Here is a 227448-nt window from a genome sequence, read left to right as displayed (position 1 = left end):
TCCCACTCATACAAATTTGCATTACAGCTTATAAATGTGACTTAAATAGGTTATCTTGACCCTTGACTTTTCTACAGTTCACTTCCCCCTTCTTTTGAACGGTTTCCAAATCCCCTGACCGTGCTGTTTGAGGAGCCCGGCGCTCCTGATCTGCTGAACTCTGAGATAGAGCGCTTTGTAACACAACAGGAAAGGTAATGTAATTACCTTGCCTTACCTTCGTGCGGTTTCCTTCCTTCCAATTTGATACTGAAAAGATGAAAGACATCTCCCGCAACAATGTTATGCAAATGAGAGCAAGTGAAAGAGACAGAAAGAGGGAGAGAAAGAGGGGGGGGGGGGGCTCCCGGAGAGATAGGAAAGTAGCAGGGATAGGAAACGATGGAGATGTATGATGATGGAGTAATAACACTGAGCGGTATGGAGAGTAAATGAGTCCCATTGCACAGAAGAAAGGAAGCAGAGCGCAGGTTGTGGTTTGGTGGGGGTTAGTCGATCATGGCTGGTAGATTGCAGGAGATCTCACACACACGTCAACTCTAGTACACATCAGAGGATGGCAGATAGACAGGGAAAAAGGCAAGAAAGAGGGGGTGGAAACCTATTCTGATGCCAATTAATCACCCTTAAAAAACACACATAAATACACTGATCTTTCTGCAGCAGGCCGACATGCAGGAACTGTCAGTGACAGTGACAGAGGGAAGAGAGACAGACATAATGTAGCCAGAGACGGTCGGAGAAAAGACAAGGGAAACAGAGAAAAAAATACTTCCAGTTTACGTCCCAGTTTGTCCGGGATTGTCCGGCTTTCAAGCTGGGGGTCACGAGTCCCCACAGATATCTGTAAAACACTAAAATGTCCCGGTTTTCAACATTCATCACCAAATTGTCCCAGTATTCCCTACAATTCAAATAATAATTACAATACTATACTTGTTTTCAGCGCTTACGTAAACGACTGTTTATCATGTTCTGTCCCCACTCGTTATTACCGAACCCAATATCAAAACATTAGCAACGCGCCGCGCATCTGAATTCAACGCCGATTTGTCTGTATGTGTGTCAATCAATCAATGTGTCGTTGTCAAGGCTGTTGCAAGGCTATGAGTCACAGCGGATCTTTCTGACAGAACCTGTCATCATGCTTACTCCCTCCCTACATGGCAACGAAAACGCTGCATTCATGGTGTTGAAAGGCGCTCTGTAAATAATTGTCCCCCATCCTGGTAAAAAAAAAATGCATGCATGTGAGCATGCATGTGGGCGTGCACGAGCGAGCGGTACACTTAAGGGTCCTGGTTTGTGTGTGCGGTCTGGAACATGTAGGGAATGTAGAGAGCTTAACCGTATGTTTGACTTTTTGAGAAAAAAACAAAAAAAAGACCCTCCCCAGTGTTATTAAAGGAAAAATCTGCCACTTTTTTACATGATGTCCACTCAGGGTCCAAGTGTCCTTGAGCAAGACGCTGAACCCTAAGTTGCTCCCGATGGAGACCAGCAGCTCGCATGGCAGCTCGGTCGCCATCGGTGTGTGCGGATGTGTGTGTGAATGGGTGAATGTGACCTTAACGGTAAAGCTATTTGGGAACCGTGAAGGTTGAAAAGCGTTATATAAGTGAGAGCATTTATTTTACCATGTCTATCATGTAAATCTGCAAACAGTAGCAACACACACAAAAACATACCGCTGAGGAGCAGAATGGGCTTCCGTACAACAACAAAGCTAGCGAGCTAGCGCAGCAGTATAAGCACTTGTGCTCTGAGAGAAAAAAAATGCTGCATGTTGGTTTTGTTTCTATGACAACGATATCTTAACGCTATGTTAAGGAGTTTACTACACAGCTAACAACAATCTTACAGCGTGTAGGTTAGGGTTAGTATTATAATACTGCTGGTCTTGGTTGTCTTTTCCAGTTTATCTTCAGGATCCTGAAGGTCTCCAGCACACCTCTGTCCAAGTGAGTAAAACCATCATGCAGAATAAAAATAGGTTGGTCCCCATCGGCCATATCCTCCTTCACGGCTGATGCAGTCTCAGCTTCTCTCCACTGCATTGCTTCTACTTCTTCTTCTTCTTCAGCTAGTTTACACGCGAAGGGAAGTTTTGTTTTTGAGCGGCCGCACACCCCCCGGCTACCCACAGACCAAGACCAGAAATCCAAGTTGAATAGTTTGTAGTTCTTCCATTGCCTCAAACTACATCACTGTGCCAGAAGAACAACAGATTTTACAGTAAGAGAACTGGAACACCGAGCGGACATTCACATATTGACATTTTCTGTGAGAAAATTTGTTCTTGGGTTTGGACACCAGGGCTCGGTGGCGTGACGTTGCTCCACTAGTGTATACGTTGATATTTAATGCTATTGATTTTGATGCCTGCAGTAACGTTTGCTCAGTCAGTTCTAACTGACCTTTTTTTTTTTTTTTTTTTTTTTTTACTTTTATCTAAGTACACTTTTACACAACTACTTTTTCTTGAGTACAGCATTCTAGTACTCTCCATCCCTGAGTATGGCCCTTGGTTTGCGGCTATTTCATTTTTCTTTCACCTTCAAGTTCAATCACCTCTTCAGTGCAGTTATGTGTCGTCACTATAAACTAATGGCCTGTGTCCATCAAAGCGTTGCTTCCTGAGGCCAGCGTATTTTTTTTTTCCAATGGAAGCGCCGCGTATTTCCACTCTGCTACAGGCGCCAGGAGCGTGACGAGGCGTTGAGCGTCTTTTCTGCGCTGCACGCCCTTTTTTTTTTTGCGGTGGCCGGGACAAATACCACAAAGACCAACTGAGACGTTTCCTCGCACACAAAGTCACATGAAACCAGACGGGTTTTGCGCTTCAGCCTTCCCTTCATCCAGAGCAAGTACTCTACCTCATGCTGACGGTTGTACATTCAGTATTTGTTGATAACACAAACAAAGCTGAAAAAACGCTGAGCCTCCGACACGCTCTCAAACATTCCCAGCTGGGCGGTTTCAGAAGAGCGCTTGGCATTTTGGGGGGAAAAAAAACAAAACACTTTGGTGGACACAAGCCCTTAAATGGAATTTAAAAGTGACGTGCTTGTGTGCAGTAATTTCATTTAGAGAGAACTGCTCCTTTAGAGGCAGCACTCTTGGCCGCTGAGCGCTGACCTGAGGCAGGACCGAAGACTTTGAAGCCATCACAGTCTCCATAGGTCCCTGAGGCAGAGCGCAGACCGGGGCGCGGCAAAAGCCAGCTTCACACCGAACAGGGACGAGCGATAAGCACCCTCAGAGAGCAAAAACACTATTCTGTGTGTGTCGCTGGCCACAACCTTGATCCTCACTGGGTGGATGCAGCAGTTTTGGGTTGTGTTTTGTGCTTTTTTTTCAGCAGCAGGAAAAAATGGCTCATCGTGTGCTATCTGAGGAGAGAGGCCCTGCTTAAGAGGGCTGGAAAGGTTTAGACAGCGTTTAAACTTGTGATTCTCTGGGGGCGTGGGATGGGATTTGAAGCAGTAGATGTGTTAGATGTGGAAAATGCTCAAACTGCTCCAGGGCTTTACAGCAACAGAGTGGAAGGTGTGGGCCGGGGGGGATATAAGAGACTCATTCGGTCAGTGTGAATTGTATTTGTCCTCTGTGTCTGGTAGCCACATATCGTAGATGGAACAAGGTAAATTTTTTAAAAAAAAAGCAGAAAATGTATTCATTGAAAAAGTGCTACAGAGAGCCTTCCACTACACACAAAGACATAAACAGGCCATTTACAATTCACTCCAAACACTCCTGCAAGGCAATCAGCCCCATTGTAGGACTATGGAAATGAGAATCACCGGGCTTGGCCGGTTTCTATGCAAACGAACCACTGACGGCCAAGCATAGGACTGTCACTTCATTATAATAAAACATTAGATAGCACATTATTGATGGATACAGGAGAGTCGGGTCCATGCAGCAGCCATAGGATGTGCAGTATAAAAGACGAACAGCGGAAGTTAGTGGGAAAGAGTGGCGTTCATTTACCTTAGTCGCAGAGGGAACAAGATCTTAATTTGAAACGATAACCATCAGAGGCAGGGCTTTATTCCTAATACGCTTTATCAAGTACACCTTTCTAATAATATTCAAGTTATTCATGTCTCCCTGTTTTCTGATCAGCTCCTATTGAGGTGAGGCTGTTCGTAACCAAAACACGATTGCCATTTTGTTTCACTTCATTCATTTTGATCATCTTCATTTCATTCCCCCCCCCCCCAATTTTAAATTCACTGAACAAATCAAATGTTTGGGCAGACGGTTTGCTGTTCTGCACACGTCCTCTGTGTTTACCTGTTGTCTTGATATAAATAGCATTAATATACATTTCCACAGCACTAATTCCCTTAGTAGAGTGCTTAAAACAGTGCTACATCACACCCACCCATAGATTGTATATGAAGATGGACAACATGACAGCTCCCCAAAAGTGCCCCCTCCATGTTAGCGAAAAATCAAAGTACACGTCAAATACATTTTTCCCCAAACATGGTTTCTGTCATTTCAGGTACTTCTCATCATGCTGATGTTTGCTCAAGTGTTCATTTTTCTGATAAGTTTGGTTTTAATTAGGCATTTGATGCTATAAAAACGGGGTAAAACGTCATGATTGACAACTGAGATTGACTCAGATTGACACACCCCCAGTCTATGTACCCTCCACTCTGCTGCTCTTAAAGTTTCTCTTTAACAAAAATATGAAAATAAATTCTATTCTTCTCTTCTGATTATCTTTTCCAGTTGCTTCCCTTCCACTTCCTGCCCTCAAAGGGAACTCAAAGGACATAATTCCTCCTTTTAAGGGTAGGCTTTTAATATGAAACATCTACATGACTCTGTTGTTGTGCTGAATATTAATTAAATTATTCAAATATTAGCAAGCGACATATCCCAACGTCATTTTCAGTCGAGTAGCAGTTTTCAAATTTTAGATTTTTTTTTTGCAGATTTATCTGTTATTAGTTTTCAGTAATAATTTCAGCCTTCCTCACTGTTTTTTTTACCCGGCTTTTAGACCAGCCTTTATTTCTTCATGTCGGCTATTATCAACAGGGCCATACCAGTGGTTTTGCATGTTTAAGCCAACCAACTTCTATCTGCTTATACCTTCCATTACTGCCAGTTAATTCCCAAAGCATTGCAGCCGATATATTCGGCAAATTGTTTAAAAGTTCAAAATGAAACGTTCAGGTAAGTGCTTCACCCTCCTAAAAAAAACAACAAAAAAAAACACGCCTGCATTTACTCATGAAACCATCTTTTATGGGACTAATTCCCACGGTGGAGATATACAATCCAGCTAAAACACTCTAGCTAGGAGGGATGAAATGTCATGGTACTGTGTACCTGCAAGAGAAATCGGGACGACTTGTCACACATGTAGATTCATCCTCTGCCTCACTTTAAATCCTCCAACAGCTGTTCCATAATGTCCCATTCATGGCAGCAAAAACACTCTGTTGTAGACTCACAGTTTGTCATGTGTTCCAGCAACACTCCTCAGAGGCTGGCGTCCTAGTTGATCCGATGATAGATCGGCTGTGTCACCTTTTCTTGTCCTTTCCCCGTCTTGCTCTGCTCGCCTCGGCAACCATTTCCACCAAAGTGTACTCTGGCTCGGGCTGACACGCTACAACAAGTCACTCTGTGGAAAGTGTGACCGTCTTCTCGCCGCAGCTCCTTACATTTTGTCGTGAAAGCGTCACCACTTTGCAGAGTTATTTGCTGACTACTCCGAATGACAGCGCACATCCACTCTGAAGTCAGGCCCATTCAATACAGCATACATACATTCATGTCTGATAATCATTTGTATTCCCTGTTGAGTTTCCCAAAATGATAACTTAAATATGAGTGCAATGCTATGTGGCAGCTGAATCTAACTACAGCACACGAATGCACCACCAGGAAGGATCCACAGATCTCTCCGCCACTTTAACACTATTGTAATTTTAGAATTAAGTAACTTAAACCGGTGTGGAAGTTGTGCTTGTGATCCATTAGCTATGTTGACCAAGTTTCAAGTCTCCGTGAGTCTATTTTGATAGCGTACTGACCTGAACCCTAGAGGGTAAGAAAAAGACATTTAAAAACTTCCACTAACTGCGTGTTACTGTTTTCAAAGTCCGTGGTTTTTACGGGTCCAGTGAGCTCCCCCAGCACTGAAGTGTAGGTGGGCTTCACCTCGAGGACACCGAGAATCAAGTTAGGTTTGTCTTATTTAACAGCAAATGTTGTAAAATCACATATGCCGTTTACTATTTTTCGTGGCGTTTTCTTCTGCTGGGATTTAACCATTTTAATGCCAGGGCTCGCCTCCCCCGATGCAAAACAAGTCCCCCCCCGACACTATTTTGCAAAGGCACTGTCGCTGAATCCTAGGCTCTGCGCCACCCCAAGACGATTGTGATTGGTTTCAAGAAATACAAACAAGCCAAGCCCCCCCCATCCCAGAACGATGATGGCTTGAGCCAGACCTGTCTCCAAAGTGTGGAGACAGGTCTGGCTCTATGAGAGACTAGTATGGACCTGAGACAAAGAGATGGAAAATGATCAAATAAAACAATATCAGAAGCTCGGGTGTGCCACTGGAGTACACTTTTTCAGTGACTGATTATAATCTGCTACTGTTATTTAAGTGATGCATTTTAAAGCCAGTTAATGACTGATTCAAGTGATTCATTACATTTACATTTGAATTATGCAATTACAAAAACGCTTTGATGCTTTTCATCACTCCGACGCTCTGATCACTTCTCCTGGATACGAGTCAATGAGCTTATATCTCTCCGAGGCTTGAAGCAGGGGCCGATCCGGTGCAGTGAGAGTGAAAGGAGGATGAGCATGTGTTTGGACTGCTGGGAGAGCTCCAGTCCAGGCTGCATGTCAACAGCAGCATCCTGTGCATGGAGAACCATTGACAGGCGGCTTGGTCTCTCTGACCTGAGCTTAACATGCCCACCACCTTCATTAGAGCCTCGACAGCACACAAACAGTTAGACGTATACTTACTCACAGACATGCATTTGCAAACATTTTTTTTGTGAGAGAGTCTCGAAGGATTTTAGGGAAACTGAGAGGAGACACACACACATACATTTGGCAACTGAAAAGAAAGGGTGTCATTGGGCTAACTGGAAAGCAGCCTGGTTCTGGGTTATGGGTTACGGGTTCTGGCACTTATTTACTAAACCACAACAGCTATGTATCATTTTTTCTTCTCCCTAATTATGTCACTACATTTCACTGGCTTTCATTTCAGCCATCTGTCAACCTCTGCAGCAGACTTGAGCTTAACGTAGGCACAGATAAGGTGTTTGTACAAATTGGATTTTGTTGTGAATATTTTCTGATCTCCAATGTGATCACCAGCTGAAATGTCTACATCATATGCAGCCTTTTTTTTTTTTTTTTTTTTTTACAGACAATGGCACATCGCGTACAAGCGCATGATAATCTGCAGGACGTGTTGAGGCTCATTGACAGGAGCTTGACAGAAATCAAAAACAAATGGCAAAGCAGGAGCAATTGGACTACGCTAACATTACTCTCAGGACATGAGAGGTCCCACGTTGGCCTTTGACCATGTTTGAAAAAAAATGTCGCACATAGTGCAATGTCTGGCATTTTATTTCTTGAAAAGGAGTTTAAAAAAAAACCCCAGCTACATTGCAACTCCAGTCCGTCATTAACACGGAAAGACATGGAAAGTAATTGAAGTGATTTGTCTCAGTGGGGGGAAAAAAGTGTTTCCCATAATGCCAACTGGAATGCACATGAACCATCATAGCTTTTCTCCAAATGTTGGAATCCCTACTCTAAGTACAGACTGATTTGTCTTGTTCAAGCTCAGGGTCAAAACCTCCATGACATGCATTTTTGAGGGCCGGACAATAAACTAACAAACAGAGTCTACAATAAATCAGCACTCTTCTGCTACTGTGGGACTAGAAGTCAGAGAGAATGACCATTACCACTGCCAGGAGGGCAGCAGCCATTGTGAACACACATCTTCCCTGTGGCAACGCAGCAAATCTTAAAGCCGCCGTGAGCAGAAACAGACCAGTGTGATCCTGGTGCTTTACGCTCCAAAGCTGATGAAGGAGGGGAGCTTATTGCTGTTGCGCGAGAGGAACAGCGGTCAGAGAGCCAAGGCCAAAGTTTATCTCCCGAAATACCTGCAGTCATCTGAGGCTTACAGCCAAAAGAGAAAAGAGGAAACGTCTCTGCCGTTTCTCCTTCTGAGGAAGGCGGCTCCGAGATAGCGTGGATTCAGTTCGATCTGCCATGCCAGAAATAGTCCCATAACGTACAATTAAGCCCGTCAACAGAATCCAATCAATTCTCACACAAGTGTTGTTTTGGTCTTCGTCACTGCTGGTAGATTTCATGTGTTGTTTTTTTTGGGGGGGGGGTTTAAATCTCCTTAGACCTTCACTTTGGACTAGAAAGTTTCCAACTCTGGCAATGGTTTCTCCAAAAACAGCAAAAGGCAACTCAGAGAAGACTGAGCCGCCAGGCTAGCTGCTCATAGAGGTAGCTCTCTACGTACAGTAAAAATATAATTCATTGATAAAAAAAATGTAATTTTGTTTTTCTGGATGAGCAGTGACACCATTTCAGATGGAGAGCGTACAATTTGGGAATGAGAGGGGAAGACAGAAATATGCAAAAGGCGTGTGTGTGTGCGCGTGTGTGTGTATGAGAGAATCAATACAGAGGAGAGAAACGAGAAAAAAGGGAGAGAAGAAAAATAAAAAGAGAGGAAAGTTAAGTATGTGTATGACCAGTGTTCACAATTACCATCAGCAGCGGGAGCTTCACTACTGCTGAGTAAAAACTCATCATGTCGTGATGAAATGCTATAGGAGGGATTGTGATTAGAACCCAACCAATACATTGGCTTGGCCAATATTATTTTAGTTTAGCCAAATTTAAATCACAGACATATTAGCATTAGCGTGTTAATGCATACTAATATCATACAACCCAATGCCCCTATGTGTTACTATTGTTAAAATGTGGACAGATCGGCACTAGGGTTGAACACCAGAAATTAAAATCATCTGATTTTCTTCCACTCTCTCCAGTTTCCTAGGGAAAATACCTGTGGGATACCTGTAGACTGCGTATGAAAACAGTGGCGCCTTTTCACGTCCTCATTAACGCTTCCACGCAACTGTCGTGGCTATATTACATAACTGTGGCTGTTATGGAAATACAACTGGATCAACTTTTCAGCTGCAAGTTTCACCTGGCAGTTCACAGACTTAAAGCTACAGTAGGCAATATTATTGAATTATAATTTCGGTTGAAAAAACACATTTTGACCATTGCATGTCTCTACCAATATCTAATTGAAGGCTCCTTTAAAAAAACGTGTGTCATGCATTTACTGAACTGTCTTTTTAACAGCGGATTTCCTTAAACTGAGTGTTGCGGTGGAAGAAGTCGAGGGGGTTGTACTTTTCTCAATTTTTTGTTCCTTTATTGTTTGGTCATAGACTACTTTGTGATTGAATTTCAAAATGATAATGAATGTCGTATTGCCTTGTGATGTAGACACTACAGCGTAACAAATCTTGCATGGTATTTGTTGTTCCTCGTCAGATTCCTTGAAACTAAAGTATTTCGAAACAGCTGAATTGGTTTTACCATTCTTGTTGACTGTCGGGGATCTATTTCAAGTCCTCAAAAAAAACCTGGAAAAACACAGGCTTAGCCAGAAAATATTGCGATGGTGTGATTTATTACGCTGACCTCCCAAACGGTGAGAATATTTACAAAAACAGAAATCAAAAATATTCTCTGTACAGGATTACAAACATAATACAAAACAGGAGTTCTTCAACAACTCAGGTATCTCATAGAAAAAACATGAAGAGAAATACAATCCAATATGCACTCACAGTACAGTATATGTTACCCTCTCTGTAACTAAGGTAAGACTGACCGAACCAGGGATAAAGGCAGCCCCTTTCAAACCCGTAGCCCCTCCCATTAGGCTGAGTGTGCACCCTTGGTTGCACTATTGAAACGGTGGGGAACAGAGGGATAACAGCTTGTTTTACTGACTAGCAAGAACGGAAAGGAGTGGGGAAAGAGATGGGTGGGTGGGTGTGTGTGTGTGTGTGTGTGTGTGTGCTGCCCGTAGTCAGTGACGGAGACTCTCCGTCACATTGACCAAAAAGGCTCTCTTTCCGTCATCCTGGCTGGAGCTGAAGTAAACATGTCACAGTCTGGCTTGAGAGTGAGTTTGGGCTTTTAGAGAGGGGCTGAAGCGCACCGCTGTGTAGGAAAAGGGGGTGCTGGACTGGGAGTTCTGGCTCCCAGTGCACGAGCATCGCGCCTGATGCGTGTCTTCGCAGAAGTCTGTCAACTCATTCCTGCACGTTATATTATCACTGGTCAAGTTGACTGTTCATGGCTGGCCATAACAACCCTCAATTATAGTCGAGAAATCTTCACTTGAAAAAAGAAAACAATACTTGATTTGCCATGTGTCCTGATCACACCAACTTTTCACTCAACACTATGCAGACACTGATCATCACTGTGTTCAACTCAGTCAGTCCTGCCTTTAAATTGAATCTCCCTGCAGCCATCTATACGACCTGTTCTCCCAGTACTCAGTAACCATCACAGAGCAGCTCAAGAACCATTTGCTGTCATCACTGCCCTCTTTTATTGAAAAGGTACACCAAAGTACTGCACACAACAGTTACCTAAAAAACTGATTCTAATTATGCTGACAGCTTTAATTACATTTCAACCCTCTGAAGACAGACATTTTAGCACATTTTTAATAATTTACTACATCATGGTTCCTGTGTGGCCCAAAGTAAATACTTCACCAAATAACGCAGAAAACCAGTCAACAATGCAGTGAATCTATAGAATTAAAGTTGGAAATGCTTGACCAGTGGAAACCCCGTTTATTGTCTCCACTTCATTTTCCTGTAGAGAAACCTTGTCACATGGTAAGCCAAACATCATCAAGATTACACTTGAATCTAGGCTTGTGCCGTATGAAGGTATCACAGTATACCAGGGTATATTTTCAATACCGTCAAAAATACAGACGCTCCCCTTTCTATTAAACTGATAACGAAACTGAGGTTTAATACTACAGGTGATAATTAAAACTATTGTCTTTTTAATAAAGAAGTCAGGGAATAATTAGCCTTTTTCAATCATTCTGTGAGCAACTGCAATCTGATTTGATGCTGCAGAGCCTAGCGAAATGTCAGGAAGGTATGAAATGAATGTAGCAACGCAACACTGATGCATCTCTCATCGCCTTACATAAATCAAAACAAACACATTTAATCATGGTGGTTTAGAAGAGATGCGTTCATGTCATGTCGGAGTTATCGTAATTACAAGTTTCAGACTAAAATGGAAATTTCACGTTGCTGCTGGCTGAACGAGAGGGGAGGGGGAAATGCGCGCAGGCTGGGCAACAATCAATAGCGTGTTCTGATCGCGATGAAGTCTTTATGAACAGTAAAGTAAAATAATAAAACATGTAATCCTTGACGAATGTTCAACAAAAAAAACGGTTCAAAAGAATTGAAACTGAAGAAGTTGAGGTCAAGCTCAACACTTGACTGTAGCTTCGTCAGCGTGATTCCCTTTTCCTTTCAGTCGGTCAAATCTTGAGGGCAAAGCCGGATCAGGATTAAAGGGCAGAAGTACGTTGTATTAATGTTAGCAAATTAATGATCGTGTTGTAATGCATTCCGCATAAAATAACAGTCACTGCAAATAATAATAGTGCAATGATGGACAAGAGCTGCTGTGACAATGATCAATGAGGCAAAACTAGTATGGAAATTGTATATAAGCAATTCCATGCTACGCCCCTGCTACTTTTACGACTACACTACTGTAACGGCCGCTGGCAGTAAGGTTGGGGTGCCAGATAGAGTCTCAGTCCTGCAAAATATAATTTATAAATGAACAAGTATACTTTGTCGTTTCCTGCCAGCAAACCCTACAAATGATCGGGTTCAGCTACCAACCCTTCAAATGTTCAGCATACATCCAGCACAAAATACATTGCAAGCAAGAAACACACAACACAGCCAAATTCCATGTTCCCACAGTGTATTATACAAAACCGGAATGTGAAGAAACCCATATACAATGATCCACCCCCAAACCCAGAGTCCAAGGCCCAGTCCAAAGATCTCTGCATAGTCATATTGGTTTTAAGCGTCAAACCTCTCAACCATGTTGCAGCTTTCAAAGCTATACTGGAAAATCCGCCGTTACCTCCAGTTTCCCACCAGACAAAGCGGACGGCAATAGACTGGGGTCCAGACAGTAAGGACAAACGAGCTAACGGCGGACTTTATTGCACACTGCCAGGGGTTGGCAGACTAGCGGCGGACACTCATGGACGGACTGACCTCTTCCTGGTGTGTGTGACTTGTGCCCTGCCAAAAGATTGAACAGCAGCAAACAGAAAAGACACTGGACTCCATGACCGTGACATATTATGTGATTATAGACATTTCAATTATTGTACCAATAGTCTAGTTTCATCATCATTTACAAATCATTGCGTAACCCAAACAAAAAGATTTGTTTGAAATCAAAAAGGTTTCAATTTTTCTATGCTACTTTAAACCCCCACTTTTACTATGGTCATGTAAGTAAGTGATAGCAAAAAAGCACCATTCACGTTGAAACATAGACAATCACTGATGACAGCGGCCATGTAACAGCCTGGAGATAATAAGCCTTCTTGATACAAATGAGCTGTAATCAGCAACAGAAGAAGAAGACAGACAAGTGGCTAACACAGGGGGAAATCATTTGTTTAACATACTACGTTATGAGACACAGATGACACAGATAGACAAACACTCATACACACCCACCTAGATTTCTATTGATTTGCGTGTCTCTAGGTTACTGTTTTTGTTCACATACCTCTGTGCAGCTGCTTTCTTTCCTGTCACAGCCACAAAAAAAAAAGAGAGAAAAGACTGGATATAAACAACACCCTCCTTCATCAGAAGGTGTATCAACACACCAACTGTAGACAACCGTATAACAAAGACAAGAATGACAACTTGACAGACATAAACCAGGGCGTCTCTGTGGAGGGGATTGAGCCTTGAATAGTCCGGTATGAACAAACTGGTGTACCAGGACATTAGCAAAGAAAAACAACCGGAGATCCGTACGCTAACCGCCAGCCGCTAGGGTTGGGTATCAAGAACTGGTTCCCGAGTTGAAACCAATTCCAAACTTTTAAGAACCGTGGATTTGATAAGACGCCTGCATTTTGATGCTGCTTATCGGTTCCTAACTTTTGCATATTTCAGTCACGCTCCCAATGGCAGTGAGCTTTTCACAGTGCATAAAAGTTGCATTTAAATGCCAGGATGTACTACACGGACGGTGACTTGTTCTGCAGTAATTCAGTCAACTAAGCATGTGAGGAGAGACTCCTCTGTTTACATCCTGGAGCATGGCTGACGGCAGCAAACGCTCAAAAGTTTGGCTTAGCGTCACTAAAAAAAGATAACGACACAGCAAAATGCAACAACTGCAGTGAGAACATTTCGTGAAAGGGAGGAAGCGCCTCCAATATGATGAAGCATTTACTTTAACGCGGCGTGGAATGCACCGTATTCGATGTGCTGCGGTCGCCCCAGAATACGGCTAACATTAACATTAGCAACGTCTCACGCTCAGGTACAAAACACAGTCATTCGCCTTTTCTATAGAAGGTTAAATGAATGACGTCTGATGTCTATGAATTATTCTAATATGTTTTTCTTAGATACGAGTTCAAGATGCGATAAGATACCCAACCCTACCAAGCGCCAATAAGCATTCACGTCTGGGGAGTCATCGGGATGACAGGGCCACCAGGACACCATGTCACTTTCTGGCTGGTATCAGGGAAAGAATGTGCCAAGTAGCCAACAGGGGGGGCCTGTTTCACCACCCAACTCAGTGTGCTGAGGTTAAACTATCACCAGCTTGGGTAGCCAAGCTGTTAGCTACTAGCCACTGGCTAAGCTGTTAGCCACTAGCCAGTAGCATCACTACCGTCATGCCAAGGAACAACGGGAACAATGGCAATGAGGACACAATCTCCCTAGCTCAGGTACAGGAGTTGCTCGAACAAGAGCACATTTTAAAATAACTAATAATGGAAGAAGAACACAGTAAAAAAATTACACAAATGATCATGACCACCACTTATCAAAGAGAGGATGAGCTCATGAAGGAGGTACAGGACAAGTCTACAGTTCACTCAGAAGGTGGTGGATGAGTCGAAAGCTAACTAAAGCCAACTGGATGTAATTGAAATACAAATACAAATGTCCTCTGGTCCTGGATAACTGAAGCAAGTTACTTAGAAGGCCAGTGCAGGCACAACAACATCGTGGTGGATGGCATTCCTTAGTCTCCAAATGAGAAATGGAGTGACTCTGAGGAGAAACTAAAACAGTTGAGCCAAGAGAGATAAAAAAAACTTCCAATAAAAATGCGCCAAAAATATCTTTTTTGTGCATCAAAAAAGGCAAAAACTCAACAACAACAAAAAAGGCACTAACATGAAACCAAAGTAAGTAAAAATGGAATGTAGGGAGTAACGTTTCCTTCAGTGCCTTTGAGAAACCAAAGGGACAAGTCGGGGTTAGGGTTAGGGTTATGTTGATAAAACATGTCAGCATTAGCCAAATTACCCAGGAAAGGACTGAAACTAGCTCCCATTAATGTTTGCAGTCTGCGACAACAAACTGTTGTGAGACATTATTGACAGTATCTGCGACACTGAAAATGAAATGCATCTAAATCGGCGACCTGAACATAAAACTGGATGTCGTGGGACTGTCCACTAAAAAGAGTCAAGTTCTCAATGTAACTAATGCATGTTGTTTAACAAGTCTATGAATCATACCCCGTCACATGACCGCAGAATTAAACAAATTTTCTCAAACAATTCCTCTTTGAAATGCATTATTTTATATATTTAACCCTTGCATTTTCCTGCTTAACCCAAACATAGAGCTTTATCTCAAAAACATTAAGAAACTGACAATCACAAGTTGTTGTCATTTTAAAAAAACATAACTTCCTCTTAAATTTGATACCAAATATGTGAGTTTGATTCAACACATTTAAAAAACACCAGATAAAAAACAACAAATGGCACTGAAACTCTTGTAAATAGCTATTTCCTATAACTTGATAATTTATCATATCTTCCTCACACACAAACCACTTTTCCACAACATTTCTCTCCGTTTGCTTCCTGAGACAACAAAACACACCCTCCGCTGGATAACGCTGGGCTTTCAAAATAAAAAGACAAGTGTCCCACACGTCAACCCACACAGCGACATTATTAGAACAAACAAAAGTGATGTGGAAGCAGGTCTTTGGTGACTTATGAGAAGCCCTGGTGGGCAGGGTCTCTCTCACAACACAATCTTACGGCATATATTAGATCATAAAGACAAGGACACTTAGGGTTTTTAAGAGGAAACCGCGTGGAAATCCGCAAAAAAAAAAAGATCAGATCTCAACGTTGCTTTGTGTATTTCTGGCTCTGGTTATTGATGACAACTTGAAGTATGTACAATCCAAAGCTCAGGACTTTATTTTTCGTGTTTTTACACTCTGGGAATGGTTTTAAAATGACGGGTGTTCCCGGGCACTGTAGTGAAATTTAGAGCTGGCGCTATGGGGTCTAGAGGGTTAAATAAAGCAAATATAAAACAAGTGGAACAACAATAATCAGTTTTAAACATTGATGAACCAGTAGGAATAGATAATCAAGACGGAAAGCTCTTGAAATTGGTGGCCAGCTGCTGGTTGGTTTCTTCCCTTCAGCGTGGAAAGGGGCAACGTTTGTTCCGCTACAAAAAGATGCAGCAAAGGGATTTAGCGGTACAGTCAGTCAACCAATCTGCTAACAATTGTGTTCCAGCAAAAATGTTTTCCAGCTAATTGCTGGAAGTAACATTAAAAGTGTTGTTGTAAACTAGCATGTTATGACCAATAGGAATGGTGGCCAAATTATGAAAATGAAACCCAGGTTGAATGAAACAGGAATTTTACTTCTCATCATGGCTCGTGAAAATATGTTATTAACGCCAATTTACCACAAATATCCATTCACACTACATTGAGAGAAGGCTAGGGCTGCATGATTATCGCAATTATTTTTGATCAATACTGAGATCACAATTATTCATTGATTTATTTATTGCACTTTCGCGTATAAACAAAGTACCTCTTTCACCTCTGCATGCTACATTCCTGCTAACGCACAAATCTTTGCATCAAAATAAGAATGCTCCTTATTCACAGTGCATCCCCTGGAAGCAAAAAAAAATATCGTACCAAAACTTGGTGAGGTGTGATCCGTTTCGAGGGACTAGCTCTTCGCCTTCTGCTCCGGACATTTAACTTTTTTTTCCCCCCGTCCGCTCTCTGTCTTATATACTACTACTTTGGACTGCTGCTGCAACCTCCAGGAAATGTTTGCATTGCAGGGTGCACGCAAAAGCAAAGCCTGTACTTTTGTACAGCGCTAAAAACAAAGTGTGGAGATGGGTCTGGCTATGCGAGACTACCACAAGAGCCAAAAAATCTCGATCGCTGCCTGGTGGCTAGCTGTTAGTTTTGATATGCAGCGGAGTTTTCTGTGAGTGGAGTACGCATTTGTTTATTGGTAGGCAACAAGCTGTACTGGGCCGTTCTCGCTCCATAACAGCTGTCATTAGAGATGTGGTTCAGCACCATGGACAGCGACACACACACAGATCTGGAAGCTGCCACTGCAACATGAAAACAAGCAGCTCTTTGTCCCGTTAAAGAGTAACTTAACTCCCCATTTTAGCTTGAACAAAACCTTAACAAATTAAATGATTTTTTTCAAAACAAAGCGCCCCACCCCCACCCAGCAGTCACCTCAATGGATACCCCACATTGTCCGCTCCTGTCCTGTCTTTTTTCCTGACGGTCAACACCAGACATCTAGATCAGTGATTCCCAACTTTAGCCATATATCCCATTGAAAGAAAGAAAGCAATACCCCCCCCCAATCATCACTTCACCTTACTGCCGTCTGGACTGAGATACAGGACTTCACTGGAGGAGAGCTCACTTCAGATAAAGGAGTCTTTATCTATATGCTGCTGTGTTTATATCTGTATCTGTCCCTCTGGGACAATAAAGTCTAAACCTAATCTAAAATGAGCCATTGTTTAACAAGAACAAAAGAATGAAAAGTTCGCAAAAGTCACAAAAAAATTTGTGCAGAAGAGTTTCTGATTCTCTTTCATCCTTTCAAGTAATCTTGTGCCCCCTTCAGGGGTCAGCCCCCAGAGTAGTAATCACTAGCGGAAATAATACTGTACATCTGGAGGCCATCCAGGATCCACAGCACCGTAGTTTCATCAGTAATTCTTGTTTTAATGTTTACACCAATGTGTAACAGTTTGTATTTCACTCATGCGACCTAAAGCATCGTTATTTACCAGCCAACATTGAAAGCAGTGACGGTGACTCCAGTCACCCACACTCTCCACCTTCACTGCCCAAGACAGCGTTTTACAGCCAGACTGGTTCGAACCACTAGCTTACCTCCATCTATTAGAGTAGAGAAGGCAAGGGAACCCTTATGAAGACTTGAGACTTTTGTGCTATTTGGGGGAAGGCAAAAGAATGCAACAAGTGGGCACAGGCTGATCACTGAGCCCAACGCTATTGACAGAGAGCTGAAGATAGATTTCTTGAAAGCAAGCAGTCTTGGACAAAGCCAGAACATATGTAGCAGTGAGGCACACATGTAGGGGCCCGTATCTGATTTTGGTCTTTGAATTTCCTGACAAAATCTCAAATCTGAAAATATCTAAAAAGTTGGGTCTTAAGAGAGGTTAAACTTTAAATATAACTGGAGAATGTCCTTAAATGTTTGAATTCCCATTTAATGATGATTTTTGATTGAAGTCCAACATGGGACCTGAACTGCATCCAAACGTGCAGAGACTGATTGACTATCGGAGGATGATGGTTTGTGGCCAGTTAAGGATGACAGGCATTTGAATTCATCCAAAGCAAGTTTAAAGGGTACAGCTAAGGGTGGAAGATTACTTTTTGACGCAGGTGAAGACCCTAGCTAGCGAGACACCAGGTTTCAAGATAAAGTATGATGTCGTCAGCATGGAGAGAAATCTTTTGTTCAAGACCTCCCCTGGTAATACCAGAGATCGTATGGTCAGAGCGAAAAGCTATGGCCAGGGGTTCCACAGCAAGGTCAAAGAGGGGGGGGGGGGGGCAAGATTGAATGTTTTAATTAATTAATTAATTAGTTAATTAATTAATCGATTATTAATCGATTATATTAATCATCTTTTCAGAAATTCCAGTCCCACGTTTCATTTTTGTCCCCCAGAAACTGTCATAGGTTTAAAAGAATTCACCTGCGTAGCAAAGAGTGATAGCCTACAGCAACAGCATTAGCACTGAGGAAGGAAAATGGAGCGAGACCAACCTCCTGAAAAGTAAGAGAGAAAGAGAAAGATACCGTTTCTCCCTCTCCGCTTTGGAAACAAAACTAGGAGGCAAGAACAAGAATTCTCCATTCTATAATTGGCATAGATCATCAATACTCTGTCTCTCCCACTCCGGAACTTTACGTAAGTTGACTCTTGAAGCCAAATATGAACTATTGTCATCTGAAAAGACAGAACGTCTGTTACTGAATTCATGAGACTCTCTTTAAGAGCATGGGTAAAAGGCTGGTCAACTCTTAGCATATCAATTAAAATGTAAGTCCTGTCCCGCACAGTCCACAAATAAAAAATATAAAAGGGTGAGTTTACAATGGATGCATTGAAGGATTTTGATAGAGTGGAGTGGGCGTATCTATTTCAATGTTTCAAGTATTTAGCTTTTGACACTCTTTCATTGCATGGATCAAACTCATACACTTCACCCTTCACCAAACTTAAGTCTCACTATCGACCCTGGACACGTCAACAGTGAGTTTACTGCATTCTTTTGGATTTTAAACGCGTCAGAGACGCAGGTCGGGTACTTAGCAACATCACTGTATCTTTATTCGATTGCCTAACCACGTCTCTTAAATGCTCAGTTTGGAGAAATATATTTGTGTGATTGTGGTTCTTATTCAGATGTAAAATACTATATAGTGACATGTTCATACCACGTGTACCAGCTGAAATGAAGCAGATTTCCGATCCGAATCCGATACCTGAATTTGGATGTCTGCCGATACCAATACTGAACCAACCAATGATGCAGCAAAACTTCCACACGTCGGAATGTTGGCTGTACACACACTACAAGTTGCTGCTTTGCTTTTCTGTTTCAAGACTAAAATATCTCCAAACTAAGGAGATGCCGAGTTAGCCAACTGTTACTAGTAGCTTACTCAGTTGCAGACTGTCTCATGTTACGTTACAGCGGGTTCATGGTGCAGCGCAAGCTGGAGCATATTGTATAATCAGCTTTATTTCAGTTTGAATAAGCTACAAATGCAACATACACCAGTAAAACTATCCAAAATTAATGTTTGGCCGGAATGGTTACAGAAGAAATCATTCAGGAGGTTAAAAAGAGTGCACAGTTTTCAGTGATTGTAGATGAAACTAAAGAGGTTCCAAAAAAAGAGCAAATCTCATTTGTTCTAAGATACTACTACAACGGTGTAGCTCATGAGAGTTTGCAGAGGCTGGACGCCTGGATGCTGCTGCGTTAACTGACAAGATTATATGCTTTTTTGAGAAGCACAGGTTGGAGTATGAGGAAAAACCTTGTAGGCCAAGGCTACAATGGCACTGTTGTGATAAATGGGGCACATTCAGGTGTCCAAGCGAAAATAAAAATAGTAGCCACTGCACACTGTTTAAATCAGAATCAGATTCAGAAATACTTTATTGATCCCCGGGGGGAAATTATACAGTACCTGTGCTCCCATCCAAGAGTGGAAAGTAGCATAAATTTAGAAACAAGAGTATGTACAAAAATAAGATAGATAAAATACACATTTACAATATTTAAGTGAAAAATAAAAGTAAAAAATATATACAATAACAATGTCTAAATATATAGCACTGACATTTAAAGAATAAATAATGAGGAAGTCACTCAGAGGGAGGAGTTGAACAGTTTGATGGCCACAGGCAAGAATGATTCCCTGTGGCGCTCTCTTGTACATTTGGGAGGAATGAGTCTCCCACTGAAGGTGCTCTTGTGTCTGAGCAGTACGTCATGGAGGGGATGTGGGACATTGTCCAAGATGACCCGTAGCTTGGACAGTATCCTCCTCTCTGCCACCACCGTCAGAGAGTCCAGCTCCACCCCAACAACGTCACTGGCCTTGCGGATCAGTTTGTTGAGTCTGTTGGAGTCCGCCACACTCAGCCTGCTGCCCCAGCATGCAACAGCATAGAGGATGGCACTGGCCACCACAGACTCATAGAACATCCTCAGCATAGTCCGGCAGATGTTGAAGGACCTCAGGCGCCTCAGAAAATAGAGACAGCTATGGCCCTTCTTGTAGAGGGCGGGAGGGAATTTAATAGAGGACTCTGCCAAAGGTGTAACTGACGCTGGAAATTTCTTCTCATTATTATAACGACTATACGTATTCATATCTGGGTCTTATGTATATAACAAGTGCAGCGGGAAATGTTTGCTGCTTGAAAAGAACTGCATCTGAGAACCATCCACAAAAGGAGCCAGAAGCTTGAGGCATATTGGTTCTGATTGATCTGATATGCTCCAGTCTAAAACAGTTGACAATGCTAAGGCTGTTGAGCTAATTGAAGCAGTTAAAGAGACATTGGTACATTATCGTAGTGAGGTTTTGATTAAGTGTGGACTGAAACACTTGACACTTGTAAAAGAAGTGACATTTCTTCAACCTAGTACAACTGAAAGAGATCAATAAAGACAACAAGGACACTTTTAACTACATAAGTGCAGAGAAACACGTACATTTTAAAAGGACCAATTATGCTTTTCCTCATTTTCTGTCATATACATAGTGTTACAATATTGGATATTCCTATTAAACGTTACCAAAGTTGCCAAATAATGAGGAAAACATTCGTAAAAAGTAATCCCTGTGAGCCAAAAGCTCAGTCTGCTCTGACTGCTCTGAAGGCCCCCCTTCGCTTTTCGTGTCTTACTTCCGTGAGACCTATTACGCAATACATCCCGTATTTCCTCAGATGGTCATCTGCTCAGGACACAGCAGTGACAGAGCTCCCACAAAGAAGAAGAAAAAAGAAAAAAGAAAAAAGAAAGCCATAGATATACTGTATATCTATGCTCTTAGTTAGCTGACCTGATGGGCTGACAGGAGCTCAAATGGCTTGTTCCAGACGGAGGGTGAACTGAGGGCTGCATGAAGGGCCAGAATAAGATGAAGAAGTACTTATTTGAACTGTGAGTCATGCAAAGCTACTCTAATGGTGTCCCAGAATAAAGATATAGACCTGGAAATGAGCAAAATAGCTCCTCTTTAAGGAAATTCTCTATTAAAAAGTTATGAAATAATCCTGTTTGTCAGTAACGTAGCAGACTGAAAAGGTAAGCAATCTATTCCCATTAGGGAAGGCAAATTTCATAAATTTTCCTTAACCAACAGCGGAACACGTTATCAATTAAATATGTGTTATGTGAAACATTATTTCTCAACGCGGCTATTGTACCTCTTGAAGGGATGCGATGTAGAACAGTTGCTCGCGAAACCCCTCACAGTCCACCACGTTTATCGGCATCATGTCTTTTTCCACCAGAAAGCAAAGCCTCTGAGTTATTGCCTCTGCACAGTGGTACAAAAGTGTTGTACTGGAGCTGTATTTTAAGATGGTGTCACAATACTTACAATTACTTACTCTGTGCGGCTGTGTGTACACAAAACGTACATCGTCAGTTACCACGTTTTTGTTATCGGTTGAAGTCTTAACGGCAAATCGATTAATGATTAATCATTAACATCTCAGCAGATAGCGGTCAGACAATGAGATGCAGGAAAGTAAATAAACAGATGCTTATCATACTCGTTTGATACATTAGCCGGCTATCTAACCACGTAGCTACTTTCACACCTTGTCAGTTGAGTGGAACTGTGGTTGCTTGAGTGTGTAAACATCTTAGCCCCATTCTGCCTGTACATTATAACATTAATAGGAGTATAAGGGTAACGTTACATGTCTTCGCAACACACTTTTTTTTTGTTTTGTTCAGGACCCACAGTTTGGTATGCCCTCCAAACTGAAGTCGTTGCATTTACAAAATTTTTAATTTTAAAAGTCTGGTTTTCCCACCAGATGCGTTGACAGTTTCCCCTGAACATTTATGGCAGAGGTGCTGTTCATCTCTTGACTCAGCAGCAGCGAACCATGAGTTCATGTTTGTGACCGTTATACATTAACAGTGAAATATTGCTGAAGATGAAGTGTTTTGATAAACAAGAAAAAATAAGAAGTTTCTGATTGGAGTTCAATCCTTTGAGATAATGGGTTAGGTCAAAGCTGTAGCATGAATCTCAAAGCTAGCTTGATAGAGTAGAGAATTTCAGAAGAGATCACGTTGATTTGATAGAGATGGCTGAGGGGGAGTGACATGCAGCAAAGGGCCTGGGCCGGAATAGAGCAGTGAAAGTCATGCATTTGGGAAAAATATCTTAAGATTTGGAAATAAAACATTTACTGATTTCGAATGCCACCTTAAGATTTTTTTATTCAGTGCTTTACCCGTGTGCCACAATAATGCAATGTTTTTGAGTTAATATATCTTCATTTCATTCCAAGCAAATATTGTAGCATATGTGACTGTTTGCAATTAAAAGCAACATATATACATATACGTATATGTGTGTATGTAAAGATATATATGTGTGTGTGTGTGTGTATTTATTTATAGTTGTCTCTCTTGTCACACCATGAATATTCCTCTAGATCCGCCCCTGCTAACAGTGAATCATTAGGTTACCATAGAAGTCACACTTTAGCGGACTAGTTGTTTAGGAGTTGTAATTAGCCACACTGACCGAGTCATACCTTGGCAGTCATTGCTTCCCTTCACCTACACAAGCTGTCGGCATCGCAGCCGTTAGCTGCAGACCTCCAGCTTATGTACTGATGACAAGGGGGGGGGGGGGGGGATAAATGGACCACACTGCATCACTGTGAAGAGAGCAACACCACGGCGTCTACACCTACTCGACTATGGAGCTTTGAAGTCTCCGGATGACACACACACACACACACACACACACACACTTAGGTACAGGTTGCCGCGCGGTTCCGCGTCGGAGTTCGCGTGCGCGGGGTGATGAGAGCGCACGTGCAAGCGCAGAATTGTGCCCACGAGCAATCGCTAAAAGGCAAGGGGGCTACCTTGCTAGCAAATGTGTGACATTAAAATGTCACGAAAACCCCCTCAACAGCACCATGGAAGTATGAAAACATGGCAGCCCAACACTGCCCTGTGATTAGCAAACAATGTGAGCAACATTAAAATTCAAACTAACTGTCTGAAATCAACTGCGAATGAATAATGTAGTTTTGTGTTTTTGAAGCCCGTGTGGTGCCGCGTTTGATGTCGGCACATTTAAACTACAGCACTGAAACCAAAGTTCAACGCGTCATGTATTAATCATGCTGTAGTAGAGTCATACTCACGCATACGAGGCGCCAGCTGTGTTAGCGGGTTCCCATCGACTGCCGGCTGGCGGGGCAGAAAATGAAGCGCCGGTGTCTGCAGCAGTGAGTGGAAAAGTGCCTTTTCTGCTGACAATTAGTCCAGAGAGCGTTCGGCGAATTAAATCCTGTCAGCTCGCTGACGGTTGTGGAGCTGTTTCGAAAAGCACGGCACTGTGTACTCTGACACACACACACGCACACACACACACACACACACACACAAACACACGCACACTTGACACACAAACTGACGGCGTTTCGCGGGGTGCAGTTCCCTCCCTCTTTTACCCCACTGCCTCGCTCTCTGGTGACGTCACTGAGAGAGAGCGAGAGAGAGACGCAGCCTGAGATGCTGCATTCACTTCCTATGGGAAAAAGACTTTAGACAGGACTTCAAAAAGTTATTATAACCCAAAAAGAATTAAACCAAAAGCTCGCTTGTAAATGGCTGCATTTATATAGCGCTTTTGTCCAAAGCGCTTTAGGATTTTTGCCCCTCATTCTCCCATTCACCCATGCAGTGTTTGCATTTCTTTAGTAACATCACAATGTGAACATCATTTCAAACCTAAACTAATTTCTAGTTTTTCAATTCATTTCTGTATTTGCTTGTGTTTTCTGCATGCAGTGTAAGTATAGAGTTGTTGTAGGGATGACATATTTTTGTAGGCAAACCCAGAAGTTAGCATCGCCAATGGAAAATTAACAGAGGTTTATGATTACTTAAACGTTTTGTTCAGCAAGATAATCTTCACAAATGAAAAGCACTTTTTTGGCGATTTTTGAAGTGTAATTGGAATTGCCAGAAGTAAAGAGCAATGCAAACTCATTTCTGGGTTTTAGGGCCCATTCATGCAGCACTCTATTGGAACAGTGTTTTCGTCATTTGCTTGTGTTTCGTTTCTTTGCATGTGCTTTCTGAACTTGCAGTGTGCTGAGCTCTCTTGTCCTCTGTAATTTTCTGCACCATGTGAAGGAGCTCAAGTGTCTCAGGATTGTGTTCACAAGTGTAGGTAAGATAGAGTGGGGCCAGCCAGGCAGATTTGAAGCATTATACTGGACTGAGTCTGAAGCCAAAGGTCTCGATTTGACAGTCAACCTACATTCCAGCCCTCACTTATGCAGGGGCATGTCCAGGGAGTATCCTGGGATAGCACGGGCCACCCGTGAAATATGATTGGCCACTCCAGGTGCCGCTCCATTATCCTAAACTATTATTGGCTATCTGCCTGGTCAGAGACTGGACCTTAATTCGAACAGTTTGACGAGTAGTTTAGAATGTGCTTTGTTTCCTTTTGTGTATGTGCGTGCACGTACTTCATGCCACCTCTGCATAAATCAGTACCCCACTTGGGCCACCCCAGTCAAAAAAGTCTGGACACACCACTGCACCTATGGCAGTTCAAGAAAATGAGTTTCCCTCTCAGTGTGTGAGCTCACCCCCTAGAGGCCAGGTAAATAGCTCAGATATCCAGTAAGAGTGCAGAGTCGAACTGCTGCTCCTGCTCCACATTGCGGTGGCTCGGGCATCTGATTAGATGCAGCTGGACACCTCTCTGCGCAGGAATTCCTGGCACATCCAGCTGGGAGCAGACCTCTGCAGACCCAGAACACACTGAAGGGATTACTTATCACCATAGTGATGGTAGTGCGTGCAGATACACTTTACTACATTTCTGATGATGACATACTTGGATTCTGAAATGTGAAATGGTATGGCATTCCAAGCGTCCTGGCATTTGCATTAACACCTGCTACTCATCATCTGGATTCTGCCTGAATTGTGCTTGGAATATGCAAATTAGGTGGTATACAGGTAGTCTGATTTACCGGATGTAGGCTGCTGGGATGAGTCTGGCGACTATGTCAGTCACCATTCTCCTCCCCTTCCGCTAAGTGCACATTACTGGTTTCAAAGTCCGTGGTTTTAACGGGTCCAGGGAGCTCCTCCAGAGCTGAAGTGTGGGTGGACTTCACCTCGAGGACACCGAGGATCAATTCATGTTCGTCTTATTTAACAGTAAACATTGTAAAGTCACATACATCATTTACTATTTCATGTGGCATTTTCTCTAGAGGGGATTTAACCATTTTAACACCAGGGCTCGCCTCCCCAAGTGCAAATTTTTGACCAAAGCAAGCCCCCCCCTCCCAGACTATTTTTCAAGGGCACGATCGCTGCATCCTGGGCTCAACACCACCCATGGGATTTGATGACGGTAAGGAAAGTGCAGAATATCACCAGCCTTAGTCTGTAAACTGAATTAATGTTAAAATGATAATTAAAGACACATTTGGAGTACTTGATGATTTTAAATCCACTTCATTCGCAGGCATTTACGTATTGTATGTAAATATTTTATACTCATATCAATACACTTTGAAATCATTTTAAATACAGTTTCCCATGCTTGTGGGGGCAGCAGAACTGTCACTCTCGCTGCTCCATGGTAGATAAATTGTTGAGACCTCCAACAGCAGATGGATGGATGGATGGTAAATGGACTTCACTTACATAGTGTTTTTCAACCTTAACGGTTCCCAGAGATCCTGGTCTCATTCACCCATTCACCATTCACACACCAATGGTGACCGAGCTGCCATGCAAGGTGCTCTACCCTGCTCGACAGTGCCAACCACTGCACCATCAGCTGCCAGCCTCAGCTCCACTGTGACAGGAGCAGCAGCAGCAGCCGCGCACTGGCTCTGCGGGGATGATCTGGTTTATCATTTGTTCTTTCTGGTGTTTGTAGTGGAAAAAAACGGTCTGGAGAGAGGGCTGAGTCACACAGGTGGGAAACAGATGTTCCGTCCACAGTCCAATTCGGCTTCAAATGCTTCTTGATTTTTCTCTGCTGCATCACGCCATTGTGTGAAAAATCCCATTAACCTGTCTGCTTTTATCACCGTACTGAGTTAGAAAATAGCTCTGAATAAAATAGACTATGGTTCCATTGTCATTCTCTTTCAGTTTCACCAATCAGGATTAAAAAACTGCAGACAGATATAGTGTTGCCACTAATTTGATCCATAACAGTGTAGGAAAACCTCTTACAGATTGTAACTCCATATAGGGCCAATCCAAACATTTTATGGTCGAAGTCCATCAACCCTGATCCAAGTGTAAACTGTTGCCTTTGTAATATTCCCATTGACTTTTCAGAATATCAATCAGCAGGTGAACGTTCTTTAAACTCTAGTAGTCCATACCTGATGCACATGATGAAGGGTGAACCAGACCAATTGTTAGCTGCCAAGACATTTCTGACATCTGTGAGCTGAGCTCCTCTCCCCATTGCAGTTTAAAGGAAGGAGATGCAGCTCACGCGGATTGTCCCACATAAAATGGACACAGGTTTCCTCTTGTTTCTGCAGGGTCTCAAGAGACAGACAGAAACAAAACTTCCAACCTGTAGACACCTTAAGACGTTGGACTGGGCAAGGTGTTGAATGGCTTGGGGTAAGTGCTGGTGGTGGAGACTGTTTGTTAAAATGAGCTAAGATTGGCCACCAATTTCTTTTTTCAAGCGTTATATAATCTCACGTTAACTTACATTATGTCAGTAGCCCTTATTAGTCCATAAAAATGATAACTAATTTAACCATAAAAGCTATTCTGTGATCATTGTGGTGCTCCGACAACATTTCGTAAGACTTCTGTTTGACTACAGGGTTATCCTGTCTGGGTGATAATTTGTATCCAGTTCTAACCTGCTTCACCCAGTTAATGAGGGTCTGGGATTCCCAGTGCAGACTGGTAGACCTATGTGAGCTCACGTCTCCAGACACTTCACAGCATCACAGCCTCCCGTCTTCTGCTCATCTCCTGTTTTATCATGTGTGGGAGGATGGGATGTGTAATCCTGCCTTCCACACTCACACGCTAACAGATTCGGATGAGCTGCCTTGTTCATACACACGCAATTGGGAATGGAACAGGTCCTTGCACTAATACTAGTCTTTATTAGAAATTTGATTTAAACTGACCGTTTATCCATCCAGCCACGCAGCTAGCGCTCCTGGGGGGCTCAGAGCACCGGGGGAGTGTTGGTATTTACACCACTGACACAGGAGCTTTGGACCGCCGGGAGGAAGAGGTTTAATAAAGCTTTAATTAAGCTTTAAAGCTAATAGGCCGCTACCTGCACGACTAACTGAGCTAATAAGCTAACAGCAGCTACAGTTAGCGATTACTTTAGCAACAAGTAAAGCTATCTGCCCGTCAGGAAACTCCGTAAATCACAGAGAGTTGAGGCAGAGCAGCCGGAGGACTTCAAGAGGGAAACCCAGAACTTATTTTCTCCATAAAATATCATCCAGTTTCACCAAAAATCAGTGAATAAAGTTGTACAGTTGTGTTTTTGTACAGTAATCAGTGAGCCCCCCCAGAAACACTCCGCTCTGGCAACATCTATTGTTTTTCCAACCTAATTCTTGTCTCATTTGTGGTCTGATAAACTGGTAAATTCATCAAATTCAGCATTTGGCATGTATGTGTTTATTTGCATATAGAGCAAGAAAGTGAGCTCCGACCACAAGTGGTCGCTTGAGACACATGTGGAGACGCATGTTAATACCAGGTGTGCACAGATGTACATGGAGTAGGGATGCTATTTATTTTTTTTCCTGACCGATAGCCGACCCTCGTTAACCGATCATTAACCGTTAACCGACATTTTTCATAGGAAAAGGGTTTATTTTTACATGTGCAATAGTAGCACAAGCAACAACAGAACATGAGGATTCACACATTGTAGACTAATTAACGCACATTGAATCCTCCAGCGCTGAGACCGCTGTACAGAACATTTAGTAGGCATAACAGCCTAGATCTCCTGTGTAGAAAAATATTTTATAACTTAAAATATATAGCCTAGCAAACAGGAGCCCGACTTTGTAATAGGCTAATTAATGACCAAAATCAGCCGACAGCTTAACAAAAAACGGAAAATCGTAGTCGCATTTTTCAGACCTCAAAAAGTCCTAAAATAAAATAAACAGACCAGGCCTACCTCAGTCCTGACTCGCAGACAACATGTCAACATGCTGTGGGGATAGTCTGGTGTGCAACTCTTCTCCTTATTATTGTCGGTTAGCGGTTAAACGGTTAATTATTGACATCCCTAACTTGGAGCTGTCCACTTGTGATCAGATCACCCTGGACGCATGTTAATAGCAGGTGTAAACGGGGCCTTTGTTTACGCCTTGTTGCTTGATACAAGCAGATGTAACTGAACTTTCTAGGTTCCGAACCGAGTGAATGATCCATAAGTATCTAAGTGACAGCCAAGATAAGAGCTGGTCCAATTACACTGGACCAACCTTTATCAAAGGAGATAATGCCATCCCGTCAGCCATTCACGAAAACAAACATCATGACAAGGGACGAAGATCAGTTAGTGTTGCACATTAAGCATTTGTCATCTTATGCCAAAATATGCTTATATGTTTTGAACTTTCAACAATATCGAACATTATGATACTGCTGTAAAATGCAAAGCAAATCACATGGCTGGGCACTGTGGTGGGGCTGGCGTGCCCACCCTTGTTGCCTCATGCTCGGTGCCAAACCATGGCCAGACTGCCGCTGAAGCCTCATCCTCTGGATTCAATTCAATTCAATTTTATTTATAAAGTGCCAAAACACAACAGAAGTTATCTCATGACACTTTACAGCACTCTCTATAATATTATTACAGAGACCCAACAGTTCCCACCATGAGCAAGCACTTGGCTTCCCTTTAACAGGCAGAAACCTTGAACAGAGCTGGACTCTGGCGGTCATCTACCTTGACCGGTTGGGTTTATAGAGAAAGACAGAGACACGGACAAACACACAGAGATGCACAGCTACAACAGTAATAACAATAACAACTTTAACAATAACAGAAGTATGACTAATAAGAAAACATTTAAGCGGTGGGAGTCAAGCAGGCCCACAGCAGCAGGCAGTCCGCAACAACGATCCATGGAAGCCTGCCAACCGCAGCCAGGCGTACCAGGACCACGATCCACAGGAACCTGTGAGACGAGAAAGCACAGAGAAACTCTGGGGAAGATATAAAGTTAGTAACATGCATTGGAGAGACATGAATGTGTAAAGATGGAGAGGGAGAGGAGGAAAGCTCAGTGCATCATGGGAAGTCCCCCCAGCAGTCTAGGTCTGGTCCTCACTTGAGCCAGCCCTAACTATAAGCTTTATCAAAAAGGAAAGTCTTTTGTGTCAGCCCCCCTGGACCCAAACTGATAGCTGAAGGCTCTGGCTCCTTCTTTTGGAGACTCTAGGAACCACAAGCAACCCTGCATTCTGGGAGCGCAGTGCTCTACTGGGATAATAGGGTACTATGAGCTCTGTAGGTGAGGTGAAGGACTTCAAACTATATTCAGGATTTTACAGGGAGCCAGCGCAAAGAAGCTAATACTGGAGAAATATGATCTCTTTTCCTGGTTCCTGTTAGTACACGTGCCGCAGAATTCTGGATCAACTGAAGAGTCTTCAGGGACTTATTGGGACAGCCTGATAATAAGGAATTGCAATAATCCATCCTAGAAGTAAGATTAAGATTAAGATGGACTTTATTAATCCCACAGCGAGGAAATTTACAAGTCACAGCAGCAAAGACAGAAAGGTGCAGAAACACACAGCAGACAATCACTGTGTCAATAAGAATCAGAAGTATTTTTAAAAAAAGAAAAACAGTATACAAATAATAAATACAGATCTAAAAAATATGCATGGACTAGTTTTTCTGCATCTGTTTGAGACAGGATATGCCGTAGGTGAAAAAAGGCAGTCCTTGAAGTTTGTTTTATGTGGGAGTTAAATGACATTCCTCAAGGTGGCACTGGAGGCCAGGGCAATGCCATCTAGAGTAACTATATCTTTAGACAATGTGTTTCAGAGATGTTCGGGGCCTAGTGCAATAACTTCAGTTTTGTCGGAGTTTAACATCAGATAATTGCACATCATACAGGTTTTTATGTCCTTAAGGCATGCTTGAAGTTTAGCTAACTGATTGCTTTCATCTGGCTTGATCGATAGATATAATTGGATATCATCTGCATAACAATGAAAGTTTATGGAGTGTTTCCTAATTATATTGCCTAACGGAAGCATATATGAGGTGAATAGTAGTGGTCCAAGCACAGAACCTTGTGGAACTCCGTGACTACCTTTGGAGTGCATGGAGGACTCATCTCCTCTAATGCATGGCACACATAATGAGGAGGAGTCCATGCCCTACACTGGCTCCCAGTCATCCACTAAAAGGCCAGGGAGGGTTGGGGGCATCTTGGGCTTCGTCAAACGGCAGGCGTACAAGGAGGAACCAAGAGATGCTGCTCCTTTTGACCAAAATGAATGATTCTTTAGCGTTTTTTACTGAAAAATAGAAGAAAATTGTAGTCCTGTGTGTTCATTGAAAGAAGTCATATACAAAGCTCCTCAGTTGCTGAATGAATGGAATAGTATTGAGAAACACACATCAATGCCACAAAAACCTAGCCCATCTGTCAAAGCTGTCCCTGACCACTGCTCTCACCACTTCCTAAAGATGGACAATAGATGTTAGGAGCCCCTTTTTTTATAGAACTATCACCTCGAACACTTGAGATTTCTGCTGTACATGCAACATAATAAGTACGTTCTTTACTGTGATGTGCATTGAACAAGTGGCCTATGAAACATACAACTACTAAATACTAAATGGGGAGGCATGGTGGCACAGTGGTCAGCACTGTCGCACGGGAGGTAATGTCAAAGCAAGACACTGAACCCTAAGTTGCTCCCGATGGTGACCAGCAGCTTGCGTGGTCTGTCGCCATCAGTTTGTGAATGTGTGAGGAACCGTGAAGGTTGAAAAGCACTATATAAGTGAGATCATTTACCATTTAAATACTTGCATTTACATTCAGACACTATACGTGTATCATTTATAATAGTTTGAATAGTTGGAAGCCCCTTTACCACTGGTTTTGCAGAGAGTTAATGATTTTAGTGTTTCTTAGGCAGCTTTGCATCTCTCACAGAAAGATCCACTCTAATAAATATGACATACACTGTGTGAAAGAAAAGGCAAGTTCTTGATTTATTAATGTCCAAACAAAAAAAAGGAGAGGATAAGGTCTTGAATTATTGACTGAAAAGAAATTGTAACAGGAAAGCCATTGATTCACTTTACAAAATGAGACAAAAGAGTCATGATCTTGCAGAGGTGAGGGACACTGGTTTGGTTGTGCTTCCAGTCTGTCCTTCTAATGTTGACCTGAACATTCATCGCTTCCGTCCCCTCGCACAGGTGGCTGTGGTGGCACTGGATCCTCCTCCTCAGCAACCATGGGAGAGCCTTGATGCAGACGTGGCATCCATCAATGGCTCCCACACAGTGGCTGAAGGCTGGGCTGTTGGCAAGGTGTTGGAAGCCATGGCCAAGAGAACCACCTTGTCCAGGAGAGACAGTATTGCGTCACACAAATGCGATATACAATGTCAAACGCGGTCATCCTTTGGCACATCAAAGACCCAGGAGACAACGGTGTAAGCCAGGTATGAGCAAGCCAGTAGACTACCAGGAGGACCTCCATATATTGCACCCGGCCATGGGTCTTTTCCTTCCTGAGAAGGGCCATCAGTGCCTCAATAGGTGGTCTAGACAGGCGGTAGTCAAAGGGTCACCAACTGTTTTGTCACATTACACATCCACAGCCATAACAACTTCCAAGCACCACAAGACAACATTTCAAGGTGTTTTCCTGAGTTGAGTGTGTTGGTTCTTAGTTATTATATTCACAGGCGTATAATATGAGACATTTTTAGCCAGATGCTTTTGTGACATGTTTGAAACTTAAGAATGATATGTACAGTAATAGATTTGTAGGCCTAACATATTATGCCCATCTTGCATAAATGTAATGTACAGTCATACTAATTGTCATACTCATCATTATTCATGTTGACAAATATGAGTGTGTGTGTGTGTGTGACAACCATCTCCTTTCACATCTTTCCTTGACTTTATGACGTTTTCCGTCGAGGTCAAGGTAAAGTGTTTAAGCAAAGACCTGTTCCTGAGGAAGATTTATGTGCGCTCACAGCTGAAAGTGCTACCATTAAGAATTACTCTGACAAAGTTGACTTTTCAGTGTGGATTTATACCACCAGGTCAGTACATGGCGCCCTAGTGCTTCTGTGGATCAGGCTGAGAGACCAGAATTTAAAATGGTGCTGGCTTCATGAATCCACAGGTGCAGTAAAAAACGTGTCGCAAACGTAAGGAACGAAGGAGTAAGGAAGTGTTTGTGCGATTGTGACCGATGTGTATTGTTTTTAGCCTGAAGTTAATCGACTGAATTGGCGAAAGTCGCAAATGGAATTTACGTGCTGGCTAAACTGTTTCATGCAATAAAGCGTGGTTGTGGAGTTAATCCTGTGCATCTCACAGTAACGTTTTATGACGTGGAGATGATATTTTATGTAGCTAAAAATGTGTTACTACTTTACCAGTGTTTCTAAATGAGTTTAACTAGTTGCTATAGCAACTTTTTCATTCATGTTCAGTCGCCGCTGCCATGTTGTGCATTTTGTCAGTGTACAGTGTATGACAACAGATGATATTAGGATGCAAGATGCGGTAATGACCAAATTCTTTGTTGTTATTGTCAAATTTGGTATTTTCAGAATCAGAATCAGAATCAGAATCAGTTTTGTCCCAGTGTTTATGTCTCAGTAATGGATGATTTATTTGTTATTTTGCACATAAGTCCTTCTTTGGATAAACAGGCTATGCCTCTGGGCATATACTACAGTATATAGACCTGTCTTGGAAAATGTATTTTTCTATTATTTTGGAGAGCAACATTGAGAATATTCGAATGTTGTCACACCGTCTCGATTAAGACGCTAATCCGTCGCGTGTCTCTTCATTAATCCACAGTGCTGTTCAGCCTGTATACCACATGTTGCCGGTTCAGATACCCCTAGGTCTGGAGCCGGTTACGTATGCATTATGTAAAAGGAGATGCGATGTCAGCGGGACTGTAATCACTGAAAGCAGATGAAACCACAAAGAATAAAAAGTGAAAGCACTGAAAGCAGTTGAACTGTCATTCGAAGTGTAAGAGATGAAAGCAGTTGAAATGTCAGTTGACTTGTAAGTGGTAAAAGTCGAAAATGTAGTTACAGTGGAAGCGCTAAAGACAGTTGGTTTATACTGTAGGCACTGACAGCAGGGAAAATGTTGAAAAATGAAATTCTTTTTTAAAAACGGTTGAATATTTTAAAAAGTTTAAAAGATATCAAAAAACTTTGAATATGCAAACGCACACACAAGCGCACAACACCTTTTCGCTCTCTCTTTCAAGGGCACACAGCAAGGAGCTGCTGCTGCTACAGCTGCTGCCTGTTTCTCTTCCCCCAGCAATGATTTCCATTTTCATGCTGCAATTATAAACAGATGAATGGATCAGCTTCATTATCATGCACGTAAACGCGTGCTTTTCCACCTTGTTGAAGTGGGAAATGACTGAGGAGCTGAGCTTGACAAAGGGCATCCTGGCTGTTCTCCATCTTAAGGCCTGTCATCAGTCTCCTTCCCATCAGCTCCTGTGGGACTGCCCCCTCCTTCATCATGTCACCTTCACCCACAAAGCCCTAAAATTACAGCCTGCGTCCAATTCTCCCTGTCTCAACTTGCACCCACTATCCCTTCTCAACTTGTGCACTATCACGATCAGTTATCACATTTTCCATCCCCTTTCTCTTCTTAGCTCTCCAGCTCGTCTCTCTGTCTCTCTCTGGGCTGCTGAATAATTGAAGGCATAGCCCACAATGTACATAGGTATTTTTCAAAACGTAGCATTTTCTATGCATTTTGGCCTTTTGTCCATGCACAAACTGCATTTTAGGTCACTGAAAAATGGACCTTTCGGAAAACTCCTTCCTGGCTGAAGATGTTCAGAAACTCTGAGACTGTCCCTTTTTCAAGCTGGGTGTCCCATGTTCCAACAAATATCATATAATAAAACACAAAAACTAAAACAACTAAAATAATAATTACAACATTATACTTGTTTCCAGCACTTACGTAGACGTTTATCATGTTCTGTCCTAAAAACATAAACAATGCACTACGCGTTGGAATTCAACACTGATTGGTCTATACATGTCTCACTCAGTCAAAGTGTCGTTGTCAAGGCTGTTGCTGGGCTATGACAGGACCTGTCATGCAGAAGAGAAAGTCTGCCTTTTTGTCTTTTCTAAAGAGCACAGAAAAACCATCCCATGTTTTCCATACACACAATCTCATAGGTTTCACATGGGAATTTACATGGGCATCACACATTACACCACGAAAATGTTCCAAAACCACACGTTTCCCATGTGCAAAGTATGTTTTACATGTGCTTTGCACATGTGTTCCACACATTTCACATGTGGTGACCACATGTATCCACATGTGGAAAACATGGGATGTTCATGTGGTCAACTGTGATCACATGTGTTTTTGCACACGTGAAATTCATGTGGTTTTTCTGTGAGGGGCTCCAAAGAGGCTTACTCCTTCATTCCTGAAGTACCCGACAATGGAAATGCTGAGTTCAAGGCGTCCATGGTGTTCAAAGTTGCGCTTGGTAGGTGTGCTACGTTCAGTTTTTGGCTTGTGACGTCAGAGTGTGAGTGTGAGTTATCTCCTTACGTTTACATTTACATGTGACATTATATAAATTGTGCAATAGTGTTAGTTCTAACCTTGCTAACAGGACTTTTTATATGTTTGCACATAAATGTACAGTTACTCTTCCACTATATTGTGGAACAGAGGCGCTACAGAGGTCACTGCTGCATAATCCAACATTCCCACGACACAGACCCTGACGCAGATCTCTTGTTGATGGGACAACTTTGAATAACTCCCCTTACTCAATGCGCCATTGCAGGTAGCCTACCAATAATAGCTTTTTTTCAGGCTTCTGATTGGCCAACATGGTTTTAGGGTTGATTCGGCATGCTATTGTCAGCGTTTCAATTGTGTTTTCGCATTTTTGTTTGGACAGTTTGGGTTTTTTTTAAACAGTGCTTGTGTGGACAGGATTTTGTCTTTGAGAACAAAGGAGGAAAAACCCTCTTTTCAAAAATACCTGTGTACTTGTGGACTAGACATCTGAAGAAAAAGACAATTGTTTAGTTATCTCTCTAAACAATTTTCTGACCATTAACCTCCCTCCTGCACACAAAACACCACTGATATAGTGGCTATGCAGTTAAATCCCAACTCTTTCAGGGGCCACATCTGGCTCTTCATGGACATCTACTGCACGTGAATCATGTGAACACAGAAATCCAGCTGAAAAAAGCTTGTAGTGTATGGAGGACAGTGACTTTGAATCTGGAATTGGAAACAAAACCAGAACTGAAAAAAAGGAAACTTTGGCTTTGACTTTAGTATGCAGATTATATGTAAATTGTGTTCACCAGGCATACAAACCTCCATGACAGACCACAGGCTAAGACTGGATGTGTCCGAAATCGCAGACTAACATACTATTCACACTAAGCATGATGCAAAATTGAGTTTGGGATTGAGATTATGTAGTGTGTTCCATCTGCATACTAGGTGGATGGTGAGTATGCGAGAAATACCCGGGTGTATACTTGATTATATATATATATATATATACAGTCATGGAAAAAATTATTAGACCACCCTTGTTTTCTTCAATTTCTTGTTCATTTTAATGCCTGGTACCACTAAAGGTACATTTGTTTGGACAAATATAATGATAACAACAAAAATAGCTCATAAGAGTTTAATTTAAGAGCTGATATCTAGCCATTTTCCATGGTTTTCTTGATAATAACCAAAATCACTTAAGTTCTTACATCAATAGCTATGGCATTGTACTGCCAAAAACAGTGCTTTTAGGCATTCCATGTTTTCTTTTCTGTCTGTTTTAGTCACATGATACACACAGGAGTTAGTACTTGATTGCATAACCATTGTTTTTGATGACTGCAGCCATGCGTCTTGGCATGCTCTCCACCAGCTTCTGACATTGTTCTGCTGTCACAGCAGCCCATTCCTGTTGCACAAATTCAAACAAAATTGCTTTGTTTTTGGGCTTGTGGTTCTCCATTTTGAGTTTGATGATTTTCCACAGGTTTTCCATTGGATTTAGATCTGGTGATTGAGCAGGCCAAGGCATGGTTCGAATGTTCTGGTTCTCCATCCAGGCTTTAACTGACCTTGCCGTGTGGCAAGGGGCATTGTCTTGTTGGAAAATCCAGTCATTCGAGGCAGGAAAGAGTTTTCCAGCTGATGGAAGAAGACTGTTTTCAAGAGTAGCCCTGTACATGACCTGGTTCATTCGCCCTTCACACAATTGCATTTGCCCTGTTCCACCCATACTGAAACAACCCCAGATCATCACTGATCCACCCCCATGTTTTACTGTAGGGGCAAGACAGTCTGGTTTGTAGGCTTCTCCAGGCTTCCTCCTAACCAGTAAGTTGGCTGGAGTGGGCATCAACTCAAAATTGGATTCATCACTGAAGAGAACCTTAGCCCAATCATCAACAGTCCAATCCTTGTGATCCCTAGCAAAGAATAACCGGGCCTTCCTCTGCCTTTCGTTGATGAAGGGCTTCTTCCGTGCCCTGTGTGACTTCAGACCAGCTTCAAGAAGTCGGTTTCGAACTGTCCTTGCCGAACAAGTCACATTTCTCGACAGTGCCCACTCATTTTTAAGGTCCCTGGAGGTCTGACGACGATTCCTGACACAAGAACGGATGAGTACACGGTCATCTCGTGGGGTAGAAAGACGTTTCCTGCCTCAACCAGCTAGCAATTTGGTAGTACCATGTTCAGCTTGTTTTTTCTTGGTGTAATGAACGGCTGTCTTGGAGATCTTCAGTTTTTTGGCTACCTGTCTCTCACTCATGCCAATTTCCAGCAGTGCCAAGATGGCTGCCTTTGTGGCTTCACATAATTCTTTTGTTTTAGGCATTATGTGAGAGCTGACAACTTCTGAGTTGTGCTACGGCTTGAATGTAAGCAGGAAACCATTCCAGGCCTTTGCAGGTGCAGTGCTGCTTATGACATGAAATGGCCTCTTATATACCCTGGGAATACAATTAAGCTTAAGCATGTCAAATAGGACATAAAGTATTATGTAATCAGCTGCATTTTTTGTTGTGTTCATTGTATTCTTCAGGTAATATACCTTTAGTGGTACCAGGCATTAAAATGAACAAGAAATTGAAGAAAACAAGGGTGGTCTAATAATTTTTTCCATGACTGTATATATATATATATATATATATATATATATATATATATATATATATTTAATCATTTTAATTTGCCTTAAAATTATACTGGAAAATATTAAATTTAGTGGAGGCGGTAATGTTGATTTACATTAGTGAAAAACTATTTTCATTCAACGGTAGCTGGGACTGGTCATGTGATCGGTATCATGTGATGCAAAGAAGAGCACTTCAGTGTGAACAGTCTGCTGGTAATGGCATACTTAAAAAAAAAAGCCCCATTCAGGCCAGGCAACCAGATTGCTGTTCTAGTGCATGTGTCAAGGTCAACATCATTGGCATGGATAGCGATAGCGGTCACCTTGACGTAAGTTATGAGGTGGAGAAACGTTTCTCCACCTCCGTCACCTGAAAACAAGGACCCCAATGACATGGGGGCCAGGCTCATCAGACCATATACACTTGAACCTCTATGGCTTCTCAACCTTTATTTAATAGGCAGTATGCAGTAGGCCTACACACTGATTGAGTATGTAGTACACAGTCATTATCTGCCGCAGCCTAGTCTTCTGTGTGACCTATGTGATTCATGAAGATCCAATGAGAAATATGTTTTTGGGGGGGTCGAGAGCCCTGCCTACTCATACTTGACACTTCCATAAAGACAATAGGCCTTTTTCACAGCAGGCATTTTAGCAGGAAAAGCAGAGGTGTAATTGATAACATTAGAAATGGCTACATTCCATTTGGTTGAGCAAGTTCCAGCGTCCTGGTTTTGTGCATGCTGGCTCATGGGCTCTGCTTATTGGAAGACTTCGTGCAACTGAACCATGACCTGCTGTGTGGAAAAAGCCCAAACTAAGCTAGATAGCTATATGACCTAATAACGTTGTTGCCTAACGTTAGCTTAAGCTTAGTCCAACTCACCGGATGTAGGCTGTTGGGTTCAGTCTGCAATTGGTTGACTATTTCAGTCAGAATTCCCCTCCACTTCCGCTTATCTGTGCATTACCGTTTTGAAAGAGCGTCGTAGCTGCATACTGGGCTCAACGGCGGCCAAGACGATTGTGACTGGATTAAAGAAAAACAAACAAGCCTGAGCATCCCCCCCCCCCCCCATCCCAGAAAGGTAATGGTTTGAGCCAGACCTTTTTCTGAGGTGTCTGGCAAAAACAGAGCAGCAAAGCCACCATGTTGGGCACACCTCATCTTATTTATCATATATGACGGGTACCCGACATGCTGCAAGACAAATTGATAACCAATCAACAGGGTGAGAATCAGCAGTAGCAAGGGCGCTGCTTTTGAGTCAGCACCGCCTTCTCCTTAATTTCATAATGCGTTTCTCAGAAGAACACCATGCAAAAGAAAAAGAAAAAAGCTGCTATCACTTTGATCAGGAAGTACCCTGATGAGAGGAGGGAATGTGTTTCTTACCATGTTTTAGTTACAGGTACAAAAACAGTAGGCTAGGCTGATTGACAGGACGTTTACCAGCTCATTACGTCCAAAGCTGGATTCCCCTCCTCTTCAAAACTCAATGTCGCCACCTAGAGGAGACCCATGGAACACAGACATCGTGAATTGCAGGGCGTCTTGGAAGCGCAATATGAAATCACTGGCTTGCCCCCTTTAAGACAGTCAGGGAATGTAAGTTACTGAGTTTTGTGTTGCGTGTCAATGTCCTCCTGCTTGAGCAGGCGTTGTATCAACAGGAAACAGGGATGCGTTGCTCGCTTCTGAAATCCATCTCAGTTTATGTTCATTAAATACAGGGCAGCGAAGCCACCATGTTAGGTACGCTCCATTTATGTTTTAATTCTGTACAGGGTGAATACATAGGAAACCGAAACTGTGCACAACGAAGCAGTGACACACAGTGCTGCATCCCTAGAGAGCTGTGAAAAGTCACCATTACCTATATCAGGGGTGCACACACTTTTTCAGCATGCGAGCTACTTATAAAATGACCAAGTCAAAATGATCTACCTACTACAAAAATACAAAACATATATTTATTTATAAATATATTGAGTATTCTTTATATGTACAATATATGTTGGTGTACCTTGCATAACTGCATGAACCTATATTGCACAATATAACTCTGTACATTTTTTGTCATTACCTTACTCTGATGACTAGCAGTGAATGGAATCAGCCAGGGATGCATTTTGCCGCACTTGGCGCTCTTGTACGCGCATGCGTGTTGACCCATGTGTCAGAAAAGATCAGATGTCAGACTGGCTGCCCTGTATGTCAATCAAGTGACAAATTTCATAATGAGGACGGATGATAGGCTGACGTCTATTTTTTTAATGCCATGCGATCTACCCACACTACCTTTGCGATCAACCGGTAGATCGCGATTGACGTATTGGGCACCCCTGACCTACAGTATATGATCCAATATTGAAATGTAATATCCTAAATGTTGTGGAAGTGCTTCAACAAAAAAAAGAAATCTTAAAGCTACAGTAGGCAATATTATTGAATTATAATTGTGGTTGAAATAACAGATTTTGACCATTGCATGTCTCTAACAATATCTAATTGAAGGGCTCCTTTAAAAACGTGTGTCTGTGAGCACCTGCCCCCTTTCGTATTTAGTCTTTGAAAAAACTGGACCAGGCCTGAATCAAACAACCAATTAGGGTTAGCTAGCATGTAACTGGCCAATAACATCGACTCTGTACAAACAAGGGCTTCTACAGAGTGTTCCACCTTCTGAATTTGAGTGTGAATTAGAACACAGAACCCCTGATTACCCTGATTGGTTGTTTGATCCAGACCTGGTCCAATTTTTTTTAAAAAACGAAATACAAAGGGGTTGGGCACTCACAGACACACGTTTTGTTTTGTTTTTAAAGTACAATATAAATATAGTCTTCAAATCTATTTAGTGATGTCTGTGATTGTTTCTGATGCAGTATGCCATTTTGTTATATCTGGCTATGTTTGCTTGTCTGCTGGACTCTGGGTTCTTTTGCAAATGAGACATTTTGTTGAGGAGTACATACATGTGGATCTTGAGTTAAGAATTTCTTTATTTTTTTTTGTGGTCAAAGTACCATTTCCAACTTCAAGAATTAACTCACACACTCAATTGTGAAAGGGATGTTGGGACAATATGAAAACTCAAAACCCCCCCACCCGCCCCCGCCCCCCTATTACAACACAAGTTAAATACTTTTTAATCATGAAGTTCCATAAAATAACATTTGCATGTCAAATATAGTACATATCTGATGCTCAGCAGTATTAGACATGTTGCTCTACAGTTTGTACATTCACTCTGAACAAACAGTTAAAACAAAGTTTTCTACGGCAACGTTGTAAACCAGGGTTTAGAAGGAAGTCATTCAACATCAAGTGCAAACACGCAGCAGTTGTGTAATAAACCCACTTTTTAAATGAAATCACAGCACGGCTTTGCAAAACAAAAGTAAACACATGTTAATACTGTTTGGATCACAAGTTCAAGTCCTTCTGTTTTCGGCTTGCTTCTGTAGTAACTAATGTAAAAGTGTGATCAAATGAGAGAACTTTTAAACACACACACATTGGTATAAAAAAAAAATAAAAATAAAAAAAAAAGAACCCACCATTTGCTTTCCTGTTGGGTTACAACAAATGCGATGTTCCTACAACAAATTAGCTTAATTCAGTCAGAATTAATGGACAATTGCAAATTTATTTACTCCATACAACAAAGTGAAATGCAGGAACGACTTGTGGTTTTAGGGGGGAGTTACATGCTGGAACTATTTCAGACATGAAATTGAGATCAGAAACAGTACCTGTTCAGTATGAACACGAGGAGAATGAATAGAAAATATCATCTATCATCAGTGTCAATACATAGCCTTTTAAGTCATACAGCTTGAATCTACCTTAAACGTTTTTTAAAATAATTACAGACTTACAGAAGTAGACTTTCCATTGACCACCACTGGTTTCACTTAAGCTCTCTTAAATCATTTTACATTCCATTTCAATGGAACTGTAAATTATGTGTCATCCACCTCTTAGATAGTAGAATAATTTTTGGCTACCCCGAACCCAATAAGGGCTCTTAGGCACTTTAAATAAAAGAAGATAAATCCCCAGTTTATCAAACATTTGCTTATTCCCCTTGGCATAACTTGAGATATGGCTATCTGTGCAACAGCAGACACCTGGGCCTCTAGTTTCATGGCAGTCAACCGGAGGAAACGGATATCGAATGACGACCATACCGGCCAATACTCTCTTTCTTTCGTAAAGACATAACATTGAACAAACATTTTTTGAGAAAGGATCCCTTCGAATTTGTTTTGTTTGATGTCTCTGCAATAAGTTTTATATTGCTTGACAAATAAGCTGATATTTACTGTAGTGGCTGGGCAGGAGGTCTAGCTCGACCGAGATCATCACCAGAGCGGGTTCCATTTGCTGAACAAGGCAGTGGGTTGCAGTCACAGATGCATGTTCCCTCTGCGCTCGAAGTAACGGAAGTGGGTTTCTCCTCAGATTTTCCGTCGCACTGATGTTTGGCAGACAAACTTTAACTGTGATGAAATTCATGACATCAGTCGCTGAGATGGCTGGTGGAGGGGCCATTATCATCTTTAAGCCCAACTTTTTTCAGTCTCAGTACCGACAGCTTTGCATATACTACCACAGGTACGGCACATTCCCGCTGTACCACACCAGATAAAATCAAGATCAACAAAGAAGCTTTGTGTGTATTTTAAGGCGACAACCAGTCAGTAAAGTTTTTTTTTCTTCTTTTTTTTTGACAAACTACTGCTGACGGTTAAAATCTCTGCAGCACAACAATACCTCCATCCAACTGCACTTAGTTGATGTTAATCTTAACAGTACATATTTACATATTATTAAATATATATTAAATTACAGCTGAGGCCATGTGACTACAGTCACTTTATAAGGCAATGGAAAAGTAGTATTTGTCCACGTTATTTTAAAATAAAAATACTTTTATAGTGATAGAAGATAAGGCCTGTACCTTTCAAACTTTTAATTCCATTTGTAGGGTTTCTTTTATCTCTTACATTTTTACTTGCTTGATCTTCATTTCCAAACATCTTTTCACCTAACTTTGTTTTTTTTTTTTGTCATGGCAAATTGACATATGTGCTCGAATATTTCTCCTTGGATGTGCTATAAATGGTAAATGGCTATACTTCCCACATCAAAGGATAAGTGCAATTGATCAGAACGTGGGTCTTATTTCTTACAGTTGCGGTCGATTGCTGAGATTTGGGAACATCGCTAAAAAGAAGTCGGACGGATCAAGAAACAAGAGCGGTCAGACAATCAGACAGGTTGGAAAACAAACTTATGTGGACGAGAAAACAATGGCGAACAGTAACAAGCAAGGCCCTCAAACTCGAGTGGGATGAAAAAAGGTGACGAATCCGAATCAAATCCCATGCAGTCTACGCGATTCAAGTTTACGAGTCTGAAAATGACTACCCAAAATGCTATTTGTGGACTTGACCTACCATGCATGCCGCAGTTGTGGGCGCACATTGTGGGTTCCACTGTGTAGTGAGGGATCACTAGCCACATTTCAGGTGAACTCACTTAACAGTTTGACTGCCAAATAAGGTGGTTTAGGTCATCTGGATACACCGTTGGCCTGTAAACCAACTAAAGCTACAAAAGTCAAACCAAAGCTATGACAAACTGGAATTACCCTTTGAATAGGATAGCACACTTAGTCCACCCCTTAAGCAAAACACACTACCTGATACCATTTCTAGGGCTGTTTTAGTTGACGATTCATTGTAATAATTGTGATTAACAATGTATTTTTCTGTTCATTTTATGCCACACAGCGGTGCTGTTGTGTTTGGCTTGGAAGTGGCCGCTCCTCAAAATGGTGAGGTTGCTCACAGAGGAGTGTTATTTAATCTTCAAATAGTTTGTTAACACCTCTCACTCTGCTGCGCAGTTTTATGCCACTGTTCTATAAGGTAAGCCTAATACCGTATTTTCTCAACTAAAAGCCTAGTCTCAAATAATGGCCCGGGGGTGTGGTCGCCACAAACAAATAAAAAGGCCCCTAATTAAAGGCCAGGGGGGAAAAAAACAAGGGTGAATGAACTCCTGGAAATTAGAAATAAAGCATGTCTCTAATATAAGCCTGCTTCAAATAAACCAAAGATACTTTAAATAGCTTGTTCTAAACCTGTGTGCAGGCCTACCTAATGTAACAAAAACGTGGTTCAGGACAGTTAATGTAGGAGGGATGCTGGAAGTTTGTTTGCCACAAACCAGCTGATGGAAACGCTCCTAATTTGCATTCTATTAATTGCAACATTAGCCAGGTTTCCATCCAGAATCTGCAGAAAATCTGCAAAAGGAAACGCGTTTCCGTCCACTGCCATAATGCCAATGTTAGAACTTGAGCGCAGCTGAGGGGCACTAATTCAGTACGGTGCCATTAAACCACTGCAGAGGAAGAGGAAGTGACAAGATGATGTCATTAAATGAGCGCCAGTCGTGATGGGCAATATGGCATTCATGGTTGTTCCATGCACTTGGCTTAAAATTCCCTTGACTGTGGAATGTAACAATTGTGCAAAATGATCGCAGTCGGCTCAAATAACCGCGATCAGGCGAGCATGTAATAATTGCGACAAGCCGAACCGTGTCAAGGGAACAGAGAACGACTTTTTTTTCAATGGTCTGCGGGACATTAGAAACCAGACAAATGAATTAAGCGCGAGCATGTGTTTGCGTTGTTTCTAAAGCGAGGGGAGGTCAGTGCTCTCCGCAGGACTGCTCTCTCTGCTTATTGCCGCCACGTCGACATTCATTAGCGTGCGGCTAATGTACCTGCCAACCCTTACCTGCTATTCCTAACTGCAGTGCAGCGCTTTGTCAGTCACTGTCAGCCTCTCCACTTCACATTCCCGCCAGCTCACCTGCTGCCTCTCAGTCAGGGTATTTTTCTCTCTCCCCCCCTCTAATTTCCCCTCTGATCTCTCATCATACGCTCGCCGTGATCCTCACTCATCGGCTTCCTCCTGCTGACTATCATAGACTAACACTTCTGTGGTGCTGCTTGATAAAGCTCTCCTGCCTCTCTTTACTAACCGCTCCCTGCTCCTGGTGGGCCTCCTCCTGCTGGGGTCCCTCTGTCACCACCTCCCTGCTGACTGGCCTCTCATTAGGCTTCCTGACGCGGCCCCAGTCCTCACCCAGCATGCTACCCGTGTCGCTCAGGTTACCCAGGTGCTCCACCGAGTCACACTTTTCCAGGTCAGAGGCGATGGTCTGCAGGCTGATGACTGACATGCAGTCCGAGCCGGCCTGCTCCGCCTCCAGCCGCTCCCTCTGGCCCCAGCCACTCTCCCTGTGCCTCTCCACCCACAGCCTGGTTTTCTCGCCGTCCGCCCAGTCGCTCTCTATCCCGCCAACTCCCACAGAGCTGCCGATGTGAGTCCCGATGGTGGCTCTGACCTCAGCCTCCGCACCCACAGGGGAGCTCCGCCCCCCGCAGATCGCAGGAGGCCCCCTGCTGGCCCTGATTCGCCCCCTCTGTGCATGTATCTGCTCGCTGATCTGCTCCAGGTTCCGCAGAGCCACAGAGTAACGAGTTTTTACTTTCGCCACCTGCTCCTCCAGCTGTACTACTTTCGCCTTGTGTTCCTGAAAAACAGTTAACAGCAAGTTAGCAAGGCTCACGCCGACAAATTCAAACTTCTCCAGACACTTGAAATATAATCGAGTAGCTTTTTAAGTTGATCATTGTTCATTTAAACATTTACCTATCTCCCTAACCAGCAGAACAGCAGCAATAAAAATGATAGCTCTACCCAAAAATCCAGGGGCCAGTTGTTCAAAAAAATGTACTGTGGATCAGGTAATCCACCTTACTTTTGTACCGGTTTGTCAAAGGAAATTGGATTGGGATCACCCTGATCCAAAATCCAACTTTTCAGGGTCAGCAGATCCGGATTACGAGTGTTCTGAATGGTAACAACAGGTAACAGCCACCAGGGGGCCTCAGGGGACTGACTACAATACCACCATGCTTTTCAGTTTTTAATACCTTTGAAACTGCCAGACTTTTCAGCTAACCCTATAATAAGTAAAAGTTAGCTCAAACATATGCACCACACATACACATTTTTAACACAAACTGACGAAGCTGAATGTCCACTGACCAGATGTGGGACGAGGGATCCAATTGTTCAAAAGTACTTTTGACTGCTCCATCTCTGACAAAGTTTTATTGTAAATAATTTACAGCGGTAAATGATCATTAGATTGAATGAACTTTTACTTTATCACAGTAATAGTTCAACAAATCAAGAGCAAAACGTAAATAATTGCATTTAAACTACATGATTTAAGTGTATTTTTGATCAAGTTTTGATCCTGAAATCCATCCTGTTTTTTGTTTTTTTTTGGATCAAAGAGTATAAAGTTTCGAACAACACAAACGAAGGGTTTTATCCAGATTAAAAACAGGAGTGGATCACGTGATCCGATCCGATTTTCAGAATCTGAGATTTCCTTTCGAACAACCCATCCAATCCGATAGCAGTAATCCGATCGGATTACTTTTGAACTACTGGCCCCCAGGAGATCCACCGATATTCAATATATACAGAGTATAAGAGTAAGTTACTGCATAAAATGACAGAGGCATTGTTCCATTCCCCAGCATTCAGCTTGACTTAAAAACCATCATCAGGAGAATCTCTCAACCTCTAAAGTTCCAATGTAAGAAACTGAAGGTTGAATGCTTGGACGAGGAGTTTGCCATGCCTGCAAGGTAATATCACATCCATTACAACACACTGCATTCTGCATACTCTACATTAACAATGCTGAAACTAGCCACAGGTAAAGTACATCAGCGAAAAATGCTGCTAAATCATGTGGAGTGTGCCTGCTCAGAAAAGTAAAATCATCAGCTTGTGTGTATTTTATATATTGTAAAAACAAAACAAAATCACTGCTGGTACACACCTCCAGAATGTGATTGAATTGAGCCTTGAGTTCAAAGTAAGGTTTGGATTTGACGATGACCTTCTTCAGGGCTTTCTGGAGGGTCTGGACTCGAGCCTCTGCGTCCTGACAGAGCTGTGTGACTCGCTGGTGCTCCCGCTCACTGCGCAGGCGCTCCTCCTCTGCCTCGTTCACCTGGCCAGCACAGGGAATACGACTGAGGGTCAGGAACGCAGCGCAATCACACAAACCACACGCCACCATCTGCCTACACCCCACCATGTCTCTGATATTTAAGCGGATGCACGTTAAACAGGCCTTTTCCCCCCAGCAGGAAACATTTTGACTTGTCATCGTAGGAAAAAAAGAGGTTACTAACTAATAACATTAATGCGTTCCATTCGAGCGTCCCAGTAAGCCGTGACAGTTTGACAGTGAGCCAGCGTGAACAATACCAGGACCCTGAAACTGAAGCAGCAAAGTGGAGTGGAGCTCTGTCATCATTCATTTTATTTACGTATCTCGCCGACTGAAACAAAATAAACATGAATTTATGCATGTGCTACTAGGTATATTTATAATAAATACATACAATGTATACATATCCGTGTTGCTTCGTCAAGATACATGCCATTCCTGCTGACAGTGGCTCTCAACCTGAGGGTTCTGACCCCCATCTGGGGTTGCCAAAAGCTCCATGAAGCCCTCTTGATTTTAAGGGTGTAAGAATTTTTATATATATATAAATAAAAAGATATGATATACATGCATTCATTCACATAATTCATTTCTGTGAAGAAGACGACTAAATCTAAGGGTTATTTTATTAGTTTATATCTTTCTGTATTCATTGAAGTGAAAGAATATCATATCCTGCAGTTAAGTGCTCTGTGCTGTTATTGGTTTTTTTTATGCGGTGAATATAATGAAATACACAAAGACATTTCAAAAGAAGAAGGCAACCTTTTTGTAATTGTATGTGGGTGGTGGGCGGTGGGGGTTGTCAGCGTATATGCAGTAGTAAAATAGGGGTCCCTTAAGAAAAACCACTGACCTAGAGTGACAGGAACACTGGTTTCTGGAAAAGATGCTTTGCTGTTCCTCCATTGTATTGGGGTAGAGGCAGAAATCTCAGATACACACAGAGACACATATGTCCAAACACATAAAACCAAAAACTATCTTCATGGATATTTACCACAAGAGGCAAGTGATAAAATGTGTGGGGTTTTTTTGGTGCGTTACTATTGGTATGTTAACGGAACCACAGAAAAAAGGCAGAACGCAAACCGCAAGGGCACGGTGTACAGCATGCACATACTAGAGTTCTTTTTGTGGTTCATCTTCAAAAAAGCATTTTGGGTTCAATAATTTACAAGACGAATGTTAAGTTTATTTTATGAGTGCTTCACACGCCAGCACCCAGAGCACCAAACTCCAACACTTAACACACGAGCCGTCCAACCAGCAAACACAGCACCACTTTACAAAACTTCCAGCCAACTCTGAGGAAGAAAATCATATTTATTATATATTTAATTTATATTATATATTAATTTATATGCAGGAAATATGCAGGTTAGAGGGTTTTTTTCTTAAGGCCAATGTTTAAGTGCCAATTGTTACAGTAAGAAGTATGCCTAATGAGCCACCATTTAAAGATTTTAAACAACAAACGTATGTTCTGCGTTCCCTTATTTACCACCTGTACCAAACCAGACTGAACTGTGGCCTCAAAACCAAGGTACATGAATTTTGCGTACTGTTGCATCCCTCATCTTCGCTTTACTTTGCCTGTTTGAATTCCATAATATTCCAGAAATTTCAAACATGACTGGGAGGCTTGACTGCAGAACCGGCTGAACTCTGCAGGCACCTTTTCCCAGTCAGCATCACTCATTAAAACTGCAACAGCACAATGACCTTTAGAGTGTAATGCTGATAGGACTTTCCCTGTGGCTACAATGGAATACTGGATATTCATTCAAGGAGCTGATTGTCCTGGTGAGTGACTCGACTGAGAATCTCCTCAAGCCACTGTGAACATCATCACTTTCTAATGTCGCCAATACTCCAATCTTCCAACATTCCAATCCAGTGGTCAGTTATGCACAGTGGACACAGTGAAATGGTGGCTTGGGAAGGGGATCCGAGTCAAAATAAGTAAAGTCAACCTTGGTTTAAGTGCATGTTAATGCATTAGTACATTGAGATGGTGAGTAGTGGTCCCCTGAGGGGGCAGTCTGCACCAGACTTATTTCAGGCCCACTTTTCAGTCGTCCATCTGACATCTGGCTCATAACTGCAACCCAAAGCATCATATATACTTCAACTTCATTTTAACCTCATTTTCTTTATTTTCTCATGGTTCAGTCCTAGGTTTGTTATTATTCCCCGTTCATATACTATCTCTAGGTCAAATCTTTCTCTTTGTAGTTTCCATTTCTATGCAGACGAATCCAAGGACTATTTTTTCAATTCTAACACAATGGTACTGAGCAAACTAAAATCCTGCCTTACATACATGGGCTATCACAAAACTGACACCATTGTTTCCTTGCAGGTAACCATGGTTAACAGAGGAAGAACAATGATTTCAAGCACCACCTTCCTTTTAAAGCTTCCAGTCTGTTATTCTAACTCAATCAGCATGACAGAGTGATCTCCAGCCTTGTCCTTGTCAACACTCTCACCTGTGTTAACGAGAGAATCACTGACATGATGTCAGCTGGTCCTTTTGTGGCAGGGCTGAAATGCAGTGGAAATGTTTTTTGTGGGATTAAGTTCATTTTCATGGCAAAGAGGGACTTTGCAGTTAATTGCAATTCATCTGATTAATATTTGTGTCATTCTCAAAACTTTTGGCCATGGCTGTACATTGTTGAACTGATTAATTAAAGATTATCATAGATGTATTGGCTAAACAGGTACACATGTACTTGATTACTATGTAAAGATGGATTCTTATAGAGTATAGCTACACAAAATGTGCTGCTTTTGTTTTCTCCTGGCATTTTTAGATGTGAAGCCTGAGATGGAGGAAAGCCTGACGGTGCTAGTTATTGTATACTCATTGCGTCGTCCCAGTCAACATACGTATGTGTGAAATCTGGAATCGCCCAATTCATTCATTAAATTATGGCTAAAAACCTATTTTGAGATCAGAACGACCATTGACCCTTTGAGTCAAAGGTGTCACCTATTCAGTGTCCGACCAACTGTGAAATATGGTCACAAGCTCCCCTTCTGTTCCTGAGTTATGGTGTTGAATAATGGCCAAAAAACAAAACATTGTGGTATCACTGTGAAATTGACCTTTGACCTTTTGGGTAAAAGAAATGTCATCGTTGTGTCCCATTAAACATTAGTGTGAAATTTTCCTGAGTTCCTGAGATGTCGGGTTCACAAGAATGGGGAGGACATGACGTCACAGTGACCTTGACCTTTGACCACCAAATTGTTCTCAGTTCATCCTTGAGTCCAAGTGGACGTTTGTGCCAAATTTGAAGACATTCCCTCAAGGCATTCCAGAGATATGGCATTCCTTCAGGAATGGGACAGACGAATCACCCGAAAAACATCATGATTCCGTAATGCCGTGAAAGCTAACGCAAATTTTACATACAACTTCACAAGGAAGCCCAGCACGCCTCCACTCGCTGAGGAAGCACAGGACCTTTAACGTCAGCTAGGACATTTTGTCCCTGGTTTCCAGGACATTCATTGAATCTATACTAACCTTAAACATGTCATCCTAATACAACGCCATCACCACCAAACACAAATAAAACTCCTCTGCATAATTAATCAGCCCAGCAAAATAATCGGTTCACCCCAAACTCCCCTATCTGGACTGTATATGTGGTCAGTAATCAGGAACGCCGTGCCTTGTTAAAGGAACGTTACTGCACAGTTTCACAAAAATGTACCCTCCCCGTCTGGACAAACTTGGTGAACAGCAAAATATACTGTGGTGTAAAGTTGTGTTGTAGGGCTAAATGTTTAGAAAACTGCTTGATTACAAATGTCAGGATGATTTTGATTGATTCGACTTTCATTCTAATAAAACAGAACCCAGAAGTGCCGGTTTCACTTACACTAGCGTGCAATAGGAACTACGCTGCAACCGTCCCACCCTTAAGGTCTTAGCCTGTATCCCTTGTTAAAAGGTGTCCATTTCAACTGGGTTCATAAAATTCTCACACGCTGACCTCCTCTCTCAGAGAAACTGCCAAATCCCCCCGATTTTGAACCGTAGGAAATACACCAAAATTCCAGGGTCAGGGAGAGGCCTGGGAGCGTACCTTGGCGGTGGCATGGTTAAGCATCTCCTGCCAGGTTGGGTCCATTGTGTTCCTGTCGGCCAAGAGTCCCTGCTCTGCCACATACACCATCTCTCTGGCAGCAGTGTGCATGGACACGGCCCTCTCATACCTCAGGGCTGCCTTCTGGGTCTCCTGTTGGGCCTGGGGGAACAGAGAGCAGCAACTAAAAAAAAACCCCAAAAACATTCCATCCAATAACAAAATCTACTGCAACAATTAAAAGGGGGCACTCACGTAAAAGGCTGCGAGCAGAGTGGAGCTGGTCTTTTCAGTGACAGGCTTTCCACCCAGAGCTGCTACCGAAATTGTATATTTTGCTGACTTGAAAGAATATTTTCAAGACAACAAAATTTAGAAAAAATAAATTAAAATTCTAAAAGCACCATTTGGATTTACCATTTAAATCAAATCACTCACAGACGAGTGCTGATGCAGTTCAAGGCGCTTCAACAATCGCATTTCTCTATAGTTAAACTTAAACTAAAAAACGGATATTTCCATGTGAGACTGGTGCAACACCCTAAATTGTCCAACTGGGAACCCCCCCTTTCCGACGTCAGATTAAGGGGGTCTGTATCCAACCATTTCTGTAACTTTCTGAAACCATCAATCCGATATTCACATTGAGACATCTTGACTTTCGGCCTTTTCATCTTCAAATTAACCAATTAATCCATTAATTAATTCAACTTTTTTTATTTTATTTGTTAGAGAAAGATATTATTTTTGTACACATTTCTCCTTCCAAAAGTTACATAATCTCACTGAGGCTGTCAGTTATCATATTCACATATACTCCTTTTAAAGTAAAACCTCAACGTCACCGGGGGTTTATCCTGATTAAAAAACAAAGGCACTCCAGAGATGCAGCTCAGCGCGTTCTGTCAAAGGCCGGAGGAAGGTGCGTCTGTGTTAGTTTGGGAGAAAGCTGTTCAAGTCAAGGTTACTCCGATCACATGGGGAGCTCTGATCGACATCTCTGCTCTGAGAAAGCCGCAGGAAGGCCCGGCCAGATGGAGAAGGATAACATAAAAATGTAAGGTCGCTGCTGAAAGATTAATGACCGCGTCACTGTTTGTGATGATGTTTTTTTTTATCATATTGAGTCTTTACATAATAGGCTTGTCAAACATGTTGTGGTTTAAATGGTGAAAAACGCAAAGGCTGTCGAAATCTGCGTATGAGCACCATTGATGTGTTACCTACAACATTTTCCTCATTTTCTAATTTGCATTTTTATGACTACAAATGGCAGTGCTTAACCGTTCAGATTAATAATCTATTATTTGCTTTATTGCTTTCAATTAGACCTCTGCTCTTTCTCCGCGCAATTTTCATTAGTTCAATTACAGTTTCAAATGACTCCTCAGCATGTTGATTAAACATGACTGCCACTCATGCCCCATTCCTTCAAGGGTTAAAAGTTTTACGTAATCAATTAGGTTTCATTACAAACAAGTCATTCAATCTCAACTATGGCTACTGACATTATGGTAACTATAAGAGAACAAAGTCTCAATATGAGTGATATTTCATGATGCACACATAAAAACAAACAAACAAAAAAAGATGTTATAACCTGTAAATAAATAAAATAAAATAAATATCTATCTAATAAATACAACCCCACAATAAATGCCAAATACTCAACATATACAGTATATTTCCAACTCTGACTCCAAGAATTGCCACCTTAACGTGGTGGAGGGATTTGAGAGTCCCTGTGACCCTGGGAGCTGTGTTGTTGAGAGCAATGGCTCCTGGTAGGGTCTTCCAAGGCAAATTGGTCCCAGGGGAGGGTCCAGACTAAGCGCAATTCACAAATTCCTCAATGAATTTGGAACTGCATTACCTCGCCTGGAAAAGCGAAACCGGGGCACCCCCCTGGAACCAGACCTTGGGGGGGGGCACGTGTTAGAAAGCCTAACCAAGTAGTTCTGGTGCCTAAACCTAGTCAAACTGAGACCGTTTCACAAGATTAACCACTTATTAGAAAGCCTTTAGTCAGGTTTAGGAAAAGAGAAAACACTGTCCCACCCGGGACTCAAACCTGTGCTCGATCCGTTCAGCCATCCCTCTCAACCTACGTTTATGAGGGACTATCTATCTGCGGCCAGCCCTAAACCCCCGAGGCCAATGCTGAACACCCTGCCGCTGTCATGTCAACGGCCAACGCCCGATGCTGAACACTTGCGGCGTTATCACGCGTGGGTGACGTTCAAGCTGGGTGTAAATTGGCGAATGCAAATAGACACTCCGTAAAAAAAAATATTACAACTGGTAAAAGTGCTCTAAATGATAATAATCAATCTGCTAAAACTATTGGCAAATGTGTAGTCTCTGGACTGAAGTCATGTGCACTCTTTTTACTTTCTCTTTCAATTCAGGGTCCATATTCTTCTGGAGTCTGTGGTTTGAATCGTATTGTGTTATACTCAGTGGAGGATTAAAGTGGTCGTGGGCCCATAGAATACGCTTGTGTGTAATACACTTTGTGTCCCCTAAAAAAAGAAGTGAGGACTGAGTAATTAAGTGACATGTTTGGAGCAATATACTGCTGGAAATATGACACATACCATTATATGTTTGTTTGTTTTTCTCTTTGTTTTAACATCCAGTATGAGTACAATTGACAAACAGAGGCAAGGCAGGAGTTAGCAGCAGACAGACAGCCTGAAAGAAAACGCAAGTAGTGGTGTACACAAATGCATTGAAAAATCTCTGAATCTGAATCTGAGGACCAGTGTTATTTTAACTTCTGATTTTGATTTAGTCGTAGTCTTTTGAAAGTGTGTGTATGTTTAAGTCATTTTGAGTTTTGAATGTTTTGGTCTACTTTTAGTCAACAATCAAATTTCTCTCAGTGACATTTTAGCCACGTTTTTGTCATGCTTTTTAAATGTTTACATGGTTACAGGTTGCACTCTATCGTAAGGTTAATGGAAAAGGCTTTTGTTCACACACACACACACACACACACACACACACACACACACACACATAGTCCCCATGTCCCTCTTCTCTGCAGTACCATAACAGACTGACTCTCGTTGGCAAATCCAATTCTCATTTCCAAAGTCTGGCTGTTAACAGAATAACAGAACAGCCCCTCTGTCTCTGACTTTCCTGCTAACCTAGTCATCATAGTTTGTCATCATTTTCAAAAGGTTACTTTTCTTTGGTATTTATGCCTGTTAATTAAAATAACAGCCAAAATAACACTGCATTCCCCAACAGCATCTCCGAGACATTTCGAAATTTCGAGCCAAAACCAGTCCCCCTAAGCTGCAGCCTAGGTCAGCCTCAGCATTACTCCACAACAGGTCACGCTGACAGGTGTTTCTAATATTTTGTCCACTCATTTATATCAATGTGTATAGAGTTGTTGCAGGGATGACGTTTTTTTGTAGGCTAACCAGGGAGTTAGCATCGCCCTGGTTCCCTCAACTAAAAGCCAACGGGATTGTTCCGTGGGATTTTGGATCGTTGCAGAAAATAAGCTCTGTGGCAAAAACAAAAGTTTATGACTCTTACACGTTTTGTTCAGCGAGATAATCTTAATTAATGAACACCACTTTTGTGATTCATGAAGCGTAAATGGAATCGCCAGAAGTAAAAAGCTAACGTTAGGCTATAAAGGAACTACAGCACGGTCGCGTTACTCCAACATCACCACCGCTAAGCTTCACTTTTAAGAGACTATAGATAAGATATAGATATATAGACAGATAGATACAGAGTATAAACTAGTGAGTAGATGACTTTCCATGTTTCGGCATGAAGACATTTAATGTCCGCGACAACCTCTGTAGTCTCATTTAGCCACTTGTTAGCAGCCGCCTTTTTTGGGGTATCTGCTGACGTATTTTCTGTCACAGACCTGTCACGGAAACGTAACATTAGAACCTTCATGAAGGTAGGGCTATTTAGACTTTGCACTAGTTTACACCCACCACACCGCAAACTGAGTGTGTATCTCTCATCCTAATCCACGCACACACGCACTGAGGACTCGCGCGCAGCTACAACACGCACCTCTTTGGCAAGTCTGCGGGCTTCATAGTAGGGCCTCGCTTTCTCAATGCACGCGCCGAGCTGGGAGCCCTGCGCATTGAGCTTCCTGGCGGAATCAGTGAGGATCCTCCTGTAGCTGGACCTGGCATCCTGGAGGGAGCGAAACACACGACAAAACATGGCAAGTCACACTCAGTGAGCCCTGCCATGGCGGCACCGTGTGAAAGTTGCGGCTGTGATAACAGGGCTCCCAAAGTGAACAGTCCAGCCAGTCAGTGCACAAACATTCGGACTGCAAGCACAAACAACTTCCTCACATCCAGCTGCAGCTCCAGCTTGTTGATGTCGTCGCTGGCCTGGTTTAGGTGCTCCAGCTCATCCTGGAAACACAGAAGAAAGGCGGTCTATATTAAAAGCAGAATACGAACGGGAGAGGCTGGAAGGGTGCTGGAATTAAAGCAATGATCAAGTGGTTCGTTTGGGAGGGGGGAAGGCATTTGCAGCCCAGAGATGCAGGTTTGAGGTCTGCCCATCCCAGGTACCGGTCTGTGGAAGGAGCAGACTAGACCCATGTATATTTTTGTGTTTATTACAGCTTCGCTCAGTAAATAAATCGTAATATATAACTGGATGATTTGTGTAAAAAAAATAATAGCACAGGCTAGCGTTACATCTATGTGATTGCTTCAGTGGTTTTGTAACATGCCTGAATTCTTGGGTCCAGCTCCTCGTGTTTGCCGGCATCTTCTTCCTCTCCCGTCGCGACCTGCCTCTCGTCGTCCTCGCGCTGCGCTTTCGCCTCCTCCGCGGCGTCTTCGTCCGCCCCTCTTCGCTTCAACATCGCGGCGCTCTCCTCTCCGCCTTTCGCCTCTTCCCCCGGGGTCCCCTCCCGCAAGCCGGCCGGTTGAGGGCACCCCGCGGCGCTCGGAATTTCACGCGAGGTCCCTTGCTCCATTTGCGGCCTGTCGTTCGGCTGCCCTTTTTTTTTTTAACACGTTAGTCTCCCAGGACAACACGGTGTGGGCGTTTACGCTATTGGAAACATTGCTATTGTTGAACACGTAATGCTTCAAGTGTTAAAATGCCACGCTGTGCCTGCAATACAAGCAACACCGCCTGATGGCTAATGCTAGCCGCTACGTAGCCCGGCTTCTATAGTCATTTAGGCTGCTCTTGACAACAGCGGCACTCCGCAGTACTCTTGCTCGCTCAGGATGTGTCCTGGTATTTTGAAGTACGTATTTCTAATTTATCCAATAATAAATGTCGTCTGTGGCTGTGCTACATCAATAAAAAGTATTTGTTTCGCACAAATGGAGGGGACCCTGTTCATAATTAAAATCCAGTCCCCATTTAGTTTGAGATGCAAGGATTCTTCCCACTGTCCCTCAACTCTCTTTCCATATTGCTTTTTTTGTGTTAGTGTGGTAATATTTGGTGAAGGAGGAACTCGACCAGCAGACTGATTCGGGCGACGTTTCATATTTGTAAATATCTAAAAGAAAACTGGTTGTTATTAAGATTATATTTCTCTTTCAATTGGGTGAATGAAGCAAAAGTGCCGCAAATCCTCCTACTCTACCCTCTCAAAGGCGTCTTCAGTATTAAGGGATAAAAACACAGATATATACACACACAGTCAGCTCCACAAGTATTTAGACAGTAGTAGTGTTTACCTTTTTTGTTGTTGTTGTACTTTACGCTTTCTGTAAAAATTAAATTTTAGTTGTGAAAAGTAAGTCCAAACTTCTCAATTCAACATTGTTATTCATATAGAACACACAATGTATTTATTTAGAACATTTTATACACCACACACAATAAAACCCCTCCCTACCCCTCCTTGATGTGGCCGACATTTGAAAAAGGGCGGTTTTCTTCTTCTGTCATCCACCGCAGTAGTCTTCCTGGGGTCTACCAGGCCATTTCTTATTGCTCAGATCACCAGTGCGTTGACCAGTGACTGTACCAAACAGTCGATTTGGACAAACCTTATGTTTCTCTGACTGCTTGTTTCCCCATTTAACTGACATGGTCATCTCTTTGGTCCTCATCGTGACTGACGCCAGCAACAGATTCCAAATGAAAATGCCACACTTAGAATCACGAGTGTGCATGAACTACCAATGGAATAACACACACACACACCTGTCTTAGGAACAGCTGAGCAGCCAATTGTCCAATTACTTTGGGTCCCTAAAAAGGGTGGACTACAACTATAAGTGTCTGTAATTCCTCCAATTTGGATGTAAATACGTGGCAAATTAAAGCTGAAAATCTGGACTTACAGTACAAACTAATTGTTTGTAATTGTTGTCATTTCAAATTCCATCGTGGTGGTGTACAGAGCCAAAATAACAAAAATGGTGTCACTGTCAATACTTATGACGCTGACTGTATAAGATTTGAAACAACACAAAAACAAAAAAAAGCCTTCCTTTGACAAACCCAGTTGGATCTCGAGATGGCAGCTGCGTTTCATTAGTCGTTCAACATGCCCCCGTTGACTTGCCTTCGAGGGAATCCCTGCCACCATCGTGAATGTCGTTCCATTTGTCTGAAAAACTGACGTGAACTTGGGGAGATCGACCCTCAGAGGGGCGGAGGGATTATTTGCAGTCATGCATTTGGTGGAAGGAAACACATCCGTGGTTGAGTGGCAGTACGTAAAACTCTGGTTATTTATTTATTTATCTATCAGGGACAATGCACATTAATCACCATTTCAGTTTACACACCAATGTAAATGTGACGGGGTTAGCTAATGAGCTCATTTATGTCTGTATGAAAATTAAGGAAGGAATTGCTTTGCAGCGTCAATGTTTCTAATTTATCTTATAGGTCTGTGTAGGTGGCTTACATGTGTTTAGGTTCACTTGACAAGTGAGCAGATAGTTTATTAAAAATTTTTACTGAGATTGTTGAACTGTTCACCTCGTGTGATTTCTTTATTTCCAACATTTTGTGTAAACTGATGGGAAAAAAATTGCTGTTTTCTGCAGAAGACGCCTTTGCTTCATTAAAATCTGACGGTATTTTTGATGATTTGTAAAAAAGCAGTAGCCTATAGCACTAAGCCTACAGGCAGGTGCGTACCATTTAAATCCTCCATCCACTTCCCCTCTGCTCCCCAAGTGGCCTCCGTGCGACGTATGCTGTTACGTAATGCCAAGGGCTGAGGGCAAGTGAATGAGGGGAAGTGGAACTACTAATGAAACGCAGCCATTCTCTATTTATCAGTTATCCAAGTATTGAATGGGACATTTGGATAATATTTTAAAGCCGACATCTTTGTTTCAAATCACCAAGCTCTCCACGTACACTTGGCACAGGCGAGAGCGAGAGCGCTCCTGAGAAAACAGGCCGCACTTTCATGATGTAGGAAACATGGGGAGGGATATTATTAAAGCTGATTAATGGGGATGGGGGTGGAAGATGATGGTGGTGATGATGATAAAAAAAATCAGACTCCTCAGAGGCCCAGATTTCAATTCAGTGGTACCTCCGGCATTGTCACATGCTCCAACAAACACAAATTGGCCATGTTTGCCGGTGGGTTTTCATCCTTGGCAGCTCGGAAGACTGACAATAGTATTGCAAATAATTGGTGGTGAATGGAGTTAAATATTCAACCGCAGCAACCTCAGGTGGGGCTGTTGTCGTAAAACTTCTAAGTGAGGTCCCTTGATGTACGGGGTGTAAAATGTAATGCTGCATAAGGGGATAAAATGCACTATAAAAATAAGGAGTAAAATGTACTTAAGACCATCAATCCTTTCCATGGATCATGAATGCAAGTTCTTTTTTTTGAGACGACCACAAATAGAACACACATAACACAACTAAGGGTAGGTTTATCCCCTCCAGACGTGTTTAAGACATATGTGACTCCCGCTTTGAATCGTAATAGTCATTTTTCCATTAAATAGTTGCGTTAAAATCCTCATTGTTTGCAACTATCAATTGGCAGAGTAGTGTGAAACCAACACGGGAGTATGTATTGAATACGTCATCCACAAGCTCGCACGCCTGCGCGATATTAACAGAATGGAAAGAAGAATGAGCAGATTTTTTTTTTTTTTTTTCTTTTTTTACTTCTTCTCACCATTTAATCCAAAACACATGGAAATCAACATTTGATGAAATATATATATATATGAAAAAAAAAAGATATCTCCACTTGCTTACAGCAGCAAACAAGTGTGGCAGCAAGAGCATTGCGACCTTGTTTCTCCCCCGACGGGTTACGTGTGAGACTTCTGTCGTTTCCAGAACCTCTTGACCTCACTGTGTCCTTGTGGTGACACCACCATCACCCGGTGAGCCACGTCCTGCCACACCAGACAGCCCAGACCCTGCACCACAACAACTTAATTAAAACAGCAGCAGGCTACTGGAGTAACTGAGAGTGTCAGCGCTTCACTAACAGGGGAATTCGTTAAAGTGCTATGAAGGCCATCTAACTGGAACTTTTGTAACTGCAAGGAGTTGCTGATTATGTCATTAAATGGTGAGTTGGAAAGGTCGAGGAGACAGAGGGTGGTTTGTTTAAAACCTTTCTGATGTTGCCAAGATCCATGACACAGCAATTACTGGTGGGTGCAATGTTATAACCGATAAAATTGATGGCCAGAGCTACAAAAATTAGGCCCAAGTTGTGATGAATCATAGTTTTCCTTTAAGACTTCCTTTAAGAAATTGCTGCAGAGGTCCTTAGAGATCCATTAAAAAAAATCCATAAAATGTGGAATTGTTGCAATAACAATTTGCACAGCAGTGATCAGTGACAGAAAAATATCATTTATAAATCTAAATTGACTACAAAATCCATATAATATTGATTATAACATATTATATTATCATGGTAGACAGGAAACATAATCCAACCTGAGCTCTGTCTCGCAACACCTCAAAGTCAGCCTGGGAGAGGAACTGGTTGTAGAGCACTCCTGAAGGAGACATGGACACCAACAACAACACAAAAGACAGGTGAGAAATGAGGTTGAAAAGGCCAGCACAACATCAATCCTCATCCTCTGTACAGTGTACAACAGCTCAGACAGCGAGAGTTACGGCTCAGCTCTTTTGACGGAGCTCGATCAACGTGTGAGTGAGGCCGACCGGGTTGTCAGTCATAACCTTTCAGGCAGGACAAGTGAAGATGGCCTGAGAAATCAATCCGTTCACAGCAGCTCTACAGAGAGCTCGGGCTCCCCCTCACAGGGATTCACTTCTCCACTAGGTTTCCTTTCAGTTAATGGATTCTAAACATTACGGAAGCTGAGAACGGCCGTGCTTGCAATTGTTTTTTCTCCATTATCGAGATGACAAAGCTCGTTTTCTCGCCATAAACACTTTAATTTAAGTCTACCAGGACAGGTTTGTCCTTTAAGCCACTGGTTTATTCTAAAACACACGAAATGACTGCCATTTATTAGTAAATGAAAACAGTATTTGAGTTAAAAAGAGGAAGTGTTTTCAGCAGAGTGGTGAGTAAATGACCAAAGACACTCTTTAACAGAAGATGACGCATTGCCAGCTCCGCCAATGGTATGAAATGGTATGCACTCCCTGTCTCCTATTTCGCCTCCCCCTCCAAAAACAGTTAAATAATAACGATAATAGTGTTATTAAGCAAAGAAGCACACGTTTCATTTCAGGTCTCGAACAAAGTTCATTTACTGTCGGAATACTCAGAAGATATGCGGCTTGTGAAAGATTTCTCCAGTATTTACTTCGGTGACTACAGGATGAAAGAATGGGTCATAATCTGTGCTCATAGGGTCCCATCAGGACCTGCTGCTGGTCTCCTAAAAGGGGGCGGGGAAGTGGCGAAACCCACTTGACACCGATACCGGAAATTAGCATGACATGACATCTTGTACTGATGGAATTAGAGCTGTGTAAAATTTACATTATACTGAATTTATCAAGAGAAGAGGAAAGCACGGAGGAAGTGTTGAGTTTGCATTAACAGAAAATTAGAACAGGAGCAGATCAGAAAACAAGGAGACGTGTTCCTAAAATATGAATTCAACACACACACACACACACACACACACAAACACAAACACACTGAAAAATAAGCACGCTCACCCTCAGTGAACTGCAGGCGATCCCTCTCTAGCTCCCACAGTCGGATCTGATCTGTTATGGTTGGGGGCAGGACTGGGGTCTGAAGCACAGAGATGTTGGATGAAGACACTGTGCAGTTAAAGGCCAAGCAGTCACTCTTATTAGAATTAAGTGTGAGAAGAACAGATGGGGTCGATGTACCTGTTTGAGCATGACAGGGTGAGCTCTGGTCCTTAAAAAGTGGATAATCTGGAGGATTAAAAAAAATATATATCACATATATATTTTCCTGGTACTACTACTTACGCAGATACAAGACACTGAGATGGAAAAGGGCACATTTTAGCAAAAGGTTTGTCCCCTCTGCCATAGCAGTCCTTCATTCCGTAGGTGTCTAAATTACAATAACGCATGTGTTCTGCAATGTATTTATGCTGTATGTAAAAGCATGAATGTTCTGGAGCCACAATAAAAAGCAATCCTTGGTGATTGACTGGATTTCTCATCCCTATAAATTAAGAATTCGTAAGTATATACCTGGAGAAGGTCTGTAGACCCTCACTGTTCATCCATGGGCATTGATTAATGATCTAGTTAGATTTTAGATAATGGGGACGTGTTATTGGTGTAGGCAGATGACATGGAAAAGGGAGATTTGTACCCACAATGCATTTTGGCCAGGACTCAAAAACAAAACCACTTTGGAATGGTAAACAAGATTTAGTTCCCATAGTTGGTTTTTCAGCATCACGTGACTTTTTTTTCCTAATTGACAGTTGTAGTATATTTATTACAGTTAAGAGGATCGGATCACACTTTTTCCAAGTCTGTCTTAAAACAATACTCACATGCCCATATGTACACTGAAACAGGTTTTGCTTGCTGTAATCACTGTTTCTGTTCATACTGGCCATTAAAAAGGTCCCTTCCTAACATGCTTCCAATGGAAGTGATGATGGGATAAAAGCCACAGTCCTTGTTCCACCCACAAATATATGTATATTATATACATATATATATATATATATATATATATATATATATATATATATATATATATATGTATATATAAGTTTATGTGAAGACATTCTTTCTTAAGCTGCAGAGGAGGGAATTTCTCCTGACTATTGTTTTAAGACAGACTTGAACATTTGTGAACCCACCCTATCCTTTAAATGAACTGGACAACTAGTTCCCCCTCACTGTACTGTTAGCCGTAGCTTTTATTGGAAGCGTATAAACAGCTTGGTGGCATTGCTAAATTAAATAATGCGTCACAGCCATAGTAGGCTGTATATAAAGATGGACGACATGACAGCTTAAGTAAAGCCAAAACGTCTCGATGGCCCCCCTGGTGGCTAGCTGCAGTATAGGCCATAAGCCCCACCCCCTCCATGTCAGCGGATGGGACCTGGGCCAAACTAAAACTAAAAAAAAAAACAAAGTACATGTTAAATACATTTTTCCCAAAGATGGTTTCTGTCATTTTAGGTCGTTCTCATCACGCTGATGTTTGTTTTCTGATAGGTTTGGTTTTAATTAGTTATTTGATGCTATAAAAACGGGGAGGAAACGTCATGATTGACAGCTAAGATTGACTGTAGTGTGCTCGCAAATTGGGTCGGACGGGTGTATGGGCAGGACCTTGCCAATATAGCAACACATCATTCTATTAATGTTTCTCATATTTTAGTCGTTTTAATGTGAAAAGTATAAATAAATATAAAGTGTATTTACAATGGATTTATGGTACAATTCTATTGGTCAGGATTTCTTCCCTTAAATACCCTAAAGTTCCCCTGTAGTAGTACAGTGTGTGCAGTGGTTGAGTACCTGTTGTGCTGTGATGCCGTTGGCGATGGCCTGTTGCACTGACTCCCTTGTAACCTGAGCCACCACTACATTGGGGAAGCGATACAGCATTTCACTGAAGAGAGCCACCAGAGCGATCTGAAGTTCTGAGTCTGGGATAAGCACACAAAACGCAAAACAAGTCAGTACAGGTACTGTAAGCTAATGCCAGGCTGTGCATCCTTTCAAAAGCAGCAACGTGAAGCATTTCATTGATAAAAAGCTGGTAAGCTTTAGCAGTGTTGGTAGGTGTTTACTTTGGGCAGAGCCAGGCTGGCAGTTTCCCCCTGCATCCAGTCTTTATGCTAAGCTAGGCTAACCACGTCCTGACTCCAGCTCTGTACTTAGCACTTAATAACAACTTTTGTTATTGACTATATAGCTGGGTAGTCTTGTGCGGTGGTCACTGGTTTTAATGATTTAACTGTGGTGCTTGTGAAGTTATTTGGAATGTATCCGAACCGACAGGCACCAACCACAGCCAGCTGGTGTTGCAACGGAGACCTGAACGTTGTGTCCAATGCATCTGTTGGTGTGAACATGCAGCACAAAAAAAAAAAAGCTTCCAGTGTTCAGACCTACTTGTATAGGCGTAGATACGATAATTGGTTTCTACCACGATGAAGCCTGCGTCTCCAGTACCAGGAATGGAAGCCAAGTTAGAGGAGGAAGAGCTGGTAGTGACTCCTGCCGCCAGAGTGATGGCCAGTCTGGTGGGGTAGTACCGCCTGGACTTCCTCTGATGATGAAAGACAAAAAGAATTACAGAAAACTAACATAATACATCTATATATACACTCACTATATGCAATGTATCTAAACTAACAGTTTAGAATATGTGTATGAAACTAAACAAAACAGTCTTTTCTTTGTCTCAGCAAATGGCACTCCACCAAAGACCACTTGTCATAGAATGCCTTCTGTGGCTCTGGACGAGCTTTGTGAAGTGTTAGACAAATAACCCCGATGATGTCACAGTGACATCATCAGGGTTATTCCAGCATGGGTATCAGATACAACAAATGTATAACAGGAAGCCAATGTTACAAACTGGGAGGTGTGGAGTTTGAAAGACGGTCTGCATTTAGCCTGCAAGACAATGGATGATCTCATGAAGAGACGCTATGAAATTGCATTATGGGAATTGTAGGATCCAGGAACTTGACTCATACCAGGCAAAATTCAGCACATCTGCTGCTATGATTAAAAAAATATAACAGTATACAGTATATAAAAAATATAACAGTATACAGTATATAAAATATATATACATATATATATGTATATTTATATATAAAATATATATACATATATATATATATACTGCTGCTACTGTGATGTGCAAGCTGTTATTGCTATAATGTATCTGAATAATCTAATGTTCTGCAGGTGAATTTTGCTTACATATAATTTTACAAACCATTTGCTCCCTTTTTATTTAAACTGAGTGTATCTTTTTTTTGGATTAATTTTCTAGTTGCAAAGCAAGTACGGTTTGGTGTATACCATCACTATGTTGGTACTGCACTGATCCAGCTTCCCCCACGAGGATCACTACAGTTTCCTCCCATTTGAAAGAGATGCTTGGAGTGTTTTAAGGGTTAGTGGATCTTCCCTCTCCTTCTCAGTGCCTCACCTTCCTCTGGAAGACCAGTCCAAACTCCCGCAGGTGCTGCAGGAAGGTGAGTAATGACTCGCTCATGCCCTCCACCGAGTAATCCTGAGGCACACAAGGCAATCGCGTGATCAGCAATGACAAAGAAACTAAGCATTTTTTAAATCCAAGACTGACACTGTTGTGTTGCTTTCTGTGTGTGTGCGCGCACGCATGCACACACACACACACACACACACACACACACTCTGAGAATCAATCAATCAAACAGAAGCAAACTGCTGTACACTTACTCTGCCAAGAGTAGAGAAGCTGAGCTGGAACAAGAACGACAAGATCTCCACCAGGTCCATCCCTCTGGACTGCAAGTATGAAATATAAATGAGTCGATATTCTCAATTAAAAGCGGGCATTCAAATAATAGTTATAATTATTATGTGTGCTAATCATGCACACTGTATACAGACATGTATACATGAATATACAGTGGGGCAAAAAAGTATTTAGTCAGCCACCAATTGTGCAAGTTCTCCCACTTAAAAAGATGAGAGAGGCCTGTAATTTTCATCATAGGTACACTTCAACTATGAGAGACAGAATGGGGGGAAAGAATCCAGGAAATCACATTGTAGGACTTTTAATGAATTAATTGGTAAATTCCTCGGTAAAATAAGTATTTGGTCACCTACAAACAAGCAAGATTTCTGGCTCTCACAGACCTGTAACTTCTTCTTTAAGAGGCTCCTCTGTCCTCCACTCGTTACCTGTATTAATGGCACCTGTTTGAACTCTTTATCAGTATAAAAGACACCTGTCCACAACCTCAAACAGTCAGACTCCAAACTCCACTATGGCCAAGACCAAAGAGCTGTCAAAGGACACCAGAAACAAAATTGTAGACCTGCACCAGGCTGGGAAGACTGAATCTGCAATAGGTAAGCAGCTTGGTGTGAAGAAATCAACTATGGGAGCAATTATTAGAAAATGGAAGACATACAAGACCACTGATAATCTCCCTCGATCTGGGGCTCCACGCAAGATCTCACCCCGTGGGGTCAAAATGATCACGAGCACGGTGAGCAAAAATCCCAGAACCACACGGGGGGACCTAGTGAATGACCTGCAGAGAGCTGGGACCAAAGTAACAAAGGCTACCATCAGTAACACACTACGCCGCCAGGGACTCAAATCCTGCAGTGCCAGACGTGTCCCCCTGCTTAAGCCAGTACATGTCCAGGCCCGTCTGAAGTTTGCTAGACAGCATTTGGATGATCCAGAAGAGGATTGGGAGAGTGTCATATGGTCAGATGAAACCAAAATAGAACTTTTTGGTAAAAACTCAACTTGTCGTGTTTGGAGGAGAAAGAATGCTGAGCTGCATCCAAAGAACACCATACCTACTGTGAAGCATGGGGGTGGAAACATCATGCTTTGGGGCTGTTTTTCTGCAAAGGGACCAGGACGATCCGTGTAAAGGAAAGAATGAATGGGGCCATGTATCGTGAGATTTTGAGTGAAAACTTCCTTCCATCAACAAGGGCATTGAAGATGAAACGTGGCTGGGTCTTTCAGCATGACAATGATCCCAAACACACCGCCCGGGCAACGAAGGAGTGGCTTCGTAAGAAGCATTTCAAGGTCCTGGAGTGGCCTAGCCAGTCTCCAGATCTCAACCCCATAGAAAATCTTTGGAGGGAGTTGAAAGTCCGTGTTGCCCAGCGACAGCCCCAAAACATCACTGCTCTAGAGGGGATCTGGGCCAAAATACCAGCAACAGTGTGTGAAAACCTTGTGAAGACTTATAGAAAACGTTTGACCTCTGTCATTGCCAACAAAGGGTATATAACAAAGTATTGAGATGAACTTTTGTTATTGACCAAATACTTATTTTCCACCATAATTTGCAAATAAATTCTTTAAAAATCAGACAATGTGATTTTCTGGATTTTTTTTTCTCATTTTGTCTCTCATAGTTGAGGTATACCTATGATGAAAATTGGAGACCTCATCTTTTAAGTGGGAGAACTTGCACAATTGGTGGCTGACTAAATACTTTTTTGCCCCACTGTATGTATATGTACACACACACACCTATTTTTCACCTACTTGTATGTACATAATAGTTCTATGTTTAGTTTTACCTGTCTCTTCCTGTAAACTGTTCTGTGTGTAAGTACATCAAGACCAACTTAAAAATCAACTTTCATTGACTTTGACGTCAATACAAGTTGTCAGATTTGAAAATGTTGTGTCCTGTTGCTGGGTTCAGATGTACTTCCACATCTAAGTCGGAAACACTTGAGGATTTTGATTCTTTTTAACTGTCCACTATGAATCCAAAAGTGTTATAGGAGTGCAATGCTAAATCGGTGGAATATTCTTTAAGGATATGTGTCAGATTTTCCATTAAGATTCAGCCATTCATACTGTGCCGGAGGGGCTACTTTTCTTTTTCTACAAATTTCTCAAAAGAGCTTTTTTACTTGCCATTAATAATATTTTAAACCCGTAATCTACTCCAAGTGTATCCCTTCTGACAGCAAAGAAAAATAACAGAGCTAAAGTACCATGTAACTCATGGGGACTTTGTGTTGTAGCTAGAGCTGCAACAATTACTTGATTAATCGATTGTTTGATCTAAAGAAAATTAGGTGCCAACTATTTTGATCATCGATAAATCGTTTCAGCATTCAACGTTTGCTGGCTCCAGCTTCTTAAATGTGAGGATTTGCTGCTTTTCTTCGTCGTTTATGACAGTAAATGAAGTCTTTTGGGTTTTGGACTGTCGGTTGGACAAAAGAAGCAATTTGCAGGCGTCACTTTGGGCTCTGGGAAATTGTGACGTGCATTTTTTCACAATTTTTTTGACATTTTATAGACTAAACGATGAACCGATTAATCATGATAATAATCGGCAGATTAATCGAGAATGAAAATAATCGTTAGCTGCAGCCCTAGTTGTAGCATTTGCTGGAATGTCATATCACTACATCAAAAGATCCACACGTCTCCAACATGGCTGACAGTCGCTACCTCATATCTCAAATATCAAAGTCCCATTTGGCTTTTGTATATTTAGTTGACTGTTTATCATTAGCGGTGGAGTGGTTTAAGATTTAAATGTCTTAGTTTTAATTCGAATGTAAACTCCCCCTTTGGGTTGGTCGAAAAAAAAAAAAAGATTATAATCCCCTCAATCGAAGCTGTGGTTGCTAGGCAACTGACATCCAAAATGGTTGGTGAAAAAACACCTCTGTAACACAGTTTCTGAACAGTTAAGCTTCACAACTGTATAATCATATTCATGATAATAACAACAACAATGTGTATTCCACTTTCATTGTATGAATCTCAGTATTTCAGAACTCTTTGGATTGTTTCCTTCTGTTCGTGTCCTCTCTTTGAAGAAAGTGGAGCATGACGGAGTGATTAATGATTATATTCAAACGGGTCTCATCAGAAGAGGAGGATCAAGTGTGATTGGGCCAGCTGGAAATAAAGTTCCTGTATTAGGCCCGTTTCATTTTCTACTTCACTGGGAAATTATGGATTATTCAGAGCTCACAGAACAAGAAGAAGAAGATGAGATGAATTTACCCGCTGCTGAATAAATGTTTCTCCATCAGAATTTGTATCTCCATGCTGCAGTTTCACGGCAGTTCAGGGTCTGTTAGGCCCACTTTGTCCTCCTTTTTTTGTATTCACTCCACTCCCGGCAACAGACATTCTTTTGCACAAATAAGAGGCACTGATCAGGCTTACACAGGCCATTAACCAGAGTCTGGCAGGAAGCAGAAATCCTAGAAATGGATCACTGTGACCCAAGAGTCTGCAAGTCTTAATTCCAGCCAGCTCAGGTGACTGATTAGAGCCCCCTCTGCTTGAGAATGTGTTAATCAGAGTAATGACAGTCTATAGAGACTCTAGAGCCTTAATGGTACATGGTATATAACCACTGGTCCTACTTATTTAAACTTCATGTCAAAGCAGATGATACACGGGTACCTGAGCAGTTTTGAGGTACTGCAGGGTGAAGTACCACAGCTGAGAGGCTGTGTCCAGTAGGAGGAACTGGAAACCAGCCGAGGTGATGTAGGGCGCCTCTCCTGCCTCACTGAGAAACAGAGAAGACGACAGCACAAATTCTGTGGTCAGTTCTGAGACATTAGACAATTTCTATGTCTGGATTTCCCATAATTCAACATAAATTGAAGAGAATGTGCTAGGGCATAGTCTGGTCTTTTTGCCATTACGGATGTAAGTTAAGTGAAGCTGCTAGTGAAGTAAACTGGCAAACGTCAATGTTTCACTGATTTTTTTTTATGTAATTAATTAGCACCATTTGAAAAGGCCTTTCTGAGCTGCCCTTTTATCTGATGTTACAACTGCAAAGAAACGATCATATTCACTTTGCATTTCCTCTGATTTGGATTTGTATAGGTAACCAAGTGTTATAGAGTGCTGCAGGAATGAGTCCTAAAATCAGGACATTTTTTAGAAAGTTTTTAGTGAGTTCATTTTTACACTTCCGGTTCCCTCGTCTGGAAGCCAATGGGTTTTTGGTTGGCCTGAAATAAGGTCTGTGGTTAACACAATTTTAAGAGATTTCAACGTTCTGTTCTACGACATAAAATATGTCAGTAGATACCCCCACTCGTGAATTTTGAAGCTTTTACGTGTCTTTAAAAAAAGGCGGTTGCTAACAAGTGGCTAAATGACACCCCAGAGGTTGTCGCGGACATTAAACGTCTTCGTGCCGAAACACTGAATGTCATCTACTCACTAGTCCGCCTTTACAGCCTCGTATGTCTATATCTATCTGTCTATATATCGATATCTATCTATATTCTCTTAAAAGTGAAGCTTAGTGGTGGTGACGTTGAAGTAATGCGACCGTGCTGTAGTTCCTTTATAGCCTAACATTAGCTTTTTACTTCTGGCGATTCCATTTATGCTTTAAAAATCATTAAAGTGGTGTTGATTAGTGAAGATTATCTTGCTGAACAAAACGTGTAAGAATCATAAACTACTGTTTTGCCACAGAGCTTATTTTCTGCAATAATCCAGAATCCCACGGAACAATCCCATTGGCTTTTTGTCGAGGGAACCAGGGCGATGCTAACTTCCTAACTTGCCTACAAAAATACGTCACATGTTCACGAGTGGGGGGTATCTACTGACGTACTTTATGTCGTAGAACAAAAATGTTAAAATCTCTTCAGCTTGTGTTAACCACAGACCTTATTTCAGGCATCAAACCAAAAACCCATTGACTTCCAGATGAGGAAACTGGAAGTGTGACTCATTCCTGCAGCGCTCTACACTGGATTTCTGAGGGCAACACTAATATCAATACTGTATAATAACAATAAAACTGAACCTTTACAGTGTGAAAATGTAACTTGTCAGTGCTCTCTACTGTTACTGCTGTAATACCTTTTCATGAGACCCGCTTGAACCAGCAGCTGAGCCAGGTCCTGACTGACAGCAGCACAGGGAGAACCCACCATGAAATGCAGGATGACCTCCCAGCGCTCTATAGCGTAGCGGTCAAGACTCTCAATGTCCCGTGCGTGGCGGTCAGGACCCAGAGTGCTGCCCTCATCTGCCCATGCTTTGCCCCTGTGTGTCAACAAATAACAATAAACATAGGAAGAGAAAATAAACGACTGTGCCACAGAAGTCAAGATATATATATAAAATATCATTATTATTATTTGTATATAAAAAGTAAGTATAATATATGTCTGCTTTTAGAATTAAAGAGCTGTACAATTTGTGCAGGAATGTGCAAAATATTGACCAAGAAATGTGCAAGTATGAAGAATAAGGAATATGTGCAATGTACAGAGATAAAGATGTGTGTTAATATTACACATTGAGACAGACTATATGTTAATGTAATGGTGTCTATGTATGGGAGGGGATAAGAGTCAGTGTCGGCCTTGTTGATGAGGCTTGCTGCAGACCAGAAGAAACTGTTCTGTGGAGTGAAAGTGGAAGGAAGTGAAACCACGCATGTAGTAGGTGTGTGTTGTGGTTTTGCACAAAGCTTTACACCATTTAGCCTTGTACAAACACTGAAAAGTTATTTTTCACTGTGGATGAATGAACGTTTCATAAAAAAGAAAAGAGTGCTGGAGCCCTGTGATGCACAGGGAGCAGACCTACCCGCCGAGCAGAGCTATCCTCAGGTTGTCTTTGAAGACTGCATTTAAAATGTATCCCTGCAGACCACCCTGCAGCTGCTGACTGTGCCAAAGGCGGAGTCCTACCAACACTGAGACACATTCATCATGATCCCTGCAGGTAGACACAGAGACAAAGACGCTGGTCATCACTCTGACATACGTAGTCGACTGTTTTTCTCCCGCTGAATAGGTGGTAAAAGAGCTGCTAAGCCCTGAAGGGGTTAGTTACTGTTCCAGCCAGTTATTTTCACTTTAATGATGTTTAAGAGGGGTTAAAAAATGATGCAGCATTAAGCAAATCCTGCAACCACAACTTGCAGCTAATGTTATCTAGTTAATGGTGTGTTCGCTAAAGGTTGGGTGATGTATAGTGAAGTCTGGTCGATTTTATTTATATAGCCCAATATGGCAAAAAAAAAAAAAAAATGGAGATGGTAGAAATTTGTCAGCGCACACATTAGCCAATAAAGTAAATGGTATAGATTTTGGTTTTATAACAAGGTACTGTATCCATCCCTTCAATATCTATGGTTGTTTTATGCTCTTCATACAGTCAGTTTCAGTTGCTCTAAGTAAATCAAGAGGTGCTTCTTAACACAATATAATTCAACCACACCACAAACAACGAACTCAAAAAGTTGAATCAGCACCTCCCATAACCTTCCTGATTACAGGCTTGTTGTATTAGACTGTTGAGGACGGCTGTCATAGCAACAAGTCCTTCAGCTCAAACCTGCAAAAGCCCGTCTAATTCACAGTTAGCTGGATCTCGAGCAAGACTTTTTCAGGGTGAACCCAAAACATGAAGCCATTCCCAGGTACAAACGACTCCTTTTCTTAGATGTAGAATGAAAACTGTTGTAATAATTAGGATTTTAAAGAAAGAAATTTCAGGTTATTGTAATTATCACAATTACCAATCCTGAATGAATCAGGGATACTATAAGCAAAAGAAAACATGGCATTTAACTATTTAAGTTGTAAATTATAGGAAAAGTCTTTCAAATCAGATCGACTATTTTTCTGAAAACTAGCTACTCAAGTAAATCTCCGTTGAGAGATTTTGTTAAGGTTCTAACGTTCTATCTAACGTTAAACAGATTTAATAGTAGCACTAAGCTTATAATCAAAACAACAACACACTGTAACACACTTACATCGAGTAGAACCTCCCCAGTCATACAGTCTAAAGGCATTTACTCACGTTGAATAACTGTGTAACAACAATGCGAGTGTGGAAAGAGAGGAAACACTGTGCAGCACAATGTAGGACTGACAACACAACAATGCAGGATACATGATGATTTTACATAATAACATCATGTTAAAATTAATTAAAATGACAGTAGAGTCTGGATTAGTTAAACCACAATTTGAAGAACAGGGCCCAGGACTTTATGATAATATTGAGATTGCCATATTGCAAGGATTTGTGCATTAATGTGAGTGAATGACCAAACCATTCAGGAGCCTACCTGTCTGGTTGGCAACAACATTGTATGCATTGTATAAGGTAAGTGACTCACTTCTGACTGTCTTTTTTCACCCACAACGCCACTGCTGCCTGGGGGAGAGCCTGATCCAGGAACAGCATACGCATCACATAATTCTTGGCCAGAGAGGGGAGTTCCCTGTAGAGCACCAAGCACAATATACAAATACACACAACAATCCTCAGGAGCCACGTGCCAACGTCATACATCAGTGCAGTGAGTGTTATGTAGCCATCATACCTGTAGACGGCCAGGCATGTTGCTGGATGGTTGTACAGTCTGTCCAGAATCTCAGGACTCAGCTCTCTCAGGTATTCGTGCAAATTCTTACACTGCAGCTGGACACGCAGCTTCATTGTCTACCAAAATAAAGAGGAAAGTCGATTAAGTGCACATGTCACTGTACGTTGCACCAAACCCCCTTTAAAATGTATCAATTTGTTGTTGCTTTGGTCCCCTCTAAACGGACATAGAGATCTAATAACAACTGATAGAAGAGCATCCATTCTTTGGATCCACTATTTAATTCGGCATACGCATATTCAACGTATAACTTCTATTTAAGTGTGGCAACAACTTATTCCGAAACTGTGTTACATTCATGACACCACTCACGACAAAGCAACTACAGCGGACAGAGGTTTTGAAATTAGCTTATTAGCATGTGTATATGAAAGGCGTTATTCACCGTGAAAGATGGATATAAAATGTCGACGAATTCCTGATTGTAGTATTATTTTATAGTGCAAAATAGCCGCATTGTTGTCATTCGACAGTTCTCTTTCGCTGCGCGGCCATATTTTCGGTCACGTGACGGTCCTTGTCTGCTTCTTCTTCTTCTTCTTCTTCTTCTTCTTCTTCTTCTTCTTCTTCTTCTTCTTCTTCTTCTTCGGCTATTTTCAATGGCGCTCGTTGAACAACTTGAAGGGCAGTACCGCCACCTGCTGACCGGAGATCGGAGAGCGCGGACTGCTGGGATTCAGGACCTCTGAAGCTGAGAGGTTCCTGTTAGACCATTCATCACTCATCATTTCAGACATCATCAAGAAAATATCTCGGAAGTAAACACATGCAGAAATATTCAATATTCTAATGTAAATTTAGAAATGAGAACTATGTACAAATATAAGATATAAAAAAAATCTAATCAATGGCCTAATAGTCTAATGATGAGTAGTAGTAGTAATAGTCTAATTATAGTCTAATGATTAGACTATTAGGCCATTGATTAGATTTTTAGACTCTAATCAATAGCCCTGCAATAAATCCTAAAGGAGTTAATGTTCAGTTTTGGTTGAAACTGTTTTAGAGAGGTTTCTTCAACTGTGTGGTCATTTTGGAGGATGTAGTTTGTGCTGCTGCAAAACTGTATTGTGTTAGGCCAAACAGGATTTATTTATTTGACTTCCATAAACTGCAGGTTGAGCCTTCTCATTGCGTCAATAGACAGTCACCTTTGCTGATTCGTCGCTGGGATGAACAATTTTGCTCAGGTCAGTGTTGTTGTTGTTGTAGATAAACAGTCACACTCGGTCCAAAATGTCAGAGATGTCGCAACATACTACATCTCATAAATAAATATGTGAAAAATGTCACATATTTAACCCTGCCACAAGTAATGCTCTAAATTAAAGGAAAATTAGTCCATGCATTTGTCACGTCTTGGCTGGATTATTGCAATTCCTTATTACCAGGCCGTCCCAATAAGTCCCTGAAGACTCTCCAGTTGATCCAGAATGCTACGGCACGTGTACTGACTGGAACCAGCAAGAGATCATATTTCTCCTGTATTTGCTTCTCTGCACTGGCTCCCTGTAAAATCCTTCTCCTCACTTACAAAGCTCTTACTGGTCAAGCACCATCATATCTTAAAGAGCTCATAGTACCCCGTTACCCCACTAGAGCGCTGCGCTCCCAGAATGCAGGGTTGCTTGTGGTTCCTAGAGTCTCCAAAAGCAGAACAGGAGCCAGAGCCTTCAGCTATCAAGCTCCTCTCCTGTGGAATCGGCTCCCAGTTTGGGTCCGGGGGTGGGGCAGACACACTCTCTACTTTTAAGAGTAGGCTTAAAACTTTGCTTTTTGATAAAGCTTATAGTTAGGCCTGCCTGGACCAGCCCCCTAGTCATGCTGCTATAGGCCTAGACTGCTGGGGGACTTCCCATGATGCACTGAGCTTTCCCCAGATAGTTATTTTTTTGGTTGCTGGAGACCAAAGCAGAGGTGAAAGAGCAGGACTTCCATTCATCAGGTAGACACAAACTCAACTCTAAATAATGTTGCTCTGTTTCTGTTGGATTTCTAAATAGGAAACTGTTTGCTAACACATTCACCATAAAACACTTTTTGACATATTACCAACTTAACAAGCGTTTACAGCTTCTTTGATGTCCCAAGGTATAAAAAAAAAAAAAGATCAATGCAGCTTTAATAACATTTTATTATAAACAACTTCAGCTGTATAAATGTCACACCTTAAGTAAACAAATTTTGTTCAGTTTTGACCTTGGAAACCGTAGTTTCAATTCTTAACTTAAGGTCCTCTTGCAAGCTTTTTCTATAGCGTTTAGCTGTCCCACGCCTCATTCAGAGATAGAAGATCATCAGTGACAAGTGAGCTACACAATTTCCATGAAAACTGAGTGACCTCCATCCACTGATGAAGACGAGATGCAACTGAAAGCTCTGGGGAAAAGCTAGTAAGTGGACCCTGAGATTGTTTTGTCAAACTTTATTCAAAGTGTGAATGCTAATACTTCAGGAACTGAGATGCTCTGCAGTGAAGGGCCCAGTGAGTGTTTGCGCCTACAAACTGGCCAACACAGGCAGACATAGGAGCAAATGCGTGGAGAAGAATGGAGAAGGTGAGTTGGATTTTCCTCTCAGGAGTCCTCCTTCTCTTGATACCTGAAACACCGAAATCAAAATGATCACACGATAGCACAAAGTGTTTGAATCAAGTTCCCCAACACGTGGTGTGTTCATATTGATTACCTGCAGTGTACACAGGTGAAGAAGACAGTCTGTCCTTCATCTGCAGATCTCATCTGCCTGGTGTGGTAAACCATCCCCTCTTTATTGCAGCGAGAGCAGCGTCTGTCGATCTAGTAGAGAGCAGGTAACCTCGTTAAAGGAGTGTACAGTGGTTACCGTCGCACACAGCAGTCAGTGAGCAGCCAGACAGACTGTCCTTACCACGGGTCCCTTCAGTTCAGAGTCCTCCTCGTCCTCTAGAGCCACTGACGCCTGCTCCACAGGGTTGAAGACAACTGTAGAGCGGATCTCCTGGCCTGAGAACTCTGGACGATAAAATACATGTATGTCAGGGGTAAACAATGGAAATCTGTGCCATTCTCAAAAAATAATTTATGATATTAAAGCTGCTGTAGGCAATATTATTGAATTATAATTTTGGTTGAAATAGCAAATTCTGACCACCAACAATATTTAATTAAAGGGCTCCTTTAATTAAAGGAGCCGCCCCCTTTTCTATTTAGTCTTTTAAAAAACTGGACCAGGTCTGAGTCAAACAACCAATCAGGGTCATTAGCTTGCACGTAATTGGCCAATCATATCGAACGCTGTACAAACAAGGGCTTCTACGGAAGATTCCACCTTCTGGATTGGAGTGTAAAACAGAACAGTTGGAAGAGAGGAATCAAAACACAGAACCCCTGATTACCCTGATTGATTTCCCCAATGAAAACCGTTCACAGCGAGGTGTGTGGATTATTTAGTTTAACAGGACAAATCAAACCAAAACGATCCGACTGGATAGATACCACTAGAGGAAAGTAAGAAAATATGATTAAAAAGAAATGTAATTGAAATTCTACAGAATTTCAAAGGTGCGGAAGAACATGTTCCCTTTTAGGTACATTCCAAAATTGGTCAGACTGGATCGGAGTGTACTGTGAGGTTTCTGCGCTAATGTACACCCTTGTGCACAGTATACATGATTAGAAACGGAAAAGTCTCTGTGTTCCTCCCAGTCACACTAATGGACTGTGAGTGGGAGTTTGGAGAGGGCCATGACAGAGAGTTGGTACCTGCTACAGGGATGCAGAAGGAGCAGTGGGGGCAGCGGACTGAGTCCTGTATTCCTGGAAGAGGAAGAATGTTCCCACATTCAGGGCAGAAGTTGGGATCGCCACCAAAACACGACATCTCTGTTTGAAGTAAAAGAGCATTGGCATTGTACTAAGTGAAGATGGACTAGTAGAAGATTACACAGTCACTTTTAATTAGACACAACATACACTTAGAGACTTATTGTAATAAATTAAATTGTTGTCTAGTGTTGGTCCTTGTTTTAAACGAGTTGCCAATTGATTTGAGAAAGGCATCAGGTTTACAGTATTGTGTTGGGACGACACTTTTGTTTACATTCACGGACAGTGCTTTTCAAAGTCAGACTTTTGGAATTACCTTTCAAAATGTGAATATTTACATTGCGTGACCATGACATTTTAAAGTACAAAGTTGGCACACACTTTAAGGAGGCACGACACTTTAGCACGTGAGAATAAATGGACCATATCTGCGACAGTTAGGTTAGCGAACGTCAACATTAGCTTTCCGTCAGACATTAGTTTTCAGACCAGAACGTAGTTACTTACCTGTTTAATGCGTAAATAATGTCACTACCCACAAATAACACGCGTTTTTCAGCGAAAACGTTCCCGTCTCGAATGTGACTTAAGTTTGGCATCTGCACGGCTTACCCACTGCGGGGTCTTTCAGCTCCTCACCGTCGCACACTGAGACGTCGTCTGTGTACGCTGTTATTAGCGCTTTGCTTCACCAGACGTTGTGGTTCATGTTTTTCTTTTTGTCTCGTAGTTAAAGTATGTCCATTGCTAAAAGGCATTTTAAAGCAACAGTATTATCAGCACACGCAGCAATATATTTGTTAAATTTTTAATGTTCTTTTCAACCGTGAACTTTTTTCGCAGGCGAGTTGATGAGTTGCTTGTGTAGCCGTCGAGCTAACTGCAGCTAGCTATTCAAATAGTAGGGTTAACGTTAACTACGTCCATTAACGTCCCTTTATTGACATAAGCTAACTAAATACCACACACTCCGCCTGGTCTCTCTGACAGATAGCGGTCGGGTATGTGTTAGGCAGCACAATTTGCAGGTGAAATAAATCTGCTTCTGACACAACCACCTCCATAAATCCATAAATGGATTGTGCACATATATCACTCCCACTCTTGTGCACTGATCTAACAATCATCTAGACACTACTACTAATGGCCACGCTGCACTTAAGTGCCAGGGGATGAAAAAACATCCGGGTAAAAATAATACGAATCTCTACAGATGGAGATTGTTTACCTCTATACATATATGTCTCTGTATCTTGGGTTTGCCTCTAGATAATCTGAAACCATCGGTATCAGCACCTCCTAACCTTTTTGACACGCGTGACCCTATGAAACAACACAAAGTCAACTCATGACCCCCTCATTAAAGGTTGCATATTTGTATGAGTTGAGAGCACTTCAAGCGAGTGAGTGTAATTTTTACCCTCCGATTGTTTAATTTGAACAATTTTTAGAAGTTTACTTCTCCAGTATTTTGCAAGGGGGGAAAAAAAGCACTGATGCATGTCCTAAAACTAAATATCGCTTTCTTATTCTTTTCTAATTTGTTGATCATCTTGCGACACCTCCTAACTGAGAACATTTGTTGTTTCTTGGTAAAAATCTGCATCCTGTAGGCAAAATGTTGTATTGCCATTCACTGGGGAATAAATTAAGTGCCAACTGTTTGGCTCTTCATTCACGGTATCCACAGTTTAAAATATATGGGCACACTTCATGCAGTATTTGGAAATGAAGTTACCAAATCAATTCTGTACTTTCTGATAAAGAAACACAGCGTTTGTATGGCAGTGAATTGAATCTGCAGCGAGGAATGATTTTCGTTATGAATTAATCTGTTGATTATTTTTGTGATGAATCAATTTGTCGTTTAGTCTGAAAAATTGTTTTGAAATAGTGAAAATACAGATAACTAAATTGTGAGAGCCCAATGTGATTTTCTTCAGATTGATTTTTTTTTGTTGATAATTCTTTTTTTATACCATTAATATATTTGTTTTGTTGTATATGTTTTCCCAACATCACAGGGATTTGTACAAAAACAAAATAGAAGAAATAAAAGTAAATAACACTAACATTCATAACAAAAGTTGTAATATATAAGTATAATTTAAGGTACAAAAGTAGAGTACAAAATGATAATTAAATAAATTGATAAAAAGAATTAGAATAAGATACTAACCCCCGCATGTTATAAAACCCCTCAAACCCCCAACCCTCCCTACCCCACACACACTCACGCACACACATCATGGGGGGGGGGGGTTGTCCAAACAACAATCCAGAAAAAGAATTATATACACTTTTTTTTCTTTACCTCTCAATTTTTCAATGTATGTGTGATGGAGGGGGTGCTAAGGAGCAGGAAATCATATACATCTTGATTATTGTATCCTTAGGGAAAAACAAAAGAAAAATCAGTGAATCTATTCACGTCAAAATTACACTGTGAAGTTACCTCTTCTCTGGAAGGAGGTAGAGAGGCGGCCTGTAGTGTCCAAAGAAAACTGTGACTCGCTTTAAAAAGTAGTCCTTCATATAGCAGTCCGGTCATAAATACTACCTTAAAACGCCCTTTATACCTCTGAGGGGTTTCACACAACACTGTGCAACAATGTGCTTTTCAGCTGCGTCAGGATGACCGAGAACGACGCAGACAACAAGCTGCTGGACTATGAGGAGGATGAGGCGGAGGCTGTGGGGGTCGGGGATGTTGGGGTGGGTTTGAGCATCCGTCTGAGGGTGAGTGGCCATTTGTGGAACACAAGGAAATACTTTAGGGTTTTAGAGTTAAAATAAACCGAAAAGAGAAGTAGGCATTCGCATTTTGTTATGTTTGTTAAAATCGTTCCCCTCATCAATCTAAACTTAATACCCCATAATGACAAAGCTGTTTGCAAATGTATTAAAAAGTAAAGACTGATATAAACGTATGCAGTGTTTGTTCTGACCACCTTGCAGCAGGTGGAGCCCATCACTGGACAGGTGATCTTTCCTCTATGGTTCATCAAGGGTCAAATTCCACTGGGGATGGAAATTCTATTTTTTTCTGTTCTTTTTTTTTTAAAGGAGCAGCAGTGAGTGGGGCAGGAGAGAACTTTACAGACTCTATGGCCCTGGCTGTCTCCTGTCAGGCTACATACAGGTTTCCCTACCTTATTGGTGAAGGTTGTCAGGGCTGTATGCAGTCTGAGAGAATTACTGCTCAATCTTCTCAATCTGTATTTTAATTACAGTTAGCGTTCTCCTAAAATATGCTGAAATTGAACATATTTTTAAATTGAAATTCAAATTGAAGGAACTGGCTGATTGCACCATATATGATTACATGTGACAATACACTTGATTGAGTGATTTAAAGATAAGGCAGTAAAGGATGGTTCTCCAGTAATAGTAAAGATTCAAATGCAACATCATCTATCTTAATATATCAGGGAATAAACATTTTATGTAGTTTTCTTGACCTTGGAAATAGCCGGTTATTAGCATTTATTAGCTGTTCTGAGGCCTGTGGGTTGTGAGATTTGCTTTCTGAACAACTTTATTGAAATGTTTTTGAAGGATTGAGTAACATTTTTGATTTAATTAATTTTATTATGGTACAGACTGTCCTGGTAAATTGAATGGTATTAATTCCAAATTTGGATAACACTCAAGTTTATTGACGTTTGTAGTTTGTTTACATTCTGACTTTGTTGTCATAGGGAGCTCAGTACTTTGCATTACAGTCCAGCAATTTTGTGTGCTGTGAAAGTGTCCCACGTTGAATTGAAAGTTGTGGGAGGATCTTGATTGTAACTGTGATTGTTTTGCTCCAGGTGTCTGTCCTGGTTATGTGCCATACCAGAGAGCTGGCCTTTCAAATCAGCAAGAAGTATGAGAGATTTTCAAAGTACATGCCCACTGTCAAGGTAAAACACTGTTTTCAACATACCCAGGATTTCTTTTTTTTTTTAGTTATCTGCCTTCACTAAGCCTAACAACCGCGATCCAACAGTGGATATCAACTCGGTAAGTCGACCCTTTCTCAATCTAGCCATGAGCACGTTCACATAAAAGGGCCGGCGTTTGCAACATCTGACCAAATCCCAAACATGGACACGTCTACTGGCAGCAGAGGGGCATATTTTACAAACGAAAGAGCAAACTGTAATATTAGACGAATACGAAGAAGTTAAACATATCATCCCGGCTCAAAGCAACACAGCTGCAGCTGCCAGATGCAGGAAGGACAGCTGGCAAAGAATCACCACCGTGTGAATGCATAAGGCTTCTAATGTCACTGCCCCATCATTAGGGCACGAGTAGATCTGAAAAAATAAATCAGTATAAAAAAGCATGATGAAATGGCTTCAACATGCGGCTCAAGAAGCTGACGCAGAGAAGTCATTCCTTCCGAGCAGAACCTATATCTCTCATATAAAACACTGTCAGGGAAAGGTTTTGCCGGTTTCTGAACGCTCTTGCCCTCCTATGAGACCCTCTGATATGCGCACCAAGCTCCACAGGATCTCCTTTGATTGGTGATGCCATTTTCCAAGAGAATTGATTGGTCAGTAGGTCAGAGTTGATCTGGTATCTCGATCATGACCTGCTCCAGAGCAGTTTAGGTGTGCAGCATAAGGAGCCGCCGTCACCGTCGTAACCCTGAGAACCCAGGGTTAACCCTGAAGTTACCTCTCCCAACTAACACCAAATCCTGCTTTGTAGTACAGCCCTTGTGATTCTTTCATACAGCCCAAATCTTGACTGTCTCACAGCACATATTTTTTATTTGTGTGTCTGCCTGCAGGTGGCGGTGTTCTTTGGAGGGCTATCTATAAAGAGAGACGAAGAGGTGCTGAAGGACTGTCCTCGCATTGTGGTTGGAACACCGGGCAGGATCCTGGCGCTGACGCGCAACAAGACTCTCGACGGATGAGTGTGACAAGATGCTCGAGCAGCTCGGTCAGTAAATATGCCCTCCCATACCCCTTCATATATTTGAAGGAAAAATACATCTAAAATACTTGATAGTGTTCTGAAAACAGCAAGGTATTGATGATGTTCCTTGCGTTTCCCTGTCCATTCTAGTGTTTTCTTTTTCCAATGGACTATTATACAGAATTAGTTATAAAAAGATTTTTTTTTAATTCCTCGTTCACTGCTACTAGATCAGTTTGTATGACTGCGATTACTGATCTGAGTCACTGTTCTCTTTAGATATGCGCCGAGATGTCCAGGAGATTTTCCGTATGACTCCCCATGAGAAGCAGGTCATGATGTTCTGCGCCACCCTGAGTAAAGAGATCCGACCAGTCTGAAGAAAGTTCATGCAAGATGTAAATACGCCTCCCCACCTCCATCTACCATGTGTCTTGCTCCTTCCACTACTCCTCCCCTTGTTGTGCCACACCTGCTGGAACAGCGGGTAACAGAGTCCATGTTGCCCTGCGACCTCCATGAATCCAAGTTACCAAGCAACCCCCTTCAGTGCATGGGGAATGTGGGGAAACATCTGCCCACTGTGCTGTCGTGTTATAGCCCTTTACTGCTGTGACTGGCCAAAACGCGCAGCTGTCCGCGGAACGCAGAAAGTATGAGGCTTTTCTGAAGTTCACCCTGAGCTAAAGCTACAATATGCAACTTTTCATCTTGAGGCAGAGAGTGTATTGTCAATTTCCCACCCCAACAAACAGCATTTAGCCTGAGACATCAAAGAAGCGACAGAGAAAGCATCTAATCTGCAGTTAAAAAAATCCTGTTTTTCAATATTTATCCACACCTTATCTTGAGCTAGCCACTCAGCCACACACCCACAGCAAATAGTTTACAAGCCATAAAAAAAACCAAATTATTGAAAAGGTAGTGTTAGGACTTCAGGGAATCAATCGCAGCCCATGTCTTAGACCCTCCCGAGGGTCTGGAGCCCCAGGACAGTTTTTCACTTTTCCTGTTTGATATTCCAGCCTTGTCTAGGAACCTAACAGGCTCCTCTAATCCAACTTTTATTGCAGTTCAGCATGAAGAGGTTTACATACCTACTTTTAAGTAAGAAATATCAACATTGTAGTTTGATAAATATGGGCCCAGGAGACGAAATTCCTCATTATGATATCAAGACCTGCTCCTCTTTATGTTGACCACTGTCAGCCCCACTGCTGGAGAGTATATTCAAAATCTTTAAAAACATGTACATAAAGCGACAGATCCAGGGCCAGGTTGTGGTGGAAGCATGCTCAGCAAGGTAATCCAGACGTCCGATTCCTTAACCAGATATATATCATCTCTCCAGCGTGCTCTGGGTCTCCCCAGGGGTCTCCTACCAGTTGGACGTGCCCAGAAAACCTCCAAAGGAAGACGCCCAGGAAGCATCCTTATTCTTATTGATGACGTTGCACCAATCCCAGCCCAACAATGTCCAGAACCTTCAGCATCTCATGGCTTCTTGACTACCTCAGCAACCTTTGCCAGAGTATGGGTGAAGCAACATGTCCTTAGGCAGAGTTTGAAGACTTCCCCCAAGTCTCCAAACTCTGCCTAAGGACATGTTGGTTGGGTTCAGAAGTTCCTCAAGGTGCTTTTTCCACCATCCTACAATATCCTCAGACAGGGTCAGCAGTTCTCCCCTGCTGAACACTGCCTGAGTCAAGCCCTGCTTCCCCTTCCTGAAAGTCCTTTTCCATAGCCTCCCTGAACTGCTACCACACCCTGTTTTTTGCTTTGGCAACCACCAAAGCCACAGCCCTTCTGGCCTCTCGGTACCTCTCTGCTGCTTCAGGAGACCCCTGGGCCAACCAAGTCCGAAAGGCCTCCTTCTTTTACTTGACAGCCTGCTTCATCTTAGGTTGCCACCACGACAGGCACGAGGATCTTTTGACCACAACTTTGAGCAGCTTTGAACATGGCCCACTTGGATTCCATGTCCCCAACCTACCCCGGGATGCCACAGAAATTCTTTCGGAGGTGGGAGTTTAAGGAGAACAGGGGACAGGGGATTCAGCCCAACGTACCAGTTTACCAGGTCTGTCTGGCATCCTCCCACGCAATCTGATCCAACTCACCATCAGGTGGTGATCAGTTGACATTTCTGCTCCTCTCTTCACCTGAGTGTCCAGGACATACAGCCGCAGATCTGATGATACAACCACAAAGTCGATCATCAATCTTTGGCGTTCTGGTACCAAGTACACTTATGAATCAGCCTATGCTCAAACGTGGTGTTAATTATGGCCAACCATGACCAGCACAGAAGAGCACCACTCAGGTGCCTCTCACCCTGGGCCACTCCGGAAAAGGAGAGAGGCCAGCTCCTCTCCAGGAGTTTGGTGAGAGGTGACGTCCCTTGAACCCCGCCTTTCCCTGCCACCCGGCTTACCCCAATGCCTATCCCTGCAGGTGGTGGGCCCACAGGATGGTGGCTCCACATAGTTTTTTCAGGCTGCACCTGGCCAAGCCCCGTGGGTCAGGAGGGGGCCCTGCTTTCCCTGTATCAGGCAAGGTGCTGCAACTCTTTCTTGGCCAATTCATATAGGGTCTTAGTCTGGCCCCTCCCATGGGACCATTTTGTCTTGGGAGACCCTAACAGGAAATTATACACGGGTAATTTGTGTAATTTCCCCCCAGGGATCAATAAAGTATTTCTGATTCCCAGGGTCACAGGGACACACAAACCCCTCTACCACGTTAAGGTTGTGATTCTTGGAGAAAATATTAAGGCACCAAAAATAGCTCATCAATTTAAAGCTACATTCATTAAAAGTTCTTATATTAACAAAAGAGACTATGTAATGTGAGTCTGCGTTGGTGCATGCTGTCAACCGGAATTGATGGAATCTTAGAGCAACCAAAGTGATCACAGAGATCACTTTCTGATTCATAGAAAAAGATTCGGAATCGATTTGTTGAGAAGATGAAAATGACTTAATAATAACTCAGCAGCACTTAGATGGTTCCAATCAGTTTGTTTCTTTTGTGTGTGTGTGTGTGTGGCTGTTCCAAGAGTGTTTAGGGTGTTCATCACCCCACAAATGTCCCCCTCTCTGTCTCCTCTCTGCGACCTGTCCTCCACTGCTTCCTCTACTTTTCTCTTAATTACTTTCGGACTCGTCTCTGATTTTGCTTTCTGATTTCCCTGCATCCCCTCCCCACAAACTTTTATGCCATTCTACATCTCTGCCTATCTATCCTGTAAAACTCATACTCTTGGTCACATTCTGTCTGACCTGCTTAAATAAACTGCACTTCCACATTCCCTTTTTTCCACACTCATGTCCTTCCTTCAATCTTCTCAACACACCCCTAACCCTTTACAACTCCTGACTGCTCTAGCCGATGGAAATCTTTGTGGACGACGAGACCAAGCTGACTCTGCAGCTTGCACATTCAATGACAATCTTTTAAATCACTTCTTAAAACCTATGTTTATACACGTGCTTCCTTGAGATGTCGTCTTTTTATTGCTTTTATTGTTTTTATTTGTATTTATTTAATAATTCGTTTTGCCTCGATTTTGTTTGCCATTCTGTTGTTATATTACCTGCTTTTGCTTTGTCTGTAAAGGTGCTGTATAAATAAAGTCATTATTATTATTATTATTATCCGGCCTTGCCCCCCCCATCTTCTTCTTCTTCTGTTGAGTTTTATGGCGGTTGTGCATCCATAAGTTTTGCATTACCACCATCTGCTGGACTACCCATTGCCCCATCTCTTCTGGCATGGCCATGGCGTAAATGAAATGTGACAGAAATGTGTGAATAGTGAAAATCACTAGCGGTGCCTGAAAGGTTATCCCTACTATGTGTGAAAGAGGCTTTATATAGCCCAGTATCGCAAATTTGCCTCAAGGGGCTTCACAGTGTGTACAGATACAACACCCTCTGTCCTCAGATCCTCGATTCAGAGGAGGGACAAACTCCCCAAATACAATCCTTTTAACAATTACTGAGAGGTTCAACTGGCAAATTCGGTAATATCTGGCGACCTTTTCTGAGATATGTCGAGGAGGAGCTAGAGCTACATGAGAACTTTTCGTGCAAATGTGATTATAGGATATCCTAAGGCCCTAAGAATTAGGATAGTCTCTCCTGGATTCAATCCCCCTTTTGTGAGGGGGGGCATGTGTTCTGAAGACACTCAAGCACACCATTCACACAGGAAGGAGTAAAAAAACAAACACACCAGACTGAGAGCTACAAGGACAACATGCACACAAGAAGAGGCGGCTCAGTGATGTTTTTATTTGGATACACACACACAATACTTGTTAGTAGGATACATTCATTGTGGGTTTGGCTCTGCTTATGGTTTGTTGGCTACAATATCACCAGACGTGCCCCTTTAACAGAAAAGGGGCTACTCAGGGGGCTCCTCACAGGGAACAATACAAATAAACTGAATGTAATATGTCATATCATACAGCCCTTGTGCAGGCCGAATAATGAGGTCAGCTGTACTGGTAGCAGTGGGTTTAGAATAAGGTGTGTGTTGTTGTAGGTTGCCCGGGCAGGCAGGTTTGGCTCAAAGGGCCTGGATGTCACATTTGTGTCCGACGAAAGCGACGCCCGCACGCTCAATGACATCCAGGGCTGCTTCGAGGTGAACATCAGTGAGCTGTTGGACGAGATCGACATCTCCTCTTACAGTAAGTCATTCATTCTTTGGGTTTTATTTAGTGTACTTCACTAAACTTTCGCATATGTGTGTGTGTGTGTGTACATATATATACATACATATACATATATACGTATATATATATATATATATATATACACATACACGTATATATATATATATACACATACATATACACATATACGTATATATATATACGTATATGTGTATATATATATATACACATATACGTATATATATATATATACGTATGTGTATATATATATACACATATATATACACATATACGTATATATATACATATATATATATGTATATATATATATACATACATATACACATGTACGTATATATATATATGTATATATATATATAAATCCTCACATCAGCAGATATTTTCCAAACCCCGTCACATTTGCTTTTTGAAAGAGCGGTTGTACAGCTCCCTCTGCAGGGAGAAATCAGGGCAGACTTTGTTCAATACTGTTTGTTTTATTTAAGTTTCTTATGTCAGTATTTGTTCATGGATATTTCATTTTCATACTGAGTTGTTTTATGAAGGATAGCTGGGTTTTATATGATATGATAAGTTGACTTATTACCAGAGGTAGTTCGAGGACTGACAGTAGAGAAGCGGGCATGACTAAACGTTGTTCGCTGCTGTGTAGATTAATAAATCTGTTTTTTGCCTGGTCAAGTCCCTCTCGCTCCTCACTTGTATATTCTGTATTTTTCTTTTAAACAAAATCCCACAAAAATACCAAAACCAACAATGTGTCGTCTCTTAATACATTTTTGACTTCCCTACCCAGCCTGTGATTGCTACTGAATACTACTAAATCTAAACATACATTTCCTGTATCATTCTAACTTTTATCAAATTGCTATTCAGACAGGAGGAAGTAGTACATTGGTTGGGGACTATTTTCAGCGTGGATGAATATATACTTGGCGCTCTAGTATTTCCATCAGAAAGGCAGTGTAGAGAGAATACCACCAGTCTTATTCTGCAAAGCAGGTACCATTTAACATGTTTGTGAAACAGGAACAGGAAGTAGAGCAGGAAGCAGAGAGATAACTGCTGATCACGACTCACTTTGCAGGACACACAGCCACGTCTGTATTTTTCCATTTTCCTCTCTTGCATGCCATGCCACTGCTTTTAGGCGACGCCTGTCAACTATTGGCTAACCTTTCACCGCCAAATGTCGGCCTTTTGCTGGTCAATACATACTGTGGCACCTCCACCAGCTAGCCCTACATACGGTTGTGCCTCCCAGTGCTGTTTGAATGAAGTGCGGCAGGCCGTGCCTTGCACTTGTGATTCTCTCGCCACTTTCTGGAAACTAGAAAGTTTACGAATACAACACCAAACCAAATACAGATAAAAATGGATGGATGGAAAAATTGTGGATAAAGGTGAGGCTGTCTGCTGTCTTTTAACTTACAGCACTTTACAACTTCACTGCCCTCTCTGGCTGAAGCTTTCAAACCTGTTTCACCTCTGACCACAAGCCAGCGTCACAGATGGATGTGGTTGGGTGTGGTCAGGAGCGTGCTCTGATACACCCTGCAGTGATGTCACAGTGTCCTGAGGTACACAGAGGTCAACAAAAACAAGTGCTGTATTCACAACCGCCCACTACATACTATTGGCAAATGCAATATGCAGTACATACAGCATACTGCTTTGTATGAAAAGCTAAAAAAAACAACCTGAAATTGTCAAACAGATTTATTTTGCAGTTTGTCCGGCCAGGCTTAGCTGGTTTCCAGTTGTGGAAGTAATAATCATGCCCCCCTCCCCGCCTTACGAAAGTCGCAACAAACGTAGAAATGAGGCCTTGGAGATCTAATATGAGTGAAGGTTCGGTAACTGGGCCGCTTATTTCTCACCTCAGATTTGTTCAGAAACAGATTTTGGGTGGACCGCTGAGGTAAAATAAGTGAACGTTTACTTAACGTTAATGGCAAACCACCGCCAGCGCTTTGCATTGTGGGACATACAGTATGCGAGGTAGACCGGTCTGATGCACACTGGAGATTTATTTCCGAATCAGCACGACGTCTGGGTAGTTTTGACCCACTGCATGCTACATGCTACATGTTGGCCAAATCAGTATGTGCTGTTAGCATAGTAGGCCGGTTTCGAATGCAGCCAACATCTTCAGTTAACCCTTTAACACAGAGTGTGTCGTTGGCGACACTTTGGATCACCATAATTACGTCACGGTTTGCGCTATCTGAAAAAATTCCAACGTTTCTGAAAGCTGAGACGCTTTACAGCCAATATGTTGGCATTACGGTAATTTCACTCACGCCTCTCAGTCAAAATAAGCAAAAAAGTCCAGGCGGACATTTTGAGGCTTAGGTTTTAAACCTAAACCTGGCTGTAAAGCGCAATGTCTCAGCTTTCAGAAACCGTTGGATTTTTTCCGATAGCGCAAACCATGACGTAATTATGGTGATCCAAAGTGCGCTTGCGCAAATGTGTCGCTGACGACACACTCGATGTTAAAGGGTTAATTTGCAATGTACTTGCAGTAATATTATATAACATATAACTGAAGTCACTTGTTATGATCAGACCTAATTTGACGGTTTGTTAACTTGAAATGCTGATCGAATCACAGTGAGGCAGCAGAGGCACCGCACATACAATAAAGCGTCAATTCTGCAACGTAGTTTAGGAGCAGGCTGCACAGGGTTGTGTTCTAATGGCTGGTTTTCATTTGTTCAAACCAGATTTCTTTTTTGCGACAGCCCTAATGACTCCCTTTGGCAACAATTAGAAACAGTTCAGTTGGCACCAGTGCATCATGGTTAGCTCAGAGTAAGCCACTACTGAAAATTGAACTGGGACTCCAGAGGTGGTAGAACTGCGTTCCGGCATCTCCTACTTTCTTCGTTTATTACGTATGGGTCAGGTCAAGAGTGCGATGTTGAATCTGTGCAGTTCTTCTTTGTTTTGATCAAGGTTTTTCTCAAATAGGTCACATCTTCCAAGGATGCCGACACTTCAGGAGAGAGTTCTGTGCCAGAGTAAGCCTCATTAGTCACCTACAAACTCGCCACTAACCAATTAAGATACTCGATGATCAGTTGTTCACAATAGACAAGCATGAAAATGAGCTGCGAGCCGCTGTTCAGCACTGTGGATTACACAGCTGTCAATAAAAGAGTGACTCCTTCGGCATGTGGACAAATATCAAAATAGTTGATTTTATTTATACTGTATTAAAGTTATAAACACATCAGGCAGTGGGTTTTTTTTTATACACATCACCATACAGAATCAGATGGGAATCAATCTTGTGGATAATCTCCCAAAGCTACAGTACAGTGATAATCATTTTCTCTAGCCACTCCTCAGCCTTCTTGTTGCAGAAACAAATAAAAACTATCAAACAATCAGTGGTTTTTCAACAAACCTAAGCGGACCAAACCATGATTTGGATGTCATTGTAATTACAACTTGCTCTGTATGTAGAGTAGAGACAGAAATGGTTAAATTAATGCTATTATGGTGTGTGTCTGTGTGTGTGGGCCACCCAAGTCAAAAAAAAAAAAAGTCTGGACACACCACTGGCCAACAATTAGACCCGCTTTATGCAGTGGCTGGGCGGGTGTGTGGGAGTGAATGGGGTTTGAACACCTCATGAGAACAACACCGTTACTGCCTTTCAGGTTGTTTTGCCTGTCGCTGGTATGTGCTGTTGGGTATTAAGTGTGAAAAAGAATACTGCTGACTACTCAAGAAAAACTCCACCCTTGACCCTGCTATCCATCTTCTGCTTGTCCTGTGCAAAACATTCTCAGGAGTGTTTTGTTGTGGAGTATCATCACGTTTTTTGGTGGGTTAGTTTTCAACAAAAACTTTGTCCCTTAAGGTTCTGGTCTAGCGAAGCCCTGATTCAGGACTTACCAGGTTTTTACCACATATCATGGTCCTGCTGTTACATCCTGGAACTTGGACATCTCAGTCACTTAGCAGCTCATAAAATGTGTTATACAAAGAATGTTAAAAATAGAAACTCACCTGATGGTAATCTTCTAAGCAATCTGTTAGGTAGGGGGTAAAGAAAAAACGACAACCACATGTCATTGACGGGACAGAATCTCCTTTCTATAGTTTTCAGCACTCCAGTCGGTGAGTGAAAAAGAAATCCTACATGGCTGGCACTGACTTCAACAGATGAGGTCATTCTCGGGTCCGACCAAATCATGTTTTAGTTATTCAGCACCTACCTGGCTTCATTTGTCTAAAGTTTCTTGTGATCTGGTTGAATATTCTTTTAACATTCTTCTCATAACCAATTTTATCAGCCACTCAATGAGCCTGAGTCTCAGGAGATAAAGCAAAGCAGGACAGTCGAAGGTCGTTTTGTTGGTCCTGGATCAGGGCTACTGTAATTTGGGAAGTTGGGTGTCTTAATTCCTCTGCAACCCATTCTTCTCCGTATCTGTGCTGAAGAAAGCCTCCGTCGTCTTTAACGTCAACCATCAGGGCTTTGACTTCATATAATAACTTTTATTTAGCGCAAGGATATGGCCTTTGTTCACCGCCTAAAACACTGTGGAAGCTTTTCATTTCCCTTTGCAAACAACCGCGCTTTCCGATTAGTTTTATAGATTGAAACAGTAAAGTCATCTGAAGAGTCGGATCGTTTTCCTACAGCTTCTTCCAAAAAAAAAAGATGACCTAAGATTTTATAGGCAACAGTTTTTCGCCCGTGTTTTAAAGTTCTCACTCTGCTTGTGTTTGGCCTCCAGTGTATTACCACCAACACTGAAACATGCTCTTCCTCTTGACAATTAAACTTTTTTATTTTCTGCTACCAAACTCAATTTACAGCAGCTGCAAACATCTGAATGTGATGTGAAGTCTACGTTTGGCCAGTTATACACAGGAATAAAATAATTAAAAAATTAAAAAAATACACCAAACAAAATGGGCCCAGAAAGCAAGGCACGTTGCCAATAGCTGTTTTGAAACAGTGTTTAAGGGTGGAATTTTCCTTTCCAAAAAGTTTTAACTCTTTGCGAAATCTGTGTGGCCGTTGAACGGCTGATCCTGAATGAGCACCCGAAACACAGGCCTGGGTCAACACTTTATCTCCCAGCCCCACTGATATGCAGCGTCTGTGCTGCTTCAATTCCTTCATGAGCCACGGCATCTGCTGATATTCTTTGGTCTGAGAGGGTGTCCCTCTGAGTAAGGCTCTCTCCCCTCTTCAACACCATTCACATTGTATAGTCTGGATCAGTCTCTCAGCTCCAGCTGATGTCATAATGCGTCCAGTCCTCTGATGGAGCCAAGAACACCCTTCGACCCCGGTACAGGAAACTGACTACAGCCCTGTAACCTGTACGAGGAACTCCAGATTTCAAGTCGTCCATCACTCCCAGATTTCGAGCAAAGACTTTAAAACTGTCCCGGCTGGAGTACTGCACCCTGTACGGTCCAGGGCCTTTTAAGCTGCCCCCTTGTTGCAGGTCCTCAATCTTCACCAGTGGAGCGCTGTAAACCTCTTTGATAAACTTTTCATCATACTTCTCTTTTAGCAAATAAGACAAATCCTGTTTGGTAAAAGGCACAATTTCAGTGTTTAGCTTAATATAGCGAAGGTACTGGTCAAAGAATTGACCTAAACTGACGCCTTTCCGACCAAAGGTGATAGTCCGGGAGATTTCCGGCCGAATGCAGGAGCGGTCCCTACGCTGCTCTGGTTGACGCATCCAGTCGTCCCAGAAGGCAGAGGGCCACTTGAGTTCCAGTTCGTCCCACAGGTCCTTCAACAGCATCCAGCCCAGACCGGGGAAGAAGTCTGTTCTGTAGAGGAGCTCGGCTTTGGATGGGTCCACCAAGGCATCTCTGCCGTTATCATTCCAGGCAGAAACACACCACAGGGTGGGGTCGGCACGCAAGATCGGGTACAGGGCTCGGAAATACTCAAAGAAGTCTGGTGCCACCTAGATAGAGGAGGGAGATGCGCAGTAGTGAGGTGCCACTGCTTCAGAGACACAGTCCAAACAGATCTAAACATGACATTGAAAGGTCAGTTCACAAAAGTAAATCCAACAACAATTCTCAAAACTCTGCATTGTCACTTTGGGCTGATCATTTTAAAACCTTTAATTAGTTAGGCCTATGGGCCTTTAAAAACTAATTCCACTTTATTGGAACACAGCAACGGTAAGTGTGCTATCGTTTTCTGTTGACTAACTGTTGGCTGCACGTGTTTCTTCACCCATCCAACTTCTATTTAGTGATGTCATAATGTTCCCAGCTGTTAACTTGTTGGGTAAAATGCTATTATTACGGATACAAATGATGGACGAGTACTTTTGGAGGAAGAGTAAAAACAGCAGGGTTAGGGTAAGGAAGGTGGCAGAATGCATGAAAAGAATGTTTTTTGCAGGGCTTAACATGCCCTAAATTAAGTTTTATTCAGAACGCTGACTTTAACCGTTCTTACTTCCTATTAGTAGCTTTGGGATTAGAATACAAGTCAAGTCAGTTTCATTTATGTAGCCCTCATCTCAATAAACAGATATCTCCATATGAATTCAGAAACTGAAGGCAAGGGACAAGATTTTGGTATCGGAAGCATTGTGGTTGAGAACAATAGATAGAAATTATTATTTAAAGTAGAGCAATTTATATAAAAAAAAATTTTTAAAGATATTTTTTGGGGCATTTTTTTTTTGCCTTTATTTGATGGAGACAGCTTGGAGAGTGACAGGAAATATGGGAGAGAGAGAGGGGATGACATGCAGCAAAGGGCCTTGGCCACTGCGGGTAAGGACTCGGCCTAAATGGTACGCGGTGAGCTACTGGGGTGCTCTTTGCTAGGCTATTTATTTTAATAAGGTATTGGGGGGGGGGGCAAACATTTGTTTTTAAGGGGTCACGGACATTCATCCAATCTAAATAGTACATTTTAATCTTGTTGGTTAACGGTAATTTGGTTGGTTAACGAGGGTCGGCTATCAGTCAGAAAAAAAAAAAAAAAAACGTCTCTGGGCTTTGAACAGTTACTGAAATTAAATCACGTGAGAAGTTTAGAGGGGAAATGTCTCTTCAGTGGAACTGCTAATTTTTACTTTTATTCTTATTCTTATTTTAGCTTTATATTCTACTTATTTGTTATCAAAACAATAGCACCTTCAGACCACAGCAAATTCCTTGTAATGTATGTTACTTGGCAACAAACAGTTTCTGCTCTGAAACGCTCTGAAATGTGACAAAGGACCTCAACTAGACACAACGTTTTGTACGGAGTGCCAATGCATTGTATTTTATAAGATCATATCTTTTTAATGTAATGTTCATCCAAAAAGTAACTGGTGACTACAGCTGACACATAAATATGGTGGAGTAAGAAGTTCAATATTTGAAATGTATTGAAATATATTTATAAAGTAGCATGAAATGGAAACATGGACTGAATTGTTACTTTCCACCACTGAAACCTGTGCAACCCATGGACTGTGTATATAAAAGATGGCCGACGCGTCTCCACTTCCTCCCACTGTACAAAAATGAAGCCAAAATATCCCGGATACAGCTGCAGCCGTCATTTGGAGCCAGAGTCTGCGCAGTGGTGATCAGGGGGTGGAGCCACAGTATCATGGTCCAGCCCATACACCCCCCCCCCCCATTGTGAGAACACCACAGTTGATCACAGCTGTCAATCATGATGTTTCACTCCCAGCATCAAATAACTAATTAAAACCAAACTTATCAGAAAAATGAACACTTCAGCAAACATCAGCGTGATGAGAACTGACAACTACCTGAAATGACAGAAACCATCTTTGGGGAAAAAAGGATTTGACCTGTACTTTGAATTTTTTAGTTTGGTCCATGTCCCATTCGCTAACATGGAGGGGGCGGGGCTAATGACCTATACTGCAGGCAGCCACCAGGGGGCGATCGAGACGTTTTGGCTTCACTTTCGGGGAGCTGTCATGTCGTACATCTTTATGTACAGTCTATGCCGCAACCTACAACATTATCTATCTTTAGATCCTCGATTGAGATAAGGAAATCTCCCACCAACAATTGCTTTTAAAATAAAACTTGTGAGGCATTCTAGTCGAATAGAATAAATTAGGCCATTGACTGTGTCAGTGCAACATCTGTGTTCAAGTCCAACCAGGGATATTTGTTGCATGTCATCCCCCACATCTCTCTCTCTATCCTCATTTCATGGCATCTCTCCACTGTTGGCTATCAAAAAAGGCAACAAAAAAAATGCCACAAAAACAAAATTTGGTTCATTTGAATATAATACGTTTGTATGATGGGTCCACCGGTGGGTCTGTCAATTTAAAGAGAGAATAGCCAAAACAAACAAAGTGAGAGTTAGTCCCTGAGTTGTCAGGAATAAAAAAAAACACAAAAAAAGAGGAAGCCAGTGGAGAACAGTTACATAAGTAAAACCAGATTTTCCCTGCTCACTGGCAAAATAATTGCTGATTTACCGGGCACAGTTTCTCCCTCGAGCTGCTGGTTGAAGTCAAAGTTACTTTGAATTTCCTGTAATTTATTCCCTGCTGCTGAAGCATTTTTTTTTTAGCAGTCAAATGTTCACTCTGATGTTTCTTTGTCAACTTCTAGCGGCTGGACATCATTGACAACTTCTCTGCTCTGTTGAGTGCCAGATTCGATTGTGGTCAGTGGACATTTGCTGCACGTCATACCCCCTTCTCTCCTCCCGTCTCTTATCTGACTCTTCACTGCCCTGTCACTGGCATTACAGCTGTCCATTCAGAATGTCCATATTGTTCTCTCTGCCAAGTATCAGGTATTGTTTCTGCTGTGATCCAAAACACACACACACACACACACACACACACACACACACACACATACATGCTATACAATGGCTATGACTGGAAACCAGTCTGGGCTTTGCGACTGCACACTAAGATGGGCACTGGGTAGAATGCAAAGTCTAAATAAGCTGTAGCTGCTACACATTTTGAGGAAACTGTCTTCGGAGATGAACACTTGAGACAAATGTGGAACCAACGTAAGTAGCTCCAGTCATCAATAACCCAAATTTGAACGTAAGCCACATGTAATTACACTTTTATCATGGAAAGACTAACTAACCTCTTCAAAACCGGCCAGACCTACCAGTGGGAGCATAATTACAAACTCATGCTGTGTCCACAGGTACTGTTTAAACCCTCAGACTTTTATGGTTTCAAATCTGCTGGAGATCCCAAAGTAACCAAATATGGCTTTATTCTGTGGAAATGTGAACAAATGAATGCATGTGAAATTGCCATAAAAACATGGGGCCTTGTTTGAATCTTTCCCTGAATGTAGAAACATCATAGAGCTGTAATGAAGAATGGAATGGAACAAACAGAATGAATACATATTATATTCGGTATGTGGACACAAATGTTCTTACTCATTTTAAAAGGGGGCATTGAAGTCCAGAGCTGGTTTCATAGATAAATCGATCTAGACCAATCTAAGTGAGTCAGTGTCTCACTCAATGTCTCACTAAATTAAAGGAATAGTTCAACATTTTGGGGAATACAGTTTTGTGCTTTCTTTCTGATAGTTAGGTGAGAAAATGGTTATCAATCTGTGATGTCTGTTATCAGCTGTCTGTGTGTTAAGCTCTACATGAAGTGTCCTGAGATAACTTCTGTTATAATTTGGCACTATATGAAAATGCTATTGAATTGAGAGCTGGAGCCAGGACGTTAGCCCAGTTAGCCTAGCTTAACATAAAGACTGGAAGCAGGGGGAAACCGCTAACTTTTAGGGGAGTTACATGCTGGAAGTATTTCTTCACGGTGTTGTTGCCAGTATGGAGATCCAAATTAAAACCGGTGCTCACTGACTGTATCCGGCAATTCACACTATAGCTGGAGAGACACTGCACAGAAGTACTGGGCAGATGGATACACTGTTGTACATCAAGTAATAGTTAGGCACGTAAATCCCCCTAAAAACAACAAATTGTCGTTTTTACATTTCTGTTTGGATACAGATTAAACAAACGAGGTAGAACATGTTAATCAGTGAGCTTTATATGTGTTGGTGGGTGTATTTATTAACTTTGGACAGAGCTAGGCTAGCTGCTTCCCCCTGCTTCCAGTCTTTAAAGTCTAAGCTAGGCTAACCACATCCTGACTCTAGCTCTGCACTTATCTGTACTTACTCCATCTGAACATCTCTCTCACTGATAGAATGTGAGTAAGTGCATTTCTGAGAATGCAGAACAATTCTTTGAAGCTAATTTAAATGCTATACAGTTAGCCACGGTACATCCACGCTTTGTATTATTCATCAGACATAATAGTTCCATGAAACAGAGAGAGATCTGTGAGGAGACTGGAGCCTCTGAGAAACACTAATGTTGTGGAATGTTAAAACAACGAGTTCAGGGCAGTGGTTTAAAATGCCTTGTTAATTGGCTTTTCTAGACTGAGATAATCGATATCAGGGAGACTCTCAAAGTACCATCCGACAATCTCTTGAAGTTAACATGAATGGGGAGGTGTGGATGTGGGTGTCAGTCTCTGACAAAACTTCCAACAAGACTCAAAGGCCCAGGATGTGATAGGGTGAGTGATCCTCTCCTGCAGCCAGCAGTGTCCACTGCAGTCCTTGCCCTGTCTACTTTTGAACTCATAACCCTAAAGAAATCTCTGGATTTTAGGAAATGATAAAAGATGTGCACCAACAGAAATATATCAAAATGTGAATTTAGGAAGCTAATGCCAATTTGTGGAAACCTAAGAGAAGATAAGAGATGTTCTACAGTTGTCTCACCACTGTCTGCAATTTGGTTTATTTTTCTTTGTACATTGCATTGTGGGACAGTGGTGTGCCTGTCAACATCATATTTGTAAATCAATTCAGTATGAATACTGACATCTCTGATTACAATCAGGCCTGAAAACTAAAGCGGGATGAAAAAAGTGTCAGTTCAAAAATTGATCCCAATGGCCACAGATAGTTGTAGCCCTAATAATTTTCTCTGTCTTTTGACATGCATCAAGATTTAAAGTGCTTGTTGTTGCTTGCTTAGCCATCTGTTATCTTTCTCGACTTCTGTCTGCTACAATCACGGACATCGCGTAGCGTCGCGTCATTTACCAATGCCTGTAACAACCACAGGCTGAATATAAAGATGGACGACATGACCGCTACCCAAAACATCTCGATTGCCCCCTACATTTTAGGTAGGTAGGTCGTCATGCTGATGTTTGCGCAAGTGCAAAAACGTGATGAAACGTCATGATTGACTGTGGTGTGCTCACGATTGGGTCGGCCGCAGACTCTGGCTCCAAATGACATCACCAGTGCAAGATGGCAGCAGCCGTATCCGGGAGAGTTTGGCTTCATTTTTGTATAGTGGGAGGGAGTGGAGACGCATATGGTAACAACCACCGGACACACTATACAGACCTCTCCTATGTCTCCTGTCAAGCTATCCAATAAGAGCAGAATGCCACAAAAAAAGTGAGCTATCAAGCATGATAATGCCTACTGTACTGAAGGGTAATGTGAATAAGGCAGAAGTCTGATAGTACTCACCTCCAGGTCATCCTCCACGATGACCACCGTAGACTGAGAGAACGTGTTGAACACTTGGTTTAGTGCCCAGCGGTAATGTCGGGCGATTTTGTAGTAGCCCTGGAACTTCCTGTGTTCTGGCCGCACTCTGATGTCCGACAGGTCCGGTTGGCGTATGTGCGTCACTTGATCTCCATATGAGCCAATCACACGAGCTGTCTCGGTGTGGCCGCAGTCCTGGCTGACAATGATTGGATATAGTTTTGGAGAAGGGCGGTACTGTATCAGTCTGTCGAGGCTCCGTTTTACCGTCACTCTGTCACAAGCAATAACTAGAATGGGAATGATCACTTCTGGGCTGGCAATGGAAGTCGCCAACTGATTGTTCTTAACAATCTCTTCCTGTATTGCAATGGCCTGGTGCTGTTCTAACATAGAATCTGGAGTTATTGTATGAACAAGCGTCTGTGTATGTTTTACTTCAGTTTGGTCCCTGTCATCCACGCTGTCTTTGAGAGGAAGTGGAGGCTTCGGTGGTTCGTGGACAGCAACTTCTTTGACTTCTTTTGTATCATCCGTTTCTCTTTTACCAACGTCTTTCTGCCGAGCCCACACTGCCCTGTGACTTTCAATCTGCTTCAGTAGCTTTTTCTGGGTCTCAAGCTGAATTTCAACCTCCTCTGCCAGCCGGATCACCTCCCCGGCCAGGTTGACCCGGCTTCCTTTCCCTCTGCCCACGCCCCACTCCTCCTTTCCTCCTGGTTCAGCTCCACCGCCTTCTCCGAGGCGGCCGATGGGAGGGCGACCCCAAAGATAAAGTAGAAGCAAAGCATTCCAGGCGACAAACAGGAAAGCACCGCATAGTATAAGAGAACCTTTCTTGCGAACCATGGCCCAATGACACTCGAATAGGGATGGGGTAGTGGAAGAGGCTGAAGGTAGGGAACAAGTGATGGAACCAGGGTGAGAATCCGGACAGACACGAAGTTGATATCCGGTCACATTGTAATTATTTCAAATTTGAGAGTCATACTGTCTTTTGGTCAGGAGGGTGTCAGAAGGAGGACTGTCCAATTTAAAATTGAATTTACATGATCCTACTGTGGAATGCATGCATTCCATGAAATCCCACAGAGATGGGGCACTGAGCTGAGACAGGACTCAGAAGTTCAGTTCAGATGAAAGTAAAAAAAAAAAGAAAGAAAAAGTGGGGTCACTTTGGGTTGAGGGAATGTAACTCCTTGGATGTTATCCTTCAGCCATTATCCTGAAAATAGAGCATGAAAACAAATCAGCAGAATGACTGCAGATCATTTGAACTTAATGAAGCAGAAGGTCCATTCAGACATGCATTGTACATTTCTGAAGTGTGAATAATGTATGACATGTTTGTGTAGGATGTGCAAACCAATCAAAAGAAACAGGAAAGTGGGGCTGAATTAAGACATTATCTCACACATTATCAAAAACTATTTCCTATAAATAAACCAATAGGCCTGTATTTGTAAACTTTTAAACAAGTTTTATTTTTATACCTTTTCAGTTGAGTGGAAGCTAATGTGTGAGGATCTTAGCCCATTCTGCCTGTACATTATAACATTAATATAAGGGTAATGTTACATGTATTCACACCAAACTGTTTTGTTCAGGACTCACAGTTTGGTATGTCCTCCAATGAACAGTTTATGTTTTGCTCTGTGTTGTTTGTATTCCCTTTATGCTACACACACACAAACGTAAATTTCGTTTTACAACCTTATTTTGTCAAATGACCCTTAAATGAACTTTGGAACCCTTATACAGTATATACACTTATATACACTTTGGGGGACTTCCCATTTTCAAGTGCCAGTAATGAAACATAACACATCTGCTTTTGCCTTTCAATCATTTGGATCTACTGTACACCATTTTGTCTTTGCCCCCACCAAATGTCATGGGTCTAGGAGTTATATGTCTGAAAATATTGAGCCCTAAAAATGGCTTCCTGCCAAAGATGGGTTTTTTTAGGGCACAAAACACTACACAGTTCTCAAAATTCAGTACAAATGTTTTACAGAATTTAGCTTAGCTTTAACTTCAGAGATTTACACGTTTTGTTCTACGACATAAAATACGTCAGTAGATACCCCACTTGTGAACCAGTGTCTTCAAAAAGGCGGTTGCTAACAAGTGGCTAAATGAGACTACAGCGGTTGCCAGGGACATTAAACGTCTTCATGCTGAACACGGAGAGTCATCTACTCACTAGTCCGCCTTTACAGCCTCGTTGTGTTTATACTCTATATATCTATATCTATCTATATTCTCTTAAAAGTTAAGTAAGCGGTGGTGACGTTGAAGTAATGCGACCGTGGTGTAGTTCCTTTATAGCCTAACGTTAGCTTTTTACTTCAGGCGATTCCATTTATGCTTCAAAAATCACAAAAGTGGTGTTCATTAGTGAAGATTATCTCGCTGAACAAAACGTGTAAGAATCATAAACTTTTGTTTTGCCACAGAGCTTATTTTCTGCAATAATCCAAAATCCCACAGAACAATCCCATTGGCTTTTTGTGGCGGGAACCAGGGAAATGCTAGCTTCCGGGTTTGCCTACAAAAATCATTCCTGCAACACTCTATTGAGCAGTCTCATGAAAGAAGTGAGTGAGTGAGGGATGAAGAAGGTCATGCTGACTCCTCCTCAGGCAGCATTAGAAAAGCCACTAAACCAATTAGTGCTGATAAATATAGGCCCGCAATAATCTTGTAAGGATGGATGTTTGACTACAAGAACAAATGCTCTGATTAGTAATGAATCTCTGGCTGTGCATCACTGCCCTGGGATAGGACAGAGTCAGCTCTGCAAGCTATTAACAGATCAGACCTGTTTATCTCCAGATTATCACCACCTGATAAAGACCACCCCCCCTGCCCACCTGTATTCCACATTTGTCCTACCCACTGACACACATCAGATGTTTGAGAATATAGCTCATTAAGCAATCATGTGTTTGAAGACTGATAAATGGTTGTGGTTAAGGGGTTGGTGCAGATTGTGGACAGATCGAAATGGGACCCAAATATAAACTATTCGCATACAACAGGACTGGCACTTAAAGCAGTTTTTTTTTCTGAACACCTGTTTTGTGTCAGTAGCCAATGTCATGACGTTACAAAAATAACTAAATAAATACATTAACAGGCATTATCAGAGAAACATACAGTATATGTATATGTTTGAGGTTTAAGGTCAAAGTAATCAGTAGTTTTTACCAAGGCTGCAACCAACAATACACTACTGATTAAGCTATTGCCTATTCCTTCGATTAACTGATTAATCTTTTCGTCTATAAAACGTCAGAAAATTGTTGATGTGTCACAAGTTCTAGGAGTCCAAAGTTACTTCTTCAAATTCTTTGTTTTGTCCAATCAACAGTCAAAACCCAAAGATATTCAGATTACAAATGTAAAACAGAGAAAATAGGAATACTCATATTTAAGAAGCTGGAACAAGATTTTTGCTTGATAAATTACTTCAACAATTTGTCAATTATTGACGTTGTTGCTGATTAATTACTTTTTTTTTTTCATTTCACCTCTTGTCACAGGGTCCTCTTATCAGAATTAATAAAAATGGCTTTCTGCATGCTGGTTACACCACACTTCATGTTGCACACAAAAGTCATTAAAAATGGTAACAATAGTTTCTCCACTATTTCCCAAAGCCAAATGTGACATATTCAAGGATCTTGTTTTGTCTAACCGACAGTCCCAAACCCCACATAGAAGATGAAGGAAAACAGCAAATATTGTCATTGGAAAATCAATTAGTCAAATAGTAAAACGATAAATTTTCTGTTAATTCATCCATCAATAATTGATTAATCAACAAACCATTTCAGCTCTACTTCAAAACACACAAAAATTTCATGTAATAAATTTGAATGAGAAATGTAAAAGGTGGTCTTCACAGAAGAGGTGTATTCAGTATAATATACACTCAGATGCCAGTTTATCAGGCACACCTTGCTAAAACTAATGCTGTCTAGCAATAACCCCTCCCTTCATTGAGGTTCTATTGTTTAGTTTTTGTAATATCAATGAGGGTAGGCTAAATAACAGAAACACCTCTCTGTGATGCAAAACAGTTAAACAGCTCAACAAACCGCATCCTCCAAAATGACCATAAAGTTGAATCAACAGCTCTCTAAAACAGTTTCAACAAAAAACTGAACATCAGAATCTCCAAAAAGGTAGAATTTATAGCAGGACTATTGTATTAGTGTATATTTTACTGTGTTTCGACAAAGAAAGGGCCAACAAACACTTTGTAGCAGACTGGGTATCTAAGGTACCTTGAAAAACAACTACACGCAGACTCACAGTAACAGTGGGCAACAATGGATCAATTTAAGTAGAATAGTAAAAATATGAGGGAAGGGAAAAGAAAAGAGGCACACACAGTAAAAGTGCTTAAAGTCCTTGAAGTGAGTAGAGAAGTGTCAAGTAGCAGCAGTAGTAGTCTAAAGTATAAAAGTACACAATAAGAAGTCCAGAGCTAAGGAATATAAAGTGTAAATATAACCGTACCTGAACTCGGAGCTCCCTACAGATCTGTCATGTCTTCCTTTCAATGCTGTGGTAAGTTAAGCTTTGCAGACAAGAGGACCTGATTGAAGGGGGAGGAGGAGGGAGCAGAGGGAGGGAACTCTTGCTCTTCTCACAAACTGTACCAGCTGAAACTCTATTCTTCTTCAACCCCTCCTCCCTCCGTCAGGCAACGTGGGGCTGACTGGTAGGACCAGTACAGTGCACAGGACCCAACTGAGGCTTTGGACAGTGTGCCATCCAACTAACGGTTTTCATGACTACACTGTGGAAAAGCAATGACGACTGGCCGGCGACGCCTCTGAAGTTTGCTAACACTAAATATCAAGTTTTAAACTTTAAACGGATGGAAGTGTTTACACACTGCTAACAGCAGGTCACTCGCGGCGCAGCTGTCTAACATGTTGAGATGAAACCCAGCTGTTACGCTTCACACACTTCTTTGAAGCCATTAAGCTAACTTAGCTGACACCAAACTACCGACTAGCTAAGTTAAAACACGGGGCACTATGGGTGTTAAATGCAGCAGGGGTAAAGCTTTTGTCATCCCTACAATGATTTCTGAGTAAAGGCACGCATCTATTAAGTATGTCTTAACGGCAAGCTAGCTAACGTGCTAGAGCTGACGTGCTCTTAGCTCGCTGGCTAACGTCGAGCAGCAGCAGTGAAGGTTTTTTTTTTTCATTCATTAGCCGTCCTGACATGGTTGTAGCAGCTGAAGCCAGTCTCACTCACCTCTCACACGCCGTTCTAAACAAGTCGGTGCGGCTTGCATCTTGAAAGGCAATGAAGTTCACATCAAGCTGCAGCACTGACCGGCTAGTTGGCTAGCTAGCTGACGTTTGCTAGTCGAGCCACCCTTGCATTTCCTTCAGTGTCACATTCACAGCACATCTCTGTGTTGATACACAGCGGACCCAGTGTTGGCTGCACCTCCACCTCTGGTTCCCATTATTCCCCCGGCTCTGCTCTTTTACCCCAATACAAGTAGCTGCTAATGCTAGCAGCCTACAGTGTCTGCTCCGCAACAATCGTTACATTGCCACTGGCTTCTGAGTCCTTTCCCCTGCCCTCGTACAGTTTCTTCTACTCCAGCTGGATCTACCACAGGCTGCCTCTTCTGATGTACGATGACGGCATTTTTCATTTAACTACACAAAACTACACTTCCGGATTATTGACTCGTTTAGGACCGAGTTGATCCGACCCGAGTCGAATACCTATACCCGAACACATTGATTCAAGCTCCAAAATCACTGGATCATACACTTCCCGTTATGCAACTCGCATCTTTCATTAGAACCCCCTTCGTGAGTAAATTGTATTCTAATAAAAATATTATGGATCCACATAATGACATATCAGACATCTACCAATTGGTATAAGTATATTAAAAGTTTAACAGTTAATTCTATTTTAACAAGGACAATCCAGTACCTTGTTATATAGTGTTAAACATTGTACACTATCATTGTACAATGTATGTTCAATATCTATATCTATAGATATATATCTATAGATACAGATATCTATAGATATCTATATAGAGAGAGCATTTGTTTTGTGACTGCTATAAAAACTGCAATTTCTCTCTCTCTCACTCAGTCTATTCGATTGAATTTGACTGACACGTCTTTTCTATTATCTTATTGCCAACATTGGTGGAATTGGGGCCGTGTTTGCTGCCTGTGCTGACAGTGAAGACACTATACAACATAACTTGTAGTCCCCACCAGATGGATATGAAATGTTCCACATAACTAGGCTTGTATTGACGACCAGATATGTTGGACCCTGATTCAACCAGGTAGCAAAATTCTGACATCCCCCAACAAGGAAACACCTTTAATAAAGTTAAGGACAAAAAAAACACATTGTTTAAAAAAAAAAAAAAGATTAATATGAAGAATTGTTAACAGAAAAGCTATTCTGTGATCACAACCCTAGTGAGGCCATGACATTATTGGCCATTTCCATGGATACTTGCAGCCTGCCACAACGAGTTGTTAATTATACAGTACAGTACTGCAGTATCATACAGTACTCTGACAGTGAGATACTGCATTATATGAACAGTATAATGATATTATGCAACGTCTCCTTCATTCAAGCAGTGTACAGATCAACTCAGACAACATTATACATAATCATAATTATCAAAACTTCTTGAGTTCTGATGTCCAGCAGTTCACACAGTTACTGTAATGTCCCATTTGGCTGTAATTATTCGGCTGTTTGACTTTCTTGCAGGACCTCGAGTTGGTCCTCAATGGTCTTCAGTTCCTTCTGCAAGGCTGACATCTGAACACACAGGAGGTGAAAAGAACACAAGGAAGGGTTAAAAATATGAATCACATGAACATTTTCACAAGTGGCTGTCACTTTGCTTGAGACGGTATTATACACAGTTCGCATAGGACACTAGTTGTGGGTACTGTATGTGTATTGCTATGGCCTGTAAGTTTGTGTTTAATTGCTCTTGTATGGTTTCCATTTGATTGAATTCCTTTCTTTATTTTACATACTTAAAACGTATCTTTTATTTTAAAGTTTCACTATTTATCTGTACTTTTATCAGTCTTTGTGCTGCTGTAACACCCAAATTTCCCCAATGGGAGATCTATAAAGGACTATCTTAAATAGCATACAATGCAACCATGTGGTACAGTTCTAATGGATACCGTTGAGGCAGGGTTTTTTAGCGGATGGTAATAGTCGTGTCAACCACGTAAGTAGTGTGACATCATATATAATGAAACACAGTTAACAAAGGAACACAAGAACACAATGGAGGACATCAAGATGACTTTTGTTGTGATTTGGCACTATATAAATAAAATTGAACTGAATCGAATGTTAGTGTTTTCTTTTCGGTATGTGGCTGTTTATTACAACAAGGAGACAAACATTTGAAAAAAATGGGACGGAATGGAGTGGTTCTATTGGTGCCATCCACAACTTTTGCCAGTGGAAACGTGGAAATAACCGTTCTAATGTGTAATGAACTGAACTGAACTGAACTGGACCGTTTGGTGGAAATGCGGCTTAAGAGGCACAGTGGGGTTTTGAGCTAAATTCTAACTTCAGGTTGCTAACATGCTCACAATAACGACACTAACTGATGTGCAGCAGGTGTAATGTTTACCATGTTCACCGTCTTGAGTTTTAGATTTTATCAATACTTTGGTCATGAATCAAAGTAACAAAAAGAGGGTGTTAACATTCTTTTTTTTTATATACATTTCATGACATAGATTAGGGCCATCGACTCTATGTCAGCATTGGCCTTGCGAGGTCCTGGGGTGATTTAAGACAGATGGCGTGACGAGGCATTTTCAATCCATGAAATACCCATTTTTACAAATTTGGTAAGAAATGGCAATATTAACGTCAGCATTGATGTGTTTCATCACACTGCAGTCTCAAAACACATTTAAGAAAGCAGTACCACTTCAGATCGATGATAAACAATACTAAATAACCTATAGCAGCTCCCCTGCATTTGACTGTGCTCACCTTACAGTCCATCTGCAGCCTGACACGAGCAGGAACCTTGGTCAGGTAGTCTGGAGATTGGACTCTGCAGAGGATTTCCTCCAGCTTTGGAACAAGCTTGTTTCTGCGCTGGGAGAGCTGCAGGATCTGTTTGTCAATGTTCACTCCGCTCTGAGACAAGGAAATCATACAACACTGTATGTTAGACATGCTCAACGTCCTAATCACCACCATGAAAACTTGAAATTGTGATGTGCACACATTTGGTTGTGGATTTGGTTTGAGGCTACATTCCATGTTATTCCTGTTTGCGTTTCGATTTTGAAGTTTAGGTAGCACTGTAGTCAATTTCACATTCAATTTAAATAAATAACTAAATAATTGTGGTGGGGTTATACTCAGGACTACACTGAAAATAATTTGTCAATAGAGTTTTTCATCTTAATTCAAATTTTGTTAGTAATGATGCATTTCATTTTCAACTTTAACTTTATTTGTCATACATTGTGCACACACAACATTTTCAATTTCATCAAATAATTATCTGCAAAATTGTTGTCCTTCAATTTACAGTTTAGAATGAGAAACATGGCACCCTTGTGATTCGCGTAGATCCAGAGTTTGTTATTGTGGTGGCAGGAAGGTGGGCTATTTGCGCGTTGCCTGGGCAAATCACAGACACACCTGTACTTTATGCTTGACCATATGTTTTGTTATACACTTGGCATTAACATGCATCCTGGGTGATCCGATCACAAGTGGATAGCTCCAAGTATGTCACGTCAAGTTCACACCTGGCATTAGAATGCGTCTCCACATGCGTCTCGACTTGTTATCGGATCTCACTTCCTCCGCTCTATATGCAAACACATACATCGTGTGTTGTTTTTAAGCTGAATTTGATGAATTTACCGGTTATCAGACCACAAACGAGACAAGAAGTAGCCTCACTGATCACTGTACAAAAAACACAACAAAGAACCAAAGGAAGGCGTTTATGAATCGGTTCGCTGGTGGCGGGTGAATGAAACAAAACGGGTTAATTAAAAGAACCTGTCCTCTCATCTCTTGCGGTCAAGGAAGAAAAAGTCTTACGAAAGAGGCCGAGGCTAAGGAGAGACAATAAGCACTTGAAATCTTGGTTCAGGCAAAAGACAGAAATTATTAGGCAGACAACACTCTTATTTTTGCACTGCAGATTAATGTGTCAATATTCTTTTTGATTAAGCGTCTATAAAATGTCAGATTAAAATGAAAAATACTAGATCATAGAGTTCAGTCAATTAACTTGTCATATTATATGATATTTAATTTACAATAATATAATAATATAAAAAAAAGCAGCATATCCTAACCAGAAAAAGCTGGAACAAAAAAAAAAAAAAAAGATGATAATTTCATCAGTTACCATATACTTTATTTTCAATTTATATAGCCCATAATATAGCAGACTTTGATTTAAGATTTGAGTTGGCTTGTGAAAGGTGGTGAAGAACCACGCTGGTGGTTTGAATGTTATGATAAAGTGGATCTATAATTAACGTTTGATATTAAGTGAAATTAAATGTGTGAGAGGCGTCATTATACAATCTGGCTTCAATTCACCACCTCACCGCCAATTTCCCCATTTCTCCAAAATGTTAATGTTTTACTTACAGGTGCACACATTCTCCCGTCAAGTTTGTTTTTATAGATCACAACTTTTGCGTGGGAAGTAATAATAGCAGCTGTGAACTTGAGGAAGCGCTTAGGGGCCGAAGCAGAAGTAAGTTGATGCATACCTGAACATAAAGATGCAGCTGACATGTGTGGTCCACCACACCGATGAGGCTTCCTTTAGGTGGAGGAGCGGAGTGGACAGAGAGGTGGTTGTCTTCTCTGTGAGGAGTGTAGATATGGAGGCTGGATATCCGGCTTAAAGTCCAAACAGCTGACCCAAAGTGAAGGAGCACTCGGGCTTGGCTTGGTGAACACACTGCCCACACTGAAAACACAACACACAAGTAATAAACCACTTTCACCACATGCTAAGTAATCCAAACATTTATGAATTTGCCAATAAGACTAATACATTTTTTTTTTGGGGGGGGTATGTATATCTTCCAGTCTTTGAGCATTCATCTGTGTTGTTTTTTGAAATGGTTGTTTCCAACTGTTAAATGACTTACTGCCAGGTTTTTCTTTGGTCATGCCACACTGGGCTCGTAGCGAGCGGGCCACTCGGATCACTTCCTGGACAAACAAAAAATCCATTTCCTCTTCAGGGAAATGCCAGTGCAACTGACAGGATGAGGGAGATAAAAAAAAAAAAACGAACACATCAGCTAAAATACATGGAAAGTTGAAAATCCAGCCAAAAACACCAAAACACATTTAGGAGCAAGATCATGTTTACAAGAACAAACAAGCAGAGTAATAACTTAAAGTTCACCGTCAGTTTTGCCTGCAAAGCAGACCAGTATATAATTTCTAACCTAGGTATATGTAGTACAATCTAAATGTCCAATTCTCAATATACCTATGCCAATTGCAATATGACAGACTTAGGCTTTAGCTGTAAAGGGGGCCCCAGGGCCTCTCAAGATATGCTATTGCGTGTAGCCAAGGTATAGTACTATCGTATAGACAGTTCCACAGGAAAAAAAATACCTGCACACCGACAAAAAACACATTTCGCACGTTGTCATCTTTTGGATATGTAAGATGGTTTTTGCATCTGAAGAGCCTCTTAAAGCAGCAGTGCTCCTTCTCTGCAGCTTGAATTGTTTTGTTGTGCATTTAAACAGTCAATATGTCCTGAATGAGAGGCCAGCCCCTCTCTTAATGGTCCTATATTGTAGGAAGTGAGATCTCCATGTGTTGTTTGATTATAAAGCAGCTCTAGGTGCTGTATAAATACTGTGAAAGTATCTAAGCTCTCAGTCCACAGAGAAATACACACAGCCCATATTCAGACACTACCTTTAAACGAGCCGTCTGGACTTCCGTAAGGTTGTGATGTCACAACTATACAGTCACCACACTCAGCCACACCCCCCCCAGCAGGGTTAGGGTTCAATGTAGGACAATGATTGTCTCAATACTGCTTAATGTGACATGTTTTGTCTAAAGCTACATTTTGGTCACTTAAGGTACAAAAATTCTATTTTTAAAAGGGCAAATGGGGTTAAAAAATAAATATATCCTAATGATCTTTCACATGATACTCCCCCAGTGACAATCTTTTGTTCTAAAAATTATAATCATTAGATATTTATTCTGTTACTAAATAGCATATATGTATGTCAATATAGATAGATTCAATGCCAAACGCTCTCCACCAACATCGAAACATCAAATGAGGGAATGTCTATCAAATATGGTGAACTGCTTCAGATTGGGCCAAGGTGCAGTCTGAGTGTGGGGAGCTCGTTCCGCCATTGTGGTGCCAGGACAGCAAACAGTTGTGATTTTGTTGAGCGATAGGGAGTAGCAGTCGCATTTTTGATATTCATTATTATCCAACCACCCGGATAACGGCCTTTTCTCCCTGCTGCGGTCAAGAAGGAGGTACCCCGATACACAAGCCAGCACAACAGATGAGAACGACATCTGTAACCATACTAACTACATACAACTACAATGGCAAAAGCTAAAGCCTCAGACTACTTAGAAGACATTAAGAACACTAGACTGAAATATCTTGTGTTTGTTGACTAAAACTAGACAAAAAACAACAATACTAAAATGACTTAAAGGGGAACTCAATTGATCCAGATCTTGGGGAGTACTACTGCATATGTGAAGTCTATTGTGTCTCCAGGGGGAGCTGTATGAAGTCCGATAAATGTCCTCGAGGTCACCTAAGTCAGAGTTGGTTGGGGTTGAACTACATGTTTAAAAAAAGAAAAGAAAAAAAAAATCCATGGGTGTGGAGCTTACCAGACCTCTGTAGCCCACTCCTCATCTCTGCTTGAGGCTAGTGGCTAAAGGCTTGAAGCAGCTACTAGTATAACACACCCGAACCTCAGACTGAATGGTTGGCGATCCAGTTGAGTTGTGGGTAATGTAGGCACCAGGTTTTGACAAGGAAGAAGAATGTGTGGAATAAAAAACAAAACAAACAGTGTCTATGATTCTACTGCATCGATTTTGATCTTTATTTTAAACTGTCCATTGTGGGTCCAACAGTATTATAGGAGTGCGATGCTAAAAAGGTGGAGTAGTCTTTTAAGAGTTACTAAAAATCTAAATATTTACATAAAAATGAATCAAAATCTGGTGCAAATTCCAATACTGGGTCAGTGAATCATCCAGAGTAACAGGGACACTGTTTCTGCCACAGTGACACACTGACACTGATTCTCTGATGTGATTTTTCAATGTTTTAAGCAAAACTAATTAAATTCCATTCACCTCTATTTTATTGGGTGAAAACCTGAACAAATAAAAAACCAAAACCATCTGCATGTCTAGATTCCTCCCACCCCACCATGCCGCCCCATGTCAAAGTGTCCTTGAGCAAGACACTGAACCCTAAGTTGCTCCCGGTGGAGGCCAGCCATCCAGCCTGTCGCCATCGGTGTGTGAATGACACCTTTGGGAACCATTATGGTTGAAGAGCGCTATGTATGTGAAGACCATTTACATTTACCATTTAGTATTTTGTGTGACCCTGTGTGTTTTATCTTGGTTTTTAAACGTGTTTGAGACCCCGTGTAAATATTTCCATTGTACAAATCTGGTGAGGGAAAACCCTTGCTGTGGTTGTGAGGAGGTTTGATGGTCGTAGTCCTACCAGCTGAGATGAGTGGGGGTACCGCTGTAAACACAGGCTGGTCTGGGAAGCAGCTCCAGGTCTGAATGGCTGGAGTCTCTGCCACAGCTCCTCAGTGATGAAAGGCATAAAGGGGGAGAGCAGGGCCAGAGACGTATTCACGCAGTGATAGAGGACAGTGATGGCCACCTGCCTCGCTCTGCCACTGTGCTCTGCGTCAGTCTGGACCACCGCCCCCTCCTCCTGCTGCTGGACCAGCACAGGCTTCACATACTCCTACAGGACACGCACATACAAAACAGAGAAAGAAATGACAAACACTGGTTACATTTCCACAATGGGGTAACTGGCTCAACTCAAGCACTTTGGTTTTAGCTAGGTTCATCTGTTTACATCAATCAATCAATCTTTTGCCATGAATAAATCAGACACTGCTAATACAAAGGAAACAAGTAATGATCTAATCTTTAATCTGCCCTTTTTTTGATGACATCAAATAATGCTACCCACTTTCATAATGCTATGTGGAAGTGATGCCCCTCACCATGTAGACATCACAGAGGCTATGGACCCAGAAGGAGTACAAGGCAGATGTGACTGTATGCAGTTCATAGGCTTCGAAGGCCTGCTCACACTGTACTAATGTGCTGTAGAGTCTGGAGCAGATCCACCGGTCCATGCTGCTCAGAGGAGTCGTCTGAAAATTGGAAAAGGGAAAAACTGTAGCTTAAAGCCACATTACAGATCGCTACACAAAAAATCTAAAAAAAATCTAAATCTCAAAGTGGAGCTTCAGCTGGGCGTCCTTCATTGTGTCACTGTAGATGTAGACTGACTCACAGTCGAATTTCAACATTCCTTGATTGGCACCAGAATGTCTGTTTGATCCACTCATTCTTCTTTTACTGGTTTAGTTTGATTTTTTACATCAACTTGAAACACGAGCAGACCAATTAAAGCCACGTCATTTCTTATCAATTATTGTTCTATTGTTCTTTTTCTTACCCAGACGTTCAGATTGATATCAGTGTCTGCGTGTTTAGTACAAAGCACAACGTGGTTAGCCTAGCTTAGCATAAAGACTGGAAGCAGTGTATGTACATACATACATACATATATTACAATTATAACACATTGTACCTTGTTTGTTTAATCTGTTTAATCCGCACAACTATATACATAAATAAGAATTAAAATATAGTCCAACAGGCAGTTTTTCTTTGCTGTACCTCTTCCAGTGTTCCCACTGGTGCTGTGTTGTCACCCAGCACGCCCAGTGTGAATCTCAGTGTCTGCCACATTTTATTACAGAAGTGTCTGCAGCTCAGGACCTGAGAGATGGACAGACTGACGTCTTCTCCTGATAAAGAAGCAGGAAAAAAAAACACACACACACACACAGTGCGAAGGTAAATAGACTTGAATTGAGTCAGTCTGTCAGTGCAGCAGGGGTGCCAACACAGAGGTCTCCAGCTCAAAAAAAAAAAGAAGGCAGTATCGCAGTTTGCAAACGTTTTGATATCGACTTCATTTTTAAAAACCTCTACTGTTTTTGTTTCTGTGCCCTAAAAGCTGCTAAGCTGTGCATGGAGAGGGTGTTGTCTGCTGCACAGATCGTAAAGCCCCTTGAGACAAACTGTGACTTGTGACATTGGGCTCTATAAATAAAATCGACTTCACTTGTTTAGGTGTCTGGATAATATTCGTTATTAGATTAAATTTGTTGAACACGTTCATTATTCCGTGGGAGTAAACCCTTCCAGGCACAAACATAGGAAAGTGGACGAACCAGAGGCATGTCACTTATGAGAAACACTTTTGAACTCCCAAGCATTTCATAGACGAATGAGAACATCAGATCAGACGCATTGACATCCGATCGCTCAGACCACATTTGGAGGTGAGTGATCAGATCCCATTTCCCGTTTCTTTGTTTCAGAGTGCAACATGTATTACTTTATTATTATTTAATAGTTCAACTTTTAAGGACACAAAGAGCAGATCACCTGACAAATTGGAACGGGGCAACCGGTGAGTGACAAAAGATGTGTGAAAATCTGTAGTCCTGTTTTTCACTGCAGTCCCTCACAACTCATCTCTCTCTCTCTCTCTCTCTCTCAATCTAGTTAAAGTTGCACCCCATCTTATTTTCTGTTTGACATTCACACAGCTCCACACATTCATTCACACTGACAAATGGTCTTCCTCTTCGGATAAAGTGAGTAGAGATGAGTCACTCACCCTGCATCTTGTGAGAGCAAAGGGCAAATCTCAGCGCATCGGTCCCACACTGAGGAATCCCCTTGGGGAAGTCTTTCCTCTGTGGGGAAGCAGATGGAGCAGGGCAGATAAGAGAGGAAGCAATGAGTGTGCTCAGTCAGCCAGAAAGAAACAGATAGGAGAGAGGCAAGCTGACCTGTGCTTCCATGGCAACCAGCCGCTCCCTGGGGTCAAGGTTCCCCTCATTCACTTTCTCTTGAAGTCTCTAGGAGGAAAAAGAAAAACAAGGTGGAAAGAGTTTCACGACAAAATGTATTTTAAGGGAATTAAAATACAGCTGCACTGTCACTTCACAACAGAAAACCAGTTCTCTAGCTAGCTGTCACTTAGCTATAAGGCATGGATCTGGTGTTTGGTTGCGTCGTAACGTTAGCTGATGAAATAACCTGCAAATGATAAGCTGGTTTGTCACAGAGGCAATGGTCCAAATGAAATATAGGAGCATTACAGATAGTAACGTTGTGTATCACAGTAAATCAGCCTGGCGTGCATCACTTCACTTCACAGACTGCGGGCACGAGCAACAGGATGCTGACTGCGGTTCACTTATTATGTTGTTATTGTCATTAATAACAACGACTGTCTGGAAAACTCCATATAGAACCTTTAAAGTCCAGCTGAAGTCACAGTCACCCCCCTCTTGCAGACAGAAATGGTCAAAGTTATTCTTAAATTTATTGTTGCAAGTTTTCTATTATTAAAAGGAAGAAAAAGGTTTTTTGGTGTGTTACTGTGCCGATATACATATTTGATTGACAGCTGATCCTGGGCAAGCTGAGCTGGTAACAGTAACAGTAAGTAAGACGGCTTCTGGACCAAGCCCACATACTACCTACCTCCAGAGAGACTCCATGTATAACATCTAATGGGTCCATTACGTTTCCCAGAGATTTACTCATTTTCCTGCCATGTTTATCTCTCACCAAAGAGTGAAGTAGAACCTGAGAGGCATGACGGGAACAATAACAGGAGAGAAAAAAACAACAGCGCCGTGATTCATCAATGAGTGTTTGTATAAATACTTGTGCTTTGTTTAGGGTTTCTCGTTGCCTAAGTACCTGTTTAAAGGGCAGCTGTCTGGTTAGCTCTGTGCCCAGCATCACCATCCTTGCCACCCAGAAGAAGATGAGGTCACTGCCGGTCTCCAGAATGGAATTGGGGTAGAAACGCTGAAGGTCAGCAGTCTATGGGGAGTGAGGGTGGGGTTATAATACAAAGAGACAGGCATTCATATTGAGGACTATGTTCTGCAGGAGGAAGTGCAGTACCTGCTCAGGCCAGCCAAGCATGGCGAAGGGAAACAGCCCAGAGGAGAACCATGTATCCAGGACATCAGGGTCTGACACAGGGAGTATGCAGATGTAAGCAATAAAGAAATACATGTGTGTATTTAAATGGCAATTATGATGGGGCAGCACTACAATGACAAAACTATTAATGTTGTGGCAAGCTTTTAACTAATTGTTTGTTTTAACCTTTCATAAAGCTGGTTTTGCCTGCATTGATTCTAAAAATATTTATTACCTAATTTTCTGCGCTTTTTACTAAGTAGAAACATAGCAGTAGTAACAGTAGCAGCAGCAGGAGCAGAAGTAGAAGTAGCCTGACCGATTACTGACACTGGTATCGATATCTTAGAATTTAAAAATTCTGATAACAATAAATCAGCTGATATTCATTCTAAGATGTATACACATCAACAACAATTTTTGAAAGGATCCCTTAAATTTGGTTATTTGTATGGAAGTCTGTGGCTGTCAATATTAGAAGGTCGTTTCTGCAATAATCCAAAATCCCACAGAAAAATCCCATTGGTCGAGGGAACCAGGGCGATGCTAACTTGCTGGCCTACAAAAATACGTCATCCCTGCTACACTCTATTATTATTTCTATACTCAGAGTTTTTTTTGCCTGTATGACCGCAGGTTTTCAACACACAGTATACATCTGTTCAAATGGCTTTTAGTCGAGGGAACCAGGGTGATACTAACTTCTGGGGTGGCCTACAAAAATATGTCCTCCCTGCTAACCTCTATGGCAACACTGTTTCTAAATCCAAATCAAACATTTCTGTGCTAACATGGTTTTTTGTTTGCTATTGGTCTATATGTTATACTGATATATCTGTGTTAAGCTAAAATTGCCAATAAAATGGGCTGTGCACCGTTAAGCAGCAGTCGTGGTAGTAGAAGAAGTGGTCTTAGCAATGGTAAAAGCAATATTATTAGCAGTAGCAGTGTTCGCAGCAAAATAAAATGTAAAAACACATTGGTGATGAGTAGCAAGTTAGGGGGTAAGACGGAGGTGGGTCACCCTGAGTCAAAGTGATGGCTTCCGGCTTCACTCCATATTTGACCGCAGCTCTCTGTCGGGCTTCATCCTCGCTCCGTCCCCAAACCCACCGCTCCTACCACAAACAACACACAATGTGGGGAGTAAATCAGCTAGTTAACCCATCAGTACCGACCACTCATCCATTTCTACACCCATTTTCTTCTATTCAGGGTTGCACTGGATGAAAGGGCCTGAACCTGTCAGGCCAACACATGAATATTATTCTTGAAGCATACAAATATCAACAAACACAACCTCTTGTTTGTCAGTAGAATTAGGAAGCTCCACTTGGTAAGCGGGGATCTGATGACCCCACCAAAGCTGCCTGGAAATGCACCAATCACTGTGAAGCAAACAGAGGTACATTGTTTGACAACCCATACGTTGAAACAGTAGCTCATTCATCATCAGAGCGGTGTCATTTCTTCATCTCGTCACACCAGTAACAACAGCACACACCGCCATTGTTCCTCCATCACGCCACTGTTCAAATACACAAATTTTGTCCGAGTCAATGGTCGGGACAGTCTACCTGATGTTGGACAGCCAGTTCTTCCATGTCTTGGTGTAGAAATGAGGGATGATTTCCAGCTGCCCGTCCTCCACAGCCTGACAGGGAAAGAAATAGTCCCATTTGAGTGTTTAATAAATGTCTTCAAGGAGTCCAAGGATGAGATGATATCAATTGACTCCTTTATTCTTCACTATGTTCCCATGATGGAGCCTGACACGGATACTTGAAAACATGTGATGCAACTACAAACCTTTAATACATAAAGGCTGGCCTAAATATCAACATCTCACAGCCACCAACTTACCTGTATAGCTTTTTTAGCCATTTCGTCACAGCAGACGAACCACTGCTTCTTTAGAAGAGGTTCAATGATATCTCCCGAGCGGCTGAGACAGGGAGGAAGGAGGGAACAAAAGACAATGGGATGCAAGAAACCACAAACATACAGTGCATCCGGAAAGTATTCACGGCGCTTCACTTTTTCCACATTTTGTTATGTTACACCCTTATTCCAAAATGGATTAAATTAATTTTTTTCCTCAAAATTCTACACACAACACCCCATAATGACAATGTGAAAAAAGTTTTTTTGAAATTTTTGCAAATTTATTAAAAATAAAAAACTAAGAAATCACATGTACATAAGTATTCACAGCCTTTGCCATGAAGCTCAAAATTGAGCTCAGGTGCATCCTGTTTCCACTGATCATCCTTGAGATGTTTCTGCAGCTTAATTGGAGTCCACCTGTGGTAAATTCAGTTGATTGGACATGATTTGGAAAGGCACACACCTGTCTATATAAGGTCCCACAGTTGACAGTGCATGTCAGAGCACAAACCAAGCATGAAGTCAAAGGAATTGTCTGTAGACCTCCGAGACAGGATTGTCTCGAGGCACAAATCTGGGGAAGGTTACAGAAAAATTTCTGCTGCTTTGAAGGTCCCAATGAGCACAGTGGCCTCCATCATCCGTAAGTGGAAGAAGTTCGGAACCACCAGGACTCTTCCTAGAGCTGGCCGGCCATCTAAACTGAGTAATCGGGGGAGAAGGGCCTTAGTCAGGGAGGTGACCAAGAACCCGATGGTCACTCTGTCAGAGCTCCAGAGTTCCTCTGTGGAGAGAGGAGAACCTTCCAGAAGGACAACCATCTCTGCAGCAATCCACCAATCAGGCCTGTATGGTAGAGTGGCCAGACGGAAGCCACTCCTTAGTAAAAGGCACATAGCAGCCCGCCTGGAGTTTGCCAAAAGGCACCTGAAGGACTCTCAGACCATGAGAAACAAAATTCTCTGGTCTGATGAGACAAAGATTGAACTCTTTGGTGTGAATGCCAGGCGTCACGTTTGGAGGAAACCAGGCACCGCTCATCACCAGGCCAATACCATCCCTACAGTGAAGCATGGTGGTGGCAGCATCATGCTGTGGGGATGTTTTTCAGCGGCAGGAACTGGGAGACTAGTCAGGATAGAGGGAAAGATGAATGCAGCAAAGTACAGAGACATCCTGGATGAAAACCTGCTCCAGAGCGCTCTTGACCTCAGACTGGGGCGACGGTTTATCTTTCAGCAGGACAACGACCCTAAGCACACAGCCAAGATATCAAAGGAGTGGCTTCAGGACAACTCTGTGAATGTCCTTGAGTGGCCCAGCCAGAGCCCAGACTTGAATCCGATTGAACATCTCTGGAGAGATCTGAAAATGGCTGTGCACCGACGCTTCCCATCCAACCTGATGGAGCTTGAGAGGTGCTGCAAAGAGGAATGGGTGAAACTGCCCAAAGATAGGTGTGCCAAGCTTGTGGCATCATATTCAAAAAGACTTGAGGCTGTAATTGCTGCCAAAGGTGCATCAACAAAGTATTGAGCAAAGGCTGTGAATACTTATGTACATGTGATTTCTCAGGTTTTTTATTTTTAATAAATTTGCAAAAATCTCAAATAAACTTTTTTCACGTTGTCATTATGGGGTGTTGTGTGTAGAATTTTGAGGAAAAAAATGAATTTAATCCATTTTGGTATAAGGCTGCACCATAACAAAATGTGGAAAAAGTGAAGCGCTGTGAGTACTTTCCGGATGCACTGTATAAGAACATTACCACATTGCAGTGCAGCCTCTATCGCCTTGTTTCAGGACAATCAAGGAAAGCCAGAAGAAGGGAGAAGCTTCTTGTGACACTGCTGGAAATACCCTCTGGGCTGCATATTTGTGACTCCACCTGTACATGGTGGAAAGCTTGTGTACAGAGCCACAATCAGACTGTTGAGTAAGTTTGGAATATAAACTAAGCAGACAGACAGTTGTCATTTTGAACTTTTGCTGTAAAAGAACAGAACTTAGAGAAAAGAGGACTTTTGCCCTACATTTTTCCCCCCCAAAATTATTAACTACTGTTGCTGTTTTTGTAACCAAAAACCCACAAGTAAGCACAAAAAGTGACTGATCACGGTCAGGCTGCATGAAGATGTGCTCCTTGTGATGCCACTGGAACAGCTGTGGAAACGCGACAGAGCCACAGTTTAGCTGGAACAACAATGTAGCCTGTTGAGTGGACAGGATGCAGTTCAGCCGTACTGTAGCAGTGTTCGCAACACTTCGCATTTGTGTATGTGGTGTGTCGTGATGGTCCCGCACTGATTTATGCGATGCTCTGCATGAAGTGGAGTTATATCTACATTGAGTGTTGCTCACCAAAACGCATTGTGTGTGTGTGCATCCTTGAGGTCTAACGGAAGTGCTGAATGCTGGCTCAACCCGTCATCATTCTGGGATAGGAGGGAAAAGCGCTTGTTTGTTTTTCTTAAAACCAATCGCGATCGTCTTGGGTGGCACTGAGCCCAGGATGCAGCGACGGTGCCCTTTGCAAAACAGTATCATGCAGATAGCGGAAGGGAAGGAGAATTCCAACTGAAATAGTCGGCCGATGGCGGACTTATACCAGCAGCCTACATCCGGTGAGTTAGACTACTAGAGGTCAGAAACTCCACAGGGTACCTTTGAGACCTTTTGCATGTGACCTAAACCATCTCTTTCTTTATTTGGGTGAAAAATGTAAGTAAAAAAAAAAAAAATAATAATAATAACATAAAGCCCTACATCTTTTCTTCTGCATGTGTTTCAGGTAAAAAAAATGCACACAGAAATTCCTCTACCTGCAGACGGGTAAAGTCATAGCGTGATTCTTCTTTCCTCTGAACAGCTTCTTCTCAACCAGGGCATCCACAACAAGCTGCCTGGCATCAAAACGCTTCACTCCCTTAAAAGAGGCAAAGGGACACAAAATAGCACAATAGCAACAGCAGGGGTGAAGATACGGTATACAGAAGTATACAGATTTATAGTATCACTTCAACACTTCAAATGATTATACAAAGTTTACATATAATGACAATGACAATGACCTCCTGTGGAACCGGCTCCCAGTTTGGGTCCGGGAGGCAGACACACTCTCTACTTTTAAGTGTAGGCTTAAAACTTTGCTTTTTGATAACACTTATAGTTAGGGCTGGCTCAGGCCTGCCTGGACTAGCCCCCTAGTTATGCTGCTATAGGCCTAGACAGCTGGGGGACTTCCCATGATGCACTGAGCTTTCCTCCTCTCCCTCTCCATCTTTACACATTCATCACCCTCCAATGCATGTTACTATATCTTCCCCGGAGTTTCTCTGCGCTTTCTCGTCTTGCAGGTTCCTGTGGATCGTGGTCCTGGTACGCCTGGCTGCTCCCGCCAAGGGCCTGCTTGACTCTCATCGCTACAGTTATTATTATTATTAGTCATATTTCAGTTATTATTACAGCTGTAACTACTATTATTAGTCAAATTTCCATTATTATTATAGTTGCTATGGCTATTACTGGTGCTGCTATACATCTCTGCCTGTCTGTCTGTCTGTCTGTGTCCCTACGTGTGTCTCTCTCTCTCTCTCTGTAAAGTTCATGAGATGACTGCTGCTGTGATTTGGCGCCATATTAATAAAACTGAATTGAATTGAATGTAATGACAGTGGTGTTCACGCACCTCAAGCCACTGTCCACAGGGGGGCGTCATGGTCCCATCTCCTCCGATCACCGTGAGGCGTGGCAGTGAGTGTCTCTGTGACAGCAGGAAGTCAGTGTGGTCATGAGCAGGAGTCACCTTCACTGCACCTACAAAACACAAAAAACACAGGGAACTGATAACATCTAAAGCCAAACGTTTTTCTCTGCAATAAACAAGCTGAGGTGATGAGATCGTGTCAGAGTGGAGTACAGAGTTGAGACAGTAGTGTCGCTGTCACCAGTTCCTAGCTGCATGTCCACCATTGAATCAGTGATGATGGGTAGGAGTCTGTTGGTGAAGGGGTGTCTGCACTGCTTCCCATGAAAATCCTGCAGCAAAGTGGACAAAGCAGAAACATATAGGTGGAGGGGGGCAGGGTCACAGCGGAGATCAAACATTATAGGAATATATATAGGTTATTAGTTGCCTTTAACATTATAACATTAAAGAATCCATGAACATATTCTTGGATACAGTATAGATGTCAATCCAACACTGTGATTGTACCTTATATTATTACATGTGATAAATTAACTTGATTGATTGGATAGTGTTGGTTTTTCAATTATTCAGTTCAATTTTATTCATATAGCGCCAAATCACAACAACAATCATCTCATGACATTTTACAAATAGAGCAGGTCTAGACCGACTCTTTATAATGTTATTACAGAGACCCATCAGTTCCCACCATGAGCGAGCACTTTGGCAACAGCGGCGAGGAAAATTATGAACAATGTTTGCTTGTTTAGATGTTCTATCATGAAGAAAGCTATACCGGTAACGTTGCTTGTTTACATAATCAAAAATGAGAAATTATTGACTCAGGAACTCATTGACAGAAGGAAAAAAATGAGTGTGTTGGCTCCCATATCTACACATAAAGGCTCTAGATACATGAAATTGCTTGATGAACATTGGGAAAGGCAATGCAGTAGATGCAATGTATATGCAATTGTCTATCTGAAGTTTTTGTCTCCGTTAGGCTTTTAAACGTAGGTTAAAACAGCTAAATAAACGTGCATGTGAGTATGTGTTGGACATGACTGTGTAGGTATGTAGATTTTGAAGATTATACTTGATTATTGGTTAGTTCCGTTTTCTTACAAAGGGCTTTACAGTTCACCCATTCACTTTTGCTCAAGGACACTTCGACATGACGGGGGGGGGCAGGGATCTTCTGGGAAGTCAGAGACACCACTAAGATGGATCTGAAATGTTGCTAAGAATCCCTCATTCTATAGGAAAACTGTACGCATGCAACTGAGGTTGGTACAGTCGGTCAAAGTTGAAGCAAGAAGTGGGTCTGGTCTGTAAGCTGTGATGGATGTTTACAGCAGACAATATTGGGTAATAATTTTACTGTTTTCAAGTTTGACTAACTTTGTTTCCCAACCTAACTGATCGTCTTGACTTGCCTGTCAACTTGTTTCTCCATTTCCATCTTCAGTCTAACATTTCCTCCACTCTAACCGATTTCCATGGGGGTAGGGGGTATTTTCCATAATCAATCACCCCCCCCCCCCCCCCCCAAAACCAGTTAAATACTAACGATAATAGTGTTATTAAGCAAAGAAACACGTTTCAATTCATTTTTAACTTTCAATTCACCGCCGCTTCAGCACCAGCAGAGAGAAGTGATATCTGCGTTGCCAGATCTCGCAAGAGTGTGTTGCTGAGACAGAGGCAGGTCTCAAATAAAGTTCATTTTCTCTTGATTTGTCTGTCTGAAAAAAATGCCATTTTACTGGCTTGTGAAAAATGGGTCCAATATTTACTTTGGTGACTCAGGACCTGCCGCTAGTCTCCTAAAGGGGCGGGGCAGTGGAGAAACCCACGTGACACAGATACAGGAAATGACTCTGAGCTGAGCCGTCTCCTTGTTGCTCTAGTTTTAAGTCACACCCCTTTTCATGTTTCATACATGTTTGAGCATACAATTGACTTTTCAGCTAGTTAATGTCGATATATGTAAATGTAGTTTGGTCCGTTTGGGCCGAAAAAGCCCAAATGAATATGTAAAATTGCAAAAATTGGTACTCGCCTGATATCGAGGATCATCAGGGTGAACAGCTACAGCCACATCTCCCAACATAGTCTCAGGACGGGTGGTGGACACTGCCACCTCTCCATCTAAAATGCATGGGGAAAATGGGGAAATCATAACGCAATATAAAACAGGAACAATATGTATAATATTTCTAGACAGTCACAAATACTCACTGTGGCCTTCTATAGGGTACGCAAAGGTAAGCATTGTCCCAAACTCCACCTTGTTTTCATAACCAGGAACAGACAACATGGTCTGCCCAGACAGCTCCTTAGAGTCAACCTGACGGCAAATTGAATCCTCAACTTTAAAGCTGACATACACATACGATTCTCTGCAAAGTGTACTTTTTTTTTTTTATTACAACAAAGGAATAAAAGGACAAAATGAATGATGATCCTGTCTAAAGAATTTATAACAGATGGACAAAAATCAGAGAAATGCTTCGGTCTGTGTCAAATGTGTGAATATCATATTTGTTGCGTGAGTGGCGCCAGGAAACAGTTTGATCTCATCCTGCTGTTCATGAAAACCAGTCATGTTTACCGAGGCATCATTGTCTGTGGCATTAGAGACGGACCAAGTTTAGCAGTTGGAAACACAGACTATGGGTTGAAGGCATAGACTGTATATAAAGATGGACGAAATGACATCTCGATTGCCCCCTGGCTGCAGTACAGGTCACAAACCCCGCCCCCTCCATGTTAGCGGATGGGACGTTGGGCCAAACTAAAAACAAATCGAAGTATATGTCATATACATTTTTCCCCAAAGATGGTTTCTGTCATTTCAGGTAGTTCTCATCACGCTGATATTTGTTCAAGTGTTCATTTTCCTGATACGTTTGGTTTTAATTCGTTATTTGATGCTATAAAAAGGGGGTGAGATGTCATGATTGACAGCTGTGATTGACTGTGGTGTGCTCGCGATTGGGTCAGGCGGGTGTATAGGCGGGACCTCTCACCACAGCTGCACTTGCCGATCACCACTGCGCAGACTCTGGCTCCAAATGACGTCACCAGCCGTATCCGCGATATTGTGGCTTAATTTTTGTACAGTGGGAGGAAGTGGAGATGCGTCGGCCATCTTTATATACAGTCTATGGGTTGAAGGTTTCTTGTGATTTTCTCCGAACATAAACACGTCAGATAGAGTCAAAAGTTAGACAGACTATTCAGACACAATGCCTGTATTTATCAAGCTCCTCTGAATCTCTCCTAGGAACCACACGGAAAGTTTAAATAGCTTTGTCCAGAGCTTTCAAATTCATCTCAGAGATACGGTACTGAGATACCTCCTTGACAACTGAGTAAATTCCATCTGCTGAGGAAGACCCATGAGATGCAGTTGAAAGAAACAGACAAAGCTATTAAGTGGACCTTAAGTTAGGGTTTACCAATTAAGCAATTATTAACGAATGTCGATGAAGGCACCCGACAAGTGTGCGCTCGGCAGCATTACCTCAGTGTTAACTTCTACATCAAACACCATCTCCACCTCCACGTGCTCCGTCCGTTCGTTTCTTTTATGAGTAATATTTGGAGTAATAGTAAGTAGTTTTTCTCAGGTGGAGTTGGCCAAAGTAAAATTACAAAAATGTAGTAATCACTATCAACATGTTGATTTATGTTCGGAGCTTAGCAACCTCATAGAAATTCCACCTCTGAACTCTGCTACTTCATTCGCAGAGTGCATCTGGAGGTTCAGTACCAGGCGCGGCCCCCGGGGATGACTACGTAATGAGCTGCTTTACTGAAAGTGATGGAGAGACGGGATTGACATGCAGCAAAGGGCCCAGACTGGAATCCGGGCCACTGCGGTACGGACTCGCACTCTAAAAAGGTGAGTTAGCAGGGCGCCCCCAAAAACTGTAATTAATTTAGATTAATTTCTAGAGATCAGTTTTGATATGGACAATAAAATCTGTTTCTGCTGATCAGTGTCAAAGAAACTGTGAAAATATAAAAATTCCAATTTTGTTTTTCAGATTTTTAAACCCTACATCTAATGGGCTGTGTTTAGAAATTGATACGAAAACCTATATGTGGTATCCATTATTTTGTCCACCTGTGGAATTTACTGTATATCCATGTGAAGCTGTTTCACCTCTATGTCAGATATGGCAGATTCCAGAGCACAGCTCCAGTTGACCAGACCCTCCGAGCGATAGATCAGACCAGAGTCGCACAGCCTGACAAAGGCCTCAGTCACAGCCCTGCTGTAACCCTGAAATAAAAAAAGAAAAAGCTCAACATGTTTTTCACATTACTATAAAAGACTCCATCACTCCTTATAGCCAAGTTATACTTCAATATACTGAAGCAAGCAAAAGTAAAGCTCATATTATATGAATCCACACCACGGTAGTATTTATGTTGACAATAGTAGATAGTAGTTTATGAATACAAATATAATCATAATTCAATCATATCAATATCAAAAATTAACTTATAATAGAAATGACCCACTTGCCAAAGCCCTCTGTGGAGGATTTGAAATTGTCTGACTCCTGACGTTCACACATATATGGTAGAAAACAATATCGATGCGGATATATACGCATTCCTAAACTGAGTGAAAGGAGTAAAAAAACAAAAAAAACTGTCCACTAAATGGAGTTTGTGTTTTAGGGGAAATAAGGCTGTGAGACATGTGTCATTCTGAATAAAAGTAGGGAATTATAATTCTTAGGAAAAAAAGCAAAAAAAGTAAAAGAGTTGTTGCAGGGGCCAACCCCGACATTAGCGTCGCCCTGGTTCCCTCCACAAAGAGCAAATGGGATTTTTCCATGGGATTTTGGATTATTGCAGAAAATAAGCTCTGTGGCAAGACAAAAAGTTTATGATTCGTACACGTTTTGTTCAGTGAGATAATCTTCACTAATGAACAGCACTTTCATGGTTTTTGAAGCGTAAATGGAATCGCCAGAAGGAAAAAGCTAACGTTAGGCTGTAAAGGAACTACACCACGGTCGCATGACTTCAACGTCACCACCGCTAAGCTTCACTTTTAAGAGACTATAGATAGATATAGATATATAGACAGATAGATATAGAGTATAAACACAACAAGGCTGTAAAGGCGGACTAGTGAGTAGATGACTTTCCGTGTTTCAGCATGAAGACATTTAATGTCCGTGAAAACCTCTGTAGTCTCATTTAGCCGCTTGTTAGCAACCGCCTTTTTTAAGACACGTAAAACCTTCAAAATTCACGAGTGGGGGTATCTGCTGACGTATTTTATGGAGAACGTTAAAATCTCTTCAGCTTGTGTTAACCACAGACCTTATTTCAGGCATCTAACCAAAAACCCATTCAAAAAAGCCATTGACTTCCAGATGAGGGAACCGGGAGTGAAATTTATACTCTGCCCTGATTGAGTAATGCTCTCAATGTTATTTGCTGTGTACAAAATCAGACAGGTCTTACTGTATTTGAATTTTCTGACATTAACTATTAATCCATGCTTTCATTCACTGGGTATAAATAACAAATGAATAAATAACTTGACTGCTCCGCCAAATATATTTTACCCTTACAGTTTATTAAAGGTACCATATTATAGAAAGTGAGATCTCCATGTCTTGTTTGATTATAAAGCAGGTCTGGGTGCTGTATAAATACTGTGAAAGTATCAAAACGCTCAGTCCAAAGAGATTAGAAACACAGCCCATATTCAGAAACTGTGCCTTTAAACGAGCCGCCAGGACTTCCGTAAGGTTGTGATGTCACTATACAGTCACCGCACTCAGCCACGGCCCCCAGCAGGTCATCTGCTCCAGGCACAGCACCACCCACCAAGTACAGGGACACATTTAAAACTCCACCATGATAATTTGCAACAATAACATGAAAATTCTACACATGCTGGTTTTAAACAGATATTTTCCAGGTGGTATGATGAGTAAGTAATTGGAGTCTTACTGGATCCATAGTGAAACACGCTCTGCTCCAGTCCAGAGACGCTCCGAGCCTCCTCAGCTGGTGGTAGATTTCTTCTCCTTTCCTGGGACACACACACACACACACACAGGGACAAAAACACCCAACTCAGTGAAGCCAACATCGCGTAGACAAGTCCGTAGATCGAAAGTGATGATGTGAATTTGAAGACTCACTCGTCCTTCCATTTCCACACTTCCCGTAGAAACTCTTGCCGGGTGAAGTCAGGTCTGCGCTTCCCTTCTTCCCTAAGCAGTCTCCTCTCTACCACTGTCTAACACACACAGAAATGACTAAATGGGATACAAGGCCACACTCTATAGACTATTGTTCAGAAAATAGGGGCCCATAGCTTATACAATTACTTTGCAATTGCCCTTTTTTTTTTTTTAAAGGTTTTCTTAAAAATCTGTTGTAGATATGATATGAAGTCCATGTAAATCCAGATGAAAATGAACTTAATTTACCATTTTTGGCTTAGAGAGATGTCCTTTATGTAACTGTGCTGTCTTTTTGACTGCAACCTGTCATAAAGGGGCACTCCACATCAAGTAAAAATCCAGTTCCGTTCACTTGTTAGAAGGGGCATTACTTGGCATGTGAAAACAATTGAATAATGTCCAAAGTTTGAAAAAAATACCACACCTCCACCTGGGCTTAGAGACTATAAATGTATAACAAATGTTACTTTATGTGGCACATATTTCAAAATAGTTTTTGTTTGTATAAAAATGAGAGAAATGAGTCTGAAAATTTCAAATCCTACACATGCAAATGGCCACTAAAGGAAAGGTTCACACTTTTTCAAGTCTATAAATGCAATACCCACGAGGCCTGTGGATTTTGTCCCCCCCATCACTTACACTGGACTTGGAGGGGGATCTCTCCCGGGGCCGGTATGAACAGGAGAAACATTTACAGTGACCGACAACTCTTTCAACTAACATATGGGTATGTGAAAATTTGTCCAGAGAGAGGATGTTGTCCTACCTGTGTCGCAATACCTGCATGGTCACATCCAGGGACCCACAGTACTCTGTAGCCTTGCATCCTTCTCCTGATGGATCACAAATTGATATATTACTGGTCCATCAACAGGTAGGCCTTCTCAAGCAATCTGACTCAATCCTTTGCTAGCGACAATTGATACTTCACACAACATATGTTGTCGGCAGTTACCATCGGACCAGAGAGTCCTCTACAGCTACAGTCAGAGCATGGCCCAGGTGCAGAGTACCAGTCACGTTTGGCGGAGGGATGCACAGAGAGAAGGTCTGATCCACAGCGTGAGATAACCTCTCCTGGTCGGAAATGAAATAAAAACATTCAAGTTCGAAAAGCAAATGAGAAATAGACACAGCTCACGTGTGTGTGCAGGCGCCGTTTCTATTGCACACTTGTTCTTTTATTACTGGTGATCGAAGTAAAAGTTATTTTTGAATAACTTAATTTCTGAAGGCCATTCTTTTAGTTTAATAACAACAGCATTACTTAAGAAGTTGTTATAGTTTACTGTGTTATTCTAAAATCCTCACATGCTGCTCTGGACTGAAGAATCCCTCTTTCTCCCACCACTGATACCAGCTGGACTCCACATACTCTGGGCTGTACGAGGATGGGAACAGCAAGCTGGTGTCTGCAAAGAAAGAAAGAAACAAACAAACAAACAAAAATCTAAGTCTGAAGAGGGACACAACAGGCAGACAAGCTGGTGCTAGAAAAGTCCAACACCAGTGGCAGGAAGTCAGTCACCTTTCTTGGTCCCTGGAGGTGTTGGAGCAGTGTACACTATCTTCTGCTTCTCACTCCATTGCACTGCTTTATCTTCAGCAGTCTGGAAACAAAAACATCAGAGTTCAAATAGGGCTGGGTCACTTGTCAGAATTTTTGCTATACTATTCATTCCATAGTAACTACCCCTTTAATATCCCTGGGTCTATTAGAACGGTGTGGACAATGTTATAAATCAATGGCGATAACTGGTTTACACCAATATAAAATGTGGATATGATTTTTGCGCCAATGTCACAAAGTGCAGCGAGTCTGAGAAGGATGATAATGCTGGTCGGTCCGTTCAACTCGTTGGATATCTCAACCAGCAAGTGGCCAGACTAACAGATCTGTAGATACTAATGGTCCCCTTAAACGTGATAGAAAGCTGAGATTTATGCTTCATCTGAAGTATTTCAGGACAATATTTTTCAGTTTTACAAGAGAAAAGACTTCAAAGAGGAGGACTAACTGCTTGTTTTCCAAAAATGTACAAATGTTTTACCGCCCCACACAATTTTGTCTATGGGACCTTCCAGGACTGTCTCCCACGCAGTAGATGGACAGTACCCGAACGGGGCTAATGCAAACCTAAACTGCTTTTGTTTGTTTTTTTAAATCTTTTTTTCAGTTACAAACATTAAGGTATGCACTGCATCATTAAGACTAACAGTGTGAGAGTGTATGTAAGGGAGATAAAGAAAAAAAAAAGAGACAACATATTCAATGTATAAAAAAGTTGTAAATACATTACAATGTGTCTAACTTCAGATTCATCAGGATTCATTTGACTATGGCGGGCAGCAAAATTATTTATGAATGCGATTATTCTCCCTCAAATAACATCTTGTTATCAGTAGTGGCTCTCAGACATTTTAAACCATTCTTAACTGCCTATCAACGGCCAAGTTGCACTTCACATGCGTAGCTGCAACTCAATTTGTCTTTTCAAAAGTCTATTTCTTTCCATTTTGTGCATGATACTACAGTGATTGTGTGTCTGGCTCTGAGTGACCTACACAGCAGTACTGTGGCTGAACATGTCCTGTTTAGACACTGACAGAGGGCTGCTGCTGCTCTCAGTACACAACATGTGGGGAAGGAAATGCATTTAACATGTTCAAGGACCTCAAGGATACGCACATGCAATGTGTTTTGGTGAGAAACACTAAATGCAAGCGGAACTTTGCTCACAAGAAGTGTTCCTTTAACAGCTGTGCTCCTTCCAGTTTGAATGAGTTTTGTTTGGAAATTGAGTAATTATTCTTTAATGGGTGCAGCATTACACAATCAGACCTAGAATGCCTGTGCAATTTCAGTACCTCTCTATCAAACACATATTGTTATTATCTCTATATTATCTCCTTATGAACCCGTTGGATGTAGATGTCATTCATAATTTAAGACTTAATTACTTGCTTAGGATGGAACTGTTTACTGCAGTTCTCTTTTCCCGATGCTTTTTTCTTACTTACACTGGGCTGACTTGACAGTATGGCCTCCTCCCGCTCTCGTCTACGCCTCTGTTTCTCTGCTTGTGGCCGTGGAGAGGCGTTTGACTTAGATGGAGAGAAGAAGGAAGGTTTTGGTGGGTTGCTCGAACAGAGTCTGGCTGCTCCTCTTCCTGCCAGCCTCAGGGCACGACCTACCCTCCACATCCTCAATAACACACCACGCAAGAAACACGCAGAACCAGTCACGTCATGTAAAAGTCGGCTGTTGATTTAATTAATTACACGTGAAATGTAACGTCAATCTGTGATTTCTAACGCTAGCTAATATTACTTACTGTGCTTTCAACACACTGAGTGCTCAGGCATGCCAGCCACGACCTTTTAACTTAGCTTAACTTAGCTTCGTCTTTGTAAACCCGAGAAAAGTGCATTTCCATAACGCTAACATAAATTATATGTAAACAATACGTAATTGTATACCCTCGTAGAATGATTGTGTCATATTACTCTGATATAATATATTGTTTTCCTTCTATTCTCAGCATGAGGACGCTGTTTGTTGACGGACTGCTAAAACGTCACGGACAAGAGGAAATAATCGATGTCCGTCTGGAAATAGCTTCCCCCCAACACGACTGCTGTCAAGCGCAACCGAAAAAGAAACAACGCATCCTGCCTACATGTCAAAATAAAACGATTTATGGAAACAATCCTCACCAAAAACGTGATATTAATGTCCTAAATTCTGGTTCATTGCATACGTTATGTTATGACATAACACAGTGATTCATTCTGTATATGCTACACCATGATTCAGATCGCTGATGAACGCTTTGACGTGAAAGCATTAAACTTCCGTTTTGAGTCTAGCTAACTCATTTTGGAGTTTGACTTTTTATTAGCCACATCTCACTAAAGTGGTCAGCACCTCCTAATCTTGAGGTTCCAAGAACCTTCAATTTTAATGCTGTATGTGATTTAAAGACCCAAGGTCAGTCATTGTAGCTATCATAACGTTATATTACAGGCACTGTCGATCACTGACAGTCGACTCCGGTTCTTTAACTACATCTTAAAGCTAGCTAACGGTAGCGTTAGCAAAGCAGCTCCTGGTATGGCGGAGGTTCCTGGGACATCAAGTGAGACGATAACGGAGACTGTTCAGACTAACACACCGCCGCCGCCCCAGCAGGTAAATGATAAAGGGCGGGTCGTGGAGACGTTTTGACAGTTTTGCTAACCAGTGGTACTGCAGAGTGCAAAAAACTTTAAATTGCTTTCAGCGCCAATGAGGCCGTGCGTGCTTGTAGACAGCGTTCATGTTATGTGCCTGAAATTATAAAACGGCTTTCAGCCCCTGCCTGAAGATTCACGAGGCCTAATGTGTTCGTTGCGTTAATCTCCTAAAATGACAGTACCCGTTAGGATGTTAGCTAAGCACTATTAACATGCCAGCAACCGTATAATTTGGTATTTTGGTGGTCAGTTTTCTCATGTGACGTTATGCATTATCACTAACGTTAACTCCAGTTTGCGGTTCTCTGGAGCAGGTTCGTGTACGGTTCTGGACCTGGACACTTACTGGGTATTGCACTCAGGTCTGCCTGTTGGTACTGATATCGCAGCAATACGACCACAGGCTAGAGTGGGCTGGGAACACAGGGCACAAGAAGTGCCAGAGCCGGCTCTACTTCCTGCGGAGGCTTCGTCGTCGGCAACAAGACGCTGCAGATGTTCTATCAGTCTGTGGTGGCCACCGCTGTCTTTTATGCTGCCTTTGCTGAACTTCTGTCAGGTGTCCACCTACTTTGGGCCATGTAGTATATTTCTTGCCACAAATCGTTTCAATCTCACTGGTAGCCACTAAGTTGGTGAAACCTTAATGGTGCAATGATTGACAAGATGATGAAGATGTTGCTGCACTGTGTTCAAGATGATAAATTAGCTTGTACAGTGGGTCACCAAACTATTTTTTTTACACCGTTACCCCTATGCATCATCATTCACATTTGCCCAGGACCCATGTTCATGAGCTGCAAGCCAGAACTTTGGGTTGGTAGTACTTGATACTTGGCATTGCTTTTAGGAAAGCAGGTAATGGGAAGATTCACATACCCACACAGACATGGAGAGAACATGAAAACTCCACATAGAGACAGCTCTTGTTGGGTTTGGACCCAGGACCTTCTTGCTGTGTGGTGACACAGTAAACCACTACGTCTGGTTTGCATTTGATGTCCAGTATCTTACAGAAAGACCTCTCTCGTGTAACAGGAGGGACGAAGCCTGACAATCAAGCTGAGGAAGAGGAAGACCGAGAAGAAGGTGGAGTGGTCCAGTGACACTGTCGACAATGAGCACCTGGGAAGAAGGTCTTCAAAGTGTGAGTTCATCTTCCTCATCATGACGCACTGAAGTGTAATTGATGCAGCGGTTACTTTTTATTTACTTCTTTTAAAAAAGTGGCAATAGGCAAGTTTTTTGCTTTAACTTATCATTATGAAGTAAATGAAATGCAAAGTAAATTGCACAATACAATGGCTATAGAATAATGACACCGTTGTGCATTTTGATTGGTGCCCTATAAGCCTCGCTCTCACTGTGCAATTCTGTCTGATCTCCCGGGAAAATGGAGGCTAGATTCACGGCCCAAAGGGAGTACGTCAACCATTGCACAACCAAAACAGAAAGAGGACAGTGCTTTCAACACTCTCTTTGTACATCCATGGCTTTTACATAAGGTGTCAATAAAGGTCTTCAAAAAAAGAGAGAGAGGATAGCACTTATGTTTTCCCCGGTAGCTATCCCCCGGAAATTGCGGACGGTGGAACAAACCAACATTCAACATTCATTCTTTCCACTAGGTCAGTAAATGACCAAAACCTGTGTACTTATTAATACTACCGTATGTTTTATTCTGATATTATCACAGCACTGAGATCGGGCTTTGTAGTTCAAATTGGGATTCTTAAGGTTGTTACTAGCTTTGGACACTAGCCAGGCTGCTAGCGGTAGTTAGTTGTTTGCGCGAGGCAATACTCAAACACTGTTTTTACTCAATTTAAAATTATAACAATTTCACTTTATCTCTTCAGAAGGGGTGTACATCTCTCCCTTATAAGACGATCCAATACACACATGATACGAGTCGGTGCAATACGATGCAATCTGCGGAAGTATAACGGCAACATCCGGTTTATATCACCCAAAAGCATGATTGGAACTGAAGTTTCAAAACTCCTGAAGTTTTTTTTTTAATCTCAAAGAAAGATATAAGATATAAATAGAAATAAGTAAAACAGTACCAACAGCGTTTTTTAATTTTGTATCATTCTCTTACTAAGGCTCAGAATGTCTCATCAGCATGGTTCATATATCCTTGGAACACTCTCCTCTGTCCATTAATATGCACATATTTACTGTGGGTTGAAACCCTATGGACATGCAGACAAACAACTAAAATAGTTTCAAATTGCGTAAAAATGATTAAAAAAAACTGTCCTACAAGATTGATAGTGCAATTGACATGCCAAATGATGGCTACCTAACTAATTCTGAAAATAACAATACATGCCATGCATTAAGTAGTTAAGATATGTTGTGACAATGAGTGAAAACTGATCAAAAATTCCCAGGGTTAAAAGGTGTTGTATGGTGAAAAAGTTGTCATAAAATTATTTTATCTCAGAATTCTGATATTTTAGAACTCAAATAATGTATTTTTTGTAAATAACCTCCTTAACACACAACTCTGCCTCACCGTCCTGCTGCACAACTTGATTTATCAAATCAAACAGCAGCTGAAAAGCTATTTTTACGACACGTTTCCGTTTTAGTTACTATTTCTGACCAGAAATGTTTTAACAAGGTGTCATGTTGTGTTTTTGATTTTCAATTTGAGAATTAGGAGTTTACAATGAGTCAGTAAAGGCATCAACTGTGGATGTAGATGACCTGGATCAATTCTAATCCTGTATGTTGTGTTCCAGGCTGCTGTATTTATGAGAAGCCCCGACAGTTCGGAGAGTCGTCCTCTGAAAGCGAGGGAGACGACGACGACGAAGGGTGTGGCAGTGCTCACTGTATCCTGGGCCACAGCAGGAGAGGCCATGGACAGAGGGGGGGAGGGGGTACCACAGTGCCTCCAAATTCTGGAGGGTCACACACCCACTAATTAGCACTGCAGGCTGATTGTGGGGTCTGAGGGGTTTCTCACCCCTAACAATGACAGATTACAAAACTGCACTCTTTTTTTTATTTATTTTTTTAGTTTAGTTCCACCACTGAGATACAGGCAGACCTGATGCTGTGTTCCAGTCATGAGTCAGAAACTCCCAGCTGCTGGAGAAGGATTACAGCCTCTGTACTCCTGAAAAACAAAGAGCAAAATGGATTATGGAATTAGCCAAATTGAAAATGCTCACCTGCTCTCCTCTCAACAGCTAAAAGCATGCTCAGTATTGTGCCAACTGTAACATGGAACGATTCCTTCAAATTTCTTTTGAACTCTTATCACAAGGGAGACATGCTGTGATCATAACAGAATTTAAAGGGGCCACACCAGTCTTTTTGCATGATTCAGCCCTTTTCCTACAAATCACATACAGTATGCATCACTGCTAAGCATTTTCCAGAGCATTTCGTAGGATGGTAGGATTTGAAATGCACCCGTTGTTTTCCATTCATTTCACTGTGCTATGACAATAAACTTTGAGGTTTGTAATCCATCGCAGTGAATATCATGTTTGCTTTTATTTTTGTCAGAGTTGTTGTCCAAAAGGATATTCACTTTACAAATATATGCCAATGAATGAACCAGTAATAAAACTGAAATGATGAATTACAAAAAAATTACATAATCAGTTTCGAGTCCTCTACAAGCATGATTTTTTATATCGCCTGGCAGTATGGACAATAAATCATTAAAAGAAACCTCAGAGAGTGTAGTATGCTTTGGAAAATGATTAGCAGCAGTAATCTAAAAACATTTAAGAACACTAGTGACGTACTCATATGGTGTATGATGTGTAGTGATGTCACCATGTCGGAAAAAAAAACTGAGCAACATGGATTATTAGCCTAATTTAAAATTCAACAGCTAAAATAATTAGCATGGAATGCTAAGTGTAACCCTTAAACGTGAATTTAAGGACATGCAGTGCTGAAAATAGAATTGGACTAAACCTCACCTTTTTACTTCAAATCACATTCATGTACATTACATAACTGCAGACCATTTTCAGGCACTGATAGTGTTGAAGAGCTTCGGGTCTCTTTTAAAAGTATGCATTTCTATACTTTAGTAAAATAAGTGGAAATCAATGGCTGCCAAGTAAAAAAAAATAAAACAGTTCGGAGTGCTTTGGAAAATGGTCATCAGCAGTAATGTGAAGTGTCTAATTTGTTGTGAATTAGCTAAAACATGAAAAATAATATAATGTCACAGTATCACTGCAAAGTTGAGAAACCTTTGCCCAGACTCCATGCTTGCAATTCCAACTGGAAGTATAGTCACTTTGCACTTTCCCCAGCAGCGTATTGGACTTTGTGACTGTGATGCATGTCTGGAACGCAGCATACAGTATGTTAGGAGCTAGGAACATGTCGTCTGGCTATGCGTTTTCCTTTTGACAAAGTGGCAGAGTTAATTGTATACAATACAGCACATTGTTTATTTATTTATTTGCTGGTCTTACTTCTAACTTTGCTAATTGACATGCAGGCGACCATTGCAATTACAAACCAGTATGTGAGAGTTAGAAGAGTGGATTGAAAACCTGGACGCCAACAAAGATCTCACTTTGATATTCAGTTGAGTGAGTGTTTCTGATTTGTAGACCAGTTTTCAAGTTAATGCCAACTTATGTGACGATTGCTGACAGAACATATTACACAAGGCTAATACAGTATAACTACACATAGCACCATCAGTATGATCTGTTGAGACCTAAGTAGTCAGTGTTAGAGAACACAGCCCTGGGCCCAGTTCTTCATATGTGGATAACTTACTGGATCATGACTAGAACCTTTGAGGGTTAACCCAAAAAGTCATTAAACTTCAACTTCAACAATTAAGAGTAAAATAGCTATATAAATTATTTTGTACAATTTATACAAACAAATCAGACCTCTTACTGTGTCTGAAGGACCAAGTTGGCCGGATGAGAATTAACAATTGTCTTAGCTGGTTAACATCACGTAAACCCGGGTTACTCAATACATGTTTGGGGAACACCGTCCTGATCTTCTTATGTGTATAACTAAATTGACGATGGATTTTATTGTCGAAGATATAACGTGATCCAGGATTTTTCTGTTCTTTCAAGCGAAACCTGTTAATTGACAAACCCGTAAGTAAAAAAAAATTGCAAAAGCTTAAACACCTTCTTCTGTTAAACGGATCACGAGCTAGCCCTTTCAAGGTAAACCTCGTACATGCATAGTTTTTCAGATCCATAATTTCCTACTAATTTTCAGAAGGTTTTCTGGAGAAAAAAAACCCCATCGTCATTTGGTACTAATAAAAGGCGAAAAAGCAACACTGCTCAGTTGGTACACTTCCAATTAATTAATTCCAACTATTTTCCTGTGTAACCCTGAGTCTTTAGTCAGAGCACAGCAGGCCAGCTGAACATGCAAATGTATGCAATACAGTATACCATTCAACATCTATCCATTCACTTATTAGCTATACTGTATTAGCTTCTCTCCAGGAAACTTCTTTGAAATATATCATTACCAAACTGTTTTTAGAAGAGAACATAGACATTACTAAATGTCAAAATCTGTTGGCGTAATAATCATCAGTTTAATTCCCAACAATGTGTCAATCTCAATAAACACATGTACATATGCATGCTACAAATACTATGAGATGAAATCATCACATTAAAAAAAAAAAGACTGCTTCAAATTTCCTTTGAATTACTAAGAGCAAAAGGGACCAATTCAACTTGTAAAGTTTCTCAGCGAAAACAATGGAGTCACAAAACATGGCATCTTAAACATGATCAGTCATGTCAGCCATAGATCAGATTCGACTTTTGATTCATGTTGCTTTTAAAATAATAGTTTGCTGTCATGACGCAACTTCATGTCAGATTGAAAAATGTACCCTCCGCCTAGAAGAGCTGAATTAGCTGTATGAGAATTAGAAAGATGACTTCATCTAGCTAACATCATGTAAGTCTGGATTAGTTAAACTACATCTGAAGATTGGGGGCCTGGGTGGCGAGCTATTTCTGTGGCTTGTTCTGTCAAAATCAGTCGCCTAAGTTCAAAGGCTGCCAGTTTAGCACTCACCTCCTCACTCAAAGCTTTTGGCGTTAAAACTTTTGATTGTTTTTGCAGAGCTGCAATTGTCAGTTTGCTGTAATGATTGATTGCAGATCACTCTGTTTTTGTCGTTTAATTTTGTGACAGCGTTGGATTTGATGAAACCTCATAAACAGAGGAGTGTTGGTATTTTTAGATTCTAAATCCTCTGCTGGTTTTTCATTTGCTTGATTGATTTTTAGATAAATCCAATGTATCCACTGGACAATCTTAGAAATGATAACATTTTCGCATCAGGAGGAATTGTCTCTTTGTGTAGGATGGTAAATGGCAGAAAGGAGGATGGTTGAATTGACAACACGAGAGAAGTTCATTTCTGTTAATGCACTCATTCGCTTAACTCCTTGGACGAAGCGCCTACAGGTTCCCATTAAATTCAGCTGCATGTCTGTCATAAAGAAAAAGAAAAAAAAAATTACAATTTGACTCTATTTAAAGACGATGTATATTTGTGACTGACTTGTTTTATTTATGTGAAGTAAAAAAGAGACTCTTCTATGATAGGAGTTCCATTCCTGACCAGGCTATACACATGCAACTGGATCACAGCTAATGTGGTGTACATGAAAGGAGAGGTGAAGGTGCATGACTGCTGGCTCAGGCTTTGTACTCATGTCTCAGCTATGACCAAAACTCACCAAACACAGGCCTCATCATCATCATCATCATCGTCATCATCCTCTATAGTTTCAGACCATGTTTGTTATGTGGCAGTAGTGTGGATTACACTCAATTCATTTATGCCACCACTTTATGTACTATCTATACACATTGATATTGTTATATATGTACATTGTTCTTGTACTGGTAATGCACCTTTCTGTATATACTGTTAAACATAACGAGCAGATATAATCTGAATTAAAGTTTTGAACTGTGATTAAACTGGTTTACAAATGTGTTATATCTTACATAGGAGTTCGACACTAGTTGGTCATGCATACCTTTGCAGTCCCCACAGTGGCCTTAAGGATATAATAGAATTACAGAAAACGTCTATTTCTTCTCATCTAAAAAAATGGATTACCAACTGGAGTACCCCCCCCCCCCCCAAAAGCCTCAGTTTTGCTGTGTGGCAATAGATATTTGGGAATTTTGATTGTAACTGAAGAATATTCCGCTTGAAGGAATACTGATATCTCCTAGGAAAAAAAGTCTGGTTCCAGGAATATCACCAACTCAATGGCTGTTAGGACTAGTCTTACATAACCAGACCTACACCCATCTCAACCCATTATCATTCTGAGATAGGATAAGAAAACACCCTGGCTTGTTTGTATTTCTTTAAACCAATCAAGCAACTGTGCCCTTGAAAGACGGTAACCTGCAGAATTTTATTCATATAGCCCAATATCACAAATCACAATTTGCCTCAGGGGGCTTTATAATCTGTTCACCACACAACTCCCTCTGTCCTTAGACACTCGATTGGAACGTGGGAAAAAAAACAGAGGAGGGAACCCCCTCCCAGGACGGACGGACATGCAATAAATGTCATGTGTACAGAATCGATTCATAGCATATACAATTATGATGCCAAAAGACTGTAGATTGTAAAACACTGCAAAGTGAAGAGGAGGGATCCAGGAGGTCGACTGTCGCCCACTAAGTAGGATCTGAGCCTCACCACAGAGGCGTGGGAAGGAGACAGGCCTAATGTCTAATGGACTAAAGTGCTCATATTAATAGATTAATTGAGACTCACCCACTGGATGTAAAGTGGTAACAGGTACGAGGCCTGAGGTGTGGAAGGATACGTACTAATTGGAAAGTTAAAGCAAAGAGATGAGTTTTAAGCTTATATTTAAAGGTTCTATGTGGAGTTTTCAGGAAGTCGTTTTTACTGACACCAGTGGCCGCTAAGTAAACGGCAGCCAGCATCCTGTTGCCCGTGCCCGCACTGAGCCAAAACAGTGACGTGACATACACCAGGGTGATTTACTGCGATTTACAGTCATATTTAGAATAACGTTACCACCTGTTTTGGACCATTGGCTCCGTGATACTAACTAGCTTACTGTTTGCATGTTACTTCATCCGCTGGCTGCCTATATTGATTCTGAGGCTCCGCCCATCCAGGAAGCAGAGAGACAGGTAGAGAGGAAGGTTAGAGTGGGAGGGGATTTTCCACAGTAACTGTGTTTGGGAATGTAGGGATATACATTACTATAGCACATGCAACTGTCAACTGACATGATAAGGACCTTAAATCTGCACTAATCATTTTTGATTAACGTGTAATGGATCAAATGCGTAATGCGAAAGGTGTCGCTCATAGTGACAAACCTGTTATCACCAACTCTGCAGTTCCAGAATCAGAATCAGAATCAGAACTACTTTATTGATCCCCGGGGGGGAAATTCCCCTCAGCTCTATAGAACTTGTATGTTTTGGTTTTGGTTTGGTTGTATGTTTTCATTTTGGTTTTAGGGCCATTACTTTACTTTTTTGCTTCAGTCACAGTGGTGGTTTCCAGCAGCAGGCAGATGTTTTCAGTGGAAAAAGCTGTAAAAAGCCAGTGCACACTACCTGCCCAGCACCAAACAGCAGACAGACAAAGTTTAGAGACTACCTGGTGAACATAGTGGATCATTTAGCAGCTAAAGAGCCAGATATATTTTTCTCAGGAGTTGGTGGAGCCCAAACTAGAGCTAAGAGGAGAGTGGATATTGGTCTTAAATTAATCAGATTTGACACAAACACGACTCCAAATTAATGCTAATATTTTTACAAAGTGATAATAAATCAGTTTTTCTTTTTTCTTTTTCCACTGCCACCAAGTGACTGTATAAATGAAATGAAATGAAAAAGGTCCAACTGTCACAATCAAATTTTAAGGTGATACTGTGCTGACATGGGGGATACTCCTATATTAACTTGTGTTTAATCAAATGACCACACAGCAAACCTGGGGGCAGGTAGTATGGAAATACTGTACACAATGCAGGAACCGGGGGGTTAAGAGAGGCCTCCATGTCCTGAGGCCCCCAGAAGGTGATATAATCATTTGTGAAACTGCCAGATTCCCTTTTTTTTTTTCTTTCAATTTCTGAATGTCATTTCATGCTAATGTGAAATGTACAGAGACTAACTGGAAAATCAAAAAAGGGTACTCTAGCAATCTGAGATAGTGGAGGACATTTTCCCATCATAATTAAGTACAGATGTAGATGTTTAATGGGGTAATGCTGCACCCAATATTGACCTGCTACAGCTGCTACTTGGAAATTGCTCGAGTTAGGTAATCTATCACTCAAACATCATGTCTGCTTTCACCACATCACTGTTACACAATATGACACATATGACATATGATTTGCCTGTTAAAGCAGGCATGATTTATAAACCATACTGAAATAAATGGCAACTTAATGGCTAGGAAGGTAGGAAAACATGTTCAAAAATAATTGAATGTAATCTTTTGAAATTTGGCTGGCTACAACATGCAAAACCACCAGTGTGGTCCTTTAACACTGTTAAGGCTCTCCTTTGGCTGGAGACACTTTAGGTTGCCTCTATACTCTCTGTATTGGTTCTACTGAAAAGGTCAATCCCCCAGCATAGTCAACATGACGTGATTTCATTTCATGTGGAATTTCAACGAATGAAGTGGGAAATCAAAACCAAGACAAGCAGACAATCGAATAAAAGAACATCCCTTTTATTTAGCCAGTGGGAGCATTTAACCTCAGTGTAGTGTTGGGTTCAAAGTGGCTATAAATTAGATGTACAGTAATAGGTCACAGCAGGTTCTTCCTTGACTTCCTCCAAGTTAAAAATCACACCATGGGTATCAGTGAGGTCTTTCCTCCTTATTAAAAGGAAGCAGGACAGTTTCTTTAGCTACAGTGATCCCGCACTTGTTAGGTGTGTTTGATGCTCATATAAAAAATAGCTTTATTTACAAGGGATTCTCAGCATTAATACCACTGCAATAAAAGCTCCAAATAAGCAAACAATGAATAAAAGGCAACAAAGAGTTGTACACATTGTGTTACCTCCTTGGGACTCAAAATAGTTAATACAAATACGGTGCAATATAAGATCGTTAGACATCCTTACTGTGGACGTCTGTAGCTTCCAATATTAAAATGAAACCTTATAATGAAATTATAATTTCATATTCCACGTGTGTACATATGAAACAATTAAAATTACAATCTTGAAATCAAATTTCAATGTTTGAAAATGCATCAATACTGACAAATCACAATTCTCAGTGTAGTCCTTAGAATAGCCTTACCATAACCATAGTAGCAATGAAATTGAGAGTGAAATGGACTATTTTTTTTCAAATTGGCAGACAATGTGAAACCTAAACTTGACAATAAAACTACTCTCTGGACTGTTTCAAGGACTTTTTTTTAATTACCCGATTTTAGCTTACTCATTAGAGAATGGCAGAAAGCTTACAGGCCTCTCATGAAATCTGTCAAAATCAACTATTATTAAATTGACCATGAAAAAGACCATTTACATTTTATTTGAATTAGTCACCATTGTCTGCCAATTTGAAATTGAAACTATTTTTACATTCAATTTCATGTTATTATGGCAGTGTTTGTCAGTCAAGTTTTAATTTTAATTTGGCAGTAGTTTACTTTGTCACACATCCTGTGCACACCAATGGACAATAACGTTTGAGTCATTTCAATATTGTCAGCCACAGGCTTCCACATCTTACAGGCTGTGATACAGGTAAGGAGTGTTGGGTGCAAAACATGCAATTGTGCACTAAAACCAAATTTGATGTTTGGTCTTCCATTTTTGTGCCTTTTATTCTAAAGCATGACAAGTAAAAATCCATAAAAACACATACTTGTGGAGAGTAAGTGTGGCCTACATTCCCAGTAAAGTTTTAAACAAGCAACATCATGGCACAGAAAATGACAAAAGGCAAAAAACAAAAACAAAACAAGTGTGTACAGAGAACACATTAAAATGTGCTGCTGGTATTTTATCAATTAGAATTTCTAAGCACATACCTTCTACAACAAGCAACAATGATAGTGCCATGTTCTTAAGGAGTTCATATTTGAGGAAATCTCAATGTAACATAGTTCATATACAGTATGTGTTAACGTTCACAGGAAATGCCTCTTCCACAGGTCATTTTGCTGTGACACCCTCCTTTTTCTGTTCAATATATAAGTACAAAACAGGTCATGAAAAGCATTTGTAGATTTATAGTTGAGAATAAGCAGCAATCACAGCTGAGTGCTGAAGCCACTTCCTCTGTGGCTATTGTGCGGTAACAATAGCCATTTTAGATCAAGAATCACAATTTGAGGTCAAAGAGTAAAGAAGATCTTATGGCTTTAAATACGGTATATTTTGTAGTGTGGGTGTGCTTGATTGACAGGTGTCTAATTCTATAGGTCAGCGGTGGTCGATACTTCCCGTTCCTCCCAGCCTGCTGCTTCAAACAGTGTGTCAGAGTTTCTAGTGGTCAACCATGTGAATTCGCAGGTCAAAGTTGAACAAAGGACGATGGACCAAGAGTCTACCGGAACCAGCTGGAGATCGTATGAGTATCGTTTCACTTAAATTAAAGATTACTCAAGATAAATATTTGCAGGGGTGATGCGTAATTCAACTGTACCTTAAGTGACAAAGATGGTAAAAAAAAAACAAAAAAACTCAAAAATTCAAGCTTCCCAACAGAGTGACGCGACAGTCTATGGCTAAAACTGCACTCCAAATTGGATAGAACCTTTTAATTCCAAATTCACTTAATATGGACTTCTCAAGCTTACCCCATAGGGAGTGAACACAGTCTGAACAAACCAAACATTAGGAGCTGCTCTAAAACTGCTTATGCGAGAGACATTTATTATAGTAGTGAGAATTTGTTCCTTCAAAAAGCATTTCTTACCCTTTTGACTGTCAGGGGCACTGTGATATTTCTGTAGCACTAAGGCTTGTCTGAACGTCTGTGCCTTTGCACAGCGAGGCTATCTGAAGACTCCTCTGCCAGAAAGCACTGCTTCTTTCAATCCCCTACAATGTTTTCTTTTAACCATAGTTTTTTTGTGTGTGTGTGTTTTAATGCCGTGGTTTGTATCGGTTTGCATTTCTTTCCTCCTGGCGGTGATGCCTAACATTTCTGCTAATTCAGGCTGTGTATTTGGTTGTTTCTGGGTTCAAATTCGTTCATTTCTTCTCACCCAGGATGCACCAAAGGCAAGTGTTCCCTTAAAGGGAAATTCCGGTATTCTTAAACCTGGGCCCTATTTTCACAGATTTTGGTGTCTGAATGAGTAATAGTTACCAAAAGCTTTGGAATTGGTCAAGATCGCCTCAACTGGCAGCCCCGAATGGACTACAATGGTTGCAACATAATCCTTGCAGGCAATTGCGCACGTGAAAGTACATCCAAGTGCTTGTTTTGCCAGCATTAAGATCAAGTGAGGACAGACATCTATAAAATACAGATCAATAGTGTTGAACATAAAGTGACATAAGTACAACTTCTATGAGTTTGTAATGAGTGTACAATAGAATTCTTAAGTCGCACTGCAGAAGACAGTGGTGTAGTGAAACAGTCTCTCTGTGTAGTCCCACTGTTGTGATGCCACTTGAGGATACTGGTGGACTCCTGAATAGACAGCAACTTCTCACCGCCTGTGGAAAAGACACAACTCTCTTAATAAACGACTAATCTGGAAAACACAGCACTCTGACCAGTGGTGGGTGTGCACAGACGGAGCTGGTGCTGGCTTTTTGTTCTGGTAAACTGCACACCCGGCGCTATGATCAAAACTAGGTCAAATATGGACCTATCAATACGAAACTACTGAAGACTGCACCTTTCTGCACATTGTTTGGATTCACCAACCGTTTTTAACTTTTAGAATTTGAATTCCCCTAACAGTGCACTGCTTCTACGGGACACGGCAAGTCTTCAGTGCTTTGTCAAAGTAAATGTCATAAGAAAATGTTGCTAGTTTTCACAATTCCGTTGTTATGTGTTCTAAGTAACTCTTTATATATTTGTTTTGCTGAAATTATCAAAAGTAAAATGTGTGTAAAACAAAGCAGCAACATTTCTGATGGCCTTTACTTTGATAAGACCATGTAGAACATTTTTAAGAGTGTGAATAGTTACCTCAAAAAGAATAATTCTGCACCATTTCAACTTTTGCCTTAGTTTTGCCATCATGTCTATCGGTAATAATAACGCTGTAATCTCTGGGAACACTGAGACATCACTGAGAGAAAGTACAGGTCAAGAAACACGATCAGTCAGCCAGGAAACCAACCTCCAGGTTTGTCAAACTTTACTGGAAGAGAAAAAAAACAAGCTAACTTTTTAACTTTGGTAGCTGTTACTTCGTGCGGCATAGCCAGGCGCAGTGAGGTTGCCAGTATAGGTGTGCATAGTGTCTTTGGGTTCTCAGATCCCCAGCTCCACCCTCTCGTCCAAATATGGTTCCTCAAAACCAAGATGACGACAGCGAGGCTATCACTACTGATGACTTAAAAGGTCCCATATTATGCTAATTTCAGCTCTATATTTTTAGTCTAGGACTCCACTAGAGTAGCTTTGCACAATTCACCGTTCATAAAAAGTTCTTACGTATCTTCTCCTGGCCCTTTCTGCAGCCCCTCAGTTCCCCCCTCTGTCTGAAACAAGCCGTTTTTGACAAACGGGGCCAAAACTGATATTGATATTTGGAGACATACAAAATATGTTATATAATACTGCTATACAATTTTCTTAAAAACATAAACAATCTTGATAGAGATGCCTAAAATTAATTGTGACCAAGATACATACTGAGTGGGGCGTTTTACAGTTGACAAAGCAACATGTCAGTGCTCTGGTGGACAAACTATGTCATCGAGACACGGTTTCTAAATTACATCAAACCTAGTTTGGCATTTCTATACTGAAATTTGTTATTACTTATCAGCAGACATATACAGCACTTGACTAAATGTACTTGGCTGCATTCCACAAATGTCTAATAGTCCACAAAGACTAATAAAACCCACCAGACAAATCTGGACTTAATCAATTGCAGGCATTTGACACGATCCAAAATTCATACCGGTTTTCATCAAATCCTTTGTGAAGGAAATACCCTCACACTGCACATGATGAGGGGCCTACAGCCCATGAGCAGGGCTCATCCAGATTCATTATACAGCCTGGAGGTTTGAGGTTCACCAAAACCTGTGCAGACCTTCAACTGACCGAGCTGACCTATGCTAGACGACCTACAGTGACAATGCTACAGCTTCAGCTGCTCCTATTGTTCAACGTTTTTACATAGTGATGTAATGGTTTTGGGTTGGGAGTTTTTGTGATTCCAACTCAACTTATGCAGTCATAACAACAAAACACTAATGCAACCTGTCAGAGGGGGGAAAAAAATCAGAATTGGGTAAATGTGAATGAAAGGGCTTACCTTAAGTTTAACTTGTCTTCACCTTGTCCTTAACAGACACAAGCTTTTCATTATATTCCCTATTGTCTTTCATTTCATCAGTGTCATTGCTCTCCTCATCCTTTTCTGCTTTTTCTTCCTCTACGCCGAGGATCACACTCTGCCGAACACTGACAGAGATCACCAATGCCTGTATGATGCCATAGATCAAGGCAAACTGAGGGAGATACTCCTGAATTAACCAGAGTAATCCTCCCATTCCAACTGTGGAGACAAAAAACATGGCCATACCATGAAACCACAGCCTCAGTGCTCCCTGGACCCCTAACACCTCCAGGATCAGCTTGGCAGGGGGCGACACAGTCCACAGGAAGCCAACAACAAACAGGTCAAACAAATGGCGGAGGAAGTTGAAACAGATTTCGTGGTGCTCTGGTAGGATTTCCATCTTCCAGTTGTGCGCAAAGAATCGGAAAGGAGATGTCAGCTGAGAGGAAGGAGGTGTAGGAGACGGAGGAGGCGTTCCATAGTCAGAAAAGTCCCCATCAATATCATGATCTCCACACTGACCATAACGTTTCTGTCGTCTTTGTCCGATTGGCTCCGTTTTTCTTGGCCACGGTAGGTAAGAAGTTGGGAGATATTTAATCCACCATCTAGAAACCTTCTCTGAATTTGCCTCCATCTCCTGTTTTCCTGCGCCAAGGTCTTCAATTTCCATGGGCTGCAGCTTCTCCTGCGCCTCCCAGTACTCCTCTACTGAACTACTCTGGTCACTTTGACGTCTCCACCCTCCCCAGATCCAGGAGGTCCATCCCCTGAGGCCCTGACTGCCGCAGCCATGCTTCTGGCCCTCGGCTATCACTGTTGTGGTATTCTCTGACACGGCACTGTTGGTCCATGAGCGCACCCACCCCCATGCTCTGCCTACCACAGCTGTCATACTTTCTAACTGAGCTTGTTGGGAGTTGAACTAAAACTAGCAGACACTCAGTTCTCGGCTCCCCTTGCTTCAGTTAGCTGGGCAGCCCTGTGAGCTTACTGGAAAAGCATGCATGAACTGGCAGTTCAGTTGTTAAGTTGCAATACTTGTCCTCAGGGCATAGACACACCTGTGGGTGCGTTGTAGCAGTTAAACAGAAACAAGGGGTGACCCCTCCTTACATTACTTAATAACCCTTTCCCTGAATGGAATTACAGCATTTCTAAGTTAAGTTTCTCGTCTAGGTGCCTTTGGTTTAACCTGGCAACCTTCGGAGCTGCCAAGGTTGCTTTCAGTAGCTCAACAATACCTTAAGATATGCTTAATGAACAAGTTAGCACCGGCTAGCTACAAGTCTGTAAATTGAGGTTGACCAAGGCTTCAGCTCAATAACGTCAGCCAACTAACGTCAACGTTACTGCTTGACAAACGTGCTGAACTTTTCCAGTCTCCTGAAAGTCATTGCTTCACTCCTCAAATCTGCAAATAAAAGAAGAGACGTTTATAGTTGGTTCAAGCATTAAATCTTTCTTCCAATACCACGTCAACAGCAATGCGAGTTAGCGTTCATGTTACCCTGTTCTTGATAGTTGACTTAGCTAACCTGCAGGCTTTTACTGTAAAGTATGATTGGTTAGCAACTAACGTCAGCTGGTCTTACGTTTGCTAACACATTTCGGGAAGACATTTTTCGACTTCTCTGTGTTTCTAAAGCACGGCAGCTAATCTGATAATGGAGAAATGCTCACCTTCGGGGACGTTAGCTTGAGTTTGTCTCTCAGACCATAGCTAAGTTAGCCATCCTTGTTAGCATCAAATAACTCGACACGCAAAGTTTGTAAACTTCTGGATGCCGCGTTGTCAACACACCAACGCGTTTATCTTTTGCGGTTTGACTATAAAGTCAGCTCAAACCAACGTGTACTCCCGACAGGTACTATTCACGGTACTGCTATCCAGCAAAAACACAAGCGATAGATCCGCCTGCCAGGTTGCCTGAAACGTTTACCTAATTACGAGAACAAAGACGACGGACTACCGGTTCGGTCTTACCCTTCAAAATAAAACCATGGTTGACCAATTCATGCTAAGGCCTTTGTAGTAGCCTAAAGTACCTTCGTGCTGAAATTATACTAAATTGGTCTCATGTAGCACACTTGTTTTGATTGCTAATGTGCAATTGAGTTATCTTACATGGATATTTTAGCGGAAAACAATGGCAGTTTTGTTGCAAATAGCTTCCTGTGACCCAGTGCATCAATATCAAAAATTACTATTGCACTGAACAGATAGGACACGCCTCTTCATATTGGCTCAATTACAAATCAGAAATCATATCAGCCCATATACAGTTGGCCATATCACGCTAAAATGCAGCGTATACGCATGCACTCTAGTTCATTTTACGAATTTTTAGTACGCAAGTTAGATGTACGCCAAGCGTTAAACAAAATCTTATTACGCATCAGTCCCTCCCATGCATTGTGTAAGCAGCATTATGCAACAGGTGGTGTAATGAGTTGAACTACTTTCCAACAGCCAGTTAATTTTTATTTCTATCATATCTAGATCATGTTTAGTATGTAAAATCATGATTTGCAACATAACTATAGAGTTGACATAATAGCAGTTCAAAGTCAGAAATACTCAGCCATAACTCAAACTGTACAATTCAAGGGGCAATCAACCAGCATTCACTAGGGAAAAAAAGCCTCAAGTCCTTGCGTGTTCAATCATTTATTTACAAATGTCCTTAAATACATCTGCACATCAAGGGTTAAAAGCATTTTACAGAAAGGGGGGGGCAAACTCTCAGCCCATTTTCACAGGCTGACCATCTTTGAAGCTTGTAGCAGTCCCAACTCCTTAGATGAAGCACCTGTAAAGGGGACAATAAAGCTTAGGGTTAATGTCTCACTACCTTGGACTTCAGAGTCATTCATCCTAAAGACAAGTATTGACACCATCTCATCAATACTAACCTGGTCCATTCATCTAGTCTGAATTTCATCCAGTTTGGGCTGCCACAGTCTGACCTGACACGATAGAAATATCAGTGATTACGTCAAAATTACAGCACACACACACACACACCAGAAGCACTAACTGTCTGAGTGTCTCAGTGCGCTGCGAGTAGACTTCAGTTGAAAATCAGTTGAACCAAATAACTGCATCATCATTGACCAAACTCAGACACAAGTGCTACAAAATAAAAGCCCTTCTAAGCCTCATTTTATTACATCACTTCTCTGCAATGTTAGCCCAGTATAGTCCTAGATAGACTTTTGGCAAAGTCATTACTCATCCCACAATGCTTTTGAAATAAGATTGTCCAAGACCAATGGTGATGCCCATCACATGATTTAAACCCTACATGCTGCACATCTTAAGGGGCTTTACTTCCTGAGAAGTTTGTACTTACAGCGGTGGAACAGTCACACCATCTCCTTTCTGTCAATGAGTGGACAACCTACAAGACAAATTTACATCAATAAAAACAGCATGCCAAAAGAGGTTCAGGGCCCACTCCAGTGTGTTTGGATGCATTAGCCAATTTATTGCAATCACACTTCAGGCTTTGAAACACAGCTGGTAAAACTACTTTAACAAAGAAAGTCTATGGAAATCGTTCTAAGGTTCCAGATAACTAGGTGATGAGTTTTTACAATGTTTCAAAAACCTTAATTCACCTCCATTGTATTGAGGTGGCAGCAGAAATAAGCCGTAGTACGGTCTGCATGTCTTAATTATACATAAGGGTAAGAACATTTGTTGTAATTTGACTTGGGCACCTTTGAGATGGGTAATCCAATGAATTATATGCATCTACTATCAAAATTACATTTAAGTGATGCAGCACAAACATTAAGCCCATTGGTCCTTATGTGTCAGCGCAAGTCCAGCTGTATGATAAAGTCTACATGTTTGCAATTAATTAGTTATAACATGCCATCTCTTGTCTGGTTATGTGGTCAGTGCACTGTGAAGACATCTTCATGATTTTCTCAGAGACTCTAGTCTATGAAATCATCATTCCACATAACAGAAGAGCACAAAACGGAGGCTTTTAGGTCCCAGACTTACAGAGAAGAGGGGTCTCCATGTACTAGCCCTGGTAGAAACACCTGCTGAGTAGAGAGAAAACAGTTTTAGAACAAGGTCTAATCTTTACAGTTTGTTTTGAGAATAAGTAATATGCATGCTCAGTACACTGAGAAGCATGGTAAAAATCAGATCATATCACTTGTCTGGTTATGTGGTCAGTGCACTGTGAAGACATCTTCATGATTTTCTCAGAGACTCTAGTCTATGAAATCATCATTCCACATAACAGAAGAGCACAAAACGGAGGCTTTTAGGTCCCAGACTTACAGAGAAGAGGGGTCTCCATGTACTAGCCCTGGTAGAAACACCTGCTGAGTAGAGAGAAAACAGTTTTAGAACAAAGTCTAATCTTTACAGTTTGTTTTGAGAATAAGTAATATGCATGCTCAGTACACTGAGAAGCATGGTAAAAATCAGATCATATCACTTGTCTGGTTATGTGGTCAGTGCACTGTGAAGACATCTTCATGATTTTCTCAGAGACTCTAGTCTATGAAATCATCATTCCACATAACAGAAGAGCAAAAAACGAAGGCTTTTAGATCCCAGACTTACATAGAGCCGTCTCCATCTACTAGCCCTGGTAGAAACACCTGCTGAGGAGAGAGAAAACTGTATTAGAACCAGGTCTAATCTTTTTAGTTTGTTTTGAGAATCAGTAATATGCATGCTCAGTGCACTGTGAAAGAGCTTCATGGTATAATCAGAGACTCTAGTCTAGTGAATCATCATAGTAGCATATTTGTTTTCACAGCATCTCATCCTGATACTCACCCTCAGCTCATGGCTGTAGACTCAAGGTAGCAATACAGTACTCAGCAGTCTAAGAAAATTGTGTTCCTGTGCTCCTGAAAAAGTAGAGTAGATCATCTCATTACACAGTCATGTGTTTGTATGCTGTTAAAAATTTATTTGTTGTTTAATTGTGTTAGTCTCATGAACACACGATCACGGTCACTATAATCAATACTTTGGCTGCACATGGCTGTAAATGGTAAATTATCTCATTTATGCAGTGCTCGTCAACCTTCACTGTCTCATTCACCCATTCACACACCGATGGCGACCGAGCTGCCATGCGAGGTGCTGGTCTCCATCGGGGGCAACTTAGGGTTCAGTGTCTTGCTAAAAGGACACCTCCACATGAAGGGGGGAGCCAACTGTAGCACACATTTCACGTTTTTTTAATCTATCAAATTGTTTTTGTACAGCAACTAGGCATGAAGTCCATGAAGATTTAATTTCGCTACAAATAAATAAATAACTGCCTAGTCACAATTATTGGGGGTGGGACTGCACTGGGTAATTTACATAACCTCTGCATTTCTAAAAACTTCACTTATGTCCTGCAGAGGGTGCTGCAACCCTAGCTAACACCAGTGTCCTCACTTTTACTGCCATTTCGTTTCTGGGTGTGTAATTTGTACTGAAATCTATATCCAGTGATTAACAGCGTAACGTTAAACGTTATTTTCCCGAATACTACAGCTGTTAAAGTTGCATCGCTTAGCCCAAAGTTTCTCTAAACCACCATGGCCTTCTAACCACTCACCGTTTTCATCCATCTGGAAACGTGGTTCTCCAAGAGTTCCATAGACGCTTAGTCTTCGGTTTAGCAGACTCATCGAGGAGACTCATTTTACTGTCTGTAAGAGAACAATCCATCAACTCATCAACATTGGCGTTACAGTGTTAAGACTTATCGCCATGCCACGTGCTGACAATGGAATAAGCACTTCAGATGCTGCTTTCCGTCCCATTTAGTCCGACTAACACTATATACGTCTACAATGCCCATGAGTAAAAGACGAAAAGGCATTTATATTTGCCTTCCATTGTTTCCTATGAGCCATTATAATTTCTGACGTTAACCTACCTCGCAAAAAGTCACCAAGCAGAGGCTGAACAGTAGTTCGCCCGACGCTTATATACGCGGGTCCTTCACAGCGCCGCAGGCTTTTGGTGACCAGAATATTGCCTGTTTCTCACGTTCACCGAAATTGATAGTAAGCCTACACAAAGATACTCTATAACAGAAGATGACGCATTACAATCTTCGTCAACGGTATGAAATGGTATACAATTGACTGCTCTTTTTCGCCAGAAGGTTTATGACATCTATTTTGGTCTTGTTCCCACTCTTGTATTTTTTGGCAAGATATCTGTACATTTATTTCCCAATATATTGATTCAGAATTTTCTTTTTCTTATGAAAATATATTGGTTGTTTGTTTTTTACTTACCCTTCTGCCAAAAGAAAACAATAGTATATCGTCAATTTGATTTCATTACTTGCAAAATCACATATTCATAAATCTACGTTTCCCCATCATAAACCATCTTTTTAAATTTTTGAAAATTAATTCAAACAATACATTACGTCAAGCCTATATTCTAAAAATAGGAAAGCTATTAAAGCCTTGTACCGATGTACCCTGTATAACATTTCTGTATGTGTTGATTTATGATTTCTGTCTGTTTCTGATCACCTGGCATTATCTGTTTATGTATGTTTTGTATGTTCACCAAGCTGTTTGTTAATAATAAAAAAGGTATACACTTCCTGTTTCCTAAATTGACGTGGTTACCTCTCCGCCGCCTTATTTTGCCACTTGTTTTATTTTCTTTAATTCTAACCCTACTTTCGAGTCAAGCCGCAGCTCATCTCAAACAAGCCTGATAGCTGTGCTGCCAAATCTTGCGAGAATGTGTTGCTGAGACAGCGACAGGTCTCGAACAAAGTTAATTTTCTCCAGATTGGTCCGTCTGAAAAATGCCATTTTAGTGTCAAAATGTTCGGAAGATATGTGGCTTGTGAAAAATGGGTCCAATATTTACAGCGGTGACAACGGGACGAAAGAATCGGTCATAATCTGAAACGTTCACTTCTCCCATTGGCGTGAATAGACTCAGAACCTGCCGCGAGTCTGCTAAAGGGGCGGGGCAGTGGCGAAACCCACGTGACACTGATACAGGAAATTACTCTGAGTTGGGCTGTCTCCTTTTCTAAATCGTCTCTGGACTACATCAAATTATACAGCGAATACCATGAATGAAATGTACATTTCAAGAAAGGGAAAGTTCAGGAATATCTTTAATACATAATGGCTTACAGTCATGTATATTTACAATATGTGTTTATTTTCCTTTTAGGGTCCTTAGTTATAATAAAGTAAACTATGTGTCGTTTGAATTCATCAAATGTTCATCTAAGTGAATTTCTTATCAATGTTATGACTTCATATTAATAGAAATTGTCCAAAAGGAATACAAATAATACAGCTTACTGGGTACGAATAAGAATACAGCTATTATTTCAGTTTTTAATACTAATTAAGACTTTTACAGTTAAGATTTGGCATATATAACATAGCTCATTTCCAATATTTGGAATTAAGTTACCACGTACAAACGCCAGGAACTGTAGTTGAACTACAAGTACCACCTATCGTGACGCCTTTAATGGGTGCCAGGTTCTCTTGGGTTGGAAGGGAAAGTTGCATTTTAAGCACTACGTCCTATACCGGTTGTACAACACCTATCTGGCAACCCACACAGAACCCACTCTCACTGCTGTCGTCACTGAGGTCAGGTAGACAGAGCGAAGATGGCGACCGCCTACGAGAGATACAATTTGTAAGTACATATAATATAGTTAATTGTTTTTAAAATGCCTCTTTGTATTTCCTAGTTTTTTAAAAGGGAAAAAGAGGCGAAGCTTATGACTGAGGTAAAACCGGAGCTGGAGTTCAGAAGCAGCGTTAGGTTAGATGACACAGCGGCTGAAGTTCGCTAACAGGCTCGGCTGGTAGAGCAAGTCAAGTTTCGCTCCATACTCATTCATTATGAAGAATATCTTAGCATCATTGTGTAGACTCGGCAGGAGGTGCGTGTGGCTGTCAAATGCCCCATGTATTATTCCGCCAAATAAGGGATTTTGTCGTTTAGTGTGAACAGCAAGGCAGAAAGTTATATGCGTTAACCTAAGTTAGCTAGCTGCAAGGGGTTCTTTATGGGTTTGTCGTCAATTTTATATCAGGGTCAGTTCCATTCAGGGGTGGCAATGTGACAGTTGCTTTACAACGAAATGTGTTGATTAGGTCTCATGACTAACGAACTTCAGTCAGCTGCCATTGAACCACTGAACACTGAAATTTGGTGTTATCTAACGTTAGCTATTGCCGTCCAACGTTATAACTTTAATGAAAGTTGACAGTTTCTGTACTTTTCCAGACACGCCCTTGTTCAAACAAGTCACCTCATTCAAAGTGCGAGCTACCGAGCCCGACCAGTCTTTCCTGCCATCTGTACTGTGTCACTGGGCCGCACGGTGTCTTGTCAGTGTTGTTATCTTGACAGTTTTAGTTGGTGAAGATGCAAAGTGTTTCTCAGCCACACTGGACGTTTAAACTGAGAATTGTAAAGATCATACCACTGTTTTCATGTTATATCCCCGTCACAGTTACATAAATTACACATTGTGAGTTTTTAAGGCTCACATCCAAGCCCCAATATAAGTTTATGTTAAGGGGTTTTGCATTTCTCCACCTGCTACATCCTGGCATTGCGGAGAAGGCTTTGAAACAGTATTTAAACCATTGTGTTGGGAGATACAATTTAAAGAAAATATAATTTAATAGTTGAGTTTAGTAAATTGAAAGAAAAGTAATTGTCAACTATTTTCGTATTATGTAGACTATCTGATACAACTTTTACTGTTAACATAACTTGATCATCTGTGTCCTAGAGGTGAAGCCTACCTATACTTTAATTTTGGAGGAGCTCACTGACGATCCAAATCTTTGTCAAAACTTGCGCAATAAACAGCGCCTCTGCCATAAGCGTTCAGGGGAAACTGTCAACGTATCCGGTGGGAAAACCAGACTTTTAAAATTAAAAATTTTGTAAATGCAACGACTGGAATTGTTCGGTTTGAAGGGTGTACCAAACTGTGGGTCCTGAACAAAACAGTGTGGTGTGAAGACATGTAACCTTACCCTTATACTCCTATTAATGTTATAATGTACAGGCAGAATGGGGCTAAGATGCTCACACATTAGCTTCCACTCAACTGACAAGGTGTGAAAGTAGCTACGTGGTTAGATAGCTGGCTAATGTAGCAAACAAGTATGATAAACATGAGTGACATGACAGTTGTCACAAAATATGGGGACATTGTTTATTTACTTTCCAGCATCTCATCAGCTAGGTAACTCAGGAAGAGACTGGAAATCTGGACCTACTTCACCTGCCATATACTACCTCACTATTTATTCTTTAAATGTTTCAGTGCAATACATATATAGTCATACACAACAGTGCAATACATACATATGTGTATATATATATATATATATATATATATATATACACACACACACACACACATATATATATACATTGTTATTGTATATATTTTTTACTTTATTTTTCACTTAAATACTGTAAATGTGTATATTTTTTATTTTCTATTTCTTATTTTTATATTTTGTACAAACTTTTAGCTCTAAATTATGCTACTTTCTACTCTTGAATGGGAGCACCGGTACTGTACAATTTCCCCTGGGGATCAATAAAGTATTTCTGAAGAAGTTTGTTAAGTTTGCTGTTTTATGCTCCAAAATGCAAATGTTACTTTTGTGTTCGTAATGTGTCAATTCAGAACACGGTGGTTTATGTTGGTAATTGTCATTTCTGTGCTGGTTTGTAGTTTTAACCATTAGTAAGCTGACTGTTTCTTTGCACTATATTCTGTAAATCGGACAACATATACAGCAACACCAATATATCTGTGATAGGCTCATATTGGCTGACCAATAAATCGTTCGGGCTCTAGTAGTAAATGGGCATTGTCCTTAAACAGTTAGTGTCTCAGTAACTTCTACTTTGTGTTAGTGTAACATGTTCAGTGTGGTCTTTATTATGGAAGGTCAACAATAGAGTGTTTGTGCAGTTGTGTCACCACAGCAGCTGAGTGTTTCACTACATCACCCTGAGCTCCAAACGTCACTGCGGCTAAACAGGAGGTCACATTTTTCTGCTGCAGGGATTTAAAGCTGTATGTTACTCAAGCTCTATGATCTTTGGTCCATTTAACATATTGAATCAAGTGGCTTTGTAGGAGAGGTGCTGCCATACCAGGCTTAAGTTTGATAACCTTCATTTTCTCTCTCTCACCTTTACCTTTACCTTTTTTTCTGGATTTTTGCTTTTTATTCAGTAGTTTCGCAGTAGAAATAGACAAGAAATGTAAGGAGAGGGCAAGAGGATAACATAAAAGAAGGTCCCCACTAGGCTTGGGCGGTATGAAGTTATTACGGTATACCAGGGTATTTAGAGATCCCGAAGGTATGATTTTCAATACTGTCAAAAATACAGACAGAAGACAGCAATATTTCACTGTCTGCTGGTATACACCTCAGACCACTTTGCAACAGAGATGCCCCATTTGACTACTTTCTTGAGAGCCAGTGGGAATACAGGCTGCATCTGAATATTCCAAAAAACATACACCCCTCTTCATTTCATAACCACTTTTCCTTGACCTTGATGGAAAACATTGTGCTTCCAGGTCTGTCCACTCAGTTAGCATCCTTCCTTATCAAAAAGGCTTTTTGAAACCACCTTCAGTACGTTGCTCCACGCCATCTCAGCACGGCTCTGTTCTCACACTGCCACCACCAAGTGGTTGGGTTGTATTTTGATCCCATTTGGCGCTTGGCAGGTGTTAATTTCGGTGAAAATAACTGTTTTAATGTATAACGAACTGAACTGAACTGATATGAACTGGACTGCTGGGTGGAAACACGGCTAATGTTCACAGCTCCCATAGCTTTGAATAGCTTTGCATGGGCTTAGTGTAGGTGTACTGTGTTACGACAAGCTATTATGGGCACTCCAGATAGAACATGTTTCATCTTGGGCGCCCTATTGTTAACGGCATATACCACATAACAATGGAAGCAATGTGTACAACATACAACACCCTCTCTCCTTAGACCTATTCAGATAAGGGTTTATCTGAGGTCCCATGATGGCTGATGGTCAGTGAAAGTCAAGTGATGATTAGGTGCTTGTATTGTAATAGCACCAAAAACCAGTAAAAGGGGTGGAATTACCTGCAGCCTGTTGCACCAGCTGTACTTAAGTTTTCTCTTAAGTTAGGTTGCAAGGTCCCCACTGACGATAAGTTGAAACTAGTTTGATACTAAAGCTGCGTCGATATTTGGTTGCACCATGGAAACATATGGTTCATCTTAGCTACACAGGTGTAAAGTCCACACTAACCAGAATATTGTCACAGAAAATAACGTTTTCTCTTTTTCTGGCCAATACTGTGTTGACTCCCGTCTCCAATTGTCTTTGAACACTAAACTGGGACAAAGCATTGTATGACATGAGTCATATAAGCGCTGACATAATGATAGTGCTACTTAGAGGTAGAGTCCTCATTTTACTTGACCAAATACAAAAAAGTTATTGCAGGATTCGTTGTCATCAGCCTGCGCCAATGAATTGACTGCAGACCTTTTTTTTTTTTAAACAAGTTTTGAAGTCTTCTGAATGCAGTCTGATGACGTATATGATATGATGGTGACTTATATGTACTTATATGTATCACATCTATAAGCATATAGATAAATAAATTGATTGATTGATATATGCATGAGACATACATGGCCATATACACTATATATTTGTCATATCAGATTTATGGGATTGTTCCCGAAAAGGAGAGATTATGATATTAGCTTAGTACTGGAAAGTGGAAAAAAGTGGAGGCAACAGGAAATAATGAATGAATGAATGAAGAAATAATTAATGAATGAAAAGTATTTCTTTTAAAAGGATAAAGTGTGATCAGAGTGATGAGTATGACATGACTGTTGATGTACTGATTACTGTATTATTGTGAAGTTATCAAGACATCAGGTAAATCTGAAGAAAGTGTTTGCATTAAAAGAAACCGGCATCAACAGCAAATACAATTTGAAACAGATAAGAAAAAAGGGAAACCTCTAACAATGAGGAAATATACTTTAAGGACAGAGGAAATTAGAAATAAAGGCCGGATTCCATCTGCATTTTAGGTAAATAAAGGCCACAATTTGGAGGATAACGTCCCAAAGCCATATCTGTAGAACATTGGGATGTTTGGTGAACCTGACTAAATATTTCCAAGCTGTAATTTTACCCCTGGATGGAAAACCCTTAACGTCATCCTTGTTCTCTTCCAGGCACACAACCCCAGAGAAGTTCTTCATTGAGGCCTGCGATGAAGGGGCTGATGCTGTGCTGGCAATCGACAGGGTCTCAAATGAGATGACCCTTACAGGTAGACAGTGTTTGAAAATGTTATGACTGTGCATCAATTACACTACAAAGACAAAACTGTTTAAACTTTGGTTGAGACACGTATAGATGCATGTCTGAAATAAGGTCTGTGGTTAACACAAGCCTAAGAGGTTTTCACGTTTGTTCTACGACATAAAATACATCAGTAGATACCCCACTCGTGAATTTTGAACGTGTCTTAAAAAAGGTGGTTGCTAACAAGTGGCTAAATGAGACGACAGAGGTTGTCAGGGACATTAACGTCTTCATGCCCAACACAGAAAGTCATCTACTCACTAGTCCGCCATTACAGCCTCGTTGTGTTTACACTCTAAATCTATCTGTCTATATATCTATATCTATCTATATTCTCTTAAAAGTTAAGCTCAGTGGTGGTGAGGTGAAGTAACGCGACCGTGGTGTAGTTCCTTTATAGCCTAACGTTAGCTTTTTACTTCTGGCGATTCCATTTACGTTTCAAAAATCATAAAAGTGGTGTTCATTAGTGAAGATTAACTTGCTGAACAAAACGTGTAAGAATCATAAACTTTTGTTTTGCCACAGAGCTTATTTTCTGCAATAATCCAGAATCCCATGGAACAATCCCATTGGCTTTTTGTCAAGGGAACCAGGGCGATGCTAACTTCCTGGTTGGCCTACAAAAATATGTCATTCCTGCAACACAATCAGAAAAATCTAAAAATCTAGGACAAGATTTTTTTGCCTGTATGACCACAGGTTTTCAACACACAGTATATATCTGTTCAAATGGACTGGAGAGTGTCAGTACTCCAGGGTTATAAGAACCATATTGGTGAGACATTCTGAGCCTTAGCACTGTCAAAAGGGGCACTGATATTGTAAAACCAAACAAAGCTGTTGTTTGTAGATTGATCATCAACAGAATTGGACTCTGTGAAGAATATGTGCGAAACATCAATGTCTACACATGCCTATTTTAGGGCTACTGTCCCACCTAAGCTTTCTCCAGGTGCTTTTAGGAGATTTCCACATTAACCTCTACAACACCCTGTCATCATACAGTCATATGCTTCCTCCTTTTCCTATCTTTGTGGAACATGATTAGTGCTGCTGGTAATTCTTCAATAGTTATTTGTTTAAGACCTGATCTTTCAGCAGATCTTTGACATGCAATTTTGTTATAATGAAGCTTGATGATAGGTTTAACAAATTCATTTTCATACCTCTTTTTAAACACAAACGCATAATCAGTTAATCATTGTGTTGTCAATCTGCTTTACATTTAATAGTTGAAGCCCATCGCAGGACATCCAGATCAAATAGAAAGTGCTACTCATTTTATAAAGCATCACATGTTTTAACCATTGTGGTGCTTTCACAGGTAAAAAAGATGTTCCTCCCTCAGCAGTCACCAGGCCTATATGTGGCATTATGGGAACCATTCGCCTGGTAGCAGGTAGGTACTACGGTGATACAGCATTGTGTTGTCAGTGCTCTATTAAGCATGTCTTTGAAGCCTGTACAATAAAACAGCTGTGACTGACCACTTACACCACACAGGTATGTACCTGATCGTCATCACCAGGAAGAGGAATGTGGGCAGCCTCCTGGGCCACGCTGTGTGGAAGGCTGTAGATTTTGACGTGATCTCTTATAAGAAGACAGTGCTGCATCTCTCAGAGATCCAGGTCAGTCAATGTTAGTGGTGATGTGTTTGCTGATAGGAATTATTTTCCACATAAGAACTGTTTGATTACAACCTCAAGTCAATGTCTTTTCAAAAGTGACTTTCAATGTCCTGGCCCTTTCAGAGGTGGAAAAAAAACATACCTTTGAACAATTCCAGAGCTGTCTTAGTTACTGCTTACTTGGCTAGCAGTTTTCCCATGCTTTTAGTCTGGACTCTTTCTGGACCTATCGCTGTACTGGACACAATCGAATTAAACTGACGTTATTTTCTTCTAACTCTAGGTGAGATGTTGGCATGTTCTTTTACCTTAAAACCCCCAAAAACTTGGCTTCAAATATTTGATATTTCTCTGCAACATAAAATATTTACAATCTTATTTGGTAAGAACTCACCAAACCGTCCGTAAGTAGTAAGAGTATATGCAATTCCATTCTTGGGCCAATTTACCTCAAACAATTATCACCACCAAGGAACTAAATTATAACAGGGATTCTTCAAGTTCAAATTATAAAATTGTGTGAACTACTAACCCTAACTCTGCCCTGAGACAGCTGGATGTCCCAACATTTGGATTTTTTTCTTCTTTTGCTCTCCTATGTCCTCAATCCATTTCCTTAGGATTTCTGATTTTGGCTGTCCGATGGTTACTGTTAGATAGTCCAGTATACTATCACACTCTTTCTGTGGAATGGTTTGGAAATTAAGACAACTTGTATGGGTGTGTTGACAGTCTCTCTGGGTGAGACCTCATGTTTCAGGATCAGTCATTCTTTGCAGTCTGGAATCACACTGTGCTATCTAATTTCAGTAAAGCAGGCAGTGCATTATTAATCTGCTGCTGCTTCTATTCTTTGTATATTAATAGAAAGAGCTATGTAGTTCATGGGAAAACATATGATGCAGTGTAGAAATGGCAATGGGCAAACAATAGACTGTTGGTTGTAATAGATTAGAGTGTGCAGCTTTTATCAAGCAGATAACACTTCTGTTTTTCTACAAATAATTTGTAACAAGTACAAACTAGTCTGGAAGTATAGTCACTGGTCAAACTAGAGCTGATCTAGTGAGTGAACAGTGAAAGGGTGGAGGTGTAACCTCAGGCTTCACTCTCTGTGCTAACTGGCTTAGCAGACAAATCCTATTAGCCCAGCAGAGATGCACAAAGCTTAAATCTGTATCTTTTAAACACATTGCAGTGGCTTTTATGCCTTTTAGCCCTAGGCTATAAAGCATTATGATTTTACGACCTCATGACCTTCCTTCCAACAGCACCCTCAGTGCTTGCACATTTTAAGCCCTGCTGGTGGTACAGCAGGTACATCCAAATCTTTAAACTCTATTATTTTACTAGTAAGTTATCAGTTTATTGTGCCACAGCAATGCTAGGATTCATGTTACCTAGCAAAGACTGGTACTGTATATTATTACCACATTTAAAATCTGCGGTTAAAAGAGAGATGGTATCAGATTGGTACACTTGGTACTTGGATGGGTGCATCCTTAACATATACAGTACCAGTACGACATATGAGTATGCAGTTCCCTGCTCTCTGTTTTTTCTTGAAAATTAAAAGGCAGTTTTCTTTCCTCTCCTAGTCTCAGGAGAACAAGACGTTCCTGACCATGATTAACAATGTGCTGACTACAGACGGCTTCTACTTCTGCACTGACTATGACCTGACACACACTCTGCAGCGGCTGGCCAACACCAGCCCTGACTTCCAGGAGATGAGTCTGCTGGAGAGGGTGAGAAGTCCACACTATATTCATGTAGTTATTGTAAATAAGTCAAACACTTGTGCATTCAAGTGTTTTTGGTCAGAAATACCAATTAGACCCTGAATTAAACACACACACTGTAGTTTATATTGACTCAAGCCCACATACACCGTCCTGCTACCCCACCCAGCTAAAACGAATGCAGTCTAATACAACAGTCCTGCAATAAATCCTGCCTTCATGACAGTTATAATGTTCCGTTTTTTTTAATCTGTGTTAGAGAGGTGTTGAATCAACTGAATGATCATTTTGGAGGCTGCTGTTGAATTGTATTGTATTGTAACAAAAAGTATTGTACTGAATCAAACAACCAATCAGGGTTAGCTAGCACGTAACTGGCCAATCACATCGACTCTGTACAAACGACGGCTTCTACAGAAGACTCCACCTTTCTGGATTGGAGTGTGAATCAGAAGGATCATAGTTTCTATGTAGATTTTTTTAATTATAAATCTGTGACAGTGCATTAACTTGCCAAAATTACTGTTAACATTTTTCACATTTTTTTTTAAACATAATTTTTCACTTATATAGAGCCTTTCAACCTTCACGGTTCTCAAAGCGCCTTACGGTTAAGTCACATTCACCCATTCACTCACACATTCACACCACCAATGGCGACCGAGCTGCCTTGCAAGGTGCTGCTCTCCATCTGGAGCAATTTAGGGTTCAGTGTCTTGTTCAAGGACACTTCGACATGACGGGGGCAGCCGGGGATCAAACCCCCAACACGCTCTATCTATAAATTATTTGTGTATAACAACCATAGCTACTTAGCTAATGACTTAAAAATGATCATTATTATAAAGTGTTGCCATATGCTTTTGCTTCTGTGACTTGTGAATAATGTGTTGATGACTTAATCTGTGAATCATGTTGTTTGGGATTTTCAGGCAGATCAGAGGTTTGTGTGGAATGGGAACCTCCTGAGAGAACTGGCTGCGCAGCCAGAGGTAATGCATATGATTGTTGACCCGTGGCCCATTTGTTTTTCAGTCATTCTTGTGAATGTTTTTGCGCCTATTTTATTTAATTAGAAAAAGTGTCACTATTTTTCCATAGCTTCATAGGTTTGCACTTCCTGTTGTCCATGGATGTATCCTTTTGACTCAATGTCTTATATTTTCAAATGTATTAGTGGAGCATAGAGCATCTTACCTTGTCCTTAAGATACTTTCCCAAGCAAATGCCTTTCCTTGACCCTCTTGGTCCAGTCATCGTCATGAAACCATGTCGTATAAACGGAAAGATCTTTGAGTGGATCCTCATATCCAGGAGAAGCTGCTTCCGGGCTGGCGTCAGATACTACGTTCGAGGTAAAAAAAACAAAACAAACAAACCCTGCAGTGTGACACTGAAGCATCGTCTTTGTTGAACTGCACCAACAAGTGTGGAGTTACGTCTTGACTAGTGGAGAGCAAAGGAGCTTATAGTAGTTGTAGTCTCCAGTGCCTTGTAGTATGTGAGCCTAGATCAGCTTCTCTTGCTCCAATCAACAGTAACAGAAGGTAACATTGTCTACCTCGCTACTGACAGGACTACGGACACTACTGACTGCTCATGGATGTTTTCTGTTCTGCTGTCTCCGCAGGCATTGACTCTGAAGGCCATGCTGCTAACTTTGTGGAGACTGAGCAGATAGTTTTGTATGAAGGAGCAAAGGCTTCATTTGTAGAGGTAAGTATGAGGGTCAATTTAAAGGCCATTTGAATTGTGAATCTGGCTTTTTCTACATCTTTCTGTGTCACTTTTAGTTCAGATGTTAAAGCATTTAAGTTTGAGAAGTGCAAGACTTCAGAAATTACTTTTCAAGACAAACTATTTTTTTCATCCCCAGACACGGGGCTCCATGCCCTTTTACTGGAGTCAGAGGCCCAACCTCAAATACAAGCCTAAACCTATAATCAGCAAAACCACCAATCACGTAAGAGCAGGCGTTTCTGTGGGCTTTTTTAAAATAGTAATAAGTGTGAAAATCTGACCACTTGAAAAATTTGTACAGATGGATGGTTTCCAGAGGCATTTCGACTCTCAGCTCCTCATCTATGGGAAGCAAACTATTCTGAACCTGGTGAGGACCCCTTTTTTTTCTTTCAAGTTTTTTGTCAGCATTTGTTGAAAAGCAAATGTAAGCAAAGGCTAATTTGTGTTTACTCGTTTTTCAGGTGAATCAGAAGGGCTCAGAGAAGCCACTAGAACAGGCCTTTGCCAAGATGGTGTCTGGCATGAACAATGGTATGCTCAAGTAAGTGTCACTCAAAGCTTTCTCTAGTTTTTATGCTCACTGAGTACGCAGTCACTTATGGAGGTGGTGGAGGTTTTACTCACAGCACGAATGTGTATAGATTTAACAAATAGCCTTCAGCAGTAGAGATAGACTTATTTAGACTTTTAGAGGCCATTTTGTGTTAGTTTTAGTTTCAGTTGGACTTTGGATAGAGTTATTTTGTATACAAGAATGCATCGCTTCGTGTAACTATCTTTCCTTGTAACCCTGTTACTTAAGTTCATATAAACACACTGAGTGTGTTAGTGTTCAGTGTTTGGTAGACATTTTCACTTTCCATTTAGCTCTCCTTGAGAACTGTAATGACTATGTTTATTTCTGCCACCTCTTTAACGACGAATAATAGAAAACATTTTTAAAAAAAAGTCTCCTCCTAATCTCCTCCTAATCTAACCATAGCGACATTGTCTCCTATGTCCTCAGTTACATAGCCTTTGACTTCCACAAAGAGTGCAGCCACATGAGATGGGACCGTCTCCAGATCTTAGTGGATGCTGTTGCTGAGACACAAGATGAATATGGGTAACTTAACCAGCAGCTGCTCTGGGTTGATATCTAATTGTGTACTGTGAAAGAATATTCAGACCTTTTTTTGCCTGTGTGTAGTTACTTCATGGTGAACTCAGAGGGGAAGACGGTGGCCCAGCAGAAAGGAGTCTTCCGCAGCAACTGCATGGACTGCCTGGACAGGACCAACGTCATCCAGAGCCTGCTGGCCCGACGCTCCCTACAGTCTCAGCTTCAGGTATTTTTTTTTTAACCCCACTACTGCTTAAGCCTCGAAGAATTGCAAAATAATCATACAATTATTTCACAATGTAGAGTTTAATGGCAATTACAGCCCTTAGTTGCTGCTAGTGTGCTTCAGACTGCTAATGTTATCACTTTTCCCAATTCAGCGTTCATCTTAATGCTGTACATAATATGCATATGTGTCACACAGTAGTCGGTGTCAATCCAATTTTTTGATAAAACAATCCCAACTAAAGTCCACTCAGTTCTCTCTCTAGAGCTTTCAGTCATATCCATCAGTGGATGGAGTTTGTTTAGTTGTCATTTAGATGGATCTATTGATATGCGAGCTCACTAGCTATTATGATTTGTATTAAATGTTCATTCTCGACCTTGCAAATGGTAGTTTGACAAAACAATGTCAACTCAAGATCTTTTCTTCATGGATGGATTGACAGTCATTAAACATTAAAAACTAAAAGTTTAAAACCTGAAAACTTAAAGCAAAGAAAAAAGCTGCTAAATGAGTGATTTGAGTGTATATCACATCTGTAAGCATATAGATAAGTAAATAAATTGATTGATATATGCATGAGATAAACATAGACGTATACACTATATATTTGTCATATCAGATTTATGTATGGGGTGGTTCCTTATAGAGAAATATCTCATATACCTCATCAGACTCCATCTAGAAGATGTTAAAACTTGTTTTTAAAAAAAGTCTTATTTCTGAATTAAAGTGGACAGCTCCCAGGACGTATGTGCACACCTTGCATTAACATGCGCCTCCAAATGCCTCTCGAGTGACCACTTGTAATCAGATCTCACTTCCCTGCTCTATATGCAAATAAACACGTACATAATTTCTGTTTGCAAAGAGCAATTTCATTGTTGTTTTTAACCTGAAACAGGATCAGAATCAGAAATACTTTATTGATCCCGGGGGGGAAATTATACCGGTGCTCCCATTCAAGAGTAGAAAGTAGCATAAATTTAGAAATAAAAGTATGTACAAAAATAAGATATAAAAAACAAGAAATAAAACAAAAAATACACATTTACAATATTTAAGTGAAAAATAAAAGTAAAAAATATATACAATAACAATGTATATGTATGTGTATATATATACACTATATTGCCAAAAGTATTCACTCACCCATCCAAATAATTGAAATCAGGTGTTCCAATCACTTCCATGGCCACAGGTGTATAAAATCATGCACCAAGGCATGCAGACTGTTTCTACAAACATTTGTGAAAGAATGGGTCGCTCTCAGGAGCTCAGTGAATTCCAGCGTGGTACTGTGATAGGATGCCACCTGTGCAACAAGTCCAGTCGTGAAATTTCCTCGCTCCTAAATATTCCACAGTCAACTGTCAGTGGTATTATAACAAGGTGGAAGCGATTGGGAACGACAGCAACTCAGCCACGAAGTGGTAGGCCACGTAAAATGACAGAGCGGGGTCAGCAGATGCTGAGGCGCATAGTGCGCAGAGGTCGCCAACTTTCTGCAGAGTCAATCGCTACAGACCTCCAAACTTCATGTGGCCTTCAGATTAGCTCAAGAACAGTGTGTAGAGAGCTTCATGGAATGGGTTTCCATGGCCGAGCAGCTGCATCCAAGCCATACATCACCAAGTGCAATGCAAAGCGTCGGATGCAGTGGTGTAAAGCACGCCACCCCTGGACTCTAGAGCAGTGAAGACGCGTTCTCTGGAGTGATGAATCGCGTTTCACCATCTGGCGATCTGATGGACGAGTCTGGGTTTGGCGGTTGCCAGGAGAACGGTACTTGTCTGACTGCATTGTGCCAAGTGTAAAGTTTGGTGGAGGGGGGATTATGGTGTGGGGTTGTTTTTCAGGAGCTGGGCTTGGCCCCTTAGTTCCAGTGAAAGGAACTCTGAATGCTTCAGCATACCAAGAGATTTTGGACAATTCCATGCTCCCAACTTTGTGGGAACAGTTTGGGGATGGCCCCTTCCTGTTTCACATGACTGTGCACCAGTGCACAAAGCAAGGTCCATAAAGACATGGATGAGAGAGTTTGGTGTGGATGAACTTGACTGGCCTGCATAGAGTCCTGACCTCAACCCGATAGAACACCTTTGGGATGAATTAGAGCGGAGACTGAGAGCCAGGCCTTCTCGTCCAACATCAGTGTGTGACCTCACAAATGTGCTTCTGGAAGAATGGTCAAAAATTCCCATAAACACACTCCTAAACCTTGTGGAAAGCCTACCCAGAAGAGTTGAAGCTGTTATAGCTGCAAAGGGTGGACCGACGTCATATTAAACCCTATGGATTAAGAATGGGATGTCACTTAAGTTCATATGCGAGTCAAGGCAGGTGAGCCAATACTTTTGGCAATATAGTGTGTGTGTGTGTATGTGTATATGTATATATTAAATACATATGTATATACATATATGCATGTATTGCACTGACATTTAAAGAATAAATAATGAGGAGGTCACTCAGAGGGAGGAGTTGAGCAGTTTGATGGCCACAGGCAGGAATGATTTCCTGTGGCGCTCTGTTGTACATTTGGGAGGAACGAGACTCCCACTGAAGGTGCTCTTGTGTCTGACCAGTACATCATGGAGGGGATGTGAGACATTGTCCAAGATGACCCGTAGCATGGACAGCATCCGCCTCTCTGCCACCACCATCAGAGAGTCCAGCTCCACCCCAACAACGTCTCTGGCCTTGCGGATCAGTTTGTTTAGTCTGGAGTCCGCCACCCTCAGCCTGCTGCCCCAGCATGCAACAGCATAGAGGATGGCACTGGTCACCACAGACTCATAGAACATCCTCAGCATAGTCCGGCAGATGTTGAAGGACCTCAGCTGCCTCAGAAAATAGAGACGGCTCTGGCCCTTCTTGTAGAGGGCATTGGTGTTATATATATCACCCCTACCGTGATATATACCTTTACCGTCTGTGCTTCAAATTATACCGTGACATAAATTTTAGGCCGTACCGTCCCGCCCTAATATGCAGTCGTAAATAAATACCCACAGTTGGGGTTCGGTTCATCTCCTGCTATGGTCTTGACCGCTCCAAAGGTCATTCTAACAGACACATTTACAGTAGACATACTGGAAAATATATTCTGCCATATTACGTATGTGAAGTAGTTGTGATTGATTTGTCATGCTACTGTTTCCTGATAAGCTGATAACCTTAACATTTTGACCATATTTTGGCAAAAATCGTATTGTTTCAAAGATACCAAACAAATGGATATTAGCAAATAGGTGGATTGTGCCAATTTTGGGTGGTGTATCCCTTTTCAGTTCAAGTTTTCAGCCAACGGGTGTAAATCGCATTTTTGTCATGGATTTGGTCTTATATTTTTGAGACACAAACAAATTAATCAGTATATGTATGGTGCCTGTGTGTCCACAGAGGATGGGGGTTCTGAATGTGGGTCAGCGGATTGAAGAGCAGGCTGAGTTTGAAAAGATCTACAAGAATGGTAATGTCTTGTGCATGCTCGACTTTTAGCACGTGTTGTGTCATTAGTAGAAACTGTAGCCTCTGAGTGTGCCCTCACTGTTATCTGTGTGTGTGATCTCTAACCAGCATGGGCTGACAATGCCAATGCATGTGCTGTACAGTATGCAGGGACTGGAGCCTTGAAAACAGACTTCACAAGGTACAGTACTGTAACAACCACACACCAGTTGACTAATATGTGTCTTGTCTTCTGGGGCTTTTATCAGGGTTGTTGTTGTTTAATCATGGTTCATTTCTCCATCAGAACGGGGAAGAGGACCAGGTGGGGGCTGCTGATGGATGGCTGGAACTCTATGATCCGCTACTACAAAAACAACTTCTCTGATGGATTCAGACAGGTATGATGTCGATGACATGATTTTGTTGTAGATACATCATCACTGACATAATGAGTACAGTCACAGTAAAATCCACTGTTTCAGTCTTAATGCCCAGTCACAGACTGTGTAGAGAACTCAGACTAAATTAGACACAAAGCTTCCTTGAATCTGGCAGTGACAAGCATCTTACATCAACAGATTTAATAAATGGTAAATAGCTACTTTTGTCCAAAGCGCTTCACAAGGTTTTTGCCACTCATTCACGTACACACTCACACACAGATGGCAGCAAGCTATCACACTGGGTGCTGGCCAACCTTTGGAAGCAAGTTGGGGTTCAGTGTCTTGCACAAGGACACTTATGTCCACATGTGGACAGGCACATAATGATTTGAAAACTATACACCTTTTCTATAGTAGAATATCTTGTTGTTCAAGTTGCATTGTAGTCTCTTGGAAATTAAGACGAGCAAAAAATTCCACATAATACTTCTGTGCATCTCTGTCTCCTGCTTATGCCGCGCTATAAGCTCCAAGCCATCGTATAGCAAGCTTTCGCCCTTTAACCTTTCATGTTTAACATGTGGTTAAACATGTTGGTTTCAGGATTCCATTGACCTGTTTCTGGGTAACTTTGCTGTCGATGAGTCAGATGGACCCACTCCTCTTCGAGTGCAGAAGGACTGGAAGTTCCTCACGGTACAGCACATGAGTACAACATTTTCCTGTTATCAGCAGCAGCAGCAGCAGTGAATGTGACCGTTTAAGTCTAATCCTTTGAATCCTGCTCTTTTTGCAGCTGCCCATCATTATGCTGGTGGCATTTTCCATGTGCATCGTCTGTCTTCTCATGGCTGGTAAGTTTGTCTCTGCTCAGACTACACTCATATCATCTATGGTTCAAGCAGAACTGCTGAAATCTCATTCTGTGAACAGTTCATTTAAAGCTACAGGAAATTCATATTTGTGATTGAATAGGTCTTAATGGTGTTGGTGGCTTTGCTATTAGCTACAGCTATTTCTGAATGATACAAATGGTAGTAATGGCACGTAGCCTCTCCTCGAAGGCATTCATGGTGTTGCGCTCATTTGTGCACCAGAAGAGTGGGTGTGTGGGTAGTCAGTTTAGGCTGCGGCAGTGGCCGAAAAAAAACAAAAAAACAGCTCAACTGCCACACAACCACACGATGATTGCCGCAATGCCGGATATGGTCTGAATGCAGCCTAACACAGGTAGTTAGGCAGGAAGGAGAAGTGTAATCCCTGCCTACTTTCACACCTCCACACCCCTGACCAGTAGCCTCTAAATTAATTTCTGTGCCAGAGCCACAGAGTAAGTTTAGCTTTGTTAGTGTTGTTATTGTTCAATAAAATTTGGTCTACAAACTGCTTATTGAGTGGACATCTGTTGAATTTCTATCCAAAGCTGAAGACATATGCTTTAGACCAAAGCAGGAAAACATGCTTCGGCTTGCTACATGTGTATAGTGCGAGTGAAACGCAAGGTGTTAACGCTGCCTGTGTAGCTAGCTATACTGATTTAAAATGGAAGTGAATCCGTTCTGTCAGACGTGTGTGAGATTGAACGACTGAAAACTGCGGCTGAAACACTTGTGCCTGTGTCGACAGGCCTTTAGCTGAAGAGCTTCAGATGACGGGTACTTACTGTGGGTTTTGAAAACCAACATAAATTACTGCTATTTGTCTTCCAGGCGACACATGGACAGAGACCCTGGCCTACGTGATGTTCTGGGGGGCCGCTAGTGCGATTACAGCCACTATCATCCTGTTTAATGGCCAAGACTTTGTGGATGCCCCCAAACTGGTTCACAAGGAGAAGATGGACTGAGTGTGTGTGTGTGTGTGTGTGTGTGTGTGTGTGTGTGTGTGTGTGTGTGTGTGTGTTTGTGTGTGTGTTTGTGTGTGTGTTTGTGTGTGTGTTTGTGTGTTTGTGTGTGTGTTTGTGTGTGTGTTTGTGTGTGTGTTTGTGGGTGTGTGGGTGGGTGTGTGTGTGTGGGTGTTTGTGTTCGTGAAGAGATACTGGGCCCAGCAGGCTCATATACCTTGTCATCTTCACCATCTTCTACCCCAGGTCTGGACTCTAGCCTGATCTGCTGCCTCCATACTACTGGACTTTATTATCCAAAACCATTTTTCTGCAACTTGTCCCGCAACATATTTTCCAATCCTTCTTAAGACACACACTCCTTCACATGGTTTACATTTAATTCCCTACATTCCTCATACTGTATCTTTAGGTTGGTTTTGCTTGTTTGTTGGTTTTGTTGGAGTTATGTTGTCAGTTATACCGAGGGTCTGTGATGTTTCAGTATTCTTTAGTTTCCACAAAACAATACAATGGCTCACAGCACCTCTACGGCATATTTTCTTATTTGTTTACCATTCTTATAAATGAAAGAACAATTATTTCTTTCTCAGAAAAATGTTATAGCTAGCATTTTTCTATTGTGTTTTATTACACACCTCTTAGTTAAAGCCCCTGCACACCCACACAGGTGTTTTCAGTTACTCAGTCAGGTGCCAGTCTGAAATTACGTGATGTCATCAAATTCTACATACTAATTAAAATTATAAATGTTGTAAGATGCACTAGACCTGCTACAGGTACAACGAAAACAGAACAGAAGAGTGAGGGTCAAGTTGAGTTTGTACATGTACACAGTCCTGAGTAGAGGACTAACTAAGTCTAAACTAAACAACACAAGTTAAAACTCCTGTGTGAGTGGACTATGGGTGTAAAGAGGCTTTAAAGCGGCAGTAAGTTGTGGCGAACGTGTTGGCAAACAGTCACTAACGTTGTCCGTTTGGTGTTCGGCAGGTACTGTTCAAGTTATCGGAGCGTTTTCATTGCAAACAGCTGCCTGCTGCTGGAAATGAGTTTTATAAGAGCCACAAAACCGTGAGCTGAAAGAAGCTTAAAAAGCTCTGTAGTGCTTCAGAGTAGGTGATAATTCTCTGTGGGTTTGTCACTACAAATGGCCCCTTTCACATAGTCATTTGATCCACTATTAATATAAAAATATTGACTCGTGCAGCTTTTAAGATACTCAATGTAATTATATTCATCCGCAACAGAGGATTTATTAATGTCAATTAACCCTAAACAGTCACACTCAAAGATGTGGCACTTAAACATGCACATATTGAAACACCTGATGTAGCTAACTGATAAAGAAGCACTCTACACAGTATGCACCTGTTGAGTTTTGAATGTAACAAGCCTTACAAACTTGTGTATGAAATATAAATATCTGGCTAATCCGTATGTAACTGGAGTAAACAGTATGTCTCCCTATTAAGCTAACTTGGAAGAGTATCTTCGATGATTTTCGCACTTTTGGAGAACGATGAAATGTGCTGCCTGCATACAACTGTCAACAATTTGTCTATTTGTATTGCGTGTTGCTATTGTTTTTTTTGTTTTTTTTTTCTCAGCCGAAGTCTTCAATTTGTTCAGCGATTGAAATAGGTCTGGTGGTGTATTTACGTTTTTTTTTTTTTTTTTGTTAAAACCAGTGGAGAAACTATTGACCAATTTAGACCTTTCTAGGGAGGATTAAGAATGAGGAGGTCCTCTTCCTACATCTCTAGTTAGCGACTTGGCTACATGGAAAAAATGGCAACAGAAAAATTAGCCAGAACAGTGTCGACATGTGTGGATGACGTATCCTAAGTCACCTCACAGACATAACTCTTTTTAAATTGCATTTGGAACTGCTCCTAGAAACTACTAACACAGCTTTGGCGACTCAAAATTATATTGCCTGGACCTTTTTTTTTTTTTTTTTTTTTACCACGATATCCTGAGCGCACAACATGCTTCTATTTCTATCTCTGTCAACATACTGTTACTTTTCGATAACTTCATTGTCTTTTTTCTCGAGATACCAAATTACTGTGTGCTAATTTATCTGTGGTTAATGATTTAATCGTATCTCATTATCTTGACAACAACTATAACAAATGGTTCACCTATTTTTTTAATGCCTTTTATCCTAAGATAATTTTATTTGTAGCCTTATAAGCCTGATATCACATTCGTGTTACCAATTTCCATTTTTTTTCCCCAATCGGTAGCAGTCTGGTCTACGTCATTTTCAGTGGGCAAAGAAGCAGCGGTAGTGGCAGCTAAGAGCAGATAACTGAACATTTTTCACGACAATCGGAGAAATAAGTCAATTTAATTTCTTTAAATAGACTGTACAGCTGCATACATCTCAGTCAAGCTTGTTGCAATATTTGTGCCACTATTTCAGCCACTATTTTTGATGGATTTTGCTAGGTAGCTAGCTACCCATGTAGGAAGACATCATCCCCATTCTTAATTCCGCCTATAAAGCTCTGGTTATTTGAATGTTTCTCTATCCGGGGGAAAACAGCTGTCAGTGAGCACAACACCTGATCTGTTTAAATCTCTGAATAATCGCTCACATCTCCGATTAGATTTGTTCAGAGGCCTGGAACCAGGCTAATTTGCTTGTCGAACAGAAATTTTGACCGGAATTGTCTGTGTAGCTTTTATGTCTCTTCATCTCAGTGTCCCATGGGTTGATCCATGGCAGCTGCAGCATTTTTGTTTGGGGCAAGACAGAGTTAGAACGTTTCAAATTGTACACATTGTGGCTTTGATTCTCGCGTTATCTCGAGATATCAGACGGAGTTTGGTGGCCACTGGGGCTTCAATGTCTCATTATGTTGAGTTGTCGAACGTCAACTGTCGAATAAAGGCAAAAATGCTCCAAAACATGTTAAAAAAAAAAGTTATAGAAGCACCACCAAACATAGTGTGTTACTGTATCTTGATTATTTACAGTAATTAAATTGGGATCTTGGATCTAAAAATAAAAGGATATAAAAACGTATTAGTAACCACAGAGGCTCTTGGCGTCCATTATGTGCCGTGCACCTGTTCGTTCATTCACGTTTTCCTGCTTTGCTCACAGACGTCTTGAAGAGAATTAGTCCAGATCCACTCATGGATCATTGCCTTACACACCTGCTGCCCCTCAGTGGAGAGGACATGGACACTTGAACCTCTCTTATAATCAGTAAAGATCCAAGTGGGCTTTGAAACCTCCTCTGATGTTGATTTTTAAAATGTACTACAATTTTAGAGGAATATGGGCAACATGCTTTTTCGTCTGTGCTATGGTTTCACATACAAGCTGTGTGGCGTTAGCTTTTCGATGATGTGTTTTTCATTCCTGCAAACATCTAATGTATCAGATCATGCAAATAAGTAGTAAAAGCCATTGGGTGAGTAATTGAGTTTCAAACTATTGTTAATTTAGTTAAGCAGTTATCCAACTGTACTAATCTTGATCTGAACTACGTAATTTTGTGCGACAAACTCCCATGAATACGCAAATTCACCCTCATATGTAATTTGTGTAATGTCGGTGAAATCTGTCTCATGGACATATCCTTGTAATGCGTGTACATTTCCAAATAGGACTTGTATTTACAGATGTCATTTGTGGATGGAAGTGTTGTTTTTATCTGGACAAGCAGTGACAGTCAGTCAGCAGCACCTTTATTTGAAGTATGTTTTGTACCCTAATATCATTATATTAACAAAAGTAGATCAAATATTTTCTTTCCATGTACAGTTGCAGGGTTAAAGTAACCTGAGGGTTCCACAAGTATACAGTCTGTTATATCTCTTCTGTGGTTTTTGCATATGTTTTGCTTATAAACATAATAATGGAGCAAATAACATTTTACTGTGACATAAAATCCTGCTCAACTATGGTTTATTGTGAGATGTGTGTGTGTGTTATAACATGACTTACAGACTTCACTGTACTACGACAACACATTGTATTCATTTGAGTACACTAAGGTCATGCTCTTTTTCTTTTTCTGTGAATTTGGAGGTTTTAGAAATGGGGGAACTTCATTCTTCATTTAAAATAAATAAAAAGTTATTCAAGCTTACAAAATGAAACGCTCCCGACATCTGCGTGCAATTTGTACTTAGGATAATCAAGAAATTGGGGCAAAGTGTATTGCACACAAATACATATTTTGAGTTCCAAGTTTACAATCTGTGTTACTGTGTTGTTAAGTTTGCAAGTGATGTTGGTGTTTTAATGTCTGTCTGACGTAGTGGGATCCAGAATCAGTTAGGTTTCTGGTGGGGCATGTAAATAATCTTGCGTTTCTCCTCTGCAGTCACACACACAGATAGCCATTATGGCACCATTGCTCTTTTGGCTTTTTTTACATTTCACATAACTTAATGTATGTACACCATCGAACCAACAACCAGGGGCGTAACTATCACTGAGGTCAAGTGTGATCACACAGTCAAATCAACACCTCTCGGAAACAGTTTCAACAAAAATTATAACTAACAAAGGTACGATTTATTGCTGGGGTGTTTTTTTTGACTGCATTAGTTTTTGCTAGGTGTACCTAATAAAGTGGCAACTGAGTGTATTCAATTTTAACTTCTTTTAGGGCAAAGTAAATATAGATTATGAAAACAGTTGTGAAACAGCATTTAGGCCATCATGGAGGGAAAGATACGAAGATATGACATATGACTGAACATTGAATGAATAAAATATGGCAAATCCAAATAGTTAAAACATTTTAAAGACTTTATTTTTGGACAAAATCTTGGCCCTGCTTACAGCAAATCAAGTCACAGACCACTACCATTACAAGTTAAAAACATAAAACAAATGGTAAATGAATTATTCAAACTAAATGTAAATAAGGCCATCAAAGGGAGGCAGGCACCCACACAAGGACAGCAATTATGTTGTCCTTATGTTTGTGTAATCATGTACAAATCTCTTGATTGTCTTTTATTGGTTGTAAAAATTGAGAACTGTGTGCATTTCGGTTAAGAAAAAAAAAAAAAAAGCCCAACTTAATAGTACCACTGGGAATATATCGAGTTGTAGATGGTGATCATATTGTCATAGTAACAATATCTCTCAAAGTAGTGCAACTTCTGTGTTATTGAAGAGGTGAGAGTTTCATCAGCATGTTCACAAAAGGAGCAGGGGATATCAACACCAATATTATCTTTCTGCACCCACCAGGTGGTCAGTAAGCTTTCTGCATATATGAATATATAATATGGCGTCAGAGATGAACTTGGTACAGCTTGTATATGTGGACAGTCAAATACCAAAAGCCTAAAAGAAACATTACATTTGCTCAGCGTTACACACAGTATGTCTCAAGTCACATAGAATCACGTATAGTCACAAACAATGTGGGTTACCCTCAGTCGGTGCCGTTCCCATTTCCGGGTACCCAAAGCCATAATAAAGCATTCCAAGCTTGAAGGACTGTGTAAATCCTCCAAGATTAACCTCTATGCCCCTGCACACGTTAAACATACCACAATACATCCATTGCGACATTTCACCGATGGTCTATTCAAATAAGAATAAAATTGAAGTTGTGTTACAAACAAACCAGGCGACGAGCCATGGAAATAGTCATTTATTTATTCACATGCAAATTTCATCATCAAAACATTTCAATTTCATGAATTGTATATGTAATTTGAGGTCTATTAAAATACATCAAAATTCAATTCAGCATCAAGGATTTTATATATATATGTGAAATATATATATATATATTACAAAATTTGCTATATATATATATATATATATATATATATATAGCAAATATTGTAAAAAAGATTAACATAAAGAATATATGTTCTTAATTATAAAGAACTTTTGAGTGTGTCACTTTAAAGCTCACAATGCCAGAAGTATAATAAAGTCTGTTCGATTCTATATTTACAAGTCTTAACCAGCACAGCAAATGTATTTCAAAAAATCTTTGAGAATTCAAGATTTTTCCGTCTTTTAAATGAAGTACACAAGTGTCAGATTGGTCAGTAAAGTTTGAGCGTTACAAGAAAATCAAGATTCTTCGTGTTATACAAAATGTGAACGCACCACCGAGCACGCAAGCGGGACGAGGCTGCTGACGGAAGAACGTAACGACCTCCGTTGAGTGACGTAAGGACGTAATGTTAGTGTACTTCCCTCCTACTACTCTGCTAGTTAGCATGTGCATGATTGAAGTTTTAGCTTAATTTACAACTGTACTTCTCTGTAAATACACATTGGAATATTGGAATATATTCGGCAACACCATGAGCACGTTATGGATGGGGAACGTGAGTTGTTTACAACTTTTATACTGCGATAAATCATTTTACTGCAACCACCGTGTTCGCTACCTCATCAAAAGCCCCATACGTTGTATGAATGGCATGTATTACAAAACTCCCTTTAGAAAACCAGCACTTTAATATCGTCCTGTTGGTCGGATAACACTTTGTATCGAGTAGCTGATACGCTAACGTTACTGATCAATTTTGGTTATTCGGCACACTAACGTTAAGTCATGCAACACGTAGCACTCCATTCAAGTAATTCCCAACGTTTTCAATTGTTTAACAGTCCTCTCCACTGCAGTGGATGAGATGTAATGGGGGCTACTATCAACTACACGAGGATAAAATCAGTTTAAAGGGAACGTAATGGAAAACGGTTTTATTCTATATGTGAAATCAATATAGACCACATCAGACCAAGTCTACATTAAAACCCAACTATGCTTATATCTGTCAAGCCTGGACCAGATCAAACATCATTGGACCTAGATTTGTCAAACCTGGAACAGAGTAGCTTGGAGACGCTCCAAACTGCTTAAGACCCCTTTTTAAGATTTGTGAAACCTTTTATATCTATTTATGACACAGTGCTTTTTGTGTAGATAAATCCAATAATGTCTGGATGGAGAGATATCCTTTCGGTTCCTTTTTTTTCTGTCTTACACATAGGTTAAGAATTTCACAAATCTGAAAATGGGCTTTAACAGTGTTGAGACTGTTCTTATGATGATGGAGCATCAGCTGATCGCTTTAACCCCCCCCCCTTCTAACTTGCAAATTGGAATTTGTGAACTGCAAGCTAACTCCATACTGAATTTGGACAATTACTGACTTTTGTTTTTCTGTTCTGTTCTGTAGCTGGAGTCCTACATGGATGATAAGTTTATCACCAGAGCCTTCTCCACCATGGGTGAGCAGGTGGTTAATGTGCGAATCATACGCAACAAGATGACAGGGTGAGAATGAAATCCGCAAGCAGTTGTCCTTTGTGCAGTTGTTCTATTCTGACGTTAAACAGTGTGTCGTCACCCAGGGGTGCTCTGGGGTACTGTTTTGTGGAGATGACAGATGAGGCTACAGCTGAGAGGTGTCTCCGCAAAATCAATGGAAAAGCCTTACCAGGAGCCAATCCGGTATGAAGAGAATTTATTATTCACAGTAGCCATGCTTTTTTTTTTTTTTCCTCCTGAGAAATGGCATGGTGAACTTTAATGTCTCTTTCTCACAGCCCACAAGATTCAAGTTAAACCGAGCCACCTTTGGGAAACAAGACAGTGGGTGAGTCCAAATGGAGACTTTCACATTAAGGTGTCCACTTAGTGAAAAAAATTGTCATTGATTACCCCTTTCATTGATACATTATATGTCTTTTTTTTTTTTTAGCTGCACTTGGAAAAAAAACAAACCCAACCTCTGTTTTTTTCCTCTTGTTGTAGTCAGATGTATTCTCTGTTTGTGGGAGATCTAACTCCAGAGGTGGATGATGGGATGCTTTATGAGTTCTTTTACAACCGCTACCCTTCCTGTCGTGGTGGAAAAGTGGTGCTGGACAGCATGGGCAACTCCAAGTGAGTATTAACATTTCACCACGCAATATCACAATATAGAATAAAACTGTAACAAATATGTATGTATGTGTACACGTATATATGGATAAACAGTGTATACACACGCACACATATATAATATAATATATGTGCTAAATATCCTCCTAAATACCCTTTAGGCAGGGTAGAGCACTGCCTGTTGTAGGTTGTGTTGTTCTTTTTCCATACCAGGCAGTGATGTTCCCCGTCAGGATGCTCACGATGGTGCAGGAGTAGAAATTCCTCAGTATTTGAGGGAGCTCAAACTTCACAGTCAAAGAACGACAAAAAGTTTTGAGGGGAGAGTGACTTTCATTAAACCAATGCATTCAGTCAAGATAGTTTGTCTAGATCTAAATAAATGAAGGTAAAAAAATAAGTCACCAATAAGTCAGCTGTACTGAACTGTTTTCAGGGGGACAAAACAGCATTTGAACTCGGTCTTGTCATCTCTCGCTGTAGGGGCTGTGGCTTTGTTCAGTTCCCAGATGAGCGGCTGCAGAAGCGGGCGTTGGAGGAGTGTCAGGGTGCTGTGGGACTGGGTGGTAAACCTCTGAGACTGAGCCTGGCAGCTAACAAGTGAGTTCTTCTTAAAGTCTTCGCTCCTGTTGTCAGCAAGCTGATTTTATGTATGATGTATTTGAGCGTGGAGCACGAGCTGGAGTTCAGCAGTTCAGTGTGTCTCTTGCTCTCTCTTGAGTTTAAGGAATAGGCAGCAGCAGCAGCAGCAGCAGCAGCAGTCAGAGCACAGATCATGGCAGCCCAGCTCAGGATACAGACACAACTATGACCAGTACAACCAGTACCAGCAGCAGGCCTATCCAGGGTATTACTCCTCCTGGGGCTACGACCAGACTGGAGGAGGAGAGTATGGCTACAGCTATCAGCAGTATGATTACACACAGTATACTCCACCACAGGTAAGCTCTAGGGTTGGGGTGGTGTAAAACTGTTCAAACACCGAACCGGACCGGTATACTGAATTTTACCACGACGTGTTGCACTTGACTCAGCAGCCACTCAGCGACTCTAGTCCACTTGGAGGTGGCAATACACCTCTAAGCTGGTTTGCCAACCGCCAATAAACACTAAACCAGAAGAAGAAGCAGAGAGTGAAGGGGCACCACAATCAGCAGGACAAGTTTTAGTTTTCTTAAAGACAGGGCTTGTGTCCTGCTGGGCACTGGGGTGAAGCGCTTGAGCGATTAGAGAAAAAAAAGCCCTGCGTGAGGGTTTTGTTTCTATGACATTACGTTAACAGAGGGTTGACTACACCAAGACTAACAATGAGCTTACATGTAGGGTGGTAAAAGCGCAACACTCGTCTCGAAACACACATGAACTTTCTAAGCAAACAACAACGTGGGTTCACGTTGTCATATTGTTTATTACTAATGCAATATAAGTTGAATTTAGCGCTGTTACACCATGCATAGACTGTATATAAAGATGGACAACGTGTCTCCACTTCCTCCCACTGTACAAGAAAACTCCAGACTCTCCTGGGTACAGCCGCTGCCCCCTTGCGCTGGTGACGTCATTTGGAGCCAGAGTCGAGGTCCCGCCCATACACCCACCCGACCCAATTGCGAGCACACCACAGTCAGTGACAGCTGTCAATCATGGCGTTTCACCCGTTTCTATGGCACCAAGTAACTAATTAAAACCAAACTGATCAGATTGTTTGAGACAGATGTTTGTCCCATCTGCCAACATGGAGGGGGGGCGCGGCTTGTGACCTACACTGCAACCAGCCACCAGGGGGGCGACCAAGATGTTTTGGCTTCACTTTTGGGGAGCTGTCATGTCGTCCATCTTTATATACAGTGTGCGGACAAATGCTGGTTCAGCTGGTTTGCATAAAATCAAACTGGTTTAAACATGTTCAGTTTTGCCGGACTGAGTTGGCAAAACCGGAAATTGACCCAAATCTAGTAAGTTCAGTATTGACACCCATCATAGTCACTGTTCTAACATGTTTTTTTCTTATTAGGAAAGTGAAGCTGTTCAGGATGATGGACTTGAAGGTTGGTATTGGGGACTGCAGATTACTGCTATTTTCATTACTGACTTGTGTATCAATTTGATTCTTTTTGCTGATTAGCAGTCCAACATCTCCAAAATCAGGTTTTTATTGCATAAACAAGCATGTTTGAAGCAATATATTTGGGTTTAGTTTCTTCTTTGGTACAATTTTGTATTTAGCAGTGAGAGCAATGACACTTCTGATATGATTCGAACCCAGTACTGTGAACAACCCCCAAAAAGTATCTATGGTCTGAGAATAAAAACTTAAAGGAATAGTTCAACAGTTTTGGGAAAACACTTACTCACTTTCTGTTCAGATGGACATCAATCTCGTGTGGTGCAATGGTTGGCACGGGAGGCAACACCTCTAAAGCTCACTGACTGTCATATCTCATTTGTTTACACATTGTGTTAAAACATTTTATTTAATTATTTTTCTTGATTACGTATCCTCTCTTGTTAATGTATTTTGTGTGCTTGTGTTTTTGTTGTTGTTTTTTTTGTTTTTTTTTAAGCTGGTCTTATACCTATGAAGCATTTTGCAACCAACTGTCTCTGTGTTGCAGATCCCAGTCCAAAGCTGGATGTGGTGGAGGCCAACAGGAAGTTCATGGAGCTCAGTGAGGAACTGTATGACGCTATGATCGAGTGCCACTGGCAGCCAGCAGAGTCCTCTACAGAACAGGACCATTTGACATCCAGCCTACCAGAGCCCATTTACTGCTGAAACTGATCACATTTTCTTCTCTAGACTTTACCTCCCCCAGGGTATTTTATTTTCAGTTGTTTCCTGAAATTTTGACTGTATGGATTATTTTTGTATGGACATAAAGGAAACAAGTCATGGTAATGGATCTTATTCAAGTGTATAAAGGCGTTGAAAAGCACTGGAGTACACACAATTCTGAGTTTCAACAAAAAATATTTCTTATTTATTTATGGATCTACAAAGATACACATAAATACACGTTCTATGTAATGTACTGCCATTAAATCCCAGATATGCGTTATGTGATTATAGAATCTTTTCAATTCTTCTGATGACATAGATTTTTGTTTGTCATTGGTGGGAATTGGTGCAGTCCCATTCATTTTATGCTTCACCAAAAGCAGAATTTTTCAATCAGGCTTTAAAGTACCTAATATTAGTAATCTGTTTCAGCACCAAATATACTATAAACTAAATAATATGCCAATGCAAGTAGAAAATATATTGACCTAAGTATCCTTTTGTGGGCTAATAACAGAATAGTTATATATAGAACTTGATTTGATTGTTGATGAGCTGACAAAAACCTGGAAGTATCTGTGTATCTATATATCTGGAGCTGTTGTCTTGGCAACCTTAAACCCAAGTCTGCTTAAAGTGCAGCTTATTAACAGCAAACAGGACCATGACCAAGACTTTTCAAGGTTACATTAACATATTTTTTTAGACAATATAGATAATCTATATGTTAGTGTAATTATTAGTGTTTAATTTTTACAATAAAGGGTCTATAGATCTATAATATAATCTATAAATGATAAAACAGGCTATTCATAAAATAGTGCAGTTTTAAGTGATAATCTTGAATATAGTTTGGGATACAAAAAAACAGTAAAATTTTAAGACAAACATTTTGGCAGGTTTCAAAGGTTCCAAAATTTTGTAAGGTGGGTCCTCAACTTTAAGAATACAGTTGTGCAGCTGCAGCAAAAAAAAAAAAGTGTTGTCTGCTGCCAATAATGCCAGCCAATCATAATCATAGTCAGCACTCAGCCAATGATATGAGTGCTCATTTTGTTTTCATATCTCTATTCATTTTGCCGTTATTGAGAAATGAGGCGCAGTTATTCAAGATGACTCGTTTTAGATCAGCAAGTCAATCCTCAAAGAACCCGGTCAGTTGAATGCAAATCGACAGCCTCATTTTAACTGGCTAACATGAGCCACACCTGGGTTAGTTAAGCCATGTTTGAAGAACAGGGCCTTGACTTGACCAGGGCATCGTGTCTCTGCTCGAACAGATTTCATCTGATATTAGCTAACTCAAATGATCTTGTCGAGTATGATCCAGGTAAAGGGGGTGAAGTGGTTTCTAGATGTTATAACCGATACCCCCACCCAATGCGGATATTGCACTGAGTGACGGCTGTTCTACGACCTAACGCTTAGGTTTTAGAACGGGCTCCCAAAATCTATACGCAAGACCACCTTAGTCTGCTTAGGAAGCCAAGTTACGTTACAACAGCAGCAAAACATCAGACAACCGAACGGAACCCATTCAACATGTCCTTCCATGTTGTACATTGCAATATAAACAGCCTTCATCAACATTCACCAATTAAAGCCAAATTATTATCTACTGTTGGCACATCTCAAGGAGAGTAGTCTTCTTACCTGAGGGAGGCTACTTAGATGATCTCAGAGAGGAGCAACACAGGACTTTGGTTGGAATGTACAAAATACAACCCAGTTTTATTGAAGTTTTATCAAAAAGAATAAATGGTTACAAAATGTATAAAAAGAAGTAAATACAAAATTAAAGTAAATAAAAAGCAAATAGGTAAAAAACCAAAACTTCAAAAAGCCCCAAACCTTGTTTGCTCTTCCTTGCCCCCCCCCACCGCTCTCGGGGTGTCGAGGAGTCATAAAAGGTCAACCTCTGAACATCTTGGCTATTGGATAGACTTAACTTTAGCAAACTTTCTGCTAGCCCTGTCTTGTGAGCACACCGGAACAAAGTGGAACATCAGGAGGTATGTCGCGTGTCACTGCAGGCGTAGGGTATCTATCAGGTGCAGAAACCACAGGCGTATCGCTGAAGCACAAGTTGAGCTTTCCTGGCAGTTTTGAGGATGCGAAAATAGATTGGCCCCGTACAGGACAAACAGGATTTCAACATCAGCTTATCTGAACTTAATTTGAACCAATTACTTGGAAGAGAGAGGGCCGGGGAGGGCATGGCCTATGACTCGGCATATCACAGGTGGAAGCCTCAACAGGGGGGCATTTGGACACTTAGTTGCTTGCTCATCTTGGTTCAGTCATCTTGAATAACGACACACTTTGTGTGAAATGCAGGGAACATAAAGTCAGAGTGGATCTTGGGAGAGTGTCTCAAATCTGTTCTGTTCCGAAAATAAATGTATACTCAATCCGTGACTTTAAAACTGAAGCCGATTTCAAATTCACTTTGCATGTGACCAACTGATTGCAACACCATGAAGGTCTTAAAGGAGAAACTGTCTGAAAGTGTGCACTGTTATCTGAATTTGTACGATTAATCGCTTCAAGACCGCAAAGACGCATCTCATACTGAGGCCTTCAGAGTGCCTGGGACTCCCCACCATGCCCAAATCTAGTATCTGGATCTACATTCTCATCTAATTGAGAGTGTTTAGCATGAGTGTCGCTTGGATGTGTCCTTTATTTTCGTTTACTGTCAGGTGTGTAATAGTCAGCGATAGATTAAAATGAATAGATACTGAATTTCAATTGAATCACTGCTGGTTTGATTTAAATCAAGTCAGTGTTGTGTGACATTACTTGCCGTCCACCAGGTGGAGACAAATAGCCATGTCTATTTTTTTCCTAACTCTTCAGTATTTAGTTGTACCCATTAATTTGTATCCTATAGAAACGGAGGTAGAAATAACTGAGGTAAGATATAACACACAGTCAGGTGAATGTTAAAATGTTCATAGCTGTATTCTTTTTGAAATTCACCACACTGAGAATATAGTTGGATGCAGTTTATATATAGTTTATTGGGTTTAGTTGTATCAAAATAACACAATTTACCATTTCTATCATTCTATCGAATCATAAATGAAGGAATGAAGGGTACAGTGTCTGTATGAATAGAAAAAAAGAGTCAGTTGATTGGTGGTATGACTATGCAGAGTTGTACACGACCTAATGTGGCATTGGCGTGGAAGAATGAAAGAAGTATAATTATTTGACTAAATCAAATATGGAAATATGGACCCCCCCCCCCCCAAAAAAAAAAAAGTGGTATAAAGACCTGTCTTTTTAGTGTCATGTCGAGTGTGTGGGATTGATGGGGGGGACGGGGACGACGACGACGACGACGACATCATTTCACACATTCTGTGACACATCCAAGGAATGGGAGACACCCTGTTATTGTCACGTTTGCTGTGTCAACAGGAATAAACTTTTATTTTGAAAAACACACGGCGTATACTGAAGGGGAGGGTATTGCTCACCGCACACTTGACTGTTGGTCCATTAGAAGAGGCCACGGACGGACTACACGGGGCAGATCGGAGCGGAGCGGCGGGGCCCGGGCTTTGCGGGATTTAATTGTCCTCATAAAGAAACGAGCTTCCTGTCAGACCCGTCCGGAGGAGTTGCTGAAGACCGCGGCGGCGTGCCCCCCCCCCTTTTCCGGTCCTCTCGCCCGTGTGTGAGTTAATATGCTGGAACGGAGTTATCAGTTTGGGCTGCGCACACCCTGGAGACTGTATTCATACCGAAAATGGCCAGGATGTTCTGTGTCCTCTGAACAATGAACAAGTTGCAACAGGATACCAGAAATACAGGCAAGTTTCCAAAAACAACAACAACAAAAAACAAACAAACAAAAGTCGGCCGGCTGCTGGATGGTTAACATTTGAATCACAGAGAACTTAAACCATAGGATTCTGTAAAACAGAGACTGTCCTCTGGTTTAGGCTATTAATTAGCAAGTAAGGGGAGGGGAGGGGGGGGGGGGGGTGCTGCTGCAGTCAGAGCAGTTGAATGAAATGTTTATTTCTGCGGTTACTGCTGTGACTTTCTCTCTCGTAAACAACTGTGTAAAGCTCCGGGGAGCCGGTGTGTGTTGTCGTAGCAGAATGCAGCAGCACGGCCAGTCAGACACACTCCCGTCTGCCCTGTAGCCTCCTCACATCAGACACATTTATTTATTTATTTATTTTTTTGTTGTTGTTGAAGGTGGGCTAGATAGTGGGCGAGACGGCACACGGCAGTCCGCGGCTGCCCATCGTTAAGGTAAATAGAAAACGCTTTATTTCTTCCTGTCGATTGAAGAAGCTATATGTGCTACTACCCCCCCCCCCCCCCCCCCCAACACACACACACCGCAACCGAATCCTCCAATTGAGGATTTCGGCGGGTTCGGTCTGCCTCTTCTGCCGAGCCTCATTAAAAAACAATCTTGGGGCTGCTTGTGTTGCGTTTGCGTCACAGAGTAGTTTCAGATGTTAGGGTTCCCACCCTCCCACACCGCGCCGTTAGGTTGTCATGTGGCATGTGTTCCCCCATCTTAAAAGCACAACTTGTGGCTTCCCAGAAGCCAATTGGCTTTCAGCTCAGCTTCCTCTGCTGGAGATAACCAGTGTGATGGTGGCTCTATGACACACTGAGTGTCTGCGTCCTCTGTCAGGCAGGACGATGCAGCTTGTACTGATAAAAGTACTCTCCAGCACGCTATTATTATTTTTTTTTTTTGGGGGGGGGGGGTGTCCGATTACTGCTGCGTAATTAAATGAGATCACAGTAACCTGGAAGTCTGGAGCATCTGGATCAGATGTGTAAGCCTGTTTACATTACTCAGGTACAGCCCTTGCTGCTCAACAGAAACTTGAGTAAGAGCCGGTGAATCCAGCCCACTGGCAATCAGCCACTCTTGATCATTTCTCCTCCAGTGGACATGTTTGTGTGCCGCTGCAGTCATAATACAGAAGGAAAGGGGGCATGTAAATGACGTGTGTATAATACACTGTTTCTGCACAACTGTCACTGGCTAAGATTTCACAGAAAAGATAAATGTGACAAAATTAGCCTGTCAAATGCATCATTGTTTGATGCTTTAACACAAACAGCTTTACAAGACCATTGCCTAAATACATATTGCCGTATAAAATGTAGGGCTGTAATTTAGGATTATTTTCATTATTTATCAATCTGCCTAATATATTTTTGATGAACTGCTTGGTGTGTAAAATGTCAGACCAGTTAGAGCCCAAGTTCACGTATTCACGTTGGGGTTCGAAGGAATTCAATTTACTATCATAGAAGACATTGTTAGAAGTTGGAAGCACAGAATTTCTCAAAATTGTTAACGATTAATTTTCCTGTCCACTAATCTGTCAACTAATAAATTATTTAACTAATTGTTTCAGCTCTTGAAATGAATCAGATGATCAAATCCGGTAATATCAAAGGATAAGTAAACGTGATTCTGACCACAAAACAGTTAATCTTCTGTATCAGGACGGTTGTTGTGGTCACAGTCAGTTTGTTTTCGAAAGATACTGAGATTCTAGTGCCCAGTGATTAGAAGTTGGTCTATGTTCATTTGAGTATGACTTTTGAGTATTTGAGTATGCTTTTCTATTTTCAAGGGCATGTCCGGAGCTCCAAATGGATTTTTTTTTACGATATTCTGTTATATTCTAATCCTTTTTAAGTTAAATGTGAAAGTTCATTCTTGACCTCGGGAATAGTAGCTTGGCAAAATGATCATGTGCTGGTGTCCATTAGAATCAGAATCAGAAATACTTTATTGATCCCCGGGGTGAAATTATACAGTACCGGTGCTCCCATTCAAGAGTAGAAAGTAGCATACATTTAGAAATAAGAGTATGTACAAAAATAAGAAATAGAAAATAAAAAATGATACACATTTACAACATTTATGTGAAAAATTAAAGTAAAATAAATCCAATAACAATGTATATGTATGTATATATACATATATATGTATGTATTGCACTGTTGCATATGTATATATATGCATTGCATTACCATTTCCATAGAGGGAAAAAAACAATCACAATCGTCTTGTGTGTGTCACTGGGTGTCTCAAAAAGTGCAGCTGCATGCTACCTGTAAGCTACGCCAGGATGGAGGTATAGAAAAAAAAAAAATATTGGGAGAATCGCCGATCCTGCTTTTGATTTTGACGGTTCAGTTTTTGATTTACAATCCAAACGACTGAAATTGCCTGGGGTTATGATCTAGTCATGAGATGTGGTTTAAAATTGGAGCTTGAGTCAAGGTTATTTTGTCAACCACGCAAAATGTGTCCGTCATGTGAAGTATTGTCATCGAATGCTTAGATTTCAAGGCTTGTTTTATCAGGACACTTTTTGAACTTAAAGCTGCATTTGTTTTTGTTTTTTTATGCTGCTGTAAACATGTGACACATAATCACCTCATAAAGTTACAGAACTTTATGATTGATGATAGGAACATGTTGCCAACTTACCCATCCAGCAACATTAGCATTCATTTGGAGTTGTGCTATTTCAGTCCCCTTCGGCTATCTGCATGCTACTGTTTTCAATTTCCCCGTCGCTACTTGATACAACAACATCAATTGTTGGTGGTCTTAGCGGGTCCAGTGAGCTCCTCCAGATCTAGAGTATAGGTAGGCGTCTTGTAAAATCACACATCTACATACGTCGTTAACGATTTTGTGTGGCGTTTTCTTTAGCAGGGATTTAACCATTTTAATGCCAGGGCTCGCCTGCTCACGTGCAAATTTAAGTTAAATATTTACCCTGTTAGCTCTGGTTTGGCCTCCACTAACCAAATTACATTTTTCTCTGAAATAACCCCTGCTGAAACAAGGTTGATGAGAACAGTGAGACTTAAGTTAATCATTAATTATGGCTGTAAAACCAAAACAGCAACCTAAAATAGGCTAAAAATCTCTGTAGAGCTGAGAAGAACAAGAGTCTGAGGCTTTGTCACTACTAAATATAGATTAGTGCAGTATTGAGCTTATTACGGAAACCGAGAACGGCGTGCTTGAAATTCTTTTTTTTTAATGCCATTATCTTGAGATCACGAGTTAAATATTTCGTTATCGAGAAAAGTTAATCAACCAGTTGTCACTAAACAAAAGGTTGTTTCCTCTTATTAGCCTACTTCTAATGTTAATCAGAGATCAGGCAACTGATTAGATGAACGCATCAGACTATACTTCAGTCAAGGTCCAACACAGGCAGAAATTGCATTGTGCCTTTCTATTAGAGATGACATTCAGATCCTCGTATTTAAGGAGAAGACTGCTTTGACTAGTACTACTACTAGACTTTGTTTTCTTGAGGTAATGAAATAATTAACTTGTGGTCTCAAGATGACGGCTTCAAACAAATGAATGCAAGCGAGGCCATTCTCAGCTTCTGTAGATTACATTTTTTTTAGGCAAAGGTATTTATTTAACACTGATTCATGTTTTGTTGATAGATAAAAAAAAGGGCGAAAACATGTTTATATTCCCCAAACCAAAGTATTGAAAAAAACCCATTGTTTTGGTACTGGTACCGAAACTCAGTAAGAAAGTTCGAATGATGCCCATCCCTATACATAAGTGATACATAAGATTTCAAGAGCTGCCCAATTGAAAAGTAACTAATTAGAAACTAATTAGTTATTAGGTTTTAGGCTGAATAAGAATGTTGCTGTTGTATTGTTATGGGGAAAGATCTGTTTTCATGTAGTCATTAGTCACTGCTGAAAAATGATTGTATGTCACGACACAATTCACACGTGATGTAGTCTGTAATTAGCATTAGATTCTCTTCTGCATAATTGCATTCATAAGGACGGATATGAATACTGGAGAAACAATTTGACGAGTGTTAGGGTTATTATGCTAGGAAAATCCCGTAAAAAGTACATTTAAATAAAAAGCTAGATCTGTTTTGAACCTCTGGAGAGTCATTCTCCATCTAACCCCAAATGTTCTCAAACTGCCCCACCCCTGCGGAGGCGTAGAGCCACTGGAGGTGTGGGGGTGGTCTTATTATTATTATTACTATTATTATTATCTTTATCAATATTGATATTGTTACCACTACCATTACCATTACTATTACTTTACATCTCTATGTGGAACTTGCACTGTGCTACTGGATGTTCTCTCTGTCTCGCCTCCTCTCCCCCCTTCCCTGCCCCCCTTCTCTCTCCTCTCAACCCAACCGGTCGAGGCAGATGACCACCCACCCAGAACCTGGTTCTGCTCAGGGTTGTTAAAAGGAGAGTTTTTTTTCCTGTGTCTTAAGGGCATGACAGACAGATCTAACCCAAAGAACCAAAATCATATCCAAAGAGCTTTGATGAACATATTTACACAAGAAAGAAAGAGAAATCACTTGGCTGTGAGGTGTGAGGACAGTCAGCACGGTGAGAACATTTTACATTCATTGTAACATGCCCAGGACCTTACAGTAATTGCAGTAATTGAGCGTTTGAAGCAGTTTTTCCATTTCACTCCGATTTGTTTATGACCATGTGGGAACTCAAGACGAACAGCACATGTGCGAGTGCCTCTCTACTTTTGTTTGTACTTCATTGAATTTACAAGCTCCCTACAGACACGGAAGGTTTGGAACAGTTTCAGGAGTTTCACTCTAATTATTTTCAGTGGTGATTATCATCGAAAAAAAGACTGTGCGTGGTAAACAACCACTGACTAATAGCTGACCAATGTGAGTTAAGGCAGGGTTTAATACATCGGGATTCCAGGCATCCATGTGTGATGTCTCTGTCATGATGATAGATAAAAGGCATTTCATAAGAAAAGCATTTGGTTGTATCTACAGCAAACTCCCACTCTAAAGCAAGATGTATGCCTCTATGTCAGAGGTTTGCAGAGGCTATGCTCAGGCTCTGAAGCTCGGCCACACAACCAGCCGGGGGTGATGTGTGCTTCCTTAAGAATTTAGCTGCACATTGGGTCTGGGGTAGCTACTAAGGTACAACGTGGAGAGCACATAACTGTGGCTGGTAGAGAATGTCATTATTGAAGACAACAAAGAAGCAATCGCTCCTTTTTGGTAACTCAAGACAGTTTTATAATTGGTGATCTAGCATCTCATCTCTTCACCCTCTCTATCACAAAGTGAAGGAGATCATTTCAACAGGATTACTTATTTACCAAGTTACTTATATACACTTATAAAATGGTAAATGATCTCACTTATATAGCACTTTTCAACCTTCACGGTTCCCAAAGCGCTTTACAGCTAAGTCTCATTCACCCATTCACAAACACCGATGGCAACCAAGCTGCCACGCAAGGTGGCGCTCTCCATCGGGAGCAACTTAGGGTTCAGTGTCTCGCTCAAGGACACTTCAACATGACAGGGGGAGCCGCGGATCGAACCCCCAACCCGCTCTAATCAGCTTTACCTCCCATGCGACAGCGCTAACCACTGCGCCGCCATAGGTTATAAAAGGATGCCATTTCCCAAAGAATTTCTTAGACCTGCCAATCACCTCAACATGACATCCTTAAGCCAATAAGAGACAGTTGTGGCTGGATATCCTCTGAGGAAATGGCATCATGCTAATAAAGATGAAATGTCTTGTTTGGAAGTAAATGGGCTCCAGGCTTGGGAACGCCAAAATTTGTGTTGTGGGTTTGATTCCGGTCCTGGCCCTTTGCTGCATGTCATCCCCTCTCTTTCTTTCTCTCTCTCTCGCTCCCACATTTCCTGTCTCTCTCCAAGCTGTCACTATCTAATTAAGGCAAAAAATATCTTAAAAAATATACCCAAAAAACATTGAGCACGAGTGAAGCATTTTTCTTCAGTTGCATGAAGAAGCGTGACATCTATCACACCTGTCCTCTACATCTGGATGTGTTTCAGACAGTCAGGCTTTAGAGAAGTCAACCTTGTGCAGAACTGTATGAGTCCCAAGTCGTGCACAAGAAGAGATTGTATGGGTCCTATCAATAGCCCCCTTTCCACCACTCATCAGTAGTTGACACTTAGCTCGTGCCCCCAAGCAGCCCATTATACGCAGAGTAATCATCAAATGACAAGAGCTGGTTGTTCAGGGTTTAAATCAAAAAGATTTCCCCAGGGCTGCCCAGGGAGCAGTCAAAGGTACTTTTAAACAACTCCTAAGCCTCCACACTCGCACGTCGCATCTTCTGTATTTAACTAGCGTAGAAACACATAAAACGTCCCAGACTGGTCTTCCTCTCTTTTAGTTAAAGGCACAAAGACGAAACTGATATGGACCATCCATCTAAACAACATTCAGTTACTGAATTTCAAATTGTAATCCCCTTATGCTGCTTGTTACTGCCAAAAGTGATAATTTTTCTGTAGCAGGTTACTCAGTAATGCATTCATGCATTGTCAAAATTCTTGCTAGGGATGAACCATTAACCAAACATTTCCACAGTTTTGACAGATACTGTAACATTGAAACATTTCCTAACATTTTTATTTAAACATTTTTTTCTTTACTGTAGTTGGATCCTCGAAAGATCCCCTTAAAGATGCAGACTGTTATACGACTTGTAGAAATACACATTTAGATATTAAAGCATTTCTGGGTAGAATGATGGGATGCGATGATCTTTTTTGTCTATGTATTGCTTTCAGCCCATTCATTCTGTGGGGTAGCGGTGTGTATTGCTGTCTGCCACATTGGGTTTTTTTTTATATTACCACCAGTGGGCTCCTATAAAGAGTAGTGGCTTAAAATTTGTTACAATTTTAAATAGAAATAGCCCACTATGGTTAAAATATATGTAACATATCACATTTTGTGATCTATTGAGTCGAAGTTTGAAAAGGATAAGCTGACTGATGTATTGTGTTCCCCTAGATACAGACTCTATATAGATATATTTGAATGAATGTATGTGCAATATGTAGATACACCGTTATAGCCGTTATTAACTCTTAAAATGTCCTCACTCCCAAAGTCCTCTGACAGGAGCAAAAGCAGTGGACTGACCTGTGCCATGAAGACCCAGAGGGCCAGAGGTGTTACAACAACATCTTCCTGCCGACGGAAGTCTCGCTTCACCTTACGAGGCAGAAACAAGAAAGACAGGGTGGTCCAAGGCAAGCTTCGCATCCGCTCCTTGCCGGGAGTTTTCCTGGTGCTGGGGGTCATCGTGGTGGTTGTTGGCACAGCTCTGGCTGTGGCAGGATACTGGCCGTACCGGAGATCATCCATCCTGGGAGCTGCAGAGGGGGAAAGCATCTCTGAGTCGCAGACTTCTACCTGGAGTCTGGGAGCTAAGGGCCTCCTGTCCACAGCCAGCCTCATCCACAGCGAGCGGATGAAGCTGCTGGGACCTGTCATCATGGGGGTGGGACTCTTCATCCTCATATGTGCCAACACAGTCCTGTACGAGAACAGGGACAGAGAGACTCAGATGCTGCTGGCTCAGATGCGCAGTGTGATCTGCTCTGTGTCTGCGGCTGTGCCCTCAGCAGACCTTAAAGAAATAGCAGCAGCCAACTCGATGGCAAAACACTACAAGTGGGTGAGCAGTTTGCCAGCTGCCCATCTCAACATCCTCTGTTTGCAGCAGCTGGCCAGCTCTGAGCCCCTGCTCCAGATCAGAGACCAGGAGGACAGCGCAGAGGGCATCTACCAGCAAGCTGTTCTCCGGACAGAAGCCCTCCACCACCAGGAGTCAGAGTCTCCACCTTGCGTCCACTCCAACTCACTTAATTCCAGTCAGACAGACTTTACCACACAGTCTGGTGCTGAGCACAGGGAAAGTGCCAGCTTCAATCCACAGCCCACCCCACTTGTCAAGCTCAACAACTGCATGGTGTCTGCCAGCTCCATGTCCACACTGGGGGTGGACATGGTGGATATCCAAGCTTCCCAGCCAAGGCGCTGCCACAGTATGAGCTACAGGACTAACACTTACATAGTCCGAACTGGTGTGCGTCTGCAGGAAGGACTCCACACACCCGGAGAGGAGGGTCAAATAAATCGGCTGGTAGACACGAGGAGAGAGGCTAGTTCACAGGTGTGCGTGAACATCCCCAGGCAGGTTGTGGATGCCACAGACGAGCAAACTCACCGAAGCTGGCCTCGGCTAGACCTGGGCAGCGGGAGACGATACCTAAAACTAGAGAACAAAGAGGACTCCGTGGACAAACTTCTGGACCAGTTAGAGCAGCAGTGTACACAGTGGGATAAGAGTTTTGGCTCTGGGCCTTTCCAGTGACAGCTGCTTTAGCTTCACAGTCCTGAGGGTAATTCAAGATACAAACTCGCTGACAACCAAGGAGTAATGATATTTTCCCCTGGATTCTAAAACTGCACTATATTTCTTGGTTTCAAATTTTGCGTGGGGCAGAGAGAAACTGAGCCTTGGATCATTTGGAGTACAGTATTTCTCACAAGGGCCGCCCGTTCTCAATCCAAATGGAATATTGACACACAGAGGTTACAGTCTTTGTTTGGCTAGATTTGGCTGATGTTTTACATAATTGAAGGAGAGGAACAATATACAGACCCCTACACTGTCACAGATGAGAGAAGCAGTTTGACAGACTGTTTACTTCTGCAGTGTGGGTTGGCAGCAATGTGAGAAATCCACTTGTGTCTGGATGCCAAAATGGGTTTACCTGTTTCCAGGACAAAATGTGCACGACCTAATGAAGAAGAGACAGACGGGTGCAGGAGGACGGGGGATTGTTTTCACTGTGCAATCGATTTTTAACCAAACTACCTGGACTCCTGAGCCCATAAAGTGCTAACAGCTCTTGACAAATGCAACCAGTATATGAAAATGGGACTTTTTTTTTTACTCAGCTGAGGTCCCATACTCCTACAAATGCAATGCATGGCAGTGATGTACAGTATGTTACATCTTAATACTTATGCAGAGTAATGTCATTTATGGTTTTATGTGTATAAGAAGTAAAGTTAAAGGATAAGTCAACTTATGAACTTATAGTCTTATTTTCTTGGGTTTGGCCATTATTTCTACCGTATCAGTTACGATAACATCATACTAAGTAAGTATAAGTTAATTAAGTTGAATAAGTTAATTGCTGCGATCTGGGAACATGACATTGCTACAACTGTCTGTCTCTAAATTGTAATGGATGTTTGGGTAATAATTGTAAAGTTTCCCTGTACAGTTTCCTACGCTGTAATGTAGATGTAAGCAGATAAACACCAAGTGTTTACTAAAGTTTGTGTTGACAGATCAACAACTATAACTCCTCCCGTGGGCACCCAAATGTGGAGGCTACTGTATAAACAAATAATGAATGACAATACAGTAAAATGTTTGTAAAAATACAAAATATAGGAGATATAATTGCTGACAAATACTGTACATTTAAAATACCCTTATAGCTGCATACAACTACATTACAGTGTGTTACAAACCACCATAACAAACCTGTCTTCTGAATACTTGTATTTCGTGACCTGTCTGACTTCTTTTTAGTGATGTCACTGTGTTCCCAGATCTTAGCTAATAACTTGGTGATTACAATCTTGCCAAAGCTACGAAAATAAGACCCAAAAAATGGAACTATCCTTAATAATGAGGGAGACGTTCTCTTTGTTGTCCTTGTGGTTGATGCAGTATTAGCTTAGCTTGCAGTGTTACTGCACACAGCTGGGTATGTGTCATAGAGGGAAGAGAATATGAATCAGAGTCTCATGGGCTTCCCTGTTTCCTGTCTCCCCCCTCCCCCTGTACATCATGTGCAGATGTGCAGGGGCGACCCCTCACCCATTTTTGAATCTTCCGCTCGGGCCACACTGCCTACCTCTACCTGAGCGTAGGGCTGGGCGAATATATTTGACTCGCATATCAATTCATGTGTGATACAGCAGATGACCATGTCATCATATTCGATTTTTCAGTGTTTCTGTCCGGTCATGGGCCATGGCAAAACAACATCACAAAAGAAAACATGATGCGTTTGTTACTATGCCAGCTCTGCAGCACCAAATCGTATTTAGGAGACCTCCGGTTTTAGGCTATTTTAATTGACTTTAGCCTTCCTTGTAGCTATCTAGCTTTTCACAGTCAACTCTGCTGTGATGACTACAAGAAGGCGCCGGAGTAACGTTACACAAACCAGCTTTATATTTATTTTCTGTGGCAGCAAACACAACACACAACCTTTCAGTAACTATTATGCTGCAACCTGAGCCTATTTACACACTTTATGGCTGACTAAAGTAAAGTAACTACCCCTCACACTCTGGAGCCCTGTTTCATAAAGCGGGTTTCGTGAAATCTCTGACTTTTTTAACCCTGAGATGAGGGAAAACCTGGGTTTTCGGTTCCAGAAACAGAGCTAACTTTAACTCTGAGTCAGTTACTGTGGTAACATACGCTGTGAACCTAACCTGCTCCCTGGCAGGTTTTCTTCCACTCCACTGAGTTTCTCTGCTCTTGTTTAATTTCCTCATTCATACAGTCGTTATCAAAGCCCATATTGGAGGGCATTCATTTGCAGAAGTTTGTCTTCAGAAACATTAAAATCGGATCAAAAATTGGTCAATTACTTTGTTACCAAAGGACTATCTTAAATATTACGTATTTCTGATCAACCAGTCATTAAAGTAATATTATACAATATATCATAATATATACCGAGATATATATGGTAACTTGCGGCATAGCCTAAGAATATCAACATATTATTTAAAACCCATATCGCACAGCCCTACCTGTGCCTGATGGCTACCTTGCTGAGCTGCTGTGGTGCATTGAGTTAGCATTTGGTAATGTCATCAATAATAGAATGTTTCATTTCATTCAATTTTGTTAAAGGTACTATATGTAACAATATGCAATAATTTATACAATACAATACAATTTACTGACTTTCTCGGTTGCCTATAACAGCCTGTTTTTTTTTCTGGGGTATACCAAAGGAGGTGACATATGCGCGCTCCTGAGTGCTTAGCCTCTATTCAGCTCCATGTTCAGCTCAGTCCGCTAACGGCAACAAACAACGTTAGAATGAAGTGTGTGTTATGATGAGTTAACATGGCAATAAGCTAGTCTTAGTCCCGTGGAAGAGAGAAACTTGAATTCAGAAGGTATGGGGTATTTTCTGTTTAATAAGGGAAGAAGGTGTAAGAGTATTTCATTAGACAGTTTGTGAGTTTATTTATTAGACAAAAAAAAAAAGCTAAGAGAGCTTGTTGAGGGTTGCTAACTCGCCGCTTGCACACATCTCCTAGCTGAAACTATGGGTCGTCAGGTCGCTACACGCACCTGCGCGAATATCAATCACCGGCTGTTGGGCGCACTGTGGCCAGCTGGAAAAACGTACCGCCCCAACCCTTGGGTATGAGTAACGATTTCTTTCTTCGTAGCCAAGAGCTATGCAAGGCAATGTTGGACAATTCGCTAACTGTGTAACCTCAGCTAAGGTAACGTTAGGTTTAGCCAGCTAGCTGTAACCTAGCTACGCGGCATGAATCTGGTGTTGGTTCCTTCGTAACGTTGGCTGATGAAGTAAACCTAAGTTTGTATCACGGAGCCAATGGTCCAAATAAAATATAGGAACATTACAGATAGTAACGTTATTCTGAATATGATTGTAAATCACAGTAAATCAGTCTGGTGTATGTCGCTTCACTGTTTTCGTGCCAACAGAATGCGGGCACGAGCAACAGGATGCTGACTGCCGTTTGCATAGCGGCCACCGGTGTCATATAGAACCTTTAAATCAAATTAAATTTATATTTAATTTAGACAGAAAAAGGTTAAGAGGCGTGTGCTCAATTGTGTGTAATGTTATAAAAAGGAATCTATATTTTTTTCACGTCTGTGACATATTCTAGGTACAGACACTGAAACTGTATGATGTCTGTATGGCTATGAACAGATTATTTTTGCTGAGAACCACACGCCTAACGCAGAGAAAATAGGCAAGACGCCGAATCTCTAGATCACCCACTGCTGCAGCCATGGCCGGGCCGCGCAGCTCACACGGGCTTGCGTGATAACATGAGTGCCGAAATGAAAAGCAAGAGGTTCCACAACACACATGCGCTCCTCAGGTAAGCAGTGTGGCCCGGGCGTTACTATGGTTTTCTTTCTGTCTGTGCTGTCTGTTCTGTATGCCATGTGTGACACTGTGTTCTAAATGTATACCAAGCAATATGAGAGGCCTGACAGAACAATCAATGGCTGTGTCTTGCCCTGTGTTGACCATCGAATTAAACAACGTTGCCATGCCTGTGTTGCAAATATAAGGCAAAGCAAAAGCAGCTCCTGTTTGCTGTCGTCTCATGTATTCAAGGTGTCAAGGTAATGGCACCTGGTTGTATATGTATACAGCATACAATCATCTCAGAATCAGAATCAGAAACTGTTATTGCCAAGTAGCATACATTACAAGAAATTTACCGTGGTCTGATGGTGCTACATTTTTTTTAACATATAACATATAATCTGTCAGACAACAAGCATGTAAAAACATAAGGTAAATAGATAAATAATGTACAAACATAAAACAAAGTGTCCAGAAGGGGATGGGTGCGTTAATGTAATGCAGGGGGGACAGGGGCGGTGTACATTAATATAACGTATAACTTGTGTATATGTTGGGGGGGGGGGCAATGTAAGTCTTTGGCCATGTTCGTCAGGTTGACTGCAGAGGGGAAGAAACTGTTTTTGTGGCGGTAGGTTTTGGTCTTGATGGACCGCAGCCTCCTGCCAGGGGAGGGGGTTGAACAGATTGTGACCGGGGTGGGAGGGGTCGGCAGCGATCTTCCCTGCTCTCCTCAGGGTCCTGGAGGAGTACAGGTCCTGAAGGGATGGGAGGTTGCTAATCACCCTCTCTGCAGAGCGGATGATACGCTGCAGTCTGCACCTGTCCTTGGTGGAGGCAGCAGCGTACCAGACAGTGATGGAGGAGGTGAGGATGAACTCTTTGATGGCAGTGTAGAAGTGAACCAGCATTGTTTGTGGGAGGTTAAACTTCCTCAGCTGCCTCAGGAAGTACATCCTCTGTTGGGCTTTCTTGATGAGGGAGCTGATGTTCAGCTCCCACCGGAGGTCCTGGCTGATGATGGAGCCCAGGAAACGGAAGGACTCCACAGTGTCCACTGGAGAGTCACACAGGGTGATGGGGGCGGGTGGGGCTGCACTCTTCCTAAAGTCTACAACCATCTCCACTGTCTTTGAAGCGTTACACTCCATGTTGTTGCTGTTGCACCAGGTCACCAGATGGTCAATCTCCCACCTGTAGGCAGACTCATCCTCACCAGAGAGGAGTCCGATGAGGGTGGTGTCGTCCGCGAACTTCAGGAGCTTGACGGACTGGTGACTGGAGGTGCAGCTGTTGGGACAAGAGTAGAGGAGAAAGAACGCAGCCTTGAGGAGAGCCGGTGCTGATCATCCGTGAGTCTGAGAAGTGTTTTCCCAGCTTCACGTGCTGCTTCCTGTTAGACAGGAAATCTGTGATCCAACTGCAGGTGGGGTCAGGCACGTTCAGCTGGGAGAGCTTGTCCTGAAGAAGAGCTGGGACGATCGTGTTGAAGGCAGAGCTGAAGTCCACGAACAGGATCCTGGCGTAGGATCCTGCGGAGTCCAGGTGCTGGAGGATGAAGTGTAGGTCCAAGTTGACGGCGTCGTCTACAGACCTGTTGGCTCTGTAGGCAAACTGCAGGGGGTCCAGCAGAGGGTCAGTGATGGATTTGAGGTGGGACAAAACCAGGCGTTCAAATGATTTCATGACCACAGAGGTCAGGGCGATGGGTCTGTAGTCATTTAATCCTGTGGGCCCTGTTTTTTTGGGGACGGGGATGATGGTGGAGGCCTTGAAGCAGGCTGGCAGGTGGCATGTCTCCAGTGAGGTGTTGAAGATGTCTGTGAACACCGGAGACAACTGATCGGCGCAGCGCTTCAGGCAGGATGGGGAGATGGAGTCTGGTCTAGCAGCTTTCCGGGGGTTTTGTCTCTTGAAGAGCCTGTTCACACCGCCTTGCTAAACTTGTACTTGGCTTCCTTAAACTCTGCTCTGTTGCCACTCTTAAATGCCTCTTCCTGGTTCACAGCAAGACTGTGACAGTTGAGGTTGGAAAAGGGTTTGTCGTTGTTATAACTCACCCTGGTGCGAGATGGTACACAGCAGTCATCACAGAAGCTGATATATGATGTCACAGCCTCTGTGTACTCATCCAGACTGTTGGTAGCAGTCCTGAAAACATCCCAGTCAGTGCAGTCCAAACACATCCTCTGCAGTTTCACTGGTCCACTTCTTCGATGTTCTTGCAACAACCTTAGAAAGTTTTAATTTCTGCCTGTATGCAGGAATCAGGTGGACCATGTTGTGGTCAGAGTGTCCCAGTGCAGCGCTGGTGACGGCGTGAAAAGCATTACTGACTGTGGTGTAACAGTGATCCAGAGTGTTCCCCTCCCTGGTGGGGCATTTAATAAACTGTTTGTATTTGGGGAGTTCATGACTGAGGTTACCTTTGTTAAAGTCACAGAGGACAATAACTAAGGAGTCCGGGTTGGTCTGCTCCGTTTCCAGTATCTGGTCGGCGAGTGCGCGCTGTGCGTCCTGCACGTTGGCCTCCGGTGGAATGTAAACACCGACCAGAATGAATGAAGCGAACTCACGCGGGGAATAGTAAGGTTTACAGTTGATGAAAAAAGTTTCCAGGGACCAGGGATTTTCCGTTGGATCACTGTCACGTCGTTACATCAGCTACTGTTGATGACTCCACACTTGCTACTATTGCTACCTATTTCACAATTTCTCACCCCCAAAGGAGACTTTGCATTTCATCCATATTCTTCAGGCTGAAAACATCCAGCTGGGATCTGGACTGGTGAGGCCCACATTCAGTTTATCACCTAATGAATGAAAATGTGAGAAATACAATTTTTTCTTCTCCTGCTCCACAGCTTGATATCCTGAGCAGGGATGGGGTGGAGTGGCGGGGGAATTCCCCAGCTGCAATTATCCTCAGCAGAGCCTTCTGCACACTCTAAATTGTTCCCTTCTTATTAGATTTTGTGGTTCCTTCTGGGCAGGTATGCAGTCCCATGAGACTTTTTTTCTTTTCATTTCATTGGTCCTGCTCAAGATGGCTTCTGGGTTGCTAACAACTCATAAAGTTAGCAGGCAGGACCTCTGCCCTTGCGGCAAAAGCACAGGAAGGTAGAAGATTACATGTCTGCAGATGGAGAAGAAGGTGCAGATGTGAAAAATGGGGGATCATCTTACAGCCTTTGTGGCAAACATCAGGTCTTTCTCTCATCTGTGCAGTTGATCTGTCAAGCTTTCACCACACTGCCAACCAAAAAACAGAGCAAAACTAGGAATGAGAGATTTCTGTAATGAATGGCTCTATTGATTCAAGATGCAGCCAGGATCATTTGCACTAGCACATAATTGTTGCTGTCCATTAGCTAATATACCCAATGCATTAGTATCTGGCATGCAGGGATTATTAAAACTGTGGCATCTGCAGAATGAGGCAAGAGCAGGATAATTAATACCACATTGTCTGAAGTTTGTATTTTCACCCCATTCATCAGACATCCAAATTAATTTCAACAAATTTAAGTGTCATTTTCATGCATATATACATTACTGCTTGTTGGACTCTACTCCCTTCCTTGTCGGACATAACAGACTGTTAATTTTCTTATTTAGTGTTTATCCTCTTTCATGCTGTCATTAGTTTACTCAGCTCACGTTCGAGACGTTTTGTTAAAACTACCCCGAGGCTCTATGTTTAAAGTTATTACTATGGGGCAAACTTGTGTGTCATTTATTGAAGTATGAGCAGGGACTCAACATATATGCCTTGGTCATGGTTGTTGCAGTTGTTGCGCGATAAGTTCATTATTAATGTAATCTAAGGCGCCTGTATGCATGTTTGTTCCTGCTTGTTCTCTCCGGACACCCCAGTTGCAGCTGTGAGGGGACCGGATGGAGGTGGTGGGACGGGCTCTCAGGCAGCCTCGTTTGTACTGTTGCTTCGTGACTGGGCAGGTGCTTTCTCTGTAGTGCTGCTGTAATCGAGCGGCCTTGAAAGTGAGAGGTTCACAGATGTACACTTCTTTGAGTGTAAGTTGTTAATGCACTCTGGATGGAGCGTTTATGAGTCAGAATTATTTTTGTATGTTTTTCAGGTTGGTGGGAACTTATGGGTCTCTGTAAATAATATAAAGAGTACGATCTAGACCTGCCATATGTGTAAAGTGACATGAGATAACCTTTGTTGTGATGGGGGTGTGATGGATCAGCCAAGATGGATCCTTTCTGACCAGATTTCTGTTGTACAGAGCGGAGAGACTGAACTGGGACACCCCTGTAATCTTAGAGCAGGTGTTTGTTTACTACTCTATGTAACTTTGCCTTAATCCTCACCTCAAGATTCCAAAACACCTCCTGACCGGTGAGCCAGCTTCTTCTTATTTAAGCTGGCCAGCAAGAGGCACACTGTTATCCCTGCAGTACAGGACCAACAGTGAGCACTGCATACGGAAACTACTGACATTAATAATACTTAACTACTTACTAATATACTAAAGAGTTATTTGAGAATCTCTATAAATCTGAATGAGAGGCAGGGAAGAAGAGACATTTTGGAAAGGATGTAAACTTTAACAATAGCCAAGGCTCCCGGCCCTGATGGTTTTAGGGACAGATTTTTCTCTTGAACTTGCTCCATTGGTACATGATATGTACATGGGTTCTCGCTCGTCCTGAAGAAGGATGAAAAACCTACAGACTGTCACAGACTGTCATAGCCTTTGACTAATTATGATCAGCTCCTCAAAAATCATTGCCGATAGATTAAGCAAGGTTGTGCCCTCCCTGGTCCGACCCGACCAGGTGGAATTGATACACAATCGCCACTCCACAGATAATATACAACGTCTGATAGATGGAATGTGGTCTGTTGGGGAGGACGTTGCTCCCACTGCTGCCCTGTCTTTAGATGCTGAGGGGATGTTTGACAGGGTTGAATGGGAGGGCTACTTATTTTCACTTATTGGCACCCCTTCATCTCTATTATTATCATATTAAAGATAAATGTAGTCCCCAAGTTCAACTACATTTTGCAATCACAAAGTATTTCCACAGGTTTAATCAGCTGTGTGGCCATTTTCTCTGGAATGGTAAACGAGCTAGGGTGCAACTTAAAAAACGTAAAAATAGGGTGGCTTAGGGGTACCGAACCTACTTCTGTACCATTATGCCTTTTGCTTACTGCAGTTGGCACAGTGGTCTCTCCCTCCAGAGCGGGTTCAGTGTAGAAGCACACTCTTGCTCTGCTCTTCGTCTTTCTGCCTCTCTACCCCCGAGTGCTCAAAGGGAGTTTGGAAGAAGACTGCAAAGATCCTCAATTTTGACCCCCTCCTGAACACGACCTCTAGTATATGGCAGTATCCCTGCCTACCTATTTGTAACTCCTCCTTCTATTTGAAAGAATGGGCGCAGAAAAGTATTGCAGTGCTCTGCGACATTAACATAGAGGAGGACCTCAAATCCTACCAGTCGTGACCAGCTCTGCTCTGTAACATATGCAACAATCATAATGTGAGCTCCAAGGGCGTTACATTCACTATTCAGTAGAGATGTCACCCAACTGAGCGGTGAAGGGATGAGATGTTACCCAACTGAGCTATGCAATTAGTGTGTGGGAGGTAATAAGAGCAGGATAAATGTTGCTTAAAGCTGGCTGTAATAGCTTTTACTGCAGTCACTCCCACAGGTACAGTGACATCAGCCTGAATGAGAGCAGGAAGTTAAAGAGAGGATTTTTGACAACTTAGATCCTTACTTTGTTACAGTAGATATCATTGTACATGATTTTCAATCATGATGAGTACATGATGACTTATTGTTGAAATAAGTTGACTTAACTGTTATAAATTACATTTTTATACTTACAGGATGTCCAAAGTGCCCCATTAAATATACATCACAACAGTATTTCTACTGATCTTCAGGTTGTACTGTAAATTTTGTTTTCAGTAATATTTTTGTTAGAACAGAGGTATAGAAGAAAAAAAATAAAGAGAATGAGGGATCTTATTGTCAGCCAAACACTGACATTAACTGTCACATTTGCATCGCCAAGTTCTCTCTAAACACGTGTACAGTATAGAGGTTCCAGTTTTGCTCAGTGCCCACATAATCAAACAATGTCATGACATTTCAGTTTAATTCAACATATTTCAATTCTGTCTTTGTCATGTTATCAATTATAACCCTAACCCATTCATTCATTGGCCATTCATCTGCTGAAGGAGGGAAGTTTGTCTGTGCTCACCTTAAATCTCAGTTCAATAGTTAGTATGCAACTTACACAGAAGTGATGTGGAAACTTGAAGCCTACAGTTCACATACACTGAAATAGGAGACATCTTGCGTTCAGTAGTTAAACCTTTGAACAATTTTTTTTTTACATGAGGGAGAAGGAGTAAATGTCATTTTAAGAATTAGTATGTAGTTGATTTAACTTTTTGGTGGAAAAACCATATCAGGCACAAAGTATTATTCAAACCAGAGATTTTTTTTTAAAACATGTTTGGAGGGGATCTTTAACAATCAAATGCATGCTTTTGACATCAGGATGACAGACTTTGAAAGGTAGATTGAGCGTCAGAAATCATTTACAAAACCATCCTCTTTCTCTTTGGTGCCCCTCCAGCTATGCCTAAAATGGCCCTGCATGTAAGTAAGAATCGGAGAGTTTAAAAAATAACAAACCTTTGTCCTTCAGAGCTGAACTACAGTCACATTGTGCAGCTATTAATTCAAAGAAAGTGCTTTATCTTATAACTTACTCAATATGCATTTTTGGGTGGAATGGGTGGAATATGCAATAAATGTGTGCCTCAAAAATGTTGTGGTATCTCACCATGAATACTCAGCACACAGCTCTTAGCCCCAGCTGGAGAGCATTTAAAAATTGTTTTCTAACAGCATAAGAACGTAGACCAGAACTTATACGAGGACAGCCCCACATGCTGTGATGAATATAACCGACTGCAATATGACTAATATGACATTTATTACAAAGACTTGATACATTTGGTTTCATTTGATGTGCATACATCACAGATTTCGTGATGTATGCACATCATGTGGTTAGCCTGTGGGGTTAAAACACTGGTGATTTGTGATGCCTTTGTAATTCATGTGGTAACACAGTGTACAGATTGAAAAGATTAATCTTTTCAGATGTTTGCGTTCTATTGAAGTTACTCTGGACTGTTGATCTACTCTTGAATTCTCTGGATGTTTAGATTAATAACTCGTATGAATGTGTTAACAATGTATCATTTTTGTACCTCTTTGAGGCTTATTAATGATTGTTACATATTTTGGTATCCTTTAAGGCATAAATCCCTACAGCAGAATAATTTGTGCTTTGGGAGTGAGAAGAGCAATTGAACAGTTTCTTTTGTTCAAAGGCGAAGCCCTGAAAGAGTCTGAAGTGTCACAAGTGTTGAAACAGAGAGGTGATAAACTCTCAGTTAAACATAAGGGTCAAATTGTGTTTGAACAGAACTAATTCACATGATGTTGTCTGACACATCGGAAATCAGAAGTGATAATAGTTGTTCTGAACGAACACTTAAAGGCGGGGTGAAAAGCCTTCTGTCATAGAAAGGGAGGAGTTATGATAACATAAAATATGGGGATAACAGTACACATTTTCAGACATTAACAGTGTTGTCGTTCACATGAAAAATGACCGAAACAGTTGTATCAAGAATGAAAAAAGAGAGCAAGGGGAGAAGTTCAAACCCAGGCTCCTTTCTGCTGAAATAACTACCATCACAGCTTTGACTCGAGGTTCTCCTAGGCACTTACAATGGACTCACCTGAAGACAACTGTTTGCACCCCTGTGCTTTTTTTCTTCAGGAAACTCACCCCTGCAGAGAGGAACCACAATGTCTCTAACGGGGAGTTGTTGGCCATAAAGCTGGCATTGGAGGAGTGGAGACACTGGCTGGCCATTATCTGGACTGACCACTAGAACCTTCTTTTCATCAGGGAGGCCAAGCAACAAGACAACAATCTCATGTCAAGCTAGGTGGGCCTTTCACTTGACTGTCCTACCGACCTGGTTCTAAGTGTGATTTTTCTGAGACAGATGAGGTTCCTGAGCCCACAATGCAGGAACCTGGCAGTGTGGGCTCAGGAACCTCATCTGTAGTGGACTGTCCAGTATGTGGTGGAGGAAGCACAGAAGAAGGAACCAGACCCAGGAAGGGGTCAGTCAGGCTTCCTGTACATACCCCACAACGCACGATCCTGGGTTGTTTAATGGGGTTACTCCTCTCAGCTGGCTGGACATTCAGACATGGCACGCACCCTCAAGTCCTGGTGGCCATCCATGAAGAAAGAGGTGCACTAATTTATCTGGGCCTGTCAAACTTGTGCACAGCATAAATCATCCTGTCAGCATCCAGCTGGTCTTCTACAGCCACTTCCAATCACACAATACACTCATGAACTGTTTTACAGGCCTGTCATTTTTTTTCAGTGTCAGTTTGGTTTTCAGGCCCCATTCTTCCCAGAAGCTGAAGTTGCAGTTCCATTAGCTCTACACCTGATCCAATGCTGCAGGAAGGTGTGGAGAGAGGCTTGAGCAATGCTGGTCAAGAGCTCAGAGCAACACCAGAGGTCTGCAAATCACAAGAGATGGCCTGTCAGACCATTCCATCTGGGTGAAAGAGTGTGGCTTTCCACCATAGACCTTGCCCTCAGACTACAGTCTCGGAAGCTTGCTCCCGCTTCATTGGTTCCTTTAGGATTGCCAAACATATCAATCTGGTAACCTACAGGCTCATGCTCCCCAGAGGAATGCGGGTTTGTCCAAGTTTTCATGTTTCGTTGCTAAAACCTGTGCCTTATTGCCCTCTGTCCCTTCTCTCTCCCTCTCCTCCTGCACCTAGGCTAATCAATGGCGAACTTACTTACCAGACTTGGCAGGTTTTGGACTGTCGCAGAGTTAGAAGTGGGCTCCAATACATGACTCACTGGGAGGGATATGTACTGGAGAAACATACCTGGGTGCGAGCTTGGGACATCCTGGATCCCAGCCTCATCAAAGACTTTCACAGAGAGCACCCTGATCAGTCGATTGGGGTGTCTGGAGCCGCCCACAGAAGGGGGGTACTGTCATGGGTCAGCCGCAACAAAGGGTGGCTGCAGGAAGTGGACCCAACCAGGAGTTCACAGGGTGGAGAAGTCCCTGCAACACCTGAACCCAACCTTGTTGAGCCTAGTATTTAAAGCCCTAGTTTTTGTTGCTCAGTCCTTGTTTTTGATTCTGCTTGGTGATACTGCATCACTCTGTTTCTCAAGTGCTCTCTAGCCTATTTAGTTTTTAGAGCCTTGCCTCTGTTTTCTTTGCCCTAGAGAAGTGTACTTAATTTGTAAATCTGCCTCCACCCCTTTCAAGTAAAGACCTTGTTATATTGACTACTGCCTACTGTCTCCTGCATTTGGGTTCAACTACTTCTTTTGAGTGAAAGAACTTAACAAAGTGAGCTTGTGGAAAGTAGCAAGCAGGGGCACAAAGACACCTATGTGAATATATCGGCGATCCTTGGTTGTTTGGCTGACTGTGGCCGGTTGGAAAAAATACATACATATCGCCCAACCCTAGTGTATAACTAACAATTGTGCCTTGACTACTTGGAAGACAGGGTGTTTGGGGGAAGTTCATCCTTGAGTCCGAACAGAGCCTGTTTCATGACCCTGTGGACAACACTTCAGTCAGTATCAATGAAAGAAAAAAATGTTCATTAGCATCCATGTTGATCATGCTACACAAGAGAAACTAGAGTACTCCATCCTAAAAAAAATATTTAAAAGGTGTTAATTCCCAGCTACCAAAAGTTGAATCTAGTACAGAGGGAGTAAACATTTGATTGTTGCTTAAGGGACCTAGTATGAAGTATGGAGGCTAAAATGGCTGAAACTGGAGCTAGAACTTTGGAGTGAATTGCACCAGGACATTAGAGCAATATTTAGAAGGCAATAGAGGTAGGGAGGAACAAAGTAGAGCAGAGACTGAGGTGGAGTGGCAGGAACAGGATTCCAGAGTACACCAATAAATGCTAGGGGAATGCAGCCAGAACAGAATTTTCTGAATGTTGGTGGACCAGAAGTAGGACATGAAGGTAGATAAAGCTAGACCACCAGCAGATCTTGGTTTTGGAGCACAGATTTATAATAGGTCCCCTTTAACACTTTACAAATTCCTTGGGGATCTTATTAGCAGAGCCTTCTTCCACACAGCAGAAATCTGTAGCTGGTACCATTCCCATGTGACGTATATGGCTGATACACCAACCTCCAGCAGGGCCCTGGCAGGACTTACAGAGTCACACAGATAGCAGCAGACAGCATGAAAACTGTCCTTGTTTCCACATTGTCTGGAACCACATTGCTTCTCCCTTTCCATGGATTGATGCTGTTGTAAAGTTTTTAATCTTCCAGATCAATAATGTGGAAAGCTCTCTGAGGAGCAGTTTGTTTCTGCACAGTGAGATGACGTGCTGTATTTGAATGACCCCTCTCAGAGGAGTGTGACTAAGATCTTTAAGATTCTCTCTGTAAAAGTTTCTTTTACATTATGATAATGCAGTGTGTGTGTGTGTGTGTGTTCAGAGAGAAGTGAGTTGAGTATTCTTCCGATCAGAATGCAACGCACCACACCATGAGAACACTGTCAGAAGTGGTTGACTTGATGCTGGAATTACTGAAACACTTAGGCTGTTTTCTACTTCCTCCATCTCCACCCAGCAAGTCTGTAAAACCACAGTAGTCGTACTTTGTAGCCAGAAATCTTGAGCTTCAGTGTTACATTTCAGAGTTACATAAATTTCTCACCTGGAGTTGCTTTTCTTCAGGGAAGGTGGCTGAGATCCAGGTGCAGGAGTCGGTTTTCCCAAATGAAAACCTCACTTACCTTCAGTACTATTTTCAGTGCTTTTTTCCCCATGTAGATAGTTTTGGTTTTATTTGTTCAGAGTTTTTAAATATCTGTCAGTTTGAGATTTACGCCTTCTGAAAGTTTGTTTGCGGTGTTCCGAATGAACATAAAAAATTAAATAAAAAATTCAACAGTTACATCTTCTTCCAGCAACAGTGGCTACTCTGGATAATCCACAGACATCATTGCCAACAAACTACTTCTAGACCAGGGGTCTCAAACTCAAATTACCTGGGGGCCGCTGGAGGCAGAGTCTGGGTGAGGCTGGGTATTCCACAAAAAAAGCTTTGCTAAAAAAAATCCAAACTTCTCAAACTACATTACTAACAGTTATTTAACTTCAATGGGTTCTTCTGAACATGAACGTTCCTTCTTAACATGGCGTCTCTTGCCTACTCCTTGCTGCCAGAAACCTGGCAGCGCTTCCTCTCACATAGCTGAGCCGAACAGAACAGCCCGGTAGCAGTCGCCTTTCTTTTTGCGCTCGATATTCATGTCTTTCATGATGATATGAACATCATGACATTTGTAGATGGTAGAAAGTACCGGGTTAGTGAGCGCAAAAAAGGCGAATTCTACCGGGCTGTTCATTATCCGCCGTGCTGTTGTTGTTGTAAACGTCGTCATAGAAACAAGTGAAAGCATGAAGCCGGGACAGTGGGACACCATTATCCCATGGAAGCGTTATTTACTGGCTTTTATTTTCTATAATAACTCCATGGATGCAGCAGGAGCATAGCGGCGTTGTCTAATCAAATATGTCGAGTGGCACAGCAGCAGGTACACCTGGTACTGTTTCATTAATGTCACACACTGTGGAATCACATGCACGAGCCTCATTTGCTGTCACACAGTGCGCCAAACATGGATGTAAAGGTCTTTTAACGTCCGTTTGTACGTCTGCTCTACTCATTAGACCTCAGTGAGAATTACGCACAGGTTCTCCAACAGCTGATCAGTACGCACAGCTGCTGTGGATATTTGGGGCGACTTTACCCAATATTCATCACGTTTCTGCAAACCGTCACCACTGTAAAGTGTCAGTCATCATTATTAAACATCAGAAGAACGATAAGTGATGTATTGACAGAGCTCGTGTTGAAACGGACTTTACAAAGTGCTTCACAATAATTAAACTAAGTGATCATTAACGGGGAGATGATGCTCAAATTAAAAGAATGATGCTTTATTAAGGTTTAATAATGCATCTTTGAATTTTACAGAAAGCTGTGTAGCAAAAATAACAACACAATCTACCGTGAGGTGCGCACATTGGACGAACAAAAATCGCGGGCCGCACTAACATTAAACTTTTATATCAAGGTGGGGGCCACAAAATATTGTCCTGCGGGCCGCAATTGGCCCGCGGGCCGCGAGATTGAGACCCATGTTCTAGACAGATGTCAACACATTTGGTCATTTAAAAATTTTTATCCCATGGAATCATATAAAACCTTTTTAAATGACCAAATGGCCTGCAGCAGCATCCTCAGGCCAAAATGTAGCTTTCACTTGTCATGTGGTGTGGAAGTGAACCCAAGCGCAGACACAGGCCCAAGAATGCCACGCCCACATACACACAGACAGAGACAAACAGAGGAAAACACACAGGGGAACCTGAGGCACGGCAGACGCCGCGACACCACTCCTGGTAAAGCTCTAAGAATAGCTCAATCATTGTTGTACCATCCAACACTTAATGAAGGTAGCAGCTGCTGGTCAGTAGCGGGACTTTGATGCTACATTAAAATATGTTTTTGCCACTTGGGGGCAGCTGAACAAGGTCCAAATACAACATTGACATAATATTGCCTTGTAAAGTTGTTATTGTGAACGTGTTTGAATTTAGACATCCAGCAGACACAGAGCAACTATCATTCATTTGGAGTCGTGTTTGCATACAACTGACAAATGTAAGGCCAATATTCACTCTCATTTCTCCAAACCTCCTGAGAAAAAAATATCTGTCTCTTTAGCAATGCTCCACAATGTTCACCAGTTGGCCTCTAACTTTATCTGTCTGCTGTTTGGTGCTGGGCAGGTAGTGTTTACCAGAGCTTTTTCCACTGAAAACAGCTCTGTGCTGGAGTATTACAGTAATTGGCTGCATTCCTGCATATGCGTGACTTGGCTTTAAGTATGGAGCCAGCATGTCGGGTCACTGTTAGCCTCAAGAAGACTTCCGCCTTCCAATTATATATTCATACACCAGCTTCTATATGCGGCCTAAATGAATAAATGATCTCACTTAAATACCTTCACGGTTCCCAAAGTTCTTTGCAGCTAAGTTTTCACCCATTCACACATCGATGGCAACCAAGTTGCCATGCAAGGTGCTGCAAGGGGGTCGAACCCCCAACCTGCTCTAACCAGCTTTACCTCCCGTGCGACAGTCCTAACCACTGCGCCACCATGTCTACTATGAAGGAGTTGCTCTCTGATGAAGCTCTTGAAAACATGCTGAAGTTGTATTAATGGCAAGATTATGTGCTGATCTGTGTTTATGTTTGCAACTGTTGAGCTGGAGTTGATGTTTACAGCTGAGCATATCTGTCCATTTATAGGTTTTAGTTTGTGTTGTGTGTGTGGCCAGTGTGGATAGGCTGTCAGGAGCTACCCAGACTCCCTGGCTTGTTTACCAGTTGTCTCAGGGTTTGCAGACATGAATCTAAGCCAAGGCAGAATGGAGGGGGGCAAGGAGAGAAGAGAGGCAGTAATTCTGCTTTTCAAACAGAATAATCAAGCTGGATCTCTCTCCAGTTTAAGCTCCAAGCCACACTGTATCTCTGTGCCATGCAGTTTCTCCCTTCAGCCACATTATATAGGGCTTATATCAATTTTGGATGGATAATATAAGGAATGGATAATATAAGGAATATATAACCAGAGCCCAAATTTATCAAGCATCACAGAATCACTCCATTCCTGAAAGTTAACCTGGTTGTTTTATCTATATGTTTTAAGAAAGTGATTTTCGTTATCGGATCTCCAGATCTTAAGTTTTAAGTCTCCAGGTCGAGATAGCTTGCCGTAAGTGGATTTGCTGCTAGTATGACCCGGCTTGTTTTTAGCATGGGAGCTAGCAAGCCAACGGGGACAGCAGATAACATCACTGCTGTTTTGCGCCGTCACAACCAATACCACCAACTGGGAGGAAATCACAGCTATCTAACGTGCTTACCTGAGGTTGATCCATCACAGAAAGCCAGATATGTCTCATTCCCAGTAGCACCTCCTGTGTGTAACGCCCTCCAGCTGACCAACAAATTTTCCATCCTGGACAAGCAGTACAGCCCCCCACTCGCCGGTTGCCGCATCCCCCATTGTGTCCAATGTCTGATGGCCTCTTTTTTCTTTTTTTTTTTGGAATATTTTATTTTCAAAGTTCCAGTCTTAACAAGACACACACAACACACAGAACACACACACACCTCCCTGTCCCACCCACATACGTCTGATGGCCTCTTGTCACTGCCTCCCAATTTGCTCCACAACAGCTCTGGACTACGCGGTCTCTAATTGCTCTTCTTCATCCCCAGTGACCTCTTCACCTGTTTGTACCATCACCCCCCCTACAGCCCAAATAATTCTTGTGACAATCCAGACAACTTTTCTATCATCCGAGTTACAGACCAGTAATAGACCACACAAACGCTATAATGCAGTATGCAAAAAAATACCAGGCCCTGTTTTGTGCATACGTAGCGGTAATAAATGAGACCCTGAACCTGACCTGGTCTCTACTAACATCCTCCAACACCTCAGTTCATTGGCTACTAATAGAAAATCTTTTTTGAGAAACCTAGTTCAGTCAGGACCACTTTAGTCAAAGAAACTTTATTTCCATCTGCAGTAAGTAATATTTGGCGATGATTGATTTGTGATGCCGGTTTAAAAAATACCATTTTTGTATTTATTGTGCTGTCTCCTGACGTTTTTATCCTTTTGTAAAGCACTTTGTATCCTAGGTTTTGAAAGGTGCTATATAAATAAAATTTTACTTACTTACGTTTTATAGTGACTTTCAGCAAATAAAAGGATGACTCCTGGGAGAGAGTGTGATGTATAGGGTTACTTTTGTGTCTTTATTATGCAATCAAACAGAATAGGTTTGAGAGCAAAACTATCGTCACCTCAACCACTGTGATTAAAAGTTTTCATGAAGGTTTTGCTTGTTGTTGAGCTGAATCTTGTGCATTGGACAACAAGTCAAGATTAAATATACGAACATTTAGGTAAATGCCTCGATAAATTGTTGATTTGTACAATATACAAATGAGGTGCACAAATTATTTAGAAGGTGCCTGCTCACATTTTTTATTGTCTGATATTGACTGATTTTAGCAGTTAAAAAAGGCTCACGTGGCACAGGGCACCCCCTACCCAGTATTCACCCCAGCAGAGGAGCTGGCCCTTGACTTGAACCAAGGGAGGCCTGTGTTGGAAGGGATCCAGTCTGCTATGGATGTTATCTGGAAATATTGCAGCATTCCAGTCCATCTCCAAGGCCACTCTCGGAGCCCTTTCCTTACAGGCAATGCTATGAAGCAACAGTGATGTCACAGGCCCTGTCTGGGTTAACCCTCAGGTGGTGAAGGCACTGAAAACGGGACTTGAAAAGGCTGAATGCCATTTCTATATGGGCCCTTGTTCTTGCATGGGCAAGATTGTATGTGTGCTGTACTGCTGTCTGGGGGTCTGAAATGGCAGTAAGCAGAAATGGCTGACAGACTTGTCTGTTTCCCGGCAACACAGCAGAGAATTCACCTGAGAGTACAAAATGTAATCATTACATAAATAGAGTAAAACGTTACGACATTATCATGATGTTCAACGTTCCTATCACTAAAATGTATGTGGTTTACCTTACGATAGTCGCTCGTGAATTGTAAAGGCCCGAAAGATTCGGGAATCCTGAACTGAAACAGACCACTTAGCCTCTATGTTACTAAAGATGCAGTCAGCATCACAGCTCATCTGAAACAATAAGATGTGTTAAGGTTATTTATGAAGTTGACTGTAACCTTAAGTTACATTGATACTGTGGAAGGATTTTCTGTTCACAAAATCTCCTTCATGTGCACCCGAGGGGCGTTTTATCCGAATGTGCATACAGTCCAGCGCACCAATAGCATCAGGGAAACCTGTAACACGAGTACTGTGACTGTTCACGTACACACACTTTTTTTTGTAACCTACCTACCTTTTGTGGGATTCTTCTTTAATGTAGCACATTCTTCCATGGCTGGGGAAGGTAATGAAGATGTCGAAAATCCAGCAGCAGTCTTTAAATAATAATTCTAAAAGTAATAAGCTCCCTGTGGTATTTTAATGTAGACTAATAAAAAATATGGCAAAATACATACATGAGAACATGGAATATTATTTATGGTATTCCACATCAGAGTGACTGCTCACTGAACGGATAAAGGCACCAGGATTAATCAAGCCTCATGAAATTCAGCCAGGATAACTGGAAAATCCCAGCTTAATCCGCTATCTAGGTTTTCTGAAATAGCCCTCAGGAGCGGAAATCGGTTTCATGAAAGCAGTGGCACATAGGTTACCATGGAGATTTATTCTGTGCAGCTAGCCTGCTCCAGACCAGGCTAACAGCCAGGCTTGATTAATCCTGGTGCATTATTTGTTCAGTCAGTAGTCGCTCTGATGTGCAGATATGTTTACAAATAACTGCAAGAAATATCAAGAATGTTTGAACTGCTCAAACTTTGATATTGTAATGGGTGTCATGGCTGGTGCTAACAGGTTAACTGGAACACAGGGGATGGGATGCAGACCGAGGAGGCAAACTGATGCAGTTAAGTGAGTTTATTGACAAAAAGAGGCTCACGGGATGGTGATCAAAAACAAAGGTCAAAACCAGAGATGGCAGTCTAAAACAGGCAAACAAATCCAACAAGGAGCAGGCAAGAAAGAATCAAAGTCCAATAATCTGGCAGGATTATCCCACAGGATTTTTTGTGAGACTGTGGTGGGTGGACCTTGGACCCTCCAGGGGGGCTGCATTTTTAAAGTTAAATGCATCAATTTGGTGGACATCTGGAAAGCAAAATTAAGAGGCTAGCTCTATGAAGGATTTTGTGCGCCTGTAAACAATGTTGTGTTGCCACATGCTTTAAGACAGCCATCACTGTACCTAAAAGTCTGCAGTGTCTAGTTTAAACGACTACCGCCCTGTGGCATTCTGATTAAGTGCTTTGAGAAACTGGTTGTCCAGCACCTTCCAGCCATCTTGGACCCTCACTTGTTTGCATTCAGAACCAACAGACCAACAGAGGATGCCATCCCCACTGCCCTCACACATCTTGAAAATAACAACACTTCACAGCAGTGAAGAATCAGTTCTGCAGGATGTTTGTGAATGTCTGGGAGACTGTCACTCCATTGTGATCACTACAATGAACATCCACAGTAAATATCATGGCTATTGGGATTGTGGTCCTCAGTTCTGGATTAAATAGTTGTCATCTTGCTAGGGATACTTATCATATGTCTGCTTTTTGGTCTCAGAGTATCAATTTGTACTTGGAGGCTTGTCTCTGCAGCCATAAATCTTATCCCCCACAGACCCAACACAAGACCGCATTGTTGTACTTGGATAGCTCCTTTCCACGTCCGGAACTTACAGAATTGTTTAACGCGTAGTCATTGTCACAGGTTCTGCTTTTGTTTCCACGGCTCTCCAGCTGCTCACTGTTTCACATAATTAACAAAACACATTTAATCAAAACCAAAACAAGTACTACCAACATATTACATCAGACATTACGAATAAGTGGCTGCAGTGCAATCTATTTTATTGCTCCCTTTTACATTCAGTGCTTAGTCTACACAGGAACACTGAGGCCTACTGAGAACCCTCTGATAAGTCTAGCCAGTCTAGTGTTAAGCTAGATATTTGGTTTTCTAGTGTTAGAAAACCAAAATATTATTTCTTAGGATTAATAATAAGTGAATTCTTATTCACATCACTCCACTAATCTATCAGTACAGTGCTGATAAATACTAGTGTAACCCCCATAAATTGAACAGATGATCAGTTAAATGAAAGGTAGTCTGACTAACCGGATGTTGGCTGCTGGGATAAGTCTGGTGACTATTTCAGTCGCCATTCTCCTCCCCGCCACAATCTGCACGTTACTGTTTTCAAAGTCCCCGTCACTACGTGAAACAACATAAATAACCTCCAAGCCAGCAGCCTACACACTGAAAATGGCAAGTTTTGACAAAGATTGGGATCGTCTGTGGTTTTAACGGGTCCAGTGAGCTCCTCAAGAACTAAAGTCTACGGCTAGGATGAAGTCATGTTTTTTTTTTAACTGTAAATGTTGTAAAATTACAGTCTACATACGTCGTTTACTATTTTATGTGACGTTTTCTTTAGCGAGGATTTAATCATTTTAACCCCAGGGCTTGCCTCCCCAGGTGCAAATGTTCAACCAAAACAAGTTCCCCTCTGATACCTCTGATTTTGAAGGGGCATCGTTTCTGCATTCTGGGCATTGCCCAAGACGAACAAATCATCTCCTGCCCTCAGGTGGTACCTTACCTTCAAACACAGGAACCTCAGAAACAGCTGTAAAACCTGATATATATTTAGATTGCTTTTCTCCCATCGACCTTCTTGATCTAAGCCATCAACTTGTCTCTTAGACCCCATCCCAACTAGGCTGCTTAAAGAAGTTTTACCTTTAGTCAGCACTTCTTTACTAGATATGATTAATCTGTCTTTATTAACAGGCTATGTACCACAGTCATTTAAAGTAGCTGTAATTAAACCACTTCTTAAAAAATCCTGTCTCAAACAGATGCAGAAAAACTAGTCCATGCATTTGTTATGTCTAGGCTGGATTATTGCAATTCCTTATTATCAGGCTGTTCCAATAAGTCCCTGAAGACTCTCCATTTGATCCAGAATGCTGCGGCACGTGTACTGACAGGCACCAGGAAAAGAGATCATATTTCTCCGGTATTAGCTTCGCTGCACTGGCTCCCTATAAAATCCAGAATAGAGTTTAAAATCCTTCTCCTGACCAACAAAGCTCTTACTGGTCAGGCACCATCATATCTCACAGAGCTCATAGTACCCTATTAGAGAGTTTGTCAGGTTGACTGCAGAGGGGAAGAAACTGTTTTTGTGGCGGGAGGTTTTGGTCCTGATGATACCAAGGACAGACGCAGACTGCAGCGTATCATCCGCTCTGCAGAGAGGGTGATCGGCTGCAACCTTCCATCTCTTCAGGACCTGTACTCCTCCAGGACCCTGAGGAGAGCAGGGAAGATCGCTGCCGACCCCTCCCACCCCGGACACCATCTGTTCGACCCCCTCCCCTCTGGCAGGAGGCTGCGGTCCATCAGGACCAAAACCTCCCGCCACAAAAACAGTTTCTTCCCCTCTGCAGTCAACCTGACAAACTCTCACTGACCCCCCCCCAGAACACAAACACAAGCTATACGTTATATTAACGTACATCACCCCTGTCCCCACTGCGTTACATTAACGCACCCACCCCCTACTGGACACTTTATCTGGACACTTTACTTTATTCTGGTCACTGCACTGTTGTTATTTATCTTATCTTATTTTTATTTTTATTCTTATTGTTATTTTAGCTTTTATATTCTACTTATTTGTTATCAAAACAATAGCACCTTCAGACCACAGCAAATTCCTTGTAATGTATGTTACTTGGCAATAAACAGTTTCTGATTCTGATTCTGATTCTGATTACCCCACTAGAGCACTGCGCTCCCAGAATGCAGGGTTGCCTGTGGTTCCTAGAGTCTCCAAAAGTCGAACAGGAGCCAGAGCCTTCAGCTATCAAGCTCCTCTTCTGTGGAATCGGCTCCCAGTTTGGGTCCGGGAGGCACACACACTCTTTAAGAGTAGGCTTAAAACTTTGCTTTTTGACGCTTATAGTTAGGGCTGGCTCAGGCCTGCCTAGACCAGCCCCTAGTTGCCTAGATGCTGCTATAGGCCTAGACTGCTGGGGGACTTCCCATGATGCACTGAGCTTTCCTCCATCTTTACACATTCATGTTACTAACTTAATATCTTCCCGGAGTTTCTCTGTGCTTTCTCGTCTCGCAGGTTCCTGTGGATCGTGGTCCTGGTACGCCTGGCTGCTGCTGCCATGGGCCTGCTTGACTCTCATCGCTACAATTTTACTATTATTTTTAGTCATAGTTCTGTTATTATTAAAGTTGTTACTGCCTTTATTAGTCACATTTCAGTTATTATTACAGCTGTAACTACTATTATTAGTCATATTTCCATTATTATTATTATTATTATTATTATTATTATTATAGTTGCTATGGCTACTACTGGTGCTGCTGCTACATCTCTGCCTGCCTGTCTGTGTGGTCTCCTTGGCTGGTGTCACTGACTGCGCACAAAACTCTATGTAGTTATTACTGCTGTTATTTCATCCAAGGAGTATAGTACACAGTACAATTAAAGCATGCTTTAAGTTTTTCTATGCTGTCAGATGACCAACTACTTTTTTCTCAGGTTTACTCCTTTTCAATTTAGATTTATAAGTTGGTACAAGATGAACCACATTATGATCTGAGTTAGCAATTGGTCTTATCCTTGAAAGATATGCTACCTCCATACTTACAAAGCATTTGTTATTCTCCCTTGTTTGTCCCTTCACATATTGATTAAATCCTGGCATTGTTATGACTAATTTGCAATGGTTCATGTCTCCAACAACAACTGCTGATGCCTCTGGATTTAGTTGCTGCAGCATGTGAACACATGTAGCTACTGCTCGTGTTGCTTTGCCACTGGGAGATGCGTAAACACCAAACAGCAGCACGCATCCAAATTCCCTGCTCACAATAAAAATTGCAGTTGTAAACCCTTTATACAGTGTAGTAGTAAGTCTCTTAATATATTAGTATTAGTTATTTGCCTGTGAAATATTTTATTGAGTTGAGTGTTTTGTCATTTGAGATGTTGAACAGTTGATGTGTCAGTTGAAGTGTAAGTAATGAAAGCAGTTGTCATTTGAAGGTTCCGTGATGAAAGCCGATAGTTTGTCTTCTTGAGCCTACACTGCTGCCTTCTTGAGACAGGCAGCAGTGTAGGCCTTCTTGAGACAGGCAGCAGTGTAGGCAGATGGCGCCGTGCTAGTGGCAGCCTGTTGTAGCAGCTCTTCGTGTCCCATCGTGTATTTTTATTGTGCTTTAAACTTTTTTATTTTTGTTCAAATTTTGCACACTGTGCTACACACCTGGAAACTACAATACCAGGATGTTTTTCACGCGGTTTGCACAGTTTTTAATGGTTTTAATCGCTCTCGGACTACTCCTGACGAGTGGAAGTCATGCCTGCAACACCGCCGGCATTGTTTACACTCGCAACCAGCTGCTTGCCCTGAGCCGTCAACCCTTTGTAGCCAGAGAGAAGCACAACATTCCGGAGGAGATACGGAGGAGACGACGCGGAAGCAGAGCTGATGTTAAAAGGAGGTCTAAGAAGAGAAGATTTAAACCCTGCATCCCTGCCGTTATTACTGGAAACGTAAGGTCCTTGGGAAATAAAATGGACGAACTGGAGGCGCTCGCGAGGACCCAGAGGGAGTACAGAGAGTGCAGTATCATGTGTTTCACGGAAACGTGGCTACATGAACAGGTACCGGACTCTACTGTTTCCATCCCGGGCTTCCACGCGGTCCGAGCGGACAGAGACAACGCAGCCAGCGGTAAGAAGAAAGGTGGGGGGAGCACTGCTGAGGGGAACGCTGAAAGAGCCAATGAGTTAAACCAGTTTTTCAACAGGTTTGACTCCACCACCCCCACCCCCAGTAGCCCCTCCATGGCTCCTGGGAGCCTGAACTCCCCCCTCACACCTCTACAGCAGACACCCCTCTGACTTGCACCCCCCACCACCCATTATCACCCCACTGCTAACACCCATCAAAGACTCTGCCACATCCCCCACCACCCACACTGGACTACACATCACAGCCAGCCAGGTGACGAGAGAGCTGAAGAGGCTCAGCCAGGAAAAAGCTGCTGGACCGGATGGCATCAGCCCTCGAGTGCTGAAGGCATGCTCCAGCCAGCTTGGTGGAGTCCTCCAGCATCTCTTTAACCTAAGCCTGAACCTTCAGAGAGTTCCAGTGTTATGGAAAACATCCTGCCTGGTCCCAGTGCCCAAGAAAAGCCGCCCTACAGCACTGAAGCTCAAGATGGCGCCGCGGTCTGTTGGAGCGCATTGTTTTGCCTTGTTTTGTTTGTAAATAGCGTTTCTTGTTTTGGTTCACAGAGCTCTTTCACCAGAGAAGAGCTCATGAACAGCTTTGCAGCTCTACGTCGACGTAGAGGGAAACGTGCCGTGCCGGAGGACAACGCACACCGCTACCCGGAATATTTCTCTCTAACACTGGGGAATAAGATGGACGAACTCCAGCTGCTGATGAGGAGAAAGAAGGACTTTTATTCATCTGCTGTTTTGTGCTTCACGGAGACATGGCTGGGTGAAAGAACTCCCGACGCGGCACTGCAGCTGGACGGATTCCAGCTACTCCGAGCGGACCGCGACGCGCACCTCTCCGGCAAAACAAAGGGTGGAGGTATTTGTTTCTACATCAACAGCAGCTGGTGTAACGACGTGACAGTGATCCGACGGCATTGCTCTCCTTCCCTGGAAACTTTTTTCATAAACTGTAAACCATACTACTCCCCCCGTGAGTTCGCTTCATTCATTCTGGTCGGTGTTTACATTCCACCGGAGGCCAACGTGCAGGACACACAGCGCGCACTCGCCCACCAGATACTGGAAACGGAGCAGACCAACCCGGACTCCTTAGTTATTGTCCTCGGTGACTTTAACAAAGGTAACCTCAGACACGAACTCCCCAAATACAAACAGTTTATTAAATGCCCCACCAGGGAGGGGAACACTCTGGATCACTGTTACACCACAGCTTTTCACGCCGTCACCCGCGCTGCACTGGGACACTGACCACGACATGGTCCACCTGATTCCTGCATACAGGCAGAAATGAAAACTTTCTAAGCCTGTTGCAAGAACATCGAAGAAGTGGACCAGTGAAGCTGCAGAGGACCTGAAGGAGTGTTTGGACTGTACTGACTGGGATGTTTTCAGGACTGCTACCAACAGTCTGGATGAGTACACAGAGGCTGTGACTTCATATCAGCTTCTGTGAGGACTGCTGCGTACCAACTCAGACCAGGGTGAGTTATAACAACGACAAACCCTGGTTCACTGCAAGACTGCGACAGCTGAGGTTGGAAAAGGAAGAGGCGTTTAAGAGTGGCAACAGAGCAGAGTTTAAGGAAGCCAAGTACAAGTTTAGCAAGGCTGTGAGGTAAGCTAAACGACGGTACTCAAGACTACAAGACCAGTTCTCCTCCAACGACTCTGCTTCTGTGTGGAGGGGGCTCAGGCAGATCACCAACTACAAGCCAAGAGCCCCCAACTCTGCTAACGACCGATACCTCGCCAACAGCCTCAACGACTTCTACTGTCGCTTTGAAAGACAATGGGACAGTCCTGACACCATCACCCACCAGCTCCAGCCCAACAGCCCCAACCCCCTCATCACACCTGGGGCTGAACTCTCACACCTCTTACCACCACAGCTGCCCCCCCCTCCTCCAGCATCGACACCTCTGTCTGTCCTAGAAAGAGATGTGAACAGGCTCTTCAAGAGACAAAACCCCCGGAAAGCTGCTGGACCAGACTCCATCTCCCCATCCTGCTTGAAGCGCTGCACCGATCAGCTGTCTCCGGTGTTCACGGACATCTTCAACACCTCACTGGAGTCATGCCACATACCAGCCTGCTTCAAGGCCTCCACCATCATCCCCGTCCCCAAAAAACCAGGGCCCACAGGATTAAATGACTACAGACCTGTCGCCCTGACCTCTTTGGTCATGAAATCATTTGAACGCCTGGTTTTGTCCCACCTCAAATCCATCACCGACCCTCTGCTGGACCCCCTGCAGTTCGCCTACAGAGCCAACAGGTCTGTAGACGACGCCGTCAACTTGGCCCTACACTTCATCCTCCAGCACCTGGACTCCGCAGGATCCTATACCAGGATCCTGTTTGTGGACTTCAGCTCTGCCTTCAACACGATCGTCCCGGCTCTTCTTCAGGACAAGCTCTCCCAGCTGAACGTGCCTGACCCCACCTGCAGGTGGATCACAGATTTCCTGTCTGACAGGAAGCAGCACGTGAAGCTGGGGAAACACGTCTCAGACTCGTGGACGATCATCACCGGCTACCCTCAAGGCTGTGTTCTTTCTCCTCTACTCTTCTCCCTGTACACCAACAGCTGCACCTCCAGTCACCAGTCCGTCAAGCTCCCGAAGTTCGCGGACGACACCACCCTCATCGGACTCATCTCTGGAGAGGATGAGTCTGCCTACAGGTGGGAGATTGACCATCTGGTGACCTGGTGCAACAGCAACAACCTGGAGCTTAACGCTTCAAAGACAGTGGAGATGGTTGTAGACTTAAGGAAGAGCGCAGCCCCACCCGCCCCCATCACCCGGTGTGACTCTCCAGTGGACACTGTGGAGTCCTTCCGTTTCCAAGAAAGCCCAACAGAGGATGTACTTCCTGAGGCAGCTGAGGAAGTTTAACCTGCCACAAAAAATCACCTCCTCCATCACTGTCTGGTACGCTGCTGCCTCCACCAAGGACAGACACAGACTGCAGCGTATCATCCGCTCTGCAGAGAGGGTGATTGGCTGCAACCTCCCATCTCTTCAGGACCTGTACTCCTCCAGGACCCTGAGGAGAGCAGGGAAGATCGCTGCTGACCCCTCCCACCCTGGACACCATCTGTTCGACCCCCTCCCCTCTCGCAGGAGGCTGCGGTCCATTAGGACCAAAACATCCCGCCACAAAAACAGTTTCTTCCCCTCTGCAGTCAACCTGACAAACTCACATTGACCCCCCCCCCCGGACACAAACACAAGTTATACGTCATCACCCCTGTCCCCCCTGCGTTACATTAACGCACCCACCCCCTACTGGAAACTTTATCTGGACACTTTACTTTAATCTGGTCACTGCACTGTTTGCTCATGATGCACTGAGCTTTCCTCCTCTCCCTCTTCATCTTTGCACATTCATCACAGTCCAATGCATGTTACTAACTTTATTTCTTCCCCGGAGTTTCTTTGTGCTTTGTCGACTCGTAGGTCGCTGTGGATTGTGGTCCTGGTACGCCTGGGTGCTGCTGCCGCCATGGGCCTGCCTGACTCTCATCACTACAGTTATTATGTTTAGTCGTAGTTCTGTCACTATTAAAGCTCCTATTATTAATCTCAGCTAATATTACAGCTATTTCTACTGTTAGTGCTGCCATACATCTTTGCCTACCTATCTGTCTGTCTGTCTGTCTGTCTGTCTGTCTATCTGTGTCTCTATGTCTATCTCTCTGTCTCTGTCTCTCTCTCTCTCTCTCTCTCTCTCTCTCTCTCTCTCCCTAAAACCCAACCGGTCAAAGCAGATGACCGCCCACCTAGAGTCTGGTTCTGCTCAAGGTTTCTGCCTCTTAAAAGGAAGTTTTTCCTTGCCACTGTCGCCAAAGTGCTTGCTCATGGTGGGAACTGTTGGGTCTCTGTAATAACATTATAAAGAGTCGGTCTAGACCTGCTCTATTTTGTAAAGTGTCATGAGATGACTTTGTTGTGATTTGGCGCTATATAAATAAAATTGAATTGAATTGAATTGAATTGTTGTTTGTTATTTATCTTATTTGTATTTTTATTCTTATTTTACCTTTTATATTCTACTTATTTGTTATCGAAACAATAGCACCGTCAGACCAAATTCCTTGTAATGTATGTTACTTGGCAATAAACAGTTTCTTATTCTGATTCTGATTCTGAACGATTACAGGCCCATAGCACTGACCTCCCACATAATGAAGGTCATGGAGAGACTGGTCCTGGCACACCTTATACCACAGGTGTGCCCATCACAAGACCCACTGCAATTTGCATACCAGCCCCGTGTGGGGGTTGATGATGCTATAATCTATCTGCTGCAGAGGGCCTACTTATCAGTGGACAGACCCAACAACACAGTCCGCATCATGTTCTTTGACTTCTCCAGTGCCTTCAATACCATCCAGCCCACACTGCTGAAGGCCAAGCTGGAGGACATGCAGGTGGACGCTCCCCTCATCGCATGGATCCACAGCTATCTGACGGGCAGACCACAGTTCGTAAGACTACAGGGCCGTGTGTCTGACCGTCTGATCAGCCACATCGGAGCCCCCCAGGGAACTTTCTTATCTCCCTTTCTCTTTACCACCTACACTGCAGACTTCAAACACTGCACAGAGTCCTGTCATCTGCAGAAGTTCTCAGATGACACGGCCATAGGATGTGTGGAGAGTGGACGGGAGGAGGAGTACAGGGACCTGGTGGACCGCTTCGTGGGATGGTGTGGGGAGAATCACCTGCAGCTGAACGTGGCAAAGACTAAGGAGATGGTGGTGGACTTCAGGAGGAACAAGTCCCCACCCTCTCCTGTTTCCATCGGTGGGACAGATGTGGAAATCGTCCCATCATACAAATACCTCGGTGTCCATCTGGACAACAAGCTGGAGTGGTCCACCAACACGGATGCTGTATACAAGAAGGGCTTGAGCCGGCTTTTTTTCCTCAGGATGCTCCAGATGTTCTATCAGTCTGTTGTAGCGAGCACCATCTACTTTGCTGCGACCTGCTGGGGTGCAGGGATCAAAGCAAAGGACGCCAACAGACTGAGGAAACTCATCAAGAAGGCAGAGTCTGTTGTTGGCTCCAGGCTTGTCCCCCTGGAGGAGGTGGTTGAGGGGAGGATGCTAGCTAAACTGCTAGCAATCATGGACAACACCTCCCACCCCCTCCATAACACAGTGGACAACCTGAGGAGCAGCTTCAGCAGCAGACTCATCCAACTCCGCTGTTCAAAGGAACGATTCAGGAAATCGTTCCTCCCTACTGCTGTCAGACTTTTTAATACATCTGCCTCTGCCACACCGGTCCTCACAGAACTGGACTGAACCGGACTTTCTGCACTACCTCACTGCACCCTCACACTTTGAATATATATCATATATATATTAAGCCTACACAGTCATCACATAACATACACTATATTGATATTATATATCATACTATTCTGTGTATGTATGCTTGTGTCTGTATTATCTGCCACCCCCCTCCCTACTACTTGTGCACCTATTTATTTATTTTAGACTTTGCTGGTTAATGTACATTTCTGTATAATTTTCTTATTGTGTATTTTGTTCTTATATTTCTTGTGTATTCTGTGTTTTGGCTGCTATGACAATTTAATTTCCCTTTGGGGATTAATGAAGTTATCTATCTATCTATCTATCTATCTATCTATCTATCTATCTATCTATCTATCTATCTATCTATCTATCTATCTATCTATCTATCTATCTATCTATCTATCTCAACAAGATCCTCGTCTCTCAGAGATGGCAAGTGCTGAGGAGCTTTAGTATGGCATAATGTTCACGAGGGAATGTTCCAGAGGGAACAATTACACACCTATGAACTGCATAATGTTTTGGTGCCAGCAACCAGCTTGTGCTGGCCTCAGCAATGTACGGATTTCAGTGTAAATATGAAAGAAAATAAATAACAATATCAGTGCCACTTCTTCCATTGTTGTCTGTCTCACAAACGCTGACTTCACTCGCCCACCAAACAGTACAAAAAACCCCCACTTGGTATACATTCTTGTGGAAATGCAAGAAAGACCCTTGTACCAAGGCCACATTAAGGTTCTTAAAAGATGAGGTTATGGGAAGCCCGAGGTTATGGGTTGTTAAGGGGGTAATCCTACACCTCCCATAATGCAACTTGATAACATCTTTGGTCAGATCATCCCTGCCTGTAAGGCAGGTTTTCTGTTATAAATTTGTTTCCCACAGGCTGAGCAATATCCTCCATTACAAGTAACTGACTTTGATGTGTACAATTTGAGTTTCTATTTTTTATTATTATTAACCCTGTCAGCAGATCTGTTATTTCCTATTTAGTTTCAATTTAAGCTGAGGAAGTTTATCCTGCCACAAACAATGCTGGTTCACTTCTACACTGCCATCATAGAGTCCATCCTCACCTCCTCCATCACTGTCTGGTACGCTGCTGCCTCCACCAAGGACAGGTGCAGACTGCAGCGTATCATCCGCTCTGCAGAGAGGGTGATTGACTGCAACCTCCCATCTCTTAAGGACCTGTACTCCTCCAGGCCCTGAGGAGAGCAGGGAAGATCGTTGCCGACCCCTCAAACCCCGGACACTATCTGTTTGACCCCCTCCCCATGAGGTCCATTAGGACCGCAACCTCCTGCCGGTTTCTTCCCCTCTGCAGGGGACCTGACGAACACGGCCAAAGTCTTGCACTGACCCCCCCCCAACACAAACACAAGTTATACGTTATATTAACGTACACCGCCCCTGCCCCCCCTACATTACATTAACACACGCACCCCCTACTGGACACTTTATCTGGACACTTTATTTTGCTCACTGCACTGTTTATTTATCTTATCTTACTCTTTTACCTTTATATTTTTACATGTTTGTTGTCTGTCAGATTATATGTTATATGTTAAAAAAATGTAGCACCATCAGACCACGGCAAATTCCTTGTAATGTATGTTACTTGGCAATAAACAGTTTCTGATTCTGATTCTGATTCTGATTCTGAATTTATTACCCTGTGGGGAACCGGTTCCAAATCATCAGATCCAACATACCAAACATGGACCAAAAGTTGTAATCTGCTGAAGGGATAGGAAAAGAGAACCAAAATCCTGAACTAAGTAGAATAATTAGTGACCTTCTTGAAACTTTGAAGCAATGAATATAGGGAGTGAATGTTAGCAATCCCACTCTGTCCAAACCAAGCAGTGACTTGTGAATCCAGTCTAGACCTACATTGGAAGTGAGTCCATGAACTTGCCACAGTGTGCTGACTTTTGTGCAACTAATGAGGGAAAGTGAAATGGTGTTTGAATGCTGTCACATAAAGTCAAAATCTCTCCTGGATGCAGATGCACAGATTTGTTGTTGTCTACTGTGAATCACTTGCAGAGTTAGTTATAGATCCTTTTCTCCTCCTACAATAACAGACTCAATTCCAAAGACATCTTTAATAGCTTCCTTTTCCCCTAGATTCTGCACGCTGAGGAAACTTTGCAGAAAGAGCTAAAAATACACAAATAAAACTGCTGAACAGTAGGAAATATCACCTCAAATCCTTTCACTTAGATCCGAAAATGGAGGAGCAAAGCTACTTTAAGTTACTTTAATAGTAGTTTATTATAGTATTTGATTATTTGCTTTTACAGCAGAAGGATAATCTCTCTTTTCAGAGCACAGTAATAGTAGCAACGTTGCATTTCTTCATTTCAAGTTCCCTAGGTGTGATCTAAACAGTGTCCTGAAATTCACAGACAGGCATGACACAGCTGACTGTGTGATATGATACATATATACACACACTAGGTTCACCTGGGCCAAGACAGTCATTCCCATATGCCCAGTGGCGTTTGACGGTGCTTAACAAGGCGACGGTCACTGAATTTCACAGCCAAATCAGCCTGCAGTCAACGATGATGATGTGCAGTGAAACTTTCGAGAGTTGTGGATAGTGGAGGAATGCGTATATCATTTGTGAGTTAGCTCTGTGGAGACTAAAGAGTGAGCTCTGGGCACACTGTGACTGAACAGTCAGCAGTTAAAATAAAGGACAACACTTGGATGTAGTCTCACTCTGACATTAGGCAGACACTGAGGAAGTCTGGCAGTATTTTCAGCTCCTACAACACCAGATTGCTATGTAACAACAGCAACAACTCCTTAGCAATATTTCCATTTGTCTTGCCTCTGACACACATCTCTTTCACTTTCCCTCTGATGTTCTTTTTATCATGGTGTGAGCCACCTACATATATTCCGTAGAGAAGAAAACAGATGGCTGTGAGTGTCCTCTTCCTTTGCCTGCCTTCACTTTTCATCTCACTGCTAGAAAAAGGCCCCTGGATCAAAGAGGGGAGCTAAATCATACAAACCCATCACCGTGGGAAAGGGAGACACGCAGAAAATTAATGCTGATTGGTCTGCTGACAGGCAAAGCAAATGTTTAAAACTACTTGCAATAAATGAAGAGCAAGAACCTCTTGATGTGTTGGCTAATTTAATGGCCCCTTTAATCTTACAAAATAAAGTAGTAGGATTAACTTTACATATTTGAGTGGCATGTACAATGTGAATTTGTTTTTAACAAGGCTAGAAGTCTAAAACTAGCACTATGGGTTGCCCCTAGTTGCCTTTGTCTTTGCAATAGATAGTTCTCTCCTGTCTTATCTGCAATCCTATCTATTAAAATGTTTGTCCTCCTGCACTGTTTTTCAATGTAGTCCAGCTTGGTGAACATTCCATACATTTCCAGCATTGAATTCATTATGTTGTTTTCTAATGACTTCATCTTTGTTTCAATCTCCTTGTATCCCCTTCTCGTCAAACTTATCTTGGGTGAATAAGCCGGTCTTCAGCTCCTGCACATCTCTAATAACGCCATCCAGCCTTTTGTAAGTTTTCCAGCTGCTGAAGTAACATCTCTTTGTAGAACTCTCTCTGCTGTTCCAATAACTGGGAGCATACACTCATTGTAACCTTTGAATCATCCACACAAGGGGATGCTTCATTGTGTTTAGGAAGCTAGTCTCAGTGTCTTACCAAGATGTACCAGGAGTTGACAGATGTTGGAGATGTTGATATCCAGTCAGACTTGTATGTCAGAGGCCCAGTAGGCCCAGAAGTCCATCAACTTGGACTTTTTTTTAAGGCTGTAGTATCGACGTTATCAGTTCTGCTGCCGGTATTGGAGAAATTAAGAAAATAGATTTCCTATTATTTAGGCTACATAACGTTACATTATACATTTAATCTCAACAACTCTGTTTCTAATTTGCAGTAACATTAAGGCATTCATCTATCTCTCCCTCAGAGCCTGTCATATGGAAATTGGGTGGGCGCATCGCCTACCACGCGGGAGGCCGGGGTTCGACACTCAGAGGGAGGAGTTGAACAGTTTAATGGCCACAGGCAGGAATGATTTCCTGTGGCGCTCAGTTGTACATGTGGGAGGAATGATTCTCCCACTGAAGGTGCTCTTTTGCCTGACCAGTACGTCATGGAGACGGTGTGAGACATTGTCCAAGATGACCCGCAGCTTGGACAGCATCCTCCTCTCTGCCACCACCGTCAGAGAGTCCAGAAGAGGAGCGTTCATTTTCTATTCAGATGCTGTGTGCGGGGCTGTGCGGTCATGGGACCCATGGGGTGCGAACCTGTGGCTGGGTATTTTTAGCTACACTGTATGTGAGGAAGCACCAACTCCCTCACCAACT

At 41.8% G+C, this 227448-nt stretch overlaps 11 protein-coding genes, 1 long non-coding RNA gene and 3 other non-coding genes across 27 annotated transcripts; 5 read left to right on the top strand and 10 right to left on the bottom strand.

Annotated features, from left to right (window-relative positions):
- Positions 1 to 45039: 45039 nt before the first annotated feature.
- On the bottom strand, positions 45040 to 56256 carry sh3bp5lb (SH3-binding domain protein 5-like, b). The gene is made up of 6 exons (XM_070922319.1): positions 56008 to 56256; positions 55619 to 55681; positions 55323 to 55451; positions 51267 to 51428; positions 46984 to 47157; positions 45040 to 45654 (listed from the first exon to the last, which is right to left on the bottom strand). The coding sequence occupies exons 1-6, from the start codon at positions 56254 to 56256 to the stop codon at positions 45040 to 45042; spliced, it is 1392 nt and encodes a 463-aa protein (XP_070778420.1).
- A 3136-nt stretch (positions 56257 to 59392) lies between these two features.
- gtf2h4 (general transcription factor IIH, polypeptide 4) lies at positions 59393 to 73323 on the bottom strand. 2 transcript variants are annotated; one of them, XM_070921876.1, is made up of 15 exons: positions 73215 to 73323; positions 72767 to 72885; positions 72560 to 72664; positions 71014 to 71145; positions 70279 to 70464; positions 70024 to 70026; positions 68848 to 68956; positions 65136 to 65204; positions 64864 to 64947; positions 63810 to 63966; positions 63210 to 63340; positions 61578 to 61625; positions 61398 to 61476; positions 60189 to 60250; positions 59393 to 59656 (listed from the first exon to the last, which is right to left on the bottom strand). In XM_070921876.1, the coding sequence occupies exons 2-15, from the start codon at positions 72880 to 72882 to the stop codon at positions 59546 to 59548; spliced, it is 1392 nt and encodes a 463-aa protein (XP_070777977.1). In that variant the 5' UTR covers positions 72883 to 72885; positions 73215 to 73323; the 3' UTR covers positions 59393 to 59545. The 2 variants fall into 2 exon arrangements, with proteins under 2 accessions (XP_070777977.1, XP_070777976.1); XM_070921875.1 differs by lacking the exon at positions 70024 to 70026.
- Positions 73324 to 75239: 1916 nt separating this feature from the next.
- Positions 75240 to 77252, bottom strand: polr1h (RNA polymerase I subunit H). Its single transcript, XM_070922061.1, has 5 exons — positions 77143 to 77252; positions 76573 to 76692; positions 75719 to 75822; positions 75518 to 75627; positions 75240 to 75430 (listed from the first exon to the last, which is right to left on the bottom strand). Exons 2-5 carry the CDS (start codon positions 76688 to 76690, stop codon positions 75406 to 75408), a joined length of 357 nt encoding a protein of 118 aa, XP_070778162.1. The 5' UTR covers positions 76691 to 76692; positions 77143 to 77252; the 3' UTR covers positions 75240 to 75405.
- A 2017-nt stretch (positions 77253 to 79269) lies between these two features.
- Positions 79270 to 91037, top strand: ddx39b (DEAD (Asp-Glu-Ala-Asp) box polypeptide 39B). Its single transcript, XM_070922106.1, is given in 9 exon segments — positions 79270 to 79354; positions 79571 to 79617; positions 80451 to 80543; positions 81425 to 81546; positions 81548 to 81579; positions 81835 to 81953; positions 84943 to 84990; positions 86107 to 86254; positions 91018 to 91037. Coding segments are annotated over 9 exon segments (714 nt in total).
- An 82-nt stretch (positions 91038 to 91119) lies between these two features.
- mgat1b (alpha-1,3-mannosyl-glycoprotein 2-beta-N-acetylglucosaminyltransferase b) lies at positions 91120 to 98695 on the bottom strand. Of its 3 annotated transcripts, none has more exons than XM_070922238.1 (3): positions 98393 to 98689; positions 97820 to 98185; positions 91120 to 92217 (listed from the first exon to the last, which is right to left on the bottom strand). In XM_070922238.1, the coding sequence occupies exons 1-3, from the start codon at positions 98687 to 98689 to the stop codon at positions 91516 to 91518; spliced, it is 1365 nt and encodes a 454-aa protein (XP_070778339.1). In that variant the 3' UTR covers positions 91120 to 91515. The 3 variants fall into 3 exon arrangements, with proteins under 3 accessions (XP_070778339.1, XP_070778340.1, XP_070778341.1); XM_070922239.1 differs by having other exon boundaries at positions 97820 to 98176; XM_070922240.1 differs by having other exon boundaries at positions 97820 to 98695.
- Positions 98696 to 104220: 5525 nt separating this feature from the next.
- Positions 104221 to 129430, bottom strand: vars2 (valyl-tRNA synthetase 2, mitochondrial). Its single transcript, XM_070921389.1, has 30 exons — positions 129355 to 129430; positions 129041 to 129224; positions 127548 to 127629; positions 127331 to 127431; positions 126975 to 127096; positions 126786 to 126852; positions 125972 to 126069; positions 125778 to 125859; positions 123961 to 124080; positions 122028 to 122136; positions 121849 to 121937; positions 120043 to 120133; positions 119784 to 119911; positions 118918 to 119021; positions 116072 to 116153; positions 115786 to 115862; positions 115509 to 115596; positions 115233 to 115326; positions 114188 to 114258; positions 113978 to 114103; positions 113756 to 113860; positions 113056 to 113124; positions 112881 to 112959; positions 111869 to 111999; positions 111184 to 111336; positions 110661 to 110915; positions 108052 to 108163; positions 107665 to 107867; positions 105905 to 106054; positions 104221 to 104689 (listed from the first exon to the last, which is right to left on the bottom strand). Exons 2-30 carry the CDS (start codon positions 129221 to 129223, stop codon positions 104612 to 104614), a joined length of 3249 nt encoding a protein of 1082 aa, XP_070777490.1. The 5' UTR covers position 129224; positions 129355 to 129430; the 3' UTR covers positions 104221 to 104611.
- Positions 129431 to 130018: 588 nt separating this feature from the next.
- On the top strand, positions 130019 to 133708 carry ppp1r11 (protein phosphatase 1, regulatory (inhibitor) subunit 11). The gene is made up of 3 exons (XM_070922256.1): positions 130019 to 130211; positions 131294 to 131402; positions 133009 to 133708. The coding sequence occupies exons 1-3, from the start codon at positions 130134 to 130136 to the stop codon at positions 133191 to 133193; spliced, it is 372 nt and encodes a 123-aa protein (XP_070778357.1). The 5' UTR covers positions 130019 to 130133; the 3' UTR covers positions 133194 to 133708.
- An 11067-nt stretch (positions 133709 to 144775) lies between these two features.
- c16h6orf47 (chromosome 16 C6orf47 homolog) lies at positions 144776 to 145690 on the bottom strand. The gene has a single exon (XM_070922105.1). The coding sequence runs from the start codon at positions 145688 to 145690 to the stop codon at positions 144776 to 144778; it is 915 nt and encodes a 304-aa protein (XP_070778206.1).
- A 1760-nt stretch (positions 145691 to 147450) lies between these two features.
- LOC139298979 (uncharacterized) lies at positions 147451 to 150769 on the bottom strand. 8 transcript variants are annotated; one of them, XR_011598767.1, is made up of 9 exons: positions 150711 to 150769; positions 150387 to 150480; positions 149609 to 149682; positions 149390 to 149430; positions 149102 to 149145; positions 148814 to 148857; positions 148152 to 148199; positions 147712 to 147765; positions 147451 to 147608 (listed from the first exon to the last, which is right to left on the bottom strand). It is a non-coding gene; the product is annotated as an uncharacterized lncRNA (long non-coding RNA). The 8 variants fall into 8 exon arrangements; XR_011598766.1 differs by having other exon boundaries at positions 149102 to 149142; XR_011598762.1 differs by having other exon boundaries at positions 149390 to 149427.
- On the bottom strand, positions 148699 to 148767 carry LOC139299539 (small nucleolar RNA SNORD52). Its single transcript, XR_011598824.1, has one exon. It is a non-coding gene; the product is annotated as a small nucleolar RNA SNORD52 (small nucleolar RNA).
- Positions 148987 to 149055, bottom strand: LOC139299538 (small nucleolar RNA SNORD52). The gene has a single exon (XR_011598823.1). It is a non-coding gene; the product is annotated as a small nucleolar RNA SNORD52 (small nucleolar RNA).
- LOC139299537 (small nucleolar RNA SNORD52) lies at positions 149275 to 149343 on the bottom strand. Its single transcript, XR_011598822.1, has one exon. It is a non-coding gene; the product is annotated as a small nucleolar RNA SNORD52 (small nucleolar RNA).
- A 1662-nt stretch (positions 150770 to 152431) lies between the features above and the next one.
- On the top strand, positions 152432 to 169451 carry sacm1la (SAC1 like phosphatidylinositide phosphatase a). Its single transcript, XM_070921650.1, has 20 exons — positions 152432 to 152470; positions 157072 to 157169; positions 158532 to 158606; positions 158711 to 158838; positions 160437 to 160586; positions 161513 to 161572; positions 161682 to 161715; positions 161834 to 161935; positions 162211 to 162296; positions 162457 to 162543; positions 162622 to 162690; positions 162785 to 162864; positions 163330 to 163428; positions 163513 to 163651; positions 167057 to 167126; positions 167234 to 167306; positions 167412 to 167505; positions 168094 to 168186; positions 168287 to 168344; positions 169200 to 169451. The coding sequence occupies exons 1-20, from the start codon at positions 152442 to 152444 to the stop codon at positions 169334 to 169336; spliced, it is 1761 nt and encodes a 586-aa protein (XP_070777751.1). The 5' UTR covers positions 152432 to 152441; the 3' UTR covers positions 169337 to 169451.
- A 6090-nt stretch (positions 169452 to 175541) lies between these two features.
- On the top strand, positions 175542 to 180274 carry LOC139299024 (tRNA selenocysteine 1-associated protein 1-like). 3 transcript variants are annotated; one of them, XM_070921882.1, is made up of 9 exons: positions 175542 to 175666; positions 176525 to 176622; positions 176700 to 176799; positions 176895 to 176944; positions 177103 to 177234; positions 177715 to 177831; positions 177959 to 178172; positions 179246 to 179279; positions 179847 to 180274. In XM_070921882.1, exons 1-9 carry the CDS (start codon positions 175643 to 175645, stop codon positions 180005 to 180007), a joined length of 930 nt encoding a protein of 309 aa, XP_070777983.1. In that variant the 5' UTR covers positions 175542 to 175642; the 3' UTR covers positions 180008 to 180274. The 3 variants fall into 3 exon arrangements, with proteins under 3 accessions (XP_070777983.1, XP_070777982.1, XP_070777984.1); XM_070921881.1 differs by having other exon boundaries at positions 177953 to 178172; XM_070921883.1 differs by having other exon boundaries at positions 175655 to 175666; positions 176525 to 176576; positions 176685 to 176799; positions 177953 to 178172.
- Positions 180275 to 191009: 10735 nt separating this feature from the next.
- Positions 191010 to 192239, top strand: tmem200b (transmembrane protein 200B). Its single transcript, XM_070922402.1, has one exon. The coding sequence runs from the start codon at positions 191010 to 191012 to the stop codon at positions 192237 to 192239; it is 1230 nt and encodes a 409-aa protein (XP_070778503.1).
- Positions 192240 to 227448: the final 35209 nt, after the last annotated feature.

Source organism: Enoplosus armatus, chromosome 16, assembly GCF_043641665.1.
Source record: "Enoplosus armatus isolate fEnoArm2 chromosome 16, fEnoArm2.hap1, whole genome shotgun sequence".
Lineage (NCBI taxonomy): Eukaryota > Metazoa > Chordata > Actinopteri > Centrarchiformes > Enoplosidae > Enoplosus > Enoplosus armatus.
The sequence above is the reverse complement of the archived record's forward strand: the minus strand, read 5'-3'. Positions and strand labels throughout refer to the sequence as shown.

Bases quoted from the DNA above. Each gene is read 5' to 3' on its own strand.
- gtf2h4 (XM_070921876.1), bottom strand. From the start codon at position 72,882: ATGAAGCTGCGTGTCCAGCTGCAGTGTAAGAATTTGCACGAATACCTG. The intron at 65,205-68,847 runs GTACCCGTGTAT...TCATACTTGCAG, and splicing joins AGTACCTCAAAACTGCTCAG to TCCAGAGGGATGGACCTGGT. The intron at 61,477-61,577 runs GTACATCGACCC...TCTGTGCTTCAG, and splicing joins ACCCTGTCATGCTCAAACAG to ACCCCAGTCCTGCCCCCAAC.
- tmem200b (XM_070922402.1), top strand. From the start codon at position 191,010: ATGAAGACCCAGAGGGCCAGAGGTGTTACAACAACATCTTCCTGCCGA.
- vars2 (XM_070921389.1), bottom strand. From the start codon at position 129,223: ATGTGGAGGGTAGGTCGTGCCCTGAGGCTGGCAGGAAGAGGAGCAGCC. The intron at 127,097-127,330 runs GTGAGGATTTTA...ATTTCCGACCAG, and splicing joins TCTTCAGTCCAGAGCAGCAT to GAGAGGTTATCTCACGCTGT. The intron at 116,154-118,917 runs GTAGAGGAATTT...TCCCTGTCTCAG, and splicing joins ATGACTTTACCCGTCTGCAG to CCGCTCGGGAGATATCATTG.
- polr1h (XM_070922061.1), bottom strand. From the start codon at position 76,690: ATGTCGTGTTTTGGTGGCGATCCCAACTTCTGCCCTGAATGTGGGAAC. The intron at 75,823-76,572 runs GTACCAACTCTC...TTTATCGTCCAG, and splicing joins CTTCTGCATCCCTGTAGCAG to AGTTCTCAGGCCAGGAGATC. The intron at 75,628-75,718 runs GTAAGGACAGTC...GCTCTCTACTAG, and splicing joins CTGAACTGAAGGGACCCGTG to ATCGACAGACGCTGCTCTCG.
- ppp1r11 (XM_070922256.1), top strand. From the start codon at position 130,134: ATGGCGGAGGTTCCTGGGACATCAAGTGAGACGATAACGGAGACTGTT. The intron at 130,212-131,293 runs GTAAATGATAAA...CTCGTGTAACAG, and splicing joins CACCGCCGCCGCCCCAGCAG to GAGGGACGAAGCCTGACAAT. The intron at 131,403-133,008 runs GTGAGTTCATCT...GTTGTGTTCCAG, and splicing joins GGGAAGAAGGTCTTCAAAGT to GCTGCTGTATTTATGAGAAG.
- LOC139299024 (XM_070921881.1), top strand. From the start codon at position 175,643: ATGAGCACGTTATGGATGGGGAAC. The intron at 176,800-176,894 runs GTATGAAGAGAA...TCTTTCTCACAG, and splicing joins CCTTACCAGGAGCCAATCCG to CCCACAAGATTCAAGTTAAA. The intron at 176,945-177,102 runs GTGAGTCCAAAT...CTCTTGTTGTAG, and splicing joins TTTGGGAAACAAGACAGTGG to TCAGATGTATTCTCTGTTTG.
- sacm1la (XM_070921650.1), top strand. From the start codon at position 152,442: ATGGCGACCGCCTACGAGAGATACAATTT. The intron at 161,573-161,681 runs GTAATGCATATG...ATTTTTCCATAG, and splicing joins AACTGGCTGCGCAGCCAGAG to CTTCATAGGTTTGCACTTCC. The intron at 167,307-167,411 runs GTACAGTACTGT...TTTCTCCATCAG, and splicing joins TTGAAAACAGACTTCACAAG to AACGGGGAAGAGGACCAGGT.
- mgat1b (XM_070922240.1), bottom strand. From the start codon at position 98,689: ATGGTTCGCAAGAAAGGTTCTCTTATACTATGCGGTGCTTTCCTGTTT. The intron at 92,218-97,819 runs GTGAGTACTATC...TCCTCTATCTAG, and splicing joins TCGTGGAGGATGACCTGGAG to GTGGCACCAGACTTCTTTGA.
- sh3bp5lb (XM_070922319.1), bottom strand. From the start codon at position 56,256: ATGGAGCAAGGGACCTCGCGTGAAATTCCGAGCGCCGCGGGGTGCCCT. The intron at 55,452-55,618 runs GTGAGGAAGTTG...CGCTCCCTCCAG, and splicing joins AGCTGGAGCTGCAGCTGGAT to GATGCCAGGTCCAGCTACAG. The intron at 45,655-46,983 runs GTGTGTACCAGC...ACTGTTTTTCAG, and splicing joins AATTCAATCACATTCTGGAG to GAACACAAGGCGAAAGTAGT.
- c16h6orf47 (XM_070922105.1), bottom strand. From the start codon at position 145,690: ATGACAGCTGTGGTAGGCAGAGCATGGGGGTGGGTGCGCTCATGGACC.